We start from the raw sequence: 288,358 nt of genomic DNA on the forward strand, positions 1-288,358 counted from the left end.
ATAGGAACATAGGAACATAGGAAAATGCCATATACTGAGTGAGACCATTGGTCTATCTAGCTCAGTATTGTCTTCACAGACTGGCAGCGGCTTCTCCAAGGTTGCAGGCAGGAATCTCTCTCAGCCCTATCTTGGAGAAGCCAGGGAGGGAACTTAAAACCTTCTGTTCTTCCCAGAACGGCTTCATCCCCTGAGGGGAATATCTTACAGTGCTTACATGTGGTCTCCCATTCAAATGCAACCAGGGCAGACCCTGCTTAGCTATGGGGACAAGTCATGCTTGCTACCACAAGATCAGCTCTCCTCTCCTTTCCAGTCAAGTGGAAAGGCTACAGATGGATTTGGTACTTAGAGAAGAATGGTCAAATGATAGTTGGTCTCAGATAGGCCAATGGAGTAGGTCTGGCTCTCTCATCTGTCCCTCCGCTGAGAGCTGACATCATCTCTTCACCTCCCTATGGTCTCACACCTCCAAAAAGCACAACTGCACTGCTCTAGCTGATTTCCTGCTCTGTACCTATAATTATGGGAGCAAAGCACCCACTTTTATACTAAAGAAGATTAACATGAGCCATGACAAACTCTCACCCACCACCCAGCCTAGGATTTTCAAGTGGTGGGTGAGAAGTTGTTTTCTGCTAAGTGAAACCATTGAAAGTCACAGCATAGCATTCATGGAAACAGCTCCCATTTTTTCCCCTTGGATGATGGGAAGTGGTTGCAGTTGGTGCTACGGGCAATACTGCAAGCCCACAATTTCTGACTAGACAGGCCTGTTCTGGGCACCTGATACTGATGTCAGCAGGGGTGAGTGGTCAGAAACTGTTTTTTTGCACAGTGCTGGCTCTCAGTGACAACTCTTTTTACCTAGTGAACTGCCTATTGGCTGTTGTCTTGGAGGGTGGAAAGAAAGGAGGAGGCATATATGGACTGAATGAGGCCATTTTTTCTTCCCAAGAGGAGCTGCTGTCCTTTGTGTGGGTTATGATAGTGTTGGAAAAGCTCTTTTGTAATCTTGATTTTGTGTGTGGATAAGGAGCAACAGGAATAATAATCAGAATGCGAGAGAACAAAGGATACAAGAGGTAGTGGAAACTGGCAGGCAGGGGCAGCCCTTTCATAAGGCAGGGCGAGATGGTTGCCTTAGATGCAGATGCTGGGAGAGGTGCAGGGGGCAGCAATGTGGCAGGTAGAAGCCACGGGTTTATTGAAAGGAATCTGAGAAGGAGGTTAGAGAGCCCAAGCAATGCTAGCACAGAACAAGGATCTTTATATCCTAAGTCTTTGAAGTTTTACAAATGTTGAAACCAAATATACTTTGTTTACAGTACTCAGTCCAACAGCATCTATACCCAGTGTCCCCAGTTGGTACAGAGCAGGGTTTCTCAACGTGTGGGTCCCCAGATGTTATTGGACTTCAACTCCCATAATCCTCAGCCCCAATGGCCTTGGCTGGGAATTATGGGAGTTGAAGTCCAATTACATCTGGGGACCCACACGTTGAGAATCCCTGGTACAGAGGAACAGGTTGAAGATTGTAGCACCAGAATCTATTAACGTGATTGTGTGGCAGACCTCCCACTTCTGTCTGTTCCTCACAGCCATTCTGTACCAGGCTGGCCTCCTGATGATCCAGCAATGTGCCAGCTCTTTACTTCGCAATCAATTCTTTCCCCCTTTTTAGCCTGCTTTCCAGTAGGCTTATGAGATCATCCGGAATTCTGTGTGTATGTCCATGTGTCCGTCCATCAGTGTGTCCCCCGCTATCAACTTCACAATGCCTGGACCAATATGAACCAAATCGAGTACAGTTGTAGGGACACATAGGGACACCTCAATGGCATAGTTTGTGATGATATCATCCACCCCAATCCAAGTTGGTGAATGCATAAACTTTTGAGGCACAAGTGAACTAACTTGTGGACAGTCTAACCTATTTTAACCAAATTTGCTATAGCTGAATGGACACATAGGGATGCCCCAATGGTGTGGTTTATGATGATGTCACCCACCCAGAATCAAGATGGTGGATGCATAATCTTTTGAGGCACAAGTGCACTAACTTGAGGACTGTCTAACTGATTTGAACCAAATTTGGAACTGTAGTGAGTGACACACAGGGACACCTCACTGGTGCAGTTTGTAATGATGCCATCCACCCTGATCCAAGTTGGCGGACCACACAAAATTTGAGGTGCAAGGGATCTAACTTGTGGACCTTGATTTGCACCAAATTTAGTCCAGATGTAGAGACAGTGAAAGGAAAGTAGGCTGATTAGTTCTTACTAGAACAACTTGTTCTTCTCTTCTCCCTTCTTTCCCAACCATTCTCAGCTCCCTCTATCTCAACATTCCACACCCCTTGACAATGGCTGCTTAGCCTCCATTGCCTCAACATTCCCTCTGCCATCAGTCACAACAGACAATGGCTGCCACCCTGCCATCCACTGTCGCTGCCCTTCCACAACCCAATGGAGAACACAGTTAATTTCCCACTCCTTGTCTTGGTAGCATCCAGTGAATGAAGGACAGTAGTGCAGAAAGACCTGGCAGTAGAATACAATCAGCACATCTGGAACAGAATGTCCTTTAGTTTCTTACACAGTAAATAATCCAATCTGCTTCCCTGTTCTCTTGCTTGTTGTGTCTTTGTTCTGCCTCTTATTCCAGCATTGGGCTAGGCCATAACAAAGCATTCTTCAAAAGTAAGCCTGGAACAAGGAATGGATTTCTTATCCATTGTGCTAAGAATACCCCTGCTGCCACCGCCTGGCTTAGAGGCATAATCAGAGGGTGCTTGCATGTTGTTCCCACTGCCTCAGAAGCATGGCCTGAGAACGCTGAGCACCTGCTGAAGATGGGAACGGGGCATCATATTGTCCTTACCTAAGACAACAAAATCCCTTGTGCAATCTCTGCTGGTTAGTGAAGAAAGGAGAAGTTTTCTCCTTTCTTTAAGGGTGGGGGTGGGGAGAGAGAGAGAGAGAGAGAGAGAGAGAGAACGATGTTCTACATATTGTAGATAATTTAGACTCCATAAACTAACATTTTTCCTTGGTATTTTAACTCCAATATTCTGCCTCTGCAGATTGGGGCAGCACCTTGGAAGTCTGTAGTAGTTGTCATTCACAACAGCTACTACAGGTGCCTGGAGGCTTGTGACCACCACATGGAGATGTGTTATATGCTCTGATATGAGGCAGCCTCAGTTAACTAACTCTGACCTTTAGCTGGCCTTTTTAGCACGTGAGGCCCAAAGGCCAGAATGAGAAACTGGAGGATACTTTCCTGCCACACCTTGTGTGCCAAGATTTTATTGCAGGAAGATTATGCAAATACAGCGCAACAGTTGAACCCAATAACCTTACAGCTCCCTCCCAGTGAAGTGATGCTGAGAATCTGTCCCTGAGAATCTAAACATGTCCAGGTATGAAGAGATGCTTTAAAGTTGGGGTTGGTAAATAAGCTCAGGCAGGGCTTTCCCAGATGATCTTATGAACTGCATCTGCTGCAATTCTGGACTTAATTTTAGAAACTGAAAACTGGAATTAAAGCAGCAAAGAGTGATCCAGCATAGAATGATCCAGGGGAATAAAATAGGAGAATCTGTTCATCCCTATATCTGTCCCTGATGGATAGTGCCTGTAAGAAATCAGTAAAGATGAGTGACACAATGCCCTCCCCTCCCCATGACCTCATAATTTTGCAACCTTTTTTAGTTTGTATTTATGAGTTGAAAGGGAATTTTTCCCTCCCTCTCCCCTGATAGCAGAAGATGGAATGACTAGTGTGGTACCAGAAAAAGAATTGAGAGGGTGGGCACAGAAGGGGCAAAGTGCATTTCTGGGTGGGTCAGCTGTGTCCCACATATTAGATTTCTGAAACAGAAATGGGGGCAGCTGTGAGAGGGCAAACTACATGTTTGAGGGGGTATCCCCCCCAACTCCCACAGCGACCCTTGAGAATGACCAAAAGAAGCTGACAGGCAGCCATTCCAGGACTGGAAAAGAAAGCACTGTTTTGCCCCATGCCTCATCATCACCACCACCACCACCACCACTGTTGTCGTCATCATATCATCGTCTTTATTATAGTCACTGACCAGAAGACAGTCACACAGGTGAAAACTAAAATACACCAAGCCTGATCAATGTAAAGATTTACTACCATGCAGAATGTGTTAGGGATAAGAGCTCCTGGTGGCGCAGTGGTAAAACTGCTGCCCTGTAACCAGAAGGTTACAAGTTCGATCCTGACCAGGGGCTCAAGGTTGACTCAGCCTTCCATCCTTCCGAGGTCGGTAAAATGAGTACCCAGAATGTTGGGGGCAATATGCTAAATCATTGTAAACCGCTTAGAGAGCTTCCAGCTATAGAGCGGTATATAAATGTAAGTGCTATTGCTATTGCTATATACTACACGTTATGTGAACCATGCTAGTAGAGCTTGTGTTCTTTCTTTAAAAAAAAAAAATAGGAAATTGCAGGAGGGGAGATATCTAGCTAGTACAATTGTGGGGGCAATGTACTCCCCTCTCCCCATGTTGCCTTCTGTATCTGGATTAGGCCCCTTCGCAACTCTTTCCCAAAAACAAAAGCCCAAGCACATCAGATGTAATATCATGCCGAAGAGAACATATAGGGCAGGTTCACATGTCATGCGGAACTTCTGTTAACACAGAGCTCAATGTCTCTTCACCTCAGGATTGCATTTTTCTCCCTACCATCCCTGCATGAGTGTCTACTTCCTTTCTAGGTTAGAAAAAGCTGAGATTAATCGTGATTTCCAAACCCACCAATCTTGGCTTTTTCTAACCTGCTAGCTTCAAAGAACCCGAGATTTGAACTTGAAGGCTGAAGTGAGTTTCAGATCTTGGGTTTTCTGAAGCAAAGAGGCTAGAATAAGCTGAGACTGGTGGGTTCGGATATCACAACCAATTCTGGCTTATCCTAACCTAGTAAGGGTTAGAACCTATTAAGCTCATGCAGGGATGGGAGGTGAGGTGAGGCACACACTCCTGAGGCTGAGGGACACCATGCAGAGCTCTGTGTTAACAGACGTTTCATGTGATGTTTGGAACCCCCCCCCCCATAATTTGGCCCTTACATGTCTTTTGAAAAAGGCAAGAAGATAATTCAGTCCATGGCAGTTAGTGATGATAGCTAACTGGAATCACCGTGCACAGAAGCAGTATACCTGTGAGTGACAGGTGCTGGGGCAAACAAGAGGGGAAGTCCAGCACCTTTGCACTCTGTTTAGGTCTCAGAGTGCAAAGCTGTTTAGCTCTGACTCTGTTTAGCTCTCAGCTGGCTGAAAACAATGCTAGAGCTGATTGACACCCCCTTCACTCATCTAGTAGAAAAGCAGGACATCACGTGGTAGGAGAGAGTAAGGGGATACCAGAATCCCCTTATGTAGTCCATGTTACAGCAGACAAACATGGGGGAATGCTTGCTGCTGCTTTGTGATGTTAATGGAACTGCTTTGGAGTGCTGGCTAAACACTCCAATCAGACTTTTGAGCTAAAGTGGGGAATCAGCGTGACTACATGGAACAGTCTACCACAGTATCAATTTAAGCAAAGTTTCTGTCCTGGAAAATAATGAGGAGGTGGACGTGCAATACAGTCAGATTTATTTAAGGGTAAAAGGGGTACAGGAAGAGAAAAAGGTGATTAGGCAAAGCAATAAGATTTTAACTAGCAGTACTATTAAGAATCTCACATAGAGGCGTTTTAGCTTTAGGTCCAAATTGTCAATGAATCAACTTGAAACTTCCTGGAGAAAGGACTAAAATGCAGGCTGAAAGGAGGAAAGAGAAGGGAGCAAGGCGTTTTAAAAAGGTAGGAAGTTAGTATTATCAGTTCTGATCCACTGGTGCGTTCACTGCACTTGCAGTGTGGCCACTCACAGGCTGAAGAACCAGCGTGGTCTAGGTCTGTGTAAGTGGGGAAGCAGGGTCCTTTCTCCTTGGGTCTGGGGTAGGTACTGAGAGTTCTCTGGAAGTCCTGAGAACTCTAAACATGTGTTTGGATCTGGGGTACAAATAGGCAAATTCATGCCCTGAGGCAATGCACAAGACACACACCCTGGCTGGAGGGGCTAAAACTCATGTTGAACAAAGGAATTCATGTTTGCATGAATTCATCAACATGGGTGTCACCCCAGGGAACAAAAGGTGGAATGGTTTGGAAGGAAGTGTGTGTGTGTGTGTAAGTGTGAATGGGTGGACTTAAAGTTTATCTACCAACCAGGATGTCTCCATTTAGAGAGAGATGGTTCTTTGGAATTTTAATGACTTGACCTCCTGGTCCTTGCCAAATCATAAGTGTGTTGATGGTGGGGTGGGGATACCTGATATCTGAGTTCCTGAGGAGAAGATTGGCGAAGCTTCTTCTCTTTTGCAAGAAGGGAGTTTACTATTTCCCTTGAACATCTCCTTGACCTGGGGTTTACTTTGCTAGTTTGCCTTCTCTTTTGAAAGAGAGGCTATGGGGATAACTCCCTACAGTCACGTGTTATTCTGAACTTGGGTAACATCGCCCAATGTTTGCTTGTGCTAAGCTGCCAAATGGCATAGTTTGCCCCATATGGGCATATGCAGAGTTCACGATCCCATGAGATCAGGTATCCAAGATGGAGGCTGTGAGCCCACAGCTCCAAATCATGTAGAGGGGTGCTAGCTGCAGCCCTGAAATAAGCTGTTCCAGCAACAGTGAACTTTTCAGTTCTTAAAACCTGTCTTTTTATTTTGTTCATTTAGTACTTCAGGACTAAATGCTGTCCAACTCCAGCCCTAAAAGTAGGGGGAGGCAGAACACTCATAAATTTTTGGGCCCTCTTACATTTCTCATCTAGTGTACCAGAGCCAAAGTTGGGGTGTGCAGGAAAAGAAGTTGCTACTTGGTTCCACCCATAAAGCAAAACAAAATGGCATTTTATGTGTTTGCAACCTAATGCTGTTGCTGACTCACAGTGATGCTTCCCACCTTCTCCTACCAGTATATCAGCCTACATCCAGCCCAGTTAAACTGGAACTGCTTCCCCCCCTTTTATTGCATACACAAAAAGGGGTAAAGAATGCCACCTACTTCAAGGATCAGGTTGGAGCAGGAAGTTTTCAATAGGTCTATTGTCTGCTGAGACAAGAGATAAATTACATCCCTTAAGCGTGACATGATCAGAACAAATGCCTGTTCTCTTTGAGATCCACCAAAGAGACAAACGTAGTTTGAAGGCATGTCCACACATTTCCGGCTCGGAGCTCTAGTGCAATACTGGAAATTCAAGAAGCAAGGCCCGCAAAAAGAAGCACCTATAAGAACTTCCTAGCTGGATCAGGCCCAAGGCCTAGTATCTAGTCCAACATCCTGTTTTACACAGTGGCCCACCAGATGCCTTTGGGGAGCCTACAGGTAAGAAGTATGTGCACGCCCTCTCTCCTGCTGCTGCTCCCCTGCCACTGGTATTGAGAGGCATTGTGCCTTTGAGGCTGGAGGTGGCCCACAGCCACCAGACTAGTAGCCATTGATAGACCTGTCCATGAATTTGTCTAAGCCCCTTTTAAAGCCACCCAAGCTGGTGGCCATCACCACATCCCATGGCAAAGAATTCCATAGATTAATTATGTGCTGTGTGAAAAAGTACTTCCTCTTGTAGGTCCTAAATGTCTTGACCTTCAGTTTCATGGGATGACCCCTGGTTCTAGTGTTGTGTGTGAGAGAGATTATGTCTCCCCTTAGTCACCTCTTCTCCAAGGTAAAGAGCTATGATATGGGATATGATATGGGAGATACAGATATGATACAATACGATATGATACGATATGATATGATATGATATGGGAGCCACAGATTTGGGCACACTGACAGCCATCCTTTCCTTCTATACACCATTCATAAGCTACACCTTTTTAAAATTAGGAATTTCAGGCCCAGCTACCAAAAGTCATAGAATCATATCTCTGGGTGGAAAATTGTCTTGTAGTAGGAAGCATGAATTGTCCCTTTGCTAGGCGGGGTTCACCTTGGTTTGCTTTTGGATGAGTGACTATATGTGAGCACTGTTTGCTATATTCTCCTTAGGGGATGGGGCAGTAGCTCAGTGGTAGAGAATCTGCTCGCATACAGAATGTCCCAGGTTCATCCTTGGCATCTCCAGTTAGAATTTGGAAAGACTCCTGCCTGAAACCTTGGAGAGCCACTGCCAGGCAGTGCTGACAATACTGGGCTAGATGGACCAATGGTCAGACTCAGTAGATGGCAACTTCCCTTGTTCCTATGTTGCAAGAGAATCACAGAATGTCAGTTGGAAGGTGTCTATTCCATCCTCTTTCTCAGTGCAGGAATCTGCTACAGCACTCCCAACAAATGCCTTTTTGGCCTCTGAAAACCTTCAAAGGAGAGCCCAACATAGAAGTCATCAGATTCAAATTTCTGCAAGATCCCATTTTATCTCCAGTTGCTCTGAAATCCTTACACTGCAAGGTGATGTGCAAAATTGTAGGCTTATGAATGGTGTATAGCTAGGAGAGAGGGGGCCTGTGTTCATCCTTCTCTCTGGCGGCCCCCCCGAGTGAGGGAGATAATGAAAAAAATTGGGAGGGGTGGAGCTGGAGGGCCCTCAGGAGCTGGGGGCCCGTGTTCTTTGAACCCTTTTGCTCAATTATAGCTATGCCCCTGGTGTATAGAAGGAAAGGAGAACAGAAGACAGAAAAATAGAATTGTAAAGTACACCTTTTCCCTTTCATAGTTTTGATGTGTGTGTGTTGTATCTATTGATTGATTGATTAAGTGCCATCTAGTTGGTGTCGACTCTTAGTGACCACATAGATAGATTCTCTCCAGGATGGTCTGTCTTCAACTTGGCCTTTAAGGTCTCTCAGTGGTGCGTTCATTGCTGTCGTAATCAAGTCCATCCACCTTGCTGCTGGTCGTCCTCTTCTCTTTCCTTCAACTTTTCCCAGCATGATAGACTTCTCAAGGGAGCTGGGTCTTCACTTAATGTGTCCGAAGTTGTATCTATAGTGGAACATAATAATGCACATGTGTGCACACTGCCTTGATACTGCTGCCCAGAACAAAACTCATTCCACTCACTGATGAAAAAAATTAGAGGGAACACTGAGGGCTGCTAAAAATAAAATAAAATCATAGATCTTGATAATATAAGGCAACAGTAGTGTCCATGTCAGTGTCCACATTCCCAGAAGGTATGGCAAGTTTCCTTGTACCAGATCATGACCACTGCTTTGTCCTTCCATGGGGGCCCCTGATCAAGGGAAAAGCTTTATTTATTTCTAAGTGGCAATGGAGTGGGTGGGGCAATTCTGAATTTGGAATGAGGTACTTGATCACACGGCCACACTGATCTGCCATGTGCTGGGGCTTTTAATGGCCTAACTGAAAGGAGGAAATAATTCCCGTAATGATTTATCAGCACTGAGTCACATAAATATCTGTCATTGGGCATAACCTGAAATGGCATCCTGACCTTTTGACCTTAGATGGGAGCCAGACTTAGAGAGGGTACAAGCTGAGAGAGCAGTTGGTTGCCAGGAGTCATGGGCCCTATCCTCAAACCTTCAAGGCAGTTTAAAATGTGTACTTGCATGATGGGGAGTGGGATTGCATGAAAGGTCTCTCCATGTGTATGTTGGCACACATGTGATCCCTTTTCAGACATTCAAATGAACATATCAAGAATAGGCATGCACATTCCCACTCCTCCCCATGCATTCATTTGAAGGAAAATGATGTCTTTGGGAGTCTGGAAGAGCAAGAGATAGGTAGATAGATAGATAGATAGATAGATAGATAGATAGATAGATAGAATGTGGAAGGGTTACTAACTCTCTGTGCAGCTACCATGCCTTGAAAAATTCATTATGCAAAGCAAAGCCCTAAACGGCTTGGGCCCTAGGTATTTAAGAGAACGTCTTCTTCATCATGAACCCCACCACCCATTGAGGTAATCAGGAGAGGTCCATCTACAGTTGCCACCGGCTTGTCTGGTGGCTACTCAGGGATGGGCCTTCTCTGCTGCTGCCCTGAGGCTTTGGAATACACTCCCCACTGAAATAAGAGCCAATCCATCTCTGACAGCTTTTTAAAAGTCTTTAAAAACTCATCTGTTCACCCAGACTTTTAATTAAATATTGTTTTGATGGTTTTAATGCTGTTTTTAAAATATTATTAAAAAATTTTAAATTGTTGTAACTTTTTGAACTTTTGTATTTTGTTTTAACTAATGTTTTACTTTTTCTGTTTTTACTTTATTGTAAACCGCTGGGAGTTGTAGTCCAATCACATTTGAGGACCCAAGATGGGAACCCCTCTTCTAGGGTGCACAGTGAATCCATCTTGTTGAACTACACTTCCATCATTCCCAGATACAATGGCCAAAGCAGAGGTGATGGGAGTTGTAGTCCAACAACTTCTGAGGACTAATGTTTTGGAACCCCTGCTTCAGGCAATTCACTGGAGGCCACATTGGGACGCTAGCTGAGGGCCAGAGGAACCCGGCATCCCGTACAGTATCTGTACGCCTTTGGATGTAACATGGAACCACAGGTTCAATGGAACCACAATTCTGCACCCCATTCCCCACAGTCTCCTGTCTGTATTTGGATGAAATGGAGAGCTCCATCTCTGCAGTATCGCTGACTGCAGAGAAAAGGGGAAACTAACTACCGGGCGTTCCTTCTTTAATGAAGGACAGCCCTAGCAACCAATAGCAGCCAGAGAGAGGGAGGTGATTCCGCACTCAACTCTGGGTGCAGAAGAGGGAAACTGCTGTGCCAGTGTTCGGACGTAAAGCTGGCACTACAGAAGCAGAGTTCCAGGCAGCGGACCTCACTACAAACTGAAAGTATAAAAGGCAGTTCAGGGAGGGAAACAGTGAGTCCATTTCTTAACAAGACTGCGGTTGCCCACATTTGGATGTACAGTTTCTGAAACTGGAGGTGAAGGGACCTCTGGTTTCATGTTACATGTGAATATGGCCATTGACATAGCCAGAGCTTTTCAGCAGATACATTGAAGTAGCAAGAGTTCTTGGAGGGTAAGAAATGCTTTTAAAAAACACTGCTGTGCAGTATGAATATGCAAACATTTGAAGTGAGAGGTAATATGAAGTGAGTGCCAGGGTGGTGTAGTGGTTAGAGTGCTGGACTAGGACCGGGGAGACCCGAGTTAAAATCCCCATTCAGCCATGCGACTTGCTGGGTGACTCTGAGCCAGTCACTTCTCTCTCAGCCTAACCTACTTCACGACTTCACAGGGTTGTTGTGAGGAGAAACTTAAGTATGTAGTACACTGCTCTGGGCTCCTCGGAGGAAGAGCAGGATATAAAATGTAAAAACTAAAAACAAACAAACAAATATTTGAAGGAGGGTCCATTTGCCTCCTGCTGTGGCCTAGGAAACCAGAGGTATGCCTGACTGGGGGAAAAAAATAACTGAAGGTATTTTTCTAGGAGAGAATCCATGGGCGTGGGAGAGGTTAAATATCCCAACTTCTGTTTTGTAAATTCCACCTGCATTTGTATTCTCAGCAAAACCTGGTTTGGGAATATGTTTGCTCAAACAATGTGTATTTCCTCTGTCAGTGTCTGTTTTCCTGTCTTCATTTTTGTCCTCCAGCAGTTTCCGCCCCGCAGTTGCTGTTTTGACTGTCCTCATTGTCTTTTGTGCCCACTTCTGACCTCTGAGTGCCACCCCAGACGGTGACCTCGCAACTGCCTCCACTTTTGTTAAGACTCAGAAAAACAATTCTCAGATTCATATGGTGTGCACTGAGCTTTCTCAGCACTCTTCATCTCTGCATGGATATCAACAGCTGCTTTGTACCAAACTCAGAGCAACAGCTCCATCTGGTCCTCTGTGGGCAACCCATGTTGGGAATAAGGATGTGCATAACTTACAAACGACTTCAGTGTTCAGTTTAATCCTTTAGCCTGCTGCTTTTTTGGAATGCTGAGGAGAATTTGTGTGGCTGCTGCTGGAAACAGGACCAGAGAGATTTTATGGACCAAACTACATGTTATGTTAAAAACAGCCCTATTCAGACATTGAGGCTGTTCACACAACTGAAAACTGGGTAGGAGAAGTGATTGGGGCTATTCTCACGATCTGAAAAAAATCGGGCTAGGAGAGCCTAGCCCGATTTTTGCAGATCATAAGAACCACCGGGCTTGGCTGCGAGCCTGGTGGTTCTAGAGTGGGTAACCCGCTCAAGTACCCCTGCCCTAAAACCAGGTTTGTGGAGCGGGCGGTTTTAATAATCGTGAGTAACCGCGGTGCAGCTTCGCACCGTGCTTACTCACGAGGAGAACCCCAGAGGGGAGGCAAAAAGCCGGCTCCTGGCTTCGGGGGTCTTGCCAGCATTCCCTGCGCACTCACGCAGGGCATGCTGGAGCTTGTGGGGGCCAATTGGCTCCCACTCCCCCCAGCCCCCACCAGCTCCGTCTTGGAGCCGGCAATTGTGTGGGCGGCCGATCTGGCTGCCCAGAGCTCCCTGCCTGCTCACCCTGAAAAACCGAGTCTCACGGATCGTGAGACCCGGCTCATTGTGTGGAAGACAGGAGCTGAGTAGAACAGCACCATCCTACCCAGCTTTCATACCCACCATTTGACCAAAGTGGTAGGAAAAACCTTCCTACCCAGCTCCTGACTCCCACACAGTTTCTTCTCTCTCTTCCTACCTAGTTGTTTGCTTCCACACAATTGAAAATTGGGAATGTATACAGCTCCCAATCCTGAGTAGGACATTTGTCCTACCCAGTTTTCAGTTGTGTGAACAGCCTCATTATGCTGTACAAGTGTACAGATATCTGTACACAGGTACATGTCTTTGTTTGAATGACTGTACCAGTGTTCATTTTAAAAGTGAACCTGGATACAGACTCTCTGAAGTTCAGGATACAGATAGGAAGCATATTGCTGTATGTGTTTTCAACATAACTTGTGAATACAGGGTGGAGCCACCATTGTGCAGATGGGTTCAAAGAACCCAACTACCACTTCCTGTGGAGCCGCTGCATCCACCCCCCTGCATCTGACATCAGATGCAGAGTCCAGGACTGGACTAAAAGTATCTAAAGCACCATTCAAAAACTGGCCTGGAGTCCTGGACTAAGGAATGGATTAACCAAAAACACCACACCCATGCAACCCCTCCCCAGTGAAAAGCACATGAATACAACATCCCTGCTCGCATGGCATGGCCCATATCATCAGCGAAAAATTTCTCAATGTGTGATTAAAAAGCATACACACCCTGCCTGCTCCTGGAAACCAAGCCATGGTCTGAAGGATCTGCCGACTGCTCTCCACCCACCCCAGTACATTGGCATGTGTATGAAGACATTTCTGATGGTATCTCCTTCCCCCTTTATCATTGCTGGCTCTTGTGGCCCACCCAGTTCAATTAGGGGCTCCAGTGATAACTTGTTCCTGATACCTGCAGTCCTTGGAGCTCTATGCTCCCAGGGCCAGCATTACAGGTTGGATGGGAGCTGTTTTATCAGGTGTTACTTTCATGTCTTTCCCCTCCTCTTGTGGGTGTATCAGCAAACAAGGAGTGTCTCTTTTATCAGCTATGGAGAATGCTTAATCAGCTGTCAGTGGAGGAAGGGAAAACTTGGATATTTCCAGGGACAAGTGATATTCCCAGAATCCTCTGGCACTTTGCAAAGTTCTTGTTGATGTTAGAGATATCAACATCTTGCTTGTTTCTGGGGCTGGCAAAGTTAGTAAATCAAATGGATAAGGCTGTAAACGACACAATTATGTGAGGGTATGGTGCATGCCTACAAGCTTTCTTTCAGCACAAGTCATAACAGAACTCTCTCTAGTTTGGCTCAAAGAAATCTTACGAGGGACTGCTTGTCTTCACGGGAAGAGATCCATGGGTTTTGATCAAGCGAGAACAGTTTTCATACACATGGGAATCTGAACCAATTGATCTCAATGCCTTGGAAAGATGGCTCCATTGATGCTGCTGAACATAGCTGATTAAGGAGGTCTGGTGTGCAAATAAAGTTTTCTCACAAACAAACCCCTAGAGCAGTGGTTCCCAACCAGGGTTCCTTCAGATGTTGCTGAACTACAACTCCCAGCATCCCCAGCTATGATGTATTGTGGCTGGGGATGCTGGGAGTTGTAGTTCAAAAACATCTGAAGGAACCCTGGTTGGGAACCACTGCCCTAGAGGAATGGGACACGAGAATATGAGCATGAGGCTATGTGCATGCAGATCCTTTTGTTGCTCCATTTGCTCGCATGATCCCTTAGCCTGGGTCTACACATGCAGCAGAATGAGGTAGTAGAATATTGAGGTAGTAGTGTGGACTCTGCTACTGCGGATTCCAAGTTGAAGGACATCTACCTATTTTGAAAGCTTCCCCATATAAAAAGGAAAACATCAGATTGCTTTCCTGTAACTGAAGTTCTTCTAGTGGTAAACTGTCAAGTCACACTGATAGGTTTTGTGCCTGTGTGGAAACTGGTTCAGGAACCTTCCAAAGCTGTTTCCCCTGCATTTTGGTTGGAGCCCCCGCTACAAAGAACGTACTTGTCTCTGCAAATTGGGAGATATTGAAACAACCGCTCATGTGCTCCTTTATTGTCAATTTTTCCAAGATATACGGCGTAAACATATAACTGCTTATATTAGTTGCCATCCAGATTGTACACATTCTTTCTATCTGGATTATCTTTTAAATGACCAGAATGACCTGAGATCTTATAATGTGGCTAAGTTCTGTTTGCTAGCCAGTAAAATTTGCCAGGAGTTTGTTAAGAATCATTGTTAGTGGATCTGTATGCTTAACTACTGTATCATAAATTTGTAGGTTATGTAGGTTTTTTGTTGGACTTCTATTTGTAAACTATGCTGGTCTGTGATTGTAATAAAGGAATTGAATTGACTCTCTTTTTCTGTTTCATCTTGGCATATCCAAAGCCAGCTGTTCCTAACCTGGAATCCCCAAATGTTGGACTACAACTCCCACCATCCCCAGCCCTAGCAGTCTGCCACAGTAGTTGGGAATGCTGGGAGTTGCTGTCCAGCAACATTTGGGGATCCAAGGTTGGAAACACCATCCCTAAGATGCAACTGTAATTCTAAGAAACAAAGATTGCTTTTCTGGGCATTTGCATCTGGTCAAAATTCAATAACAATTGAAAAAGTAAACGGAGATGCCAAAATGGCATCAGATCAGAAACCTAAACAGAAGAGATATGCAATGTTTTCTACTGGAGCTAATGGGCCACTCCTGGGTCAGCTGCAATACCTTGTGAGCATTTATTTTGTAGATACAAATTTGCTTGGAATTTGAAAATGCTTGTTCTAGTTTGCGTCCACCTCCTCCTCCTCCTCCTCCTCCTCCTCCGGGAAGGGCTGGGCCGTGGCGGCAATGATAGAATATGCTTTGCACACATACAGTCCCAGTTTTTGTCCCTGGCATCTTGAGGTAGGGCTCAGACTCTGGAGAGAAGCTGCCAGTCAGTGTAGGCAATTCTGAGCTTGATGGACAAATGGTCTGACTCAGTAGAAGGCAGCGTTTTCTGTTCCTCCTTGCCCTGTAGGTGGTTGGCAAGATGCCTCATTACCCACATACCTGCTGGGCCCCGTACTAAACAGAAATTAATTCCCTTGCAGGCGTCTTGTGGACACCCTTCACTCCAGTGTCGCCCATAACTTGGCAGGCGTGAATGAAATTATCTTTATGACACCAGAGTGTGATAGAGTGGCCAGGCGGGTTATTATCTCTGAGACAACAATCCAACCACACAAACACATTACTGAGGAGGAAGGAGCTTATAAGGTCACACACAGTCCACCTGCCTGAGCTGAAGCAGGATTTGTTCGGGTTTCCCTTTGCTAGCGGTCTGCTATGAGATTCATTTGGGGACTGCAATTTTATTTGGTGAGGGCAAACTGTAAAAAGTGGGACTGCAGTGTATATACTCTTTCAACATTTCACAGATGAAAAATGGGGACACATTTATTTTCTAGCACTTACTGCACAATCATAAGCATGTTTACTCAGAAGAAGATGCCCGTGTGTTCAATGCTTTACTCTTTAGTCACCTTAAGTGGCGCAGCAGGGAAATGCTTGACAAATAAGCAGAAGGTTGCCGGTTCGAAACCCCACTGGTACTTTCTCTGTGCCATGCTGCTATAGGGGTCAAAACACATTTATGTCTTGATTGCCCAGTTTTCCAAGGTCTCCAAGCCATTTTAAAGTGTCAAAGATGTTCCTGTGTGCTCTTTATCCAGGGATCAGGAAGAATGACCCAAAAGATTCCCCGCCCACCTATTTTTTAAAATCCTAAACTCGTCAAGATTAGGCCCAAGTGTCCACCCTAGCTGCATTGGTACACAGACCAATCAAATCTTACAAATCAGAGTTGGGTGGCAAGAGGCAGGGCATGTGAAAAGCCAATTAGAGCAAGAGAAGGCATGAATACTTGGCTTGGTAACTGCCCTTCCGCCCGGTAATAAGAGTGACTATCATTTAAAATGAGCATTCCAAGAAAAAAAAGCAGACAAGCAGAACTGATGAATCACTTCCTGACAAAGTCTGGCTAGGGAAAAAGGAATGACAAAGCCCCTCACTCTGTGTAGCCACGAAGGGTCCAAAATATGCCCTTTGCACTTTTTGTGTAAATTGTTTTGATTTCCCTGAAGTGAGAAACTACTGGGAAAGGAGAGTGGGTGGGGAAAAGGTTAAGCACTCCTTCTCCTAGCTGCTTCTCTGCTAACATCTTTCCCCAGAAATTCTGCCTTTAAATAAAACAAAAACTCCAGCATCAAGAGGGTTACATGCATTTGTACATAATACATAGTAAGCTTCTCAGTGTAAGTCTTAATATCTCGAGTTCAGCAATAAGATTGGCTGACATCCTAAGGAAGTATGGGCACTTTATGAGAAGTGGTGGTGATGGTGCTCCTGGTGGTGGTGCTGGGTTTGACAAAAACAGCACTGCTGTTTTGCGTGGTGGGAGGAGTGAAATTCTCCTTCCCCAGATGTGCTCTGTGCAACCCCAAAATATGTCCCTGAGGGTCATGCAGCCCTCAAGAACATATTTTCAGGTTGCAAAGAGCCCTTCCAGGGGAACAGAAGGCTACTGAAATTCCCTAACCCCCTTCACTGGCACTATGAACACCTGCACTATGGAAGAGCAGCAGCACCGCTGCTTCTTATATCATACCTACACTTTCTCACTCTGGATTTTGGCCACCATTACAAGCCCACCTGCTGAAGTGCAGAATGGAACAGACAATAAGCATTTCATGAAAGCAATGCTTTGGATAGCAGAGCATATTCTAAAGGCGTTGACTAGCAGAGCGTACTTGTCCTATTCATTTGTTCCTTCGGGTTCTAGTTTCTGCATGTGTAACTAAGTTTAATTTGCAACCTCCAGTTGCAAAAGCCCTTCCCCATGGCAAGTTCTGTCTTCTCTTTATCTCTTTTTGTGACAGCTCTCCACCTTCCTCACACAGCCCTCTAGAATCAACTTTAATTAATGACAATTAAGAAAATGATAGCAGATGTCATTTGAGGATAAGGACCTTCTCTGGCAACAGACTAGCAGGCTTAGCTGCATCGGAACATTTCAACACAATGAGACAATAAGATTTGAGTATGATCACTGTTGCTGTACTAAGAAGAACCCAAGAGGTCCCCTTTTCTTCTGTAACTCCTAGATTCCTGGTCAGCAACTTGCTCTGCCAGAAGACCATACCAAGAAGGGAATGGGCAGTAGCAGGCCAAGACCTAAACTCATTTTCCCCAAATGCAGGGGAGACCCAAGATAATACAGTGCCTGAGGTGAAGTGCCAAATGCTCCCTCCCCCATGAATGTGTTGGGGGTCAATCCCCTTTGAAAACTAACCCCTGGAAGTTTGAAAGTGCTGCAGAGGGCAAGGAGAAGGAAAGGTTGCCTGCAGACTCATCTTCTCTGATGAGGAGAGGCACTCTTGCAAAGCTTTCAAAGGTCAGATTAATCCCAAAGAGTTGCTCTGATGCGGTGTTGTGGGTGTGGTGTAGCTTGTTGCCCTGTTGGTGCTTCAATAATATGCAGCCTGAAGTGATGGGAGTGCTTCACTTTGCCTCATGAAAGAGCTGCCCCTACATAAGAACACAAGAACAGTCTTGCTGGATGAGGCCAACGGCCTATCTAGTCCAGCATCTTGTTTCACACAGTGGCCCACCAGATGCCTCTGAGAAGCCCACAGGCAAGAGGTGAGGCCATGCGCTCTCTCCTCCTGTTGCTCCCCTGCAACTGGTATTTAGAGGCATCTTGCTTCTGAGGCTGGAGGTCACCTACCTGTATAGCCACCAGACTAGTAGCCATTGGTAGTCCTGTCCCCCATGAATTTGTCTAAAGCAATCCAAGCAATAAATTTGCCTTTTAAAGCGATCCAAGTTAGTGGCCATCACCACATCCCATGGCAGAGAATTCCATCGATGAAAAATGTTCTGTGTGAAAAAGTACTTCCTTTTGTGTGTCCTAAATTTCCCAGCCTTCAGTTTCATAGGATGACCCCTTGTTCTATTGTTGTGAGAGAGGGAGATAAATTTCTCTCTGTCCACTCTCCCTACTTCATGCATAATTTTATATACCTCTATCATGTTTTATACCGCCCAGAGACACGTGTGTGGGGCGGTATAAAAGTGTAATAAATAAATACAATACAATAAATGTTCCCCCACCATAGCTGCCTCTTTTCTGAACTAAAAAGCCCCAAATGCTGTAGCCTTGTCTCAGAAGGAAGGTGCTCCAGGCCTTTAATCATCTTGGTTGCCCACTTCTGCACTTTCTACAATGGTGCAGAAGTGCACCATTTCCAGTTCTACCATGTCCTTCTTAAGATACGGTGACCAGAGCTTCACGCACTACACCAAATGTGGCTGCACCATAGATTTGTATAAGGGAATCATAATATAAGCACTTTTATTTTCAACCCCCTTCCTAATGATCTCTAGCATGGAATTTGCCTTTTTCACAGCTGCCATGCACTGAGTCAACACTTTCAATGAGCTGACCACCACGACCCCAAGATCTCTCTCCTGGTCAGTCACGGACAGCTCAGACCCCATCAGTTTAAATGTGAAGTTGGGGTGTTTTTTTTGCCCCAATATGCATCACTTTACATTTGCTTACATTGAACCACATTTGCCATTTTGTCACCACCCTGTTTGGAGAATTTATTTATTTATTTATTTAAAATATTTATTTGAAGCTCCTCAGAATCTGCTTTGGATTTCACTACCCTAAATAGTTTAGTGTCATTGGCAAATTGGGCCATTTTGCTGGTTATCTCAACTTCTAGATAATTTAAAATAAAGTTGTATTGTCAAATCAGTGTCAGTTCCTGGTGACCACAGAGCCATGTGGTTTTCTTTAGTAGAAAATAGGAAGGGTTTACCTTTGCCATCTCCCACACAGTATGAGATGATGCCTTTCAGCATCTTCCTATATCATTGCTTCTTCATATAGGAGTTTCCCATAGTCTGGGAAACATAGCAGTGGGGATTCAAACTGGCTATTTCCTCGCTGCACCATTAGGTAGCTCTAGATCACTTATAAACATTAGGGGTGTGTGTTTTGTTTTTCCCCTGTTTCGACTTGGACTGAATCCAAAACACCCTAATTTTGTTCTTTGTTCAAAATCAACCAATCTGAAACTCCCCAATTTTGTTTTCGATCTGAAAGTTCACAATTAGAATCTGAAATGTTTTGGATTTAAAAAAACAGCCCTGGGGCAAAATGAGTGGGTGGGGTGGTAATGCCCAATGGATGGAAGCTACCACCCAAATTTCAGAGGAATTGGGCAAAGGGCTGGTTTTTGGTGAATTTTTGAAGTTTAAGGTTTTTCACATAGGGAATAATTGAAGTTTCAGCAAAAGTATAGCTTCAGGCCAGGGGGAAAGGGGTGTCCCAGAATGGAGCGTGGTGGGTGGTAGTGCCTAGTGGGGGCAAGGAAGATGCCAGAATAATTTTGAAGGAATTGGGCAGAGAGCTGATTTTTAAAGATTTAATGGAGTTTATGAGTCTTTAAGGTTTTTCCTCTTAGGGAATGCTGTAGTTTTCAGCAGACCCATAACTGTACTTGGGGGGCACAGGGGTGGCCCAGAGCATGTGGTGGTGTAGAGCACATAGGGTGCCCACCACCCTCATGGGTTGCTAACCCGTGAGGTACTGGGTTCTGTTGTTTCTGAGATTTTTGAGTGTAGATTCTCTGGTAGTATATGAGAGTGGATTCTTGGTTTGTCATTGAAAATCTCATATGCTACCAGAGAATCTACACTCAAAAACCTCAGAAACAATAGAATCCAGCACTCCATGGGTTTGCAACCCATGGGTGTGGTATGCACCCTATGTGCACTACCCCACCACTTGCTCCTGGCCACCCCAGTGCCCCCCAGATGGAGTTATGGGCCTGCTGAAACCTCCATTATTCCCTATGGGGAAAAACCTTAAAGATGCATAAACTTCAACAATTCCTAAGAAATCAGCCCTTTGCCCTATTCCTTTGGAATCTGGGTTGTGGCAGGCACCCCTTGGGTGCACTGCCACCCAACCCACTGTTTTGCCCCTGCAGCTCCCTTTCTGCATTGAATCTTCCCCAAAGTAACACAAATTTCAACAATTACTAAAATATCAGGCCAATTCCTTTGGAATCTGGGTTGTGGTGGGCACCCCTTGGGGCACTGCCACCCAACTCACTGTTTTGCCCCTGCAGCCCCCTTTCTGCCCCAAATCTGCCCCGAAGACACACAAACTCCAACAATTACTAAAAAAAATCAGTCCTTAGGCCAATTCCTTTGGAATCTGGGTTGTGGCAGGCACCCCCTGCCACCCAATCCCCCAGACATGGAGAACCCACTGATGAAGAAGAACATCACCAGGCAGCACACACATCAACAACAAGGCCTCAGTTGCCAGAAGCCTTGTAGGGAGGAGGAGGCTCAAACATCTACTTCCCAGAGAAAGTGGCTGCCCCGTGGTGAGAGCCTGAGTGGTTGCTGTCTGCTGTTGTCAGCTTGCCAGCCTAGGTGCGTGCTAGCTTGTGGGGCTGTGGCAGGTGGTCTGTGCTGGATTGGGGCCAGAGGGGGGTGAGTCAGCAGTTCCGGAGGGTCAGCTGCTCAGAGTAGCCATCTTTCTGGGCTTATAAAAGGACTGTTGCACTGTGGCGGCAGGCTCGCCACTGTTGGGGTTGCCACTGAAGGGGTGACACCAAAGGGGGTCACCCCTTTTGGAGAGCCACTTCAGAAGGCAATGAGGGCAAGGGCCTGGTGATATTTTTTGGCTTCTGTTGTTTTTGGATCCTGGGTGTTTCAGATATTTCTTGTTTTTTCTGGGGATGGGGAGTCTACAGGGGGTAAAGTTGGTAGGTCAGCACATTGTTACAGGGGAAGGGAAGTCAGAAATCTATTAGCTGTTTCCCCTTCTGGCTGCCCTGCCAGCTCTTTGCCCTTGGGGAACAGTGCCAACCTCCCACAGACTGTCACCTTGCTCCTCTGAAATGCCAGGTCTGTCCAGAATAAGTTGGAAACTATCCATTATTTGATTCTGGATGAAGGGGCAGACCTGGTATGTATTACAGAGACTTGGTTGGGGGAGGCTGGTGGCCCAATCTGGTCCCAGCTTCTCCCTCCAGGGTACTCTGTTGAGGAGTGGGTGTGGGGACATGAGTGGGGAGGTGGAGTCGCTGTGGTCTATAAGAATAACCTTTCCCTGACCAGGATCCCTGTGGAAGTGTCTGACCATACTGAATGTGTGTACCTAAGTTGGGGAACAGGAATAGACTGGGACTTCTCTTGGTGTACCGATCGCCCTGCTGCCCAATGGAGTCCCTAACTGAGTTGATGGATTTGGTCTCGGGTTTGGCGTTGGAGTCTCCCAAGCTTGTGGTGCTGGGGGACTTCAATGTCCACTATGGGACCGATTTGTCTGGGGTGTCTCATGAGTTCATAGTGGCCATGACAACTATGGGCCTATCCCAAAGGGTCTCGGGACTGATGCACATTGCAAGTTGCATGCTTGATCTGGTCTTTCACTCTGATCAGGGTGGTGTTCTGTGGGTGGGGACTCCTGTGATTTTCCCATTGTCATGGACAGACTACCATCTGGTTAAGGTTGGACTCACAGTCAAACCCCACCTTTGCAGGGGCAAGAGGCCTATTGGAATGGTTTGCCTGAGAAGGTTATTGGATCAAATAGGGTTCTGAGAAGCCTTGGAGGGATTTAGTGCTGGCTCTGCTGGTGATTCTGTTGATGCCCTGGTGGAGAACTGGAACAGCAAGCTCACTAGGACAGTAGACATGATCACACCTAAGTGTCCTCTCTGACCCACTTCAAAATTGGCCCCTTGGTATACAGAAGAACTACGGGGGCTGAAGAGGAGAGGTAGATGACTGGAGTGCAAGTAGAGGAAGACTCGACTCGAATCTAACAGATTACAACATAGAGCACATTTGAAAATCTATGCGTCCCCAATGTAGTATTAAGGTTTGTGTTGGGTGTTCTGAAGACTGAGGTCTGGGCCTGGTTGTCTATTTTGACCTATTGGCTTAAAGTCAGATCCCCCCCCCCGCCGAGGATGGATTTCTCTTATCTTGGCCGACGTATTCCAGTCCACTTGGGACCAGGCTATTAAGGACAAAATTGTGTCCTTGGGTTTGTCTATGGACTAACTGGTCCTGTTAAATCACGACCAGGCTGAAACAAAGACTCTCGGACTTTGAAATCCAGCAAGAACTGTCCCGAATCCCCAATTGTACTAGAAGGAGGCTGGGTTTGAGCAGTTCTAGTTGGGGCCCTGCTGCTTATTTGAATGCCTTGAGCATGACGTGCTACCAGAGGGCCTTTTTCTGAGCAAGACATATGTTACCTTCAGCGGTGCTCTCGGGGAGGTTTCTGGGGATTCCTAGGGAGGATAGATTATGCCCATGTGGTATGGGAGAAGTTGAATGCTTCCAACATGTTTTGTTGCCCTGTCCGTTATATAGAGATTTAAGAAGTTCCTCATTAACTCCTCTTCTGACACCCTTCCTAGGTTGCTCAGGAGATTTTTATGTTTCCTATCTTCTTGCAGATAGAACTTTAGATGTCACCTTTAAGGTGGCCAAATTCTGTTCTATTGCATTATTGTTATGGCAGTGAGCCTTTCTTTGATTAATTTAAAATTTTACTGATTATTTATTTGTGGATATTTATGAGCCCTTGGTGGTGCAGTGGTAAAACTGCTGCCCTGTAACCAGAAGGTTACAAGTTTGATCCTGACCAGGGGCTCAAGGTTGACTCAGCCTTCCATCCTTCCGAGGTCGGTAAAATGAGTACCCAGAATGTTGGGGGCAATATGCTAAATCATTGTAAACCGCTTAGAGAGCTCTGGCTATAGAGCGGTATATAAATGTAAGTGCTATTGCTATTGCTGTATATTTTACATATTTCCTTTTTCCAATTGTATCTTTCTATGTTATGAGATGTTTTGTTTATGTTATGTTTTGCAGACCTTGGGTTGCAAATAAATAACTTAGTACTTTGTACTTTGCTCTGGCAATATGTGCGGCAAAAAAGAGATTCTTTTCGGCCCGTATTGCATCCACAAGTCCACGTCTGGTGGAGTTGTCCAGGGTTGTGAGAGGGCTAGTGAGTGCCCCTCCTCTCTTGAATCAGAATTTGGAACCATCTATTACCCACTGTGATGTGTTTAATGATTTCTTTGTGGATAAAATCTCTCGTACTCAGGCCAACTTGGATTTAGACCCCACAATTACTGCAGTGTCTGAATTGGAGGTGTCCAGCGACTCCTCTTATGTGGTTAGGCTGGATCAGTTTCAGTTTGTGACTCATGAGGATGTGGACAAGCTGCTTGGAGTGATGCGGCCTACCACCTGTTCTCTTGACCCTTGCCCAACGTGGCAGATACTATCTGGCAGGGAGGTTGTTGTAGAAGGCCTGGTAGAGATAATAAATGTTTCTCTGAGGGAGGGCAGGAGGATGCCTCGTCTTAAGGAGGCAATTATTAGACCACTTCTGAAGAAGCCTGCCCTGAATTCCTCAGAGTTGAAAAATTATAGGCCTGTCTCCAACCTTCCATGGTTGGGCAAGGTAATTGAGAAGGTGGTAGCCTCCCAACTCCAGGCAGTCTTGGATGAAACTTATTCTGAAAACTGACCGTTTCAGACTGGCTTTTGGGTGGGCTATGGGGTGGAGCCTGCCTTGGTTGGCCTGATGGATGATCTCCAATTGGGAATGGACAGAGGAAGTGTGACTCTGTTGGTCCTTTTGGACCTCTCGGAGGCTTTTGATACTATCAACCATAGTATCCTTCTGAAGCAACTGAGGGGGTTGGGAGTGGGAGGCACTGCTTTGCGGTGGTTCCACTCTTACCTCTCAGGCAGATTCCAGATGGTGTTTCTCGAGGACTTTTGTTCTTCAAAATCTGAACTTCGGTATGGTGTCCCTCAGGGCTCTATATTTTCTCCAATGTTGTTTAACATCTACATGAAACCGCTAGGAGAGATCATCAGGAGATTTGGTGCAGGGTGTTATCAATATGCTGATGACACCCAAATCTATTTCTCCATGTCAACGTCATCAGGAGAAGGCATAACCTCCCTAAATGCCTGCCTGGAGGCAGTGATGGGATGGATGAGAGGTAACAAGCTGAGACTGAATCCAGGTATGACAGAGGTACGTATTGTGTGGGGTTGGAACTCGGGACATGATTTTGTTCTGCCTGCTCTGGATGGGGTCACACTTCCTCAGAAGGAACAGGTATGCAGTCTAGGGGTGCTTCTGGACACAAAACTCTTCCTGGTTTCCCAGGTTGAGGCAGTGGCCAGAGGTGACTTTTATCAGCTTCGGATGATACACCAGCTGCCTCCATTTCTTGAGATAAATGACCTCAGAACAGTACTACATCTGCTGGTCACCTCCAGACTTGACTACTGCAATGCATTCTATGTGGGGCTGCCTTTGTATGTAAGACGGAAACTGCAGTTAGTCCAGAATGCAGCAGCCAGGTTGGTCTCTGGGTCATATCGGAGAGACCATATCACTCCTATCTTAAAAGATCTCAACTGGCTGCCGATAAGTTTCCGGGCAGAGTACAAGGTTTTGGTTATAACCTATAAAGCCCTAAACAGCTTGGGCCCTGGGTATTTAAGAGAACGTCTTCCTTGCTATGAACCACACTGCCCATTGAGATCAACTGGAGAGGTTCGTCTGCAGTTGCCAGTGGCTCATCTGGTGGCTACTTGGGGACGGGCCTTCTCCATTCCTGCCTCAAGGATATGGAACACACTTCCTGCTAAAATAAGAGCCTCCCCATCTCTTACAACTTTTAAAAGGGCAGTCAAGACACATTTATTCACCCAGGCTTTTAATTAGATACTGTTTTAATTGTTTTTTAATTGTGTTTTAATAGTTTTAACTTTTAACTTTTAATTGTTGAAATGTTTTAAACTTTTTATTGGTTGTTTTTATTCTCTTTTAAATCACCCAGAGAACGTGCATTTTGGGCGGTATAAAAATTTGTTAAATAATAAATAATAATAAACAAATAAAATGTTTCAAATGATTGTTGCTTCAAAACTGGGCAAGTTGTATAACTCCTAGCTTTAGAGTTCCCCAGCTGTGTATGCTTGGGTGTTACTTGCTATTGCCTTAAAGTAACAAGTTCTTATTTTTTATTAGTTTATTAAATATTAGAAATATACATTAACTTTACAACAAGATGGTACAACAAGATAAAGAAACATTTGCAAAATGCCAGGAAGAAGAAAATAGAAAAAAAATCTGTACAATTGGTATAGGTTTTATTCTACTGGTATATCAATCATACCTATATATCATCATCATCAATTTTATTACAGCCATTGGCCAGCAGAAATAGAATACCTATATATTCAATCCATCATCTTCTTAACCATCTCAACCAAGATCATATTCAGATTATAATAAACCCTATTTGTCTCCACTGTATCTATAACTGGTTTCCATACCTGCTTAAAGTCATATCTATTTAGGTTTTGTCACATATTATTACATCAAGCTAAAATAAGTTCTTAAAACATATACTCCCATATTATTTTATACCAGTTACTGATATTAAGATTTCCAGCAGTTTTCCAATTACGAGCAATTAATGCTTGAACTGCTAATACCTGTATAAGAAACCTTAACAAAACACTGTTATCTAATTTTATATTATTTCCAGTAAACAAAAGCAGTAGTCCCAATTCTATATTAAGCGTTATCAAAACTCTAAATTTAGTTACTATTTCATTTTCCACTGCTTGCAAAATCTTTTAACTCTGACACAGTCCCACCACATATGTTTATAAGAACCTAATTCCATACACCCTCTCCAACAGTTAGCATTAGAGATTTTTTTAATCTTCACCAACTTCCTTGGGGTCATATGCCATTTAGATAATATTTTGATCCATTGCTCCCATATTATAACATTATTTGTCCACTTTAAAGGTTTATTTAACTCAACCCAATTTACTGAGCCTATACAATTTCCTATCTCCTGTTCCCAGGAAGGTTTTATTCCTAAAAATGAGAAAGCATCAAAATTCAACAAGATATTATATAATTTCGAGATAGCCCCACAGGGGTTAATTAATAACTCTTCATACACCTGCTCAAATTTAACCAAAGAGCAAGTTGCAGCCATTTAAATGAATTATATAATATATAAATAATTCAGAATTATATAATATATAAATAATTCTATTTGTAAATAACCAAAATTTATCATTCACCAAAGTGATCCTTTTAATCAAATCTATCTTTGGCAAATTTGAGATCCTTGAGTAGAAATCCTTAAGTTTAATAAAACAATTTTCTCCTAAATGCCACCAATATTCTTTTGAACAGGACATATTTCCAGACATATATGTCTTCATTTCTAATAAGGGTGATATCGTTGGAAGCAACTTATTTTGCCATTTTCCCATACCATCCCAATCATATTAATAATAGGGTTACTTTGTTTTTTCTTTACTCAAAGGCAATTTGAGTAAATTATCCTGTAACATTATCTCTAAACTCACCCACTTCGCCTGGGGATCACGATGCATATGTATAAGTTGTGTAATGCGATATGCATCAAAATAAATATTCAACTCTGGAAAACTCCGGCTCTCATCCTTTACCGTATATGCATATATTTGTCTAGGTACCCTGGGTCTAGTCGCTTTTAAAAAGGAACAAGTTTTTTAAAAAACAAACACACACAACCCCACCTCCCCCAATACCTTCACTGTTCTTGAGCTAATTGCTTGGCTCTCAGTGTCAGTGTTTTTTCCTCGTAAATAATAAATATTACTTGGTTGCTTTGAGCTCTTTTGTGCTGGTATTCTTGTCTGAGTTAAGTTAGAAGCCCTGATCTGCAGTAACTTAAAGGTAAGTCCATGTTGGCTTGCTCAGGTGTGCTTTATCATATACCTTGCCCTGTAGTTATAACACACACACACACACACACACACACACACACTCACACACAAACTTTATTGACCTGTTGTCTAGCATCTGGGATTTATTATAAGCAATCTTGTGCAATTGCAGTTCCTGTTTTCCATAATTTGGTAACATATTGGGGCTATTCTGACGATCGGGAAAAATCGGGCTAGGAAGCTACCGGCGGAAGCCCAGCAGTTCTCCAGTGGGTAACCTGCTTTGGTAGCCCGCCCCTTAGCCTGGGTTTGCGGAGCGAGTGCTCCGCAAACCCGGGCTATTGGATTGTGAGTAGCCGTGTTGCGGCTCCATGGCTACTCACGAGGAGACCCCCGGTGGGGGGTCGCCTTCAGGCTCCAGGGGTCTTGCCAGCATGCCCTCCAGCAGGGCATGCTGGAGCTTGCGGGGGCCAATTGGCCCCCGCTCCCCCCAGCCCCCGCCGGCTCCATCACGGAGCTGGCAACCATGTGGGCGGCCGATATGGCCACCCAGGGCCCCTACAGAGATCGTCTGGGGGGCTTAGCGGGGCTTAGCCTGCTCTCCCCACAGTTTCACCAAAAGCGGGTCTCACGGATTGTGAGACCCGCCTCATTATGTGTTTAACAGAATAGATTTTTTCAGTTTATTACAGTGTGAATTTTTGCAGCCAGATTGCAGTGTAAATTTAATTTTCATAATATTGGTAATCCTTATTTTCAAACCCCTCTTTTGTATTCCTACCATTTGTTACCTATTCCCAATCATTTTGTTTCACCGTTGAATCTGTTTCATTGTCTCATGATTGCTGAGTTTATTTAGGAGCATTCTGGAGAGTCATTGTCTTGTACACTGCGTTAATGGACTACCTTTTCTACATGTCTTTTGGTACTCTTAAGGAGTCCCAAAGGGGTTAGGATTCACAGCAATTTCTGTTTCAGTTGGCAGCTCACCTCAGAGCCTGCCTCTACTTTGCTGGGTTTTGACTATAGGGTTGGATAATTCTCTTTTGACTTGGAGTTCCTTAAGTTCTACTTCTCTGATACAAAGGTGCTTTTTGTGTTGGTGGCTCAAGAAACCGCCCTGAGACCTTGGGTTAGGGCGGTTTAAAAATGTGCTAAAACAAACAAACAAACAAACAAGAATTGCCCTGTTAAATGCATGCTGTTTTCTTTCAGCCGGTATTTTTTCATATGTGTTAACATTTCATCCACGGCATCTTTATATTGGGTTGGCCTGTCCTCTGGGTTGTGTCGTTCAGTTCATAATTTTAAGCCTCCCCCAATCTCTTTTCAAGATCTCCATAAGGGAGTATTTTTAATGGAGTGTGGTGGTGGTAGTTGTTTTTATGGCTTAAGGGTGTCCAGTTATGACGAGAATCTTTGTCTCCTAAACATTCATAATACAACCCGGCTTTTATTGTTAGGAGATCAGCATCTTACAATTGAATTCCTTGAACTCTTTCAGTAAATACCAGCTGGTATTTTTGGTGAATACCAGCTTACCACTGAACCTACCTGAACACAATTCCTTGTGCCAGGGCTAGTCAGCAAACCCAAGGTTTTGCTGCTACAACAACAGAGGTTAAAACTAGGAATGGAGGTTGTGGGGAGCTTCCACTGTTACAGAGGTTAGGAAAAGGGATAACAGCAGCCTCGATGCTCGCCCCTGCACACGGCGAGTTAGTTAATATGATTATTTAATTGAATTATTTCCAACTATTTTGAACATTTGTTCTTAGGGTCAGTTTTTCTGGATTTTTGTTCTGAAAATGCTTAATTCCAGAGATTGATCAGTCAGTAGCCTTCACTGTGGAGCCAAAGGCATAAGCCTATTTGCTTCTTTGCTATCTCTCCCTAGCAATCCTTTCATACAAGGGGCCAACCACTTTCCTGGTAACTTTTTCCACTCTTGATTTAAGTAGTTTATTATTCCCTATTGGCCAGGAATTATATTGTAGGTCAGGGTTTCTTAACCTTGGGCTCCCAGATGTTGTTGGACTACAACTCATATCATCCACAGTCATGGCCTTTGTGGCTGAGAATGATGGGAGTTGTAGTCCAACAACCTCTGGGGGCCCAAGGTTAAGGAACCCTGTTGTAGGGGAAGTCTTCTTCCCCTGTATTTGCTTGAATTTTGATGGTGCCTTACCAATTCTTTATGTCTATGTTGCGATTGTATCACTCTTCACTTACTGTTCTTTAATGGTACTTCAATGATGTATCTTATACTTGGCTGGGCACCATTGAGGATTAAGTCTTGTCCTGCCATTTCTCAAGGTGGTTCAAAGTAATCGTTTTGGCTTAGTCATTTTTGCTTCGGGTGTTATTTCTTACCGACAGTTAGCTATTTTGGGAGCTATTCCGACTTCGGATGCGGCTGCTCTAAAAATATATGGAAGCGCATCCCAAACATTCCCACAAATTTTTAAGCTAGGATTTTTTTTTGTCTTCTGACACTTCCTTTTAATCTCCCCTGTATGACTGAATGCAGTAAGGAGTATTTTCCCTTCTAATGATATGACAAGATCCTAGTTTTCTGTTCTTAAGTAATAGTCTCGCTGGAGTCTGCACCATATATTTGGGGGTACTGTATCCTTTGGCTACTAGGCTGAGGGGGTCTGCTGGCTGGACCTGTTGTTGGTTTGGTCCAACCTGCTTCCATGGCTGAGCTGGAGGGGCCAGGCCCCACCCCCTGCTGTGCTTCAAGAGAGTGTGCAAGAGATTGAACAGGGAGGTTGGTAGAACAGTCACTGCCTTGGGTGGAAGGGTGATCTCACATCTTGGCATTCAGGTTCAGGTCTCTGCACTGTACAGTGGGGATGGAGTACATTTGACTGACTGGGGGAATGAACTGTTCCTTTGGGACTTGCAGAGAGGTATTCAGGAAGTGCTAATGGGGTGCGGTAAGCAAGGCTAAACAGAGGCTTGCCCCACTTTTGTGGCAGGAGAGTGTGGGTACTGGGTAGGTAGACTGATTAACAGTGTTCAGCTGGAGGGCCATTTGGGGTGAGGGGTGCCAAGGAACAGCCCTTCAGGGTTTTTGAGGCTCAGAGGGTTGGGAATGGCTCCACATGGGGGGTGGCTCGACTCACCAACTCAGTTTGGCGGCTTGAGTTGGGGTGGAGTGTGTTGCCTGCTGGATTGGGGGGCGGGGGTCAGTGGGGTAAAGCCTCATGGTGAGAGGAAGTCAGTACCTGGCACCTGACCGAATCAGTACCCGGCTCTTTGCCCTGGTGTAGGAGGAGTACCTGCAATCTGGTTGGTTAGATACCTCACTGCAGTTCTTATGCTGCTGTACATTAATAAAATGGCCCTATTTTACTCCAAATAAGCATGTCCTATCTTCATTGGGGCTGGGGGTGCAATGATTCTTGCTGTTTGTCTCTGCATTGCTTTCTTGTTTGCTGGAAATATTTGTTGATTTGTTTGAAAAGATTAGTAGTACTAAATATTAGTACTGGCAGTACTAAAAGGAGGAGAATGGAAAAGGTGAGGAGTCATATATCATATTGTTACCGCTTTAAGACTGGACATTTGGGACTTAAATTAGAAAGTCATAAACTGGCATCATATCCTCCAGCTGCCTCTATTTTCCAGAGATAGTCTGGTTTTTTTCCTGTAGCTGCCCCTGGTAAATCACAGTCTCTATTTTACCTTTGGGGGAGAGACTTACAAGATGCCTTCTAAAACATTTTCAGGATACAATTTTCTCTCCTTTTACTGTGTTAGTAAACTGACAATAAAAATGAAACTTAAGATTTCATTTGATGAAATGAAGCTTGGATTTAGTTCACAAAGTAATATGAAGCCAATGCATGATAGGCTATTGCCTAACACAAACATCTGCAATGAAGGTTGCCAACTTTTCAGCTAGCTGACAGCTGGGACTTTATGCAGAGGCTTGATTTAACAGGTTACTGTGTTTATTTCCATGCTGTGAAATGCGAAGTGTTGCAAATCGAGCCATGGTGAAATGCACAGCAATGAGGACTGGTGAAAAAATTGGCAATCCTATGTACAGCAGGTAGAGAAAGCTGTCAGGGCACTGTATTAGTAGAACAGGTCGTATGTATGTGAATGAGACCCAATTATCCTTTGAATGAGAAGGAAGTGTTAAAAGTATACAAAATGACCATACTGCCAACATGTCGCTATTTCCCCTATTCGCCTGAATTGGAAAGTAGATATGCCTAACCTTGGAGGATATGAGAAAGGCGTTATTTTCTTTTGCCTGGAATTTCAAAAGTCGGAAGGTCTAAAAGCACATTGTCTCAGAGTCATTTTGGAATGTGTGTCACCCACCCACCCAATTTAACAAATGATGATCCTATAATACAAGTATGGAATCACAACAAAATGTTGCACCACATCCCTAGTGTCCATGTATTACCTGAGCCTATGGCTGAGCATATTGGAGGGTGGGGGAAAGACAAATCTTAGCGACGAAGACAGGAGTCCCTCCCTGTTCTAACTTGGGTCTTATGCATGTGCACATTTTGAGGCTATTCTCACGACTGCAGGAATGCGGGCTAAAGGAGCCCAGCCCACTTTCCTATGGTCATGGGAATCGCCGGGCGCCATGTGGCTCCCAGCGGTTAGCCCGCTTAAGTGCCCCCCCCTAAATGAGGTTAGCAGAACAAGTGCTTCGCTAACCCCGTTTGATTGTGTGTGATCCATGCCGCAGTGACACATGAGTAGACCCCCGACTGGGAGGCTACAATCAGCCTTCTGGCATGGGGGTCTCCCCAGAATGCCCCGGGCACTCACGTGGGGCCTCCTGGGACTTGCGGGGATTGGGAGGCTCCTGATCTCTGTAACCTCAACCAGCTCCATGACAGAGCCGGTAGCTGTGTGGGCTGCCAATCTAGTCGCCCAGGGCGAGTGCTCTGCTCGTGTGCAGGGAGAGCAGGCTAAGCTCACTTTCCCTGCAGACCACCTCAAGGCACTTCACTTTGATCGTGTGAAGCACCTCAGTATTTTTCTATTTTTGGTGGTGAGGGGAGGTTGGTGTGTGTGTGTGTGTGGTTGGTGTGTAGGTATGTGCTGGTGCTCAGCCCAACTTCCTTTTCACCCAGCCCTAAAGCTTCAAAAATTAATATTAAGAAGCAGGCCTCTTCAGTTTTGTGTAACTGCTACAGAGTGGACTAAGGCACGTTTCTTCTGTTATGTCTTCTTGTGGTTATCTGAACTTCCAGAGTGTTCCCATAAAGCTGGAGAGTTGTGAGGAAATTCTCCTCAAAACTTGCCCAGCAGTACCTGGTTTCATAACACCAGGGAGTTATCAACACAGCAGGCTTTACCATGAGCTTTCTGGGAGGCTTTACTGCAAACTCAAAGTTATCCCCAAAACCAGACAAACGAAGTGGATTTTCTTACCCTGGTTATAAATTGGGCTGCACTCTGATGCGCAGTGAAAAACCCAAATTGTGTGTTAAGTGCTCCCTGATAGTTCGCAGGGACTTTGGGGTAAATCTGCTAAATATATGAATGCACCTCCTCCATTCCAGAGGAGATGCAAGCTAAAGGGCTTTAAAAGCCCTATGTGAAAAAACTTCCAAAAGATAGGTAACTGAGTCAATCTCCTTTTCCTTCAGAAACAGAACAGGGTTACCTGACTGCTGAGGGAGCCACAGGACTGGGTCTCATGATCAGTGAGACCTGGTTTCTTCCGGTGCATGGAGAGAGCAGGCTAAGCCCGCTCTCCCCGCACACGAGCGGGCAGGGAGCCCTGGGCGGCCGGATGGGCCACCCACATGATTGCCGGCTCCGTGACAGAGGCGGTGGGGGCTGGGGAGCTCAGGGGCTGCGCGGCCCCCAGAAGCCCCAGTATGCCCTACACGAGCCCCAGTGTGCCCTGCACTGGGGAGACCCCTGGAGCCGGGAGGCAGCTTTTCACCTCTCCTCCAGGGGTCTACTCATGAGTAGCCATGGCGCGGAGCCGTGCCGTGGCTACTCACGACCAGATAGCCTGCGTTTGCGGAGCGCTTGCTCCACAAATCCGGGCTATGGGGAGGGCTACAGGAGCAGGTTACCCGCTTGAGAACCACCAGGCTCGTAGCTGAACCTGGTGGTTCTCACAATTAGCAGAGTTTCAGTATTTTCTTCTGAGGAGACTATTAGACAGGGTTCCCCCCCAGAAGCAGAAGGGGTTGATCAAGCTGAGAATGTCCCCACTCTTCTTGCTCCAAAGCATCAAGTTCTGTTAGCTTTGCTTAAGTGACTGAGCTCACAAACATTGAGGCTACTCACACGGCTGCTCGAAAGTGGGCTAAGGGAGCCCAGCCTGCTTTTGAGCTGTCATGAGAACCGCTGGTTAGCCCACTTAATTGCCCTCCCAAACGAGCAAGCGCTCCGCTAACCCTGTTTTGGAGATCGTGAGTCGTTGTGGCACAGATTTGCACTGTTGCAACTCGTGAATAGAACCCTGACCAGAAGGCTACAGCAAGCCGCCCGACCTTGGGGATCTCCTCAGAATGCCCCAATGCACGCACAAGGGTATCCTGAGACTTCTGGGGGCCAGGAGGCCCCCAATCCACACCGCCGATTCAGCTGCCCAGGGACAGCTCCCTGCTCATCTGCGGGGAGAGTGGGCTAAACCTGCTCTCCCTGCAAACCACCTTGAGGCGCTTCACTTTGCTTGTGTGAAGTGCCTCCTTCGATCTCATTGACTTACATGGGTGCAGTTTTGGGTTGTTGTTGGTTGGTTGGTTGGTTGGTTGGTTGGGTACATTTTGGCTCCCTTTGGTATTTCTGTGAAACTGGTGTATCTCTGGGTAATCTTGACTCTGCTGCTACCTCTCACTCATCCACAGGTGCTCTGGTTCTTTGTCCATAAGGATTGCAACATTTCTAGCTCTTCAGGAAATAAAGTGAGCCGTCGAGCTGGTGTCGACTCCTGGCAACCACAGAGCCCTGTGGCTTTCTTTGGTAGAATACAGGAAGGGTTGACCATTGCCATCTCCCGTGCAGTATGAGATGATGCCTTCCAGCATCTTCCTATATCACTGCTGCCCGATATAGGTGTTTCCCATACCAGTGGGGATTCGAACCGGAAACCTCTGGCATACTAGTCAAGTCATTTCCCCGCTGTGCCATTAGGTGGCTCTTTTGGAAATAGTATATAGATATTTCCTCTATGCCATCAACAGTTCAAAATGAACCCCACCATCTGCAGCACGGGGGATGGCAGCAGAGAGGTTGTGGATGCAATGGCTTACGTGTCCTCCCTGACTTTTGTTACTTGGGTGAACAGTTTCTTTTCAGGGTCAAAACTGGAGCCATGCTTCCATTGACACATGGATATTTTCCTGAGCAGTACCCAGAATAATGAGGTAGGCATCCTTTTGCTGTTGAAGGATGTCCACACCCCTGAATGCTTTCTGGGGAACAATTATGCTTTTAGGATTCCCCAGCTCTGTCCCAAATAGCACAGGCTATGTTAGAGAATCCTGGTGCGTCCTTCTGCCCTCACTCAGGACAATGAGATTGCCTATACGCTGGCCAAAAGGAGGCAGAATCAATGCTTCATGAGGCTTCCTTGTTCAGAGCAGAATAATGGAGTCATCTTCCAACATGGTGGCTTATTTTTGACGGGCATTCTTCAATGGGACAGAGTTTTGGAATAGCTGGATTAGATGCGGCCTTGCAAGACCTTAGCTCAGAGCTTTCCAGCAACTCAAGTTTCTCAACTCCTAATTAGCGCCTTCAGTAGTTTCTTTGCCAGGAAATAAAACGGGAGATGCCTAGATTAGTATTTAAGTGGAGCAGAATATGATTTCAGTCTGCTCTGCTCCTCTGCTTCAAGTTACATCATAGTGCAATGCTTTTTAATTTTTCGTTTGTTGGCTTCTGGCATAGATTCGGAAATGCCATCCAGCTGAGTTCAGATATTTTAATATCTGCCCTGGTTTCCTTGGCAAGCAGTTTGTGAGCAGTGGTGTGTTATGCGAACTGGCTGGGCCTATGCATTTCCCCCCATGCCACTGCAAACTGCAGATGAAATTGTTTTGCTGCAGTCTGGAGATAAATAGCATGATGTTAGCCAATCCAGGGAGTAAGCTGCTGCTGCTGCACTCAAATAATTCACTGTCAGGAGTTTCAGTGACAGGGTGGACTTTAATGGTGGCACTGGGGACAAGAACTGCCAAAGTCCAGAGGTCCTTGGAGGGATATATTCAAGGGTACACTGCAAAAATGCAGTGCAGTTTAAGAGCAGTTGTGGTCATTTTCTTTTGCAAACATAGAGGTGAGCCTCACGATCAGTGAGAGGGTTTGTGGGGAGAGCAGGCTTAGCCCACTTTCCCCACAGATGATGCCCAGACAGCCCTGGGCGGCCGGATTGGCTGCCCACATGACTGCCGGCTCCGTGACGGAGAAGGCGGGGGCTGCAGGGATCGGGGTCCGCGCGGCCCCCGGAAGTTCCAGGATGCTCCATGCGAGTGCACCCAGGGCCGAGACCCCCGGGGCCGGGAGGCTTGTTTCAGCCTCCCGGCGGGGGTTTCCTCATGTGTTGCTGCAGCACAGAGCCGCACCACGGCAATACACGATCAAAATGATGGGGTTAGCGGAGCGCTCGCTCTGCTAACCTCGTCTAAGGGGAGGTGGAATTAGGAGGGTTTGCTTCCGGGAGCTGCATGGCTTCCGTGGCAGCACACGATCCTCAAAAAGTGGGCTAGGCTCCCTTAGCCCACTTTTGGTGGATCGTGAGAATCTCCTTATAGTGTGTGCTGTTGAGTCAATGTCGACTCCTGGCGACCACAGAGCCCTGTGGCTGTCTTTGGTAGAACACAAGAGGAGTCTACCATTGCCTCCTTCCGCACAGTATGATGCCTTTCAGCATCTTCCTATATCGCTGCTGCTCAGTATAGGTGTTTCCCATAGTCTGGGAAACATACCAGTGGGGATTCGAACTGGCAGCCTCCGGCTTGCTAATCAAGTCATTTCTTCGCTACTACTATAGAAATGTTATCAACACAAGACAAAGCTATTCTTCTAAAACAAGGGGGTTTGAAGCAAAGAAATGCCTTAATATATACAGTGTACTTAATGTAATAATACCAATCACATAGGTTTATGTAACTGTTTATAAAACACAGGGGTGGGTTCAGATATCACACGGACCCAAGGTTAAATCTCAGTTCCATGTATCGTCTCCTAGCCTTGGGGACAAGGATTCCTGCCTCTCCTGGTTACATACAGGTCAGAGGAAAATTTGAATTGGGTTTCAAATCTCAGTTACTTTGGTTAGAATAAATCAAGATAGGTTGGCCGGGACATAATGACCAACCATGGTAAGTTTCTAGCCACAGCTGGAAGTAGCATTCTAGCCAGGAGTGAGAGGCCAGGAGTGTTGTGAGGTTGAAGGTGGCACTGAGGTGAGGCCTGCCTTCACAGACCCCCTTGTGCCACAACCGCAGCCCCCCCACACCCACTAGTGGTCATGCTAGCCCCACAGCCATGGGGCAAGTTGAGCAGTAAGGGCCCTCTGCGTGCTGTGTTACTTCTCTCCCCCGCCCTCCGCCAGCCTCTGCCACCCACTTGCCTTTGCCAAGCACTAACTCCATGCTGGATGTTTGAATGTGGTCATAACGAGTGGTGAGGTGATCTGTAAGGAGGCAAGTGGCAAGGGCCCGTTATGCTTTGCTGTGTTAGAGAGGGAGAGAAGGAGCCAGGGGAGGTACGACACAGCCAGCAGCCCCCAGAAACCGCCTGGAAACTGGTGGCCATAGTACAACTGCACTACCTGTCACCATTATAGCTACATCCTGGAGGGAGCAGGTACTTTTGAGCAGTGTTCTCTCTTGCGCGTGCACACGCAAGTTTTTTGATGTCCGCTCAGCTAATTTTAGATCCTGCTCAGGTTGAATCAGGAAGGCCCCATTCTGGATGCAAGTGTGCGCACACTGCCTTGATTCGGCGGCCCAGAACAAAACTCATTCTGCAAATAAAGATATTAGAGGGAACACTGCTCTTGAGGGTGGGAGACATTGCACAGAACAGAGATTTAACCTTGGTTTAGTGTGATGTCTGAATCCAGTGTTTGGAGCCAGTGTTTAGAACAAGTTTGCTAGCAAGAGATGTATGTGCTCCAGAGGGACAAATGAGTGGTCTGAAGCATGGGAGGGTTTGCTCTGATGCCTTGCCTCATCACCCTATGCTTACCACATGGTATCCATGAAGCTCTTCTCATGATCGGTGAGAAGAGCTTTGGGGTTAAGTGCAGGGAGAGCAGGCTTAGCCCGCTCTTCCTGCAGACGAGCAGCTGCTTGTAGCTGGGTGGCCAGATTGGCCACCCACATGACTGCTGGCTCCATCACAGAGCCGGCAGAGGTGGTGGGGATCGGGGGCTGTGTGGCCCCTGGAAATTCCAGGATGCCCTGCATGAGTGCGGGGGGCATTTTGGAGAAACCCCCACACCTGGGAGGCTGCTTGCAGCCTCTTGGCCGGGGGTCTACTTGTGTGTCGCCACATGCCGCGGCAACACACGAGCAAAAAGATGAGGTTAATGGAGCACTCGCTCAATTAATCTCGTCTTAGGGGAGGGGTAGTTAGGCGGGCTAGCCACCTTGGAACACCGGGCTCGTCTGTGAGCCCAGTGGTTCCCACGATCCCTGGAACGTGGGCTGAGCTCCCTTAGCTCACTTCCCAGTGATCATGAGAATAGTTTTCATGTGTTTTTGAAGAATGTGGTCTGAGATACTGGAAGAGGACATCCTCTGTGCTTCACATGGCCTTGTACATGGACTGCTGCCCAATAGAAGTGATGCTTATCAGATGCTGATATGCTATGCAAACCTTGAAGTAAAAATTTAGCTTGCATCAAGTTTTGCCTTGTTTATCTTCTCAGTTTTCCTGGATTCCTCAGGAACAACTTGTTCTCTATCCTTCCATGGAAATGGGGGGAAATTGTTGCAATCTTTCATAATAGTTGTTTTGTGGTAATTAGAGAGTTGCACCTACAGATTTGAAAGAAAGGCCTTCATTGTGCTAGACTCTGAACAAACAAGCCACTGTACTGACAAGGATGACAAAGAAGAGGGAGTGATACCAGGAGTCATGGGGGGTTGCGAGAGCTGGGAGGGACAAAGTATTTAGCATGGCTTCCACTGGCCTTTACCTTGCATGTTGGGAACTAAAGTGGAGACCAAACCCTTGGTGAATCATAGACAGGTCCAAATGCTGCCTTGGCATAATTGCAGAGAAGTATTGCTCATTGGTGTTGCACAAGAGAATTTATTTAATGCTGAATATTTCATCACATGCAAATGAAGGATTCCAAGCTTTATTTGTTTATTTGTTCTAAAATTGCAGGAAATAGCTTCAGGTTTCTATACAGACAGAGGAATGCTGCTGAGGGCATGTAATGAACACGTGTGCGGGGGCACAGTATCTCCGTCTCCACCCTAGTTCTTTGTGTGTTCATTCAAACATCTGAACAGAGCCCTCCACACACACAGCTGTACTTAGGGGTATCTTAAGATGTTCTAATGAAAATACATAGATTGACTGGGGATGGAGTTTACCACATGTGCACAGACCCTTGCGTGCATTCATGATCCCCAGGAAAAATACCTGAAAAGGGTGATAGTGGACTTGGTATGTGGGGGGTGGGGCACAATGTTTGGAATTTATGAAACAACAATACTCAATCCAAAATGGAATTTTTAGCCTACTTTCCTTAAGAAAAGTAAGCTTATGAGATCACCCAGGATTGTGTGTGTGTGTGTGTGTGTGTGTGTGTTCCCCCTGTCAACTTTGCAATGCCTGGACCATTATGAACCAAATTGGGTACAGTTGTAGGGACACATAGGGACACCTCAACAGTGTAGTTTGTGATGATGTCATCCATCCCAATTCAAGATGGCAGATGTGTAAGTGTTTGAGGCGCAAGTGGGCTAACTTGTGAACCACCTAACTGATTTAAACCAAATTTGCTACAGCTGTAGGGACACATAAGTACACCTCAATGGCATAGTTTGTGATGATGTCATCCACCCCAAATCAAGATGGCAGATGCATGAACGTTTGAAGTGCAAGTGGGAACCAATTTGGATGAAATTTGCTCCAGTTGCCGGGATACATAGGGACACCTCAAAGGCATAGTTTGTGATGTCATCTACCCAGGGGCGTATCTAGGGGTAGGGCAGGCAGGGCACATGCCCTGGGAGCCACTTGAAGGGGGCGCCATTTTGTAAAATTAATTTTTTTTAAAAAATGGCTGCCAAAAACAAAATGGCCACCGTGCATGCTCAAATGGCCTCTGTGAGGCCCTAGGTCTTGCCAGGCCTTGCAGAGGCCATTTGAGTATGCGCGGTGGCCATTTTGTTTTCAGTGGCCATTTTTTAAAAAAATATTTTTTTAAATGGCCACTGCACATGTTCAAATGGTCCCTGCAAGGCCCTAGAGGCCAGTGGGGGGAGGTGGAACCTTTGCAACCCCCCCAGCCTTTAGGAAGCCCCCCCAAAGGGGCTATAGGTAAAAAAATAATAATATATAATATAAGTCACTGTACACATATTCAGATTGGCACTATGTACAGAGAATCAGGGCTTGTGAATACTGAGCTGATGCTTATGAGCTAGGATTGTATTCATTTGCTCTTACTTTGCTTCTTGTGATAAGTGAGTTAAATGTGATGTCTTGCTAATATGGCTATTAATGGTGAATTTGTCTTTGAATCAGTGTGAAATCCTTAATATTAAGGCCCACTGGGAGTTTCTTGCTCTCTTTCTCTCATTTTAACTGTCTTTCTGAAAGACTAGAATATATTCCAAGCAGTGACACAGTTTACTCTGCATATCCTTTAATTATTTACAGAGTATCTGGGAAAAGTCAAATTCTCCATTGATTTGTAAAACTTATGTAATGGTGATGCTACAATACATAGTAGAGAATTAGACAGGCACTTCTGTTTAGTTTTCCAAGTACACCTCCACATCGTATTTGGGTATTTCATGAGCTCCAGCATACTGAAATTTGTAGTTTTCCAGCATTTTTTGGTCTGGCTAAGTCCTCTACTAAAATAAGTTTTTGAAAGATTAAAAGATTAACGAGCCTGACTTGTATTTGTCAGCTGATATTATGGTAAAGTTATCTCAAAGATGGGTGTCAGATGCTTGGACAGGGGGCGCAATTTCAGTGTTTGCCCTAGGCGCTATTTTCCCTAGATACGCCTCTGCATCTACCCCAATTCAAGACGGTGGATGCTTCAACGTTTGAGGTGCAAGTGGGCTTGCTCGTGAAGTGCCTAACCAATTTGGACCAAATTTCATCCAGCTGTAGGGACAGTGAAAGGAAAGTAGGCAGATTAGTTCTTACCAGGTTTTATAATTTCAGTGGGAACACTAGGCTGCACATACTCCTATGTATAGGCCCAGTCTATATGCAAAGCCTATAGCATAGCAATTTTATACCACACTAATTGTCAAGTCTTCTCTAAAAAGAATCCTAAGAATTATAAATTGATGAGGTACTAAGAATTCCTTGTTGAAGATCCTTTGCTCTCCCTCACAAAACAACATTCCCCAGTGTTTCCTGGGTTGAGGAAATTATGGTTAAGCCAATTTAAGTTGTGTTATTTAATATGCTCTATAAACAGATTACATTCAAATGATGAGCTAGTGCCATTCTGCTGAAGATATGCAGCTTCCTGCTCCTGTTTTCATGCCATGATGTGTTTTTGCTTGTAGTCTCTTGAACAGGCAACAGAGCAGAGGCAGGCAGAAATGTCTGGCCAACTCTATTCTGTAGAGAGGACTGTGAATTTCTGACTTTTGCATGGGCCTCTCCATCTGCTGTTTCCTCCACTCTCTCACTCCCAAGCTCTCAGCTCCCATCTCATGACTGCAACCTCTTCAGCCAGCTGTGGCCCAGGACCTTTGGGCATCTGAGATGGGGTGCCAAATGTTGCCCTCCTTCCACTTCACATGCCGTTTTCTTCCTCCTCATCACCACGGCTGGTCTTGCCTCCCACACCTCTTCCCCTTCCCCTCTGCAGTGAGCCACTCCACCCCGCTTCTTTCTAAGAAACAATGCAGACTACCACACATCTCTCCCCCACACTGCCTCCTTCTGATCCATCTGTCTTCTTTTTAAGATGGTACATGCACCGAGCAAGAAAGATGGAGTCAGAGTGGCTCACTGTGGAGAAGAAGAGTTGAGGTGATATGCATGGCATAAGGGCAATGGTGAGGAGAAGAAAGGTGAGTGTGAGTGTGGTGAGGAGAGTGGCAGGCAGGGCAATGGTTAGACTCCCTCTCTGCTGCCCGTAATCTGCCACCTGAGGCAACTGCCTCATTATTTCTCATTACATAGCTGCCAACATGTCCCTATTTTCCCATTCACCTGAATGGGAAAATACAGACGCGTTGGCAGCTAACGAGACATGATGAGGCAGTTGCCTCAGATGGCAGATTATGGGCAGCAGAGAGGGAGTCAGATGGGAGTTTCCCACCTGAATGGGAAAACAGGGATACGTTGGCAGGTATTTCATTATGGGCCAGTGTTGTCTTCAGCCATTAATCTGGCCATGTCTGGACATGACTACTCATATTGCTGGATAAGGAGGATTTTCAACTCACAAGTGCTTTAAATTCTGAAACTCAATGCCTTTCTGTTGGCACAGTTCAATTAGTTCAGTCTTATTCATTTCTAGGTAAAAGGCCTCAATTTTTCCTAATCTTTCCCTTCTCCAGCTGGAACAAAATTCTTTGCTCAGAGCTCTGTACTCACCCCGCCCCCCCCATCTTCACCCTTTCCCCTTCAAATGAAGAATGTATTTCTACTCACTGGTTTCTATTTGCTCTCGCATTTTGCTGCTCATGTCCAGAGGAGCAACTCCCATGGCTAGTGCCAATAGCGTAATGGATAAAGCAGTAAACTCAGATTCTGGAAACCTAGGCTCAATTCCCTGCATAGCTATGATGCTCACTGGGTGATCTTGAATCAGTTACCATCTCTCAGCCAAACCTTTATAGGGTTCTTGTGAGGCTAAAATGCCAGGAGGGGGAAGAGACCATGAGGTGGTTCTCAAAATCAGAGGGAACCACCAGATGGGGTTAAGTGGGGAGAGCGGGCTTAGCCCGCTCTCCCCGCAGATGAGCACCCACAGAACCCTGGGCGGCCAGATCGGCCACCCACACAACTGCCAGCTCCATCATGGAGCCAACGGGGGCTGCGGGGATCGGGGGCTGCGTGGCCCCCGGAAGTTCCAGCATGCCCTGTGCAAGTGCACAGGGCATGCTGGAGACACCCCCGAGCTGGGAGGCTGCTTTCTAGCCTCCCAGTCAGGAGTCTACTCGTGAGTTGCCATGGTGCAGACAATCCAAAACCCGGGTTAGCGGAGCACTCAGGGTTCTCAATCCCTGTTAAACAATTGTACCTCTTCTACCTTCAGCTCAGGTACCCCACAGATACTGTGTGTATGTACAAATTTAAATTTTCCCATTATGAGACAGGATGCTCCAGTCATTGGATTATATCCAGATTAAGTTACTCTTGAGTACTCCTATGGAGTACTCCAAGTTTACTTGTCCCATTAATTTCAACTAGCTGACCCCGCACAGAGCATCTGAGCTGTTGTGCACTGAGCCTGTGGCATCCCCCTGCAGCGCTCTCGCTCGCTCGCTCCCCCCCGCAGCTCTCTTCTCCCACAGCTCTCCCCATTGGGCGGGCCAGGGCCAGGCCATTCCGCCGCCACCTCCCACCTCCTCCTCCTCCTGGCTGGTAGGGTTTTGCCCGCTGTCTGCCCACCTCCTCGCCGCCACCATTATTTCTCCCCGCCACCCCTCCTCTTCGTGGCTGGTGGGGCTTCGCCCACCGTCCACCCACTTCTTCTGGCCGGAGAGGCTTTGCCTGCCAGCCCTCCACCTCTGCATCCTGACCTCCGCCATTATTTCTCTCTGCTTCAATGCTGGAACTCTTGCATGCTCTAGAGCATCTGCGCGTTAGTACTTGATTGCTCCCCTCACCTCAGAGATATCCCCACCCTCACCTGAGCTGCACTCCTGCTCTCCCTCCATCCCATTGCTTCCATCTCCCTCACCCTTCTTGGTCATGGCTGCAGCATTGCTGCTGCCTATTGGCCAAGCTGCAGCCCCCTATCCCCAGAGACCTCCCTACCCTCACCTGAGCCCCACACCTGCTCCTCCCTCCAGGAGCAGCAGCAGTGGTTGACCGGGCCCTTCCTCACTGCTGCCGCCACCATGGCCGCTTGTTCCCCTCAGGCTGCTGACAGGCCCAGGCCCTTCCTTTGCCTGCCTGACTGCCTCCCTCTGACAATGGCCTCGGTAGCCCCAAACAGCAGCAGTGGTTGACTGGGCCCTTCCTTGCTGCTAGTGTTGCCATGGCCACTCATTCCCCTCAGGCTGCTGACAGGCTCAGGCCCATCCCTTCTCCTTCCTTCTCTCTCTCTCTTTCCCCTCCTTTTTCTCTTTCTCTCTCCTCCACTCGCTCTTCCCCACTCTTTCTTCTCCCTCCTTTCATGTTTTTTCCTCTCTCTCTTCCTCCCTCCCTGAGTTAATAGATCTTGTTAATCTTGTTTCCTCATCTAATTCACACAATGGCAGCCTCTTCTCCTGAAGGACCTCTTTCCTCCCTCACAACCTGTCTTTTTGCAGACCCCTGCCTGCTATCCTTTTATGTATATAGATTCCTCTCCTCTACAATCAAGAACATCTTCCGACCAGTAACAGCTGCATTCCAAATGACCATAACCATCATAGGCTCCTCCTCCCTATCTGCATATGAAATCCCCACTGCCCAATCACCATGGTGCTTCACAGGCTCCTTCTCCCTATCTGCATTTGGAATCCCCACTGCCCAATCAGGTGCTTCTGCTTGCAAACTCTGTCAGCCAATCGCCTCCTTTCTACCACATCCCCCTGCATGGCCCGTCTTGAAGAATTAATAATATAGATGGTATTACTGAGTGCTAATTTTCTAAAGCTTGTCAGGCTTGAGGGGAGGAGTATGCTGAGCTTCAGCATACAGCCAGCCAATCAGGAGCAGCAGAAGGTCTTCACCCTCCGCCCTCATTCTGCAGCAGACACATCACTGAGGACATGTCAGCTTCAAGCTGGTGATCCACAAATAGGGAATAAGTAGCGCAGCTACAGCTTGGGGAAGCAGGAGGGTTCTGACTACTCCCTGGAGCCCTTAAATAACCTTAAATAAAGGAGTACTTGTACCCCCTGTTGGGTGCTGGAGAGGCAGCTCCTAATGGCATTGACTCTTAGCACCAGCAACCCTATTGACCACGGTGGGCATTAGGGGTCTCCAGACAATGAGGAGATTCTCATGATCAGCAAAAAGCGGGCTAAGGGAGGCTAGCCCGCTTTTTGCTGATCGTCCCGCAGGGCATCCTGGAAACCTCCCTGGGCCGCACGGCCCCCGATCCCAGCAGCCCCTGCTGGCTCTGTGCCTGAATAATCATCTGCGATTATCCGCAGAGAGCTAAGCCCACTCTCCCTGCAAACCGCTCTCTGCGAGTCTCACTGATTGCGAGACTTGCCTCACCATTAATTAGCAGTGTTCCCTTACCTGTGCTCTTTCACTCTAGCTGGGGCAGATAAAGAAATCTCCCCTCCAGAGCTCTCTAACATTGGGAACCTCTGACCTATGGCATAGAGGGTCCTGATAGAACAGAACAGCTGTGCTAGATGACCCCTGGAATTCTTCAAACTCTTTGCTATTTCAATAATTTCAGTGCATAAAAACAAGGACTGATACATACATTAGTGTGTGTTAATCTTATGCCCCAAGCGTTCACCAGTTGTTGACGTTAAGGTTGCCAAGTAGCATTGTTCAGTGAGTAATCTAGAACTAACTACTTTATCAGTCAGCACCTTATCAGTCATCATAGATATGCAAAAATAAAAAGAGAGACATTTCAGTTCAGGAATGCATAACTCCTAAAATATTTTGCTTTTTTTTTTAAAAAAAAAGGAGCAACGATGATCTGTTCCAGTAGCATAAACACTGCCGGTAGAATGAAATCTGTTAAAATAACCAGACATCAGTTCTTACAAAGGGCAGATCAATTCTGTGGGTTTGTCCTGATGGAGATTAGCAATGTGATCTGAAAAGAAATATTTGCAGAAAATCAAAGTTTGAATGAATCTTCAAAATGAGAATGAAACATTTCAAACTTTGATTTTTAATTTTTTAATTTCTGGAGCACTCTTAAAATATCAAAATCTTAAGTATTAACTTATACAGTTCTGAAATTTAGACTATCCCCCACTAAAAAAAAAGTGGCCGACATACCCTGCAATAGAATGCAGTGGTTCAGAACTACCCATACTACTATGGGGTTCTAACACGCATACCCACAATGGTGCACAAGAGAGCTGTTGTGGTTCAACTCACCCTCGCATGATCACAGGTTGCACACTACTTGTATTAGGAATAATGCAAATAGTGTGTGACCTATGATTGCTCAAGGAAGTATTATGGGAGTAAGGAGCTCATTGAAATTCCTTGTAATTTCCAATGGTTGCCAGTGGGTCTTCCTCTTGGAAATCATTTCTTTATCCATACATACATTACTAAAGTTATCAATGTTAACCTGTTAATGAAAAAAACAATGCACATCAGGACAATATGCTGCAAGCAGATGTAAGATTTTTTTAATTTCTCCAAATCAATTTCATCGTTAGAGAAGAACACTTAGAGAACTGTTGTATTCTATCCAGTAATCTTTTATGTTTTGTTTAGAAGTTTGTCCTAGTGGGGATCCTGTAGAGAGTGAGGGGGCTGGAGGACAAAGGCGGGAAAGGGAAAGGAAAAATGTAGTTGTTTCTGAATAAACTCTTTGTCAAATCTAAATAAGAGTACTTTGTGAGGGAAGCAGCTATAAAACAGGAACCCATTCATGCACCTTCCTCTGTATGAATGTGCATTTGCAGGTTGTTTGCTAGAAATCCAAATCCAATCTCCAAATCCTCTCACTTGCAGAAAGAGATTCCACATATTCCTTGAACAGCTTATTCTATTGACTGCTTTTGCACATAGGAATTATTCTTGATACTTTTTTAGTACCCGGGCTGGGAATGTACAACACATATGGTCTGTGCTATATAGATATAGATATAGATATAGATATAGATATAGATATAGATATAGATATAGATATAGATCCAGATCTATCTATCTATCTATCTATCTATCTATCTATCTATCTATCTATCTATCTATCTATCTAAAGATCTTGCTATATATATATATATTAAGATCTTCATCTTAACAAGCTTCAACATAGATGCATGTGCTTCATAGAGAACTTCCTGGAAAGATCCACAGACCTTTATCCTAGAAGGCTATAATTAAATAGGAAGTGTTTTACTGGAAATCAAGAACAATGCTACGACTGAGGTCATATTATATCAGAAATCTGTCTTTCAGATCTGGCTGCTTAAGATCTGACTTTCTCCTATAATAGGCATCTTGAATCCTATAGTTTTGTCTGGCTCCTAATCTTAATGGTGTCCCAGCAATGTGTGAATATGGCTTACTAGTCCTACTGCAAGATATTTGGAATGGGATCATAAGATGCCTGGGATGACTCCATGGAAAGCCAGGCATAATAGTTCCTAAGCCAGATAGGATACACTTCTGCATAGACTTCTGGAGGGTCAATGCCTTTTTTGATGGTTATTCAATAGTTATCCACCGTTGATTTTCCAAATGGCATGGTAAGATCCCGTTGGATCTCAAAACCCCAAATAAAATAATTTCTCACTCTCTGTGATGTCATTCACATCAGTTAAACTGCTATTATTTTATCCAGCTGTGAGGATCATTTGAGAATACTGCAGCCATCTTAGGGGTCAGCTTTCATATCTCTAAAAGTCATTTCATGAAACAACCCTGCTTTTTTGGACCCAGACTTCCCTCTGCATCCTCCTTGTGATGCATCCACAACCACTCTAGAAATAATGTTATCAGAAGCTTTTTGAAAAATGGGAATTATATATTGTGCTAGTCACGGACAACACCCCCTTGCAGTGTATGCAGGAAATGAAGGATTACAATGGTTTCATGTTATGTATATTGGTATGCAGATCTGCTGCGCCTGACTCCTTCAATGTATCCTAGTTAGTGTGCGGCTCTGGTATCTCTGATTCTGCCCCTACTCCTGCCGGAGCTCCATAGTAAAATAAGGGGAGGTCATGCTAGCTGATTGCAGCCCTATGCGGTATTCTTGCCATGGAAGGAAATTCTAAGGTTTGGGGGTCTTCTTCCTGGACATGGCATCCACCAGTTACAGGAAGCTTTGCATTGATTCCTTAGTGAGCCAGAGTGGTGTAGTGGTTAGAGTGCTGGACTAGGACCAGGGAGACCCGAGTTCAAATCCCCGTTCAACCATGATACTTGCTGGGTGACTCTGGGCCAGTCACTTCTCTCTCAGCCTGACTCTGGGCTCCTTGGAGGAAGAGCGGGATATAAAATGTTAAAAAAAAAAATTAAAAAAATTCAGTGGGAGCAACTGAACCCCTCATCTCAAGATGAACTATTCCTCCTTCCCTCTGGACTTTTTCACCGTCCAAACAACCCTTACCACAAATGCACTGTGCACTGCCAGAGTCCCTTAATGGAACTCCGTCAAGTATACTATGCCCCAGTCACTTTGCTAAAGTAGAATTCTTACTACCTTACTTGAGTACTTTGCCATCTCCTGATAAATCACTGCCTGTGATATTTGCTGCTTCAGCTCCCTCAGCCACCAAAAGGTCTCCTCCTCCATCAGTTCACTCTGCCCTTTCTCCTCCCTCTGCCTGGAACTGCTTCCCTGACCACATTTGAAATGCCACCTCCTTCTCTTTCTTCAAACCTCTTTGTGTGAAGCCTATGGCATAGCAACTAAGTCCAAGTACATGTAGCTGAAATAAATGCATATTATTCCCCCTGTTGGTAGAACAGTCTGAGGGCTACAAACAGTACCTCACTAGGTGATTTGGAACTGCAGGTTTGCCACCTCCATCTTGGCTATGAGCTCACGGAACCGTGACCTCCACTCATGCCCATATTTGGCAAACTCTCAAGTCAGTCACTTAGCACAAGCAGCATGGGGCAACTTTACCCCATGTATGACAAGCGACTGTAAGGTATTACCCACAGCACCTCTTTGGAGGCTGGCTGAGCAGACATGAGTTAAGGAAAAGGACTATTGCTTGAGAGAACAGTAGAACACCCTCTTCTGGCATGAAGGATTAGTTTCACTAATCATCTTCACAGGAATTCAGATTAATTTGAGCACTCCCACCCTACTATCATTGTATTAATGGTCTGGTGTGGACCACCAGGAATGGTAGTTAGTTTCAAAAGAATCCTTATCTCCCCACTGGTCTTCCTGGTGTGCCAGATAAGCTGCGAGTTCGTCAATTCGTTCCTGATACAGGTTGTCCAAACCATTTCACTTTATTGTCCATTGAGATCACACCTACTGGTGATCGAATCAAGCAATATGAATTCTTTTGCTAACCATGGATGTCAGCCCCAACAACAAAGTGTGACCCGTGGCTGGTCCGAAGGCATGATTTTGCCTTTTTCCAACCCAGATGCCAACAAATGTTGGGCTCTGGTTTTAGCTATACCATTGGCTACAGCTTTTGCTCCAGCTTAGATTCCAGCTTGGATCCCAGCCTCCAGTTTGGACCTGCCTTCAGACCCAAACTGTGCATCACACTTGGCTGCCCTAGAGAATTGGAACCAAGAGACCCAATCACCTCTTGCCTTTTCTTGGAATCAGAACCTATCCTGGTTCCCTGGCTTGCAAGTGGTGCGCTTGCCTCTCTCCTTTCCTGCCTTCCTAACTTGTCCCTGCGAGGAGACCCACCAATGCACAATACCCTGCAAGTGTGACCGACACACCACCAGATATTGGATTAGGTATTACTACTCTATCTCCCTAACTCTTCTCTTTTCTCTCCAAAGCTGTTTTTCAGGCCTTTTCTCTAGCCAGCCCTTAGATGATTCTGCAATAATTCAAACCTTAAGCTAAAACATCTCTTCGTGTGATTCCAAATTAGCACCATCAGTTAATATTTTATTGCCTTCTTGCCTGCCTAATCAATGTTTCTATTCTTGTACCCCCTAAATCCCTAAATAAATCTGATTGTCATAGTTCTGACTCTTCATCATTTCCAGACCAAAACTTTGCACAAATTGATACTGTAACAGATTGTTCACTATAGTCACGCCAATTCCTCACACAAGCCCCAAAGTAGTCTTGGGGTATTTCACCACCACTCTAGAAGAGTTCTGTTAACACCCCATGGACCCCTGCTTCCATCTCCTTCCGTTCCCTCTGTTACCTCCCCTGTGCTGAATTTAAGATTGTCAACTTTATAGGGCAGCACTTGAATTTCTGATTCTACACTGTAAAGTGCCATGTGCATTGATGGCACCATATAAATAAATAGAAAGATTTTTTAAAAATCCCTGCAGCTCTATCAAGAACATCTCAGTGCTGTGAATTGTCAAGCTTACTGAACTATTATTGCACTGTGTAAATTTTCATAAGGAGTTGTCTCTAGGAGCTCATGTTTCAGCTTAGATCACCTGGGGTGTCACCACTCCCAAAGTCCTAGACAAAAGAGGGAGGTTGGTATGGAGCTGAGGGTGGATAAGCCTATAGGAAAGGTGGCTGAGTATGGTGGATCTAGGTGTGGTTTCTTGGTTGCCTTCACATCTGCCTGACAACCTAGGCCATTGGCCACAGCTGGATAGGTGGTAGAAGGCAAAGTAGATGTGTGCCAAGATCTGCCAAACTTGTTGGTCAACATTCTAGTCCAGCTCCCATCCCAGCTTCCAGAGACAGATATAAAAGCAAGGTGACTGCCTAATCAACGGTTATCTGTCAGTGGCTCCCAATAACTTCCGTGTCCCATTTCTGGAAAGCTACGGATTCCTGTTTGGTTATTGGGTTAACTGGTGCCAACAGGGCCTAGCATGGTGGAGTGGCAAGTGGTTGAACAACAAAGCCTGGTGGCCACCAGGGAAGCCCGCTTGTTGATGCTTCTACTGGCATTGATGGGTAAGGAAGCCTGCCATTTTGTTCTTTTTCTGACTGCTAAACCTATGGGATGCAAACCCTTAGAACTGTAGACTTGGTTGTCTAGGTTTTAAGTGAGCGAAGGTGTGATTTTTAATATCAACCAGGCGGGGAAATTCAATTCATACATCGCATCAAATTACGTATTCTGCTAAGTGTTCAGTGCCCTGGGCATTGTTTTTGTCCTTCCTCTCTGCTGCTAAAAGTCACAACCAACCATCGTTTATTCGGCGAAATCAAAGAAAGGGGATTAAGATTAAGATTTACAGAGTTTATTTATTTTGAGCATGATCCAGATAAAGTTAAGTACATTTGATGTTCCATTAATTTCAGCGTGAGAGAGTTAGGTACGAGTTTAAATCTCAGACAACAAAATTAGTGGGACTTAGATTTCTTAGCTTTGGTTGGATTATACCCTTATTATTTGCTTTTTATATTATTTATTTATTTATTTAGTTAGTTAGTTCTGTGTGTATGCATTGATTTGAAATGTTACATGCATGGCTTCTGATACTAGATGTTAGAAACTCTACAGGGATTATCTACAGCACTTGATGACAAAATTTCAGTTCTCACCACAGCCACACATTTACTAAATGGCCAAGCAAGCCACTGTTCTCTCAGCTTAGTCTCTTCCCACCTAGCCTGCAATATGCAGGGTAATTATACTAGTTTGCCTTACAGAGTTGTTTTAAGGGTTACGGAGATAATATATGTGTCATTCTTTGAGCACTTGAAATGAACAAGTGTTCTTCACTGTAAGGCCCTGCAGCCAGTGGCAGCCCCCATCAACCCTAGGTGTGGTTTCCTGACTAATTGTTTATTGGACCTATGAGAAGCTTCAGCCAAAGCTGCATACTCTACACAGTCCCCCGGCATCATGCAGAGGTGACCATTCTCACCATGCAGTGCTCTCCTTTGACCAACACCAGGAGGCTCCTTTAAGGGAAGCGGTGACCTCTTAAGCCCCTACACCATTTTTGGAAGAAGTGCACAGAGTATTGGGAAGTGTAACTATTCCCAGTGCTTTCCTCCTAGAGCTCGTGAGAGGGCTCCATCTCTTTTAAAGGGCCCTCCCAGCACTAAGAAAAGTGCAGTGCCATTTGGAGGTCAACACTAATGGCACAGTGGGAAATGACATGCCTTGCGAGTAAGAGGTTGCTGGTCCGAATCCTCACTAGTATGTTTCCCAGACTATGGGAAGCACCTATATTGGGCAGCAGCAATATAGGAAGATGCTGAAAGGCATCATCTCATACTGCACGGGAGATGGCAATGGTAAACCCCTCCTGTATTCTACCAAAGACAACCACTAATCTGTGGTCGCCAGGAGTCGACACTGACTCGAGGGCACACTTTACATTTATCTTTACAATGGGAAATGGCTCTCACACTGAAGGGCTTTTGCCAAAGTGGCTCCCACTTTAAAAATAGTGAAGATCACTGAGCTATATAGATGATGAAGATGATGACATTTAACCCTTATCTGGATTTTGGGGTGGATTTCCATCCCCAGCTTCTCAAAGGTGCATAAACAAGCAAACCACTGCATTCCCAGCTATGCTCTTATTGTCAAATGCTTACTTGGACTCTGGCACATGTTATATCCATAACTATGGCCCATCATCAGTTATGATATTTATGTTATTAATAAAAAATATATAACGCAGGATAGAAAACCACCCCAAAAAGAATAGACTTTCTATGTTTGGGTGGCTTCTATCCCATTACCATGTTAAGTCAATTGGGAGAACAACTACCCCAGAAATGAATGGAATCCCTATGGTAGGTGGTCACTATCCCCTTCCCATATAAGTCAATTGGGAGAAGAACCATCCCAGAAATGAATGGGCTTTCTATGTTGGGGTGCGTTGTATCCCATGCCCATGTTAAGCTATTTGGGATTGGGGAGAACACCCTGTTTCTCTTTGGAAACATCAGTTTTGTTTCCCCAGATGATGATAGTGTCTCAAAACTAGTCCGAGGCACTGTATAGTTCTGTGCTCTTGAGTTAGGGCAGATGAAACCAACTCCTCACACGGTGTCAGACCTAGAGTTTAGAACAAGCAAAGCATTCAGAAGTATCTGACTTTGCAGAAGCAGGGATTTTAGCTCACAGAACAAAGCGAAAAGGAGCACAACAGCAGCAACCACAACATGTCAGCTTCAGTAAGCCTGGCCTCAGTGGTTCAACTACCTGCAATACATATTTGGTCTTTTCCCATTTCTTCTGCTGGGATACATTCCAGACTAGGGGGTTTTTGGAGCTGGTTCCAGGTGGAGAGAGCAAGAAGATACAGAGGTGGGGATGTGTGGCACTGAACAGTTTGCTGAACCTTACTCACCTGCCATTGAAGGTACCAAGACAATGGGTTACATGATCAGGAGAAATAGCAAAAGGTGGTCTATAGCCAGTCTATTACTTATCCATTGCACAGTGGTGAGGTGGGGTCTGGGATCTCCAGTGAGAGGCCAAACCAAGATAACTTTAGTCCAGCAAGAGGAGGCAGTAAATGAAGCAATTCTCTGCAATGAGAGAGAGAGAGAGAGAGAGACAGACAGACAGACAGAGACTGCCTGAAGTCCTGGAGAGTCACTACCAGTCAGATTAGACAATGCTGCTCTCAGGGGCGTAACTATAATAGGGCAAGAGGAGACAGTTGTCTGGGGGCCCACTGCCTTCGGGGGGGGGCAGAGGCAAGTCACATGACTGACTCCCCCAGCCGCGCACCTGCCTGGGCTTCCTTCAGTTCTATTCATCCTGCGAAATTGATGTGAGTGTTAAGACCTGGAGCTACCAGAACAGCATGTCTTTCTCTAGCACCATTAAATGACTTGCATCGTCCACAATTTACAAAACCTTAAAAATAATAATTTAGGATGATGTTCTATTGTGGCACATAGGATATATAAATATATAAATATAAATATAAATATAAATATAAATATAAATATAAATATAAATATAAATATAAATATAAATATATATATATATATATATATATATATATATATATATATAAAATGCTTTTTGTTACCACTATTCAGCCAAATTTTAAAATCTTGTCTCTGAGCCCACTCCAACCTTGCTAACGCCCCTGGGTGCTCTAGATGGACCTCCTGTCTGGCTCAGTAGGCAGCAGCTTCCTGTGTTCTGAAGGAAGCACTTTGACCTAACAGAAGTGAAAATATATCTTGGCCTACTAGTCCTGGCTGGTGTGTTTCCTGCCAGTCATGAAGCACAGCTGCACGGAATGTGGGCAGTACATTTGGGGCTTTCCTACTTCTAAGCCATGATACAGCTGAGATGATTTGAAAACATGACAAAGTAGATTAAGGTTCAATGACAAAGCCATAGGAGAGAAGAGTTATTGCCAAGCTGTCAACCATTACAGGTATATGGACCTTGTTTGTGCAGCAGCTTCAGCACAGATACATTTCTAGGTCTGACCAGCAGTTGATGAGCAGCTATTAGACTTCTGAGACATTGTCACTTCTGACAACACAGAAGTCAAAGAAGTCAAAGCCAAAGAAGTATGCTTTCAAAATATGGTGGTGCTGTGATGCAAAAACATCCTACCCACTGACAGGAGATGTTGACCTTGGGAAGTAAGCTGGAGGATTGCAACAAAGATAAATAGGTCTGCAAGTTGTGTAGCAATATGTACAGCCATGGAACAACACTTGGGGCCACTTGCTGAAGTGCATGTAAAAGGGTGATTCAGATTAGCATCCCTCTCACGCAATTAAAGGCTGTGCCAAGAGCACATCAGCACATCCACCAGTGATTTTAGGGCAAGTGCATTCTTGCCACACATCTGATATTCTCACATGTGCAGGGCAATGTTCATCTGAACCTGCCCTCAAAGAATTATGGTGAAGGATAATTCCCCTTCCCCCCGTGTATACCTGGTAGAGGCTCTCTTGAGCAAGTGGGTTGACCTGTGTAGGCACTATGAAACACAAGGCAGACATACTCCCAGAGATTCAATCACATTCACAAAGGGAGGCACTATCATCTGTGTTTGGCTTGGATGGACAGAAGACATTGGTATTGTGTATCCAGGAGGTTTATACCCAGGACAGCTGACAAGGAGCCAAGCAAAACATGTGATGATTGTGGGTGACTGGCCTGTAGAATGCACTTGACGGGGTCCCAGATTGCCTTTAGGCCAGTCAAAGAGTGTTTTTCCAGCTGAAATCCTGTGTATGGAACTGTTGAAGTATGGATCCTCATTAGTGTGGGGTTTGAAGTGTTCATTTTTCTTTGCTAAAAGAACACATTCTCAGTTAGTTGTGCAGTCACACAGGGTACCATGCTTGGGATGTGGAGGTCACCGTTGCACTTCTCTGGAATAAAATGTTAAATTATTGTGGGTTCTCTGCCCTGAAAAAGTTAGGGGCATCCAAGGTAACCAATGGGGCTACTTGGGAGTAGGAAGTTCTGCTCGTGTGTAAAAATGATTTCAGATGAGGATTAAACAAATTCTGAGAGGGCAGGTATAATCTGATTAAAAGAAACAAATACTTAATGTCATGAGCTGGTAGGATGAAAAGGGAGAACGAAAGACAGACCTTGGGTATCTATTTTCTAGTCACTATTTTCTGGTCACTGTCCCTTTTTGGTCCCTCATTTTGACTTTCACTGATGCCTTTATTCAGGACTCATTTCTCTCCCCTGTGCTCCTGGGCTGATATACAGATGCATCTTGTCTTTAATGCAGACACATGTAAAGTTTAGGGACATGCAGACCCCCATCCCCCTCAGAAATTTCATTAACTTGTAGTTTCATTTGAGCATTTTTAGGTGTTGCGAGAATCTCTGAAATTCATTTTGAATTTCACATTCTCTACGTTTCAGTGACAATCTCGGGATATGCAGAACCCCCTGAGAAATTACACTTGCCTTGTTGAAACTAATTTGCTCCATTTTAAAAATTCTTAAATGTTCCCCCTTGGTAGGAACCCTGAAATTAAGATTCAATTTCACATTTTTGAAATGTTGCTCCATTTCAATCCCTAGGGATATGCAGAAAAATGCCTGAGAAGTTTCACTTGTCTTACAGAAACTCATTCAGCTTTTCATGAAAATGAACAGGCGCCTCTCTTAGGGAATTCATTTTGAATGTCACTGTTTTGAAATTTCTGTGTCAGTCCTAATATAAATGCATGTGTATGACTCACATAAGGAACCATGCAGTGTTCAGTAAGCCAGTACAGCTGCCGAGTTATATCTTGAACTGCTGATAGGACAATTATGCTTTTATCATATCTCTTTAACAAAATTACCTTCTTTGCTTTTAACTCAGTGGTGGATAAATCATAGCCAGACCATGAAAAGCGTTCAACAAAAACCTGACCCAATCACTATATTGTCTATGTGAACCAGAGGAAAGTCCTCTCAAATGCAGGGTAAAGTTAGGAAGTGCACCATGCATGACCATAAGGTGTGAATAACAGCACATGTTTACAGAGCTGTACTGTATGGCTGAATTCACATGTAATGTGGAACCGCTAGTTCTACTCTCGCCCCCTGCTCTCCTGTCCGAATTCAGACATTCCGGAGAGCGAATTCAGACATTCTGGAGAGGCAGGGGAGCTAGCTGTCTGGGCTTTCTTCTTGACAGAAGGACAGCCCACATAGCCAATCAGGCCAGAGTGAGGGAGGAGCTTCCTCTCTCAACTCTGGTTCCATGGGGCCGAAACTGCAGTACCACCATTCAGATGTAGTGCTGGTGCCGCAGAATCAGAGTTAAGGACAGCAAAACTCCACTTTGAACAAAGGTCCAGAGTGGAGTTTGGGGAGGAAACCACAGGTCCCTTTTTGCCCTTAACTCCAATTTCCTCAATTTGGACATGTGGCATGGGAAACTGGAGGTGAAGGGACCTCTGGTTTCCTATTACATCCACATTCAGCTTATGTGTTATGTATTCAGTACATGGGTTGAATATAATGAGGCGATTCTCACAATTGCCAAAAAGCAGGCTAAGGGAGCCTAGCCTGCTTTCTGGCGACCATGAGAACCACCGGGCTTGCTGGTCACCTGCTTAAAAAACCCACCCCTATGCCCCGGTTAGCGGAGCGAGTGCTCTGCTAACCCGGGCTCTACGATCATGTGTTGCCATGGTGCAGCTCCACGCCATGGCAACTCATGAGTAGACCCCCGACTGGGAGACTGAAAAGCAGCCTTCCCGGCTCGGGGGTCTCTCCAGCATGCCCTGGGTGCTTGTGCAGCTGCACGGCCCCCGACCCCCCCAGTCCCCTCCAGCAGTCATGTGCCAGCAGTCGTGTGGGCGGCCGGTTCGGCCGCTCGGAGCAGACTGACTGCTCATCTGTGGAGAGAGCAGGCTAAACCCGCTCTCCCCACAAACCCCATTTCGGTGGTTCCTACTGATCATGGGAACTGCCTCAATGTGTGGATCAATCTAAACCCCTGCTAAATGAGCAGAGGCACCTTTTAAAAGTGGTGACTCTCTTATATTTAGCAGGGCAAGAGCAACTGGCCCTATCCAAGCCCAGCACAGCATCCCTCCAGTGGCTGTTGCTGGTGTCAACCTTATGTTTCTTTTTAGATTGTGAGTCCTTTGGGGACAGGGATCCATCTTATTTATGTGTTTGTTTTTCTATGTAAATCGCTTTGATAATTTTGTTGAAGAGTGGTATATATAAATAAATATTTGTCATAATGTGTAACAGCAGAGGAGGGAAGGGCTCTTTAAATGATATTTTGTAGCAGCATGGGGTGTTACAAGCAGGTCCCTATTTACACCTGTGAAATGTTGGTGGATTGCTAATAAGAACTAGCTTAACCCGCACAGAGCATCTGCAAAATAGTACATGATTAGTCCCCTCACCTGCTGCCACAGCCCCCCTCACCTCAGAGATCTCTCACCAGAGCCACACTCCTGCTCCTCCTCCTCCTTCCAGTTGCTTCCATCTACCTCACTCCTCTAGGTCACTCCTCCATCTCTTTACTCCACCCCTCTCACCCCTCTTGGTTGCAGCTGCAGCGTTGCTGGCATCTATTGGCCAAACTGCAGCCCCCTATCCCCAGAAACCTCCCCACCCTCACCCAAGCCCTATTCCTCCCCACAGGAGCAGCAGCAGCAGTTGACCGGGCCCTTCCTTGCTGCCACCACCGCCATGGCCACCCGTTCCCCTCAGGCCACTGACAGGCCTGGGCCTGTCCCTTGCCTGCCTGCCTGCACCAATGGCCTCAGTAGCCACAAACAGCAGCAGTGGTTGACTGGGCCCTTCCTTGCTGCCAATAGGCACCACCATGGCTGCTCGTTCCCCTCAGGCTGTGGATAGGCTTGGGCCTGTCCCTCTCCCTTCCTACTTTCTTTCTTCACCTCCCTTCTTTTTATCTCTTTTTCTCTCTCCTCCACTCACTCTGCCCCTCTGTCTTTCTCCTCCTCCCTTCTTCTCTCTCTCTCTCCCTGAGTTAACAGATCTTGTTCATCTTGTTTCCCCATCTAATTAACACAGTGGCAGGTTCCTTCTCCTGAAAGGGCTCTTTCCTCCCTCACGACCCCTCTCTTCGCAAACCCCTGCCTGCTATCCTTTTATATATATAGATTCCTCTCCTCTAAAATCAAGAACATCTTCCGACCAGTAGTAGTTGCATTCCAACTGACCTTAACCATCACAGGCTGCTCCTCCCTATGTGCATATGGAATCTCCACTGCCCAATCACCATGGTGCCACAGGCTCCTCCTCCCTATCTGCATATGGAATCCCCACTTCTCAATCGCCATGGTGCCATAGGCTCCTGCTCCCTATATGCATATGGAATCCCCACTGCCCAATCACTATGGTGCTTCTGCTCTCACAGGCTCCTTCTCCCTATCTGCATATGGAATCTCCACTCCCCAATCACCATGGTGCTTCTGCTCGCAAATTCTCGCAAGAGCTGCCATGCACAGGATTAGTCACAGGTATGCCTTAAAGAATTTTATATATAGATATTTTATTTGATGCAGCTTTTCTAGTTTCCTGACAAACACCTGTCAAAATTCCCTCTTCAGTACAGTACAGTGAAAGTTCAGAATTCCCTCTTCTGCACAGCCCTTTCCTTGTTTGCCTCAAACCATCTGTCTATCAAGGTCTGGATTTTCCTTTACCTTGTATAAAAACCTTCTCACTTTAGTGACAGTTCTGTTCTGCCATAATTCACATTCCCTTGGCCCTTTTTATATTCATTTCTGTTATTATCCTTTGGGGGCTAGTTCTCAGTCTATTAGCTTCCTGGGGCACAGCTGCAGAACTCTGAGTCTTCCAATGGGACACTAAAGTCATACCTTAGATTTCTTATATTACATTCAAATGTAAAGATACAGCTGGGTTTCCTCTTAACTCACTGTTGTAGTTCAGGATATGTGGAAATCGAAGGCAAAACCACATGACCAGCTTTTAAAAACAAACAAACAAAGGCCCACATTCAGGCAGTGGTGGCTGGTGGCTCCTGGGACTGGGTGGGTACTAGGCAGGGCAGGTAATAGGCTGAGTAGGTGTGAGTGGTGCTGGTGTTGGAAATTAGTTTCCAACAGCTAGATCAGCAAAGGGTTAGGGTATTGTGGTAGATCTATTACCAGCTGGTAATAGATCTTCCAGCATGTAGACCGCATACAGGTAAATCCCATTGACATAATAGGAATGTACTTAGTTTATTCAGCATAAAGACTGAAACACCAGTTCGGCACTGTATCTAGAATCTACAGACCCTTATGAATGGGAATAACTTGATTCACATATACTGCACCATCAATTAGCCCATCTGTTCTTGTTGGTCTGTGGTAGGTTTTCAAACAAGATTAAAGCCTCCTTGCTCATGTGGAAATGGCATTGATGGGCTTCATTAACCATCCCATTCTAGGTAAACCATCCCATTCAGTATTGGCATGATATTCTAAATATTTTGAAGATCTTATGTTTTGGAGGGCAAAGGTGCGGCTGAAGCTATGCTTTCATTTTTAAGAGACAGAAATTTGATATATCTGCACAACTGCACAATTCTTGCAAATGCTGACAATCATCAGCTTGCAGCTTGCTCAAAATAGGAGCAGAAGGGACTGGAAACCTAACAGCTGGAATAGCAGTGACAAAAAGTGGCATGAAGCATTCAGACCATGCAAACTTTGAAAGTAATATGTTGTTATGTAAGGACAGGGCACTCACCTTTGGATTATTAGGTGTGTTTTATTTTTAGGGAGATGTTATGCTAAAATTAGGACTACATGACATACATGCCATTTCTGATAGTGGTTTTCAGAAGTTCTGGGAAACAAATACAACATTCAGTTATGCTGACCTTAGCAGCAGATACAGAATGTAGATGAGTTTTAATTAGTACACTTTAAAATCAGATGCAGATGACAAGCTATGTTCATATTAAAAGTGTCATGAAAGAATGCAAAGATAATTTGAGTTTTTACTTTATGATCAACATTAGCCAACAATTGCATTATCCATTGAAGAGCTTCATATGTTTTGGTGTTGTTTCTTAAGTGAGGTTTTATTTGATTTGTGTGGTTGTGGTTCAATCATTCTAACAAATGCACATTTATTACAAGGTGAGAGCTGAATAAGGTAATTCATGGTTTTTTTAACCTCGGGCGGGCCCCCAGATGTTGCTGAACTACAACTCCCATAATCCCCAGACATGGCCTTTGTGGCTGAGGATGATTTTATTATTTATGTATTTATTCATTTATTTATTCGATTTCTATACCGCCCTTCCAAAGGGGTAGTTGTAGTTGATGGGAGTTTTAGTCCAACATCTGGAGGCCTAAGGTTAAGAAACCCTGAGATAATTAACTGCTTCCCTGATAACCCTATGATGCAATATGGGGAGTGAGTGGGAAGTGATTTAAGAGTACCATATGATTGAATCCACTCATAAAACTGTAAATTAAGTTTTCATTCAATTCCTAAACAAAAGGATGGGAGCTTGCTCAAGAAGACTTGCAATTTTGATGTAAACTGCCCCGAGCCATTTTTGGAAGGCAATATATAAATCAAATAAATCAAATAATAAATAATAAAATTCAGACCAGTGGAAAGCCTTTTCGGAGCATATGTGAACTGACATTTTTTAATGTTAAAAAAAATGTGTTTTAAAATTGCTATCTCAATAGCAATTTGAGATATTGCTGGGGTCGGGTGGGGAATAGGTGCATTGCCCATCGAACTTGGAGTTTTGGGAGTTCGCAACATTTTAAAGCAATTACTTGGTCCAATAGACCAAGCTGGAGACTAAGCTATTTTTAGATATAGACCAAGCTATTTTTGCTCATTCTGAGCCTTTTATTCAAGAATAAGGACAGCCTTTGAGAAGATCTCCAACTGGTTAATTGTTTCAGGCATTTTGTTACCCCAGTGTGTGGATCAGTACTGTACCCTGGCTTGAGTCTCACCTGTCCTTTGTGCGCTCAGTAGTGGAGTCACAGAGTAGTACAAAAGCTCAAGGACCCCATAGCGTTCACCTACCCTGTGTCTTAAAAGGGTAAAGCAGGAATCCTCAGAGCCTCTTAAAAGAGTAATGAAAGAAGCACTTTTAGCCTGAAAATATGTAGGTTAAGACATAGGGGGGTCCATCACAATAGAGCAGTCAATCAAAATGATGAAATCTGATTGGCTGGAAGGGTGTTCTGCCCACCTTTTGAAAACAAAGGCAAGCCTTTTATTGGCTGCTGCCTCATGAATATTTAAGTTAACTCAATGAAACATGTGGCATTTCAGTATGTTGCTGTCGGTGCCCACTCCGTGAAAAAATTGCAGCCAAGTAGGCTGCAGGCAGGAAACAGGGCAGCACAAACTGGGAGGCAGAGTGAGTGAAGCAGTTGCTGGCTTGGGCAAATGTTTGGGTGGGCGTCACCTATGCTGCCCTAAATGAGGAGCCTCCACTAGGAATCAGGTGATACCATAGCTCTCTTTGGGCTGCCTTAAGCGCTTTGGGTGGATGGTAGAATATAATTAGAATGAATCACAAGAAGTTCTGGTAAGAACTAATCCAACTACTTTCCTTTCACCATAATTTTCATGCACTTTTTGTTGTTAAACACCAAATGCTATATGGGGTAAAGTAAAACAGTAATTGCGAAAGATTTATACGATCTGAAGAGAACCTCGTCTGTAAGAACTGGGTGCACCGCACATAGGTGGAGGATGGCAATGAGATAATGGTGTCATTATAAAATATACCATTGAAATGTCTCTGAGGGACACTGCAACTGTACTAAATTTGATCCAAATTGGTCCAGGCATTGCACAGCTGTTAGGGGAGAGGTCACACATATCTAACACCTTGAAATAATTTCTGGAATTCAGTTATGGGATATCAAGGTTTAATGTCCTCTATAACCTTAACCTGTATACCAAGCTTGGTGCAAATCGGTTAAGAGGTTCACAAGTTAGCCCACTTCCACCTCAAAAGTTACACACACACCATCCTGAAATGGGGTGGATGACATCCCAAAATACACCACTGAGATGTCCCTATGTAGTCCAACTGTACTAAATTTGGTCCAAATTGGTCCCAGCATTGTGAATTTGTCACACACACACACACACACACACACACACACACACACACACACACACACCAAGGTGATATCATAGGATTGCTTTACATAAGGAAAGTAGGCTAATGATATCACCTTGGGGTGTGTGTGTGTGTGTGTGTGTGTGTGTGTGTGTGTGACAAATAAGAGCCCCTGGTGGCGCAGTGGTAAAACTGCCGCCCTGTAACCAGAAGGTTACAAGTTCGATCCTGACCAGGGGCTCAAGGTTGACTCAGCCTTCCATCCTTCCGAGGTCGGTAAAATGAGTACCCAGAATGTTGGGGGGCAATATGCTAAATCATTGTAAACCGCTTAGAGAGCTTCGGCTATAGAGCGGTATATAAATGTAAGTGCTATTGCTAACAATATTTGAGTTCAATGAATATGTGGAGGGCAGAAGGGTTAATCACAGTGGGTATGATCCTTCTCTCCCCACCCCTCCGCTTCAAATATTCAATGAGCATGGATGTGTAATCTAAAAATGGCCTCTGTGTAGGCAAGGGCACACCAAGGTAAGTATGGTGCCCGGACATGAAGGGCTTAATCGCTCACCACGCTGCTGTGAGCCCCCCCACCATGTGGACCCCCCTTAATTTTTTAAAAAATCAAACCTCTGTCCTGGGGGGCCTCCTGCTTCCACCCCGCACCCACCACCCAGAGCCCACCCCTGCCTGCGCCGTGCCACTGCCCGCACCTCGCCACTCCTTGCACTGTGCAACTCCTTTCCATTTTGTAGGCAGCCTGGTGGAAATCATAAATGCTTCTCTGAGGGAGGGCAGGATGCCTCCTTGTCTTAAGGAGGCAATTATTAGACCTCTTCTAAAGAAGCCTGCATTAGATCCCTCAGAACTGAGCAATTATAGGCCTGTTTCCAATCTCCCATGGTTGGGCAAGATAATTGAGAGCAGGGGCGTAGCAAGGTTGGGGGGGGCAGAGACAAGATTTTAAAATGGGCCCCTCACTGATATACACACACAAACATACTTCACAATATATAGTGCACTCACACTCACATCCCCATTATGAATACGGTGAATATCTAGTTCACATTGAATCTAGTTTTTTTACTCTCTGCTCCTGCCGATCTCCAAGAGACTCAACATTCATAGGGGGTGCAACATGGGTGGGTGGGGAGTAATGTGATGTGCCTCTGGGGGGCACCTTGAGGCAGTGGGGCCCCAAGATGACTGCCTCCCCTTGCCTAATGGTAGTTACGCCCCTGATTGAGAGGGCGGTGGCCTCTCAGCTCCAGTCGGGCTTGGAGGAAACTGATTATCTAGACCCATTTCAAACTGGTTTTTGGGCAGGGTATGGGGTGGAGACTGCCTTGGTCGGCCTGATGGATGATCTCCAATTGGCAATTGACAGAGGAAGTGTGACTCTGTTGGTCCTTTTGGATCTCTCAGCGGCTTTCGATACTATCGACCATGGTATTCTTCTGGAACGTCTGAGAGTGTTGGGGGTGGGAGGCACTGTTTTACGGTGGTTCCGCTCCTACCTCTAGGACAGATTCCAGATGGTGTCGATTGGAGATTGTTGCTCTTTGAAACCTGAGCTTAAGTATGGCGTCCCTCAAGGCTCCATACTCTCTCCAATGCTTTTTAACATCTAAATGAAACCACTGGGAGAGATCATCAGGGGATTTGGAGCGGGGTGTTACCAGTACACTGATGACACCCAGATCTACTTCTCCATGTCAACCTCTTCAGGAGATGGCATATCCTCCCTAAATGCCTGCCTGGAAGCAGTAATGGGCTGGATGAGGGTGAATAAACTGAAGCTGAATCCAGATAAGATGGAGGTACTTATTGTGAGGGGATAGAACTCCAGAGACGATTTTGATCTGCCTGTTCTGGATGGGGTCACACTTCCCCAAAAGGAACAGGTTCGCAGTCTCGGAGTACTTCTGGATTCACACCTGTCCCTGGTTTCTCAGGTTGAGGCGGTGGCCAGGGGTGCTTTCTATCAGGGGTTCTTTCTAGCTGATATGCCAGCTGCGCCCGTTTCTTGAGATCAGTGACCTCAAAACAATGGTACATTTGTTGGTAACCCCCAGACTCGAATTCTGTAATGCGCTCTATGTGGGGCTGCCTTTGTATGTAGTCTGGAAACTCCAGCTGGTTCAGAGTGCAGCGGCCAGGTTGGTCTCTTGGTCATCTCGGAGAGACCACATTACGCCTTTGTTGATGGAGCTACACTGGCTGCCAATGGGTTTCCGGGCAAAATACAAAGTGCTAGTTATAACTTACAAAGCCTTAAACGGCTTAGGCCCTGGGTATTTAAGAGAACGTCTTCTTCGCTATGTGCCCCACCACCCATTGAGGTCACTTGAGGAGGTCCATCTCCAGTTGCTGCCAACTTGTTTGGTGGCTACACAGAGACGGCCTTCTCAGCTGCTGCCCCAAAATTATGGAATGCGCTCCCTGCTGAGATACAATCCTCCCCATCTCTGGCAATTTTTAAGAAACTTCTGAAAATACATCTCTTCAACCAAGCTTTCTCAGATTTTTAAAACTGGTTTTTAAATTGTTTTGGATATTTAATTGGTGTTTTATGATGTTTTAATTGTTAATTAAAACATCATATGACATATGAGCCCCTGGTGACGCAGTGGTAAAACTGCCGCCCTGTAACCAGAAGGTTACAAGTTCGATCCTGACCAGGGGCTCAAGGTTGACTCAGCCTTCCATCCTTCCGAGGTCGGTAAAATGAGTACCCAGAATGTTGGGGGGCAATATGCTAAATCATTATAAACCGCTTAGAGAGCTCCGGCTATAGAGAGGTATATAAATATATATATAAAAAAATATATATATAAGTGCTATTGCTATTGCTAATTATTATTTTATGTAGTTTTATAATTCCTGTTTTAATTGTTAATTGATTTTAATGGTGTTTTAATGTTAACTGCCCTGAGCCTGGAAGCTAATAATAATAATAATAATAATAATAATAATAATAATAATAATAGGCTGCCATCATGTGCACAGCCAGGCTGGGGGGTGAACTGAGCATGCCTTGGCCTCCCCCGTGGTGGCGGTGGGTGCAGCAGCTGGTGGGCCCATCCATCTGGGCCATAGGCGTTCCTGTGCAGTGGGAGTATGAGTGTTGCAAGCCTGTAATGTCACGGGCTTGTGACTCTCATATTCCCACAGCACAGGCGCACTCATGGCCCAGATGAACGTGCCCACCATCCGCTGCGCCCACTGCCACCATGGGGGAGGTTCAGGCCTTCTTGGCTCACACCCCAGCCGCACACATGGCAGTGGCAAAAATGGAAAGGAGAGACACTGCAGGGGCAGTGGTGGTCACGGACAGGGGTGGGAGCGGAGGGCAGCAGGAGACCCCCCCCGGACATTTGGAGGCTCCCCTGGACTCAGGAGGCCATGGACTGGGGCCCCAAAGTAGTGGTGTGCATGGAACCGCACCTTCACGGTTTGGCACTGGGGAAGGGGGCTCTTTAAGGGTGGGGGAGGGTGTACTTATCCCTCCTGCCACATTTCCCCCTCCAGCGCTCCAGTTTTTTAAGGCATTTGGGGAGGAACCCTGCCACCCCTTCCCCTGTTCCTCGGCAAAAGGCTTCAAAAGCCTGACTGCGCGTGCGCGCTTCGCATGCGCGTGTCACATCTGTGCATCACGTCTCTGCGTCACGTGCGTGTGGACGTCAGATGTGTCTGTGCGCACATGTGATGTACGCATGCACGTGACGCACTGACATGATGTGCGACATGCGCACGTGCAGTCAGGCTTTTGAAGCCTTTTGCTGAGGAACGGGGGAAGGGGTGGCAGGGAAGTACCCTGCCGCCCCAAATGCCTCAAAAAACGGGAGCACTGGAGGTGGAAAAGCGGTGGGAGGGGTAAGTACACCTTCCCACGCCCTTAAAGGTCCACTCCCCTGATGCTGAACCGCCGAACTGCCCCCAGGGCTGGACCGGTCCAGAGGCCTTTAGAATGGCCTCCGGACTGGTCCGTGCACATCCTTACCCCAAAGTCCAGGGGTAAGAGTGCTTCTTCGTGTACGGGTACTGTTTAGATTTATACTCCCAAATATTTACATTAGATAAGTGGAACCCCTTCCTTGAGATATTTTTCTAATCTTATTACAATTTTGGAGTCATCTTTTAGGAAGGTTAGTGGGAGCAGTCCCCATGCGCCACCATGTTTTAGCTTATATGTCATAATTCATATATGTAAATAAAGTGCTCAGGAGCACTTAAATGTATCGTTATTATGAAGCAGAAGAAGGTATCACAACAAAGTTTTGCTGCCCCATATATGGAACCCTCTCCTGAGAAAGGCTCTAAATTCTTTTGTTGACAGGTGAAGACCACTTATTTTCCCAGGTTATTTAATTGACCCACTGTTTCTAACTCTCATTTTAATATAGTTGTGATTGTCTTTTATGCTTTTGCTTGTAAATGGCCTTGAGAAGCTCCTTGAAAGGTGCCATATAAATACCTCAAACAAACAAACAAAGCTATCTTTGCTTTTCTGCAGTTTAATCCTGGATATAATGAAGGAAAGGCCTTTCAAACTTTTTGTGATGGTTCTTCTCCTTATTTATTCCATAGATCTCTCCCTCACAAACAGGGGTGCAGAATGCAGATCTTTCCCTCAGCATTTGAGGAGTCCCCCCCACAACCCGGCCAAACCTAATAACACACATCTCGAATCCCAAAAACATGTTTCTCCCCACTAAAGTGTCTTTTCTGTCTCCTGCAAAAATAATACAAATACAAAGAAGTAGGAAGAATTTGCTCCTCAGGCTTCCCTCTGTCTGCACCCCTGCTAACACAGAAGACTGAGGTGGTACCCTTATATTTTGCCTACAAATTTACCTCAGATATTGCTTGAGACAACATTCCATGGCAACTCAGAGATGTGATAACTCCTCTCCCATCACAAATTCTTTCAACTTCCTTTAAGATTCTTACAGCTGTTTCTCTTGAGCAACACCTCCCAATATTCCTCAGATTTAACTTCAGAGAATATATGAGCATAGGAAGCTGCCTTCTTCTGAGTCAGACCATTGGTCAATCTAGTTCAGTATTGTCTACATGGACTAGCAACAGCTTCTCCAAGGTTGCAGGCAGGAGTCTCTCTCAGCCCTATCTTGGAGAAGCCAGGGAGGCAACTTGGAACCTTCTGCTCTTCCCAGAGCAGCTCCATCCCCTAAGGGGAATATTTTCCAGTGTTCAGACATTTAGTCTCCCGTTCAAATGCAAACCAAGGTAGACCCTGCTTAGCAAATAGGACAATTCATGCTTGCTGCCACAAGACCAGCTCTGCCACATTTGGTGGCAATTCACAAAACAGGATGGACTCACAGGGTTGCTTTTGTGTCTTCTGGGTACAATATATATGGTCTTGAGGTTGCAATACTGCCCTAGTTCTTCCACATATCCTGGGCCCTGGAGGTTGTTCTGATTTAGCACTGATTCAGCATGGGGCACCAAGAATATAAAGTTTAAATTATTAATGTTCTAGCTTTCCTCTAAGGAGGGCAGAGTGGTATAATTGGCCACCCTTTTAATAAAATTCTGTAAAGCAAATTAGGCTGAGAGACAGCAAGTGACTCAAGGTCACCTGAAGATTTGTGGCTGGGCAGAGATTTGAACCTGGGTCTTCCAAATCTAAGTGCAGCATTCTCTTTGGTGCAATGTATGTTAATTAATGTCGGCTTGTGTAGAAAGTACAGAGGTAGAGGCATTAGTAATGCCTGTGGCCATTGTCACTTATGTGAATTTTATATTGGTAATACAAATTTAATTGAAGCAAAAACTCCTTTAAGGTGTGAAATGGGAAAGAATAATCTAGGTTGGTGGATATCTATGGTCAGTAGATATTGCTAAACATCTTGATGTTTTTAATTCTATATGTTGGAGTGAAATCTGGATCTAGTGGTAACTATAAGAAATGACATAGGAATCTGCCATCTAACTTTAGAACAATTTGCTTTATTAGCTTTTTAGTAAAATTGCATGCCAAATGCTTGCTTTTAAAATTGGAAGACTGGGGCAGGTCAGGACACGCCCCGCCCAGACAAAAGGCAGGCTTTGAATCTGATTGTGTTGTGTCAGACAATTGCCTTCTGCTTGTTTGACAGTGCAGACAAATTCACCATTATTACAAAGTCTGGTCTTCATGCTGTCTTTGCAGACTCCAGTGCAGCTTTCGATACTGTCGATAGAGAAAATTGGTGTGAGAAACTTTCTAGATTTCAAGGTCAAGCTCAATGTGACATGGAAATTCCATAACTGGAGGAGTGCCATCATTTTATTCTCCAGAATCAGCACTGGAGTTGGGAAACTCTGCCCATGTGCTTAGAAACTTAGGCGTTTTAGGTTCAAAGTGTGTGGAGAAATCTCTGTGGGCCCAACGCTACCCTTCTTGGACTAGTGCTGAACTTGGAGATATGCCCATGCCACACTATGCCCCAAGTGTGGCAGTAGGACCTGCCAGTGCTATTCCATTGCCCCCTACCTGGGTACATTGTACCCAGTTTGGGAATGCCTGAAGAGGACTATTATCTCTGCCTTTGCTGCCAGTGACTACAGCATGGGCATTGATGACTGTTGAAATAAGCTAGGATATAACACAATGATTGGGTCATGAGAAGAGCTACTGTCGGGTCTGTGGGGAGAGCGGGCTTAGCCTGCTCTCCCCACAGATGATCACAGTGCAGCCCTGGGCGGCCAGATCAGCCGCCCACACGACTGCCAGCTCTGTCACGGAGCCGGTGGGGGGTGCCGGGATTGGGGGTTGCATGGCCCCCGGAAGTCCCAGGATGTCTTGCGCCAGTGCACGGGGCATCCGGGAGAGACCCCCGAGCCGGGGAGCCTGGCTGCAGCCTCCCAGCTGGAGGTCTACTCATGTGTCGCCACATGCTGCAGCGACACATGACCAAAAAAATGAGGTTAATGGAGCATCCACTCCGTTAACCTCATTAAAGGGAGGGGAAATTAGGCAGGCTAGCTGTCTTGGGAGCACTGGGCTCGCCTGCAAGCCCGGTGGTTCCCATGAACACTGGAAAGTGGACTAAGCAACCTTAGCCCACTTTCCAGTGATTGTGGGAATAGCCTCTCTATTTTCTGTTCAAGCTAACAGCAATATATGCATGTTCTAGGTCTGAGAATACTCACAAACCACTCCTTTTAACTACCAGGATTTACAAGCATTCATAACTTGGATTAAACCCCCCCCCACAGAATTTGGGTTCAGCCACCTTAAGTGGCACAGTGGGGAAATGCTTGACTAACAAGCAGAAGGTTGCTGGTTTGAGTCCCCGCTGGTATATTTCCCAGACTATGGGAAACATCTAACATAAGAACATAAGAACAGCCCTGCTGGATCAGGCCCAAGGCCCATCTAGTCCAGCATCCTGTTTTGCACAGTGGCCCACCAGATGCTGCAGGAAGCCACAGGCAGGAGTTGAGGGCTCGCCCTCTGCTGTTACTCCCCTGCAACTGGTACTCAGAGGCAGCATATCTATATCAGGCAGCAGCGATATAGGAAGATACTGAAAGGCATCATCTCATACTGCACGGGAGGAGACAATGGTAAACCCCTTCTGTATTCTACCAAAGAATACCACAGGACTCTGTAGGCGCCAGGAGTAGAAATCAATTTGATGGCACACTTTACCTTATTGGGGACATAGGACCTCTGATTCTTCACCAAAATATTCTGGTGGCATTCTAGAATCTGTCCTGCATCGATTTGTGATGTGGAAATGTTGGCTGAATGAGCAGAAGGGAGGACACCTGTTAGTTTAACAGTGTTCAATTAATCTCCTTGAAAGAAACTAATCTATCTTTAAGGTCTACAGAAATGAGCATTGTATAAGCTCTGTTCAGAGGTGGGGTGGATCCCAGACCTTTCAGCACTCCAGACCCTCCATGCTCATGGAGACTGTCTGAAGAGGCAAATGCTCTAAGCAGTGGCGTAGCTAAGGGAAAGGGGACCCGTGTCTGCCCCTCTCCCCGGTGGCCCCTCAGAGTGGGGGAGATGATGAAGAAAGTAGGGAGGGGTGGAGCTGGGGGGCCCTCAGGAGTTGGGGCCCCTGGGTTCTTTGAACCCATCCATTCAATTATAGCTACACCCCTGGCTCTAATCAATGAGGAGATGGCTTCCATGATCAGAAAGTTGGGGAGACCAATGCTGTGAGTGCAGAGGGTGAGACTGGTGAGCCATGGCACCAGGCATGCTCTGGGGCACTGTACATGAGTACAGAATCCTTTTTCAAAAATACCTGAACAGGGCTATCGTCACATTATTTCAGTTTGATTATGCACCATCCATATGCATTTTCAATGAGCGCAAGTTGAAGCGTTTCATGTGGGAAATATGAAACCCATCAAGCAGTGTTACTGAGTAAAACATGACTGCTCAAAATTAGATGGCATTTAGTTGGTTAATCAGTGAGATGAATCAATTAAACACATTCTGATCAATGTAGAAGATGTTCCCGATCAATTAGTCTTCAAATATGTTTTAAAAATATTTTTTCCCAACAGATACCTTAAGAAGAAAGCTAACAAGTTCCTTTTAAAAAGGCATCCTCTCCTGTTTTTGATCAAATGAGAATTGCCTCTTCCCAGATAATGCCATCTGCGACATGAAAACTAAGGCCCCAAACAAGTGCTGAGGCCATTAGATTTTGGATCCTAGAAGGAGGCAGCTAATCCCAGCGACTGACATGTTGTTCAGTGAAATAATAGGAGGGCTTCTGTGCATGTAAAACTCAGTAGTCCTGGTATTGCACAAGGGTATACTTGCACAATTACCTTAAACAGGATTTGTGCAGTACTACTTCCATTTTTTTGTATGGAAATAGCACTGTGCAAGTGCATGCATGCAGGTGGGCTCTTGTGCAACACCAGTGGGGCTGCTTTAACATGTGCAGCAGCCCTCCTGGGTCAGAATTCCTGGTATTTCACTGCACACCATGCCAGACTTTTAAAAGAAAGTTTACGCTGGCTGACATCCAGAGCAACAAACCACATGTGGGAGGATATTTCACCAGTGCAAAGCTGTTGTGTTTGCTTGTTGCATGAAATCTTGCACACCTCATTTGTTTTAATGGGAGCATTGGCACAAGAGCACTATAGCACAATTCTGCAAATCGCAATTTTTAGAGCAGCTAAGCCATCCTTTTGTGCTCACACAACAGTGCTAGCTCTACATGTATTTCATTGCTCAGGATGTTGACCTCTGATTAAGATAATACGATATAATATTTATCTATATGAGCCCCTGGTGGCGCAGTGGTAAAACTGCCGCCCTGTAACCAGAAGGTTACAAGTTCGATCCTGACCAGGGGCTCAAGGTTGACTCAGCCTTTCATCCTTCCGAGGTCGGTAAAATGAGTACCCAGAATGTTGGGGGCAATATGCTAAATCATTGTAAACCGCTTAGAGAGCTCTGGCTATAGAGCGGCATATAAATGTGAGTGCTATTGCTATTGCTATATAAAGCTGCTTGAAACTCACTCACTCACGAAACTCCTGAACCAAACTACACAAGGTAGAAACATGCCATTTTCTTAGGTAGAGTAGACCCTGCCCAGACTATCAAAAATATCAAAAACTCAGGAAAAATTCCTTACCGTCCCGGAAAAAGTGGGGAAAAAGTGGGAAAGCATGGGGAATTATACCTGATAGAACTAGGAACAGACTAGAGTTGCAGAGAGATAGTGATGGCATTTCCAGGGGGCAGCAAGGGTGGGTAAAATACATGTTAAAAATGATGAAGGCCACTGTTGTTTGCATCCAGGATCCTGCGGGAAGCTTGGGAGGCTGACAGGATTGTGTCGGCCCACCTCTTCTGCTCAGCTAGCCTACGCAGATGTTCAGTGGCCATTGAAGTACTCAGCACAGCAATCGACTGCATTCTGATCACTCATATGGCCACTACAGAAGTGCAAAGGTCAGTTGAGTAGCAGGGGTGGGGTGGCCTCCCCATGGGATCCTGTTGGCCCCCTAAGCTTCCTGCAGGATCCTCGGTGCCAGTGGTGTTGATGATCACTGTTTTTTATGGACATTTCCCCCCCTCCTGCCCCCAATCGCTATCACTGGTGCAATGCTTGCAAACTGCCAGCTGTTATATATAGGGGGGAAATGTTTCCTCACCCCCTGTACTGGAGCTGATCACTATGGTATTAGTCACTGAGCATGCTCGATACAGGCTGGAAATAATCAAACGATAGTTCCTCTCGCTAGAGGGTGCGATCTCCAGTTCCGGTCCTGTCTGCCCAAGGCTTGCACACTGAGAGTGTTTGATCTGTTGGAACTTGGACTTTTCTCTCAGAACCTTTTTTCTAATTTCTTTTTTCTTGGATTTCTAGTGAGCATGGGCGGGAAGGAACCTGCCTTAGGCCTTTTCTTTCTTTGTTAAACCTCCAAACTAGTTTTTTATTTATTGATTTGGCTGATAGGCAGTTTACTTTCGTTTTTACTGTTTGCTTATTTTCGAGCTGTACTGGGCGTTTTTTCTCCGCTATGGAGCTCACCCACTCTAAGGAGCTTCTTGGATGCTCTCTCTCGGAAGGGTCTGTTGCCCCCAATCAGAAAAGAGAGCTGATTGCAGCCACTGACATCCACTTCGGCAGCCCTCTCTTTGGCCATAGCCATTCCCACCCTGGCGGAAGCGCCTGTGCCGATCCTCCTCACTTCACCTTGCAAAGCAGCAAAGAGGAGTCGACACCTTAAGGAGGGGAATGGAGGCAAGTTTAAGAAGCCCAAAAACCTCTCTGAATCCGTGTGCCTCAGCGAGCGCCTACTCATTCAGGCCATTTGCAAATGGTCCAAAACACGCAGCAAAGAGCAGAAGGTGAAGAAGGGGGAGGATGACCAATGCCCAGTGGGTGATTCATTGGCATCTGTGAGCACTTCCCCTGTAGTTGCTGCTGAGGGGGAACTGGCTGTTCCAAGCTGCCCTCCCGCACACCACCCTAACCAATCAACAAGGAGCAGAGCATTGGAGGAGCCTTTGGGCTCAGAGGAACAGGGAGACGCCACTCAGGATGGTGCTGCACAGTCCACTCAGGCCAGGGGGGCTTCAGGTAACCTCTCCCCCCCCATTGGACTGACCCCCTTCCCTTTCCCCCTGATGTGGCTTCATGGCTGAAGGACCTTTTTTTTTTTTTGCCAGGGAGTGCCTGCCTTTTATGACCCAGCCTCAACTGCAGGTTCCTCCAGCCCCCACGCAACCTTCCCGCTCTCCCCCAGAGGCACCTGGCTGCCCCAGTCAGCTTTTGTGACCTAACAGGCACTTGTCCTCATCTTCACCAGACAGCAGCCCTAGGAGGGAGGCAATTCCCCTGATGGAGCATGGGCATTTTGTCCCCAAGCCACCTGGGCATAGACACAAGAGGTGGCTTCCTGTGTCTTCATCTGCATCAGACACTGAACAGAGGCCTAGCAAATACCCTAGAGCTCCCAGGGTACCTTCCCAACCAGCTGCTCTGGCGGGCCCAGTGTTGCCATCTAGTTGGCCTCTTCTTAGCCTCCCTGCTCAACCTCCTCCAACCCCTCCCATTCCTATTGTTCAACCTGCTTCTGAATCGGACCCTGAGTCTCACATGCCACTACATAAGGACTCTGATAGAGAAGAAGGCAAGCTTTCAGAGTAAGAAACCACTCCTGTGACATCCATTTCTGCACGCCTTTTTACATCTTCTGATTTTGATGTCCTCTTATCCAAAGCTAAGTGGGCAATTAATGATGTATCTCCAGTGGATGTGGCGTCTCCGTCAGAATTAGATCAGAATGTATTCCCTTCCTCTTCAGGTCCCTTGACTTCTGTGCCCTTTCCATCTTTGTTTAAACAGGTTACGCTAGCAGAATGGCAAAACCCGGCATCCTGCAGGCCCATTGGATCCTATCCTAGGAAACACTATACCTTATCTCCTGAGGTAACCTCCTTGTTGGCTACACCTAGGGTGGATCCACATATTATCCTGATGGTACCAGGGACTCTTCTAAATATTGAGAGTCAGGAACAGCTAAAGTCTACAGAGGATAAAAAATGTGATATTCTGCTAAAAAAGGCACATGAGGCCTCTACCACAGTGATTAGGGCAGCCGCGGCTAACTCCATTTTTGCCAGGGCTTCCATTTTATGGGCTAAGCAGCTGGCACCCTTAGTGCCTCCAGGTAATTCCAAATTAAGACAGGGAATTAATAAAATGGCTAAGGCTGCGGCCTTCATGGCTGACCCCAGCCTTGATTGTGTCCAGCAGGCCGTGAGAACCTTTGCCTCTGGGGTAGTTCTGCATAGATCGCTGTGGCAAGTTGATCTAAATCTAAGATTGCGTTAACAGCCTCCCCTTACTTGGGTACTAACCTTATTGGCTCTTTCTTAGACCCGATTCTGGTGGAGACCAAGGATAAAAAGAAGGCTATGCCCACCACCAGAAAAGATTACCGCAGGGGTTTTCGCAATCCAGGTAGCTCCTTTCGCTCTCAAAGACAATTTTACAACCCACCTTCCTTTCGCATAGGAGACGTCAGACAAACTGGTTTCAGAGGCGCTGGTAGGTACCTGTGGAGATCAAGAGGCAGGGGACCTTGCAGATCACAGGGCAATAGGACCCCTAATGCTACTGTCCCCTATAATAAACAACAATGACTATCAGCCCATAGGGGGCAGGCTTCAGCAATTCGCCTTCACATGGCTGTCCACAACCCAGGACCAAAGGGTATTGGACACAGCTTCCAAAGGCTATTCCCTGTATCTCTCTCACATTCCTCGCTACTTCTTCTTTGTTATCCCCCGCTCCAGGCTTATACAAAAACATTGCCTGATGACCGAAGCAATCCAACATCTTCTTTGAACTTGGACAATCGAGCCCATTCCTTGGATGCTAAGATGTCCAGGCATTTACTCGCTACTTTTCCTAGTGCTGAAGAAGGACGGGTCCTGGACGGCGGTCCTAAATCTCAGACCTCTTCATCAAGAAGACGAAATTCAGAATGGAATCCTTACAGTCCATCAAGTAGGCAGTCCTTCCCAAAGACTTCCTCACGTCCGTGAACCTCTCAGAGGCATACCTCCATGTCCCTACCCTTCTGGAGCACAGGAAGTTCCTACACTTCTTCTACAACCACCACCATTACCAATATCGAGCTCTCCTGTTTGGCCTAGTTTTGGACCCACAGGTGTTCATGAAGATTTTGGTAGTCCTCACAGCACACCTCAGCCTCACTGGCTGGGGAGCAGTCTGCGAGGATCACCCAGCTCAAGGCCTCTGGTCAGAACAGAAAGGAAGTGGAACATCAACCATCTGGAGCTCAGGGCAGCCAGACTAGCCCTTCTACATTTCCAGTATTTGATCCAGGACAAACATGTCCTCCTCAGGATGGACAATACCACCATCAATGCCCACATCAATCGCCAGTGGGGCACTTGGTCCAAGGGCCTGATGAATGAATCCGACCTCCTCCTCACCTGGGCCAAAAGATATCTCCTGTCCTTCAGAACACTTAAGTGGAGTAGAAAACCAGCAGGCAGACTGGCTAAGCCATCAGGGAGAGCGGAGATCATATTCATCCCCCACTGGCCGAGATGGGCGTGGTTCGCGGACCTGGTCAATATGTCAGTCTCACCTCCATGGTGTCTACCACTTCGCCTGGACCTTCTGTCGCAAGGGCCTATTCTCGATCCAGACCCTGGGTGGCTCCAACTTTGTTCCTGGAGATTGAGCACCACAAGCTAGGGATATTTGCATCAGGTCCTGGACACCATATTAACATCTCGCTGCCTGGCTACTCAACGTATCTATCAGGCCACCTGGGCAGCATTCTCCAGATGGGTCCGTAGGAAAAGCATTGAACCCATTGCTGCAGGGGTCCCTGAACTCCTGGCGTTCCTCCAATCTGGTCTGGAGCTACACTTAAAACCTTCCACCTTGAAGAGGCAAGTCTCTGCCTTGGCTTTGGTCCTGGATATCTTGGATCCGGGGACACAGTCCTTGCACCCTCACATATCTCATTTTCTCATAGGAGCTTTCAATTTGGCTCCTCCACCAGTGCCTCATTTCCTCTCATAGAACCAATAAGGTGCTGAATGCCCTTACTGTGCCACCCTTCGAGCCCCTAAGTTCGATCCCTCTAAAGATTCTATTGTATAAGACCCTTTTCTTGGTGGCCATCACATTGGCCCGCAGGGTTTCGGAGCTAGGGGCCCTCTCGGTTCACAAAGAACTGTGCATCTTCCAGCCTGATGAGGCTATCCTGCGACTGGAACCTACCTGTTTGCTGAAGGTTAATACAGTTTTTCATCGCTCCCAGGATGTTGTCCTATCCTCCTTCTGCCCCAACCCTTCTCATCACAAAGAGAACCTCTGGCACAAGCTAGATGTCTGCCATACCTTGCGTTTCTACGTCCTTCACACCAAGGATACCAGGCGGTTGGATGCTCTTTTTGTGTCGTTTCAATCACACAATCTCGGCCAGAAGGCGTCAAAATCTTCATTGGCAGCCTGGATTAGGGTGTGCATTAAGCTTGCATATGATTCTCAGAACTTCCCCCCTCTGGCGGGTATTACGGTCCACTCCACCCGTAGCGCTGCGGCATCCGCAGCTTTCTCTACCCAAGCTCCATTGGCGGATATTTGCAGAGAGGCAACATGGAACCCTTTATCCGCCACTATAAGATTCCCTCTTTTGCATCTTCTCAGGCGGCCTTTGGCTGTAGGGTTCTACAACAGGTGGTCTAAAACATCCTCTCCCACCTTGACCTTCGGGGATACTGCTTGGGCATGTCCCATATGGATGAGCTCCAGTAGAGGGAGGGAAAGGAACATTGGTCTTACCCATGAAGGGTTCTTTTTCTCTGTAACTGGAGCTCATCAGGCCCTCCTGGATGGTTTTTTGGCTTGGGGTAACCTACCTGTTTGTCCTTGTAAATAGCTGGAAGGGCTAGGTCGCTTTTGGAAGGTGGCAGTTGTCCAGGGTTATAGTGCTTTCTATACTACTGCTTCTTTCTCTTTCCCTTCTTCTTCTCTGCCTTTTCCCTCTTTGGTTGCAGGAGTTGTTTTCTTGACACCTTTGTTATTTGAGTTGTTTTTTGCTAGCAAGACCTCAACTTGCTTCACCACTCTTTGCTTCAATCCTGGAACTGGGGATGGTGCCCTCTACCTAGAGGAACTACCGTTTGATTATTTCCTGCCTGTTTTGAGCATGCTCAGTGACTAATCCCATACTGATGAGCTCCAGTTACAGGGAAAAAGCACCCTTCACAGGTAAGATCAATGTTCCTTTCTCATGTGCAAATTTAAGCTGATGCAATCAATTAATTGACAAAACTCCTTACAGTTAATCATCTATATTTATTTAATTGTCTGGCAGCCTTGACAAAACATCTGGGGCCTTTAAGAAAAGCTACTCACTGATTATATTGGGAGCACTTGCCAAATTTTCAACTGCCAACCAGATTTTCCACAGAATTCATCTGCTCAAGGTTGATCTGCTGACTTGACCAATGGAATTCCTTTAGCAGATTCTTGGATACTCTTAATTTTAATACATAAAATTCAGTCTCTTTGGTTGACTTCTCAAACAATTCCACCAGCACATGAGGACATTTTTCAGCTGTTTTAAACAACCTTTGCTGCAGCCTCATTATGAATCTAGATCTGGGGTTATTTCTAAAGCTCCAGCTCTGGTATGAACGATTCCGTGGACATTGTATACAAATTTCAACCAGCTGTGTCTTGAAATCTACATTACTTCATCCTCACAAATCCCAACCAGATGGTTCCAGTTCTGAAATCACAGCAGAGAGTATTTGTCTTTCTGCTCAAGGGAAGAGCTGTGCCAAAATTTGTATTCATTTGCTTTTCCTCCAGTTTTCCATTTCTTTTCTACAATCCCCTTACAAATGATCCTTCAGACTCCGCCAACATGACTTTTTTTTAAACCTGCCACTAAGTTTCCATTGTGTTTCCATAAGGATTTTTTCCCAGTCCACCTTCCTTCCTGAATTGTTTTGATATCTCCTTGATGGTCTATTACTTTTACAAGCCTTTGTCCTCATTCATATCAACTCAGCCAAACGTTCTCTCTAGCTTGTTTTTAAAACTCCTCCAGGACAAATTTTCAGAAACATTCCTTCTTCTCTTTGCAGACGTTAAATCATTCTGCCTCCCTTCATTTTCCCCCCTTGCTGACTGCCTCTGAGTTCTCATCTTTCTCACTCACACTTTGATCTCTCCTGATTATTCCCGTGTAGTTGTGGTTATGTAGAGATTCAAATCAGTGGCCTCATCATTACCTTACCAGCGTTGTGCTCCCTTATAACCTAATTACAGCTGGCTGTCATTATGAGTGAACTATTTAGATCTTCTCCAGTCCATCCAGACATGGAGCCATTAGCAATCCTTCCCCTAAATTCTGTGACAGATTAACAAAGGTTGGGCCCATAGAACTGTGCTCTGTACATGCAATGGAATGAAGCAGCAGAAAGCTGAGGTGGTAGAAGAGCCACAGTTGCTTCTCCACATAAATAATTCTTGCAAGTAGAAAATTAGCACATCAGAGAGAAAGGTTCAAGCTTGACCCTTTCCCTGCTCTATAAGTTTTCCTCTTTCAGAGTGTCTTTTTGTAAACAGAGGTTCAATGGTTGAAGGACATTGTGGTTGGGATGATGAAAGTTGTAGTTCAACAAAATCTGGGAACCCACGTTAAAGAGTCCCTGTGGTAGCCAGTTAGCTTTAATGACTTTCAAAAAGAACTACATGAGTGATTTTCAAATGGTGTTTTCTGAGATGTTTGACAGGTTATCCATTGTTTTATTTGTTTTATATTAAAAATTGTATACTGTCTTTCAGCAAAGTTTCCAGAGTGGTCTCCAGAAACATTAAAACAATATCATTAAACCTCCCAAGCAAAGTAACGATAGAAATGATAACTTAGCAGTTCAAACAGCAATTATAAACAGTTAAGGCCATTTAAAACACCTGGGAGATTTCCAGTTTAGTCCCTAAAACAGGGTCAGGATGTATCTCTGAAGTGTGCTTCCATACTTCCTGTGTTGTGACACCACAGTCCTGATGCTGACCGTCGGGTGACGTTCATATGTCGGACACCTTGCTTTGAATTTAATCACTGTGATTTAGTGCTATGACGTCGTTTATCTGGCTTTTAAAAGGTGTCATTTTACCCCTGCTAACTTGGCAAAGAGGCACCTTTTAATGTGGTGATACTCTTTATTTAGCAGGGGGAGAGTAACTGGCCCCATCCACCCCCAGCACAGTACCTCCAGTGACTATTGCTGGTGTCTGTCTTGTTTTTCTTTTTAGATTGTGAGCCCTTTGGGGACAGGGAGCCATCTTATCTTATTTATTTATTATTTCTCTGTGTGGCCCTGAGCCATTTTTGGAAGGGCGGTATAGAAGTTGAATGAATGAATGAATGAATGAATTTTTCCAGGTTGTTAGTTTTTGCGAGACACTTCCCCCTGCAGGTTTTTCCGTTTTGACTGTGACTTGCCTGAATGAGGCATTTAGCCGCTTTTAAGCGGCTAATCTAGAAAGAACCCCGGGGAATTAAGACCACTTTTACCTGGGCACTTTCCAGTTTACACCCTAGAATAGCAGTAAAATGCTTTGGCTTGGCAGGATCTCAAACTCCTACAACAGGAAAATAGAACTATTTTTTTGCAATGGACTTGCAACATTGTAGCACTGAATTGCAAAGATAAAATCTGAAGTAAGGCATAGGAATAGTGAATGGCACCTTGCTGTCAGTGCAGGGACTGCGGTGTCACAACACAGGAAGTACGGAACACACTTTGCAGATCTGTAGTGACACTGTGGTAGGTTTTAATCTGGAAAGCGCCCTGGTGCCAAAACAAGAGACCCTAGAACAGTGGTTCCTAGCCAGGGTTCCTCCAGATGTTTCTGAACCACAACTCCCAGCACCCCCAACCACAAACCATTATAGATGGGAATGCTGGGAGTTGTAGTTCGGCAGCGTCTGGAGGAACCCTGGTTGGGAACCACTGTTCTAGAAAAAGAATTGAAAAAGCTCTCATATGGCAGAAAAAGCTAGAAAAAGCTCTCATATGGCAGAAAAAGCTAGAAAAAGCTCTCATATGGCAGTGCAAGGGGCGGGGTGAGTGCTCCAAAGATTACCTTAGTGCACAGACAGGTTGGTGTGGGAACAGGCACAGAGTTTAGGACTCCAAAGGTCATTGCCAGCTCTATGAATTGTGCACCCAAACTGCTTGTTTCTGATGTTCCCATGCAAGATAATGAGGCGGTCCCCACGATCAGTGGGAACCACTGAAATTGGTTAACGGGCAGAGCAGGCTTAGCCCGCTCTCTCCGCAGACGACCCGTCAGTCAGCTGTGGGTGGCCGAACTGACTGCCTACACAAATGCCGGCTCCGTTACGGGGCCAGCGGGGGACGGGGAGTTCGGGGGCCACGCGGCCCCTGGAAGCTCCAGCATGCCCTGCACAGGTGTGCAGGGCATGCTGAAGAGACCCCTGAGCCAGGAGGATGCTTTTTAGCCTCTCGGTCAGGGGTCTACTCATGAGTTGCCATGCTGCGGAGCCACATAGCGGCAATTCACGATCAGAAATCCCAGGTTAGTGGAGTGCTCGCTCCCCTTACCTGGGCTTAGGGGAGGGATAGTTAAGCCGGTGACCCGCTTCTGTGAGACCGGGCTTGGCTGCGAGCCCGGTGGTTCTCACGGTCTGCCAAAATCAGGCTAGCCTCCCTTAGCCCGATTTTGGCAGACTGTGAGAATAGCCTCAGTATTTCATACCTGCCAACATGTCCCTATTTCCCCATTCAGGTGAATGGGGAAATAAAGACATGTTGGCAGGTGTGCAGTTTTATGGGCACGTACAGTGTGTTCTTGTTCTTGCTTTATGCAAGGCAGCAGCTGGGCTCAGCAGGCCTGCCTGGTCTCCTCATCACAGGAAATAAGAGTTGTGCCCTAGAACAAAGCTCAGAAATTGTGGCATTGTGCAAGGACACTATGGCAGACAGATGAGGTTTCTTAAGGAAATGTATCAATGCAGAAAGTGTTCCTAAGGGTAGGAAATGTAGAAATAGTGGCTGCTACTAGAGATGTGCATAGAACCGGTGCACTTACCCCTCCCCCGGCTCCCCCCCCCGCCGGCACTCATTTTCTGTAAAGGCCTTCGGCGTGGCAGTGTACCTTCCGTGCTGCCCCTCCCCTCTTCGGCTGGAAGTGGCCGGAAATACCAGGTGCATGTGTGCCGGTGGGGGGAAAGTGAGGGGAAGGGTAAGTGCACCCTCCCCCACCATTAAAGTGGCCCCACCTGCTTCGAACTTTGACCCCCCCCATGTTTGAACTTGTTTGGAGGCCTATAAAATGGCCTCCGAACAGGTTCGTGCACATCCCTAGCTGCTACTAGCCAGGAGCATGGCAAGGTTGGTGTGAGCCCTGGGACAAAAAGTGAAGATGGGCCCCTGCCCCATCCCCCCTCATTAGGAAAGCAAAGAACATCCACCTCACAGGGGTCCCCTCTCTCACGGGCCAAGGGGCATATGTCCCCCTTTGTTCAATTATAGCTATGCCCCTAATGGAGCAGTGGGGGAATGCTTGCTTAGCAAGCATGAGGTTGCCAGTTCGAATCCCCGCTGATATGTTTCCCAGACTATGGGAAACACTTTTATCAGGCAGCAGCAATATAGGAAGATGCTGAAAGGCATCATCATCTCATACTGAGCAGGAGGAGGCAATGGTAAACCCCTCCTGTATTCTACCAAAGACAACCACAGGGCTCTGTGGTTGCCAGGAGTCAAAACCGACTCGATGGCACACTTTACCTTTACTTTACCCTGCTACCTATCTTGCAAGTCTGAAGCCTGGATCTTGTGTTCTATGACATCTATGCCTTTGATGCTAGCAACACAAGAAGGACAATGTCAGTTCCCTTGATGATGCATTATGGAAATACCCTCCTATTGGCAACATCCCTAGAAGATGGATACAACTCAGGCCATGGGAGACCATGTGGAACAGACGTCATCATCATGGGTTACATAGGAAACTGCCTTATACAGAGTCAGACCATTGGTTTATCTAGCTCAGTACTGTCTACACCAGGAATTCTCAATGTTGGATCCCCAGATGTTCTTGGATTTCAACTCCCATAAACCCCAACCAAAGGCCACTGGGGCTGGGGATTATGGGAGTTGAAGGCCAAAAACATCTGGGGACCCAACATTGAGGATCCCTGGTCTACACTGACTGGCAGCTGCTCTCCAGGGTTGCAGATGAGTTCCCCCCAGCCTTGCTGGAGAGATGCCAGGGATTGAACCTGGGACCTTTTACACATAAAGAAGATACTCTTCCACTGAACTATGGTCATCACCATCGTAACCATGGTTTGATTTATTCACTTTTCAGTGAAAACCTTGTCAAAGTGTTCTTGTCAAAGTGTTCTTGTCAAACTGTTCTTGTCAAAGTGTTGCAAAACAAGAAAAGAAAAGCCCCAAATATGGTTCCCTGTCCAGAATCCAAGAAGAAATATATAGTAGACACCAGCAACAGTCACCGGAGAGATGCTGTGCTGGGGATGAATAGGGACAGTTGCTCTGCCCCTGCTAGATATGACAACAATCACTTTAAAGGGTGCCTCTTTGTCCAGGCAGCAGGAGAAAAATTAGGCATCCCCCACCTGAATCTATTTGTGCGAGGTAACAGGACTTCCTGGCCTCTGATCTCCAAGGAACACAAGGCCCCAGGGAGAATTTGTGGTCTGCATTTGCTGTTTCTCCTCCTCTTTTAATTCACTAATAAGGGTAACGATATCATCTTAACAAGCCTGCACCAGACGAGTGCCGGCAAGGAAGGATCATTAATGCCGATGAAAGAGGCGCCATAATAGTTTCTTGAGCTGATTCTGATGATGTTATAATTGGGTTTCAGGGCGTCTCCAGGTGGGTGGGGGAAAGAAAATTATGGCTTTGCTAAATTAGTTTTGAAGAGGGAGATTGACTTTGGAGCACAGGCCCTCAGCTGGAACAGAAAGTGTGATGATGCCATTGCAGACTGATCTGATCTGCAGGGACAAGGAGAGGTAGATGTCCCAGACAGTGGGGAATTCTAGGCCATACCAGTCGACAGAAAGTCATGGATCTATGTGGGTGGGGATGAAGAGATGGGTTGGACCTGGAGCCAGCTTAGCTGCCCCACCTCAGCCACCGTAACATTTTCCAGAGCCAGCAGTCTATGTACAACTACCTTGTTTCCTTCTTCTTAATCATGGATAATTGCTGCCCCCTGCCACCCCCCCACTTAAAGGCCAAACAACATATGGGTCTGAGATGACAATTCTGAGAAATAAATGAGTGAATAATTGCTCCATATGCCACCTAGAAGCTGGGAACGTGTATATAACAGGCAGAACCTCCTGTTCTGAACTTCAGCTGAATAATGTCCTGCAGCTAGTACAAAATAGGGCTGCAAGATTATTAACTGGGACTGGACATTTTGAGCATATTACGCAAGTGCTTCACCATTTGCATTAGCTCCTAGTGCGTTTCTAGTCCCAATTCAAAGTGCTGGTTTTAACCTTTAAAGCCCTAAATGACTTGGGACCAGGTTACCTGAGAGAGTGCCTTGCCTCATATGTTCCTACCTGAACCTTAAGATCTTCTTCAGAGGCCTTCTCCTGGGTGCCTCTGCCAAATGATGTGAGGAAGGTGGCTACCAGGGAGAGGGCCTTTTTGATGGTTGCACCCCTTTATGGAATAGTCACCCCAGTGAGGTTCGCTGGGCTTTGTCACTTTGTTCTTTTAGATGCCAGACAAAGTCCTTTTTGTTCACCCAGGCCTTATAAACTCTGGTTTTCAGATTTGATCTGATTTTTAACTAATTTTAAAATGAGTTGTTGTTGTTGTTGTTGTTTTGTTTTATTTTGCATTTATATCCTGCTCTTCCTCCAAAGAGCCCAGAGTGGTGTACTACATACTTGCGTTTTCTCCTCACAACAACCGCTGGGTTGTATTGTATTTTGTATTTTCTTTTCTTCTTTTTTGTCTGTTATGATTTAATGTATGTGTTTTTATTGTATTTTTAAATTCTCTGTTGTGAGCCACCCAGAGAACAATTTGTTATGGAGAGGCTAATAAATAAAGTTTGTTTATTATCATCATTATTGTTATCATCATCATCATCATTATAATTATTGTTGTTATTTTCACATCGATCCGTACAGTATCTTTTTGTAGTTCTTTGTCCAAATCCCAGATTTTGGGAGATAAACGTTTTTGACGTAAGTGCATCTTTTGAAGTTTATATATGTTCAGGGAGTCTAGACAACTGATAATGGTTTCTTGGTGGTCCATAGGCACTTCCTACCTTTTTCAGGGCCATTTCTTGGTACAAGAGCATTTATTCATTTGGAGTGAATAAAATGTCTGTCACCCATGTAGCTGAACTTTGAGCCAGGTCTCTTTGTCCCAGTGAAACTAATGGGTTTTCAGGAACCCCTCTTATCTTTGTCTTGTTGTGTTGCAGGTGTGCAGGAGATCCAAGCAACCAGAGGTAAGTATGCATTTCCTGCAATGCCAGAATACCTCTCTCCTCTTGGTGACAACCAGAACAGAATGTGCATTTCCTTCAAGTCTTGCATGCTTCTCTTCCCTTGGTGATAATCCCCTTTCGGGTTGGACTGCACATCGATTGTCACAACTGATGCACAGTTGATGGGTCTATGGCCTCTCTTTCAACATGCATAGTTGGCATTATTTGAAATGTCTTAGTCTGATATTTATTTTTACATTGATATCCTGCTCTATCTCCAAGCTTTGATGAGGCCATAGATCATTGGTAGAGCATCCCCTGAGGGGATGGGGCTGCTCTGCTCTCATGCACCTGCCTGCTTGCATGCCGAAGGTTCCAAGTTCCCTCCCTGACATCTCCAAGATAGGGCTGCTCCTGTCTGAAACCTTGAAGAAAAGCCTCTGCCAGCCTGTGTAGACAATACTGAGCTAGATGGACCAATGGTCTGATTAGGTATAAGGTAGCTTCCTATGTTCCTAATGTGCATGGTTATTTCTGTCCTCACAACAACCTTGTGAGGTAAGTTAGGCCAAGAGATAAGTGACTGGCCCAATGTCACCCGGTGAGCTTAATGGCTGAATGGGGATTTGAAACCATGTCTTCCCATCCTAGCACAACACTCTAGCCACCACACTACATGGGCTCTCACCCATCTTAGTACAGCGTGTGCAGTGCTGCTCCCAGCAGCTTGTGCACAGCATTCGCATGCAGATTCTTTTGCTATTCCTCTGTGGGCAGTGGTGCAGCAGCAGTGCAGAAAGCATTGGAGCTCTTTTCCGTTGTCAGCTCTGTAACATAATTCCTGGGGCATTCTGGGAAGAAAATAGCTGGCCATTGAGAAGAACTCCTGCACTTCCTGAATTTCTAGGACTGACACTACTGGCCACAGAAGCACAAAAAAGGTTGTTGTTTTTTTAAAACAAACAAACAAACAAAAGAATTCATGTCAGTACCATTGCCAACCAGAGATAAGCCACTTCCCCGAAACTTGTACAACTTCCCTTCTCACCCCTTTTTCTTCACTGCCCCTCAAATTCCACTCTGCTTCCCAATAATTCAAGCCCAAAGTTCTTATAAAATACTTTTGGTCTCGGCTCTATATTCTTGACAATTTCAATATGATCTTGAGTGTACAACAACTGAGCCCCAAATCCGTCTGGATGAATCACTGCTCTTTCACACAGCTTGCGGACAGCCCCACATCAGTCTCAACCGGATCGTGAAAGGACAGGACGCCATGCCAGGCGAGTTCCCCTGGCAGATCAGCTTGCAGCTAAACAAAAGGCATGTCTGTGGAGGGTCCCTCATCTCGGAAGATTGGGTGATAACTGCAGCACACTGCTTCTATCAGTGAGTAGAGGGGATGGCAAACTAGAGCTGTTGATGCCTCTTGATCCCACTGTCCTGGCTCCTCACCCCACAATGCCAACTCTACCCTGTATCTCATGACAAATCTGTTTGTCATGCTTCCAGGTTCAGGGATCTCTCTCAGTACCAGGTCCTCCTAGGAGTCACACAGCTCTCCAATCCTGGCCCACAGGCATGTTGCTTGGGGGTGAAGCAGGTCATCATCAACCCTGCCTACGCGGGCCAGACCACCAGCGGGGACATTGCCCTTGTACAACTGTCCAGAAAGGTCAACTATTCAGACTTGATCCTGCCCATTTGCCTGCCTGATGCCTCTGTAAATTTTCCCCCAGGCAAGCTCTGCTGGGTCACCGGCTGGGGTAACCTGCGCAATTCAGGTAGGTCTGGGAGAGAAAACAGCGGCTGTAAGGGGGCAAGAATTTAGAAATGGCTGACAGATACAATCGGGCAGGGTAGAGATTTATGAAAATGATGCATCGTACAGAGAAACTGGACAAAGAGGATAATTTTGCATAATGGTGCATAATTGGTGTGGCATTTCGATGTTCCATCCCTGCACATACAGGCCATGTTGGCAAGGAAGAGCTGCACTCACTCATTCTTCTCATATGATATGCTGCATTCTTCTCCTGCACCACTTTCAAAGTTTGCAAGTGTGGTCTTTGGAAGGGAGCTGGCCCCCAATCAAGGATGTTGGGCAGGCAGCATTTGGCATCCAGCTTCAGATGCCTCAATGCCTTGGGCCATCCTTAGATTTCCACATTTCAGTTCTTTCTTTTGTGCCTACTGAGGCTGGCTAGAATGATTAATTGCTGAGTTTCAGAAAGATGAAGTTTTGAATTGTTCAGTCTTGACCATTGCTTGAAGATTGGGTGCTCAGGGTATCTTGAAGTAATTTTGAAGATCCAGTACCTGATTCTTGGAGAGGAGAGCTGGTCTGGTGGTAGCAAGCATGACTTGTCTCCATAGCTAAGCAGGGTCTGCCCTGGTTGCATATGAATGGGAGACTTGATGTGTGAGCACTGCAAGATATTCCCCTCAGGGGGTGAAGCCACTCTGGGAAGAGCAGAAGGTTTCAAGTTCCCTCCCTGGCTTCTCCAAGATAGGGCTGAGAGAGATTCCTGCCTGCAACCTTGGAGAAGCCGCTGCCAGTCTGTGAAGACAATACTGAGCTAGATAGACCAATGGTCTGACTCAGTATATGGCAGTTTCCTATGTTCCTATGAGAGTTCATAGTTGCATTCTCCTCACCTACTTCTGTCAGATCTTGGAATGTACAGTCTTGCTACCGAGGCATTTGGACAAGTTTCACCATGAGCATGCAGGTTAATCTATCAAACTCACTCAAATCAACCTCAGACCACTTATACCCTTGGAGAAAGCCAGAGATTGGATTGCCTGGGTGTTAATTGCATTTATTCTATTCTTAGCCAGAAGCTCAATTTTCCATATTTTATGAAGTGTTTATCCATAACAATAAGATGCTTTGAAACCAGAATGGCCTATATCAGGCCTGCTCAACTTAGGCCCCCCAGCTGTTTTTGGACTACAACTCCCATAATTCTCAGCCACAGCAGCCAATAGCCAGGAATTATGGGAATTGTAGGCCAACATCTGCAGGAGGGCCGAAGTTGAGCAGGCCTGGCCTATATGGTTTTTCTGATTGTTCCCTAGGGGAAATTACTATCAAGTGTAGGTATCATATTAGTGATTACCAAGTGTTCCTGTTGCAAAGGATTTTACTTTTAATTATGTAGAGAACTGCATATTTCTCACAGACAAACAAAGTTATGTAACATGGCACTTTGTTGTTTTTCTGCAATAGATGGTTATCCCTCTTGAAGTTGTTCTTGCTGGTCTTGTTTAAATTTATCTTGATATAATAATAATTACAGTAATTATTTCCATAAATAACAACAGAAGTGTAACCATTAATAAATGGTGATATAAAGGCACTACAGTCCAACAGCAGTATTTTTTTTAATTTTTATGTTGACTATACCAGAGCTAATTCCTTATATTAAAACCTGGTTACATGGATGAACCCTCAAGTATCTGGGCCAGTGTTCTCTATAATTTTTTCCATCTGTGTGCAGAATGAGTTTTGTTTGGGGAGGTAGTATCATGGCAGTGTATGTGTGTGCACGTATATTCAGAGTGGGACCTTACTGAGTGGACATAAAAAAAAAACTTATGTGCCCGCGCATGTGCGCACGCCTTAGAGGGAACATTGGTTTGGGCTTGGATCAATTTCTGCTGAGTGAAGGACGGAACTATACATATGGCTGGGTGTGATAAAATATGTAATGCTGCACCAATGAAAGCAATGCATGGGGAATTATGCACATCTGTTAATTTTGTATAAATCTGCAATTTTGCATAGTTTATTCTGGTTCTGCTAGACTGGGGACAAGTAACTACATGGGGCACTGAAGCTCCTCCCTCTGGTCATTGGATATCTTCTCAAGCCTCACCTGCTCCCACAATATGTCAGCTAGCATTGATAACATGCATTCACACATATATTCACGTACAATCTGAGATACTTAGGAACTTAGATTCTAGGACCAATGCTGACCAATGCAGCTTTTTGTGCTCTTTCTATGCTTTCACAAAATTTTAGCCCACACACTATGCCTCTTCATGCTAAAATGAAACCCAATATGCACAGTATGTTCAATGAACATAGTCTGTATATATAAAAGCCAATTCTTATGTTTTTATGTTGGTATTTTAAATCAGATTTGTTTTCATATTGTTAGCTTAATACTTTTAACTGTCATTTTTATTATATATATATTTTTAACTTCTGTAAACTGCCTTGGGATGGTTTTAAATGAAAGGTGGTATATAAATTTAGCAATAATAAATAAATAAAATATGGGGACTCATAAAAATCAAGATGGGGACTGGCCCCCATGAAAATGTAGAGTACAGATAGAACACAGGAAGTCCTTTATCTGGAGTCAGACCATTGGACATCTAGCTCACTTTTGTCTGCACTGACTGGCAGATGCTTCTCCAGGGTTTCAGGTCAGAGTCTATCCCAGGCCTACCTGGGTGCTTTCCAAATTAAACCCTGCAACAGAGTCACTGCGGATCTGCTAAGTGTGCTTCCATGCTTCCTGTGTTGTGACACAGCAATCCCTGCGCTGACAGCAAGGTGCCGTTCACAGTTCTGATGCCTTATTCTGGATTTTATCTTTGCGTTAGAGTGCTACACTGTTGCAAGTCCACTGCAGAAAAATAGCTGTATTTTCCCATTGCAGGAGTTTGAAATTTGGGGGATCATTTTCAATATGATCTCGCCAAGCCGACACATTTTACCTCTGTTGTAGTGTGTAATCCCTGCTAACTGGGCAAAGAGGCACCTTTTTAACGTGGTGATTCTCTTTATTTAGCAGGGGGAGAGTAACTGGCCCTATCCACCCCCAGCACAGTACCTCCAGTGACTGTTGCTGGTGTCTATCTTATGTTTTGTTTTAGAATGTGAGCCCTTTGGGGACAGGGAGCCATCTTATTTATTTGTTATTTCTCTTTGTAAACCGCCCTGAGCTATTTTTGGAAGGGCGGTATAGAAATCATCATCATCATCATCATCATCATCATCTGGAAAGCTTACTGGAGATGCCAAGGATTGAAGATGGGACCTTCCTGCATCCAAAGTAGATTATCTACCGCTGAGCTATGGCTCCATCCCCAGTGCTTTACTGCTGTACACATGTCAAATATAATGCAAAGATTAACAATCTTGTATATAGTTAATCTCTACATGTGTACAGTTATTCACACATTACATTGCACATACTTATGCAGTATATTCTATCTATCTGTATTCCCTACATTTTCACAGGGGCCAGTTCCCATATTGACTTTTAAGATGAACATACTGTAGGTACAAATCTTCACACAAAGACATGTGTACAATGTGAATATCCCTGAATGAATGAGTGAATTTGTGAATGAGGGAGTTAAAGAAGAAGGGGTGGAGTGAATACTGAGACAGGGCGGAGAGAAGAACATTTGGATGAGGAAATGAATGACCCCACTAAAATGTTCCTGGTATAAGAGAGTCACAGATATTCTGAAGTGAAGATATTTGAAAAGGTAGAGAAAGGATTGAGGACATTATGGAGGACTATCAAATCAAGTGCTTGGGAAAGACAGAAGGAAGGAAGAATGGAAAAGTTATAAATGGAGGACTATAAAGGGAAGGGAATGGGAAAGGAAGGGAAATTCTGAATGGAGTGGCTTGATGAATGGTAGTGTTTGTGTGGGAGGAGGCCACATATGGTGGGTGGGTTCTGGGAATCTCTGATTTAGTGCTGTGCCACGTTGTCATTGCAGTCGACCTTCCCTCTCCACAAATCCTTCAGAAGTTACAGGTGCCCATCATAGATTCTGAGACATGTGCGGCCCTCTACCGTACCAACATGGGTGATGGCATGACCCCACGCAATATCAAGGCTGATATGATCTGTGCTGGATTTGCAGAGGGTAGGAAAGACGCCTGCAAGGTGAGTGCTCCTGTGTGTGTCCTGGCTTCTAATCATTAGCATATAGGGCAATGTTTCTCAAATATTTTGAGCTTGGGGTTCATATCCAGATAATTTTACCCTTCCTAGCGACCTTCCAAACTCATCACCAGTCATCTCTTGGGGAGAACACACAGGGATCCTCACACACACATAGGGGTGCAGCATGGTAATTTTGGACTCTGGACCTAATGAGCTTGCAGGGGCCTCCCTGCAAAATAAGCATCCTCTTGGTATATATACATTTCACCACAAACCCACAGGTCATTTGGGTGGTGGGGTGGGGAGGGGAAAGACTTCATAATTAATAATACTTTTAACTGTTCTTTTTATTATATGTTTTTTAACTTGTAAACCGCCATGGGATTGTTTTTAATGAAAGGCAGTATATAAATTTAACAATAAATAAATAAATAAAATAATCCCCAAAGGATCCATACATCTTCTTGATCATTCACCACAAACCCACAGATCCAGGTCAGAGTGCATTTGCCAGGGGAAAAAAAAAAAAGACTACACTATTCCCAGTGGATTCACACAGCTTCTTGACCATTCATAAACTAACTGGGAGAGACAACATGTGTCCCTTGCTCCAAAGTTCAAACAGAAAACCAACTTGGACATATAGTGCTTTCATAAGGAAAAGAAAATTAAAGCCACAAGTTCTCATGAAAATTAAAGCTTCACAGTTCTCATGCAGACCTTTTGGATCACAAACCAACATGAGCATAGTGCATTTGGAAATCATGTTTGTTTATTCAGATGTAACAGTTCCACTTTCACTAGATGTGGAGTACTCTGTGGATAGAGATAACTCTTTCTGGCAGCTTTATTGCAGTAGGGGGAAAATAATTTAAAATCACTAGATTGACCAATTTCCTTGAAATAAGGAATAGAGTCCTGCCATCTTGGGCTACATGTGTGCCCAATTTCAGAACTCTAAGCCCAGCCATTCTGGAAATGTAAAGGGCTGAGCAAAAGTGGGGGGCATGTTCCACTTTTCTATCAAGTTAAAGTGCAGAATCCTTCCCATGAGAGTGGAATGATGGTCTGGGTGTGTGTGTGTCAGTTCCAGAAGTTTTTGTACTTTTCTGCCATGAAGCAAGCCACTTACAGAACTCTTTGCCCTTGGGAAAAATTACGGGGCCCTCTAGGAGAGTGGGAGCACAGACCTGGGCCCCCAGGTATGTGCCTAATGACACTGCTGCACACACAGCTCCTCATAGCTGCATTCAAGCACAGGAATCTGCAGTCTGGGATGCTAAACCAACAATGGCAATAGAGGCCACCTAGATAAGAACATTTCCCATGGCAAAAATCTACAAGTGGAGGAAGGCAGCTGGGTAAGGAAAGAAGAAAAATCTGATATGCTGGACAGCCACTGGCAGTCAGACAGTTCTGAGTTAGATGGATCAATGATGCAGTATAAAGTTTTGAGAACAGGTTTGTAGCTCAGTGGTACAGTATCTGCTTTGCATACGGAAGGTCCCAGGTTCCATCCCTGGCATCTCAGTTACTCTGGTCCAGAAAGAGGGGACAGTACTCAAGTGTACTTCAGGAATTCAAAAGGGACTGTGGCCCTCTAAATGGTATGCCATGCCGATTCTTCATATACGAAACACAAGCTGAGTGGTTGTCCAAGGCAATTCTGTGAGCTGGAAGCAGAGCTGAGATTTAATACCTGATAGATGACATCCTGATTAACAAAGCGCTTGCAGAAGGATGTCACGCTAGAGCAAAGCTTGTGTGCTAGCTACTTGTCAGCCTGCTTTCCAGAGGAGTGTTGTGCTACTGCAGAAATGCTTGCGCTTGCACAACTGTGGCATGTCTCATTTGTTCCAAAGGGAACTTTTGTGCAATTGTTCAGTTTCACAAATCTCTGTTTTAGCACAGCCATGTAAACATCGTGTGCTCCTGCACTTAGCTTGTTAACTCAAGTACTTCATGAGTTCTTCATTTATTTTGTCAATCACCTAGAGAAAAAATGTGTATTAGACAGTATAAAAATGCAACAGCAACAATAATGATGATATGATGTCAGCCAGTGTATGGAGCCATAGCTCAGTGACAGAGCATGTGCTTTGTATACAGAAAGGCCCAGGTTCAATCCTTGTCTGAAATGCGGAAGAGAACTGCTGCCAGCGCACACACACAACACACACACACACACACGAGTTGGAGACCACCACCCCAATATTAATCATTGAGCTCAGTTTTTTATATCCCTTCCTCTCTAGGAATGCCTATTCAAATTTGGTATGGCTTGTTTACATGCTTGGTGGTTGAACCTGGTTCCAGTTCCCCTTTGCAGGTCGGATCTCATTTGGTCATTTCCAATGCCCACGAGCTTAACCCGTGGTTTTCCTCATGTCCTCCTTCTATTCCTACCCAGATATGTCTTGTCTATATTTTTGCATACCCTTTCTTTAACATTTTTCAGATCCTTGCTCTTTTTGCACCGGCAGCTTTTTGTTTTTCTGTGAATGTATGGAAATCCCCCTATATGTAACATTGTACTGTACGGCCCATGTTTTTCTGATCGCAGTTATTGAGACACTCAGACAAGTGACACATGCATTCTTGCAACATTTTGTGATTAACTGATACACCTTGCTGACAGAGGCAAATCTCTTCACAATTGCTGACAAAAGCGGAGTCAGAAGGCCTGAATTTAAAATGTGTTTTTAAGCGATCATTAGTTCTATGAATATCATCTAAACATTGATTTCTCCTGTTACTCTATTTCAGTGTTGGCCACTGAAAGGCCTGGGGGCCAGTGGCAGCCCCCACCAACCCTAAGTGTGTCCCCAAACTGTTGAATGGGTCTGTGTGAAGCTTTAGTTAAAGCTGAATACTCGGCAGAGTTCCCCTGGCACTGTGTGGAAACAAACCTTCTCACTGTGCAGTACTGTGCTTTGTGCAGTACTGGAACAACTTCCTTAAGGGGAATGGAGCCCTCGCACCATCTTGGAAGGTGTGGGTGGAGTTCTGGGAAGTACAGCCCTTTCCAGTGCTTTCTAGCACTGTGGAAAGTGCAGTACTGTGCAGGGTTTGAGATGGTAGGAGGTGGTTCTCACATTGATGATTTTTGGCCGACGTGGCCCCCACTTGAAAAATAGTGAAGGTCACTGTGATATAGTCAGACAACCAATCAACTGATTCAGTATAAGGTAGCTCATATGTTCAAAATGGAGGGCCAGCTTTCTCTCTGCTATCTGGAAGAAAAAGTATTGCTTTGCTTGGGACACTAACCCTGATACATGTTTCCTCATTCCTCATTTTTGTTCTCTTGATTCTCAGGGTGATTCTGGAGGTCCCATGGTTTGTCAGGTTGGCCATTCATGGGTCTTGGCTGGCATTGTTAGCTGGGGAGAAGGATGTGCCATTGAGAACCGACCTGGTGTATACAGCCGGCTCACGTACTACCAAAAGTGGATCCACAGCTACATCCGAGACATCGAATTTGTCAAAGACCCGAACAGGCGTGATTTACGTAATGGGTGGCAGGACACCAAAACCCAGATGCCCTTGCCTGGCCATGCCGCCTCCTTTGTTGTCAGCACTGTGGTCTTCTTAGTGTGTCTGCTGATTCTCATATAACCAAGAGACAGTGGGGAAATTTCCTCTTTTCCTAACAATCCAGTTATGGAACAGAAAGGCATTGTGGGCCTTGTATTGACGTCCCTTACTCTGAGTTTGTCCCAGAGAAACTTCAGTTTTAGCTGAACCAAACAGCCTTGGTTTTATTATCTCCTTCTAAGAAAATGGATCTTTCTTCCTATTTATTGTTGGAAATTCTGATAATAGTTTCTATCTGTTACAAGACAGACATTTCAAGACTTGTATGCAATACAAGCAAACTAATTAAAACTGATAATCACTGAATCACTCTACATCCTCAAAGGATGTTCTTAAATTGATGAGAAATTAATATATGTTTTTTTGTAGTATGAAATGAAGGTTTTGGTTTTGCTGGTTATTTTTAGTTAATAATTCAAAGTTTAGGGGACATATGCTTAACCTGCCAACTTTCCAAATGCAAGGTATGTTCCGATAGTTGAAAGTTGTCATGATGATCACACATACACGCATGCCAAAATGTTGCCAGTATTTACAGTATTCTAATACTGAAGATTTTATTTTTGGACGTTTCTCAGATTTGAGTCTTTATTACAGGTGGTCATATTTGACAGGTTTTAAGTTAGATATTGGAAAATATGGGCTTCATCAGGTTGGGTTTGAGAAGTTTTTTTGTTTTGTTTTTTTGTTTGCTTTTTTCAGACTGGGGATGTACACTTTTGTTCTTAAAGAATAAATTTGGGAATGGGTAAGTGATTCCTATTTAGAAGAAATCACGTTTATTTGGAAAATAATTTTGCAATCCCCTTTTTTCACTTCTTTTATGTAACTGATTTCTCTAGTATTATTGAGAGATTTGTTTGTATGGTTGCACTGTTTGTCTAGATCAGTGGTACATATAGATTTCAGGGATATGCATCTTGGTTTATAATTGCAGTGGGGAATATTGATCTGTTTTTAGCAAGAAACACATTTTTTTTTTAAAAATTGGATCTAGTCAGGTTCTTGAACAAATAGTTATGAATGTCTCATTTTTAACAGGATGTTACAGTGTGGTGTATACTCCATACAGTAGTAAAAAGCACATCAGTTGTTTGGATGTGCTGAAGGAAATAGGGGCTCAGTCTAGCAAGAGCAGCCCTTGTGTTATCCCCATGCATTTCAGAGGAGCTTCTGCTGCAGTTTTCCACTTGGGCTATTTGGAAGTATATCTCAGGCCCACAACTGTATGTAAAGTGTTTGTGAATGGATGCATCCTATTTCTGGTGCACATGCAAGTAAATGCACATACAGAAATGCTAAAAGCACTGTGCATTGCACTGCCCGCCATTCACACATCACACCTCCAGAGGTATATTTCCAACTGTTGATAACCCATTGGAGAACCAGCGTGTTGTTCTATACCAAAAGAACAAATTCATGGCTGTTAAATGAGACTGCTGTAATGTACATACATGAATATAGCAGACATCCGGTGGAGTGGAGCCTTCAGCAGCATAGAATGGAGATGGGGCTTTAGACAGTAATCCTTGGCATTATATCTTCTTCGGGAAATGTTGGATATAATTCAGAATACCTCGTTGGTGGGCCCCATTCACCTTCGTAGGTCACAAGTCCTTGCTCTGAGCATGGATGCAACTAGAAGACTTCCAAAGTCCCCTTTAATTCTAAATCTGTGCTCTTAGTAGTTTGCTCTTAAATGAGGCTTGCTACACTTTATGAAGCACCACAAATCAAATAATTAAATGATCAAATAAATAATCAATCAATCAATCAATCATCTGTCTTGGATTTTCTTTAACACAATGGCTGTCCCTCACAATTGGGAGAAGGGTAGGAGAAGTCTCCTTCCCCAGTTTGGGAGCTATGTGCGCTCCTATGTGCACTCCTAGATAAAAGCAAGGTTGGAGGTGGGGAGCTTGCTTGTCTGTTAAGCCCCAGCTGAGTAGAACAAGCATGCCCTACCCAGATTCTGTCCCTAGTTTCAGAATGAGGTAGGAGGAAAAACTCTCCTACCCACCTGGAGTTTGAAAAAGGAGCAAGCTCCTCACTTCCTATCTTGTTTTTATCTAACACACAATTACAAAACGGGAGTGTGCCCAGCTCCCATAGGAACGTAGGAGCATAGGAAGCTGCCTTATACCAAGTCAGCCCAATGGTCCATCTAGCTCAGTATTGTCTTCACAGACTGGCAGCGGCTTCTCCAAGGTTGCAGGCAGGAGTCTTTCTCAGCCCTATCTTGGAGATGCTGCCAGGGAGGGAACTTGGAACCTTCTGCATGCAAGCAGGCAGGTGCTCTTCCCAGGGAAGCACTAAGGGGAATGTCTTACAGTGCTCACACATGTAGGGGCTATTCCCACGAGCAGCAAAAATCGAGCTAGGAGAGCCTAGCCCGATTTTTGCTGCTTGTGTAAACCACCAGGTGAGCCCGGTGGCTTACAAGCGGGTCACCCACTTCTGTAGCCCACCCCTTAAACTGGGTTTGTGGAGAGAGTGCTCCGCAAACCCAGTTCTTAAAATCGTGAGTAGCCACGGTGCGGCTCTGCACCGTGGCTCCTCATGAGTAGAAACAGCCTCCTGGCTCGGGGGTCTCTCCAGTATGCTCTGCGCACTTGCGCAAGGCATACTGGAGCTTCCGGGGGCCACATGCCCCCCGATCCTCCCAGCCCCCGCCGGCTCTGTCACGGAGCCGGGTGTCATATCAGCTGCCCAGGGCTGATGCCGGATCAGATGCCCAGGGCTCCTGCCCTGCTTGTCTGTGGGGAAAAGCAGGTCTCACTGATCGTGAGACCTGGCTCGTAGTCTCCCATTCAAATGCAAACCAAAGGGGGCAATTCATGCTCGTTACCACAAGACCATAGGAAGCAGCCTTACACTGAGTCAGACCCTTGGACCATCTAGCTCAGTATTGTCTACTCTGACTGGCAGAGGCTCTCCAAGCTTACAGGCAGGAGTCTTTCCCAGGCCTATCTGGAGATGCTGCCAGGGAGTAGACCTGGGACCTCAGATGCTCTCCCACTGTGCTCTGCCTCCATCCCCTAAGGGGAAAATCTTACAGAGCTCACATGTAGTCTCCCATCCAAATGTGAACCAAGGCAGACCCTGCTTAGCAAAGACAACAAATCATGTTTGCTGCCACAAGACCAGTGGCTTCCCCTACACTAATAATAATCGCGAGAACAGCCCTAGTATCTGACTGCACCACAGTTAGCTTAGTAAGTTCATTAGGTGGGATCCATCACTGTTCACATACCTCTGTGCACTCAGAAGTCCTCCACGTGTCAGCATCCTGGTTCACTTTAATGGCGCATGCTAGATGAGCTCTGTGTGTGGACTGGAGCCACTCACGTATGTACAGGAAGCCTCTTGATTGGGAAGCATGACTCTCTGTAGGTACTAAGGCCGATCTGCCTCCATAGCTCTTTTGCATCTAATGTACAGTACCTCCTTCAAGTTTATAGCTGTCGTGCTCAGTTTCAGCTCATCTAGCTTTCTGCATGGAAGTTTCCTAAACAAGTTTATTGCCAATTAAGGTAAGGTAAAATGCTGCATGAGAGCCAAGCATGTTTGATCAAAGCAAAGAATGTTGGTCGTCAATGATAAGCAAAACAAGGCTTGCAGGGGTGTAGCTAGGGGAGTGGGGGCCCGAGGAAGATAATGAGGAAACTAGGGAGGGATTGAGCTGGGGGCCCCGGGTTCTCTGAACCCATCTGCTCAATTATAGCTACGCCTCTGAAGGCTTGCAAAACTGCTCTACGCTACTCTGTTGGTACAGTGCTAATGGAGAACCAGGTGGTATATAAAACATAGAAAAGGTGCATGCTCCTTGCCAAAGGATTACTCCGATTAGAACCACAGCTCCTCTTCAAGGTAAGTCAGGCTGGCAAGACAAGACCTAGAAGAGATTTAGAAGCTAATGGAGGCAAACCAGTAAGGGCAGCATAGCATCCAAGGAGCACCCACAGATTCCTCTTGAACCTTATTCAGACATACCTGCATCCAGATGTTTATACACTCATACATATTTCTGTGTGAATGACTGTAACTGCATCCATGTAGCAGGTGAACCTGGCTACAGTTCCCTCAAATGCATGGTATAATGTGTAGTGTACTGCTGGACCTGGGTTCAACATAACATATGAATGACTGTACCTGTGTACAGGACTGGGCCTACATACACTATTCACAGATTGTACTAGTGTGGAACATAATGTGTGAATAAGGCTCTGGTGTTAAGCACACAAGCGAATGATGGGCTAAGTACTGTAGGGCAGTTTGCATGATCATCATTAGATCATCGCTTGTGGGCTTAACACCAGATCCTGATGATCGTGTTAACTTCCCTAATGAAGTCAATCAGCCGGAGCCTTATTCACACACTGAGGCCATTCTCACGAGCAAGCAGAAACCGACTGGGCTCCCTTAGACAGGTTTTGCTCGCTTGTGAGAGCCAGGCTCACAGGTGAGCCCAGTGGCTCCACGGTGACAGGTCCGCCTAAATACCCTCCCCCTTAAATGAAGTTAATGGAGTGAGCACTCCGTTAACCCATTTTTACGATCGTGTGTTAGCTGCAGCTGCTTGCGGCTGTGGTGGGCACACTCGGGGAGGGGTGGAGGGGGATCCCAGGAATGCACTGCGTACCCACATGCATTACTGGGGCTCTGGGGGCGGGGTGCCACGCGGCGTCACTTTCCTTTGCCCAATCCCTGGAGCTGCCAGGTGAACTGGGGCTGGGCACAGGAGAGCCAGAGCGAAGCCGCTGCTCATCTAGGTGGGCAATCTGCCCGCCTGAGGAGGGGTGCATGATTGTCTGTGGGGAGAGTGGGTGGGTCAAGCCTGCTCTCCCCACTGAACCCCTTTCTGCTCTGCACACTGATCTTGTATAGAGCCTTCTTATGTTCAACACTCATACAATCTGTCAATAGTGTACACAGTTACAACCAAGATCTGAGGGCTACCCAGCAGCTATACCCAGCTGCTGAATGAAATAGGAGGGAAAGGTCCTTCAATCCAGCTGCTGCTTACACACGGGCATGGCCAGCACTTCCGATCTTGGTTATAACTGCCAGACAATCAGAAAATGGGAGTGCACAGCTCCAGAATCTGGGTGGGAGATTTCTTCTGCCTGAATTATTATTGTGTGAACTTCCCTAATGAGGTTCTGAGATAGAAAAAAAGCGAGACATTCGGAGGGAAGGAAAATAGGGGAAGTGATTGTAGGGATGTGCGAACCGGCTCGAGGTCAAGCTGGTTCACCATTGAACCAGGCCTGTTCGCTGGCTCGCCCTCGAGCCAAACCGGGCCCGGTTCAGCTCAACCTTGAGCCAAACTCCCCAGGCTGGCTCAGAGGTTTGGAAATTCCCACCCTCACCTCTTCGAGCTGGGCCCAAACCGGCCTTGAGCCAAACTGCCTTGAGTTGAACTGGGGCCTGGATCGCTGTGCATGGAACCGAACCGGGCCTGGTTCAGTTTGAGTTTGGTTCAATTCGAACTGAACCAGGCTTCCCGGTTCCTTGCAAACCCCTAAGCAATTGCAACTGAGCTGTTGCTGAGAGTGCTTTCTGCTCACCCTCCACACAGGTACAAAAGGCTGGAGGCTGCTAACAACCCGAGCCGAAGAGCGAGAGCACATGAGCTCTTGTCTTTGTGGCTCTCAGCCATTGAAATGAATGAAAGTGAGAACCTCTGTCAGAAACAGCCAGGAATTAATAAGATAATGGTTGCGTGTGTTGATGGTTAATTGGTTTAAAGGACAACTTGCAACTTTGGGGATATGAACTGTCTTTGCCTCTTCTATGAAGCCTGAAGTCAGTTGCTACCAGTAGCTCTGGTTCTGCCGGGGCATCACACGCTCTGATCGGTGACTCATGGAGAAGACAGAGGCCTTTATTTTGTAACCGTGGCATGTGCCGCTGATTTATATTCAGGGGAAAAAAAATAGTTTGGAAAACACTGGATTAAGCAAATCAGTTGTGTAATATCCCTTGGAGGGGTGGGGAAAACATGGAACAATTAAATATATTTGGCTATTAACATTTTATCAGTTTGGGGAAGCTTTTAAAAACACAATTCCTTGCTGTTACATCGATGAAGAAGAGACTATTTACCGAGGAGACAATAGGTGTCTGCTAGAGCTGCCAGTTCATGTTAGTGTTGTGATTTTATGTTTATCGCAAGCTGCCTCGGACACATGGAGAGGCAGGATAGAGATATTTTAAAGAAACAAATGCCTTACAAGGATGAAATCTGGAGAAAACCAGAGATGGATCTTACTAACTGGGCTATCTTCCAGTCTCCAACTCCGATTTGAAATTGATGCCTTATGAAAGCTAGTAGTAAATAATAGGTTGGGTGATAAACAACGAAGAGATGACAGCGATTCTCCTAACAAGAAGTGGGCGTCTGATTTTCCTGGATCATGCAGAGGTTCAATGATCTCTCCCTCCTTGTTTGTTTCTCTCTCTCCCAACTCTCTTGTTCGCTTTGCGAATCAGATGGAAATAAAAAAGGATTGCCGGGTTAGGAATATAGGAAGCTGCCATACACTGAGTCAGACCATAGGTCTGTCTAGCTCAGTATTGTCTACACAGACTGGCAGCGGCTTCTCCAAGGTTTCAGGCAGGAATCTCTCTCAGCCCCATCTTGGAGATGCTGCCAGGGAGGGAACTTGGAACCTCAGAGATGCTCTTTCCAGAGTGGCTCCATCTCCTAAGGGGAATATCTTACAGTGCTCACATGTTGTCTCCTATCCAAAGGCAACCAGGGTAGACCCCGCTTAGCTAAGGGGACAAGTCATGCTTGCTACCACAAGACCAGCTCTCCTCCCTTGAAGGTTCTTGTGGCCTTTAGGTAGCTTCCTAATGTGACCTCCAGTGGATTGGCTGGAGCAGTGTTTCCCAACCTTGGGGCCCTAACTGTTGTTCGACTACAGCTCTTATCATCCCTTTGGCCACTGTGACTTCGATGTTGGGAGTTGCAGTCAACTCCATCTGGGGACCCAAGGTTGGGAACCCCTGGGCTGGAAGATGTGGGGGGGAAATCAAGCTCATCTGGGTTGATGGGGAAGGAAAAAAGCTGTTAGGGAAAATGAAAAAGCAGGATGCGTTCTTGGTGAGAGCCAGACATAAGTGAACTTGGGAAAACTGGCCTGTTGCTGAACCTTCCGTGGAAAAGCTAAAGTTGCAAAATTAAAACCAGAAAAGAAAGTTTAATTGAGTGTAGCCCATGCCAGGAAGTCCTGTTGCTCTGATTCTTGTATTTATGGCCTATCAGTGTACGAGAACTGTGGTATAGTGAGATGGTTCGGAATGTAAGCTATGAGCTGGAAGTTGTCCTAACTTCTCCATTCAAACCTGTGATTGGTCATGATTTAATGGGTGAGCACTTAGGGGAAAGTGAGATAATCTATCTATCTATCTATCTATCTATCTATCTATCTATCTATCTATCTCTTGCTCTTCCTCCAAGGAGCCCAGAGCAGTGTACATGGTTATGTTTGTCCTCACAACAACCCTGTGAGGTAGATTAGACTGAGAGATATAAATACCCAGAAAGAAAATGAGAGGAACAGTATAACCTCTTTGTTATGCAAAGCTGGGGACAGAATGCAGAAGTCCCCGCTCCCAGCTTCCATGGGGATTTAGTCACTAACTTCAGTCTAGCCCTGTTCACGTGTTAGGTTCAAAACGCGTACAATCTGTGTACAGTGTACGTAGGTACAGATCTGTCTGTGGCGGCTGGTATGGATGGGGCTGGGCGGGGGGGACACAGAGAATGACTGGCAGCTGCGATTCATTCTCAATCTTCTTGCCTCTTCTTCCGCTGCAGCGTTAACCCCAAGTGCATGGGCTGAAATCCCAACCTGGTGAATGATCAGCCTGAGTATCTGGGATTAACACCGCAGCAGGATGAGGCAAGAGAGGGCAAGGCAGCTGGCCGCTGAACTGTTAGGCAGTTGAACTGTTATGTTGAACACAGGTCCAGATCTGTACCATGCCTTTGAGGGGCCTGTACCCAGACGCACTTTTGAAAATCAGTACACATACAGTCACACAAAAACAGGTACATGTGCACAGACCTCTCAAGGCAGATGAAACAGTATGAAGCGATCCTCACGGTCACTCCAGGAGGCTACCCCCTTCTGTGGGGAGGAAGCCCGAAAGCGCTTACCTCCCCGCAGAGGATTGCTGCCTCCTCTCTGGGCAGCCAGATCAGCCGCTCACTCGGTTACTGGCTCCATGATGGAGCCGGTTGGGGTGGCAGGGATCAGGGGCTGCCTGGCCCTCAGAAGTCCCAGAATGTCCCGCGTGAGTGCTCGGGGCATCCTGGTGACCCCCCCCCCAATGCTGGGAGGCTTGTTGTAGCCTCCTAGTCGGGTGGTCTCCTTGTAAACTGCTGCGCCACGGAGCTGTGCCATGGCAACTCACAATCAGGGGAATGGGTGCTAGCTCTGCTAACCTCATTTTAGGGGAGGGGGAATTAGGCAGGCTTGCAGCTGGGAGCCGTGCAGCTGGCAGCTCCCAGTGCTGCACACAACTATGGAAAACTGGGCTGGCCTCCCTTAGCCCGGTTTCCCGTAGTCGTGGGAATAGCCTCAAAGTCTGAACAGGGCTAGTTTTTCAGTGGAAACCAGGAATCTTGGCTTCCAGGGTTCAAGCTCTAACTACTAGCTCACACCCCTCTTCCAGAAAACACAGGGGTCCTGGCCAACGACTTTTTCTTCATCGGCCCCAAACCTCACATGGCAGACCAGGAATCGTGGCTCTCTGGTTTCCTGCTCTAATCACTAGATCACATTCCCTTTCCAGAAAACCTAGGAGTCCTGGCTCTCACACCCTCTTTTACCCAATGATCTCAAGTCCCTTTCCAGAGCTCCAGACATCTTGGTGTGTTACCCTGCTGCTCTTACTGTTAGTACATGCATAAAGATCCAGGAAACTGGATTCCCATAATTCCCTGCTCAAAAATCCAAGAGCAGTCCAGGTTCCCAAGAATTTCTCCCACATCTGACATGTGCAATTAACAGTCCCCTCCTGCACACATACTAGAAACCTCTCGCACGTGCATGCAAAGGGTGAACAACAAGAACATGTTCATGCCAAGGGACCTGGAAAGCATCTAAGCCTCTTGGCTAGTTCGGTGTTTCCCTCCCCTCTCCCCGGCTTTCATTTCCTGTCTCACTGTTGTTTTATACATCCCACCCAACTACCCCCCCTTCTTCTTCTTTCTCTGCTATAAATCCAGGATTTACAAATTGTCTGCTGATCCCTGGCCTTGGGGGTGTTGGTGGGCAGGCAGTGGGGGTGGGAGGCAGAGGCTGACAACCTGTGCAGCTGCATGCTAGACTCAGAAAGGGAGAAGAAGGAGGGTGGGTGGGTGGGAAAAACAGCTCCTAAGGAGAAAAAAAATCTGTCCTGTCCTATAAACTGGGGACTCAGACTTGCCACTGAGGAACTGTAGGACAACATGAAGGTAATGTAGTAATCTCAGGGGAAGAGATGGCTGGGAGGGGAGTGGGGTTGTGCTGGGGGAGGAGAGCTACATTTGATTCCTTCTGTAGGGCTTGGTAGCCCAGGGGCTTCAAACAGGTCCCGAGATGTTGTTGGACAACAATTTCCATCATTTCCAGCTGGGGATGATGAAAGTTGTCGTCCAAGAACATCTCGGGCCCCACATTTGAGAACCCCTGTTGTAGTCTGTCTTCCCTCTCCTCTGTAACACCCATTGCTTCCAACACTGATCTGCTTCATTGCAGGCACTTATTTACTATACGGTACTGTACTATACTATACTATACTATACTCTTCATTTAGTATATACTTTACTAATTTAGTCTCAACATCATAGACATTCAGTGGCTGACCTTGGGACTAAATTACTCTCAAGTAATTCTATCGAAATTAAGTAACCCTTTAGAGTAACTCCTGAATAGTACTATGGAATAACCTAGTCTGGATGTCAGCCTGTGGATCCATCAGCCACAGGAATGCTTGGTCTAGCCACATCTGCATTAAAAACTTGTGCTTGATTTTTAAATGGAGACGTGGTAGAGTTGGTGACTAATCACATCTTCTGAACTGGAAGAAAAATTCTCCAAATCTATCATTGTTCATGTGTACACATGTGTGCATGCGCATGTGTGTGTAAGGGAAGCTGGATGATGATTGCTATTTATTTCATTATTATGATTATGATTGTGCATGTGCATGGAGTGTTTTGCAAATTAACAGAAGGTGTGTGTGTGTGAGGAGGTGGGGTGTACAGGAGCCTGCCTGAGATGATGAAGGGAGAGATGAGGATAAGAAATGAGAGGCGAGAGGCATGAGAGATGGGATCTTTGCAAGCAGGGTTGCTCAGGATTGACTCAGAATCTCCAGGAATCAGCCTCAATCTCCAAGTGGCCCCTGAAAGCAAGCTTGGAGGTTTTAATGGTTGGATATTATGTCGAATTTTTTTGGGGGGGGATATTGTGGGGTGGGAGAAATCTCTTCGGGAATAACTTCAGCCAGAGTTGGCAACCCTAAATGTAAAGGATGAATGTGAACGAATCCAATCGGGGTGAGTAGCTATAATTGAACAAGGGGTGACAAATGTCCCTGGGCCCTGAGTGGGGGTGGGGCATTCTGGCTGGATGACAACTTGTTCTTGCTACTCTGACTTCTGCCTCTCTGAAGAAGAAGGCAGAGGATGGTGGCCCATCTTTACCCTTTGTCCCAGGACCCACTGTAATCTCGCACCACCCCTGCATGCAGTGCTATAAGTCCTTTCCCGATATCCACTGAATGTATGGAGGGAGGGGCCATTGGTGCTGGGTCTGCCATCTCTGCTCCTGATCCCCAGTGTTCATCTGATTATCTCTACAGAACCAGCACGCGTGTGGCTTCTGTAGGCTCTGGAATCCTGGGTGCAGAGGAAGCCTATACACGAAGTTCTGCGTATGTTGGCTCTGTATAGACAATAAACCAATGAATATGCAGAGACCTGGGGCTCAGATCAAAGGCACAGTCCCAGTCCTTCCCACTCCATGTAGTCACTGAATGTCTGAAAAGTGCCATTATGAGTAATCTGAGAGGTGCAGGGGCTTAATTTGTGTGGTATGTAAAGATATTAACATAAATGCAAAACATTTGGCAGATGAAGGACTTTGTACTTGCTTGCAGAATTGCTTGCAATCATCTTCTGATCTGGAACATATTCTCCCCAATACTAGATGTTTGGGATGGTGGTAAAGAGACGTTGGGTTTTTTAAAACCCCAAAATGGGTTTTCCCACTGTGGTGGAAAAAAGGCACTCTGCACATGCTTTGAGTCGCTCTTGACTTTGTTCACAAATTCTGCTTCAGAAATTTAAGAAAATGCTCTCTCTCTCTCCCCCCACCTTCCCCCCTCTCTTGTTGGTTGAGGTGCTGATCCTACAAAAAGAGAGATAACATCAGTGTGCCTGTAGCCTTCAATTGATCCACCCATTAGGAAAAGAAAATGCATGCACACAAGGTTTCAAGTTTCACTGAATCCTTTTTCAGGCACATTAAAAGACACACATACACACATTTTAAAAATATTTACATCTCACCCTTTCCCTAGTAATGTGGATTCAAAGTGTCCCACCAAAAACAAACCAAAAATAAATTTAAAAAAACCTTCAAAACAAGCTATAAAGAAAGATTTAGCATTTTTCATGATTGGAAGCATTTGTGCATAAAGAGGCTCTTAACATGTCCATTTTAGGTTGAAATCTGAGGGGAGAGGGAGCTGTTTCAGACAAAAGACTGGCATTTTTGCCAATTAAATTTCTTCATGGTGAGAGGCGGGTGGTTCTTGCTGGATGTTAGGCTACAGGCCAAAGCGTAGGTCTGAAGTCCAAGAAAAACAAAGGAACAGATGTGTTCATTTCTACCTAAAGCAGTGGTGTCAGAAGCTTAACATGGGTTCCCCAGAGAGAGAGAGAGAGAGAGAGAGAGAGAGAGACAGAGAGAGAGACAGAGACAGAGAGACAGAGAGAGAGATCAGAAGTGGTAGACAAGCTTCCCTGAAAGACAGAGAACTGTGAGGGAATGCCGGTTGTGCTTTGAAACACTGCAGGTAGGAATAAGATGGCATTGGTCCATCTCTAACAGCTGCTTGGTCCTCCGTGGAAGGGGGAGGAGCGACGCAGTGAAGGACAAGGCCTGCTTATGAGGCAACAGGGGCGTAGCAAGGTTGGAGTGGGCCCAGAGACAAGATTTTAAAATCTTGCCCCCCCCCACACACACACTGAAGCTCAGCTCATGAAGTAAAGAAATCTTAAGTGAGGCTGAATAGTGGTAACAAAAAGCATAGTAATAGCCTATGTGCCACAATAGAACATCATCCTAAATTATTTTTTTTAAGGTTTTGTAAATTGTGGACAATGCAAGCCATTTAATGGTACTAGAGAAAGACATGCTGTTCTGGTAGCTCCAGGTCTTAACACTCACATCAATTTTGGAGGATGTATACAACTGTGAAGGAAGCCCGGGAGGGTGCGCGGCTGGGGGAGTCAGTCATGTGACTTGCCTCCGGGGGCCCCCCAAGGCAGTGGGCCCCCAGACAACTGTCTCCCCCTGCCCTATTATAGTTACGCCCCTGTGAGGCAAGTGTCTGACAAGCAAACCTCAACATTCCCATCTGGCCTCTCCTCCACACACCTTGAGCCAAGTCTCTCGATCAGTGAGACCTGGTTTCTAAGGGTGAGAGGGGAGAGCGGGTTTCACCCGCTCTCCCTGCACACGAGCAGACAGTTTGCTCTGGGTGGCTGAACCGGTCGCCCACACGACTGCCGGCTCCCCAGAAGATCCAGCATGCCCTGTGCGAGGACGCAGGGCATACTGGAGAGACTCCCAGAGCCAGGAGGCGGCTTTTCACCTCTCCTCCGTGGGTCTACACGTGAGTAGCCGCGCCGTGGAGCTGCGCTGTGGCTACTCATGAATTTTAAAAAACCTGGGTTTGCGGAGCACTTGCTCTGCAATCCTGGTTTTTGGGGAGGGGTATGCTTAACCAGTAAAGAGGGCAAAAAGGCCTGCATGGATACAACAAAGTGCAGACTGTGGACAGCCAGTAGAAAGCCTTGCAACCTTTCTTTCCACAGTGGAATTCCACACAGAGTCATGTGGGTTGCCAGACACCCTGCCTAGATGTAGGCCTACCTAGCTCCAACAAAGTGGCTGCATTGTGTGTGTCCTCATACCTTGCCCTGGAACTGTTTCACTAGCTTGGTGGATGATGCAAATGTTGCTGGAAGCCTGACTGCCACTGAGGTCCAAAGCTGGTGCCCTAGAAGGGATCTCTGCCCTTGATACTTTTCTTGTGCCTCTTATGCACCACATTTCACAGGCTTTCTTTTTGGGTATCTCAGGCCTCTCTGATCCTGCTGGGCTCTCTGGTCCTTCTTCTCCTTGTCCAACTGCCCATCTCACAAGGACAGGCCATCAACGCCCAAGGTAAGCGCCATTCGTCGCTTCTAAGAATGACTCTGGCTCACGTGCACCATCCTTAGCAGCTAGAAAACATGCGCTCTTCAGCAAGTGGTAATTCCCTACCTCAGCCAGAAGGGCTGTCCCTTATTCTACATGATTACTGGAGGTCTTGTAAAATGCATGAGTAAGTCTGGGTTCTAAACCCGACCCCCCTGGGAAGTGGTCAGGCCCCAGTTCCCCACCTTTTCCTTGTAAAAATAGAACAGATGCCCCTGAGACCTCCCCACCGTCTTCCTCTGTGCAGACTTTCCCACCTTCTTCCCCTGTGCAGATGCACCCAAATGCTATCCAGATGCTCCCTTTGTGCTTGCCCGGGCACGTGCACAGAGGGGAGCAACCTTTAAACCCATTCAAAATTCCTGGGTCCTGGTCCGTCATTCTGCTGTATGCAGATCTTCCAGCACAGAGATTCATGGGAGAGGGGAGCTCCTGTTGTCTGGCCACCCCCAGATAGTGGGTGACTATTCTGGGGAGATGGCAAGGGTATACATGGACACATGGGCTGGCAGGCTGGCATGGTTTCGCAGCAGTTTGTTTGCAGTCCCCAAGACAAAGAAAGCAGTCTCCAGGATACCATTCCCCACGGCTGCCATCCAGAAAACATGCTTGCCCTGTTTGGAACACCCATGGCTTGGCACTCCCAGGCCATGGAGGTGTTAGTGGGAGAAGGGGATGTTTTGCCATCTGTATTCGTATCAAACTTGTCTGGGAAATTCTCTCCCCTCCCCTATGATGGTCCTTCTCATGACTTGCCTGAGGGTGTCCCTGTGGCCTTTCACTCTCATGCCTGGTCAGTTAACCCTAGCTTGGGTGACTGTATCCTTGAAAAAGGACCTCAGCTTACCCAAGACTGACTCTGGTGCCTGGCTTTGAGCATGGGTAAGCCTGGTGGGTGGGGGGCACGAACCCGCAAAAGGAGAAGGACCTGGGCCCTGCTTCCTCAACCTTTCTGTGAAAGGAATAGGCTGCTTGGGAACCCCTTTGGGGGGCTGCCCATCAAATAGGGATGAGCAAACCAGCTCAACGTTGAGCCAGTTCAATGTTGAGCTGGTTTAGTTTGACGGCCCGGAGTCAAACTTAACCACCCCCTTTTCGGTCTGACCCCAGACCCCCTGACTGTTTGGGGGTTCGCTGACATTTCTTTCTTTCTTTTCTTTTTTGAATATTGTTTTTATGGCACTTACCTCCTCCGGGGGAATTGTTGGAGGTGGTGGTGGGTCCACGGAGATTCCCCTTCCCACCGCTGGCATTCCTTGCAGCCCAAACCGGCTGTTCGGCCAGCTCTTTGGCCCATTCGGACCTTCCCCCTCCAGTGCAGTGACCATTTTGCAGGCTGCCGCGCCTACACAATTGGCCTCTGCATGGCCTGGGTCATGCAGAGGCCTATTGCAGATGCGGCGGCCTCCAAAATGGCCACCGCGCTGGAGGGGGAAATCCCAAACGGGCTGAAGAGCCGGCCGAATGGCTGGTTTGGGCTGCAAGGGAGGCGGGTGGGGGGAGGGGGAACCTCCGCAGACCCCCTGCCTCCTCCAACAACTCCCCCGAAGGGAGGTAAGTGACATTATTATTATTATTTTTTAAAGGTTCGTGAACTCCCTTGGACTGGACCGAACGGGGGGGGGGTGAGGGGGTGCCGAATCGAACTGGCCCAGTCTGGTTCGAGTCTGGTCTGGATTCGAACTGAACCAGGCCAGCCAGTTCCGTGCACATCCCTACTTTCAAACCCTGCCCATAGCAGCCCCACCCAAAGCATCTGCATGGATGGTGCGGGCACTGGGCTCTGGCACGGACTCTTAACCCCATTCAAAATTCCCGGGTCTGGCCCAGTGTGCCACCATATGCAGATCTGCCAGCAAGGGTATCAGCAGGGAAGAGGACCCCCAGTTTCCAGCTGCCCCAGGATGGCAGCATTGCCCCTGGGGGCACAGGCAGGGGTGCACATATCCACATTGGCAGGCAGGATGCCAGAGTGCAGGGTTTGACAAAGGATTGGTGGCAGTCGCTGAAACCAGGACAGCATTCATTCAAGTGGCCGTCCCTGCAGGTTTCCTGCATAGAGCATTCTTCTTTGTTCCCCTTAGTCTTCCTTCATGAGAGAACAGTCCATGGGACAGTGGGCTCGGTCTTCAGTATGGTGATGGTCATTTTCTGTACATGGAGAATACCACCTTGTAACTTTTAAATCAGTGCCCACAGATGGTTCTTCTCATGAGCAAGACTAAAGAGCAAATATACCCACCTGGGGAAGGAGTGAGGCCCCCCCTCTTCTCCAACCTTTCTGTGAACAGAATAGAACTTGACTGCTCCAGAATCCTGGCCTGTGGCAGCCCATCCAACCCATACAGCAGCCCTCCCTGCAAACATGTGCCCCCCACCCGGAAAGGGAATGCCCTGTTCATGCTGGCTATCACTGCAATGAGTGGACCTTTTGTTAAGGCATACCTGCTTGTGTGGACGGTGTATTTATTTTTATTTATTTAGGGGTTTTTTACATTTTATATCCCGCTCTTCCTCCAAGGTGTACTACATACTTTCTCCTCACAACAACCCTGTGAAGTAGGTTAGGCTGAGAGAGAAGTGACTGGCCCAGAGTCACCCAGCTAGTTTCATGGCTGAATGGGGATTTGAACTCGGGTCTCCCGGTCCTAGTCCGGCACTGTAGCCACTACACCACGCTGGCACAAGGGGTGGGCACATACCTTTAAACCTGTTCAACATTCCTGGGCTGGGTCTAGCATGCACTGTATGCAGATCTCCTGGCACGGGGATTCCCAGGAGAGGAGAGACCTGCTTTCCAGCTGCCCCAGAACATTGCCCTTGCCCTTCGGGGCTGTGGGCAGGGTTGCATATCCCTACATGGGTGACAGTGGCCTGGCAGCAGATGACGAAACCAGGACAGCACTTGCACATGTACCCATCCCTATGGCTTTCCTGCATAGAGCATCTTCCCTTGCTTCGCTTAGTCTGCCACTCTTGTGAGAGAGTGTTCCATGGGATAATGGGGTACTTTGCAGCTTACACTCTAAGTACCACCTCGTGCAACTAGAATGCCATCCAGTACATTTGCAATTAGTCCTCACAGACTATTCTTCTCATGAGCAAGACTAGGGAGCAAATATACTCATCTGGGGAAAGGGCTGGGCCCCCTCTTCCCCAACCTATAGGTGAAAAAAATAGAACTTTGCTGCTCTGCATTTTATGTCCGACCCTGGGTCCCCACCCCCACCCCCACCCCCACCCCCACCTCACTACAAGGTGTCCCCTTCACAGCCCTGTGATGTGGTGCCCTGCTTATGTTGCCCACTTGGAGTGTTTGTGCTTCTGAACATATATGACTGTTGCTCCCTTCTCAGGGAGCAGAACACTTGGTGCCTGTCCTGTCATCCTCTGTCATCACCCTACTGCTTGCCAGATGGGGGGGGGAGCAAGGGACAGAGTGGGAATTGGGGCTCTGAATGTGCATCTTGACAGGCTGACAAGTCTGGGATGGAGCGTGCCGGCATTCCTATAGCCTGGCCACTCCTTAGCTGCATGCCTCACAGGAGGTCAGCTCTGAGAGGCTGTCAGCAATAAGTCCTGAAAGCATGGAGCAGCCAGGTCCTTGGGTGGGTCTGCATTGCTGCCTCTAGGACTGCGGTTTGAAAATCGGCGTGAAAAGGCGGTTATAGCTGTGCCAGCAGTCGGACGTAACGCTTTGGCGGCAAAACCTCAGTTGTCAGTGGCGAACCTTAGAGATAACCAAAAGTTCAAATTGGAGTTTGGTGAGGCAAACCAGAGGGAGCTTTTGGCCCGTAACCGTGTTTTCGCACATTCGGGTGTTACAGAGTTAATACCTTGGCCACGATTAACCGCAGTTAGCCGTTACGTCTGAATGCATCCGATATGTCTATCTTGTGATTGAGACCAGTGTGCTTGATTTTTTTCAAATGTAAATAGCAAGCATGTGGGTTTCTAATCTGGATTGGGATCACACCATGAGGCGAAGGAGGCTGTAACCTCAACACGTACCAACCCACCATCCCTGGCAGCTGATATTTGATCTGGAAGAAAAGTTTTCATTGGTACCATTTTTTACCATAGCAAATAGCAGCTGTAGCAGGGTGTGGGGGAATTCAGATCCAGACTGTGGCAGAGATAGTGTTAAGGCCCCCTTTTTGCATACCACAGCTCCAGTCTGTGGAGGGGGTGCCATCAGGCTGCTGTTTACATTAGGGCCTGAAACATTCAGGCCCTAATCACACAATAGGTGCATCGTCTAGTTTGGTCTTAAGAGTACAGGACTTGATGCTTTCTATGTGATGCTAAAGCAGGCCTGCTCAATTTAGCTGCCCTCCCCTGCTGTTTTTGGACTACAACTCCCTTAATCCCCAGCCACAGTGGCCAATAGCCAGGGATTGTGGGAGTTGTAGGTCACCATCTGCAGGAGGGCCAAAGTTGAGCAGCCTGTGGTAAAGTCTGACTGATGGTCAGTTGCTCCACTCAGTTATGGGTTGTGGCTTCTTCTTTGTCCATATGGCTGTTGGAGGCCTAACTTGTTTCAGGCAATTACATTGTTGTGGTTGACACTGTCTAAATTGAAGAGAAGCTGCTTCATTCAAGCACACTTCTGTTCTATGATGGTATCGCTAACACTCTGAAAAGTCATCTATTACCGGTACTATGGCTGTGCAAAGTGAAGAGATGATCTTGTGTCTGCCAAGATGTCCCTATTTTCCTGTTCACCTGAGTGGAAAAATAGGGACATGTTGGCAGGTATGTGATCTTCACTTTTTTCTGTTTATGGGGAGGGGACCGCAGCTCAGCAGAAGAACATCTGAGGCCCCAGGTTCAGTCCCTGGCATCTCCAGGTAGGGCTGAGCAAGACTTTTTCCTGAAACTTTGGACAGGCACCACCAGTCAGTGTAGACAACATTGAGCTAGATGGAATAATGGTCTGACACAATGGTATAAGGCAGTGTCCCATGTTCTTGTGGAAAGGGTGTCCTGAAGCTAGTAGCCACCAATAATCAAAGGCCCTCAAAATTCATCTTCTGGCCTTTTGTGTTGCTAACATCCAGAGATGTTCCTTTATGGAGCAAAAGCTAGGTTAGGAGTTGGCAACCTTTCAGAAGTAGTGTACCAAGTGGTGTGCTAAACAGCAGTGCGCTGTTCTGCATCCTCATCATTGGCAGGCATCAACCACACCAACCCACATGCTTCCGCCCACCAGCCATATCATGGCAGATTAACACACTATATAAAGAATCCTGTCCCCCCCCCCCCCCCCCGGAGCATGGTGGAGAGTGATCTGCTCTGGCCAGCTGATGTGGCCACAATAAGGGAAGTCAATTCAATGCAATTAAATTTCTTAATTTCGGTGTATGACTAGCTTAGTACCAATTTTAAACATTAAGTTAATGAGGGATGTCTATCGTATAGGCCTCACCCTGCCCAGCTGATTTGTGGTAAGTTGATGGGGGTGGGCGGGCTGTGCCCTAGACTTCCCTCACTGTGACTGTATTGGCTGGCCAGAGCAGATCACTCCCCACCATGCTCAGTGCACCCAAGGAGGATTCTGGACACCGTGTGAGTGCCACTCAAAATCATTTCACATACCACTTTTGGCACATGTGCCATAACTTTCAGACCCCTGAGCCAGAATGCTAGCTGGCTCTTGAAACTTGAGATATTAACACTGATGGTTTTAAACTTCTGCTTTTTTTTATCCACTGGGGTAGCCCAGCAGCAGCAACCCTGCCGAGAAGATTCCTTGCCGCTAGACTGTGAAGATGTTTATGACCAAGGCTCTGAGACGGATGGCGTGTACCTCATTTACCCTGCGGGCCCCAACATCCCTGTGCCTGTGTACTGTGACATGGCCACCGATGATGGAAAATGGACGGTAATCTGTGCAAAGGGGTGTGTGCGCGTAACCATCTCAAGGTGGCAATAGGCTTGGGTTAGCTAGGCAGGGGGCTAACCACACGCTTGGGTTAGCTAGGCAGGGGGACTCACATTGTTGTGCTTCTAAAAGGCAATACACTAGGAAATGTTTTTGGTATGATTGATGCAAACATCTTCTCATGTTTTCCCTCTTTCTTGCTATTGTCCTATTCCTTGTCGTTCAGATCAGAGCTTCTGTTTTCGCTCCTAATTTTGTGTGTGTGTAGGTAAGACTTTGCTATGTGCAATGATGCAAATTTAGCATGCATTAATAATTGTTTGGAAGCCTGCACATGCAGTGCTTGGAAAGGAAATCCATGCAGACAGGTCTGTGTTCCTTTTGCAAACAGAAATCTTTGTGAAAAGAACGAAGAGAAATAGAAAACATGTCCAGAGCACATCAGTGGTACAGCTCACTTTTCATTGGCTTTGGTTGGTGTGCCAGGAGAAGGCTGCAGCTCCTTTGGGACAGAAGCACCTTTGCCACTGCTATTCATGTTCAGATAATAACCAGGTTTCATTATTGCAATGTACTGTATATGGGGTTGCCTTGGGAGACTCTTTGGAAACATCAGATTGATTCAGAATGCAGCACCCGTATTTTAAACTGGGGCTCACCTTTTTCAGCATTATTAAATATCTTCAGACTGGCTTCCAATCTGTTTTCTGATGCATAACAAAGGGCTGATCTTGACCCCCAAATCGTCAGTGACTTGGAACCAGGTTACAGGTAGGGCCACTTTCTAGCAGACAGACTAGCCTGCTTCTTAAGAGCAGCTCCAGAGGCCCTTCTCTGGATCTTCCCATCTTTAGAGATCAGGTGAGTAGGTGACTACAGAAAGGGCCTTTACTGTGTGGTGGCACCCCAGTTGTAGTATATTCTTCTAGTCATACCTTATGGCACCAGTTCTCCAGCGGTGTTTGAACGCTTCCAGTGAAGCTGAGCTCACCACTGCACAGGGCAGATTGTTCCACCATCAGACAGCTTTTACAGTCAGGACATTCTTCCTAATGCTTCACTTGAATCTGCCTCCTCATCATTTCAATCCCTTAGTTTTAGTCCTGCTGTCAAGAGCAACAGGGAACAATTCCACCCTTTCTTCTATGTGATTTGTGAATATCTTCTATGTGAATATCTTGAGATATTTGAAGACTGCTATAGTGTCTTCATAAGCCACCTAATGGCTCTGCAGGAAAATGCTTGACTAACAAGCATAAGGTTGCTGGTTCGAATCTCCGCTGGTACTATATCGGGCAACAGCGATATAGGAAGATGCTGAAAGGTATCATCTCATACTGCGCAGGAGGAGGCAATGGTAAACCCCTCCTGTTTTCTACCAAAAGAAAACCACAGGGCTCTGTGGGCGCCAGGAGTCAAAATTGACTTGACGGCACACTTGACCTTTATAGTGTCTTCATATATTTCATAATTTAATAGGTCCCTTGGAGATTTTGCAACAGAATGGCAGTGTACAAATGCCTTAAAATAAAATTTTAAAAGGTATGCAAAGTGGAAGAAGATGGGTACACACGCATATCCAAAAGCGCATCATAAGAACATAAGAAATGCACTGCTGGATCAGATCAAAGGCCCCTCTAATCCAGCATTCTGCTTCAAGCAGTGACCAACCAAGAACATCAGGGAAGCCCACAAGTGGGGGAAAGAGGGCAGCCTTCCCCACCCATTGGTGTTCAGTAGCACATGGTGTTGAGGGGAAACCATCTCTCCATCCTGTGTCCCTATATGCCATTTTGGGATTCACAGGGTGTCTTCACACTTAACAAGTAGGAAAGAGTGGCTGGTCCCTGCCAAGTGTGTGCTCCCACTGCTGTCACTGCTTCCATGGTGTCTGAGCCCGCCAAAGTTAGGTGAAGAACGTTTCTAACCAACCTCAGCTTGACATTCGGAAGCAGACGTTTGAAGTCAGCTAGACAAAGTTGGGCTGAGGTGAGTTACTGACATTCTCATAGGAACATAGGCAGCTGCCATATACCGAGTCAGACCATTGGTCTATCTAGCTCAGTATTGTCTACACAGATTGGCAGCGGCTTGTCCAAGGTTGCAGGCAGGAGTCTCTCCCAACCCTATCTAGGAGATGCCAGAGAGGGAACTTGGAACCTTCTGCATGGAAGCATGCAGATGCTCTTCCCAGAGCAGCCCCATCCCTTGAGGGGGATTTCTTACAGGGCTCACAGGTAGTCTCCCATTCAAATGCAACCAGGGCAGACCCTGCTTAGCGAAGGGGACAATGCATGTTTGCTACCACAAGACCAGCTCTCCTCCTCCAACCCGACCCTGGTGGGTTCAGACATCACGGAACTGGCAGCCTGAGCAGGAGCGTGCGCTCAGCGGAAACCAGCAGCTCTCCTGTACTTACCTGCTGCCATGACATGTGAAGCCTTCCACAGTGTTCATGGTGAAGTGCAGCTTGGGGGTGCCTGTTTTATTAATGGAAGATTAATTTTACTGTGCCTACTCTCACCACCACCCCTTCTGCCCTGTTCTCCAGGTTTTCCAGAAACGCTTCAATGGTTCAGTCAGTTTCTTTCGGGGCTGGAATGACTACAGGTTTGGCTTTGGCAGAGCAGATGGCGAATACTGGCTGGGTAAATAAAAACGGGCACTACAGGGAAAAATCCTTCCCTCCCTTCTCCTCAGCAGACTAAGCATCCGGTGCCGAGGGGCCTTGTCTTTTCTCTTCCCATGCTCTGTCCTGGCTTGTCTCCTTCCCCAGTCCCATTCCTCCACAGCTTTTGACCCAAACATCTTTCTTTGCCAGCGTCTCCTGGAACGCCATCTGTTTGGGTTTCTCTTCCAAGCAGCAAAAGCATGTTCCTGGGCCCAGACAATTCCAGTGTGAAGTGTGTGTGTTTGTTGTGATTCTGGGCCAAGAGACACAGCCAAGGTCCCCTCGTTTCTCTGGCTGTCCAGCATTTATATGTCGGCAGACAATGGGTCAGACGGTCCATAGCTCTCAAGGGGAAGAAGGGATCCGTTTGGTAGAAATGATACTGAAGGCTTCCCATCTGCCCCCTCAACCCAGGACTGCAGAATATCCACCTGCTAACCCTCAAGCAGAAGTATGAGCTACGCGTGGAGCTGGATGACTTTGAGAACAACACAGCCTTTGCCAAATATGCCGACTTCTCACTTTCTCCAAATGCCATCAGTGCAGAGGAGGATGGCTACACACTTCATGTATCTGGCTTCACTGATGGAGGGGCAGGTGAGTTTCCTGGAGATTCCTGATGAGAATCAAATTTTCTCCTTCCCACATTTTCTTCCCAGCATGTTAGGTGGTGTGCTGACCCCGAAAATGTGCTCTAACCCCAAAGATCTCATTATACTTCCAGAAGGTCCAGACGTTGCCTCCAAAACCTATTTCTGCCTTCCAATTTCCCAAGAACACAGAATGTTCTTAGTCACATATGTACAACTCACTGGCTTCCAGTCTCTCATCCATGGCTTGGTTTTCAATTTATGTCCATTTGTGAGGTATTCCATTTGAGAAACTGCTCCACAACAGAGTGGTGATAATACGCATAGCTACTTTAAGGCTTTACTATGTGTGTGAGTGTAGGGGGACTGGCTTGTTTTTCTGCCGAGGTGTGCAGGATATGGGCCAAGTGACTAGAATTAGACTGGATCTCTGGAATATCATAAATGTAGTGACAGTGTTTGGCCCAGAACAATATGTAGGCAAACGCTGTAACTTGTATGGGTGTGTCCACACCAGGTTGGATCTCACTGCTTCAATCTGCGTCTCATCTCTTGTGGCATCACAGGCTCCTGGATTCTACTTCTACAAATATTTATATACTGCTTTTCAACAAAAGTGCCCAAAGTGGTTTACATAGAGAAATAAAAATCAATTTATTCTGTGTGGGAAAGTCAGGATGACATTAGAGAGGTACTAATGTTCTGTAACATCCTCCCAGCTTGCACATGAAACACTAGTCATGAGTTGCTCCATTTATGGGACAGTGTCCTAGCTTGCTGTATCAGGCAATTGGCTGGAGCACCTAGCTGCCACTGCATATGGCCTTATGCCAGCTGAGCTCAGGATCCTTTCTTAAATGCTTTTTTGCCCTGTGATTTTTCTTTATGCTCCAACCAGGTGATTCACTGTCCTACCACAACGGCCAGAAGTTCTCTACATTTGACCGCGACCAGGACCTTTATGTGCAGAACTGTGCAGCACTCTCTTCGGGTGCCTGGTGGTTCAAGAGTTGTCACTTCTCCAACCTCAACGGCTTCTACCTTGGAGGGGCCCATCTCTCCTATGCCAACGGCATTAACTGGGCTCAGTGGAAGGGCTTCTATTACTCCCTCAAGAGAAGTGAAATGAAGATACGCCGTGTCTGAGACCCAAGGTAGCCAGTGGCCACCTCCCACCATATAAGATGGATGTCCAGCTTTAAAAAAACCACAACTTTTTTGTGGAATGGAATTGTGATTGATTCAGGAGAGGACTGGGGTTATGATGGAGCTAATATTTACATTAATAGATTTAAGCCAGTTTCAGACCTGTTTAATTGTCATGAGTACAAAACAAGGAACTAGAGAAACTTTTAACAAACATGTCTAACACTCTCAGAAAACCATGAGTTCTAGACAAAACTGAAGACAGTTTTGGACATACTGAAGACAGTGAAACCAATATGAAATTCATGTGATAAAAATGTGCCCACATTTGCCTGCAGTAAAGGTTGTCTTCATTTTATTTGGGGCCAGAGCTAGCTAGGAATGTTGGCTGGACTAGCAAGATTGTTATGGTTTCACATTGAGAGTTAATGATAAAATTTGTGGGAAATGATTTACAGCATGGGAAGAAAATTCCAACCAGATGTTTGCCAAGAAATTAAGAATAACCACTATTCCCTTTGTACCCCCTTGGTTTTTACATTGAAATAAAGTCCCATTCTCTGAAACTGAGATGGTAATCAACATGATCAACACAATTATAATGGGTGGGGGAGGCTATTTTGGGCCATCTGTTATTTCCTTACTGAAAACCACCCCGTGCCCCGCCCCCTTATCCAATACTGAATCTTTTGAACATGGACTTATGTTTTGACATCTGGCTGGACAGAAGGGTTTAAAGAGCATAGTTAGGTAAGAAAATGGAAAGGAAGACTGAACGCTGCTCCTCCCAACTTCCAGCCTGCTTTTGTGACCTGCCAGCAGCCCTTCTCCTGCTTTACTCTGGTTTGTTCACATCTGGATTTCAGACTCTGCAATTAAATCTACAAGTCACCTGAGGCTACAGCACTGTAATGGCCAAATTCCAGGGAAACCCAGTGTTCTTTCTGTGTTTCCATAAAACTATTTTTTGTTGAGGGAGCAGGGGTGGAAGGCTGGTGAGAGGAGAGACCTACCACAGTGAGGTTTCGATCCCCACCCTGCAATCACAGCAAAAGAAAAACATCCAAGCCTGAAAGTGGAATAAATAATTGTATTTCCAACCCAAAATAGGTTGGTTGGGCAGGAACTAGCCATAAGCAGCCATAAAAGCCAAGGCACTTGGATGCCATGCAGCAAATTTAGTCATATTTCTGACAGTAACTCAGCTGAGACATCCTAGAAGGTGTTATGTTCCACTTTGTGTTCTGGGCATGTCAAAGTAGATTGCTGAGAATGTGAAGAGAGACTTCCCTGAGGATGTGAGGATAGGCTTTGTTCCCATGAGGCAGTTCAAATTTCCAAGCACTCCTTGCTATAGCGCAACAGGAAAGGGAAATGCATCCCCCAGTTACCCCAGAATACACACCTGAGAGATTCATCAACAGCGCACTGCACATTAACCCAATGAATGTTTTTATCATTTGATTAACATCAGCATCTGACAATGCACTGCAGGGAGGGAGAAAGTGCAAATGAATCCCATTTAAAAACTGAGTGCTGTTCATCTGCTGACTCCAAACTACAGCCCTTTCCTGCAAAACACGGAGGAATGAGGAACTGCATAGCACCTCTTTGTGGTGGCAGCAGAGTCCTGTCATGCATTACTCTGCTAGACCATGTAATCCTAGTTCATCCTAGAATGAGCTTGTTGATGCTACAGATAGGGGTTTTTTATTTTTTAAAGCAGTCAAAGGATCCTGGTCTCCTGTCCTTTCCGCTCTGCCTGTTTCTTTGCGGTAGGTGTTGTGGAACACAGTGCCTTGTATCCCAAGAAAGTCCTGCTGATCCATCTAAGGCCTACTGTTCCAAGTCATCTGCCACTGAGGAAGAGGGATGCAGAAAGAGACAGAGAGGAAAGGAGTATTCCTTCTTCTACCACTAGAGGGAACATATCACCCTAGCATCAAAAGGCCACATTGCTAGGCCTTCACTCATCACCAGAGCGTCCACAATTCCATGGTGATGAATACAGGAATATGTATCATATTGCTATACCATAACCAACCACTGGGGAGGGGGAGATCAGTTCTTCGTGCTTAATGGGAGGGAGGACAGCATGCTTGTCCTATCCCCTCACCTCTGAGATCAAGAGAACTGGAGTGGAGGTTAAGGTATTATCCTGCAATATGCAACTTGGCTGCAGAGGAAAGCAAAGAGGCAGAGGCCAGAGGACCGCCTATTTGCCAACTCTAATGTGTGTTCTGTTGACTAATGAGACACCTTTCTTCGGACAGGTCCTCTGCCTCTTCTTCAACCTCTCCATTGCCTTCAGCCACATTCTGGGCCTCCTGGGCTTTACGATTCCCAATGCTGCTCCCTACACCAGCTCCCACCCCTCCCCCAACCAGTGCAAAGGTACCTGCCCCAGCCACGGTCCCAATGGCAAATGTGGCAGCGGTACCAGTGCTCAGCACAATGGCTTCTGCGGCCAAAATGGCACCCGCCACACCAGCTCCTATGACCCCACCTGCCAAACCCACAGCACCCACCCCAACGGCCATCCCAGCCTTGAGGGCGTGGGATTTGTAACGGCGGCTATAGCGTTCCATAAAATCGTTAGCATCGCCTTGCAAGCGGGACTGTAGCCACAGTTTGGAATCTGTCCGGCTTGGCTCATCACCCTGCAGTAACATCTCACACTGCTCAGATAGTTCATGCTGCTTCTCCAGAAGACGCTGTCTCATTTTGCTGGGTGTAACTTTTAGGCCTGCAATTAGGGGGAGTGAGAGCTGATCCTAAGGAGAAAGGCAAAGGATGGAGGAAATAAGGAAAGAATGGAGATGGAGCTCAGTACCCAAAACAAACCCACTGAATACTCTCACTAAAACCCAAATAAGATACTCTCTGAAATGTCCCACAACTATAAAATGCAACTATTGTCATATATATAGTGTCTCAAGTATATTTCACCTCAACGCTCTTCTTCTAATGGCGCAGCAGGGAAATGCTTGACTCACAAGCAGAAGGTGGCCGGTTCGAATCCCCACTGATATGTTTCCCAGACTATGGGCAACACCTATATCAGGCAGCAGCGATATAGGAAGATGCTGAAAGACATCTTCCCATATTGCACAGGATATGGCAATGGTAAACCCCTCCTGAATTCTACCAAAGAAAACCACAGGACTCTGTGGGAGCCAGGAGTAGAAATCGACTTGATGGCACACTTTACTTACTCTTCTTCAAATCCATCCTCCAGACAACAGCAACTCAGATCCCAAAATCATTCTGAGATTGGTGCTTTCCCTGAATCTGTGAGAACTTTCTACAGATAAGAACTGTTTTCCCTTTAAATGAAAATTGAGCTTCTTGGAGGATTTCCTCACAGGGCTGTCACCATGAATCTCCCCTGGAAGAGAGTGTGTGCATTCACACACCAGCCAGACTTACCCTTAAGCCCATTCGAGATCTTTGGAACCACACCTAAACTGGGCTTTGTCTTCCAAATTCTAGCTTATCCCAATGTATTTCCCGGTTTTTAAAATCCTTGTTTTAAGTGAGTATTTCTGAATACCCTGCAGCAAATGCCAGGGAACAGCACTGACTAGAGTCTTTACAAAATCATTAACATGATAGGAAAGCACTCTTTAGGACTGCAAATACAGAGGAAAGCACTCTTTAGGACTGCAAATACAGAGGAAAGCACTCTTTAGGACTGCAAATACAACTGCCTTGCCTAGATGTGAAGAGTGGAAAAACCAGTTTTCAGGAAGCAAACTCTTTGGAAGTTTTAGTTACAAAACCTCTGGGTACACTCACGTGGACTTTTTAAAATAATAGTAGTCTGCTTGCTTAAGGTTTTTCACTCGTTTAAAAAGAGGTGTTACCAACGAACTGATGTAAAGCACACCATCCGTGTGTTGGAAAAAAGGGAAGAAATCTGTTAGTGTATAGAAATGCTCCCAGTCTAGGTCATGAGGTTTTGAAGGCAACATTGTGTTTCTCCCTGTGGAGCTCACAAACACACACACACACACACACACTCTCTCTCTCTCTCTCTCTCTCTCTCTCTCTCTCCCTCTCCATTGGCTAGAAGGAAAACACAGAGGCATGCAATGTGAACTGGCACAAAAAGAAAACCCAAGAGCAGAGGGGAGGGGCTGCTCCCCTCATGCCGTGAGTGTGATTCAAAGTGGCTTTGCTAAACATTTACCCTGATTGCTGGAAGCTATGTGTGGGAAAACTCCTGGACTTTCCACCCTGCCGCACCTCATCCAATATCCTGGAGACTTCCCCAGGAACCACCACAAATTCCCAGAGCACTTCTGTTCCACATATTACCCCATAAAACTCTAATCTAATTTTAATCCTATCCCCTTGCTTCTGAATCCCTCCCTCAAATTCTGTTGCCCCTTTGCCCCACATCTAAGCCATAGTTCAATAAAACACACTGAAAATCTGAGACCCTAAAGCCACCTAATGGTGCAGTGGGGAAATGACCTGACTAGCAATCCAGAGGTTGCCAGTTCAAATCCCTGCTGGTATGTGGGGTTTCCCATAAACTACTCCTGTATTCTACCAAAGACAACCACAGGGCTTTGGGGTCACCAGGAGTCGACACCGACTCAATGGCACACTTTACCTTTAAAGCCACATAGATCCCCAAACTTCACCTTCCAACCAAAAACTATCCAAACTGTTGTCAGCATAGCCACTACCATCCTGTTACCTCTGTGTGCTCATACCATCTGTGGATTTTAAATTGTTGTTTTAATGGTGGTTTTATTTTGCCCTTATTGTATTTACTTTTGTGAACCGCCTAGAGCAGGGTTTCTTAACCCTGGGCCCCCAGATGTTGTTGGACTACAACTCCCATCATCCCCAGACATGGCCTTTGTGGCTGAGGATGATGGGAGTTGTAGTCCAACAACATCTGGGGGCCCAGGGTTAAGACACCCTGACTTCAAAGTCAGGCGGTATAGAAATAATAAATTAATTAAATAAATAGGAATGCCGGTTCAAACCCTGTTAAACATCAGGCAATGACAATGGCATCTTTATGTCAAAATGTTTCCTTTTAACAGACTCCTGTTGGCTCAATCCCCCTTTTGTACGCAATAAAGAAGGTCTATAACGGAGAAATAAATAAATAAATACATACATACATACATACCTGTTCCCGGATGAACTCTGCAAATGCCCTCTGCAGGGCTTCTTGGGTATCCAGATTGTTTAAGGTGATGGCCATCTGTAGAGAGGAGAAGGGAAAGAAAGAGTGGCAGATGTGGCTATGAGAAGCTCCTTATCTTCCCTTGTGTATCCTCAGATCCCAGTGCCACAAGAGGCAAAGGAGACGTGGAATTTCCCTATGAACCCACATTTTGAAGGTTACTTATTTATCTATGATTTAATTATATGTATATTCCCCCTTCCTTCCATGGTGGAACTCTTGGTCTGCAGTAGGGCTTCCAGGCGCTCTTCCATTAAGGCACTGGCTGGATTGTGACAAGCTTTAGCTTCAGCACAGTTGCTGCCTCATACCGACTGGACCCTGGGCTGCTTTACAAGGTTGTGGCCTCATGTCTTTTCAGAGCCTTTGAGAAGCAGCTGTGGCTGAGCTTTGCATGCATAAGGAGCCAGGTGCAATCCCGGGCATTTCCACACAGGGCTGGAAAAGACCCTTGTCTGAAATGTGCTGCCAGTCAATACTGTGTGAGATGGACCAAAGGTCTGGCTCAGCAGAGTCAGATGGACCAAAAGTCTGACTCAGACAGATTCATGTGTTCTGCTGTGTTCACTATGCACTGGCTGGTGGTCTTTTGTTAAACTGTAGCTTCTGTTTGCAGGAAGCGAACAGGTCAGCTGAACCTCAAACAGGGAGGCACCCTGGTGAAACAAAAGCAGCAGCCAACACAAGCAAGGTGGTAGTAGGTGCCATCCACTCGCTGATGGGTAAAGGACAGGAGGAGGGGAGGGAAGATGGTACCTGTGTGGCTGAGGAGAAGCCAAACTGATGTTGCTTCATGAGCACTGAGAAACTCTAAAAGAAGAAAAAGGACCAACAGCTGAGGATCGGATAATAAACCAGTCCCCACATGTGACACATATATATGCACAGAATCCACCTCATGTCATGACCCCAAATCAGATCATCCCCACCAGGCAGCTGATTTTTGAGAAGTAAAAACACATCAGGAGTCCCAGTCATGGGAATCCCATGTGATGTCAAGTTTTGGCCAACGTTCCCCATGCTGAAGCTCACAATCCCATGCCCATTTAGGGATGCTACTCTTTTTTTTGACAGAGACTGTGTGCCTATAAGGGCTATCTGTTAGGTGCACACTCATGAGCCGTAATTGTCCTTGCTTCGTCCACATCAAACACTTGTTTCTGGATCTCTCACCTTTATCTTGTCTGCAAGCTGTGCTCCTGTGAGGGCCGTCCCTTTCTGGTCTCTCTTTACATGTATTCCAGCTGATCTGGCTAGACCATTCACATAATCTTTCAAACATGTCCTAAAATCCTCATCCATCTCTGAAGGAAGCAAAAAGCAAGCAAGCATAAGAATGGCTGATGTTATGCGTATAAGGAAGGAAATAATGTATACTAGCTGGGCCAGGCGCAGAGCATCTGTGCCTCTAGTTTGCCGCCACCCCACTGACCCCTGTCGTTTCCCTGCTACCCGCCCATCACTGCCTTCTTCCTTCCTCCCCTTGTCGCCTACTTCCTTCTTCCCCCACCCACCCACCTGTACCAGATGCCTTCTTTCTTCTTCCCCCCCCCGCCTGCCACCGCTATCATGTTCCACCCGCCCATTGCCGCCTTCCCCCCACCTGCCCGTCCGCCGCCGTTTTTTCCATGCCCGACTGCTGGCCAGCTACGGCCACCACTACCCTTTTCTCCCCCCACCATCCCCGTTGCTATCTGGCAGTTGCTAGCCAACTCTCACAAGAGCTGCCACTCGTGGGATTAGCAACGGGTACACCTTAGAAAAATATATATCTAAAGAAGATAAAATATGAACATCGACACAGCCTCAAATTCTGAGAAACGTTAAAAGAAATGAAATAAACACTAAGGCAGAAAATATTCACCAAATTAACTTGTAAATGAATAATGGGAGCTGCCAAGTTTTCTTGGCAGATTTCCCATGCCTTTAATCACCAAGTTACAGCCAAAAATTCAACAGGTTTAATTTCCCAATGATCGCGTCTCTGGAATAGGAAAAGGCTTCACTTGCTAAATATTTGCCTGGCAAGCAGTTATTAAAGACCAAGGAGCTTGGCCAGGAAAAACATGACAAAGCTTAGTAATAATCTTTTTTAAAAAAAATAAATTAATAAATTTATTATTTGCTAAGTTAGAACATTATTTGTTCATGCAACATTAATAGCCTCAAAAGCGATGTACAAAAAGTAGCATTCAAATAATCACAGGATTAAAAGGTAGATTTGAAGTGTGGAGTTTAGATTAGGAAAACAGCATCGGGGGAAGGATCAAGCACCCTTTTCCCTTCGCTGCTGTTACAGCCAAAAACACAGTCCTCTTGCAGCTACGTTTAAGTTTAAAAACACGCATGTCAGATGTGGTAGCATTTGCTTCTGAGCAACATGGTATAACCTTGTGTTTGCTGCTGCTTAAAGCAGAGGTCCTCAAACTTGGGTCCTTAGATGTTGTTGGATTACAATGCCCATCACCCACAGCCACAATGTCCAAATACCATGGTGGCTGGGGATGATGGGAGTTGTAGTCCAACAACATCTGGGGACCCAAATTTGAGAACCTCTGACTTGAAACATTATAGGGTTCATCCCCAGGGTTGCTGAGCACAAGGGAGTGGGAAACTGGGGAAGCTGAGGGGGCAGCACCATTCCACATTTAGGCAGTTGCTTCTCACTGGGCATTTAGAACATTCATCCCCAACCAAAGGCCACTGCAGCTGGGGATTCTGGGAGTTGAAGTCCAATAACATCTGGGGACCCAACGTTGAGAATCCCTGATATAGAAGATGGATAGTACTTTAAGAGCATGTATTACATGAGCTGGGAATCTTTCACTGAAATCTTTAGCCAGCCATGTGCTCAGTGGATAACTTTAAGTAAGCTGCCATCGCTAAAATATAATAAGAGTAATGGTAGGCTGCCTAACAGGTTTGTTGTGTGAAATGTTTTGGATTCTTAGAAGTATTATTATTACAGGTGAAACTCGGAAAATTAGAATATCGTGCAAAAGTCCATTAATTTCAGTAATGCAAATTAAAAGGTGAAACTGATATATGAGACAGACGCATTACATGCAAAGCGAGATAAGTCAAGCCTTAATTTGTTATAATTGTGATGATCATGGTGTACAGCTCATGAAAACCCCACATCCACAATCTCAGAAAATTAGAATATTACATGGAACCAAGAAGACAAGGATTGAAGAATAGAACAATATTGGACCTCTGAAAAGTATACAGTGTACTGTGCTTGATTGGCCAGCAAACTCGCCTGACCTGACCCCACAGAGAATCTATGGGGCATTGCCAATAGAAGGATGAGAGACATGAGACCAAACAATGCAGAATTGGTGAAGGCCGCTAATGAAGCATCCTGGACTTCCATAATACCTCATCAGTGCCACAGGCTGATAGCATCCATGCCGTGCCGCATTGAGGCAGTAATTGCTGCAAAAGAGGCCCAAACCAAGTACTGAATACATATGCATGCTTATACTTTTCAGAGGTCCGATATTGTTCTATTCTTCAATCCTTGTCTTCTTGGTTCCATGTAATATTGCACAATATTCTAATTTTCCGAGTTTCACCTGTATATGTATTATTAATACAGCCCCAATGGAAAATGAACACATGTATTCACTATCAGCAATTGCCTTATTCTCTGAGGCCAGCAGTAGGAGGAACTGTACAACTGTTTGTGCAAGAACAACTTATGAAGGACCAGCAAAAGCAAGGCAAGTGGACATGCCTCATGGAATTTAGAACAAGGAAACCTCACTGATGATCTACAGGGGAATTTATGGAACCAAAGCTCCCCCCAGTGGAAAGATGTGGCAACAGCTCCTATTCCCCACAGAACTAAAGCAGAGGAGAGATACAAAGATACAAAAGTATGTATGTAGTTTTACATTTATATCCTGCTCTTCCTCCAAGGAGCCCAGAGCAGTATACTACATACTTAAGTTTCTCCTCACAACAACCCTGTGAAGAAGGTTAGGCTGAGAGAGAAGTGACTGGCCCAGAGTCACCCAGCTAGTATCATGGCTGAATGGGGATTTGAACTCGGGTCTCCCCGGTCCTAGTCCAGCGCTCTAACCACTACACCATGCTGGCTCTCTGAGTATGTGAGGGGAGTGTGAACTAGGGAAGAGTCTTACCTGCTAGGGTACCCTCAGTTCCTACTACCACCTGTTTGCCAGGGAAGGGCATCAGGTAACAGCGGGTACTGCTTTTGAGGGCCCCCAGGGCTCGTGGGTGCTTGCTGGGATGACATTCCAATTTCTGAGGTCAAGAAAGAGAGAAAGAAAAATAATTAAGATTGTATCATCCTAAAACCACCACCCAGAGCCAGTCTATCACCCTCTGTTGTGGATGCGGGATGGACTCCTCAAGATTCCTGTTCTCCAATGCCCTTTCCAACCAGACAATCAGCCCTGGATTAGAACCAATGCTCCCATCACCATCCTTACCTGTATGATATCATGGAGGTATGTCTGGCCTCCCTGGATTCCATAAACAGGTGGGAAGAACCAATCGCGCACCAAGACATCCAGATGCTGCAACGGAGAGACAAACTGCTTGGGCCCTGAATTCCTGAGTGATGTCCTCTCTCCACTAGCTCTTATGCCCAGGCATTTCCTATGACTACGATACTTGCTCAAACAGTATTATGAAGAAGTTTTTTTCAAAAATCTCTTAAGAATGTCCTCTTGACTTTTCCATTCATGCCTTCAATTTGAGCACTATGTTTGGTCACCAAGAATATGTACACAGAAGCATTCTTGGTGGCTGTTCCAAAAGGATGGAACTCAAACTGGATTGGTTTTCAGTTCCCATGCAAACTTTTAAGATTATTAATAACACATCACCTGCTTATAGTTAAAATCACGAAATATAGAATTCTTGAGAGTCACAGCACTCATAGTTTAAAGTTGTGTTTCTTTATAGCAAAGAGAAAGGGTCACTCTTAATCAAAATAACTACATCAGCATTCCAAATTCTTCAGAACAATTTCCAACTTTCTTTTAATGTATTTGTGCTTCCTGACTTTTCTTTGCAAAGTTATATCGAGTTGGATTTTGCTAAGATCCAAAACTTTAACAAGCATTCTCTGAAGCTTGGTGAATCTCTGCTTTAAGGCTCAGGCATTTAGGATATGTTTGAGAAACAAAAAGGTTGTTCACACGACTGTTTTCTCCAGGGCTGGGGGGAAGGCCACCTACCTTCTCCCACACGATCCTCACCACTCCCGGACTCCACCATGCCATGTGCCCACAAAACTGGTGTGCAAGCAAGGGGACAGGAAAAAATTAGGCTGTATCCTCCGATGTCCCACAATGCGGCACGCAAGGAGCGAAGCACATTGGAGGATTCCCCAGTTGGGCCACTCCTTTCACCCAGCTCTATGGAAGCATGGGTGGGGAAAGTAGGCGGGGGGGGGGGGGAAGGGGCAGAGAAAAAGTAGGCTTTGTCCTCCTGGGTCCCACAATGAAGCATGTGAGGAGCACAGTGCATTGGGGGATTCTCCAGTCGGGACACTTCTTTCACCCAGCTCTATGGAAGCATGGGCTTCTGGCAGCCAAGCTTCCACCCAGCTGGGCTGTGAGGTAGAAGGGTGCTGATCCTGGAGGTTCTCACAACCAGCCCTGCCTGGGCTACATACAGCTCACCTACCCAGGTAGGGCTGGTCATGAGAACGACTTCAAAACGTTGGGGCTTCTGCGTTTATTCATTGCATGTCTCTGCCCTGTTCACATATCAAGTGGGTGTGGGAGGATCTACCTGAAAAAGAGCATGCAGTGAAGGGAGCACAATCCACCCCCTTCACCACCATATCTCACCATTTACTTGGAGCAATTCTTCTTCATCCTGGCTCCAAGCTGGGCTGAGAGAAAACTGTTCAAAGCAGTGCAATATGATGAGGCTGGGGGGAGGGTTTCCTTCTCTCCTATCCTAACACTCCTTTGCAGTTAAACAGTAGGCCTCCTGATCCTGTTCTATATGTGAACAGGGCAGGCAAGTGGAGGGTTTGCTTGACCTCAGAAATTTGCTTGACCTCAGAAATTGGAATGTCATCCCAGCAAGCACCCACGAGCCCTGGGGGCCCTCAAAAGCAGTACCCGCTGTTACCTGATGCCCTTCCCTGGCAAACAGGTGGTAGTAGGAACTGAGGGTACCCTAGCAGGTAAGACTCTTCCCTAGTTCACACTCCCCTCACATACTCAGAGAGCCAGCATGGTGTAGTGGTTAGAGCGCTGGACTAGGACCGGGGAGACCCGAGTTCAAATCCCCATTCAGCCATGATACTAGCTGGGTGACTCTGGGCCAGTCACTTCTCTCTCAGCCTAACCTTCTTCACAGGGTTGTTGTGAGGAGAAACTTAAGTATGTAGTATACCGCTCTGGGCTCCTTGGAGGAAGAGCAGGATATAAATGTAAAACTACATACATACTTTTGTATCCTTGTATCTCTCATCTGCTTTAGTTCTGTGGGGAATAGGAGCTGGGAATAGGAGCTGCCCGAAGGTCAATTTTGGCCCTGATTTTCTCATATTTGGGGCTGGTAACTCTCCTCTCAAGACTGAAAATGTAAAAAGATAAATAATAAAGTAGCAAATGCAGGGTGGAGAGTCACTTCACCGGCATTAGTGTGTGTGAGAGAAAGAGATGAACAGAGAGAGAGAGAGAGAGATGAGGGTACCAGGCAGAGGAAGACAGGGCTGGAGGAGCCGGTAACGGAGATGGGAGGTCAGGAACAAAGGGGCTCTTTGACAGAATGGCGAGGCGGAAGACATGAATGGGATGCGGAGGGCGGGAGGAGGAAAGGAGAATGCGGCCTGACAGGGAAGAGAAGGAAGTGGGATGGCTGGTACTTGTTACCTGAATGGGCTTTAAACTGCAGGCGCGTCCCACTGTCTCAGCTACATACACAAACATCTGTGGGGCAGAGGAAGTTAGTGAGCCTGAGAAACTAGGAGACTTCATTCGTGCTGCTCCTGAGCCCAGCCCACCCAGATCCATTCAGAGCCAGGAACAGAGGACAGGCTCCAAAACAACAGTAGATACATTGATGGGGATATCTTGTGATACTTATTATTACATTACATTTGTATACTAACTTTTTTCCAGAAAGCACAGAGTGTGGCATGTCAGGGGCCCATCGTCTGTGGCTAGTTAGGCATATTCGCTTCTCAGCTGTTATTCTGAACCCAGAATATTGGAATATCTTGGAATGCATAAGCAGCTGGTTCCCACAAGTTGTTGCTATGACCCTTCCTCTTCAGCGAACCTTTCTTTCTCTCTTCTGACTTTCCCCTCAGCATGCATACTTTCCGTTGGCCATCTTACATCTCCTACATCTCCTCCCCCAAGTCTCCTGCCTCACTCTCTGTCAACTCTGAAAGTGATGTGTACAGTCTGATCTTATCTATGTTTACTTGGAAGGAAGTCCCATTGATTTCTAAGGGGCATATTCCCATGTACCTGCTAGGGATGTGCACGGAACCGGTTTGGAGGCCCTTTATGGGAAGCATCCTTTTATTTCCGGCTGAGGAGGACACTGGGGTGGCAGGGAGGTATGCTGCTGCCTCAACGGAGACTTTTTAAATGGAGTGCCGGCGGGGGAAATGTGGTGGGAGGGGTAAGAGCACCCTCCCCTGCCTTTAGAGGCAAAGCTCCCACCTTCGAACCACCCCCGCCAGTTCCGTGCACATCCCTAGTAACTGCTCAAGATCACACCCTTACTTTGGCCCATGTGGAGGCTCTGCTAGCCTGTGAGTGGGGAGACACACTGGTCCTCAGTCTCTCAAGTTCTATTTGGAACCCCAGTGCATAGTCCCAGAGCATAAACAGTGGCTCCTAGAGGCCACTCCTCTTCAGTTATCTCAAAGGCCATGTTGTGCCTTTGGCATGGCCCTTCCAGGAATCCATCAATACCCTCTCAGTTCATGGACACAATGAACCCCCTCCCTAAGCATCTTCACCTAGCCCTTTGAGACTGAAGGCTTCTTCAAACTGTGCTGCAACACCCTGACTCACCTAGGCACTTTCCAGACAAGCTGCTGGAACAGCAGCAAAATGCCTCCATTCAGGCAAGTCGCACGCATTTGGGACATAAACAGGGGGAGCAGTCTCACAGCAACTAACGACCCGAAAAAACAGCAACTTTTTCATGCCGGATATACGACGTCCTTGCTCTATCTCGCAGCGGTTAAATTCACAACAAGGCATTGGAGATGTGTACAGAACCCTGCTGTCTTTGTAGGCACTGCAGTGTCACAAGGCAGGAAGTGTGGAAGAACACTTCCGAAATTTGTCCTGACCCTGTTGTAGGGTCTAGTATGGAAAGCGCCCTTAAGGCCAACCGAAGCAAGCAGGCAAATGCATATTCTAGAGGCGTACTTTTAACCAGATGTTCCTCTTTCCCCTCGAATATAGCCATGCAAGGCAGGCAACCTCCAGTCGAGACTGAGGGATGTTCACTTTCCCACTGTGAACTGTTTTCCCACCCCCTGAAATGGAAGTTTCCTCAGAATGCCTTTTCAGAAGCCATGCAGTGTCCTTGGGAGGTCATCTCATTTTATCTCTATAATAACCTGTGAGGCTGAGAGAGAAAAATTGAACCCCAATGAGCTTCAGGTCTGAGTCATAGATTGCAGTCTATCTACCGGCTCTCAGCATGGGCACCTGATGCCTGAGTTGTGAGGTTTAAGGGAGTCAGGGAGCGGGCCAGAGATTCCTCCTCACTTCAACTTCCTCTGGGATATTAAGGTCAGCCGCAAACTTAAGACACATTTTGGGCACCATGTAATAGACACATTTTCCTTTGGGATGTGGCTTAATGGATGAGATTTCCTCAAGCTCAAAATATTATCGGGAATGACTTTTGGGGGTGGGTAGGGTGGAGGCAGGTCAGAAAGCCTGGTGACTCTAGAAGCGAATGGATGTATAGCTTTCCCCAGCAGTGTGTGGCTTGGAGCACTTGCTTGAGTCATCTTGGGGGCAATGCAACAACTATCCATCTGTGGCACACTGTAATCAGAACTGTGTGGATTGCTCTGTGGGGATTATTGGGAAGAATCCTGCTTTGAGAGGGTGGTTTAAGATTAAACAGTATTTCATCCAACCCAGTTCTATAATTCTATGAATCTAGTTTTCCCTGCTGCCAAAACTTGCTATAACCAAGGACTTCTAGAGCCTGCCCCCTCATCTCTCTTTCTAACCCACAAGGAGAAGTCTAATTTCCATATCACTCAAAAAATATCACAGTCCTAAGGATAAGGATAACCATATCACAATCCTAAGGATAACCTTAGATTTTCCTCCTACTCTTTACAACTGCCACTCACTTCCAGGTATTCCAAGTCTGTGTCCTTCATCATGGTGGCCAAATTCAGTATCTAGGAGATAATAGGAGATGACATCAGCAGTGTCAGGAGTAATGTGTAGCTTACTGATGCAGCGGAGAGGAGAGGAGACAAAAATATGTATGTGCTGGGTGGTCTGGCAGGAACTCACCTGATAAGAGCTGAGCAGCATGGAGAAAGCTGACAGCTTGACACTAACTTCTTTACTTCTTTCCAAATCCAGTGAACCCTCTGTGTCCATCAAGAACATAGCTACCTAGAGGGAAGGGGACATTAATAGGCTCTTAGTTATAGAGGAATTTCATAAGAGAAAAGAGAGAGGTTTGGCTGTTCCTTTCTACTGTGTGTGGTGGTGGTGGTGGGATCAAACTAAGTGGAAGGTTTAAGGGAAACAAAAGGAAGTGGTTACACAAAACATGACCTATGGCACTCGTTGCCACAGGATGTGCCAAGGTCTATCCAGTGTGTGAAAATACACCTTTCATTTTCAGGGCAGAGATGTCCCAAGCCATTTAGGTGACTGAGGCAGACCATCTCCATTGCACCTGTCTCACTGTGATAAGAAAATAAAAGGAGTAATAAATTAAAGTAATTAACCAATTGCTTTTTGGATCAGTCCCATTTTATGGAGCGGAAATCTCCTTTCTGGTAGAGGTTCAGGTAGAAGTTTTACTTGAGATTCATGGAAGAGGGTTATAAAACAATTTGTTAACAATTATTGAAGAACTGAATGGAAACAGATGTCCTCCTATTAACCAACAATCCTGATGCTATGTTAACAACAACAGTAAATCCTGAGACTATAAGCAACAGAAATGTCTCTCTTTTCTCTTACTTCCTACTCTGACTAACCTCTCTTCTCTAACTGACATCTTTCACTCTCACTGACTCTGATTCTGTTACTTCAGCTAACATAACTGACTCTCCCAACTGCCAAATGCCTGCCCTTCCAAATCCCAACTGTCCTGGAATGCTGCTGCCATTCACCTGATTCCTCTCCCTAACCTGCTAATGTGTCCAATGCATTACACTCAGACAATACAGGCATGGAATATCATCGTCATCCTGAAGCTCCCTGCGGCACCTGGCTGGCTAATGCCATTAGCCAGACTGCTATGAGAGATGGACCACTGGTTTAGCCAACATGGCAGTTCTTGTGGCTAGCTCTGCGCTCATAAGCTATATGCTGTCAAACTCTGACTGCTTTGGATGGAGTTCTGGTCTGTTGTAGCTTGTTTTTAATGGCTCAGCAATGCAAACTGGAGGAGAAACTCAAAGGGACCTATGGAGGAAGGAGGTGTGTTGTGGGAGAAAGAAGAAGGAAGGTACTCCCACCAAGGGAAAGAGTGAAGATAGGGTGGAGGTGGGCTGAGTAGCCAGAGAAAGCCAGATCATCTCTCTATCCTTCTTTGTATGGCTTCTGAGGAGTCTTTAGAGACTAGAAAACTCAGTTGGTATCTAGTGGGGAGTCTTCCCTAGGAGACTTCTAACAACTTCTATCAGCCTCCTGCTCAGGCTCCCCCTTTCTCTCAACTTTGCTTTAAAAGGAGGCAAGACCTTCTACTGCCTGTATGCAGAAGTGAGTATAAGCAACATCTGGGAAAGTGTCAGTGAATCCCATAATGGAGCCCACTTACATCTAGAATATAAAGCTGCTTCGGGCCTCAGTGACTGAATGACATGAAAACATGCTGTTTTCATAGGTAGGTTCTAGACCATGTCCAAACTACCAACCCCCCCCCCCCCAAGCCCTGGAAAAATTCATTTATTTCCTGGAAAATCTGGAAAAACTCTCCCATTGGAAAGCATGGGGAATGATTCTTCATAGAGAGAGCAGAAGACTAGAGTAACAGAGAGCGAAGACGTTGATATGCTTGCAAATGGCAAACCCTTACTGATTGACATGAAACTTCCAGACAAAACCATGAAAGACAGAAATGTGCTATCTTCACATGTAGGTTCCACACCTCGCCCAGACTACCATAAAAATCCAAAACCCTGAAAAAAATTAATGTCTCAGAAAATACAGGAAAACTATACTATTAAAATACATGGAGAATGAGACCTCATAGAGCTAGAAAAAGACTAGCGCCACAGCGAGGAAAGCTATTCATATGTTTGCAAACTAGGGATGTGCCCGAAAGTACTTCGGCGCTGGCAGAGGTGGTTCTTTAAGGGCGGGGGAGGGTGCACTCACCCCTCCCGCTGCGTTTTCCCCACCGGCGCTCCATTAATTCCAATCTCCTTGGGGCAGCAGCATTCCTCCCTGCTGCCCTGTTGCCATCATCAGCTGGAAGTGGCCGGAAGTAAAGGGGGCACGTGCGATTGGTACTTCCGGCCGATGACGGCAACAGGGCGGCAGGAAGGAACGCTGCTGCCCCAAGGGGATTGGAATTAATGGAGCGCTGGTGGGGGAAATACAGCAGGAGGGGTGAGTGCACCCTCCCCCGCCCTTAAAGAACCACCCCCGCTGGTGCCAAAACGGCCTCTGGAGCCGAAACCTTTTGGAGGCCTTTATAATGGCCTCCGAAACGTTTTGGGCTCAAGCCTATTGCAAACTACAAGCCCTCACTGACTCACTCACTGATTGACATGAAACTCCCAAACCAAAACATGAATGTTAGTCACACTACCACAAAAATATAAAATCCCAAATAATTCATTGAACCCCTGCTAACATGGCAAAGAGGCACCTTTTGATGTGGTGATTCTCTTTATTTAGCAGGGGGAGAGTAACTGGCCCTATCCACCCCCAACACAGTACTTCCAGTGACTGTTGCTGGTGTCTATCTTATTTTTCTTTTTAGATAGTGGGCCCTTTGGGGACAACTGCCCTGAGCCATTTTTGGAAGGTCGATATATAATGAATGAATGAATGAATGAATGAATGAATAAATAAATAAATAAAGTTAATTTCCCAGAAATTGTGGAAAAACTTTCCCATTGGAAAGCATAGTGAATGATACCTCATGGACAGAGAATTACAGCAAATATTTATACCCCTGTCCCCAAAGGACTCACAATCTAAAAAGAAACACAAGACAGACACCAACAACAGTCACTGGAGGTATTATGCTGGTGGTGGATAGGGCCAGTTGCTCTCCCCTTGCTAAATAAAGAGAATCACCGATTTTAAAAGGTGCCTCTTTGCCCAGTTAGCAGGGGAAAAGACTAGAGTTACAAAGAAGAAGACTAGAGTCACAGAGAGATAAGACGTCCATATGCACACTGCAAACCCTTTTACTAGTTTCCCTATAAGCATCATCTCTGTGACCTCAGTGAAACAGCAATGACCACAAAAGCTTATGCTACAATACATTTGTTTATCTCTAAATAAGGGTGTTTTCAGATGGAGAAATACTCCGTTTGAAAACAGAAAACATTTCACTTATCCACAACCTGTCTAGATGACATAATGGCAGCCAACGGTTATCAGATGGTGCTATAAAATTTCACAATGGGGAACTACAGCATCTGAACAGGGTGTGGAAAAGCAGATGGACCTTCCACTTTCATTGAAGTTTTTCACACAGGGCTTTTAAAGCCCTTTAGCTCCCATCTCTTCTGGAATGGAGGGTGTGTGTTCACATATCGGGCAGATTTACCCCGGAGTCTCTGCAGATTTACCCCAAAGTCCCTATCGGGGAGCACTTCACACACAATTTGGGTTTTTCACTGTGCGTTTGAGTGCAGCTCGGTTTATATCCAGGGTAAAAATAATCCACCTTTTGCATCAGGTTTTTGGGATAACTTTGAGTTCACAGTAAAGCCTCCCAGAAAACCCGCAGTAAAGACTCCATGGTATTCTCTGTCTGGAAACATCCTGAATTTGTAAAATGCCAGAAAACTCATTTTTGATTTCTTCCTTTTGGGCCAACCTAGCTACTTTCTGGAACTTGTCAACAACAACTCAGGAACCATGGCTTTAATACATCCACCACTGTTCTTCTCCTAGTTCCTCATTGAGCAGAATCTACCACTTCACCCTCATTCCTCTTGCCCATTTCCCCATTCACCCCCATGGATTGTGTCTCTAAAGTTAACTCTTACCTTTCCTTGTTCACTGGGAATCCAAAACGGCTGACTCCATATCCACACCCCCTTGGTGGTGCTGTTAGCCCCAGGTCGCCACTCAAATCCTGTCAGCGGCTCATCTTCCTGACCCATCCACAATGCATCTTCAGTTTCCTGTCAACAAGGATGAAATGCAGGGAGTGGGATTCGGTTTAAGAGCTAGAAGAGCTGATGGCATAAGATGGTGAAGAGATTTGGGCTAGGAATTGAATTTAATAGGAAAGTGAGATTCTGAGGGTGATTTGGGGGTTTCAGTCAAAATACTTAAAAGGATGTGTGTATTATAGTTAGTGGGTAAAGTTGCCTCCTAAGGTAAGCTGTTTCAAGGACTGTTTCATTTCCCCTATTTCCCCCTCTCCAGAGCTGCAGTGCACATACAAAAACACTGTCCATTTCATTCACAATCAAAAACAGGGAAGGAAAATGGATAAGGACCTTTTGTTCGCAAGGGCAAAGGCAGGGCACATTAGAACTTGTATAGGTGTGATGGTTTGTGAGGAGATTGTGCAAAGATGAAAAAGAAGTACTCGGAGTATGTTTTAAGGGCCACGTGGATCAGCCTGAAAGAGCTTAGATGCGGAGTGCTAATCAGGACAGAAAACCATCTATGTATGATACTGGGCTGGACTGGGCCCTAGTTCTCCATAATCTAGTTCATATAAATGGAAAGGGTGTGACATGCCTATCTCCCCTGTTCGTCCCACCTCTGACACTGGCCGTTCGTGTCTCAATTAAACAGAGAGGCAGGCTTTAAAATTTTAAATACATAAAAAGGTATAAACGTTTTAATACCATTATAAACTATTTATTTATTTATTAGATTCATATACATCTCACCTGGCCAAGGTCTTCAAAACAGTTTACAAAAAGAACAAGCATTGAATATGCAAATATTATCTGATCCAGCTAATTTTCAGGTACCAATCCAATGAGAACTGGCTACTGCAAAGTGCAGACACCCCTAACCCACTTGCACATTCTCAGGCTCACCGGGTTTTGAAGTCGTCGAAGGAGATAGTTCAGCAAGAAGGATTTGCCACGCCGTTGCTCCCCAAGGATGGAGATCAAGCAGACAGGAGCGTCCTTCACCTGCCCCTGCTCCAGGCAACGGCTCAGGGCCTCCTCATCCAGACAAAGATCACCATTCTCATCTAAACCCACCAGCTGCACCGGCTGTCCCGACTGCAGTTGATCTGTTGCTGCCTCCTGCAAAAGATGGGACCCAGCTGGGTCAGACCAAGCTTACTGTTGCCTAGTCAGAATCCACGGCCCCGTACAAGCAGGTGAGTACATTTTTATGTGGGTGAGTTACTTCTAAGGGCTTAATAACAAGGGAATGGGTCTGTGTAGTTTGGGCATGATGGGGCTATAGCTGAGTGTAAGAGCACTGGCTTTGCATGCAGAAGGTCTCTGGTCCAATTCCTGGCTTCTCCAGGGAGTTATTAGCACATGGCTTCATGCTTCGGAGTAAATGTTGAGCGAAGCCACTTTGAACTACACTCGAGGCATTGCGGGAAGCAGCCCCTCCCCTCTGCTCTTCGATTTTGTTTTGAAACAAGTTCACATGGCGTGCTCCATGTTCTCCTTCCAGCCAATGGGGGCGGGAAAAAGTGAGAGCTTCCTTGGAGCGATATCTGATTTCTAAAGAGAACATCCCTTTTATCATGCTAATGATTCTATGTCAATGTGTCTCCCTATTTGCTCTGGCACTTTCAGAAAAGTAGCTTAAAACCAGCATTTTAAAAATCTGGAAATATGTCAAGATAAGCTAGAATTCGCATCACAAAGCCTGATTTGTGTGTGGAGTAGGTTCAAGGGAGTTGGGGGTAAGTTTGGCTGGTGTGTGAATGCACACACTCTCGTCTGAAGTAGATTTGGGGTAGAAGCCCTGTGTGTAAAGCTTCCAGGCAGGGTTGAGAAAGACTCCTGCCTGAAACCTTGGAGAGCCACTGTCAGACAGTGTAGACAATACTGAGGTAGATGGACTAATGGTCTGTATAAGGCAGTTTCCTGTGTTTTTAACAAGGCTGTTTTAGGGTATTCTCTATTTTTGATGTAATAACTGCTTTCAGGATTATCTAATCTTTTTTGAAGCATATACACCAGTGTTGCAATGCAAATTTTACTTACTATAACCACCACCACAAAATGGTGTAATGGCCACTAGCTTAGAAAATGTTTTAAAAGGACATGGCATATTTCAAGATGGAAACGTCTATCATCCCATTCTATCGAGTCTTCATGCAGAGGTGGCATGCCTTTGAAACCAGATCCTTGTGACAAATGATAGGGGAGAGCCCCACCATCATGTCTTGCTAGTGAGAATCCAGAGGCGATAAAATAATGATGGGTCTTTGGTCTGATCAGGCAATTCAATTTTCAGATACAAAGTTGTTTCCAAGTTGTGGTGAGCAAGTTGCCTTAATGTTTTTTTTTTTTTTAAAGGAATCACATTTTCTCGGTGGTGGCTGAAGGCCTCTATGAGCCTGTAGTGATGGTAGGGCTTTGGGAGACAACTAGACCTCACTCAGAGCAACTGCTTAGCAGGCTAAGCCTTTCCTAATAAGTGAAAAATCCCAGGAAATTCAAAATAGAAGCACCAATCCTGAGGACTGGGTGGGAACTACCCACATGGCCACCTACTGAAGAAAAGAACGCTTTATTTTCTTAGTTATTTCTATGACAACTCGTCATGGCCAATTCGCTGCGGCCAACTCACCACCGGTCAATTGGACGCGGCCAACTCGCCACAGGGACAACTCATTGCAGGAGACAACGCAACCCCCCGCCCCCCGCAAGCCCATCCTGTCACTTTGGCTTTTTACCCGGAGGGGACAAGCAGGAGGGAGGTGAGAGGGAGCTAAATTTCCACCTACCACCCACCAAAGCGTGTTTTTCACATTCTGCAGTGGAAGGAAGAATCTCTCTGCATCCTGTGGGGTTGTGCCTCATAAGAAGTGAAATGTTAGGTGCAAAGCCTGCCGTTTTCCTCCTCATATTGCCCCTTTGTGGGTCTCCCCAAAGCAGCAGCAGACCTTGCTGCTGAGTTCTCTGATTAAAGCAGACTACCTCACGTGTATCCCAGGGATATTAACAAAACACTTGGGGGATAAATAGTTCAGATTGGTGACAAATATGAAAAAGGGGCTATTTTGATCCAATATGGCAATCTGGTCATAATACTGCTCCAGAGTCAGTAACAATTATACTGTGGACCTGCAGACATCTAAAAGCCTGATCAAGTATACACTTATCCAAGCTCTGGCAGTTGTACAGGGCTGGGCCCAGAAACAGAGTGAGGAAATTGATCTGCACCAGACATTTCAATTCTCATGAGGCACAATCCCACATGTAGGAATGCAGAGAGATTCTTAAACAGTCTGACACCACACCAAATACAAGCATGTTTTGACAATTGTGTGGTTATTTTGAAACCCCAAGATGTCCAACAAGAGGCTGTGCTCTATATGGGGAGGATGCGAGGAGATATGCCAGTTTTCAACATGCGGATAACGTGGCCCAGATGAGATAAGTAATATGGGGAGGATGCTAGGAGATATGTGATATTCCCCTTAGGGAATATATTAGGGGAAGATATTCCCCTTAGGGGATGGAGCTGCTCTAGGAAGAGCATCTAGGCTCCAAGTTCCCTCTCTGACATCTCCAAGAGAGGGCTGAGAGAGATTCCTGCCTGCAACCTTGGAGAAGCCGCTGCCAGTCTGTATAGACAATACTGAGCAAGATGGACCTATAGTCTGACTCAGTATATGGCAGCTTCCTATGTTCCTATATGCCAGTTTTCAACATGCAGATAATGCAGCCCAGACTACAGCCCAGTCTCTTGTTCATGCAAAAATAAATTAATAGATAAAAGCCTAACAGTCTGCACAATCCTGCAGAGTGAATGATTGGCATGGCATCTCGATATCTTCTCTTCTATGTAAGCAGTTTTATACTGGGCCATAGGGTGCAGTGAGTTGTAGTTCCTGCAGAGAATTTAAAAATAACAATACAACGTGCACACACACCTTGGCCAGGAAATCTCTTCCTAAGAGTTTTGCTAAACAATTAAAAATTCAACTAAACACCAGATCCCCCAAGTGTTCTGATAATATAACTGGGATACATGTGAGGCAGTCTGCTTTAATAAGAGACCTCAGCAGCAAGGTCTGCTGCTGCTTTGGAGACCCGCAAAGGGGCAATATGAGGAGGAAAATTGCAGCTCGCCTGCTCTAAAGCTCTGGTGCAGGCTTCGCACCTGACATTTCACTTTTCGTGAGGCACAACCCCACAGGTAGGAATGCAGAGAGAGTCTTCTTTCCACTGCAGAACGTGAAAGACATGCTTTGGTGGGTGGTAGATGGAAATTTAGCTTCCTCTCACCTCCCTCCCGCTTGTCCCCTCAGGATCAAAAGCCAAAGTGACAGGACGGGCTTGCGGGGGTGGTGGTGGTGTTGCGTTGTCCCCTGCGGCGAGTTTTCCCTGTGGCGAGTTGGCCAAGTCCAACTGACCGGCGGCGAGTTGGCTGTGGCAAGTTGTCCCATTCCCGTCCCAGGAAGGCCCTGAGGAAGCATCAGGCTGAGAGCTGCTGGGGAAATGGGAAGGCCGCAGCCAGTGAGTAACAAATTAGGACCAGTTCAGTTAGACGCATGAAGGAACTTGCATTTTTCTTTTCTATATTGCTTGGAATCTGAGTTGCCAGGTTTAATGAAAGCTCACTCTCTTTTACAATCTGCTTTATGAAAAGACAATTGATCTCATCACATAATCTTGTTTTTCTTTTAATGTAATAATACACCCTTGTTGGTGACACATGCTACTCTTCATTTTGAGTCTGTCTTAGTCACACACTTTGAAGGCTTAAGATTGCTCAGTCCTTTTTGGGAGGGTTTTGCCACATTATGCCCCGCTCCCCTTCAGGAACCTTACATGGAGAGTGGGTTTTCCTACATTAAAATAAAGTGGATGGTGGCAACCTACTGGAAATCCCTTACAGACAAGGATTCAACCCCAGTGAACTCTCCACTGCTCCTCTGGGTCTGTAGGAGTCATGACGGAGCCTGAAGCAGGGTGCCAAAGATCTCTCCTGTTCTGTGCAACCTTCTCCTCTCTTCCCCCTTTCTTAAACAGGAGAGGGCAGGAGGCCACCTTGCTGGTGCCACAATAATCTGCTGCCTGAGGTGAGTGCTTCACATCGCCTCATGGAAGGGCTGCCCCCACACTTTCTGAGTAGCTGGGGAAATGCACCTTGTTCCCAAGGTGGTACACTTTTAGACAGTAAATCATTGCATTTATTTGATGTGACTGCTGAATAGAATGAAGTTATATGAGTGTCTTGGACACCTACTGGATATCGTATGTTACATGATTACTTAGACGCAACCTTGGGCTCCCCAGATGTGGTCTCACCAGTTCACTGTGAATCTCTTGTAGAGGGATCTGTCCAATTTTTTCTACCAGGCTTCGCAGACGAGTGTCTGGTCTTATCCTGTCACGGCTGCAGGGATAGCGGCACTCAGGGCAGCGATAACCATGGGGTGAGAACCCACTCCAATGGGCGGAGAGACAGAACCTGCAGAAATTGTGCCCACAGTCAATGGAGACGGGGTCCTCAAAGGGCTCCAGGCAGATGGAGCATGTGATATCCTCTTGCAAGTGCTGGATCATGCCTCCTGGGGGCTTCTTTATGGGGACTGATGGTGAGGTTGGCCTGCAAGACATGTAGCAAAAGTAGATTGCTAAACAGCTGGAGCCCAGGATCTTGAATTCTATTTCTAGCTCCATTAGTGAAAAACCTGCTGGATAAAGCAAAGGATTCTGAGAGCCTTGGCTCTGCACTTCTCTGAATAGGAAGTATGATTCAGTGGGATGCAGGATAATTGTCTGGGAGCCAGAATCCTTGCATATTGTTACCAATTGTGAGAGAGGAGTGTGGCTCAATGGGTTTGAGCAGGAAAGGATCACTGGCATTTTCCAGAAAGTTAGCAGTTTAGCAGATTTACTTTTTATAATTGAAAAAGAATTTACCGAGTTAACAAATGCATCACATATTATGCCCATTGTTAGCAATATTGTATTTTGGCTCAAATATAAAGATAGATATCATAGAATAAAGACAATATATCAGCATAATGATAAGATGCAGATGTAATGACTTTGGATCTCATAATCATGGATCTCATAATCAGGAGGGTATTACAGGCTCTCATATGGCTTATCCTTCTCCTATCTCCTGCTCAAATTTCATCCACCCTTCCTTTTCTTCAGCAATAATGATAGTTTGTGTTATGTCTGCAATGAGGTTGTGGATAAAGTATTAGTAGATTTACTGTAAACCAGTTTGCGATACCTGAACTGACTTCTCTTCTTCCCTTCCCATCCCTTTTGTGTTATATCTATTTTCTGTGTCATTGTTAATCTTTGTACAGTGCCCAGAAATTTCCTAAGCACTGTGCATGGATGTATTAATATTTATAAATTATGTATTTATAAATACATACTTATATTATTAGTAATTTATTCATAAGATCTGGCAGTTTTCTTGCTGAGGTCATATTAAAATGTTTGATTACCAGTACAGCTGTTAACCAATGAAATAACATTAGTCTGTTAATCATCTCCCTGGTAAATGATTAATCAATTTATTGATTACATTTAAATAAACTGACCTATTGCCAAAGCTTCAACACAGGCTCCTTTTTGAGATACTGAAGGAAATGTGTGATAAATTTATTTTACAGTATAGTGAACAAAAGCTAACATGGAAGAAAACAGCATTAAAATAGCACTGGAAAAAGCAAGGGTCCTCTTGAAGCTCAGATCCAACCTATTAAAATAGTCTAGCACTGATCAGTCAACTAAAGCCTTAGTTGATTAATCTATTGAATAAACTAATTAAAACTTGCAGTTCTAATTACCAACTAAATTCATACCTATTATACTAAAAAGAATGGCATCAAGTAACCATAGGGATAAATAGAATTTCCCAGTGACCACTGATTCTATCTATTGATCTATTTATAATATTTGTATACCATCTCAAACGCATGACTGGGCAGTTTACAACAAACATAAGACAAAATTAAAACAGAGATTAAAACATTAAAAACAGTTCAAAACCACAATTCAAGTAAAAAAGCTTGGGTGAATAAATGCATCTTGAGAGTCTTTTTTAAAACTTTCAGAGATGAGGAGGCTCTTATTTCAGCAGGGAGCCCATTCCAAAGCCTCCGGGCAGCAACAGAAAAGGCCAGTCCCTTCTCGTTGAATAGCCATAAATACACTGCATTTCCAAATGTGTTTAACTAAGGGTAATTATGTGGCCTACACAGTGGACCTTTAGCAACCATTCCCAATTGGCTATTACTAAACAGAAAGGATTGCCCTTCTGAATGGTCACTAAAATCCACTGGGCTGGATGGGAGAGCCTGATCTTTTATAGAAATTCTAAATCCTCTTTTTCTGTTTAAACATTTTAATAATAATGTGAAGTCAACAAATGCTAAGTTTTAGTTAGTTGCCTGATTCTTTCAATTACTATTTCCCAATGACATATTTTTCTTCGACACCCCTTTCCCTCAGCCTACTTACAATTTGGTGTTGGTATTTCCCATCTTGCAGCCAGTGTGATGGTGACAGCCTTTGACAAGATCAACGTCTCCCCGCCTTCTAGAACATTAAAACAGCACAGTAAAGTGAAGAAAGTATTCCTTTCTCAATATCCTGTGTGGTGTATGGAACTGGGAAATGGAGACGGGGGATAGGAAGTTACTAAAACACAGAAGAACCTTCTCTTTCACTACATTTTGGAGGGAAGGGGAGGAACGTATTTGGGCAAAACTACACTGTGACTGCTGGAATTCATGGCCACTGACTATGGAAATTTAAGCTTGAAATAAGAAGAAGCGTTCAATCCATAGAAGCTATAGAAGTATGGACTGGTCTCCTTAGAGACTGGGAGCCCTTTCTCATGATCCATGAGAAGGGCTTGAAGGGGCAAGAGGAGGAAGCTTCGAAAAGCTTACCTCCCCCACAGATGATCGTCTCCTTGTTGCTGGGCAGGTGAATTGCCCACCCAGACGACTGCTGGCTTCTGCCAGCAGCAGGGAGGTTTGAGGGCTGGGGGGCCCCCAGAACTCCCATGATGCACTGTGCGAGTGCACGGTGCATTAAAGGGGAGTCCTTCGATGCCGGCCACGTGGCTGCTGGTGTGTGAGTGCCGCGCAGCTCCCGACACATGATCAGTTAGCCCGGGCAAATGACACATTTGCGCCCTTAACCTGGGCTAACAGTCAGGGCTCCCTTGAGGGTTTGCTGCTGTGTGGCTCCTGGTGGTTCCCACACACATGCAAAACTGGGCTGGGCTTCCTTAGCATGGTTTTGCCTGAGCATGAGAACAGCCGATGTAACTTGAAACTTTCAATATGAAAACATGTAGAAAAGCTATTGTCACGATCTCACTGTGCTGCTACCACGTGTCACAGCCCCATGATTTTAAAAATTTAACTGCTGCCATCAAGTAGACCTTTAAGCTTACTCTGAGTCTACTAAAAATAGCCTTCCAACTTCTGTTGTAATAAAAATAGTAAATGTTAAAACATGGGGAAGCTTTTAGGCATGGGATGGAGAAAACAGAGAAGAGCTACAGATTTTTTACACTAATAAGAATTTTTACTTTGGGAAAAAAAATCAATTTAAAACAACAGTTCCTTTGGAAAATCTAATATCAGCACAAGCAAATAAGCACACGGAAGAAATAAAATGTGATCAAAACGAATCCAAACTGGCCTAACACTGGGCCCTAACTTCAGACTCCTTATCTAGAATCTTTTGCATTTGTCTCAGATTCTGCAGCAAACTTGGCTTTTCCCTTGTTTAGCCTTAGGTCCTGCTCTGGGGTTTCAATCTCAGACTGCTGGTGAGTGATGCAGCTCTCCAGAGAGATAGATTCTCTCTTAGTGATCAGAGATTTTTCAGCTTTTTTTCTTAGGAACTCTCTTCAGTTCTTCTTTCTTCATCTGCACTGCCCTCTTCACTTGGACTCCTCAGCTTGCAGTCTTTCCAGCTCTCCAACTTGTACTCTGAACTGCACTCTTTGAACTCCTTTTTCAGCACCCAGCACTAAAACTCTGCTGAAGGCAGTCTTCTTATATACTCTAACTTCATTCCCATTTCCCCCAAACAAACCAATCAGCACAACTTAAGTTCCCTCCATTTTTCAAAACATACTCAGTAAAATCCCCTCCACATTCCTCCAAACTTTTACCAGTCAACCTGTTCTCCCTCAAAAATGAAACTCTAGAGCAGGAGCTGCAAGCCTTTGACCCCTGCACAGTTTTCTTAACACAGTGAATAGCAAGGCAATTTGCAACATAAAATCCTATACATAAAAAGTGAAGCTTTAGGCCCAGTTCCATCACAGCTCTCTTGGACATAAGTCAGGAAGGTGTTTTGGGAGGTGTAGAGGCACAGTGTGTGTACAGTACTTGGGATTTTCTTGAAATTGTAACCCAGCAACCCAGTTTTTCTAAAGTGTTCACATACATTTTGTATTAGTAAGGCTCAGAGTGCAGGTTCCTATATGCATGTACCTCACTTGATGTTTTACAGCTGCATGTGCAAACTCACTCCATGAAAAGCATTAAGTCCTGGATGAAGATGCACATCCCCATCCAATTTGGAAATATACCCATTCAATTTAATAGGAGGGGGGCAGGAGGAGCATTTTGAAACAGATATGGATGCATGTTCATTCAAATCAATGTGGGGACAAGAGGACCACTGTGTTTAGATATGGATGTGCATTCAGTCAATTCAAAGGGGACAAGACCACTGGGATATAGATATAGATGCACATCCATTCAAATATGAATGCATTCTGAGATGCGCATACATGTATAGATTCTGCCCATACATTCAGTAAAATTATGAAGGGAAGGTGAAAATAGGCCTACATTCTAGATTGGTGGTGCTGACCTATGAGAGGGTGGTGATTCAGCTGTCATCCCTGACCTTAAGCCTGTTTGTTTAGCTTAACAAAACTCCAGCTGAATACTATTGATCTGTTCAAGCACAAAGATTAAAAGTTACTTGCCTCCTTCCCAGCAGCTGTCATGGCTATTGCATCAGGTAAGCCTTCCTTTATTGAAGGGTAGTAGTAACAACATTGTTTAAAATGTTACTCTCAAAATCTCTTTATCTTCCATTCTCAGATAAACTATTTTGTACTGACTTTTTCTTTCTTTCTTTCCATTCCTCCCTCCCCCACACCATTTCAGAACATCAGAAATATGGGGAAAACCAGACTGCACCCACCACACTCAAGACTTATGATCTTTTGCCCTCAAGAGTTTCAGTCTGACATTGTTCCTGATCTGAATACTTAGATTTTTTCTTTCTGTTTCACTTTTGATCTTGTATACCCAGAGATGCATGTTTTGGGCAGTATAAAAATATGTTAAACAAAACAACAACCCCAAAACGAAACCAAAACGAAATACTCCAAAGTGATGGGGAGGGGAGGAGACGGAACAGTACTTAATTCCTAGAATGAGAGGTTCGAGAGCTATCTGAAAGTCATGCTTTTTGCTCTGGAGTTTGTACTCCCTAATGTGGAGATTCTGGTTGTAATTACTCTTCAGTGAGGCAAAGTCAACAGGCACACGCTCAAAGGCAGTTTATTATATGAGGGCTTGGAGGTGTGGGGAGTGCATAAGATATGGAGCAGAACCACTGGTGATGTAAATGTGAGATTGTGTACCTCTCGGGATCAGATGCTGGGCACAAGCATCAGGGGAGACCATAGAGCCAGTGTGGTCAAGTAGAGGGAATGTTGGTCTTACGCAGGAGAGAGACCCCAGGTTCAAATCCCCATTCAGCCTAATGGTCTCTCACCTTAACATACCTAGCAAAGTTGCTGTGAGAATAAAATTGTGGGGGTGGGAGCTGAGGTATGTATGCAGACCTGAGCTTATTGAAGGGAATAAGGGATAAAAATGTAAAATAATGATAAAAAACAGGGGACGGGTTGTAGCTCAGTAGTAGAGTATATGCTTTCCATTCAGAAGGCCTCAGGTTCAAGCCTTGACTTCTCCAGGTAGGGCTGGAGGGGGAAAAGGCCCTGTCTGAAATCTTGGAGAGCTACTGCCAGTCAGTGTAGACAACAGTGAGCTAGATGGACCAACATGCTGACTCTGTAGAGGGCAGCTTCATATGTTCAAGGCTGTTGCCTTGAACCCTTGCTTGTAAACTTCAGAGACATATGACTGCTTAGCTACATTTTAAGTCCAAAGGATCCAGGATTTCTTACCATTCATGGAGCTGTTTGTGGAACTTCTACTTTTGTTTGGTGTCCAGTGATACTTTTGCAACAGGATAACCAATACAAGACACCTGGGCCTAACAAGCCTGCATTTTATGGGAATCTCCATTGAAAAAGAAGGGAGGAGAGGCAAAGATTAAAAGACTAGACCCATGGCTACATTAAGGGTCGGGCCTGGAGCAGGAATCATGTGAGTACAACCTGTTCTGCAAAGAGCTGAACCCTGGAGAAAAAGACCAGGGACTTCCTCTCTACAAATGCTAACACTGAGGCCTAACAAAAACAAATCCCAAGGAAAAATGCAATTGAGTTTGTGACATGAAACCAATGGCACTGTGGGAACAATGAAGGCCCTTTTAAATTTATTTAGCTGTCACTGCCATCTATGAGGGAGGAAGGCAACCCTAGCAAGGCCTCTTCTATTTAAGATTTTAAAATGCCTTAAGCTAGCTGTCTCTGGGAAGGATCTGTGTGGTAGGAGCAGCCCTAACCTGCTGTCCCCAGTTCTGCTTCTGTAGTTCTGAGCATATTGTCACCTGCTATGCCCCCAGTTAAGTTTTAGGAGGGTGGGTGCTTCTGGGAAAGTGCTGCTCTTTGCCCTACTGTGAGATCCAGAAATCCATGACTTGAACTCTTTTTTATACATGTTTAGAAACCACCTCTTGCTCTGTAAATGGCTTTGAGCATTTTTTTTGTTGAAAAGCATTTTATAAATATGCTAAATCATTCAATAAACCTATTATTATTATTTTTGTTTACACAGTCAGACAGGTGTTATTGACTGGTTTGTTTTATCCAGACACTGAGTCCTTCCCAAGGACCTGGGATGGCTGAATTTTATTATCAACGAGTATGTGTAAGCCCGTTGTAATAACGGGCTCTAGTGGGGGGGGGGGTTGCCTGCTGCCGCCTCACCCGCCTCGGGCGCACTCCTTGGCCTGCCAACTTTGGCTGAGGCGGCGGCTCTGCCGCCGCCTCGGGCGCACTCTCCGCCCGCTGCTTCTGCTCCTCCGGGCCCTTTTGCCATAGCGGCGGCCGCCGCCATCGGGGCCAGTTGCCCCGCCGCGGCCACCCCCACCTTGGCCCGCACTCCTCGGCCGCACTCTCCGCCCACCGCTTCTGCTCCTCCCGGCCCTTTTGCCGTGGCGGCCGCCGCCGCCATCGGGGCCAGTTGCCCCGCTGTGGCCACCCCCACCTTGGCCCGCACTCCTCGGCCGCACTCTCCGCCCGCCGCTTCTGCTCCTCCCGGTCTCGCCGTGGCGGCGGCCGCCGCCATCGGGGCCAGTTGCTCCGCCGCGGCCACCGCCACCTTGGCCCGCATTCCTGTTCTCCAGCGGCCTGGTCCAACATGGTCGCCCGTCTCTGGGAGGCCGTATCTTTTTGGGCTGATCTGCGCATGCGCTCTGCGCATGCCCAGAACGGCCCAAAAAGACACGGGCACACGGGATCACGGTCTAGGCTTTTATTATATAGGATGTTGTTGTTGTTGTTATAGATATCGTCGCAGAATATAGCTGTTCCCAGTAAAGTTGCTTTTTGTAATTGGCTGATGGTGATTTCTGTGGCCCCTATGGTGTTGCGGTGCTCTTCAAGGTCTTTTGGAACTGCACCCAGGGCGCCAATTACCACTGGGATTATTTTGGTCTTTTTCTGCCACAGCCTTTCAATTTCAATTTGTAGATCTTTGTATTTGGTGATTTTTTTCTATTTCTTTTTCTTCTATTGTGCTATCCCCTGGTATTGCTATGTCGATTATTTTAACTTGTTTTTCTTTCTTCTTGACTACAGTTATATCTAGTGTATTGTGTGGCAGATGTTTGTCTGTTGTTGTTATTGTTATTATTATTATTAATTTTATCATCACAGGAAGCTGCCTTAGAGTCAGACCATTGGTCTATCGAACTCAGTATTGTCTACACTGACTGGCAGCGGCTCTCCAAGGCCTTTGGAGACTTTCCCAGCCCTACCTGGAGATACCAGGGAGTGAACCGGGGATTTTCTGCATGCAAAGCAGGTGCTCTGCCACTGAGCTATGGCCCTATCCTTTAAGGGGAATATCTTACAGTAATATCCCATCCAAATGCAAAGCAAGGTGAACTCTGCTTAGCAAAGGGGACAATTTATACTTGCTACCACAAGACTAGCTCTAATTTAATTAATTAATTAATTAATTAATAAAAATATGTGTATACTGCTTTCCAACCAAAGTCCTCAAACAAGTGTACATAGCAAAAGGTATGAAGAAACGCCTCCCTGTTCCAATAGGGCTCACAACCTACAAGTGGAAGGAAACTTGTGAAGAGGGAAACAGAGTCATGTCTTCCCTCTGCACTTTTACCTGAACCTGTCAAAAGAGCCTATGCACAAACACGTTATACACACAGAGGCTCCATATGCAAAACGAAGGGGCCCTGGTGGTGATGTGGAGCCTATAGATGTGCAAATTGTATGCAAGTTTCATCCTGCTTGCCCCTGTAAGCATTTACTGCCCCACAGACAACTACGTGAACACTTCTTGTGGTTATGTAGTGAAGCAACTCTCAGTACAAAAAAATAATAAATGGTATCTAGTAAGGAATCACTGAACTTAAACACTCAAAACAAAATGCTCAGAGAGGTTTTTTCATTGAACCAGAACTGAAGCTAAAATCTCTTGGTTGCCTTGAACCAAAGAGGTAACCAGTTAAATAAGAGATTCTTAAATACTCAAGGGATTATTTTGAGGAGCAGCAAAGGGATCCTGTCTGCTCCAGATGCATTTGGAGAAACTATGGGCCACCTGACACAAGAAAAGGAGGAGGAATAAGTGGCAGGGCCCTAGGACTGGTAAACCAGGCAGGTTTGCCTTCCCACAGGTGGTTGCCTAGCAACAAGGCTTCAGTGTGGATGATGATGCTTGAACTGAAGCAGGAACCTTCTTGCCTTCCCCTGGCAATGCAGTTCCCTCCGTGTTGTCACTCTACCATTGCATCTGGTTATATATACATATTATTTTGAAAAACCTTTAAAACCTTCAAAAATAAATGGAAGCATTTATTTCCTGAAGTGTATTCATAGCATCCTAGGGTTGGAGGGGCCTTTGTTGGCTATCTCATCCACCTTGTAGGCCATCCCATCCACCATTGCAGGAAATCTGCTGCTAGAGCATCTCCAACAGGCAACTATCCAGCCTCTGCTTGAAAATGCGGGAGAGCCCCCCATTCCCCTAGGCAATTGGTGCCATTGCCGAACTGCTCTGTTAAGCAGTTTCTCCTAATGTTCAGCCAAAACCTACCCTCCTGTAACTTAAGTCCCTTCGATCTAGTCCTACAGTGGTGCAGCAGAGGACTAGTATTTTCCCTCCTCTGTGTGGCAGACCTTTAGGTATATGGAAAATGCTATAATACCTCCTCTCTATCTTCTCTTCTCTAGGCCAAGCTCCTTCAACTTTTCCTCATTAGCCCTATCTTTATTGCTATCCTTTGAACCCTTTCCAGTTGGTCTACACTCCTTCAAAAATGTGGTTTCCAGAACTGAGCACAGTATGCCAGATGATGAGCCGGGTCTCACAATCAGTGAGACCCAGTTTGGGGAGCTCCTGGTTTGGGGAGCTAAGTGGGAAGAGAGAGCTAAGCCCGCTCTCCCCACACACGAGCCGGGCGGGAGCCCTGGGAGGCCGGATCAGCCGCCCACACGATTGCCGGCTCTGTGATGGAGCTGGCGGGGCCTGGGGAGTTCGGGGGCCGCGCGGCCCTGGAAGCTCCAGTATGCCCTGCGCGAGCGCGCAGGGCATACTGAAGAGACCCCTGGGGCCGGGAGGCGACTTTTTACCTCCCCTCCGGGGGTCTACTCACAATCAGAAAAACCGGGTTTGCAGAGCACTCGCTCCGCAAACCCAGTTTAAGGGGAGGGGTACTTAGGCAGGTTAACCGCCGGGAGGCAACCAGGCTTGGCTGCGGGCCCAGTGGCTCCCACAATCATCCGAAATCGGTCTAGGCTCCCCTAGCCCGATTACGGATGATTGTGGGAATAGCCTCAGGGACTGACTAATGCAGAGTAAAGTGGAACTATTGCTTCTCATGACTTGGAAACTACAATTCTCTTCATGCAGTTTAAAATAACCATAGGTTTTTCATTTTAGGGGCGGCAGTGCAAGCCATGTAGTTCTACATTCTTCATGAAATGCATCTAAATCCATTCTAAACCAGTTCAAAGTGTCTAAACGGATACCAAAGCACTTTTCAAAGTTACAGTAGTATCGGAACTGGAACTGAACTGGAAAGTTACAAAATACAGAGGAACCTGAACTGGAAGCAAACCCACTCTTTTAATGGTTCAGCTCTTGGTATCTAAGCAAGAGCTGAAGCCTATAGTTTGGAGGGGGTAACAAACTGAATACCAGTTGCCTTGTGTGTCTGAGGAAGGGTACTAAATGCTACCTACCTTGTATGAGCCTTTCCCCCCCTCCTTTTTTTAAAAGCAGGGGCAGAAGGGCATCTTGCCACCTTGGTAATGCGCCAATAAGCTGCTGCATGAGGCAACTGCCTCAGCTCGCCTTAGGGAAGGACCACCCCTTAGTTGTTAGAAAGGCAAACAAGAGGGGAAGGCTGATGCCTTCACACTGTATTGCAAACTTCCCAGAAACTGGCCACTGGCTGGCCACTGTTAGAAACTAGATGGACTTTAGTCTGATGCGGCAGGATTCTTCTAAGGAGATTTTAACTTTGCCTTTGTCCTGCTATGATTCTTTCTCTTAACACCCTTTAATAAATCAGTCATCAGCACAATGGGGATTAGTCTATGTCATCAAGGAAAGGGCTATCAATAACTCTTAGGCATGACAGCAAAATGGAGCTTCCATGTTCAGAGGCAGTATACCTCTGAATACTGATCACAGAGACAAACAACAGAGGAGGACTGTTGTTTATATGTTCTGCTTCTTTGTGAGCATCCAACTGCCTGGCCACTGTGGAAAACAAGATGCTAGGTGAGAGGGAGTTTAAGCTGTTTTCACATACTTAGTAATCTCTCCATGGCACAAGGCATCAGCATGTGTGAGAGACTTAATCTCATGTCAGAGACTAAGACAGTCACAGTTTACCATGGCCTTTTAAACCAACAGTGCTAAAACTAGCTGTGGACAAGGAGGGGCAAAACCCCACCAAATTCCAGTGACCCAAACAATGACTCTGGGATTACACACACCCCCCCTTCAAAATTATCAGAGGAGATATGTGTTTTTGATCTCTGGAGAAAACCAAGAAAATGCCTGAAGTTTTCAGCTTGACTGACCCAAATTGAGGAAGTGCCTGCAACACCCCTGAACTATCAGCAAGTCACAAGAGCCTTTGCATTAAAAAAAGATGAGGAGAAACCATGCCCGAGCCAGGGAAACAGAGATGGCAGAGATAGGAGTCCTTTCGGTTACATTGCAAGACTGGGAGCAGGCTAAGATGGGCGCCCAAGGAAATGGAAAGACTGCATTTCTCATGGTAATGCTTCCCTTGCTCAATGTGCCAGCTAAATATTTCTGAACAGAGAAACTGAGTATGTTTCACACAGGGTGGAGACAAGTTTCCCAGTTCAGATATCTGTGTGTACTCAGCATGAAGAGATCTCTTGTCTATGTGCTGACACAGTGCTGTTAGTTTCAGTGGGGAGATATGAAAAGTATATGTATGGGGAACTGTCTCCTATGGTGAAATGTATGAGAAGCCATTACAAATATGGGCGCTCCAAGTATGCAGAGGAGCCCTGCACTTAATAAGCAGTGCTAGAATGAGGTGCACGGGTGCCACTTTGCAGTGGAAATCCAAACCCATACAATCAATCAATCAATAATAATAATTATAATTAGAGTGCTTCTTAGTGTTTAGCTCACTTCACATGTATTATCTCAGCAATCTTTACAATAAATCCTGTAAAGGAGTCCAAGATTTTTGTAACTGGCCCTATCCACCCCCAGCACAGTGCCTCCAGTGACTGTTGCTGGTGTCTATCTTACATTTATTTTTAGATTGTGCTCTTTGGGGACAGGGAGCCATCTCATCTTATTTATTTATTATTTCTCTGTGTAACCCCCCCTGAGCCATTTTTGGAAGGGTGGTATAGGAATCGAATTATTATTATTATTATTATTATTAGTAGTAGTAGTAATAATTCCCTGTAATATTGATAGAGAGCCACCTAATGGTGCAGCAGGGAAGTAAACTGCCTAGAGAGCAGGCGGCTGTTGGTTCAAATTCCCGCTGGTGTGTTTCCCAGACTATGGGAAACTCCAATATTGGGCAGCAAAGATATAGGAAGGTGCTGAAAGGCATCATCTCATACTGTGCAGGAGATGGCAATGGTAACCCCCTCCTGTATTCTACCAAGAAAACCACATGGCTCGTTGCCAGGAGAAAACACCAACTCAAAGGCACAACCTTTCCTTTACTATTGATAGAAGAGGAACTGTGGCTGAGAGAGAGAGAGAGAGAGAGAGAGAGAGAGGTTTGCTCAAGGGCATCTAAGGAGTTTGTGGCTGAGTGAATAACTCTGGTGACTAAGCCTTAGTCTTAATGGCAACAATAAAGGGTGTGTTGCTCACTCACTCACTTCTGAGCTGTTGGGCATTGCTGCCTTAATCTCCTCTCTTTTTTTTTTTAGTACACCTGGAGAATATTTACCAATGAGAGATGCAAAGGATTGGATTTAGGAATGATGAAGAGGGGAACTGCTGAACAGAGGCAAGGCTATTCTGTTATATGAAAGAATGGGAGCAACTAAGGGAAAAAATAGGAATTTTCCCATTGGGATCTGACTGAATAAGTCTGTTTGGAGTTCAAGAACATTGTTTCAGCACTTCACAGTCCCAGTCTTAATTTGAGCCAAGGACAGTTTAGAGGTCAGCCACAAGAACCTACTTTCAGAACCAGCATGCCAAGTAATAATAATAAAATAATAAAAGTTAAATAATAAAAAATAATTAATTAATAATAATAAAATAAAAATAATAAAATTTTTGGGTGGTATCCAAAGAAAGTTAACCATGGCAATTCAAGGGACAAGTTAATTATAAATAACTTGTCTCATTGACTTCAATGGTGTTTAGCTGACTTCCTTGGGACATAATTATAATTTTTTATTTTTTTTACGTTTCTGAGGATTGAATTATTTTAAAAATGTGTTTCTGAGCATTCACAGAGTGAGCCTCCCACAACACAGAGCCACAGTCCACCTGCCTAATTCCACACCCTCGAGATTAGGGGGCACAGCTTCCAAAACAAATGGCTGACTGTGCTATGTGGGACCACAGCAAAGCTGGACATATGGGAGGGAGGACCTGCCTTCCCCTAAAACCATATTCTGCATTTCAATTTTTTGCATTTCTCATCCCTCTTATTCGAAGTGGGTGGGTTTTGTTTGTTTGTCATTTCTCATCTCTGACATTCTGTCAGTCCTTCATGAACTATAATACAATTGATTTGAAAGTGGCTCGCCTCTTCTTCTTCTTCTTCTTCTTCTTCTTCTTCTTCTTCTTCTTCTTCTTCTTCTTCTTCTTCTTGTAATCCTGTGTTAGCAACTTTCAGATTCCAGACAAAAAGGCATTGCTTTTGAACTCCTACCCCAGACCGTTCCCAAACACTCATTCAATGCCCTTAACCTTCGCACCCCTGGATCTCCCATACAGAAGTGCCTTGCATATAAGCATTCCCTTGTAACCTTAAGTAAATACTCCCCCTCCACACACCATCAATTTGCAATTGTCAAAATTAGTCAAGGTGCACCCCAAATCCAACCTGATCTCTATCTCGACTCTCCCAAGCAGAAGGGGAATGTCGAGGCTACAACCCTATGCACACTTGCCTGGGAGTAAACCACATTAATCAGTGGGGACTACTTGTGAGTCAACATGCATGGGATTGTGCTGCTAGTCAAATAAACCCCAAGACTCCCGAGGAAAGGAAAAAGAGCAGAAGTCTTCCTTGCTGTCAGCTGGGCATGACAGTGCACAGCACCAAGACCAGCTTCCCTCCTAGATGGTGAGGCGGGGGGCGAGAGTAGCCTCATCCAGCAGAGGAGATCCCCCGCCCCCACTTCCTACCTGTTCCAGATAAGGTGCTGCAGGTATCCTAGTGCCTGGGGGCGAAGAAATAAGAAGCGAAAGTAAAAACATCATGTTGCTGGAAGAAGTGTGGCGGCCACTTCCTCGTTCTGGTGATGCCTGTCGCACAGCCGTCTGGATTGGCCAGCCGTGGGTGGAGGAGGAGGGGGCGGGTAGCGGTGGGAGGGAGAGCGGGCGAGGGAAAGAAAGAATAATCAGAGACTGAAGGGAACTGGCAAGACGCACCCTTTCCAGTGTGTTTGTTGTCTGCAAAAATAGTGAAGAAGAGGGCTGTTGGATCTTAAAGACTAATAATGCATTGCACATAAGAATGGTAAATAGCCGTGCTGCTCCATGAGGAAAAAAGACAACCCAAAACCCACAGCCTGACAATACCGTTATTAGGATCAAGCAAAAGGATACAGAATTGTGAGCAGTAAGCTTTTGGATTCTGCAGAACTCTCTATCAGGCTTCTTTATTGTAGCGTACTGGAGCATCTAGGAACATAGGAAACTGCCATATACTGAGTCAGACCATTGGTCTCTCTAGCTCAGTATTGTCTTCACAGACTGGCAGCGGCTTCTCCAAGGTTGCAGGCAGGAATCTCTCTCAGCCCTATCTTGGAGTCGTACATCGTACTGTACTGTATACTTTGGTAGTTTGTTGGTTCAATAAAAAAATCTTGTCCTATTAAAAAAAAATAAATCTTGTCTTATCTTGGAGAAGCCAGGTAGGGAACTTGGAACCTTCTGCTCTTCCCAGAGCAGCTTCATCCCCTGAGGGGAATATCTTGCAGTGCTCCCACATCAAGCCTCCCATTCATATGCAACCAAGGCAGATGCTGCTTAGCTATGGGGACAAGTCATGCTTGCTACCACAAGACCAGCTCTCCTCTCCTGAAGCTGAAGCAGACTGCTGTTCACAAAAGCTTATTCTACAATAAATGTGTTAGTATTGCTAAGCATTAGGTGCTGCAACAAGACTCTTTAGACAAGGTTCAGAAAAAGAGTTGAGTTACGCCACAAGGCCTGAGAGACAGAACTCCTGCATTCTGCTGTGTTATAGTCAACTCAGCAGAGCTAAATATGGGGAGGATAGCGATGAATTAATTCACGAGTGAATTCCATACCCACCCACACACAATACAATCAAGTCCTTTGAATGTGTCCTTTTGGGGGATTTTAATATTTCTATCTATTTTTTAAAACCGATAGAATGTTAAATTGAATAATTACATTATAAATATTTATTTATTTATTTATTAGAAACATGTAATATACTGCTCACTCCAAAGACTCTGGGCAGTGTACAGTGACATGTAAATAAGGTAACAATTAAAAATTACAATCAAAAATTACATTAAAAATACAAACTAAAATAGATAATGGAAAGGAAATAAAGTAAACTACAGGGCAAATGCCTGGTGGAAAAGAAAGGTCTTCAGTAAGGATTTAAAGACTGGTAGAGAGGGGATTAGACAAATCTGAAGGGGAAGAAAATTCCAAAGAATTGGGCAGCAACTGAAAAAGCCCTTTTGCAGGTCCTAGAACTCCGAACCTCTCCGAATATTGAATTTGGGGCTTACAGTTAGATGGATGGTGAAAGGGATGGTATGTGGTTGGCGGGGTATCGCTCCCTCTAAAATTCCTACCTATCCCAATAAATGAATATTGGAGTTATGCTTCAGATTTCTCCCCAATTTCTTGATCCAGAGGTTCTCAGACTTCGATCCCCAGAGGTTGGACCACCACTCTCATCATCCCCAGCAATGGCCTCTGCTATTGAGGCTGGGGATGATGGGAATTGTATTCTAACGGCAACTGTTCCTGAAAATGAATGGAGGGGGAAGGGACAGAGTGCATGGACTAAGAACTAAAATTCCCAGATTCTGTCCTCATTCCTAGGAGGCATGGGAGCCACTTGGGCGGGATTTAGGTGCAGGTGACCCAGGCTGTTGCCTGGGCTGCTGGGCATTTCAGTTATTTTTAAACTTTAAAAGCTTCTATAAGGTTAGAACAAGCAGTTTTGTTTTTGTTTGCTCAAATGGGGCATGAATGAGTACAGATTTACTGATCCATGTATGCAAAGTTATCGTCCTGTAGGGCAGGGGTAAATCATGCATGCAGATTGTGCATCAAAGTTGCAAAAGAGGTTAAATGTGCAATAAAAACAAGACATTCCAAAGCAGAACAAATGGAGGAGAATGCTAAAGAGGCTCTTTACCTAAGGCAACTTAAGCTAGGGCCTACCTTGGGTGGTTAGCAGAAGCCCAAATTCCCAGAGTCCGTTCCTAGTTCTTCAGATTAGTGGAGGGTGAAGATACGAGGATAAAGTAACTTGCTAATTATTATTAGTCACATTTCTGTCCAACCCTTCCTCCAAGATGTCTGAAGCTGAGAGTGAGATAAGTGTGAAGCATGTAGGGTTCCTCCCCTCTCATTTTAGCATCACCACAATCCTGGGAGGTAGATCAGAATGAAAGGTGGTGTGATTAGCCCGGGGCAGAGCTCCAAGATCAATTAATAGTTATGATTTTCCTGTTAGGGGTTTATATCCTAGGGTAGATGGGCTGTGCTTGGGCACAGAGTTAGTCAATACTATACCAGTGTTCCCTCTAAATTTTTCCCTCTGTGTGTGGAATGAGTTTTGTTCTGGCCAGCAATATTAAAGTAGTGTGTGTGCATGTGCATTTAGAGTGGGGCCTTCCTGATTCAACCTAAGTGGGATCTAAAATTAACTGAGCAGACATCAAAAAATGTGTGAGCGTGCACGCGCGTGCACACACACACACTCCGTAGAAGGAACACTGTACTATACTCTTTTGTGAAAGAGTGGACAGGGTGGGTGAAGCAGGAGAAACTTCTGTGTGGGACTGTGTGATTTAAGAACATAAGAACAGCCCTGCTGGATCAAGGCCCATCTAGTCCAGCATCCTGTTTCACACAGTGGCGCACCAGATGCCACTGGAAACCTACAGCAGGAGTTGAGGGCATGCCCTCTCTCCTGCTGTTACTCCCTTGCAACTGGTGCTCAGAGGGATCTTGGCTTTGAGGCTGGAAGTGGCCCTCCGACTAGTAGCCATTGATAGACCTCTTCTCCATGAAGTAATCCAAGCCCCTCTTAAAGCCATCCAGGTTGTTGGCTGTCACCACATCTTGTGGCAGAGAATTACACAAGTTGATTATGCCTTGCGTGAAAAAAATACTTCCATTTGCTGGTCCTAAATTTCCCGGCAATCAATTTCATGGATTGACTCCTGGTTCTAGTGTTATGTGAGATGGAGAAGAATTTCTCTCTATCCACTTTCTCCACACCATGCATGATTTTATAGACCTCTATTATATCTCCCCACAGTCATCTTTTTTCTAAACTAAATAGCCCCAGGTGTTGTAGCCTTGCCTCATAAGGAAGGTGCTGAAGGCCCCTGATCATCTTGGCAGCCCTCTTATGCACCTTTTCCAGTTTTACAATGTCCTTTTTTAGATGTGGTGACCAGAATTGTACACAGTACTCGAGGTGTGGCTGCACCATAGTTTTGTATAAGGGCATTATAATATTAGCAGTTTTATTTTCTATCCCCTTCCTAATGATCCCTAGCATGGAAGTGGCCTTTTTCACAGCTGCCGCACATTGAGTCAACACTTTCAACGAGCTATCCACCACAACCCCAAGATCCCTCTCTTGATCAGCCACCGACAGCTCAGATCCCATCAACGTATACTTGAAGTTGGGGTTTTTCACCCCAGTGTGCATCGCTTTACACTTGCCAACACTGATCCGCTTTTGCCATTTGGTCACCCACTCCCCCAGTTTGGAGAGATCCTTTTGGAGCTTCTCACAATCTGTTTTGGATTTCACTACCCGAAAGAGTTTGGTGTCATCTGAAAATTTGGCCACCTCGCAGCTTACCCCTACTTCTAGATCATTTATGAATAAATTAAAAAGCACTTGTCCCCGTACAGATCCCTGGGGGACCCACATCTTACTTCCCTCCATTATGAAAACTCTCCATTTATCCCTACCCTCTGTTTCCTGTCATTCAACCAGTTAGCAATCCACATATGTGCTTGTTCCCTTATCCCGTAACTGCTAAGTTTTCTCAGGAGTCTTTGATGAGGATCTTTGTTGAAAGCTTTTTGGAAGTCCAGGTATACTATGTTAACCGGATCACGTTGATCCACACACTTGTTGACACTCTCAAAGAACTCCAAAAGGTTTGTGAGGCAAGATTTACATTTGCAGAAGCCATGCTGGTTCTCTCCCAGCAGGGCCTGTTCTTCTATGTGCTTTACAGTTTTATCCTTGAGGATGCTTTCCATCAGTTTGCCTGGAACTGATGTTACACTAACCAGCCGGTAATTTCCCGGATTGCCCCTGGATCCCTTTTTGAAAATCGGTGTTACATTTGCCACTTTCCAGTCCTCTGGTACAGAGCCTGATTGCAGGGATAAGTTATATATTGTGTTTGTTTGTTTGTTTCCCACTGGTGTCAATGGTGCCTTTTGACTCACACCACCTCTGAAGTCAGTGCAACTTTAGATCATCATAAAGAGCATGACTGTGGTCCAGAGGGGGTGCAGAATTTGGCAGAAGTCTCACCAATTATATGCTCCCCTCTCTGCCCATTTTTGGCCTTTGCACCAGCTATGTTGTGCTACTGGTGAGTGAAAGCGTAACCTTTCTCCAGTGTAATTCTGGTGGAGAGCTTCTGGGGCATCTCAGGATATACAGGTTCAGAGGACTGATACCAAATCCTATGCCACTCCAGTTTTTTTTTAAAGCATTGGATTGCAATCAGAGATGCCCAGAGACTAAATATTTATTTAAAGCCTAATAAGAACATAAGAACAGCCCTGCTGGCAGGGCTGGTGCTACCATTAGGCCAACTAGGCAGCTGCCTAGGGTGCAGACCTCATTGGGGTGTAGAGTGTGTTTGCCTAGGGGGCAAAATAGTCTGGCACTGGCCCTGCCTGCTGGATCAGGCCCAGCATCCTGTTTCACACAGTGGCCCACCTGATGCCTCTGGGAAGCCCACAGGCAAAAGCTGTGAGCATGCCCTCTTTCCTGCTGTTACTCTCCTGCAACTGGTATTTAGAGGCACCTTGCCTCTGAGGCTGGAAGTGGCCAACAGCCTTCAGACTAATAGCCATTGATAGACCTGTCCTCCATTCATTTATCTAAACCCCCCTTAAAGCCATCTAGGCTGTTGGCCTTTTTTCCTTCTCTTCTCAGTTGGAGTATACTGTCTGTCAGTGTTGATGTGGCCCTCTCCATGTGTGAGGCCCAGGATAATTGCTCCCATGGCTTCCTGAAAACGGGGGCCTGACTGGAGGGAGCATATTTGGGAAAGGATCAGTGATCCGAGGAGAGGTTAAGCACCCCTTTCTCCCCTGCAAGTATCTCACCCACCCATAGTCTTATTAGCAGTTGGAGGCAAACACAGGTTGGGAACCAGTGGCATAACAAGTGAAGAGCAAGAACTGAACATGTGCCCATCATATAATTTCCTCATGAGGATCAATGGGAAACTCAAAAGATTAAAGATTAACTCTGACAATTATCAGCACTCTCTCCAAACTAGAACTCCCAATATAGGGCTGGTAGAAAACATGTATGTTTGTAGTGTAAATAGGTGCCCACCAGCTACATCTCTCCCCAGTGCTCAAGGATGACACTTTGCCCCCTCCTCTGAAGGTGACAGTTATGACTTTGCCTGTGGTCTCTGTATTATGAAGTGTTCCTTGTCTCCTTGGTGATGGCTAAAGCTCAGTTGTGTGGAGGATGCAGGAGAAGCAGCAGCATCTCAAAGGGGTAGCTTGAGTCTCCTCCTCCTATCCCAAGAACAATCATGGAAAAGCAGTTGTGCTCCTTTTAAATATACAAACGAGTGGTAAGGCTGCCAGGTCAGAAGTATCTTTCTGTTCTAGAACAGGAATTTGTAACGGCTGAAGGCAGTTTGAAACCAAGAGATCCACAGATGAGGCAAGTATTTCAGCAGCTCTGAAGGCCAAATTCTTCCACTTCTGTTCTATTCTGTCTAGTATCTTTTATGTTTTGTTGATTACAAGTTTGTCCCAGTGGGGATCCTGTAGAGAGTATGGGGGTGTGTGGAGTCAGAACAGGGGTGTAGCTAGGGGAGAGGAGGCCTGTGTTTAGCCCTCTCTCTGGCTGACCTTTGAACTGAGGGAGATAATGAAGAAAATAGTGAGGGGTGGAGCTGGGGGGCCCTCAGGAGCTGCCCCCCCCGAGCTCTTTGAACCCATATGCTCAATTATAGTTACATCCCTGAGTCAGAAAGGAAAAGGGAGGGAAAGGAGAAGGAGAAAATGGAGTTGTTTCTGAATAAACTCTTAGTTAAATCTTTTTAACAACCTCCTTTCTTTGTTTGGCTCTGTAAACTTTTGCCAAGGCTTAATTCTTGAGACAATAGGGAGGAGGATATTACATTGCCTGGAGAAGTATCTTCACCTGGAAATAGACCAACTTGAACAGGAAACTACAGATATATGATCAACAATAAGACAAGCTACGTTTTGGGAATCATCTGGAAATGTAAAAAAAAAATAGATTCTGCCAAGTTTAAAAAACTAAACTCATAACAAAGATTATGACACAAAGGAAGGAATGATGCAAAGTAAGGAACATAACTTGTTGCACTGTTTCAGAAAAAAGGAAGCAAAAAAACTTCAGATATTATCATCACCAATACAAAGGTAAGCGCTTTGTTGCTCTTTGCTGAAGTAACCCTAAACTCTGCCTTCTTTTCAGAGAGCTTGGGAACTGTGGCTACTAGATTATTTTGCTTAGTTTACTAGCTGTTTCATCCCTTCTCAGAGCTGAGGATAGTACTTAGGGGTTGTGCTTCCATTCTTACACCTGCTCAAATACACTCAAGCCACACAGACAGGGCACATCTGCATCATGGTTAATTCAGAATAATCACATCCATACCCACAGTTTCAAATATGCAACTGTTAATGCAGTTTGATTGATAGATATTTAAAGAGGCTTTGCTTTGGAATAGACATAACAGTATAAAGGGAGATTGAAAATCACACAAGGTCCTAAAACAAGCCTGGCTGGAGCTGAACAAGTCAGGGGTTGTCAGCCTTGGGTTCACATAATCTCCAACAGGGGCGTAACTATAATAGGGCAAGGGGAGACAGTTGTCTGGGGGCCCACTACCTTGAGGGCCCCCTCAGAGGCAAGTCACATGACTGACTCCCCCAGCCACGCACCTGCCCGGGCTTCCTTCAGTTGTAGTCATCCTCCGAAATTGATGTGAGTGTTTAGACCTGGAGCTACCAGAACAGCATGTCTTTCTCTAGTACCATTAAATGACTTGCATTGTCCACAATTTACAAAACCCTTTAAAAATAATTTAGGATGATCTATTGTGGCACATAGGTTATGTATATATAAATTTTACTATGCTTTTTGTTACCACTATTCAGCCTCATTTAAGATTTCTTTACTTCATGAGCTGAGTTTCAGTGTGGGAGGGGTCCATTTTAAAATCTTGCCTATGGTCCCACTCCAACCTTGCTATGCCCCTGATCTCCAACAACTCCCATAATCCCCAGCCAAAGGCCATTGCAGCTGAAGATGCTAGGAGTTGCAGGCAACAACATCAGGGAATCCCTGATATAAGGAACATTGATCCCCAGCCATAATGGCCAAAGGGCATTATGGTTAGGGATGATGGAAGTTGTGATCTGACAATACTTGGAGATCGCTGGACTAGAAGTCCATTAATCCAAACTGTGTTTCCAGCAGGGGCCAGCCAGATATTCCTGGGATGTTCGCAAACAAGACATGAAGGAAATCTCTCCTGTTTTGTCACCTGGTATTCAGAAGTACACTGCCTCTAAACATGGATGATCTGTTTAGCTATTGTGGCAAACAGCTATCGTAGACCTATCCCCCATATACTGCATCTGCCATCCCCCCCCCCACTCCTTTTTTAAAGTCATAAAGTAATACTTGTTGGAACTGCAGGTGTAAAAGGTAGAGGGTAGAGACCAGCTTTCTTAAGGGGTACAGTCTTCCAGCCCAAGCCATTTATGGTTTAACCTCCATGGCGACAGACAAACTAAGACAAATACAACAAAGAATTTGCAATCATCCTGGGGGTACAATTTTTACTTTGGGAATCAGCACAGGAGCAAAGGGTTATGTGTTACATCAAATCCGCTGCACTATAGCTACTTTTTGAGAAACAAATACATCCTGAACTTCAAACATATATTTAGTTTGGCCGTAGATCCCTTTTACCTGGAGATTGAACTTAAGATGGGACATTCTCCATGCAATGCACAGACTGCCATGGAAGTATGCCCCCTCACATAATGGCTCTTCCTCTCAAAACAGTGCAAAACTTTTCATGTTGTTGTTGATGATGATTTCATCTGTAAATGACCAGAAAAGAAATGTGTGGAGGCTGGGGTGACTGTGAACTTGGCAGCAAGGCCCAGAGCCAATGAGGTATTTCAAATCCACAAATTTTAAGTAAGGCAGGGGCAGTATTAAAATTATGTATTTATTTATCTTTCATGTTTCTATATTGTGGTCAATGAACAATCTCAAATGCACTAGATAAAGCAAAAATGAAAACCATCACAACAAAGCAGTACATACCAAAACAATATATAGAGATAACAATGTGTAGAAATAACAAAAAAAACCTTAGTAGTCAAAAGGTCAGGCAGCCCTTCCAACATGTATACCTTAGAAATTTACTCCTATGTCTTAGAAAGTTGCTTAGGATAATCTATCATTTCACTTGTAATAAATGCGATAAATGTGAGAACTATGTTAACAGTGCCATCCAGTGACTAATGTCATAATTGCACCTTCTGCTGCAAGCAATTTTTAATTCTTTAAAAAAGGTTAATTGTTAAAAAAGGGAAACAGATGTGTAGACCGATGATGTCTAGGAGGAATGCAGACAGTATAGCTGGTTGTATTGCTAGGGTTGGAAGTCAAGAACTGTTTTGTAAGGGACGTTGTAAAGGATGTTTTGTTGATATTTCCTCAATGGGAGCTAACAGTTGAGAGATACCTGGAGATAGCTATTGGATCTTGGAGAAGGAGAAGCTAAGGAGAGCATGAAAAGCAACAGGTTGAAGAACACACATACACACATGAAAACACCATTTTAAACCAAAATGTGGTTGCCATGTTGGACTACGACCAGGGGGATCCAAGTGTTCAAAGTTTGGACCGGGGGAATCCAAATCCCTGTTCAGCTGTGAAAATCACTAGGTGACTCTGGGCCAGTCACTTATCTCCTCCCTGCTCCCCCACAACCTACCTTACAAGCTTGCTGTGAGGATAAGCATAACCACGTATACCGCTCTGGGCTCCTTGGAGAAACCATGTGTTATAAATTGAATGGATGAATGAATGAGTGAATGAACAAATAAATAAATGCTAACCATTCAGTGGCAATTCAATGGCAATTGTAATTCTTTTTCAGCTGCTTGGCACCTGACTGATGTATGTTTGTTGTTGCTATTAGCTTTTTGTTCCTATCTTAAAAACAAGCACTAACCAGCCCTTTCTTGTCTCACCTGCTGTGTTTGTGTTTCATGCCATCAATAACCCCCTCCAAAGTGCATTGCTCTCCCCTCTCCTGAGTAGGGAGACATATCCTGAGGCAGCAGTACCTGGTTTGGATTCCTTCGGGGAAAGGTCCTGTACTGCGTGCATGACAGCTGAGCTAAACTCATTGTCCACATGTGGAGCACAGTTCCCTCAGATGACCTTGTCAAGCAGGCGAAAACCCTTGGGAGCAGGTGGTCCCTCAGATATCCAGTGCCCAAACCATTAAAGGCTTTAAAGGTCAAAATCAGTACCTTAAATTGGACCCAGAAGCAAATTGGTAGCCAATGAAGCTCTTTCAAAATAGGTGTAATATGATCCCAGCAGGCAGCTTTGGATAAAATCTTTGCTGCCGCATTTTGCACTAGCTGCAGTTTCTGAATATTCTTCAAAGGCAGCCCCACGTGGAGCGTGTTGACATGACTAAGGAGTGGGCACTTGTTTGCCCACCTGAGCTTCCACAAACAGAGCCGGACCCAGCAACACCCCCAAGCTGCACTCCTGCACTTTCAAAGGGAGTGCAACCACATCCAGAACTAGGGGTGTGCACAAAACAGGTTTGCCCGGTTTGGTTCGAGTTCAAACTCGGCTCAAACCAAACTGGGCATATGGATGAGGGGCCCGGATCAGCTTGAATTCCAGCAAGTTTAGGCCCTTTTCAGGGCTGCCAGGGATGTTTTTCTTTTAAAAAGTCTTCCACGGGCCATTCCAGCCCTCTCCAAGCTCACAGTGGCCATTTTGGAGGATGTCAGGCATGCACATGGGCCATTTGCATGGCTGAATCATGATGCCGACACGCAAAGGACCCATGCGCACATACAGCAGCCTCCAAAATGGCCACTGTGAGCTTGGAGAGGGCAGGAACAGCCCGTGGGAGGCCGGAGGGGGAACCACTGTAGAACCCCCCACAGCTGCAGCAGCACCCCTGAGGCCTCAGAGGTCGTAAGTCCACCATTTTTTTTTAAAAAAGAAACTGCAACTGGCCTGGGGGTGGTGGGTTCCGGTTGACCTCGAGCCAAACTGTGCCCACTTTGGCTCGAGGGCAAGCCCTCAGACCAGGCCAGCTTGATGGCGAACTGGCTCAAGGTCGAGCCAGTTCACACATCCCTTTCCAGAACCAGTTGGGTTCCCTTATCCTGATTGGCTCTCCTACTGACCAACAACACCTCCATCTTGCCTTTATTAAATCTGAATTTATTAAATTTGAATTTATTATTACAACCCATCACTGCCTCTAGCCCCCGATTCAAGACATCCACTGCCTCCCTAGGATCAAGGGACAAGGAGAGATAGAGCTGAGTGTCATCTGCATTTTGCTGACAACTCAGTCCAAGTCCCCTGTTGGCCTCTCCCAGCAGTTTCATGTAGATGTTAAACAGCATGTGGGACAAAACTGAACCCTGCGGGACCCCACAGACCAGTGGCCAAGGAGCCAAGTAGTGGTCCCCCAGCACCACCTTCTGGACCCTCCCCCCAAGAAAGGACCGAAGCCACTCTAAAGCAGTGCCTCCAATCCCCGTAGTCGAGAGGCAGTCCAGAAAGATACTATGGTTGATGGTACCGAACAGCACTGAGAGGTCCAGCAGAACCAACAGGGACACATTACCCCTGTCAAGCTCCCGGCGTAGGTTATCCACCAGAGCAGGGGTGTCAAACTGCCAGCCCACAGGCCGTATATGGCCTGTGCACCGAATATGGCCTCCATTTTCTGGCCCATGAGCAGGGGTTAAGAAGCTGAATGTCAGTTGAATAGAGGGTAAGGGGGGCAGGGAAGAGGGGTTCTACTTTTTTTGGGCATGATGTTCTTTTGGAATTATTGGTCTTATCACTGAGTGTTAAAAATCTGTTGAGAATAACAGTTGCAGTATAATGATTATATGCAGAATTTCTTCTAAAATTAATATATTGATTGATTGATTAAGTGCCATCAAGTCGGTGTTGTCTCTTAGCGACCACATATATAGATTCTCTCAATGTCTTCAACTTGGCCTTTAAGGTCTCTCAGTGGTTCTATCTATCTATCTATCTATCTATCTATCTATCTATCTATCTATCTATCTATCTATGAACTTCCAGTTAAAACGCCAAGGGGGAGGACAGCGTTTTTACGAGCTTGTTCTTTTAATCTTTTAGCTATTTTAGCTATTTGTTTATTCTGCTTTTATCAACTTGGCTAGCTGCCCTTGAGGAAAGCTTGAAGCGCAGCACTAAATCCTCTTCATTGACAGAGTTTCTTCTTTAAACCTTACTGCGCGTTTCAGTGTTTTGCCAGCTGTATGGAGTGAAGGAGTACTTTCACAAACAATGGAAAGGAAGCGAACTAGAGGAATGCTGATTGCAACGAACTGCAACCCGCTAAACAACTAGCAATAAAGCAATTTACCACCTCAACACAAATAAAGTTGGATTCCTTTCTAACAACTCAGTGAACAGTAGGTGTGACCACTGATGATACGTCTACTAAATTTAGCAATTTCCAAGAGACTGATGCCAATATTAAACATGGCTTGGAAGCAGGAACAGGTTTTTTTTTAAGGGACTGTCCTCCGCGCTCCTTAGAAACTCTGTTTCCTTGCATTCTACACCATCGGTTTAATTAGAGGAAAAAGTGGAATTTGTGACTAAAAACTCTTTAATTGCTGATTTAGCAACTGACAACAATCAAAGGACTTCAATCCTTATGACAGAAATTCTTATTTGTCTCTTTCAGAGATTTTCAACAATTGACAAACTGGACGAAATTTGTACTTTGATAAGACACATAAATGTCTTATTGCAAAACAAAGACTCCTGCCAATTTTGAGGCTTGTACTCAAACATCTGCTGCCTACTCAGAGGCAGACTATTGTTTTAATTCTTCAGTTATGAGGAATTCTTTTACTGTAACTGAATCGGTTAACATCTTTCAACCTTGCCAAAGTGAACTTGTAATTATCTTGGATCATAACAATATACATCGTTGGGATAATATGTACAATATTAAGAGATCCTTAGCGCACTTGTTAAGCTTCCGTATGGGATATATTGATATAAAATCATTTAGGAAATCACCCACATGCAACCAACATGTACTGAGACTGCTTTTATCTTTTGATCATGAATTAATTCCAGCTTCTTTGGTAAGGATGAGACAGTTTATAAGCAGGTGGAGAATCTTCCCGAAGAGAGTATTCTCCAAGCCTTGTCGATAGCTCCAGCAGATAAATACCTTATTTCGGCGAAAAAACATATGAAATCTTGGAGAGCTAAGTCCTTTAAAAAACTATCTAATAAGCAAACGCAAACTCACTTTCCTCTCTCTGAGAACGCTACAGAAACAGGGACTGACCTTGAGCCACAGCCAGGGTTCTTGGACGAATCCCAACTGATAACGCTGTCTCAGACAGAGTATTCTTCTGAGTTTGCAAGGGCATTAACATCTTCTTTGCTGGAATTACAAAGTGTCTTCCCGAGGGACAACAGTACACTTTCAATTGACAGATATTGAATGGAGGATGTCAAGAATCTTCCTGTAAGGGATGACACTACTCAATTTTCTGATCACCTAGAAATTCTGGGTGACAGACAATTGCAATCTCCTTTGGAACCTGACATATCAAACCCACAGAATGTCCTAAATATATTCCTAGCCTTCCACTAACATCTGACCCCCATCTGGATGGCTTCATTTCACTGCTAACACCTAGTTATTTAGCACAGAATGAGGACTCCTCAGTGGTGGCTAACAGTAACTTTCTTATGCATTCCTACTGCTCTTCTGTGAATTTCTCTTTGGATTTACCTCCATGGGAGTCTGAGCAATCATTTCGGTATAATTCCATTTTATTTCAATCAACCTCCAAATTGGATTTGTTGTGCTGGCATGATAACCATAAATTAAGGGCAGCATTGCAAGGAAATAAAGAGCTGACGGGGGGTGGAGGACTGACATTCTGCCCAGTACCCATGCCAGTCAGTCTCAATTTCTTGGAACATTCATGGGTGGAAGTCAAAATTATTGGATTGTGACTTCCTAAATTTCATCTCCACATTTGATATTATATTCTTACAGGAGACCTGGTGGTTTGGTGAAATTAAACTCCCTAACTACATCCCTTACATGACGCCTGGTCTTGTAAGTCAGAAAGCTAGCAGACCACTCAGAAGTCTTGGAGTTCTCATCACCTCGCGTTTAAAAGGACAGGCTAGGAAAGTACTCCCCTCTGCTGATTGGGCCTTAGCTGTATTGATTTCTTTTTGTAAAACAAAGCTTCTCTGCATCAATTTATATATTCCAATTCAACATTGCAGTTCTCAAATTAAGACTCTTTGGGAAGAAGTTGAATTATATATTTCCAAATTAATTACCCTAAAATGCCACCAATTGTATCCGGAGATTGTAATGCGAGACTAGGATATAATGATGTCTCACTTTATGGAAAGTTCTCCCTGTGGCCCCCAACAGCTGACATGGAGTTTGGTCCCTCTAACTGTATATTTCTAGATACAACTACTAATTTTGCAGGACTATGCTTTGCCCGTATGGCTAACAATTAAGATTTATTAATCTTGAACGGACTGGAACCGGAAGATTGCCCGGGTCAATTCACATGCCATTTGGGAACTAAAATATCAACAATTGATTATATGCTAGTCTCGAGAGACATAAGCCACACAGGAGAGATGGGCACTTTTGATAAATGTGGTTAGAAACAATCATTCATTGAATTTTTGGTTGACCTCATTGCCAACTAATTATGCTCATTCTCACCAAGTTTGTCCAGTTCTTGCTGAACTATGGGAGGCACATTTTCAGTGCTCTATAATGAGCAAAGGGTATATCCCCAGATAAATCTTCACATAGGTTTGTTACCACATTGGCCCCCAGTTTCGATATACGTAATCGAACAACTGATTGTGCAGTTGAAAAGTGGGAAAGCATCTGGAAATGATCATATTCCACTGGATCTCCTGAAGGCCCATATAGACTGGTGGGTTCCGGTGCTTTCCGCTTTGTTTATGTATATAGACCAAACTGCCCAATTCCTGAGCGACTGGGGAACAGCTATTATAGTACCGATCTATAAGAGAGATGAACCTACAAATTATAGGCCTATTAGTCTTTTAAATATTATAAGTAAGCTGTATGCCAAGCATTTATGTTTAAAACTCTGTGATTGGATGGAGCAGAAGAGTATAGTTGAAGATGGACAATCTGGCTTAAGACCCAATAGATCTGTCATAGATCATTGTCTAGTCTTACAATATCTGGTAGACAAACATGTTAAGTTAGGCAAGAGATCTCTGTTTGCTGCATTTGTGGATTTTAAAGGGCATTCGATACTATCTCCAGAGGCCTTTTATGGGCTAAATTGGCCACTTTGACTATTGATCACAGGCTTTTATTATTACTTATCAAATTGGATGAAAATACTTCCTTAAGCGTGCATTTAGATTCTACTGGCAAACTTACTAATTCGGTTCCAGCTAAGAAAGGTGTACAACAAGGATGTGTCCTGGCCCCTCCTTTTTAATCTCCATGTCAATGATCTAATTAAGCGTCTACAGAACTCTGACATTAATGCTCCAAAATTGGCTGATAAGAAGATCCCAATCCTGATGTATGCAGATGATGCGGTTATTCTATCTCAAACCAGGGTTGGGCTTAAGAGAGCCTTAGATGTCCTTGCTTAGTATTGCAAAGAGGAACATCTTGAGACTCTAAGTCAAAAATCCTATGCTTTAAGAATAGAGTTAAGAAATTGGTTTGGTCTCTGAATGGCAATCGCTTAGAGCAAGTAAAATAAATAAAGTATTTGGGGGTAATTTCCCAACAAAATGGTGGGAAATCCATGCACATAAAAATCGTAGCTGAATTGGCAAAATGTAGCACGGCGGCAATTTGTAGATTTCATAGAGCCTAAGGTGCTGATTTCATTCCCGCAGCTTTAAATCTGTACTCTGCAAAAACAATTCCCCAACTGCTGTATGGTATTCAATTGGGCCCATACTCTAATTTTGATATGCTAGAAAGAAATCAGTCTGACTTTTAAAGAACTTTATTTGGCACATCCAAATGTACCCCAAATGTGGTTTTATGAACGTTGGCAGGTCTCCTAAAGATCGAGATGAGAGCATGACTCCTAATTAATTATTAACCTGTGACCGGCTGGATTACTCCCTATGTTTCTCTCAGCTAACCCCCAGCCAGCCTGGTGTTCAACACTGAGCTACAAACTCCTTTCCATAGGTTTAGACCCTGAATTGTTATTAGAACTGGGCTTGGCAAAAGCAAAAAAAGTAGTAAGACAACAACTAGAAGACATGGAAACTCAAAATAATTGGGCCTCCTTACCTGAAAACTACAAAGGAATAAAGTTTAAGATGGGCTTTCCCCCTGCCACATATTTGTTTACTATCACATTTATTAAATTTTGCTGGGTGTTTAAAAAGAGCAAGGTCCAACGCTCTTCCTTCTGCGCTATTAGCTGGGAGATACCAGGGTCTCTCCCTTTGGAGGAACGCCGATGCAATTGTGGCTCTGGGGAAATAGAAACTATAGCCCACATTTTATTACACTGTAAATTACATAAGAAGATCAGGGAGTGCTTTATTCTTCCTCTAGTGTGTGGGTCGACAGATAAGTCTGATGACCATCTTGTTAAATTTTTATTGTCAGAGATTCTTGTTTCCAACTCTGTTGCAAAGTTTTGTTATATCATTTCTAGATTGTACAAAGGGGAGTCACTTTGTTTAATTTTACTGTTTTACTCTTGTATTTTATTCTGCACTTTGTTCTTGTTGTACTTTGTCCTTGTATTTTTGGTCTATGACCATAAATAAATAAATTATCTATCTATCTATCTATCTATCTATCTATCTATCTATCTATCTATCTATCTATCTATCTATCTATCTATCAACTTTCCCTGAAGTATACCCATATTCTGGTGTAAAAAGTAGTGCATTCAACTAATTTAAGTGGCAGGGCAAGAGAGGGAGGAAGAAAGGAAGAGAGTGAGAGAAATAGTGGGGAGGAAGAGGAAGAGAGAAAGTGGCACAAGGAGGGTGTGAGGCAGGCACCAGGCAACAAAAGGTGGCATGAGCCCTGCCCTGGAGGTGCAATGGAATCAAATCCGGCCAACCACCCAATTGAGTTTGAAACTCTTGCACTAGAGTGACCAAGGTCGTTTCAGTCCCATATCCAGGGCAGAAGCCAGATCGAAAGGTGTCTAGATAATCCGTATCATCTAAGACCTTCTGCAGCTGGGACACCACCACACTCTATCACCTTGTTATAAACAGGTCTATAGTTGTCCAGGGTGAAGGGATCAAGGAAGGGCTTTTTAAATAATGGCCTTTACATTGCCTCCTTGAAGCATGGTGGTAACTTGCCCCCCCAATGAAGCATTGAATATAGCCGCCAACCACTATCTGCCTGTACCCTCCCTGGCAGGTTTTATTAGCCATGAAGGTCAAGGGTCAAGAGTGCACGATGTTGCCCGCATACTGCCTAGGATCTTGTCCACATTCTCAGGCTGCACTAACTGAAAATAATTGAACACAATAGGACCAGATGGTACCTGAGGCATGTCTGCTGGAACTGCCAAAACACTGGAGTCCAAAATCAGCATGGATGCGAGCAACTTTATCTTCAAAGTGACATGCAAACTGGTCATAATGGACTGTAGGTGGTTCCTCCCCCATTACCTGGGGGGATGTGTGGAGCAATGCCTTTGCTACATGGAATAGCTCCGCTGGTCTGCACTGAGCAGATGCAACAAGTAGATTAAAAATGTTTCTTTGCCACCCCCACAGAGTAGTCCCTAAAGTGGGCTCTAGCCCATTTTCAATTGGATTCATCACAATTCCTTTTCCAGCATCATTCTAGCTGAGTAGATCCACTCTCTCTTCCTTAGCATTGAGGGAAGAAGTCTCGTGTCCTACCTACCTGTCAAGTTGCAGAGGTGGAGTTAAAAGAAATCACAATAGCAAAGGATAACTAGCTGGGAATGCTGGGGCGAGTCATTACATGGAGGGCAAAGTTCACATAACAAAGAAGACAGATTTAGTTCCAGGCACCTGATGATATTCTATATAGTACTTTTACTAGTCAGCTGGTGCCCTTGTTGATAGACAGTCACTGAAGGTGGGAGGCCACCAAGCAGAAGATGCTGTTAGATGGTCCTGGGATACAGAAGCTCACCTTCCTCTCTCTTCTAATTGGTAAGACAGGATTCTATTTCAACATACCTGGTTTCAAAATGCAGGAGACAGGGGGAAATGGAACTCAGAGGTCCTTGTTTGTCCTTTCCCCATTCCCTGCTTTTACTCACTGGGCTCCCAAATTCAAGGCTGAATCTTGAAAATCTGAAAGCTTTAGTATTTGGAAAAGATTCTGTGTGGCTACACACACACACACACACACACACACACACACACACACACACAGAGAACATTTTATGGATTGCTGGAAGACATCCATTTGGAAAGAAGTGGAATCATTTGAGGAGGCTGTATCCATATTCTGGACAGATTTGATGAAGGTAGCTTGGTTATTTCACTTGTTTGCTGCCATATTAGGAACTTCTTTTTCACTCATAGGAAATGGGAGCCCTTCCTCATCTCCTAATGCAAGGCTGGCTCAGCACAGTCTATTGTGCTACTGGCTACTGGATTAGGGCTAGTGTGAATACGATATGGGAGCTTTTTCTTATCTGCGAAACCTTGGAAACTGGCAAAAAATATATTTGTCCCTCCTCTGGCTTATTGAAAATAATCTGCTTTAGCACTCTGAGGGGCATAAGACAATTGGATAGTCACTGGAGGTGTGTCTTCAGCAGCTGACTTGTCCGAGATCTGATTCAGTACTTTGCCATGTCCTGACTTCTTTTTAAATATCTAATTTTTATTGGTTTTTAACAATAATAACCGTAACATCCATAACAAACACAACAAAACATAATTGGATTTCCCGCGCACCTCTTTCGTGAAATAACAACTATAAACTTTATCTTTTTATAATATCAATAGAAGACAACCAACCACAAATTTAAAACTTAAAGGACAAAGAAAAACATTAATCTACCCAACCTGCATTTCAAACTTCAAAACCAGCTGTAAGATCCATATTAATGAAATAATTCTTTAAATACAACAAGAAATATTTCCACTTTGTCCATATTGTAAATTCTGCCATCTCCACACAACCCAAAGTCTCTATCAACCAATCTCCCTGAAGGCAGATCATTAATCTTCTAATTCAATGCATATGTTACTCTAGCCGACATGCAAACATAGATTAAGTTATTATAAACATTTCTCTTTATGTTATTCCCAGAAAGGACTCCAACCTTCCAGAAAACACCACTCCAAATATTTAGTTTAATTCATTATATAACATGTCCCAATAGGCCCTAGCCTTCCCATCAATCCACCACATAAGAAAAGAAAAGAGAAGAAAAAAGAGTAGTAGAAGTAAGAAGACAAAAAATACCCTCATAATCCCCACCCCACCCACATCTACCCAAAAACATTTTTATACATCAATGCCAAGTTTTTTTTGGTATCAAATATCATCTATAAATCATTTTGTAATAATTTGACTAGCAACTAATAGGTTTAAACTCATTCTTCCATAACTTTTCCCAATCTGCCATTTTTATATTATGTCCAGCATCTTAAACCGAATTTGGCATAGCTGCCTTAACCAATTCCTCTCTTGTCTCCTCCAAAAGCAACAATAGAGGTTCGGTCAGCTATTAGTTTGCTGAAGAACTGTACTGGAGAATCTTTAATTGGTTTGTTTCTTTTAACAAAGTCTAAAATCCAACAGAAAACTGTCTCAATCTGAGCCTCCATCTCATCAACTGTAATTCCCAAAAGTAATGTAAAATCTTCTCCAGGCAATTTCCTAATCTTCTGGCTGGGGTTTTCTAGAATGTCTCTGGGCCTTAAAAGTCTTTCTTTTTGTCTTATTTCCACCAAAACCAATTGTTCTGGTATTTTTTCTCTGTTGTCTTTCATTACTTCCACATCTTTCTCCCCAGCTTCAATCCTTAATTTGAATTCTTTATTGTCCTGTGCTAGTTTCTTAATAGTCTCATCAGTATTTGAAACCTTGTCATTTATTTCATTAATATTTCGTCTCATCTGGATGACATCTGAGATAACTTGTTGAAAAATGATGGCATTTGATGCAAGAATAAGTGCATTTGACTGCAGAATCTGTTTCATCTCAAGCATTTCAAGCATTTGATCCATGGCTACAGATCCTTTAATTTCCCCCACACCTATATCTGGAAGTAGAAGTTTCTTAGCTTATATATATGTCCAACTTTGATGAAATTTCTCGTTGTCTTTCATAGTGACATGCAGGGGTTAAAGAAGGAAATTACTTGCACAGCCGAGTTTGTCCTTGATCTCAAAACAGAAAGTAAAAACCTGTGCTTATTTTCCAAATATAAACAATTCTGCAGCGTCTGTCTAATCACTTGTAGATAAGGTTTTCTCACGGTGATGTGGAGCATCTGTTGTATCCATTATTTCCATTGGTTAAAAGCAATAATAGGCAGAGTAAGTGACAAATAAGAAACAGCAGGGCGTCTCTTTTTTAAAAAAACTTAAAAACTCTTCTTAGAAACTCTTGTTAAACTCTTCTTTTAGATTTAAAAACAACAATCCCCACTGGTAAAATTAGTATTTAGCAAGCAAAGAAGAAAAAATTCATTTCTTTAATTATAATCCAAAGAAGAACTTACAGGCTTATCTGTGGCATCTTTCTCCGAAGCGCAGGAAGAGTTTCAATCTTTTGTCATCATGATTCACTGAAAAAGGTGAGCCTCTTGAACTACAATCATTAATTATATCCAAGCCGTAGAAATTGTCTGCCAGGCAGCTTGAATCGTAAAGATTTCCTGAGTGGGAGGTTAGCAAAGATGGAGCCCCTTTCTCTGCTGACCAGCTTAAGATAGAAAGATTGAGCTCTTCAGCTCAATCCCTGTAATAGCGACCCGCATATGAGAAGACGTGGGTTATCTTGAGCCTTATGCTTTGATCTAGGATGGCGTAGGAGGGTTTTGAAGCCTCAAAACCCCCTTTTTCCCTCCCACTCAGTCTTCCCTTAACAGAGAAGCAGCCGCTGCTCTGGCAGTGCCAACCGGAAGTCCACCATGTCCTGACTTCTGAGTGGTGCTCTTCTGCTATTTAATCCAGCAGATAGTAACTTTAGAAGCATGCTACCAACCTGCTGTTCCTTCTGTAGTATAAAAGATACAGCACTGGACTTTGACCAACGAGATCTAGGATCAAATTCTGCTTAGTCCTGAAAATCACTGGTTAATCTCAGGATAATATGAACTCAGGATAATACTGTCTCCAGTGCTCTTTAACATCTACATGAAACCACTGGGAGAGATCATCAGGAGGTTTGGTGCAGGGTGTTAACAATATGCTGATGATACCCAAATCTATTTCTCCATATCGACCTCATCAAGAAATGGCATAACTTCCCTAAATGCCTGCTTGGAGGTGGTAATGGGTAGGGTTGTGCACGGAATGTTTTTCACGGTTTGGTCTAAATTTGGACCCAGTTTGGACCAAAACGTGGGTCTGTGAACTGGTTTGGTCGAACCGACGAGTTGGGCCAGTCGGTTTGACCTAACCAGCTCGAACTGGTAAGAGACGTGAGGGCGGTGAGAGGCATCTTTCAAAGTAAGTAAGATCCTTACTGGTACCGATGCTGCCTGGAGCAGCAGTACAGCATTCTCCCAAGTAGCCCGCGTGGTGGCAGCTCGGCTCTCGCACTCACATGTACAGAGGCCAGGTGAGTGCCCGAGCCTGAGCAAAGCAGATCTGTGTGGGCTGCTGCGGGGAGTGCCACTGCTTCAGGCAGTTTCCATGTGTGGTACTGCATGGTGTGGCACAGAGCTGCTCAGCTCCGGCACTCATCTGACCACTACATGAGCCGCTAGGGGGAGTGCTGCACTGCTGCACCAGGCAGCTTTGGTACTAATAAGGACCTTCTCATTTACTTTGAAAGATGTTTCTCGTCAAACCCCCCACCCCCGAACACTGCCCTCATCAATCTCACCGCTGAACTGGTTTGCTTTCGACTGGGTTTGGTTTGGAAACACTTGAACTGACCCAGTTTGCTTCGAATGGTTTGTGCATACCCCTAGTAATGGGCTGGATGTGGGATAACAAACTGAAGTTGAATCCAAATAAGATGGAAGTTCTGAATGTAGTGGGTTGGGACCTGAGATATGGTTTAGATCTGCCTGTTCTGGATGGGTTTACACTCCTCCTGAAAGATCAGGTACGTAACTTGGGAGTGCTCCTGGATCCAAAACTTTCTTTGGTTTATCAGGCTGAGGCAGTGGCCTGGAGTGCTTTTTATCAGCTTTGACTGATATGTCAGTGTGACGGAATGAGGCCCGAACCTCCTCTTCTGAATTGCAATTGCTTTGCTGACTCTATGTTAAAAAGCTGAGCAGGGGCCAAAAGTTCACAGCTCCTATTATACCTTTTGGTTTTGGAGGGAGAAGAATTATACTGGTTTGATTTTGGAGAGAAGAGGGGGCTTGATATGATTGGGTATGTTTTAAAATAATGGAGGGAACTTGAGTTGTGTTGATTGAGCTGCAAGTTGGAGAACTAAAGAGAGTTGAAGAGAAGGAGTTGCTCTCACAGTCTAAGAGAGAATCAGAACTGGTGCTGGAAAAAGAGCTGAGAAATCACTGAGAGAGCTGTGACTCTTTGGAGGACCAAATCACTCCTGAAGCAGCTGAGGAAACAGTCTGGGACTGAACCCCCAGAACTGGGAAGGAAGAGCAGGACCTGAGACTGAGCAAGGGACAAGCCAGGCTTGTTGCAGAAGCAGACTAGAACTATTGCTTTGAACTGAACTATTTTAAAGTAAACTTGCTTTGAAGTCAAAAATTTGTAACTGCTGTCTGTTTACCCAACCCGTGCTTAGGAGCCTTTCCACCCTACCTAACTTTGAATAAGAAAGAGGTTTGGAAGGCTGTTTTAGTAGACCCAGGCAGGAAACAAAAAGTCTACTTGGTGGCAGCAGTTAAGCTTAGGATCACGGGGCTGCTTGAGATCAAGTTGTGACACATGGTAACAACACGGTGGGAACCGTGACACCATTTCCGAAGGTGAATGACGTTAAAGCAGTGGTATATATGCTAGTAACCTCCAGGCTGGACTATTGTGATGCACTCTTCATGGGGCTGCCTTTGTACATAGTCCAGAAACTACAGTTGATACAGAATGCAGCAGCTAGACTGGTCTCTAGGACAACCAAAAGGGACCACATAACACTAATTTTAAAAGAATTGCACTGGCTGCCAATATTTATTTATTTATCACATTTGTACACCGCCCCAAACTTTCATCTCTGGGCGGTTAACAATAGCATAAAACAAGTTAAAATATATACAAAAACTTAAAACAATTTAACAATTTAAAATCATCCACAAATTAAAACATTAAAAGTTTAAAGAACTGAAAAAGCTTGGGTGAAGAGGTGGGTTTTCAAATGCTTTCTAAAAATTGTCAGAGATGGGGAGGATCTTATCTCAGTAGGGAGCGCATTCCACAGTGTCGAGTCAGCAACCGAGAAAGCCCGTCCCCGTGTGGTCACCAGCTGAGCTGGCGGCAACTGGAGACGGATCTCTCTGGACGACCTCAATGGGCAGTGGGGCTCATAATGAAGAAGACTTTCTCTTAGATACCCAGGGCCTAAGCCATTTAGGGCTGTATAAGTTATGACTAGCACTTTGTATTTTGCCCGGAAACCTATTGGCAGCCAGTGTAACTCTATCAACAAAGGAGTGATGTGGTCTCTCCGAAATGACCCAGAGACGAACCTGGCTGCCACATTCTGTACCAACTGAAGCTTCCAGACTATGTACAAAGGCAGCCCCACATAGAGTGCATTGCAGTAATCCAGCCTAGAGGTTACCAACATATGTACCACTGTTTTGAGGTCGTTCATCTCAAGAAACAGATGCAGCTGGTGTATCAACCGAAGCTGATAGAAAGTCACTCTGACCACTGCCTCAATCTGAGATACCAGAGAGACGTGTAGATCCAGAAGTACTCCCAGACTGTGAACATGTTCCTTTTGGGGAAATGTGACCCCCATCTAGACAGGGAGATCAAAATCATCTCTAGAGTTCTGACCTCGCACAATAAGTACCTCCGTCATATCTGGATTCAGTTTCAGTTTATTCTACCTCATCCAGCCCATTACTCCTTCCAGGTAAGCATTTAGGGAAGTAATGACATCTCCTGAAGAAGTTGACATGGAGAAGTAGATCTGGGTGTCATCAGCATACTGATAACACCCTGCTCCAAATCCCCTGATAATCTCTCCCAGCGGTTTCATGTAGATGTTAAAGAGGATTGGAGAAAGTATGGAGCCTTGGGGGACACCATACTTAAGCTTAGATTTCGAGGAGCAACAGTCTCCAATAGACACCATCTGGAATCTGTCCAAGAGGTAGGAGTGGAACCCCTATATAACAGTGCCTCCCACCCCCAACCCCCTCAGACGTTCCAGAAGGATACTATGTTCAATAGTATTGAAAGCCACCGAGAGGACCAAAAGGACCAATAGAGTCTCATTTCCTCTGTCAATTCCCAATTGGAGATCATCCATCAGGCTGACCAAGGTAGTCTCCACCCCATAGCCTGCCTGAAAGCCAGTTTGAAATGGGTCTAGATAATCGGTTTCCTCCAAGACTGCCTGGAACTGAGAAGCCACCACCCTCTCAATTACCTTGCCCAGCCATGGGAGGTTGGAAACAGGCCTATAGTTGCTCAACTCGGAGGGATCTAATGCAGACTTCTTTAGAAGAGGTCTAATAATTGCCTCCTTGAGACAACGAGGCATCCTGCTCTCCCTCAGAGAAGCATTTATTATTTCCACCAGCCTGTCTACAACAGCTTCCCTGCTAGATAGAACAAGCCATGTTGGACAAGGGTCAAGAGAACAAATGGTAGGCTTCATTGCTCCAAGCAGCTTGTCCACATCCTCAAGAGTCACAAACTGAAACCGATCCAGTCAAACCACATAAGAGTAGTTGCTGGACACCTCCAGTTCAGACATCAAATTAATTGTGGAGTCTCCATCTAAGTTGGCCCGAATCCGAGAGATTTTATCTGCAAAAAATTATTTAAAGACATCACAGCAGGCAACTGATGGCTCCAAATTCTGATACAAAGAAGGGGGGGGCACATACTAGCCCCCTCAGAACCCTGAACAACTCTGCTGGATGTGAACTTGCAGATGCAATATGGGCAGAAAGGAAATGCTTCTTTACCGCATGTATTGCCTGAGCATAGATTTTTAAATGTGCTCTATGTCATAATCTGTCAGATTCGAGTCGAGTCTTTCTCCACTTGTGCTCCAGTTGCCTACCTTGCCACTTCTGCCCCCATAGATCATCTGTCTACCAAGGGGCTTGGCTGCCCATGAAAACTGCCGGGGTCCACAGGGCTCCTTGTGGTGCCTCGGTGGCAGAGCTGGCTATGAAGCCTGGCTGTTAAATGAGGTTAAGGGAGTGAGCGCTCCCTTAACCCTGTTTAACTGACACTGAAGGGCACCTGTTCATCACCGGAGGGCTACCCACAATGCACCACATGCTTGCGCGGTGTGCTGTGGGATTACTGGGGACTGGGACCCCAAGCAACAACTCTGTGCTGCCTGGGACAGCAGCAGATCGTCTGGGCGCGCAGTAGCCTTCCTCCCCACATGCCCTCCAGCCCAGGTCCCTGATTATGAGGAAAGGGCCCATTGTGTGGTTTGGTGTATGGCAGCTTCCTATATTCATGTGGGCACTCTCGAGTTTGCCCTGGAGGTGATAGTCCCTCTTTGCCCAGGGCTGTGGAGGAACAGTTAGCAAAAGTTCTCTGATATTTCTCCTTGGGAAGAATCTTGCAGTTCCTCTTCACATTTCATTTTGGTTCCATCCTATTTGTTTTAAACAATTTATTACTGAGACTGCTTCCCATGACTGCATTGGTAAACAATTGCGACTTTTTATATCTGTTCTCTGGGTGAGCACGAGCAGATATGTTGGAAATTAGTGAAGGGTCTGCTGGCTAGCTGGTTCTAGTTACATCTACTCACAGACAGCAGTTCCATTAAAAATGTAAGGGTTTAGGTGTCATCTTGACACTAGGAGAGAGCTCCACAGGGGAGGGAATTGGCTAATCTCAATTATTTCTCTGTGTAAAATTATTTCTCTGTGTAAACTGCCCTGAGCCATTTTTGGAAGGGTGGTATAGAAATCGAATAAATAAATAAATATCATCATCTTCATCATCAGTTTCAGGACTGATAACTGGACTGTGACTGACTAGCCCTGGCTGAAGGGCCTGAGGAGAGAAGGTGGTCTTTGGGGGGAACAGGGCCCCAGGAGTGAGTGTCAGAGGGAGCTCAGTGGGGAATCTGAGGGGGGAAAGGTGGCTCAGGGAGGAGAGTGTGAGGGCAGACACACCAGAGGTGATCTCCAGGGAAGGCAAAGGGGGAGCAGGTCTTGTGGCTCCAATCTAGAATCCTCCAGGAGGCTGTGTGCCAGATCCAGCCAGCCAGCTAGCCTTGCCTTCAGCAACTGAAAACTGCTACAGAATCTTCAGTGCTCAACTGTCAGCCACCAACTGAAAACCAACAGCTGGCTGGAAGGAAGAGAAAACAAGGCCACTCATAGGTGTGCCTAGGTAATTCTGGAGCCTGGACCTAAAGGCCTTTGGAGGCCCCCCTCTCCTGCAAATTAAGCATATTTATGCTCCACTGGGTGACCAAACCACCAGGGACAGACTAAAGAGGATTTGGGGGCCTCTAGGGTCTGTGGAGGCCCTGGACTTTGGCCCCAAAGTCCAGGGGTAAGAGCTCCTCTGTGGCCATTTTATTCTGGGGCTTGAGTTAGTAGCTCCAGGGAAGAAAGGGAATCTGGTGGGTGGGTTCAATAAGGAATAGAACTTGATACCTATGAGCCTAGACCATGGGCCTCTGGTCAGACCTGTGATCATGTCTGAACCATAGGGACTCCATTTTGGAGTCCTGTTAGCCTGACTGAGTATACTGTGGGAATCAGGTCAGCACCTAATCAAGCTAGCTTTGCTGTGTTAACAACAGGATGCTCTGTTCTTTGTCATGTCGGCCCACTAGGCTGGCTGACACTATCTCTTTAGATGTTTATTGCTTTCACTCCCTAGTACTAGGCTGGGGGAGATGAGCTGATAAACTATTGCCATTGTAGATACATTTTAGGGACCTTGCAATGGTCCTGCTGTTTGCTTCAAGGTTCTGTATGATGATGGATCACTTCCTGTGATGGGATTGGTGGTTTGCTTCATGTACCAATCTATCGAGTATGCTTTGATGTTTTTTTCTTAACTATGTATAAAAGCTGTGGGCAGACTTCTCCTGGGGGTCCATCTTGTCTTTGGGAACTATTCCCTAGACAGCCACTTTGTTATTCTGCAGAATCCAATAAAGTTTCTTTGAACTATAAAGTTTTCTCCTTCTTGGTAAAGTGAGAATTGGAAGTCGTCTACCAAGTAGATAATAAGCCATTGGTTAACAAACTCAGACCTGGCATTTATCCAATCCCTTCAACCACTTCAATATATTATTTATCATAGTTATCATTTTATTTATGGATTGTTTATTTATTTTTCTTTGTAAACCACTTTGTGAACTTTGGTTGAAGAGCGGTATATAAATATTCATAGTAGTAGTAAAAACCTGTATAAAACAGTAATACACAAAACACAAAGCAGCAGCTGTAAAAACATGTTATGCACATTTATATACCACTATTTGAACAAACAAACAAAACACAATGTTACACATGGCCCAGAGTATTGAACAGAATAATAATGAAAATATGCAGAGACTGATTTCTTTATCTGCTTTCAGGAGAGCCCTGAAAGCACATTTCTTTATCCAGGTATTAGGTTGTTTTAAATTTTGATTCTGTTTTTAAGTTGTTAATTAATTTTTAAATTTCATTATGTGTTGTTATTTGGTAGGTGATATAGAAATGTAATTGTAAATAAGTTTTTTTCATCTTTAAACCCTCCTCTAACCACTTAGCACAATTCTGCTGCCTCCAATCTCTAGCTATTCTTAATATTAAATCATCCTTGAGTCTCACCCTTCCTGCAGTAGGGGTGATAAGGCATGGATGTGGTTCCAATCACTGGTGAAATATAGGACTTCCGTTATACATATTTTTAAAAATAACTTTTACTCGGTCAATTCACCATTTTCCAGTCGGGGTTAAAGAATGGAGGAAATATATTATTTCCCCCTATTGCTAAATGATATATTGATGTGGTTATGATAAATATGATAAATAATATATTGAAGTGCTTAAATAGATATATATTATTTTAATATTTATATTCAATATCTGTGCTTTTTGAATTTTAATTGTGCATTGTTTTAATTATATTGTAAACTGCTTTGGGATTATTTTAATGAAAAGCGGTATAGAAATAGAAAAATAAATAAATTTTAGTGAGAAGTGTGATCCAAAGCACAGGAGCAGCTATTGAAAAGGCCTAACAGCATGCATAGACAACCTTCTTCAGAAGATCTTAGTAAGTGGTACCTTGTTGACAAGATGCTATATCTTCTGAACCCCGCAGCTTTCTCTCCTTGTCTTTACAGGTATTGGAAAGACACAACTGGCACCAGGTGAGTAACATTTACTGCTCTGACACACACTTCCTGTTTGTTTAGCCCCACTGCAGGGAACTTGCTTCACAAACCTTGACCAAACTTTGATTCCCAACTTTGACTCTAGTTCTCAAAATCCACACTGTCTATAGCAAGGATCCCTTTCCCATCTTGCTGATCTACCCATCTTCCTCTCCTCACAGACTGTGGCCAACTGGTTCCATCTGCTCGAATTGCAGGCGGTGCAGAGGCGGAGGCATATGCATGGCCCTGGCAAGCTAGCCTGCGGATTATAAAGTTGCATCAATGTGGGGGGGACCCTCATCTCCTCCCACTGGGTACTTACAGCTGCACATTGCTTTAGCAGGTGAGAGGACCGTAGCTTCTAGGCTTCACTTGCTTCATAGGGAACCCAGGAGGCCTTCTGAAACTAATCTATACGGCGAACACAGGCATCCTGACTGTTAGCTTCTCCTATTAACATCACCAAGAACCCAAGTATTTGGAATGGCTTCCAGCACTCCTCTGTCATCCACATCAACTCTAGGTCCTACATTTCTCCCAGAGGATTTAAGACTCCAGGTTCTCAGCCCATCCCCACTAAGTTTCATCCCTTTTCTGGAAAATTTAAATTCTTTCCTACTAATGTAAGGAAACAACACTTTTCCTAGGAGCTTTGGATACTAGGCCTACCATTGTTTCAAACTATAAGGCCCAATATGACTCCTCCAATCGGGTTTTCATGCTTCCCTGATCTTTATCCACTAGGAACATAAAAAAACTGCCTTATATAAAGCCAGGCTATTGGTCTATCTAGCTCAGTGTTGTCCGCACTGATTGGCAGTGGCTCTCCAATGATTCAGGTAGAAGTCTTTCCCAGTCCTACCTGAAGATGCCAGGGATTTTTGTACCTTGGAACTTCTGCATGCTAAGCGTATGCTGCTCTTCCACTTAGCTGTGGCCTTGACCCCTGGAGTTGGCACTACTAGAATTTGACCTACCTGCTACATAGTTGAGATTTGAACCTAGAGCTTTGAATCCATCCTTCAACCTGTACCTTATTATCTAAAAACTCTGTCTACAGTATCGTGGATCCTTCTGTGTACTTTGTCTTGCTGGGGACTCACAATCTTTTGCACCCCAGCCCAGAAGCGGTGGAAATCCCTGTCAAGAAAATAATCATCCAGTCCAACTACTCGGGATATAGAAATGGCAGTGATATTGCCCTTGTGGAATTGGAGACCCCTGTTAACTTCACCCACCACATCCATCCAGCCTGCATTCCAGGGCCGAACATCTTCTTCTCCCCCAGGTTGGGGTTGCTGGATCGCAGGATGGGGTGACATCCAGCCAGGAGGTGAGAGTGAATGACAGGATATATGTGTTTGCAGGGACCAAGCTTGTTCACAGGCTCCCTTTGAGTGTCCCTATTTCTGGTTAGGGGTTTATTTTTTACTGTCAAGTAAATCCTACGGAGTCTCAGTGAGGATAGGTACAGCATGCAAAGGTACCAATGCACAACAGCCTATTGCAGAATAAATGAATATTTACACTGAATCAACTTCAACATGGAGAGTAAATTAATATTTACACCTACTCAACCTCAACAGCTATTCCTTTAGCAGTAGATTCACTCACTAATTTGTAGATGTAAATTAGATGCAGCACGGCAGCAAGAGATGTTTAAAAAGTTGGCAATCTTGTCTAAGAAAGGCAGGGATTTGCTTCGGGGGAATTTTTAGGGGTTTTCTATTGGGCGGTGGGAGCAAGCCATCTGTGTGTGGGAACATGGTACCAGAGGTGGGCCTTTGATGAGGCAAAGTGAAACAACCACCTAGATTGGCAGATTTCTTGGGTGCCAGCAGAGTGACAAATTGTCCCCTGCTCCCTCACCTGCTCCCCTCTGCCATGGAAGCAGTACTTTGCCAAGCAGTGCCACACCAATCAGCAAAAAGCTTCTCCAAGGTTGCCCTCTTCTGCCTCCTTCCACTCTTGCTCTATGAAAAGGCAGAGGCTGGCAAAGGAAGCCGAAGGAATTGAACTGGGCAAGTAGAGTGCTGGCCTGGAGAGTTTCTGTGGAGACACTCTAGACCAGTACTACTCAAAACACTTCCTCCTTCCACTCCCCTCCCTGGCTTTCTTGGACAGGTGCTGAGAAGGCAAAAGGAGGAGAGGGAGAGCAAATGTAACTCCAGATGGTGTGCTGCTGGGTTGGCTGAGAAGGGAAGCGGGGATGCAACTGGCTGGGTTGGGCTGGACTATGCAGTGTGTATGCACAGATACAGTATAGGCTGGGGTGGAAGAAGAATGGGAGGATTCGGTCTACACTTTATGCACCATTGGAGTGGGTGATATATTGATCCCCCACCTCAGGTACTACAGGAGTTTCAGTTGCATGGTAATAAATGGACCAAGAGTGTCCCTATTGTTTATTGTTGAAATGTTTATTTTTTAAAATTATATCCTGCCTAATGATAAATCTTTGCTGCTCCAAACAGCAGCATCAAATCACTAAAAATCTCCGCTGATTTAAATGGGGGAAATAGCCTTCTCTCTACTAAAGGTCCTCAGTTTTAATGGCTCAAAGGCAGTGCCTGAAGGGGCCATACATACTTTCTGGCGAGGGGAATCCCATAACCTGCCTGGGTGTACCAACCAAACTGCTATCTTTAAAAGATTTAAAGTCTAAGGGAGATTTTAAAACTCTATTATCCTTTCATCTTCTGGCTCCCAGTGACTATTAAGGAAATATTGATGATTTTAAAAATTATTATTGTGCCGCCTAACAGTGGCCAAACATTTGATTTTTGAAAAAATTGACAAGCCACTTTCTTGATTGTGGCCTGGGTCAAACTAAGCTCTGGTAAAGCATCTGCTTTGCATCATCATCATCTCCTCTCTTTTGTTCTCCCAGTCCTGCTCCCTGACCCAGAACCCCTACAGGAAGTACTGCTTCCAGTTGTGGATTCTGCCACCTGTGAGGCCCTTTACTGCCAATTTGAAAACAAAACCTTTACTGCCAATTTGAAAACAAAACCCTTCAGAGGACCAGGATAATCAAGGATGACATGATGTGTGCAGGATATTTGGAAGGGAAGATGGATGCATGCCAGGTAAGCAAGCACACAAACACCCCACTTGGCATGGTGTGGTTTCAGCCTGCTGATTGTCATTGACAGGATTCTCATTGACAGACTCAGTCCTGGAACACATGACATCAAAATAAGTAGACATGCTTACATATGTGTAGGATGCTTTCTCTACCCCATTGAGTAACCACGGGCTGCTGCCCCGCACCACACTCCTCATGCTCATGCAGGATTATGGTTCACATCCATCACTTACAGATGGATGGGCTGTAGCTCAGTGGTAGAGCATCTGCTTTGCATGGAGACGGTCCCAGGATCAGTGCCTTGCATCTCAAGGTAGGGCTGTCTTAAACCCTGGTGAAATGCTACCAGCCAGTATGGACACTACCTAACTAGATGGACTGACTCAGTAGGCTCATTCATACAACTTGAAAGAGGGTTGGAGGAGAAGCCAGCCAAGGTAGGAGAGCCATGTGCACTCCCAACTGGTGGTTGTGTGAACTCAAAAAGCAATGTAGGACTAGGAGAAAGTGATCATGTAGGAGACAGGAGCTGGGTGGGCAGGATGGGCATACCCTACTCATATTCTGTCCCTAGCATTTTACTGAGGGGGCTAAAAGCCATCCTACCCAGCTCCTGTCTCTCACATGATCACTCTCTGTTCCTCCTAACTTGCATTTTCAGTTCACATGACTGCCATTGGGAACAAACACAGCTTTCCTAACCCTGGCTGGTGACTGCTCCAATCCTGTCTCGGGTGTTATGAATGAGTCTGGTATATGACAGCTTCCTATGTTTCAATGTTACACTTGATGACATTTTGTTCACTGTCATATTTATTCTGAGAAAATCAGACCATTTCTATTAAAACAGAATTCAGACCAGATTCGAGCCATGCGCACCAGGATGCATTTCACTTTAAAAAAACACACACAGAATCTGTTATTATAATATTTTCTGGTACCACTTTTTAATAACAAAAGTTCTCAAAACAGTTTACATAGCAAATTGTAGAAGAAAAGGGTTCTCTATACAAAAAGGGTTCCTAATCAACCCCCCCAAAAAGGGCGGGGGGAGACCCTTTAATCCATGGTATACCAGGCATCAGTTCTGAAGAGAGTCTTCTTTATCTGCAAAAACAAAACTCCAGTGAATTTAGAATTCTGGTGGGTATGGGGGCACATTCTGCCCCCTCCTGCCCCACTCGTTGAGGCCCATGAATGCTTTCTTTTGGGGGTATGGGGACTGCAACAGCACACAATTGTTATTTATTTATCATATTTACTTATTGCGTAATATGTGTATCTCTAGCCAGTGTACACAATTTAAAACAACAAATAGAAAACAGAGTAAAAACAAAACCATTTCACATTAAAAAGTTAAAAATGATTTCATGGGATAAAAATTAAATAATTCAAAATTAATTTCAGTTAAAAGTAGGGATGTGAACGAATTGATTTTTTGGTTTCGATTTGTACCCGAATTGAATCACCCCTAATTTGTTTTGGGTCCAAATCTGCCCCCTGAATCACCCCAGATTCAATTTGTAACCAGATTTTCCGAATCCAAATAAATTTGGATTAAAAAAGGGTGGTGGTGTCCGATGGTAGTGTTCAAAGAAATTGGGCAAACGGGTGATTTTTAAAGAATTTTTGAAGTTGGTGCATCTTTAAGCTTTTTCTCATAGGGAATAATGGGGATTTCAGCAGCCTTATAGCTCCATGGGGGGGGGGGCACCAGGCTGGTTCTTTAAAAATCTTTAAAAATTTTAAAAATCTTTTTAAAAAAATCTTTAAAAATCTTTAAAAATTTTAAAAATCTTTTTAAAAAATCTTTAAAAATCTTTAAAAATTTGATTCTTTAAAAATCACCCCGTTGCCCAATTTCATTGAAATCTGGGTGGTAGTTTCCTTGCACCCATTGGGCACTACCACCCACCACAACCTGCTCTGGGCCAGCCTGGTGCCCCCCCCGGAGCTATAAGGCTGCTGAAATCCCCATTATTCCCTATGAGAAAAAGCTTAAAGATGCACCAACTTCAATTTTTTTAAAAAAATCACCCGTTTGCCCAATTTCTTTGGAATTTGGGTGGTAGCTTCCACCCATTGGGCACTACGACCCAACCCACTTTGGCCACAAAATGTAGGTCTGAATCTCTGAATTTTGGGGGTCTGAATCAGGGTGTACTCGAATCTGGGCAATTGAGGACAGGGGTGATGTATTTTGTCTACAAATCACCCAAATCGGCCAGATTCGGATACAAATCATTTTGTTCCCAAATTGTTTTGCACATCCCTAGTTAAAAGCCTGATAGAACAGGTGTGACTTGAGGGTCTTCCTAAAAGCAAACAGATGGAGATGCTCTTATTTTGACAGGGAGCATATTTCAAAGCCCTGGGGCAACCACAGAGAATGCCTGGTCCCAAGTCATCACCAAATGAGCTGGTGGCAATCGTCACCAGACCTCTCCAGATGATCTTAATAGTCAACTGGGTTCATGACAGAGAAGGTGCTCCCAAGTACCATGGACCCAAACTGTTGAAGGCTATAGATAACAAACAGCACTTTGTATTTTTCTCAGAAACATAGCAGCCAGTGCAATTCCTTTCAAATCGGTGTTTTATGGTCCCTGCGGGTTGTCCCAGAGACCAGTTACCAGCATTCTGTACCAAATGTAGTTTCCGGACTACATACAAAGGCAGTCCCTCATAGAGTGCTTTACAGTAGTCCAGACTGGAGGTTGCCAGCATTTGCACCACTGTTTTAAGGTCATTTACCTCCAGAAATGGACATAGCCAATGTATCAGCAAAAGCTGATTAAAAAATGCTTCTGGCCACTGTCTCAACTTGAGAAACCAGAGAGAGTTTGGGATCCAGGAGCACCCCAAGCTACGTACCTGTTCTTTCAGGGGGGATGTAACTCCATCCAGAACAGGCAGATCTAAACTATCATTCGGGTCACACACTCCACTCCCCGCCCCCCAAGTCAGTACCTCCATCTTGTTTGGATTCAACTATTATACTATGTAAGTGTTGCACATAACGTGGACCTGAGGAGAACAAGGAAGTAGGAAGAGGAGGAAAAAATAAGCAAAAGCAAACTTTGTGTGTGCCCATGTGCCTTCTAATAAGCCCCTGATGAATGGCATGAAGCTATTTGCCTTTTCAGAGCAATGTCTCACTGTTGCAAAAAGACTTTCTTCCTGGCAAAATGATCATAATGACGATGGGTTTGGTCTGTATGGGTAAAGAGAGCGGTTTTATTGTCATATGCTCCCCACTTGTCAAAGCAGGAAGAAGTTCCAGAAGCTGTGCTCTCTGTGTTTGGTTTCCTTTGGAGATCTGAAGTATCTATGTTTTCCTTATGAATATACAAATAGGACATGTGGCTGCAAATATCTGCTACAAGGCAGCGGATCTGACCCCCCACATTAAATCCACAGAGAGTGGCCTGCACCTTCAAGGTGTTTCACCTTCAAGGTGTTTCACCTTCAATCAACACACAGAACTCCCTCCCTCCCTCCCTCCCTCTTCCAAATTGCAACACTGCATTTCCTTCACACAGACACTGCATGAGCGCTTTCCCCTTAACTGGGGATATGAGGAGTTCACTTTCTGCAAGCTCTGGTGGATATCTCATTAAAAAACACAGAGAGCTCCCCAACTGCCTCCTAACCATTAGCCCCCATCAGGGAATTATCAACCAACGTCCCTGAGCCAATAACCAGCAATCTGCCTAACAAAGGAATGTTCCTTAAAAATTATACCAGTGTTCTTGACTATGTAAGGATAGCAATACATTTCATTGTCACTGAGTCATAGTTTTAATTATTTGGCTATGCATTGTTAACAACTGGAAATGCCCAGTGCATAAAACGTAGATGGGTAAAAAACAAACTCCTCCTGCTGTTTACGTTCCGAATGTGACTTGCCCGAATGGAAGCATTTTGCTGCTGCTGAGCAGCTACTCTGGAAAGTGCCCCTGTCATCCTGTAGCCTCCTGGGTTTGTTTTCTGGAGCTTGTTAACAAATGCATCCTCAAAACAAATGCCCAGAAGAAAATAAACCATTCAGTGTGCAAAACTTCAACCTAAAATAGTACCTTACAAACTGACTAAGAACAACTTCTAAAAGCATTTGTGGAATACCCCTAACTGGGCAAAGAGACACCTTCGAAGTGGTGCTTCTCTTGTATTAAGCAGGGAGAGAGCAACTGGCCCTATCCACTCACAGGGCAGCATCTCTGAAGTGACTGTTAAAGGTGTCTACCTTGCATTTATTTTATTTATCAGCATGGTGTAGTGGTTAGAGTGCTGGACTAGGACCAGGGAGACCTGAGTTCAAATCCCCATTCAGCCATGAGACTTGCTGGCTGACTCTGGGCCAGTCACTTCTCTCTCTTAGCCTAACCTACTTCACAGGGACATTGTGAGGAGAAACTTAAGTATGTAGTACACTGCTCTGGGCTCCTTGGAGGAAGAGTGGGATATAAATGTAAATAATAATAATAACAACAACAGCAACAACATTGACAATAAAATTCTGGCATCCCAGGTCCTTGGGAAGGACTCGATGTCTGGATAAAACAAACCAGTCAATAACACCTGAATGTGTAAAATAATAATAATAATAATAATAATAATAAAAAATATTAATATTTATAGACTGCTTTATATGGTCCCCTAGGTGGTGTAGGGTTTAAAAAAATACAACAAACATAAAAACAGAATAAAGACAGTTAAAACAGATTTAGAGAATAAAAACAGCAATTAAAGCACTTTAAAATATTTTAAACTTAACCCCTGAGAAAATAGGTGCATCTTATGGGTCTTTTTAAAAGCAGCCAGGGATGGAGAAGCTCTTATTTTGACAGGGAGCACACCCCAGTGCCTTGGGCAGCCTTGGAGAAGGCCTGGTCCTGAGTCCTCACCAAATAAGCTAGTGGCAGCTATAAACAGACCTTCCCAGAAGATCTTAATAGGCGACAGAGTCCATGACAAAGAGAAGGCACTCTCTTAAAACTGTCTCTTTTAGATGGTGAGCCCTTTGGGGACAGGGAAGGAACCATCTTAACTTCATTATTCTTTTTCTAAGTAAACTGTTTTAAGAACTTTGTTTGGTTGAAAAGCAGTATAATAAATAATAGTACTTAATAGTAGTAGTAATCAGAACATTTTTAGCTGCTGCCTAAAGATGGCAAAGTGCGGACTGATGTATATCATAGAAACATAGGAAGCTGCCTTATACTTCGATTGTGAGCCCTTTGGGGACAGGGCTCCATCTTATTTATTTATTATTTCTCTATGTAAACTGCTTTGGGAACTTTTGTTGAAAAGTGGCATATAAATATTTGTTGTTGTTTGTTGTTGAGTCAGACCATTGGTTCATCTAGCTCAGTATTGTCTACACAGACTGGCAGAGGCTTCTCCAAGGTTGCAAGCAGAAATATCTCTCAGCCCTATCTTGGAGATGCCAGGGAGGGAAATTGGAACTTTGTGCTCTTCCTAGAGCAGCTCCATCCCCTCAGGGGAATATCCTACAGTCTCCCATTCATATACAACCGGGTTAGACCCTGTTTAGCAAAGCAGACAATCCATGCTTGCTACCACAAGACCAGCTCTCCTCCTATGGGCAGGGAGTTCCAGAGTTCTGGCACCAGCATTAAGAGAGCCCTGTCTCTGGAATTGATGGTTAGAAGGGAAGGCCCCCTGTTAATGTTCTCTTATATTACATTACACACTTGAGGAAGAATAGGGCTAATGGCCCACCCAAGGTAAGAGGGTCGTGGCTTATATTACACCTTAGATATCCTTGCCTGTGCATAGCTGCTTTCATCCAGTATCCCTTTCCACACAAAGTGGAATAGCACTTGGGTGGATGGGGATAGTCCCCTCCAGATATTCTTGGAGTATAACCATTTACTCCTTTTCCTCCACAGGGGGACTCTGGAGGACCACTGATTTTCCCTTGGGATGGGCTTGGCTCATGGCTGGTGTGGTGAGCTGGGGCGAAGTTTGTGCCACTCCTAACAGCCCTGGCGTCTATACCTGGGTCAGCGCCCACAGCAGTTGGATCTTGAGACACGCTCCAGCAGTTGCTGCTAATGTCATCAATAAAGGGAATGGTGACCTCAGCAGGGATCATCCCTGGCTCCTGCTGCTATCACTGCTATGCTGCCTTCATTAACCATCTGGAGTGTGCTAGGTTCTGAAATGAATGAATGAATGAATGAATGAGGGCATGTCTAGATGACTGTTTCTGGCTGTTCTGGGAGTGATCTCTGACCAAGCTGACATGGGAAAGCTTTCTCAGTGATAATTCCCAGGTTATGGAATTTCTTTCTACTGAAAGAATATCTAGCTATGTTTTGGAGGCAATCTAAGATTAATTCGTTTGTTTATTTGACCTTGCTTTTAGTGACCAAGGATAAATTTCATGCATTTTCTATACTTGAACAAAATTGCAGTTGATATAGAGCTCTGGCACCTCATTGACAGTCATGCTGTGCTACATGGGAAGGCGGGAGGTCTGCAATAGGTATGCTGGCAGCTTCAAACATTTTAATGTAACAATAAATACATATTATTAATAATTTGGTACCACTGGAGGATCTATTCAGACTTTTATCATTTTACTCAAATGCATCTTCTTTTCCGCTCAATAACTCATTGAGCGGCAAAATTCAATAACTAGGTACAGCAATAGGCAGGGAGAAGAACCCAGACAGCAAGAAAGTAGTGATTGGCAGGAGGTTCTTAGACTGGCTGTGATAAGCAAGCATTGCTCTGTTAGTCTTGTTAACTAATAGCTGCACTGGGGAAACAGTGAGGTGAAAGGATTGAACAGCCCTCTCACTTTGTTATGGAACTAACAAATATATGCCCCATACATGACTCTAATCTGTCAGAGCTCAAGATCCCCCCAATAAACCCAGGAATTCTGCTTTACTCTATTCCAAACTCTGATTATTTTGAAGGAGATTGAAAACCAGGTGTTCAGCATTGTGATGCCTTTATAGAAATCAATGATGTGGCTCCATTTGGAATGATACATATAGGTTTGGTTGCCTCATCTCAAATAGGATACTGTAGATCTGGAAAAGGTACAGAAAGTAGCAGCCAAAATGATCAAGCTGGATCACCTTCCCTGCCAGGCAAGGCTAAATCATGCAGGGTTTTATTGTTTAGAAAAAGAGAGGTCTAAGGGTGGGGGGCATAATAGAGGCTTGTACAGCATGGAAATGCTTGACTAACAAGCAGAAGGTTGCCAGTTCAAATCCCCGCTGGTACTATATCGGGCAGCAGCAATATAGTACTGCTTGGGAGGAGGCGATGGTAAACCACTCCTGTATTCTGCCAGAGAAAACCACAGAGCTCTGTGGGTGCCAGGAGTCGATATCAACGATGGCACACTTCACCTTTACTTTACAACTTCTACTAGTAAAGCAGGCTTGCAGTTTGCAAGCATTCTTCCTGCACCACAAAATGACCTTGCATTCGCCCTTTACTCATTGCTAGTTGATGTCCAGAAGACTTTATGTGGTTAGAAAAATTTATTTATATCTCCAGCAGTCCAGCTTCCTAGTGTTGTTTTCATTTCTTAAGCAATTTTTGTGCAAATCCGACATGGGATGACATGCTGTGAACTGAAAAAGTATAGCAGTCTGGACTTTGTCCCAAAAATACCTGAGAAAACTGCCAAAGTTGGTTGGAAGGTATCACATTTCTCATGTGTTTCCAGTGGGAGAGTTTTTCTGCATTTTCTGACAAATTAATCATTTTTTTCTGGGATTTTCAGTTTTTCTGGTAGTCTGGGTGAGGTCCGGAACCTGTATAATGGCCTGTTGCTACCTTTCATGATTTGGTCTGGGAGTTTCATGTGAGTGAGTGAGGCCCAAGCAGTGTGCACTCTCTCTATATATCTTTATCTATGAATATGAGAGACAGACAGAGAGAGAGAGAGAGAGCAGAAAGAGGATATTGAGAATTTTTTCTTCCTCCTTCCAGGGATGTAGCAAGGTTGCTGGCAGTGCTGGGACAGGCTGCTTAGGCCACAGCCACTAAGCGCACTACCCCGCACTGACCACTCCCCTTCCCCCTGTGTCAGCATGCTGACACAGGGCTAACTCATGTTGGGCACAACCTTGTGGCCCCCAGCCCTCTCCAACCAGTGAGTGCTTTGTGTGCTGGCTGGGTGCATTCTTTTTCTCCCTCACAATCCCATTATGCCTCCTATGTGCCTGATTCCTTCCCTCAGTTTGTCAGCTCTCCAGAATGGTTCTGGAGTCTCCAGGAATTGGCATCAGTCTCCAGGTGACTATTGAAAGCAATTCTGGAGATTTCACTGGCTTGATATTGTGAAACATATCCCTCTCTCTCCCATAATAATACTCACACACCGAAACCGATTGGTGGTAGATTCAGGATAGAGAAGAGGAAGTCCTGCTTCACACAACACATCATTAATTTATATGGAATTCACTGCCACAAGTTGTGGCAAGACCCTCTGGCTTAGATGGCTTTAAGAATCTTTTAAGCACATTCATGGAATGAATGACACATTCATCAGCAGCTTTTAGTCATGACAGCTAAAAGGATCCGGGTTCAGAGGGCAGTATTCCTGTGAACAGAGTTGCTATAGGATAAACAGTGGAGGAGGTCCTGAGAATATATTTGTTGGATCAGGCCCAAGGTCTATCTAGTCCAACATACTTCCCCCCCAGTGGGCTTCCAATAAGCATCTGATTAGAAACAATCAGAAGATGAAAGGACACCCCTTCTGCAGTTGCCACCTTGCAAGTTGCAACTAATATTCAGAGGCATTCTACATCTCAGCCTGGAGGCAGCATATACTACTACTACTACTACTACTACTACTACTACTACTACTACTACCCCTGCTAATTGAGCAAAGAGACACCTTTTAAAGTGGTGATTCTCTTAGATTTAGCAGGGGAAGAGCAACTGGCCCTATCCAACCCCAGCACAGCATCCCTCCCATGGCGCTGTTGTTTGCCTTATGTTTCTTTTTAGATTGCGAGCCCTTTGGGGACTGGGGGCCATCTTATTTTATGTATTTATTTTTCTATGTAAACCACTTTGAGAATTTTGATGAAGAGCGGTATATAAATATTCGTCGTCGTCGTCGTCGTAGTAGTAGTAGGGTTCTCCTCGTATTCTTATGACATGCCAGCCTGTCACGTTTGAGAGGTTTAGTTCATATAAATAATCCTCAGTCAATAGCAACAGGTAAGTGCCCAGGGGATGTAGGGATGAGTCATTAAAGGGAGGACAAAGTACACATAGCAAAGAAGGCAGGTCACAGTTCCAGGCATGTGATGATATTCTTCTATAGTTCGTTTACCTATAAATTGGTGCCCTTGTTGAGAGACAGTCACTGAAGGCAGGAGGTACCAACGCAGAAGATGATGCTGTGTGGTCCTGGGATACAAATGCTCGCCTTCCTCTCTCTTCTAATTGGTAAGAGAGAATCCTTCTCTGTTTTCACTCACTAGGCTCCCAAAATCTTTACAATCTGAAAACTTTCTATTTGGAAAGGGAGATGCTGTGTGGCTGCGCGCGCGCGCGCGCGCGCGCACACACACACACACACACACACACACACACACACACACACACACACACCATTTTCTGGTTTGCTGGAGAAAACCATTTGGACAGGACTGGAGTCATTTGAGAGGGGTGACATGCACACGGTTTTCAGATTGTATGAAGGAGGTTTGCTCATTTCCCTTGCTTGCTGCAATATTAGGGACTCTGTTTCAGTGTTCCCTCTAAGGTGTGCAGGCACACGCGCTCACAAGTTTTTTGATATCCACTCAGTTAATTTTAGATCTCGTTCAGGTTGAATCAGGAAGGCCCCATTCTGAATGCAGGTGCACACACACTGCCTTGATACTGGCACCCAGAACAAAACTCACTCTGCACACAGATAAAAAAAATTAGAAAGAACACTGCTCTTTTTCACTTATATAAAATTGGAGCTCTTCCCCACTCTCTAATGCAAGGCTGTCTCCTGTAGTCTGTTAGATGGGTACAGTATGTGCTTCTGGCACTGGATTAAGACTAGTGTGAATATATGATTTGTGGATTTCCCCCACTCCCACCCACCCCCAATCTGGAAAAGCCTTGAGAATGGGCAGGAAACCTCCTGGTTTCTCCTCTGGCCTTGAAAACAATCTGTTTTAGCAATCTGAGGGGCATAGGACAATTGGATAATCACTGAAGGTGTGTCTGCGGCAGCTGTCTTGTGTGAGATCTGATCCAGTAAATCCAGCAAGCAAGTGTTTTTGGTCCTTTCTCCCTGTCCTGATTCCTGATTGGTGCTTCTCCGCTATTTAATTCCACAGTGAGTAACATTAGAAGCAGGCTACCAACCTGCTGCTCCTTCTGTAGTATAGCACTAGACCTTGACCAGGGGAGCCCTGGATTTTGATCAGGGAGATATAGGATCAAATTCCATTCAGCCTTGGAAATTCCTGGGTGACCTCTGCTCCTTGCAGGTGTTTGATTTGTATAGATGGGGGATCAGGTTCTGCCCCTAACCTATGAACATTCACTTGCAGGTCTGCAAATAACCGCCATGTACCTCGGTATGTGTGAAGACTCACTTCAGATTTTCAAACGAGACTAGCAAACCAGAGTCCCATCAGGTGTCGTTGGACTCCAGCTCCCATCATCTCTGGCCTTTGGCCATTGGGGCTGAATATGATGGGAGCTGTAGTCCAGCAACAGTTTTAGAGCCTCAGGCTCTCACATGAATATGTGGGAGTCAGGCGTATGTGATCCTGCTCCACAGATTCATGAGAATGTCTGAAAGGGGCTGCTATCTTTCAACCTAACCTATCTTGCAGGGTTGTAGTGACATAATACAGGTAGGGAAACATCTGTGTGTTTCATCCTCCTGAGAATGACTTGAAAAGATAATCAAAATACTTTTCTCCATGCTGAAGTAAGGAGGAGGACCAGATGCAAAGAAGGGCATGACTCTTGTATCGTTAATAAGTGCATAGGAGAGGGAATTTCAGCTGCTGTCGCTTTTCTTTCCACTCACTGGAACACCAGAAGCTGCACCTGCCACTATTCCATCTCCTCTTAAAGGCATACGAGCAAGTGTGGCTCAGGGGCTTGAATCCCTTCTTGAGAGGGTCCATAGCTTAGTGGTGTAGGAAATACTTTGAAGCTATTCTCACGAGCAGCAGGAATCAGGCTAAGGGAGCCCTGCTGCTTGTGTGCAGCAATAGCAGCTGTGTGGCTCCCTGCCACAAGCCCGCTTATGGAGCCCACCACTTAATTCTGACCCACCATCACCCTAATCCAAAGTCCTTCACCTAGAGATACAATCCAGAAAACCAAGGAGAGAGAGACAGTAATAACTTAATGACAAAGAGGAAAAATGAACTTTTCTCCACCCCACTTCTGGGCCTGCAGAGAGCCACGGTGGTGGGAAGCATAGGCAGAAATAAAGGGAAGAGGTCCAGCGGGGTACTCAACTGCCGCCCCCTTCAGTCCAAGCCCCGTAGCTCAGCAAGCCAGCTTATGGAGACCACCACTTAACCTGCCACTTAAAAGCGGGTTAAACGATCGTGCATCGCGACTCACAGGTAGCCTCTCAGCCTCATTTGGAGGCTTTACAGACAGGGCTTCTACCCCCAAATCTCCTTCGGGAGAGTGTGTGTGTGTGTTCACACACCAGCCAAACGTACCCTGAACTGACGAGATCCTTGGACCCACTGCACACACAAGTCGGGCTTTGTCTTGCAAATTCTAGCTTATCTCAAAGTATTACCAGGTTTTTAAAATGCTGGTTTTAAGCTACCTTTTCTGAAAACACCAGAGCAAATAGGGAGAGGCACTGACATAGAATCATTAGCATGATAAGAGGGATACTCTCTTTACAAATGCAGATGTAGCTCTTTATTAATCTCCCCCACCCCGCATTGGTTTGAAGGAAAACACTATGTGAACTTTCATCAGAAGCAAACCCAAGAGCAGAGGGGAGGGGCTGCTTCCCTCAATGCCGTGAGTGTTATTCCAAGTGGCTTCGCTCAACATTTACTCCGCAGCATGAAGCCATATGCATATAACTCCTGACCTATGAGTTATCAGGGCTCCCCGATCGTCTGTGGGCAGAATGGGTCATGCCCTCTTTCCCCGCAAATCCCCTTTCGGTTCTACACACGGATCGTATGTAGAGCCTTTGTGAATGCTTAGGATCCCAAGTACAGTCCTAGGGATCTCCTGTTAAAGGATCTGAGGTAGCAAGGGCTGTGAAAGATCTTGCTGCAAGAGCTGTGAAAGATCATGCTGCAAGCGGTCAATGTTGAACCAATGGTTGGATTCAGTGCATGGCAGCTTCATATAGTCACTTGGTCACTCTGGAGCTGAAGGTGTCCCGAAGATGATAGTTGCTCTTTGTCTAGAGGTGCGGAGGAACAGTAAGAGAAAGTTCTCTGATATTTTTCCTTGGGAGGATCTGTAGAAGTACCCTGAGGCTGATCAGATCCAAATTCCTCCCGTAAAATTCCCAAATTCCTCCCGTAAATGGATTTCCGCTGCCACCACTGAGTTAGGACACAGGCAACTGGAAGCCTCAAGAATCCACAGCTTGGACTTTCAAAGCAGACAAAGAGAAGTCCAGCTTGTGGATTCAGAAATCCCACCTTTTCCCAAAAAGGGGTCAGTGAGCCTCAAAAATATATCCCCAGAGTCTTTTCAGTATCAAAATGGCCTAGCAATAGCATGGGTAGGCAGGACAGAGCACTTCTGAGCATAAGCCAAAGTGATGGTAGAAAAAAATCTAATTTATTATGGAAACATTAAAGGAACAGTTTGCAAGCAATAAAAAATACTAGCTTACCCCACGCAGAGCATCTGCACCACAAGTACTTTATTGCTCTTCCTGCCTATCCCTTCTTTCTTTCTCTCTTCTCCTCCCTTTCTCTCTCTCTCTTTCTCTCTCCTCCACTCGCTCATCCTTTTTTGTCGCTCTCTTTCTCTTTCTGTCTCTCTTCCCCTCCCTTGTTTATTCCTTTCTTTATTCTCTCTTTCCCCCTCTTTCTTCCTTCCCTTCTTTATTTCACTCTTTCCCTTCCTTCTTTTTATTTTTCGTTCTATCCTTCCTTCTTTCATATTTTCTCTTTCCTTCTCTCCCTTGCTCCCTTCCTCTTTTGACTCTCTTTCTCCCCCTGCCCTTGTGGGTTGTCTCGCAAGTTCCTGCTCACAGAGGCTGGCTGCTCTCCTTTGCCAGCAAGGAAGGGAAGGGTGCTTCTTAGGAGCACTGCCACTACAAAAGTCCCACTCTGAGTGCACAAGGGCTTGTGTCAGTGTGTGTAGTGTAAGAGATTGGGACATCAGAATTCCCTCCTCCCAAAGGGGAAAAGAACATTCAGAAGTCTAGGTGCTTTGCCTTTCACTTGGCTTGTTCTGCTCCTCCAAGACCCATGGAAACACACAGACAAGTGATTAAAAATTAACAGTGTTTATTCCTTCAGCAGACAGCAGTAAGAGACAATTTCAGGGTTCAGGCACCGTGTTCTAGGCATCAATCAGAAATTTGGCTGTCGAGTATCGAAAGCTATCTGTCTTCACACTTACTTTCTTTCTTGTCTCCTCAGTATTTGCCCCTCCTGTCTTATATCCTGTTTTGACATTATCCCCTCAATTTTGTCCCCTTGTTCATCTTAATATAATGATTGGTCATAAGAATTCAGACCACTGATAACCTATCACCTAATTCGTCACCCCTATGTGGCTTATAAATCAATTGGTCAGTCATATTGTGTGTAGAATTTGTGCAATTGATGCTAAATTTTTATCTAGGTGTTTTTAATGAAACTACCTATATCACAACTGCATCATACAGAACTTTCTGTGGTTTATGCTCATCCTGTCATAATGCCACATCCTTTCAAATTGCCTTTGAAGTAGAACTCAAGCTAAACTGGGAAAATTGCCAAGATGTGCTTGGTTGTGCCCTCTGGTGTGCCCCCGGAAGTACACCCTTTGGTATTTGGAAACTCTTTGAAACTGTCTAAATAAACCAAATCATAGTAGAGACAGCAGAGAAGGTATGATTTTGCCATCATGGGCCCCAAAGCCTAGTTTTTCCTAAACCATTGTCAAGCAGACTGGTCAACCTGGCCATAGAAAAATGCCCTTCCTGTGGTCTAACAGTAGCATGTTAGACTGGGACCTGGAGAGGGTCACGTTACCCTCACATGCGTAACTGCAAGCATATGTGGTGTACAGCAGAGCTCCATGCCTGTGTGAGGAGGAAGGGGAGACTCAAAATGGAGTGTCAGAGCCACTGGAAGGTCTGTCAGTGGGGATGACTAAAAGTCGGGTTCTCCACAGGACCTGCGAAAACCTGATGCGGGGGGTGGGTGGAGTCCTATTGGGCCTACTGCTTTGGAGCAACAATTGGCCTATTACCCAAAACTCCAAGGAGGACAGTCGGTCTCATAGATCAGTAGGAAAGCATTTCAACTTTGCAGAAAAGGGATGTGACGACATGGATAGTGGTATAGATCCAGGACTGATGAGTCCTGGATCCTCTGGGAGGGATGTGGGACCTCATATTCTTCAAATTTCAGTTTCCTCATTAGTTTAACCCTGAAATTCCATTTTGAATTTCACTTTGGAGACATTTCAGTTCCAACCCTACCAGTTGACAGGATATTTTGTCTTTTAACCTCTGTGATGCTACCAGTGGAAAAAATGAGGTGAGGTGGAGGACAGAAGGTGAAGAGGCCGGGTGGGCAAGCTATTTCCCTCGTGTTAGACTTCTGAAACAGAAATGGGCGGGGGGGAGGCGGCGGCATGTGGGAGAACAAGCTACTTGTCTGGGGGGAGAACAAGCCCCTCACCCCCTCTCTGGAGCCACCCTTGCTGACCTCCCACCTGTCTCTGTCTTTGCAGGTATTGTAGAGACCCAGCAAGCACCAGGTGAGCAACCATGTCCGCTACTATATTTCCAGCTGATTTACTCCCAGGAACCCTGAGCCTCAGAGTTTGATTCCTAACTTTGACTCTGATTCCCAAATCTGGCACTTTGACTACTGCAGAGATTTCCATTCCATCCTGCTGACTTTCTCATCTTCCTTTCCTCACAGCCTGTGGCCACCGGGTCCCATCTACCCGAATTGTAGGTGGTGAGGAGGCTGAGGCCGGCGCATGGCCCTGGCAGGTCAGCCTGCAACTTCTAGGCACGCATATATGTGGGGGGAGCCTCATCTCTTCCAACTGGGTACTCACAGCTGCACATTGCTTTAGCAGGTGAGAGGACAGTAGCCACTAGGCTTCACTTCCTTCAGACAGAACTTTCGAGGTCTTCTGAAACTAATGTATGAGATTGTACTTCCTTGGTAGGGAACCTGGGCATCCTGGCTGCTAGTTCCTCCTGTTCCATTATGCAGAGCTCAGGTGTTCGGAATAGCTGTCAGCAGTTTTCTGCTATCTGTGTCAAGTGATGAGGTCCCACATTCCTCCCTGAGGATCCTGAACTACATATTCTCAGTCCACACACACTAAGTCCCACCCCTTTTCTGGAAAATCCAAATGCTTTCTTGTTAGGTTTTCCTACTAATATATAAAATTCACTGCCCTCCTAGGAGTTTTAGGCATACTGTTGCTCCAAATTATAGAGTCCAATATGACTCCCCCAGTCAGGTTTTCAGGTTCCTCTTTTCCTTACCCACTAGAACTTGTTCAGCCCCCTGCATAGTTGTGTTTCGAACCCAGAGCTGCTCTGAATTCATCCTTGTGTTTCTTTCCTATGCCTCATCCAATATCTCCATCTACAGTATCTTAGTGCCCTCCCTGTATGACATCCTGTTGGGGGCACACAATCTCTCACATCCCAGCCCAGGAGCAAAATTTGTCGGAGTGAAGAAAATCATCATCCACTCCAAATACTTGGGAGTCATAGATGGCAATGATATTGCACTTGTGGAACTGGAGACCCCTGTCAGCTTTACCCAGCTCATCCAGCCGGCCTGCATCCCAGGGTACAACATCTTCTTCCCTGACAAGTTGGGCTGTTGGGTCACAGGATGGGGAGACATTGAAACAGGAGGTGAGTTAGAGGATCTCTGTGTTTGCGCAAACGGAACTTGTTTCTGGCACCCTCCAAGTGTCCCTGTTTTCTGGAAGCTGCTTTTTACTGAGTCAGACCATTGCTCCATGTAGCTCAGTATTGTCTACACCAGGGTTTCTTAACCTTGGGCCCCCAGATATTGTTGGACGACAACTCCCATAACCCCCAAGCAAAAGCCATTGCAGCTGAGGATTCTGGGAGTTGTAGTCCAACAACATCTGGGGGCCCAAGGTTAGGAAACCCTGGTCTACACGGACTGAAAGTTTTTCACACCCAGCTTTTAGTTTGCATCTCCTCCGGAATGCAAGTGTGCATTCAAATATCGGCCAAATTTACCCTGAAATCCCTGCAAGCTATCAGGGAGCACTTCACACACAATTTAGGTTTTCATTGCATGTTAGAGTGTAGTACAATTTATATCCAGGGTAAAAAAAAATCCACTTTTTGCATCATTTGCGGGGGGGGGGGGGGGCTTCAAACTCGCAGTAAAGCCTCGCAGTAAACCCACACTAAAGCCTGCTGTCTGGGACAGCTCCTGGGAGTGGCTCTCTGAGCTTTCAGACAGGAGTGTTTCTTAGCCAGGCTGGAGGTGCTGTCAGGGATCGAACCTGAAACTTTCTGCATGCAAAGTAGATTTTCTATCCACTGAGATATCCCTGGTGTCTGGCTCTGGTAAATAAATCACTGTCTCTATATTGTGTTTGGGGGAGATTGGGGAATGCGTTAAAAAAATTTGTCGTAATGGATGGTGGGGGGCAGGCGGGAATAAAATTATCTCCTGTGTGAGAACTTCATTCATTCATTCATTCATTCATTCATTCATTCATTCATTCAATTTCTATCCCGCCCTTCCAAAAATGGCTCAGGGCGGTTTACACAGAGAAATAATAAATAAATTTAGATGGATCCCTGTCCCCGAAGGGCTCACAATCTAAAAAGAAACACAAGATAGACACCAGCAACAGTCACTGGAGGTACTGTGCTGGGGGTGGATAGGGTCAGTTACTCTCCCCCTGCTAAATAAAGAGAATCTCCATATTAAAAGGTGCCTCTTTGCCCAGTTAGCAGGTGTCCCGCCCTTGCTGAAGGTACAAAAGAGTGTCCCAATTTTTCTCTGTGAAATGTGTGTGTGTACTACACACACACACACACACACACACACACACACACACAGCAGGGAAATGCTTGACTAACAAGCAGAAGGTTGCCGGTTCTAATCCCTGCTGGCAGGCGCGGCTAGTCAGCTCTCCTCCGGGGGTGGCGGGTGGCTTCTTTAAGGTAAACGGAGCCGGTGCTCCGTGCCACCCAGCAGCCCCCATGGAAGGGAATCGCCTCTGCCACTCACCTGGCTCCTGTGGAGGTGAGCCCCGGCCAGCAGGCAGGTGAGCGGTGCACCGCAGGGGCTGCTGGGCGGCACGGAGCGCCGGCTCCATTTACCTTAAAGAAGCTGCCCGCCGCCCCCCGGAGGAGAGCTGACGAGCCGCGCCTGCCTGCTGGTACTATATTTGGCAAGGCATCAACTCATACTGTGAGGGAGGAGGCAATGGTGAACCACGCTTGTATTCTACCAAAGAAAACCACAGGGCTCTGTGGGCACCAGGAGTCGAAATTGACTTGACAGCACACTTTACACACACTTTACACACACACACACACACACACACATGGATGATGATTTTCAAAACTCAGAAGTAGCTACATCAATTCACTAAAAGCCTTGGCTTTTTTTTTTTTTTTAAAGCTTGTTCCCTACAACGAGATAGGTCAGGTAAATATTCCAAACACTAAGGTGAATATTCCAAAGTTGTAGGCTGGCCAGAAATGGTAAAAATAAAATAAAATAAATATTTGTGGAAAATGTCAAAAACAGGTTTTCTGAATGAAGGAAAAAGAAAAGAAAAGATTGTGCCATCAAGTCAGTGTTGACTCCTGGCAATCACAGAGCGATTTGGTTTTCTTGGAGTGGTTTATCATTGCCTTCTCCTGCGCAGTATAAGATGATGCCTTTCAGCACTTTCCTGTATTGCTGATTCCTGATACAGGAGTTTCCCATATTCTGGGAAACACACCAGCGGGGATTCAAACCAACAACCTCCTGCTCTCTAGGCAGGTTGCTTCCCCGCTGCACCATTAGGTGGCTACTTTCTGAATGAAGCATGGGTCAAATTTAGCTCTGAATATACATCATCATCATTTTCTCTCTGCCAGTTGTGCTCCCTTATCCAGAACCCTTACAGGAAGTTCTGGTTCCACTTGTGGATTCTGCCATGTGTGAGGACCTCTTCAGCCGCATGTTAAATACAACCCAGCAGAACACCAGGATAATCCAGGATGACATGATGTGTGCAGGCTACTTGGAAGGGATGAAGGATTCCTGCCAGGTAAGCAAGCACATTTGGCATGCTGTGATTTCAGCCTGGACTTTGTCATTGACAGGGGATTTTCACGACAGGGCACAGTCCTGAAACACATGAAATACATGCAGGGTGCCAACACAGGTGCTTTCTCTACCCCATCAAGTAACCACTGGGTGCTGCCCTCCCCCATGCTCATCATGCTCATACAGAATTATAGGATCACAGAGGTGGTTCACACACCTGTATGTTCATCACTTGACGATTGCAGTATCAGTTAAACAGTTCTGTTTATAAATGAGCTTTCACAGACCAAAACTCTGCCTTTCACATCACCTCAGACCCAGAGTTTTTCAGTCAGACTAATTCACACACTGCTATGATTAATCAAATAAGGGAAAAATGTGACGAAGAATGCCCATACTTCCGTGATGCAGCCCAATGTGCTAAATGTGCCAGGAAATAAAACTCAACAAAACTATTGTATTATACCATTTGATATGAGCTTGTACCAAACAGCCATAATTTCTCTGTTACCTCTTTATTACACTCATTTAGCACCTGACCTTGCTTTGTCTACTCACTATCATAATGATTTCAGAAAAAACAAACTCTTCAATCACTTCATTGCAGGCAAACATGTCTTTATTTCTGGCGCAGTAGGGGGACACAACTGAAACTGGAAAGCAGCACAAAGGAAAATCCAAAGCCTAACTCTAGCCCATAATAGAAAGCTCTAATACTGAATTTCAGATATCATAGGGTTGTGCATTTTGGGTTTTTCCCCTCTTTTGTTTTTGGCCCAAATCCAAAACATCCTCATTTTGTTCTTTGTTCGAAATCAGCCAATGCAAAACACCCCAATTTTGTTCTTTGTTCAAAATTGCAAAATCCGACTCCAAAACATTTTGGATTTTTAAAAAAATGGCCCTAGGGCAAAACTAGTGGGTGGGGGTGGTACTGCCCAATGGGTGGAAGCTACCACCCAAATTTCAGAGGAATTGGGCAAAGGGCTGATTTTTGGTGAATTTTTGAAGTTTAAGATTTTTCCCATAGGGAATAATGGAGGTTTCAGCAAAAGTATAGCTTCACATCGGGGGGGGGGGAGGGGTGGCCCAGAGCAGAGTAGGGTGGGTGGTAGTGCCCAGTGTGGGCAAGGAAGCTGCCAGAATAATTTCAAAGGAATTGGTCAGAGGGCTGATTTTTAAAAGATTTAATACAGTTTACATGTCTTTAAAGTTCTTCCCCATAGGGAATGATGGAGGTTTCAGCAGCCCCATAACTGCACTTGGGGGGCACAGGGGTGTCTCAGAGCAAATGGTGGTGTAGAGCACATGGGGTGCCAACCACTCCCATGGTTTGCTAAACCCATGGGATAATGAGTTCTGTTGTTTCTGAGGTGTTTGGAGTGTAGATTCTCTGGTAGCATATGAGAGTGGCTTCATGGTTTGTCGTTGAAAATTTCATATGCTGCCAGAGAATCTACACTCAGAACACCTCAGAAACAACAGAACCCAGCACCCCATGGGTTAGCAACCCATGGGGGTGCTTGGCACCCTATGTTCACTACACCACCACTCGCTCCCGGCCACCTCAGTGCCCCATAGGTGGAGTTATGGGTCTGCTGAAACCTCCATTATTCCCTAGGGGGGGAAACCAAAGAAGCGTAAATTTCAACAATTCCTAAGAAATCAGCCCTTTGCCCTATTCCTTTGGAATCTGGGTTGTGGCAGGCACCCCTTGGGGCATTGCCACCCAACTCACTGTTTTGCCTCTCAGGCCCCCTTTCTGCCTCAAATCTGCCCCAAAGTCATGTAAACTTCAGAAATACTTTAAAAATCAGCCCTTTTCCCAATTCCTTTGGAATCTGGGTGGCAGCAGGCACCCATTGGTGCATTACCACCTAACCCACTCTTCTGTCCCAAAGCCCCCTTTCTGCCCCAAATCCATCCCAAATAACATCAACATCACACATCAACAACAACAGCAGAGCTTTGCAAAGAACCAGGCAGATTTCCAAAGGTCATGCACATGCACATCCCCCCCAGAAATGCAATTGTTCTACACACAGAAGTGTGAAACAACAATGAAATGCACACTGCCCCACACAGTGTGCACACTGCCCCACTGGCCAATGAGGGTAAATGCACACTGCCCCACTGGCCAATGAGGATAAATTTTACTCTTAAATTTCCTTAAAAGGAATAAGGAGGCAATTACCAGCTGATCAGCCCATGCTTTCGCTGGCCAGTCTGCAGGCTGGAAGGGCCGGAAATTCAAACAGATGTCAAAACTCCAAATGGAGACTGAAGGAGAAAGACTTTTTGTGATTGCAAAATGGAGTTCCAAAACAGCTGAAACAACACAATATTTTGTATCCGAAACAGGGACATTTTGTTTTGGCTACAAAATTTTCTGTTTTGAGCATTGGGTGTTTTGTTTCAGCTACAAAACAGCCAAAATGGTCTGTTTGGGGCACAAAACATTTTGTATCCAAAACGAAACGCACACCCGTAAAATATGTTAGGGTGTTTTTTCAGGAATGCTTAAGAAATCATAGGGTAATTGTAATCATGAAAAATCCACCCCGAGTCAGGGGAAATCCTGAATGACCAGACTTTTGGTTTCCTCCTACTGAACGTTTGGAGGGAGTACCAACACCACCTGCAATTTAAAAAAACCCATCATTGTTCCTCTCCTTAAAACAAGCTGTCATTCTTTAAACAGAGGCTGTCATTGTCATACCAAAAATGAAAAAGCAAGTTTAAAAAAAAATAATGCTGGGGGTTGAAGCAAGGTTCTAGATGGGGCGAGGAACCCTTGCAGGGTTGACTGCAACTGGTTGCAGGGCTGACTGCAACATCAAAGTTGTTATATATAGTCAGTGTTGAACATAATGTGGACCGGAGGAGAACAAGGAAGTAGGCAGAAGGGGGGAAATAAGCAAAGGCTGTGTGTGCCCATATGTCGGATGGCATGATATCACTTGCCTTTCACAGCAGCAAAATGCTCATTATGATCATGGGTGGGGTCTGTGTGTATAAGGAGAGGGCTTTTATTTTTATGCACTCCCCATTTTCTCAAGCAGGAAGAAATACCAGGGGCAGTACAATTTGGGTTTGGTTTTCTTTGGATGAAAGAAATTTGTGGTCTCTTTGTTTTCCGTTTGAATATACAAGTGGAACCAAAGGCACTTGTAAAAAGCAGAAGATATTCTCGCCCCACATTAGCAGGAGTGCAGCTAGGTAATCTTGATCATTCACCTCAAACTCTGGCCCATTCACTCTGGCCCATTCACCCCAATAAACCAAGAAGCTATTTACCTTCAACCAACACAGAGAACTAACTCTCTCTCTCTCTCTCTCTCTTCCCCTCCCCCAACTCTCTGTTACTTTCAGATTGCAGCACTGCTTTCCCTTCAGACAGAAACCTTACATTACATCTTTCTCCTTAGCTAGGGATAGGGTGAGTTCACTTTCTGCAAGCTCTGGGAGGTACCTCATTCCAAAATACAGAGAGATGTTGTATTTTTGAATGAGATACACATCATTCCCAGGGGTTCCCAACCTGTGGTCTTCCGGATGTTGCTGAACTACAACTCCCATCATCCCCAGCTACAATTTATTGTGGCTGGGTATGCTGGGAATTGTAGTTCAGCAACATCTGGAGGACCACAGGTTTGTAACCACTGCTCTAAACCAGGGATTCTCAATGTTGGGTCCCCAGATGTTAATGGACTTCAGCTCCCATAATCCCCAACCAAAGGCCACTGGGGCTGGGAATTATGGGAGCTGAAGTCCAATAACATCTGGGGACCCAACGTTGAGAATCCCTGCTCTAAACCATTAGCTTCCATTGAGAAGACATCAATGGGATGTTTCCTCACTATCTCCTATCCATTTGCTCCCAGTGAGGAAATGTCAACCAAACTCCTGGGGCTATACTCATTAGCAATCCGCCTACCAAAGAAATGTTCAGCAAAAGTTGTGACAATATTATTGGATATGTAAGAATAGCAAGACAGTGCAGACATCTCCTAATAACTTGTCAACATAAGCAAGTAGCTAGTTATTTGCAAACTAGTTTATTTATAGGTTTAAAGTTGAGTTTTTATCTATATTTTAAATTGTTTGAATTGTGTTAATGTTTTAATTGTTGTGTTTTAGGTTGTAAACTACCCAGAGATTTGCATATGGGGCGATATATAAATGTGCCAAATAATAACTATTTCAAGTTTTTAGTCCATCCAGGGAATTGTTCCACCCCCTGAAGAGATCATTCAGGCCCAACCACTCACACAGGTTTCTGCTGCAAAACTGAAAGCTGTTTTCTCTGCTTCACACAATTGGACCTGCTATCCTGAAACCTTCTAGGTTTGCCTTTTGGAGCAGCTAACAAAGATGGAGGGCTGATTATATCCTTGAGAGAGAGTTCCCAGGTTGTAGCATGACCACTGAGAGTGCTCTGGAACTGATTGTTAGGAGGAAATGCCCCCTGCCCAGTGTTCCCTGTAACAGGGATTCCCAGATATTGTTGACTACAATTCCTAGAATCCTTGGACAGCCGTTGCAGCTGGGGATGCTGGGAGCTGTAGTCAACAACATCTTGGAATCCCTGTTATAGATAGAACATGGCATGCCCCTGCCATGTTCTCTTGTCCATTATTATACACACAAGGAACAGCAGGGTTAGTGGCCCACCCATGATAAGAGGGACGTGGCTTTCATTACACCATAGGAATCACCGGCCATACACAATTGCCCTCACTAACATCATTTTTCACATGAGATGGAAAAGCACAGGTGGTGGTGGGGACTCTGCACGACATATTCTTGGAGTGTAACCATTTACTCTTTTTCCTCCACAGGGGGACTCTGGAGGACCACTGATTTGCCCTTGGGATGGGGCTTGGCTCCTGGCCGGTGTGGTGAGCTGGGGTGCTGGTTGTGCCGCCCCTAACAGCCCTGGTGTCTACACCCGAGTCAGTGCCCACAGCAGTTGGATCTTGAAACATGTCCCAGAAGTGGCTTTTAACATCATCTTGTCCAAGGATGGGAATGGGAGTGGTGACCTTAATGGGGGGAGTGGTGACCTCCACGGGGGGAGTGGTGACCTCAACAAGGGACATCCCTGGCTCCTGCTGCTAATACTGCTATGCTGTCTTTATTATGCATCAGCATATTAAGCATCAGCTACAGACATGTTGAAGGTTGTGGTTCTTTGTTTTTTAAACCTAAGAAATAAATTATATTAATGTTTCGGTGCCTGTTGAGGGCCCTTATCTTGCCAAGTTGCTCTCAATACTCTTTACAGTTCAGTTCTCTTGCTTGGCCACATAGCTTCTTTCTTTTTGCTTCAGTGTTGCCTCTTAGCCAACTGTTTCCTGTCAGTCCGCAGCTAACCTTTGTCTAACAGTCTCAACTGCCATTCCCAACAGTCAAGATCTAACTGCTTTCTCTCCCTCATCCCCCACCAACAGCACTCTATGCAGTGTAGAGCCCACACACTGAACCTTCTTATCAGCCATAATGGACACATGGGTCCTTTATTTAACTCAGGGCTGCACAACTTCTGCTCTCATTGTTCAACTACAGCTCCCATCATCCCCAGCCACTCTTCTCCAAGACTCTTCACAGTAATGAGTCCGCTAGTTCTTGTTTCTACATTGTCACATGGGTGATGTGGCAGAGGGGGAACGATGTAACATAAAGAAAGGCAAATCATCTATTTTGCAGAGATGAGGTGAAAACTTTTGTTAAGCAGGCTAGTGATCCCTTAGCCACTAGGATGAGGGTACCCTGGTAGGAGGGAGTCCTTGAAGGTCATTTCGCAAGGGTTCTCTGAAACCTGGAATGGCCCTGGATCCTGTCATTCACAAACCTGACACAATTGTTACATAGTCTGATGCCGAGGTGTCCAGCAGCTCCTCTTATGTGATGAATCTGGATCAGTTTCAGTTCGTGACTAATGAGGATGTGGACAAGTTGCTTGGAATGGTGCGGCCTACCACCTGTCCTCTTGATCCTTGTCCAACATGGCTTATACTATCTGGCAGGGAGGCTGTTGTAGAGGGCCTGGTAGAGATTATAAATGCTTCTCTGAGGGAGGGCAGGATGCCTCCTTGTTTTAAGGAGGCAATCATTAGACCGCATCTGAAGAAGCCTGCCTTGGATCCCTCAGAATTAAATAATAATTACAGGCCTGTCTCCAACCTTCCATGGTTGGGCAAGGTGGTGGCCTCCCAGCTACAGGCGAACTTGGAGGAAACTGATTATCTAGACCCATATTACTCCTGTGTTGAAGGAATTGAACTGGCTGCCGATATGTTTCTGGGCAAAATATAAGGTGCTGGTCATTACCTATAAAGCCCTAAACAGCATAGGCCCTGGGTATCTAAGAGAACATCTTCTTTGCCATGAGCCCCACCACCTTCTAAGATCATTTGGAGAGGTTCGTCTGCAGCTGCCGCCAACTCATTTGGCAGTTACTTGGGAATGGGCCTTCTCCATTGCAGCCCCTGCACTTTGGAATGTGCTCCCTGTTGAAATAAGAAATTCCCCATCTCTGGCAACTTTTAAAAATGCACTGAAGACACATTTATTCACCCAGGCTTTTAATTAGATTTATAGTTTTAAATAATTTTAATACTGGATTTTAAATGTTTTTAATCTTTTAAATGATTTTAATTAATTGATTTAATGTTTTAAATGATTTTAATTGTAAACTGCCCAGAGACACAAGTTTCGGGTGGTACAGAAATATTTCAAATAAATAAATAAATAAATGATCTTGAACATATGTCACCACCACAATAATAGCTTTGCATCTATGCTAGATTCTCCATCCTGACTCTGGTATTGTGTGTATGTGTTATGTTAAGACCACGTGTCATTGTTGGTTGCTACTTCTCTCCTCCCCTAGCAGATGGGTGTGGTTTTTATTCCTAGAATAGTTGGAACCAGTTCTGTATGTTTGGTCAAGCTGTGTAGTGCCTTCTTGTGGTGTTATGAAGTTTGATTTTTCACCCTTCTTGAATGCCCTGCTTTCTGCCTTTGTGGCAGACCCATCAACAGACAAGCTCAACCAGTGAACGCTAGGGATGTGCACGTAATGGATTTTGTGTTTTGTTTCAAGTTTGAAACAAATTGCAAATGGTTGAAACCTTTTTCAAAACATCTGGTTGTTTCAACAGAATAAAACTTGAAATCTTTCGAGTGTTTCGGCCATAGGAAACAATGGGGAAACTCGAAGCACCCCATTGTTTTCCATGGGTAGCTCCCAGGGACACCAAAGTGGGTTGTATGGTAGGGCATGATGGGTGCTACCTACCATCTAACTCACAAGAGAAATGGGCAAGCACGCAATTTTAAACAAATTTCTAACCTTTCCCCCACCAAATTTCTAACCTTTCCCCATGGCTGGAACAAGCTGCACTCACAGAGTGCACACAAGTTTCACATTGCAATTTGCAATGCATTTTGCAACCATTCCTTGAAAAACACTGCAGAAGCGCACAGTAAAAGAGTATCTGTCTTTCTCAACATGAAACACGGTTCAAATATGGCCAGAAAAAAGAATCACTGACAGTGCCTGTGCTGCAGTGACATCATTGGCACAAGTTCTCTCTCACACAATTAGACTCCTTAGACTCCCATTTCATACGGGTTTTTGGGCTGGCTATGGGGTGGAGACCGTCTTGGTTGGCCTGATGGATGACCTCCTATTAGGAATTAACAGAGGGAGTGTGACTTTGTTGGTCCTTTTGGATCTCTTGATGGCTTTTGACACCATTGACCATGGTATTCTTCTGGAGCATCTGAGTGGGTTGGGAGTGGGAGGCATTGCTTTGCAGTGGTTCCACTCCTATGTCTCTGGCAGATTCCAGATGGTGTCATTTGCTCTTCCAAACATGAGCTCCAAGATGGAGTTCCACAAGGCTCCATAGTGTCTCCAATGCTTTTTTAACATCTCCATAAAATCTCTGGGAGAGATCATCAGGGGATTTGGAGCTGGGTGTTATCAGTATGCTGATGACATCAAAATCTATTTCTCCATGTCAGCATCATCAGAAAAATACATAACCTCCCTTAATGCCTGTCTGGAGGCAGTAATTGGCTGAATGAGGGCTAACAAACAGAGACTAAATCCAAATAAGATGGAGGTGCTTATTGTGCAGGCTCAAAATTCAGGAGACAACTTCAGTCTGTCTATCCTGAATGGGGTTACGCTTCCACAGAAGGAAAGGTACATAGTCTGGGAGTGCTGTTGGATGCAAACCTCTCTCTGGTGTCTCAAGTTGAGGCAGTGACCAGAAGTGCTTTCTATCAGCTTTGATGGATATGCCAGCTCTGTAAGTCTATTGAGATAAAAGAGCTCAAAACAGTGTAGCATATGCTTGTAACCTCCAGACTTGATTACTGTAATGTGCTCTATGTGGGGCTGCCTCTGTGTGTAGTCTGGAAACTGCAATTGGTGCAAAATGGAGCAGCCAGGTTGGTCTCTGGGTCATCTTGAAGAGACCACATCATACCTATACTAAAAGAACTGCACTGGCTACCAATATGTTTCTGGACAAAATACAAAGTGCTGGTTATAACCTATACAGCACTAAACAGGTTAGGTCCAGGATACTTAAGAGAACACCTTCTTTGTTATGAGACCTGCCATCTATTGAGATCTCCTGGGGTGGTCCTTCTGCAGGTGCCACCAGCTCGTCTGGTGGCTACTCAGGAACGGCCCTTCTCCATTGCTGCCCCAAGGCCCCGCAGCTTGCTTATATAGAGCAACCTGGCTGGGTAATATCTGCCATCTGACCTCCATGGCCTGACACTCTCATGAGAGAAGGGGAAATTTTGTCATCACACATTATTGGTGATTCAGCCTGACATCCCTGTCCTCACAGATGGTTGTTATGAGTTGTAAAGGGGGAATCCATAACTGTACATGCTCATGAGTGAGAGGTCTACTCAGGAAAAGCATTTGTTGTCATCACACATGTCGAATCATTCATTTCACTGGGGCAATGCTGTTCCTACTGCCTGGCCCTTCTCATGAGTAAGCCTAGGGACCGCATACATTCCCCCAAGGAGAAGGGGATGCCCACCCTTCCCCAACATAATTATATAAAAAATAGATCTTAGCCATTAATGAATTTCTGGTTGGGGCTGCCTTTTAAACCCCAGCCTGGGTATTGCCACCCTGCTGTATGATTCTGTCTCAGCACTCTAATGGGGCTGCCCTGCCTATGCTGCCATTTCAAAGGGGTGTGCTTGTGAACATCCATCATTGCCACTTCACATTTGGAGAGCAAGGCACTTGGTGCCCATCTTGCCATCCCATTCCCTTTCTCTCCCAATTGCCAGGAAGAGTGCATGCCCCTGTGTGACTGTGCTGTTTGACAGGCTGAGAAGCTTGGGATGGGACGTGGCAGCATCCATGTTGCCAGGTAACTGCTTTGTTGGATTGGAGCTGGGGAGGCAAGCTGAGTACTCGGATAGCTGGCTAGAAATAGGAATGGAGCAGGTGTGATCTCGGGCAGGTCTGTGCTGCCGCTTCTATGATTGTGATTCCAAAAGCAACACAAAACCGCGGATACGGTGGCACATGCATTCAGACATAACAGAGTGGCCAAACCTCAGGTTGCAGTGGCGAAACTTACTACAAACTGAAGGTTCAAATGGGAGTTTGGCGGGGCAAACCACAGGTCACTTTTGCCGTGAAATATTTGGACATACAGAGTTCCAACTTCTTCCCCGTTTACCTCCAGTTTCATGTTACATCTGAATTGTGTGGACTCTGATGTTATCTCAGTGATATGCTATGTGAACCAAAGTGACTCCATTTTGATTCCTGGACTCCATTTCAGCTTAGTTAGAAATATTCATGTTAGTTAGAGGCTTGAACTTTCTAAGACCTGTAGGGGCCCCCGCTTTGCATTCTTGAATGTATACATTTTTCACACTCCCCATGTTCTAAAAACAAAGAACAAGGCCTTGAAGATAAGGGATGAGCCAAGAGGCCATCTCGGATGTAATTCAAATGTAACAAGTCAGTGTTAGAATTATACAAAGGATAAACAAAAGACAAGAACAGGGTCAAAAATGCCAGTTGGGCCTGGATCTTCTCTATTGGCCCTTCTATGTGTTATCTCTCTAGTATCAAATGGCAGAGAGATTTGGGGGAGAAATGCTAATGTTGGGGTATAAATGCTTGTAACAAACAAAGGACTTGGCTCTCGATTTGGGTGCCACCCCCAATAGCCTTTATTTCTGCAGAAACAAACCTTTAAGCTTTTCCTCTTGTTTTGTGTTGATTGGCGTTTTTACACCACCCAGACAAGAACCTGTTTTTGGTATATCAGATTGGTGCATTGGCCGGGAAGGGGGGAGCACCAGCCTCCCCAGTCTGGGAGCTGAGAGGCCAACAAAGGATCCACTGGAATCCAGACCGCCATGCATCGGTCAGTTTTACCGAGGAATAGACTCCTGTGGATTCCTGCCGTCCGCCGCTCGCTACTAACTGGTGACGCCTCAAGGAAAAGCTCTTCTTGAGGAACCACTTCACGGGGTTGTGACCGGTCGAGAGGAAGGGCCCAGGAGCGTGGTAAGTCCCAATAAGCCAAGGGGGGTTGTTGTTGAAATCCCAGTGGGTGAAAACCGTTAGTTGGCACCAGGGTTAAATCCCAGTTAGGCAAAAGCCGTTAGCTGGTACCAAGGAGACATGGGCGAAAACCGCTGTGTGGTACCAAGAGTCTGAGGCAGATAGGCCAGACCAGGACCACCCGTAGATGCGATGGGCGTCGCTCAGAGTAGAGAGGGTTTAGAGTCCCCTAAGGTAAAAAGTAAAGAGTGCACTCCATTGCAATGTGTTCTGAAGAACTGGAAAAAGCTTGGTGGGGATATCCTGAGTAAGAAGCATCTTATCCAGTATTGTTCTGAAGTTTGGCCTTATTATGAGCTCGGGTGATCTGAAAGGTGGCCACCAGAGAGTTGGTTGAAATATTAAATTATTTTGCAATTGCTAATATTTTGTACACACCATGGTAAATTTGTAGAACACCAATATGCGCAGCGATTTTTGGAATTATGGAGAGAGAGAGAGAGATCACTTCGTATGAAGAACAGGACGTGTAAAGTTTTACCGTTTAAGTGTGTAGTGTGTGTTTTGTCTTGGTGTTGTTGTGTCGTTTGTTCTGTCCTGACAAAAAGAAAAAAAAGAGGAAGCCAGATCTGGAAATATATATAACTTCTATGAAGTGTTAAGCACAAAGAAAGAGTTAAAATGGTCTCAGGCAGGTGGAAGAAAAAGGAAGTTGAGAAAAAGCCTGTAGAATTTAATTGCTCATAGGCTGCTATCCTGTGCCAGGACTTAAGCGTGCTTGTGGGCAAACACAAGCACCTTTTGCCTTGCATACCACATGCAGTTTACAATAGGCAGCTGTTTATTCTATTGACTCCTAAATATGGGTTTTGGACATGTTTAAGGTATATATGATTTTGGAAAATGGAAAGAAAAGGGACCACCATGTTTCTTCTTATTGTAGCTAAATGTAAAAAGTGTAATTCCTGTATTTTAACCATGGTATGTGAGTCTTGGAGAGAGTTGGAGCCTCTTCCTCTCCCCCTGCTTCAATAAAATCTCTTGGGACCCCAGCCAAACTTCTAGTTAGATGCCAGCCAGTCAGAGGAATAGCTAGCTGGGAACTCCAGTCTGCAACCTATTCTAATTCACTGAACTTTTTATCAAGAGGTTTAAAGCATATTTCACCATTAAGATGAAATGTAAGATAACTAGCTGCAGAAAATAGTTTAATACTATGCCGTGTATGTTTATGGCCGCTTTCTGTAAACACTCAGGATTTTGCTTGTAACTTTTTTGAACATTTTCTTATGGGAAGGTTGGGTGATTTTGGTGGATGGAGTTGTTTGGAAGCACTTTCATGAGGAAGTAAAAGGGAGTTTTTATGCTCTGAAGATGGACAACACCTTGGTCATATACTGAACAATTCTTCTTTAAACGATTGTGCTTCTCTTAAAGTTGAAATAGGGCGAATTAACCCTTTAGCAGTCTGCAAGTAGAACCAGGAATACTGGATTAGTAATGTTCATGCATAAAGATAATGCACATCTCAATGTTTAAATGAATAAATCCATCTTTACTTATTTTTTAAGTGTAAAAAATGTGTAAACCGTTTGGGGAATTTTGGAAATAAAAAAAAAGGGGGGGCGTTAAACTGAATGGATAAAATGAGTTGTAAATACTAGGGTTGTTTTTTTTTTATGTCTTTGCAATATTTTTGTAACCATGTACACTGAGAGCCACTATAAAATGGTCTAAGGCTTAAAAACTAAAAATTGCCTCACAGCCAGCCCTGTTTTGCCTCTGCAGAGAACTTTTGAATTCCAGATGCCACTCCTGTAGTCAGTTATACCAAGAGGCAGGGAGTTCCCAAGTACTGATTTGCCTTCACCTGGAAGACTTCCCAGCTTAAAAGGATCTAGCTTTCTCTGTGTTACTGTGAAACCCATACCCTCTTTTCACAGCTCCTGATTAGAGACTTGATAATAAATTGTGTTTATCACAGGCTTCACCCCTCTGTAAGATTATGGACAATTTTTCTGATAACATCTTTTACTAAAGAGGCCTGTTTGTTTCATGAGACACTAGGCCTCATGAAAGAGATTTCAATTCTGTTTCAACAAGGTATAGTAATTTTGCCTGGGGGCAGGGACTGCTTCTTTCTATATAGGTTTTTATGAGGATATTGTTGCCCTACCAAGCTTGCTAGTGATGAGGCTGAAGACAGAGAGCTGGGACACTATCTACACGTGGCTTAGATGGGGACGGTGAAGATCCCAAAGACCAGATATCATCAGTGAATCACCCTTTTATGGAGAATGAAGTAAGGTACACAGGATGGAGATTAATTGCCCTGGCAGAAGTCTGTAAGTATGTTGGCAGCCAGCGTGGTGGTTAGAGTGCTGGATTAGGACTGGGAAAACCCAGGTCCAGATCCTCATTCAACCATGACACTTGCTGGGTGACACTGAGCCAGCCACTTAAATGGCCTGGCCTGCTTTGAAGGGTTGTTGTGAGAAGAAACTTAAGTATGGCAATTTTAAAAAAACTTCAGAAAACACATCTCTTCGACCAGGCTTTCTCAGCTTTTTAAAACTTGTTTTTAAATTGTTCTGACTATTTAATTGTTGTTTTATGATGTTTTTAATTGTTAATCATTGTTTTATGTTTTTATAATTTTTGTTTTAACTATTAACTGATTTTAATGGTGTTTTAATGTAAACCGCCCAGAGCCTTTTGGAAGGGCGGTATAAAAGTTCTATAACTAACTAACTAACTAACTAACTAACTAACTAACTAACTAACTAACTAACTTAAATATGTAGTACATTGCTCTGGACTTCTTGGAAGAAGAGCTGGATATAGAAGAGACTGTATGAGGCTACAGGGGAACAGGAATTTATCAGCAGTTCCACCCAAAAGGTCTTTGTGAAATTCAAGTGCTGGAGTTTATGTTGTGGCCTCTCGAGTGATAAGACTATGTTTGACCTGCCAGGTTTTTAATGTCTCTTCAAAGCCACAAACCCACAAGGGGGGTGAACGTGAACATTATTGTTGTTGTTGTTTACCCAGACAGGTGTTATTGACTGGTTTGTGTTATCAGACCATCCTTCTTCTTCTTCTTTTACACAGTCAGACAGGTGTTATTGACTGGTTTGTTTTATCCAGACATCGAGTCCTTCCCAAGGACCTGGGATGCCAGAATTTTATTGTCAATGTATTATTATTATTATTATTATTATTATTATTTAATGTATTATTATTTATTTACACAGTCAGACAAGCGTTATTGACTGGTTTGTTTTATCCAGACATCGAGTCCTTCCCAAGGACCTGGGATGCCAGAATTTTATTGTCAATGTTGTTGCTGTTATAGATATCGTCGCAGAATATAGGCTGTTCCCAGTAAAGCTGCTTTTTGTAATTGGCTGATGGTGATTTCTGTGGCCCCTATGGTGTTGAGGTGCTCTTCAAGGTCTTTTGGAACTGCACCCAGGGCGCCAATGACCACTGGGATTACTTTGGTCTTTTTCTGCCACAGCCTTTCAATTTCAATTTGTAGATCTTTGTATTTTTTGATTTTTTCTATTTCTTTTTCTTCTATTCTGCTATCCCCTGGTATTGCTATGTCGATTATTTTGACTTGTTTTTCTTTCTTCTCGACTACAGTTATATCTGGTGTATTGTGTGGCAGATGTTTGTCTGTTTGTAGTCGGGAGTCCCATAATATTTTTACACCTTCATTTTCTTCAACTTTTTCAATGTTATGGTCCCACCAATGTTTGGCTACAGGTAGCTTGTATTTTTTGCAGATGTTCCGGTGTATCATCCCTGCTACCTTGTCATGCCTTTGTTTGTAGTCAGTCTGTGCGATCTTCTTACAACAGCTGATTAGGTGGTCCACTGTTTCATCTGCTTCTTTACAAAGGAGGCACTTGCTGTTTGTGGTGGATTTTTCTACTTTTGCTCTTATTGCATTTGTTCTTAGTGCCTGTTCTTGTGCAGCCAGTATTAAGCCCTCTGTTTCTTTCTTCAAGTTGCCATTCTTAAGCCATTGCCAGGTCTTGGTGATGTCTGATTTTCCACTTATATTTTGCAAATATTGACCATGCAGTGGCTTATTTTTCCATTTTTCTGCTCGGTTCTTGACTTGTTCTTTCTTGTAGGCCTGCTTTGTTTCATTGCTGTTGAATAGTTTTGCATTATTGACCATTTGAATTGCATCTTCTTCACTGTCCCTGACATATTCTTCAAGGCCTCTTTTCTCCTCAACTGTTTGATGGACTTGCAGCATTCCTCTTCCACCTGAGCTGCCAGGGAGGTACAGCCTATCGACATCACTGCGGGGGTGCAGAGCATGATTGATGATCATGATTTTCCTGGTCTTACGATCTAGCGTTTCTAGCTCTGCCTGGGTCCAGTCTATTATTCCTGCAGTGTATCTGATAACAGGTATAGCCCAGGTGTTTATGGCTTGTATGGTGTTCCCGCCATTGAGTTTGGACTTTAGGATTTTTCTAACTCTCCTGATGTATTCACTTACCATTTTTCTTTTAACTTCAGTGTGTGCCATGTTCTCAGCCTGGAGAACGCCCAAGTATTTGTAATGTTCTTTCTCTTCCAGGTTCTTGATGTTGCTTCCATTGGGCAGTTCTATTCCTTCTTTTTTTGTTATTTTTCCTCTTTTCATTATTAATGCAGCACACTTGTCTAGTCCAAACTCCATTGCTATATCTCTACTGAATATACAGACACTGTTTAGCAGTGATTCGATTTCTGACTTGGACTTTCCATACAAATTCAGATCGTCCATGTACAGCAGATGGTTGATTTGATTTGATGTTTTAGATGTTTGGTATCCGAGGCCTGTTTTGTTTAGTATTTGTGAAAGTGGGGTCATGGCGATTACAAACAACAGAGGGGATAGTGGGTCCCCTTGGAAAATGCCTCTTCTAATGCTAACCTGTCCAAGTGTCTCGCCATTGTTTGTTAATTGTGTACTCCACATGCTCATTGCTTTTTTAAAATAAATATCTGAATGCTTTTGCTGACACCAGTTGTTTCTAAATATTTTAGTATCCATGTGTGGGGCAATGAATCGAAGGCTTTCTTGTAGTCAATCCATGCAACACTTAGATTGGTTTTTCATCTCTTGCAGTTTTCTAAAATCATTTTGTCAATCAGCAGCTGGTCTTTTGTGCCTCTGGTGTTCGGGCAATTTCCTTTCTGCTCAACTGGAAGCTGTTTGTTAGTTAATAAGTGTTGCATCACTTCATCTGCTATTATTCCAGTTAATAATTTGAACATGGTTGGCAGGCAGGTTATCGGTCTATAATTACTTGGAACTGCACCTTTTGCTGGGTCTTTCATTATGGGTTTTCCCAGTTGTTAGCCATTGTTCAATATCACCTCCTTGCAAAATGTGATTGAACTGTTTTGATAGTTGTTTATGAAGGCTTGTTAGGTGTTTAAGCCAAAAGCCATGCAGTTCATCGTCGCCTGGAGCAGTCCAATTTTTAATTTTCTTTGCTCTTTCACTTATTAATTCTGGTGTTATTATTAGATCTTGCATTTGTTGGATACATTTTTTGACCTCTTTCATCCAGCCTGCTTTTTTATTATAATCTATTGGATTGTCCCATAAATTTTCCCAGAATTGTACTGTTTCTTCTTTATTTGGTGTTTCTAGGTTTCTTGCAGTTTCTCCTTCTATGCTTTGCTAGAAACGTCTCTGATTCGACTGGAATTGGAGATTCTGCCTGTGTTGTGTAATTCTGGCTTCATACCTGCTAATCTTCTTTGACACTGCTGTTATTTGCTGCTTTATTATTTCCAGGACTTCTCTAATTTTCCTTGAATCTAGGCAGTATTTTTGGATCAGATACTGTTTGGTGTTTTCATTCTTCAGCTTCTTGTCTTTCATATCTTTCAATTTACTAGCATCTGATCTAAGCCTGGAGATTTTATTTTCTAATCTAATCTTCCATTTAGGTGATGTAGTGCTTTCTTTTTTTACAGGTCCACTGATCTTATATCCGAGCTCTTGTGTTGTTATTGTTGCTGCACTGTACATTAGTTGGTTTTTTTCGTGCAAATTATTGGTTGTTATTTCTGCAAGTGCAGCATTGACATCTTTTAATGCCTGAGCGAGTTGTTTTTTGGCAACTCTTTTTAGAGCTGGAAGTTGAACCCTGGTGGTTGTTTGGTTCATGTGCTCAGTTATTTTTTGCTTTAGTTCTTGTTGCTTTTCTGTTAACTGGCATTTGGGTTTTTGAGGTGAAGGCAAAGGGGCGGTTGCCTGGTTTTGATTTTGAAACAGTTCAGTAACAGTGGTATCTTCGATTTCCAACACCTCCTCCACCTGCGCCTGAGCAACTTCTTCAATTGGTGGTAATTCTTCTTCCATATCTTGAGCCTGTGTTGCTCTTTGCAGTTCTTCCAGCTCAACTCCTGTGAATACTTTATTTCTTATTATGTATCTTCTCTGGTCTGCTAGCCTTTGTTCTGTTATTTCTGTATCTGGATGCTTCTCTTTCCAAATTTGGTACATTCTTTTAAAATAACCTCTTCTAGTTGGACTAGACTTGTAATAGCAGATCATTATTTCCTTGTTGGCATTTTTCATATATTTTTTCCAGTTAAGTGACATTTCTTCCAGTAGCCTTACAGTCTCCAGCCCTGGTTGCTCAATTGAAGATCCTGAGTCCTGTTGCCCACTTGCCACCAGATGTCCAGGGACTATAGCACCTGGTGCGGTCCTTGTTGACCCGGGCCACGACTGATCCGGTATAGATTTATTAAAGTTACGTCTCACCATATTGTTAATGGGAGAGGCACTCTTTGTCTGGCTCCTCTGGTGAGACCTGTCCAGTATGGCTGGACCTCTGGCATAGCTCTCACCTTCCTCAGAGCACATAAGCCCCACAACCACACCAAGGCAGTGCCTCACTGGGGGATTATTATTATTATTATTATTCCTTTTGACTTTTATTGCTTTTGCCTCCTGCCCAGGATTGCTCATCTGCTGAAGCCTTTCCTTCCTATAACACAGCCGCAGCAGCTGCCACAAGCCTCAAATGAGAACATTATCCCCTGTTTTGGACTTTGGGAAGCGGGGAGGCAAGGGCAAGCAGAGAAACCAAAACATTATTGGGAAAAATAATGCCAAAAGACCAATTTGGAGTGGCCTCAGGTTTTACTTATTGAGGTGGGTCTCATGACCAAGGAGACCTGCCTCCATAGGGTTTGGAGCCAACTCTCCCTTAAAAAATAATAGAATTCTTTAATTTTTTAAATTAAGGAATGGATAAAGGGAAGATACATCAAAAATGTCCAAAATACAAGAATTATTGAACATTACAAACTGTTATCAACACTGGAAAAAGGAGAAAAGCAGCAACCTCTTTCCTCAGTTATCACCACACATAATTTGGTAACTGAATAAAGAAGCAACCTTACATTTCATAAGTACAGATAAAAGTGAGAAAGAATCCATTTTATTAAAAATGGCCTGGTTAACAAAAGAATAGTAAAAGTAAGTCCTGTATATTTATATTAAAAAGGGCTTTCAAAAATAATAAAGTGTAAGTGTACATAAATTCATATAAAGAATATCAAAGAACATATAAACAATATCAAACACTGGATAGCTATAAAACCTTATCAGCACTGTTTACCTTATGTACCAAGAACATCATAAATCAAATCTTGACATTGGGAACAAATGGTGACCTTGTCAAATATTGTAGTTTATAAAAGGCTCCCAAACAGACATAAATGACTCAGAAGACAAACCCTTCTTATAAAATGAAACTTTCAAAATTGAAGCATAATTCCATAATTTCAAAAACCAATCATTTAAAGAAGGAATCTCAGACACATGCCAGTTTAAGGCAAATATAATCCTAGCTGCAGTAATCATATACAAAGACAGCTCATTGAGTTTAGAAGAAATATAGGGTTTTGTCATACTTAGAAGAAACATTTCTGAAAGAAAAGGAAGTTTAATCTCTAAGATTTGTTAGATTTTCATATGAATTTGCTTCCAGAACAATTGAGCCTTGTCACAACTCCACCACATATGATAAAATGATCCAGGAAGTTGGTTACATTTCCAACAGTTCTTTGAGAAACAGTCATCTATTTTGTTAACTGTCAAGGGAGTTATGTACCCAGAGGCGTATCTAGGGGAAATAGCGCCTAGGGCAAGCACTGAAATTGCACCTCCTGTCCAAACATCTGACACCCATCTTTCAGATAAGTTACCATAATATCAGCTGAAAAATGCAAGTCAAGCTTGTTAATCTTTTAATATTTCAAAAACTATTTAGCAGTGGACGTAGCCAGACAAAAAAATGCTGGGAAACTACAAATTTCAGTATGCTGGGACTCATGAAATACCCCAAAACTCTGTGGAGGTGTACTTGGAAAACTAAACAGAAGTGCCTGTCTAATTCTCAGCTATGCATTGTAGCATCACTATTATATAAGTTTTAAAAATAAATGGAGAATTTGTCTTTTCCCAGATACTCTGAAAATAATTAAAGTAAATTGTGTCACTGCTTGGAATATATTCTAGTATTTCAGAAAGACAGTTAAAATGAGAGAAAGAGAGCAAGAAACTCCCAGTGGGCCTTAATACTAAGGATTTCACACTGATTCAAAGACAAACTCACCATTAATAGCCATATGATTAAGACATCACATTTAACTCACTTATCACAAGAAGCAAAGTAAGAGCAAATGAATACAATCCTAGCTCATAAGCTTCAGCTCAGTATTCACAAGCCCTGATTCTCTGTACTTGGTGCCAAACTAAATATGTTTACAGTGACATATTTTATATTTTTAAAAGAAATTACCTGCAGCCCCTTCAGGGGGTCTTCCTAAAGGCCATGTGTAGGGGGTCTGCAAAGGTCCCCCATCCCCCTGCTGGCCTCTAGGGCCTCGCAGGGACCATTTGATTATGTGCGGTGGCCATTAAATTTTTTTTTAAATGGCCACTGAAAAGAAATTGGCCACTGTGCATGCTCAAATGGCCTCTGCAAGGCCTGGCATGGCCTAGGGCCTCACAGAGCCCATTTGAGCATGCATGGTGGACATTTTGTTTTCAGCAGCCATTTTTAATTTTTTTTTTTTTTAAAAATAAGAATGGCGCCCCCCTTCAAGTGGCGCCTGGGACACATGCCCTGCCTGCCCCACCATAGATACGCCCCTGTGTGTACCATCTTAAAAACATCTTATACCAGTTTTCTCTTAAATTATTGCTCAAACTAAATTTAATGTTCTTTTTCCACTGATATTCCCAATCAGAAATGTCACTTGACCTATTAAAATTCTGCATCCATTTTATCATGCATTCTTTAATCTGCTCAGTCTCTGTATCATATCTTAGTAAAAATTTGTATATTCTGCCTAACAAATGATCTGTATTTCGAGTAATGAGATCCTCATAGTCAATTCTCTGAGCTTTCCACTCTGTATCTGCAACTCCTTCAGTACTATCAAACTAATCTGGGTATGTGGAAACCCAGATGAATATTGAGGTAGTTGTTCAAAAGATTTACTTTGAACTAAGAATTGGGTTAAACTATACAAAGTATATACATTCTCTCTCTCAAATTTATACTTATACGAGGACTCCTCTTCATAAAAATAAACATTCAAGATTGAAGTCAAAGGTGATAGCCTCGGGCTTATTCTTTTTTTGATATTTGTCCAAGACATGTAAAAGATTCTGCCTAATGGCATGATATTGTATCTCCGGATCTTTTCTCGAATCAGATATCCACAAGTTATTGTGTAATCCTCTAGAAAGACCAGAACTCTCAATTCCATTAAAGCAACCATAGGGGGACATAATCCAGTCTGAAATCCAAGTCAAACAACTGGCATGATAGTAGAGTTTCAAATTAGGAATGCCTAGTCCACCTCTTTCCTTTACATCTTGCATAACCTTAAATCGTTTTCTGGGGTTTTTTTTAAATATAATTCCAGATAAATGAATTGAGCTGACTCTGCCATTTATTCAATATTTTATCTTCAATCCTTATAGGAATTATTTGAAAAAGAAAGTTCATCCTAGGCAGTATATTCATTTTTATTGCAGAGATCCTCCTGAGCCAAGAAAAAGTCAGCTTTTTCCATCTATCCAGATCAGCCACAACAGATTTCCAGATTTGCACATAGTTGTTTTTAAACAGATCTTTGTTATTCCTAGTAAGATTTATCCCCTGGTATTTTATTGGCTTCTTCTTTATTTGTAATCCTAAAACAATGGATAAATATTCCATTCCCTCCCCTGTAAGATTCCAAGTCAAAATCTGTGCTTTTCCTCTATTAATCTTGTAACCGGAGACCGAACCGTACTGATATATTTGTGTCATCAGTGTGTCAAGGGAGTCTTCCATCTGTGTTACAGTAAGGAGTACATCATCTGCATACAATTTTATTTTGTGTTCTTGGCCACCTATGTTGACGCCCCGGATCTGTTGCTCCTGTCGGATTTTAACTGCCAGGGGTTCGAGAGCAAGTATAAACAAAAGTGGAGAAAGTGGACATCCTTGTCTAGTACCTTTATTAATATAACATTTTTGAGATAGAAACCCATTTACTATTATTTTTGCCGACTGTTGGTGGTATATTCTGCGAATCCAGGATAAAAAGTTAGAGCCATAATTCATTTTTTCTAAGACTGAAAACAGGAAGGACCATTCCAAATTATCAAAGGCTTTTTCCACATCTAAAAAAAGCATAGCTGCTTTTGTACATGTTGCAGTTATTTTATCAATTGCATTCAAAACAAATCTTATGTTATCTTTCATAAGCCGTTTCGGGATAAAACCAGTCTGGTCCATATGGATTATCTCAGACAGAAAACCTCTTAGTCTCGCCACAAAGATTGAAGTAAAGATTTTATAATCCACGTTCAGAAGAGATATAGGCTGATATAGGCCGAGTTGGGTCTTTCCCATCTTTATAAATTAGGGAGATGAATGCTTCTTGCCAAGAAACAGGTAAAGCATAGTGAGACAACATTGAGTTCATTACTTCTGTTAAAGGGCCAATACATTTTTCTTGAAACCTTTTGTAGTACAACGGAGATAAACCATCAGGGCCTGGCGAGTTATTCTTAAGGTTTTTTATTGCCACTTTAGTTTCCTCCATGGATATAGGTTTATTGAGACAGCTCTTATGTTCCTCCAAAAATGGCTTGATTTGTATATCTTCTAAAAATTGTTCCATTTTTTGAGGGTCTTTCTTATCTTCTTTTTAAAGTTTAGAGTAGTATCCCACGAATTGTTCAGTCATTTCATCGTCAGTCATAACAAATTCTCCACCATTACAAATCGACATTATAGTTCTCTTTTCCTGTTCCTTTCTTAACTGATAGGCTAATAACTTATCAGGTTTGTTGCCTTTTTCAAAGTATTTTTGTTTCACAAAAGTCATATTCCTGAATGTCTATTTGGATTCTATAAGGTCCATTTGTTTTTGAAGTTCTCTGATATTTTGCCAAATATCTTGGGAATGTTTAGTCTTATGAAGAGTTTCTAAGTGGCTTAGTTCATTGAGTATCCAATCTCTTTGCTTTTGCAAGTCTTTCTTCCTTTTAGATGATTCAGAGATGAAGATTCTCCTCATAAAGGCCTTGCTTGAATCCCAGACAGAAAAAATAGAAACATCAGGAGTCTTATTTCCTTGGAAAAAATGTGACAGTTCTTCATCACATTTCAAGAGCACTTTTTCTTGTCGTAAAAGAAAATTATTCAATCTCCACCTCTTTGGTCCAATATTCGAGTGTTGAAACTTTACTATCAATGGATTATGGTTGGCATATGTAAGAGGTACAATTTCTACATCATGTATCCTCGGGAGTATTGACTTTGAGACAATACATATGTCAGTTCTGGAATATGATTGATGAGGTTGAGGGGGGAAAAGTAAAGTCTCTTTCTAGAGGATATTTATGTCTCCATGCATCTTCAATTGATAGTAATTTCATGTAATCAAATACATTCTTGGGCAGCTTTCCTGAGTTCACTTTATGTTGTCCAGATTTAGCCATCAGTGGAGAAAACAGCATTCCAATCACCAGAGATTAGGAGTTCACACTTGACAACATCCAGCAGCGACTGAAAAAGTGTTTGGTAAAATTGAGCTTTGTTATCATTCAAGGCATAAACAGAAATGATGGTAATTTTAGTTTGTTGGGTAGTATGAAATTTAAGTATAATAAATCAACCGAAGTCATCCTGTGTTTGTTTTTCTAGAGTCCAATTCAAATTTTTAGTATAAATTGCTACTCCATTTTTCTTCATGGGACCAGAGGCAACATAACACTGACCCAGCACCTTAAAAGTTAATTAGTTGGTGTTACTTGCTTTAATATGTGTTTCCTGAAGACAAATTATGTCGGCTCCTTCCTTCTTCAATTTCAAAAAAACCTTCTTCCTCTCTGACAGGCTATTTAATCCGCTAATATTAATTGAAATTAATTTTTTAGACTAAGCCATCTCCTCTGAAATCTTCAACTAATTGGTAGACTAATAGGCAGAGGCCTGGTCACTTTTCTGTTCCTCTGGTAGGTCGTCAGCCAGTTGGTTCGAAGCTGTTGTATCCGGAATGTGTAAGGGTTCGAAGAGATGTGTGGCATCCGAAGGTGTGAAAATCTATGCCTTCCCCTGATCCAAGAATACTTCTAAACAGAAAGGAATATGCCACCTGTAACTTATTTTCTTTTCTTGAAGTACAGTTGTAAGAAATTTCAGTTCACGCCATTTACGTAGAATATCAATAGGAACATCCGGAAGGATTTGTAGGTGAGTATTATGATATTCCAAACAAGATCTTCTTTGCGCCTGAAGGATTGCTTCTTTGGTATTTTTACTTAAGAATTTAACCAGAATATCTCTGGAAACTTTCCTCTCCTTAGAATATCTTGAATTCAATCTTTAAACTTCTTGAATGTCCAAGGGACTTTCAGAATCTACGTATTCCTGAAGCAAAGTTTCAACAGCGGCCCAAAGGTCCACTTTCCCAAATTCCTCAGTTAACCTACGAATTTTTATATTAGATGAGTGCTGCTGGGATTCCAGGATTTCAATTTGATTTTCTAATCTCCTGAAATCTGCTTCTTGAGATGTTTTCTCAGCAGTTATTTCCTCTTGTATTTTAACAACTTGAGTCAAGAGATGGTCACATTCTGTGAGTTTCTGAGTAACCTGGTCAAATCTTGATGTGATCTCTGTTTGGAAGATCTAATTTGGCATCTAGGCCTTGAATCCAGGATGAAACACTTTGTAGTTCCTTAAGAAATGTCTCTTGAAATTCAGAAAAAAAGGAGGAGCCTTCTGCAGTTAATGGGCTCTCAGAAATGACAGGGGCCTCATCAGAATCTTTTCTGGTCTTTGAGGTAAACAAATTCCCTAAATACAGGTAAATCCACAGCTGTTAAATCACAGGGAAATATAGAAAGAATTATATATATGTTTAGGTATTAATATGGCCAAATGAACTCCCTATTCCTGATTAAGTTTTAATGCTCTTTAAAATATAGGGAATATCTAAATACATTCTTCCAATAAGATTATCTAATGTAAATAAGTTCTATCCTGTGTTTATAAAAAAGAAAAGAAAACCAATTTATGTCCCATGTATTTACCTAAATGCCTTTAGATATGTAGATTTCTGTATTCCCAAGAATTTGAATCACCACTCTTCAATAACAGGGAATAATAGCTAATGAGATTTTCAATGAAACACCATGAATCCACTCTAATTTGCTATCATAGAATCCACACTCAGAATACCTCTGAAACAACAGAACCCTGTACCCCATGGGTTAGAAACCCATGGGGGTCGTTGGCACCCTCTGTGCACTACACTACCACTCGCTCTGGGCTACCCCAGCACCCCCCAAGTGCAGTTATGGGGCTGCTGAAAGCTCCATGTATACCCTATGAGGAAAAACCTTAAAGACGTGTAAACTTTAACAATTCCCCAAAAATCAGCACTCTGCCCAAATCCTTTGAAAAAATTCAGGTAGCTTCCTTGACCCTGCCTGGCACTACCACCAACCCCACACTGCTCTAGGCCACCCCTTTGCCCCCCGCGTGAAGCTATACATTTGCTGACACCTCAATGCTTCTCTATGGGAAAAAGCTTAAAGATGCATAAACTTCAACAATTCCCCAAAAATCATCCCTCTGCCCAATCACTCTGAAATTGGGGTGGTAGCCTCCACCCATTAGGAACTACCACCCCACCCCACTCTTTTTGCCCAGATCCCACGCTATGCCCCCGATCTGCCCCAAAGACACTAAAACTTCAAAAATTCCCCACAAATCAGCCCTTTGCCCAATTCCCCTGAAATTTGGGTGGTAGCCTCCATCCATTAGGCACTACCACCCCACCCCACTATTTTGCCCCTGGGACCCAAAATTCAAGCTGACGTCACATCAGACCTTTTTGCATTCAAATCAATGGAGGTAAAAAGGCAGGAAATTCAAAGAGACGTCATCCTGAATCACCCGAATTTTTCGGGCACGAATCAGGGGTGATTCGGCTCGGCCCCAAAAAATATCAGGGGACATCAGGGGTGATTCGGTTTGGACCCGAATCACCCGAAATTGCTCGTTTCGGACACAGATCGATCTGTGCCCAAATTTTTTTGTACATCCCTAGTAACAATTACAACTGAATAATGAATTATATTTCTTACCACACACAAAAGTTAAAATGCCATTATCCATATATTTGAATCTACTCACACAGGCAGACTGAAGGTTAAACAGGTCAGCTCAACACTACCATCACATAGCAAAATGTTTTTGTGAAAACAATTCTACATGACATTTTCAAGGGCATAATAACCCATATTACATTGTCAAGTTGTTTCATGTTGTTTCACACATTGATTGTGTTAATGTTGGGTCAATTCCTGGAAACACCTGTGCATCAATTGTGGTCAAATCAGCCCCCAGTTATTCAAAATATTAAGTCTATAACTGAAACAAAGAGTTAAAAAATACTTATGAACTACAGTTAAATCTAAATGTTTAACGGTTTAACTCCATGATCTTCTCTCTCTCACACAGTGTGGTTTAGAGAAAATAAGAACACATCACAACTCCTTTTTCTTTTCTCTACAAACAGCAGCAACGCATGAAAACAAGTTTCCTGAAAGATGGGTGTCAGATGTTTGGATGGTGGGGGGGGGGAGGTGACAATTTCAGTGCTTGCCCTAGGCACCATTTTCCCTAGTTATGCCACTGGTAAAAGGGAGTGTGGTTTGCAAGCATTCTTTCAAATATCAACCTCTTATCTCTCTCTATGACTCTAGCCTTTCCTATCTCTTTTTTTTTTTTGCTTTTAAAATTTTATTGGTTTTTACACTATCTTAACAATCTCCAATTAAACAAATGTTGACTTCCCACTCGCCAATCTGTGTGAATCACTAATTATACAATTCAACCATTGCTATAGTAATTCAAAACATATATCCTATGCCTTACAAACTCGATTTTACTCTACTCAACCTGCTATTATTACTAAATTTCAAACCCTGCTGAAAAATCAATATTAGAGAAATAGTTCTTTAAGTATAGTAAGAATGGTTTCCAATCTTCTTTAAAACATTCCAGGTTTTCATCCCTTATCAGTACTGTAAGTTTTGCCATCTCAGCATATTCCAAAGTTTTTATCAGCCAATCTTCTTTTGAGGGCATTTCATTGTTCTTCCATTTCTGCGCATATACTATTCTAGCTGCCGTGGTTGCATATATCTCTATGAAGTTTCATTGTCCATGCTTTTCGACAGGAGATTCCAAGCAATTTCTGGGAAACTAATATATTTATGTGGGATATATTGTTTTGTTTGGTGTGGTGTTTCTTGGGCGGGTAGGGTAGTCAGGGCAATGTCTGGAACCTACGTGCAAAAACTAGATAGATGTTTCTGACTTTTGTGTGTTAGTCTGGGAGTTTCATGTCAGTGAGTGAGTGAGTAAGGCCCAGGCAGCTTTAGATAGATAGATGAGCAATATAGTGAACTCCAAACCAGATAGGAGGAGGGAGAAGTGATTGTCTGGAAGCAAGGTAGGAGGAAAAGCCCAGGTTTTCCTCCTACCTTGCTTTCACACAATCACTTCTACCCAGGTTTCCCTCTTAACTTGCTTCTACACAGCTGAAAATTGGGAGCGTGCACAGCTCACTTAGGTTTCATTCTCTCATCTGAGAGACAGACTTCAGTTTTCTTCACTCCTCATGTAGGCAGCAGCTAGGCATGAAGGCTCTCAATCCAATATATTACCTAAATAAATCTCTTTATGTTGAACCCTAACTCCATGTCTCCAGATAATCTAAATTAGCCATGCTCTTCTCACCTGTTCAACTTCTGCTGCATTTGGGGTAGATAAAGGATCTAGCCCCTCCAAACTTGAACAAGGCCCATCCCAACTGATTCTAGTTATCCAACTAAGTGGTAGGGATGTGCATGAACCTGTTCAGAGGCCGTTTTACAGGTCTCTGATCAGGTTCGGACACCGGGCGGTTTGGAGGCTTGAAGGCAGGGGGTGGGACAACTATTAGGGGAGGGGGAGGGTACACGTACCCCTCCCTCCATTTCCCCCCTGAAGGCACTCTGTTTGTAAAGGCTCTGTCGGGGCGACAGCATACCTCCCTGCCACTCTATTCTCTCTTTGGCCGGAAGTGCCGGGTGTGTGTGCGTACACCGGCTGTGCACACGTTGTGCTCACTCGCATGCCAGTTGCATGAGCACACACAATGTGTGCGCGCACGTGTTCAGTGTGAGCATGCACACCCAGCACGCCCGGCCATTTCAGGCCAAATGGGGCAGCAGGGAGGTATGCTGCCGTCCCGACGGAGCCTTTACAAACGGAGTGCCGGTGGTAGAAAAGCAGAGGGAGGGGTAAGTGCACCATCCTCCACCATTAAAGTTGTCCCACCACCACCTTTGAACTGGCTTCTGCTGGCTATTTATTTACTATTTATTTATTTAATGGATTTTTATACCACCCCAAATCAAAGTCTCAGTTCTGTGCACATCCCTGCGAACTGGAGGAGAACACTTCTCTTCCAATGTTATAAGAACAGCTCTGCTGGGTCAGGCCCAAGACCCATCTAGTCCACTACCCCGTTTTCCACAGTGGCCCCCTAGATGGATCTGGGTAGCCCACAGGCAAGCAATGAAGGTTTGCCATCTTTCCTACAGTTGCTCCCCTGCAGCTGGTATTCAGAAGCATCCTGCCTCTGAGCTTGGAGGTAGCCTATAGTCATCAAGGCTAGTAGCCACTGATAGACCTGTTCTCCATGAAACTGCCTAAGAAACTCCACTTTAAAACCAGCCAAGCTTGTGGCCACCACCACATCCTGTGGCAGAGATTTCCATTGATTAATTATGCACTGTGTGGAAAAGTATTTCCTTTTTGTCAGTCCTAAATTTCCTGGCAATCAGTTTCATGGGGTGACACCTGGTTCTAGTGTTTCTTTCCAGGAAATGTTCTTTTTCTCCACACCTGACATAATTTTATAGACCTCTATTATGTCTTCCCTTAGTTGCTTTTTTCAAAACTGAAAAGCCCCAGATGTCATCAGAAACATGTATTTTGTTACCATTCTATAGGGAATGCCCAACTCTAATTGGTGATCGACTGCTCTTTAATTTTCAAAAAGACTGTAATTACTGCCCCAATTCCTACTGGTTTCCAGTGGCCATGGGCAAAGCTTGCCATACAGCCTATGGAGGATATTATAAATGTCTATAGTAGCAATCACAGCTAGTGCTAGGAACAACTAAGGCTCCAGCAGGCGAAGGCTCTGCTTGATCTCTGTTGGTTGCTCCATGCAGGATGTACTGTATGACCTCTCTTCTATTTCCTCTAACTATATATTCTTTTTATCTTTCTCTCTTCTATGGAAATTCCATCATATTTCAAGGTCAGCTAAAATGTGCACTGAGCAGTTGAACCCCAAAGGGTTATTCAGGATATAATACACTGTATGTTGTAGAAGAAGAAAAATATGTAGAATAGTTATATATGGTAGCATGCTGACCTCTACCTGTGATTAATGGCAATACAGAACATTGGAATTTTCATTGCCAAGGTAGGAGTCAGAGCTTTCCATAAGAATGTTCACCAGGTTATCTAACTGGATGTGAATATATTGCCCCATAATCACTACTAGAATCCTAATTGGATTCGTGTCATGCCTTTGTTTTCTGACTGGGTGCATACATATAGGAAAGTTAATTATTCTGTAAATGGCATATATTTTGTGCTCAGTAATATATAGATTGCCTCAAGATGCCACAAGAGTCACGGAATAAATTGTTTAGCATGGACCCTCAGCTAGTGTGTCTGGCCAGCATGGAAGTCTTGTAGCTGACTCAGTGAACATGAAATTCTTATTAAATTTATCTCAATAAATTATATTAATCAATCTGTTTGTTACCAGGTCTCTTCACTACCACCTTCCCACACTGGTAGCAGTCTAGCCTACATCTTATACTGCAGGTTACCTTCTTATCAGTGCACAGAACATTTTAATCATGGAATTTGTTATATATTTTGAAGAATATGTTTGTGCTATATAAGGTTGACTCAGCCTTCCATCCTTCCGAGGTCGGTAAAATGAGTACCCAGAATGTTGGGGGCAATATGCTAAATCATTGTAAACCGCTTAGAGAGCTCAGGCTATAAAGCGGTATATAAATGTAAGTGCTATTGCTATTGCTATTGCTATATAAAGCCATACTCCCTGATGACCGACAGATACCAAATTTTGCATTACCAACCCTGCCACTGAAGTTAGCTGAATGCATTACTTTTTACTCTGGAATATGCTCAGGGAAAGGTTTAATTTTTCTGGTGTATTTTAAAGAAGAAATTCTGAATGTAATCATATTTTAACTGTTATTGTTCTCAAGAGATTTTTTAACACTTAATAATCAGATCAATAATTCCAAAATGACATCATGCCGAAGAAAAGCATATCTTTCTCAGTTTCAAATTTACTATGACTTAAATTTACCATTTATGGTTATTATTCAATGAAATGAATGTTTGAGGTTGAAATCCTACAGCTTTCAAACTGTTCTATTACTTCCCTTTTGCAAGCACATTAATTGAAGATTTTATGACATATATTTAATTTCTTGAACTTTCCTGTAAGTGTAATCTATATAAAATGACTTTGCCTGATCAACGATGGGCCTTACCTACTAGTGTGTTTATAAAAGGAAGATATACATTGTTCTCAGGGTGATGGTAGTGGTAGTATTGCTTTTGGTACTGCTTCCTCACATGGTATGCAAAGCTGACATTGCTAAATGCCGAGTAAATGATCCAAACCCTCCACTTCACCAGTACCATCAGTCAGGAGACCTCCTTCTTGGTGGGATAGTTTCTTGGACTGGTATCATCTCCAATTCTATGGCCTTCATGGAAGAACCACCACAGACATTGTTCGAAGAGCTTATGTAAGGCATTATTTTTAATATGTATAGATTTCCATTTTTGTTTTTGGTTAATGGAGAGTCCAGTCTTAGGACCTGTAGCTTATTGGATAAAGCTGTAGAGCAGGTTCAAACAATTAAGGGGATTTTCCATAAAATAACCTTTTTTTCCTTCTGTGCTAGAGATAAAGCTACTTAGTATGCACTGAGGCTCTAACACATTACTTTGGGGGGTTTTTTGGCAACATTTTCCTTGACATCCTATTATATTTTCTTCTTCCAATGTCTGGGTTACACCAAGTTTGTCTGTTGTTCTGCCTCATCCTAAGCTTCCCTGTCAGTCTCCGTGCATGCCCCTCTCTCTTTCAGCAGGCTTTCATACTAATATCAGTGTACATGTGTTCACACATTCTTAGTCATAGTTGGACCATTTAGTTTAATTATTCCCTTGTCACTTCTGTGGGGTCATATTTTGCATTCCAAAAAAGGGATAAATGAACTCTGTTCCTTGTCATGAAATCTACATTTGCTCAAGCATAAATTGTCTGTGCTAAGCAGGGTCTGTCCTGGTTTGCATTTGAATGGGAAATTCATGCATGTGAGAACTTTATGATATTCCCCTCAGGGGATGGGGCTGCTCTGGGAAGAAGAGCATCTGCATGCTTGTATTCAGAAGGTTCCAAGTTTCATCCCTAGCATTGTTATGTCCCCCAGGGATCGGACTCAGAAGACCTTGTTCATTACACTCTTAACAGAAATAAATTGTGTGCAAAATTCTGTTATGCCACTTGATGTCAGTGGTTCACCAAGTTGGTCTTTCCATAACCAATGTTAAAGCTTCCAACCTAAAAGCTGTTGCCATGCCCAGTTTCTGTCAGATCTAATTTAAGATGCCCAATTCTGGATACCTGCCCAATATCACAAGGGTCAATTTAAGAAATCTGATGAAGCAGAGACCTGTCCCATTCCAGTGTCATAAAATTAAGATCCCAGCAGAGCAACACCAAGGACCTGCCCAATTCACAAAGTCCTAGGTCTTCTTCACCTTGGAATTCGTGTAAGCTCTGGAGCTACACCAGAATCAAAGGAGTCGAACACACTACCCTCTAAGTGCTCTCTGGTTCCTTTGCGAGATACGGCAGTTTCTGACAGAAGACGTGAAGAAGCACAGGCACAGAATGTTTTTCCCAACATTATGGACTTCTCAAGGGAGCGGGGTTTTTGCATAATGTGTCCAAAGAATGATAGTTTGAGCCTGGTCATGTGTGCCTCGAGTGAAAATTCTGGATTGATTTGTTCTATGATCCATTTCTTTGTTTTCCCAGCTGTCCATGGTATCCTCAAAGGTCTTTTCCAGCACCAAAGTTCAAAAGCATCAATGCTTTTTCTATCTTGCTTCTTCAAAGTCCAGCTTTTGCATCCATAGAGTGTCACAGGAAAACCCGTTTTCCGAACAATCCTAATGTTTGTAGGTATAGACATGTCATGGCATCTAAATATCCTTTCCAAGGCTTTCATTGCAACCCTACCAAGTGCTAGTCTGCAGCATATTTCTTGACTGTTGGATCCTTTACTGGTGATGGTTGATCCTAAAGGGCAGAAGCTATCCACCACTTCAATGTCTTCATTATCAATTCTGAGGCTGGTTGCTGTACCTGCTGTCATCAGTTTAGTCGTCTTTACATGTAGTCGTCGTCCCATTTTTTCACTGTGCTCCTTCTACTTTCATTACTAGAGCTTGCAGACCATCTGCATTCTCAGCTATCAGATTGGTGTCATCAGCGTAGTGCAGGTTATTGGTGTTTCTTCCTCCTACTTTAAAACCATGCCCATCTTCTTCCCATCCAGCTTCTCTAAGTATATGTTCAGCATATAAGTTGAATAAAGAAGGAGAAAGTATACAGCCTTGTCTTACTCTTTTGCCAATGTGGAACCAATCTGTTTCACCATTTTCTGTCTGGACTGTGCTTTCTGTCCTGTGTATAGGTTTCTCATTAGAACAATGAGATGTTCTGGGATGCCCATTTTCCTAAGGATATTCCACAACTTGACATGGTTGATGCAATTGAAGGCTTTTCTGTAGCCAATAAAGTACATATTGACTTCTCTTTGATATTCTTTGGCATTCTCAATTATCCAGAGTGCATCAGCAATGATGTCTCTTGTTCCTCGGCCTTTTCTGAAACCAGCATGAACATCCAGCATTTCCCTTCCCACATAGGGCTCAGATCTGCATTGGATGATCCTGAGCATTATTTTGCTAGCATGTGAAATTATTCTTATATTATTATTATTAATTTGATTTCTATACCGCCCTTCCGAAAATGGCTCAGGGTGGCTTACACAGAGAAATAATATATAAATAAGATGGATCCCTGTCTAAAAAGAAACATAAGATAGACACCAGCAACAGTCACTGGAGGTACTGTGCTGGGGTGGATAGGGCCAGAAATGAAGGATATTGTGCAATGGTTCGCACAATCTGTTAAGTCTGCTTTCTTTGGTGTGGGTATGTAGACTGATCTCTTCCAATCTATTGGCTACTGTGATATTCTAAAAATTTGCTAGAAAAGTTTGGTTAGAGCCTTGACTGATTTTTCTTCTGTTGTTTGCCATATTTCTGCAGCTATTTCATCAATTCCTGTAGCCTTCCAACTTGGTAATGACCGGAGTGCTGATCTAATGTCATCTTCCCGTACTAGAGGTTCTTGCAAGTAAGGAATATCTTCTAGAGTATCTTGGATGTTGATTTCCCTGCTGTACAGATTTTCAGTATACTCCTTCCATCTCTGTTTGATCTTCTCTGAATCAGTCCTTTATTTTATTTTTATTTTTTTACATTTTTATATCCTGCTCTTCCTGCAAGGAGCCCAGAGCGGTGTGCTACATACAGGACTTATTTTTTTACATTTTTATATCCTGCTCTTCCTGCAAGGAGCCCAGAGCGGTGTGCTACATACTTAAGTTTCTCCTCACAACATCCTTGTGAAGAAGGTTAGGCTGAGAGAGAAGTGATTGGCCCAGAGTCACCCAGCAAGCATCATGGCTGAATGGGTATTTGAACTCGGGTCTCCCCGGTCCTAGTCCAGCACTCTAACCACTACACCATGATTGGAACCTCCCTCTGGGTTCAGAGATCTTTTGGAAAACTTTACTTGGTTTTCCGTGTCTAGTTCCATCCTCTAGGTCTTCACAGATGTCATTGTAGGAAGGCTCTTTGTCTCTTCTAACAGCTTTCTGAAAATCCCTATTAAGTTCCTTCCTGAGGTCTTTATCTTTCTTGACTTTTGCTTCTCTCCTCTTCTTGGCAATTTCCACTGTCTGTTCTGACATCCATTTTGCTTTCTTCTGTTTCTTGGTCTTTGGCAGTCTTTTTTCACATTCATCCTTAACAACATCTTTGATTTCATTCCATAATTCCTCTGGTTCCCTATCAATGATGTTCAGAATTAAAGGACTTTGCGCTGTCTCTTTGCCTCAGACAGTGGAGGACAGACTAGTAAGTCAGAGGGATAGAGAGTCAAGACATTGGTCATCCCTTCTCCACTGCTCTGATGCTATCCCTTTGAAATGTAGATTGCTACTCTTAGGGATTCAACTTCCTCCTTCCTCTCTCTTTTCCTTACCTGGCCTCCTACCTTGCAACATGGCAAGCCTCTCTCCCTGCACCATATGTGCAGAGAGGATGCAGAACCCATCTGCATCCAGCTAGATAGATAGATTAGAGATCCTAACTCCTCACTTTCCTATCTAGAATGGAGTTCCTTAATAAATGCCTTTTATATTGATTTGAAACGATGAATTGGCTCCAAGTTACTTTACTTTCAGCATACACGTATGCCTAACTAAATTTCCGCTGTGTTGTGCCTTTGTGCACTCTGCTATAATGAGAAAGGGATTCTCTCACCACAGAGAATTTCCAACACTTGGCAATTTCCACTGTCTGTTCTGACATCCATTTTGCTTTCTTCTGTTCCTTGGTCTTTGGCAGTCTTTTTTCACATTCACCCTTAACAACATCTTTGATTTCATTCCATAATTCCTCTGGTTCCCTATCAATGAGGTTCAGAACGTCAAAGCGGTTCATGATGTTTTCCTTGAAATTGGTGGTTACATTCTCAAGATCATATCGTGGAAGCTGGATAGCTTTGTTCTTCTGCTTTAGCTTGACTTGGAACGTGCACATGAGCAGTTCGTGATCTGTTCTACAATTGGCCACATCTTTGCTGTTATAACTGAGCTCTTCTACCTCCTTGCACCAATAATGTAATCAATTTGATTTCTGTGTACTCCATCTAGTGATGACCATGTGTATAGGCCCACTTTGGTTGTTTGAAGAATATGTTAGCAATGAAGAGCTTATTGGCTTGACAGAAACTAATAAGTCATTCTCCTGATTCATTTCTGTTTCCTAGGCCATATAGTACGACTGCGTTTTCCTCCTTCCCTTTTCCAACTTTGGCACTCCAGTCTCCAACCACCAGCATCACATCTTTCTTGCATGTTCTGTCAATTTCAGACTGAACTTGAGCATAAAACTCATCCACCTCCTCTTCTTCTGCTTCAGTCGTTGGGGCATAGACTTGAAGAACTGTCATGTTAAAGGGTTGTCCACAAAACCTTACAGAACAGACATAATAAAAAGTATATGCTTAGAAAGAGGTGTAAGCAGTCAAGCATAACTACAGACAAATCCCCTTTGACTGTCACCTCACAGAGCCCAGCAAACTCACCCAGAGTTCAGAATTCAAGGAGTTTCTTGCTTTGTGAACAGGTATAGCCACCTTGGGTTTAAGCCTTTCAGTGTCTGATACAGACTTAGGCTGGGCCAATTGGTGCATAACAGAGCTGAGAGAGACTTCTGCCTGTAACCTTGGAAAAGCCTCTGCCAATCTGTGTAGACAATACTGAGCTAGATGGACCAATGTTCTGACTTGATAGATGGCAGCTTCCTATGTAAAATATTCTTTTTATTTAAACATTCTTTTGACCTTGGATTTCTGAATAATTTCTTATTATGGTCTTCTTCCCCACCATGCTTCTTTTAATGTAGAGCCACCACCACCACTGCAATATATGTGAAGAGGAATAGGTGTGAATAACATACACATGCCTAATCTGCCATGTCTAGTTTGCTTCTGTGATCTTGTTAACAGGTGATACAATGGACTTGACCTAGGATCTGCATCATAAGCATGTGTTCTGCCTTGGTTAGGATTCTGCTCCAATTATATCCCATTCCAGATTCATAGGAACATAAAAAGCTGCCTTATTCCAAGACAGGCCATTGGTTCATCTCTCTCAGCATTGTCTACACTGGCTGACAGTGTCTTCCCCAGCCCTACCTGGAGATGTCAAGGATTGAACTTGGGACCTTCTGCATGCAAAGTAGATGCCCCACCATTGAGCTACAGCCCCACCCACATGCACATTACCCACTGAAGGACTTGTGCTATCTAATCCATGTCAATATTATCAGGTTCATCATTTAACACTGCAACATACTTTTAAAATGATTAGTTTTAAAAATGATTTCTGAAATGTTTCCAGTATTATCAACACTCCTTTTTGAAAATAGGTCTGCATCACTGTTCCTTCTGGAATGCCCATGTTTTGGGGCTTCAAATGTAGCAAATTATTTTATATGAATCTGTGGATTGTTGCAGTTTATCAGAGCTATCGCAACCACCTTCTTACAGTACATTCCTCCATGCTCATATTAAATTGGATTTATTCCTACTTGCTGCGTTTGATTTAATTTTATTGTAGAACTCTGCTTCTAGTAAAACTCATGTACAGAACTTGATCTAATCAAGCACTTCACTGAGAAACATATAGGAAATTTTGTGTTCTTCAGAAGAAGCATCATCATAATGTTGCATTGTCTAATCTTTGTGTACATTAAACTGTGCTAATGATTGCTTCAGAAAAAAGGAAATATAAATACCAGAATAAGTGATCATCATCACCACCATCATCAAGAAGCGGAACACAGTGATTATCAGTTTCATGTGTGGAATAACCTCCTGATACAGTGCAATTTTTATTCTAGTGTAGTGCCTAAGAATTACCAACACATCCTGGCTTTCGCATTTGCAGTTAAAGAGATCAATCAAAACCCTCAGCTCTTACCCAATGCCACCTTGGGCTTCCATATCTATGACAGCTATTTTGATGCAAAGCGGTCCTATCATGCCACAATGCTACTCATTTCCACACCTGAGAAATTTGTCCCCAACTACAAATGTGACATCAAGAATAGACTGATGGCTGTAATTGGAGGACTGGACTCTGACATCTCCCGTCACATGGCAACTATTTTGGATATCTATAGCATTCCACAGGTAGGGTGTGTGTGTGTGTGTGTGTGTGTGTGTGTGTGTGTGTGTGTGTGTGAATTAAAAACTGTGTGCATGGGATGTGTGAATTAAAAACTTCCTCCACACTTTGTCTTTCCAAATTTCTTTTTTTGATCTGTAGACAGAAATGGGTGTATTGCAAACAATTATCTGAAAGTTGTATTTTTTTTGTCAATGTCTTATATCAAGGCTATTCAACTTCAGCCCCCCTGCAAATGTTGACCTACCACCTCCATAATCCCTGGTTATTGGCCACTGTGGCTGGGGATTATGGGAGTTGTAGTCCAAAAAGAGCAGGGGAGCCTAAGTTGAGCAGACCTGTCATATACACACATCAAGAAAAACACTGTATAGTTCACTATTAAATGAAGGGAAAAGGTGACCCCGGTCACTTCATTTGAATAGTCATGGAAGTAAGAACTGAGAGCACATCAGCACTTGCATAGGAACAAGAAACAGACATAGTGTTTCAAATGTGCAGAAAGATTTTTGTTCTCTTTGAGAACATATTGGTCACACTGAAGAACAGATTCATAAATTCCCAGAGAGGCTGCTTCTGGATGGCTTTGTCCCTGCTATCCAGGAATGTCTGTAAGAAGGAACTATACTCTATAAAGTGAATTGTGATTTTTATTGGAATGCTACCCATGTGTATTTGCATGACAGTTGACACCAGATTAATTAAAAATTGGCCCTGTCTGTTGCATTTTGATACAATAACTCTCAGGACAATGTGGTTGCTTAAAAAACAACAACATTTCACTCCACTTCACATCTGCCTTAAGGTCATCTATGGGTCTGCTCCAGTGATGAATGATAAAGCTCCAGGCCTTTTCTTCTACCAGATGGTGCCTGATGAAGCTCTTCAGTCTGCAGGAATTCTCTCTTTGCTTCTGTACTTCAGATGGATGTGGATTGGGGTCCTCACTATGGATGATAATGAGGAACGATTTATGCAAACTGTGTTTCCATTGTTTGCCCAGAATGGCATCTGTGTCGCCTTCATAGAGAGGAACCCCACAATAACTGTTGTCACTGAATATCTGGACATGATACAAGATGGAGCGAAAATACATGATACAATCATGGTCAGCAAAGCCAATGTTTGTATTGTCTTTGGAGACTCGTATTCCATGATGTTATTGAGATGGCTTCCATATCTGTCAAAACGAGAACATGAGATAAATAAACCAAAGGGTAAAGTGTGGATAATGACAGCCCAGTTGGAGTTCACAGCATATTTCTTTCAAAGAACTTGGGATTCAGAAATGTTCCATGGAACTTTATCCTTCAGCATTCATTCCAGCCATCAACCTGGATTTCAGCAGTTTGCTGAGAGCAGAAACCCAACCATCACACAAGGAGATGGTTTTCTCAGGGACTTCTGGCAACATGCATTTGATTGTGTTTTCCTGAATCCAACTGTGGACAAAATTCATGGGGATATTTGCACCGGGGAAGAGAAGTTAGAGAGCCTTCCTGGACCCATTTTTGAAATGGAGATGACTGGCCACAGCTATAGCCTTTACAATGCTGTCTATGCTCTGGCCCATGCTTTACATGCCATGTCCTTATCTATTTTGAAAGACAGAGCAACAGTGGCTGACTACCATCTAAATGTAAGTGTATGTAAATTATCTTTCAAATTGATGCAATGATCATTCACACAATCAAGAACTGTATTCTACCCAGGTTTAGGAGCTTTGTATGCTCCCAATTTTCAGTTGTGTGGAAGCAAGGATAGAGGAAAACCTGGGTAGAAGTGATTGTGTGCAAGCAAAGTAGGAGGCAAAGATACTTGCGGTTTCCTCCTACTTTGCTTCCACACAAACACTTCTACCCAGGTTTTCCTCTAATCTTGTTTCCGCACAACCGAAAATTGGGAGCACATACAGCTCTCAAACCCAGTGAGAACACAGACTTTGAGGCAGTTCCCACAATCAGTGGGAGCCACTTGGAGTGGGTTAGTGGGGAGAGCGGGCTTAGCCCGCTCTCCCCACAGATGACCCAGCAGTCTGCTCCGGATGACTGAACCAGTTGCCCAGACGACTGCTGGCTCCATTACAAAGCCAGCGGGTGCTGGGGGGAGCGGGGGCCAGCCAGTTCAGATGAACACTTCCCAGCACATGTGTGTAGAGAGATGATTCAGATGAACATCTGTTTTGTGCAATTAAAGGACTCCCCTGACAGTGCACTGAGACGTTGGGGTGTGCATAACCACCCTGTGTGCTGGCGGATGATCGTCCAGACTGGCTTATTATCTAGTTGTGTGTGATTTTCAAAGTTCATGTCACTCAGAGCATAAATCAACAATGGTGTTGCACATTGGCAGCCTTCTCTGACCCTGATTTTCCAACAATTTTGATGTGTGAGAAAATGGTCAGATGGTCTTCCTTGGGAGGAACTCTGAAATTCTCTTCAAGTTCCAGTTTCTCCTTGAAAGAAACCTGAAATTTTGGTTCCAACCCTCAGAATAATGGAGGATGAAAAAAAAGTTGAATAATTGTTACCGTTTGTAGAAACATTGCTCTGAAGTGACTAGTCTACGTTAGGAGCTCTGGTTATAGACCTCAAATATCACATGTATTTCAGCCCTGTTATGGCACTTGTGAATTTTGAGTGGAATCCCTTTGCTCTCTCTTTATGCTTGAAAGTAAAAGTAGAAAAATAAAGTATTGTAAACATATTTTCATATACAGGAATCATTAGAGAATCTTTGCAGAAGACACGCACACACTCATAAAGCTTTCCTTAGCTCTTGTTTGTTTGTTTGTTTGTTTGTTTTTCTATCTAGCTCCATCACTTTCTGAGAGGTGTCTCATTTAACAACAGTGCAGGGAACAAGGTTTGTTCCAGAATTCTTTGACCAGAATGGACAGTTAGTAGCTGGATTTGATATTACCAACTGGGTGATTTCTTCAAACCAATCCTTTCATAGAGTGAAAGTTGGGAGGGTGGATCCCCAGGTTCCTCTAGACCAAGCATTTACCATCAGTGAAGATTCCATAATGTGGCACAGCTGGTTTGGAAAGGTAGGATCCAACTGTTGGCGGTTTTGGGAATCTTCCTTAAGATTATGGTTCAGTGAGGTAGGATCTAATTGTCAGGATTTCAGGGTCCACATTTTGAGAGTTCACCAAATCTCATCCTGATATGCAGAGTTAATTCCATTCTGTGGTGCTCAGTCTTGATAAAATACGGAGTTTTGGTTTTAACAACAGAAACAGGTTGAAATAGCCTGTCTAAAAAGTTGACACAAAAGTGAAAATTCCAATAGTGGCAGATATCCTAATGAAGTGCATGGATAATAAGCGACTATGGGGATGCAACAGCAGCTCTGGCACAACCCCACAAGCCCTTCTATTTGAGTACTGTTGTGCCAGTGAGTGAAATGACCCTGCTCTGCCCATGCTTTGAAAGCACCCTAAAAGAGAGAAAACATCACTTTGACCCTCAGAGCTGTATTTTCTCTCTTCCAGAGTGCTTCTGGAGCATGAACAGAATGGGGACATTTGCACAACAGCACACATATAGAGAGGAACCAGGAGAATTGCACCCCAGTCCCTGTCATGTCCCTGCAGTCCCTCATAACCTGTGTGCTCTGTTAGTCAGAATGCTGAACATTGACATGAAATAAAATACAAATCCCACGTAGCACTTACACCTCCAGCAACTCAGTAAATGTTCATTTTTACTCCAATATGTGGGAGTCATTTGCTTCATGGATTTATCTTGCACAGCTCTAGTAGCAATGGAAAGCCTGGAACTATTTAGGTGCTCCATTTCACTCAGGCATTAAAACATCCTCTAAGGACACTCAAATATATTTTGCTGTGTGATCTAATTTATTTATTTATTTAACATATTATTCAGTGCAGTGTATCATTGTTTCCATGAGCTGACAATGCATTCTTAGCATATTTCATAGCACAGAAGATGACAAAATTTGCTACTGGTTCCAAAAATTATTGTTAATAATAATAATAATATCAGTAGCGATATAGCAATGGAGTTTGGACTCGACAAGTGTGCTGCTTTAATAATGAACAGAGGAAAAATAACCAAAAAAAAAGAAAAAAGAAAAAAAAGAAGGAATAGAACTGCCCAATGGAAGCAACATCAAGAACCTGGAAGAGAAAGAACATTACAAATACTTGGGCATTCTCCAGGCAGATAACATTGCACACACTGAAGTTAAAAGAAAAATGGGAAGTGAATACATCAGGAGAGTTAGAAAAATCCTAAAGTCCAAACTCAATGGCGGGAACACCATACAAGCCATAAACACCTGGGCTATACCTGTTATCAGATACACTGCAGGAATAATAAACTGGACCCAGGCAGAACTAGGGACGCTAGATCGTAAGACCAGGAAAATCATGACCATCAGTCATGCTCTACACCCCCACAGTGATGTAGATAAGCTATACCTCCCTCGCAGCTCAGGTGGAAGAGGAATGCTGCAAGTCCATCAAACAGCAGAGGAGGAGAAAAGAGGCCTTGAAGAATATATCAAGGACAGTGAGGAAGATGCACTTAAAATGGTCAATAATGCGAAACTATTCAATACTAATGAAACAAAGCAGGCCTACAAGAAAGAATAAGTCAAAAGAAAAATGGAGAAATGAGCCCCTGCATGTTCAATATTTGCACAATATAAGTAGAAAATCAGACATCACCAAGACCTGGCAATGGCTTAAGAATGGCAACTTGAAGAAAGGAACAGAGGGTTTAATACTGGCTGCACAAGAACAGGCACTAAGAACAAATGCAATAAGAGCAAAAGTCAAAAAATCCACAACAAACAGCAAGTGCCTCCTTTGTAAAGAAGCAGATGAAACCGTGGACCACCTAATCAGCTGTTGTAAAAAGATCACACAGACTGACTACAAACAAAGGCATGACAAGGTAGCAGGGATGATACACTGGAACATCTGCAAAAAATACAAGCTACCTGTAGCCAAACATTGGTGGGACCATAAAATTGAAAAAGTTGAAGAAAATGAAGATGTAAAAATATTATGGGACTTCCGACTACAAACAGACAAACATCTGCCACACAATACACCAGATATAACTGTAGTCGAGAAGAAATCAAAACAAGTCAAAATAATCGACATAGCAATACCAGGGGATAGCAGAATAGAAAAAAAAGAAATAGAAAAAAATCACAAAATACAAAGATCTACAAATTGAAATGGAAAGGCTGTGGCAGAAAAAGACCAAAATAATCCCAATGGTCATTGGCACCCTGGGTGCAGTTCCAAAAGACCTTGAAGAGCACCTCAACACCATAGGGGCCACAGAAATCACCATCAGCCAATTACAAAAAGCAGCTTTACTGGGAACAGCCTATATTCTGCGACAATATCTATAACAACAGCAACAACACTGACAATAAAATTCAGCCATCCCAGGTCCTTGGGAAGGACTCGATGTCTGGATAAAACAAACCAGTCAATAACACCTGTCTGGCTGTGTAAACAAGAAATAATAATAATAATACTTAATAAAAATAATAAACTTTATTTGTTAGCCACTCCATAACAAATTGTTCTTTGGGCGGCTCACAACACAGCATTAAAAAATTGACTTAAAACACATGAAATCACAACACACCAAAAGAAAAAGAAAAACCAACCCCCAATTCAGTAGAAAGCAATTTAAAAATGTCTTAATGTCAGTTTTAAAGATCAAATTTAAAAATCAAATGTAAAATGCCTGAGTGAATAGAAAGGTCTTTACGTGGTGTCTAAAAAAACAATGTGATGATGCCAGGCAAACCTTACAGGGGAGGCTGTTCCATGAATGGGGTTCAACCACCAAAAGGCCCTCTCCCTATTAGCCACCCTCCTCACCTTGTTTGGCAGGGGCACTTGGAGCAGGGCCTCCAAAGAAGATCTTAAGACCCGAGTCAGGACATATGGGGCAAGGCACTCTCTCAGGTAACCTGGTCCCTGGCCTTTTAGGGTTTGAAATTCCTATCCAATTATAGCTCTACATTTCTAAATAGATGACAATCCTGGGCAAAGGATGCATAAGTTTGACACAACCCACATGGTTCTAGCATTTTCAACATGAGTTGAAAATGAAGAATGAGGCTATATAATGTAGCCATAGAATAAGGGCTCCCTTCCAGTAACCCCTCCAGTAACATATGAAAAGCTCTCAGAATTTTATTAATTCCTAGCTTATTATTTTAAAGATGATGTTATTCTATTATATTAATGGACTAGGCACAGCCTCTTTCGGTATGCAGTGAGAGTTGTTATCCTGGTTCCAGCAAGAAAGTGAAGGAAGGGGAGCCATTTTGTTGCTACGATTGCATCCCATGTCCAGAAGGGCACATTTCAAGCAATCAAGGTAAGCAGTATATTGTCCTGAGTCTTCCAGTTGAGTGGCTGCAATTCAGAGAAGTGTTTACACTAAATAAGGCATAGGTCAGGCCTGCTCAACTTTTCACCCTCCACCCCAGCTCTTTTTGGACTAGAACTGCAGCTCCCATAATATCTATATAAACCACTTGGGAAACTTTCATTGAAAAGCAGTATGTAAATATTTGTTGTGCTGTATTGTATAATCCCAAGCCACAGTAATCCCAAACCCCTGCTAAATGAGCAAAGAGACATATTTTAAGAGTGGTGATTTATCTTATATTTAGCAGGGGGAGAGCAACTGGCCCTATCTAACCCCAGCACGGCATCCATCCAGTGGCTGGTGTCCAGTGGCCTTATGTTTCTTTTTAGATTTTGAGCCCTTTGGGGACAGGAGACCATCTTATTTATGTATTATTTATTTTTCTACATAAAATGCTTTGAGAATTTTGTTGAAGAGCAGTATCTAAATATTCGTTGTCGTCGTCATTGTAGTAGTAGTGGTGGCTGGTTTTAGGGATTATGGGAGTTGTACAGGCCAACATCTGGAAGAGGGACAAAGTTGAGCAGGCCTGGCATAAGTCTACCTTATTTTCTCAAGATTTGATATATGATGGGAAGTATCAGGAGCAATGGGCCAAATAGGAAGCTGTTGTAGAGAGAAAAACCCTAAACATACAGTACTGTTAGGAGGATGGGACACACTCTTTTCAGATGGACATAAAAGCATTCCACTTCCTCCATGGACCACAAGATTATTAGAATATTGCTTACTTTGAAAAGAATAATCCCACTTCTGGCACCCAATATGTTTGTGAGTTGTCATTTGGACTTGTTCTTGATATACATATTCAGATAAAAATAAAAAAGTGAGGCTGTTCTCACAACCAGCTGCGGCAGGGCAGGAGTGTGAAAACCTGGGTAGCGAGGCTCATATAGAGCCTCAGGACCCGCTCCTACCCTGTTGCTCAAGTGCAGTGTTACCCTATTAGTTAATCTAACCTTTTACCTAAAGGGGCAAAGCCCATCTTACCTTGGCAGCCCTGATCGTGTGTGCGGTCTGGGCTGTTTGTGACACCGCCCGGCAGCCTGGCTTCTTCAAAACCACAGAGTGCTGCTTAAAGAGCAGCCAGGAAGCCGGGAGCTGCAGCATTTCCATGGGCAGCCTCTCAGTTTCCAGCACAATGCATTGTGGGATACTGGAAGACATCCTCCTCCAGATCCCCAGTGCTGTAAGCTCTGCCATATCAGTCATATGGGTTTGTGGCATGGTGGAGTTCTAGCAACCGTCTGCTCATGTTATGGAGGCACAAAGACTCCTGCCTCCCACCCCCGCCCCCAGCCCTCCCTAGCCATCAGAGATTTGCGTCCTGTGCACGACCTCAGTATGTTTCAACTAGTGTTCTGAAAATAGATATGTTCCAACTGGTCTTTTGAAATTAGATAAGAATTGGACTAGAGAAATGTGAAACAAAGCTGTTTATCAAGTAACTATGCTTGAAAATCTGTTCTCTGGATGATTCACACATAATGGTGGCAAGTAAGTATGGAGCAACCACCAGTTCCCAGTGAGCACACACTCACGCTAATGATAACCCACCAATGTCGGGTTGACAAAGTTGGGTACTCTCCTTTACCTGACATTCTCCACCCAGCTTCGAAAGTTGAGTATGAATGTTATGCAAATATCAGATAGAGGAGGGCACCCAACATTATCAACCTGACATTGCCTCATGATGCAGAAGGGGTGGAAACAGCAGGAGTACACACTTGCTGCAAACTGGAGGTTCTTCCCTACTTGCCATAGTTATGTGTGCACCAACCCTCAGTGTCCCCCCACACACACAGCTGGTTTAGACCATATGCCTGCCAGCTGCCTCAAAGATGTTGGGGAGGAGCATGGGTGCCCACCCCTCTCACCATCCTCTGTATTATCTTACCACTGTCTGATGAGGGGTGTGTGGTTTCTTAAAATCTCCTGGTAGTATTTCATCTGTGCTTTGAGTAGCAATTCAGAAGAACCGCTCCCTGTGTGACTGAGTGGAGGTAAAACAGCATTCAGCATGGCAGAAGATGTGCATATTGATGCTGCTCCCCATGTGTTTGGGAGAGAGGTACAGTCAGAGAAATTAATGGGGCTTCAAGCACACTTACTAAATAAAATGCTTGGTTTCACATTATTCTTCCCTGACTCTTACCTAATGTCATGCCCATGATCCTCCCCCCATAAATAGAACAAGTGCCAGTTATGTCCAAACTGACCTTGTCTCTGTGGTGCTGCACTGATTCTCTTGCTGGTAGCTCTTTCCTCCCTTAGAAGCACTGATTTATTTTCCCTGTCTGCTTTCCCTACTGTCTTATTTGGTTCCACATACATTTATACAATGAGGTCATTCACACAATCAAAACTGAGGCTCTCCACATGAGCAGTGTGGAGAGCTGAGGAGGGTTTGGCAGGGAGAGCGTCGCTTGCTCTCTCTGCACATGAGCCCTCCGCCCTCCCTGGGCAGCCAGATCAGCCGCTCACATGATTACTGGCTCTGTCATGGAGCTGGTAGGGGCGGTGGGGTTTGGGGTGTGTGTGTGCCTGGTCCCCAGAAGTCCCAGAACACCCCATGCGAGTGTGTGGGACATTCTGGGGAGACCCCGATACTGGGAGGCTTGTTGTTGCCTCCTGGTCGGGGGTCTCCTCATGAGTCTCTGCAGCACGGAGCCATGCTGTGGTGACTCCCGATCAGGAAAACGGGGTTAGCGGAGTGCTTGCTCTGCTAACCTCGTTTTAGAGGAGGGGCAATTAACCAGGCTAGCCACTGGGCTTGCCTTCAAGCCTGTTGGTTCTCACGACCGCTGGAAAGCTGGGTGGGCTCTCTTAGCCCGCTTTTCAATGGTTGTGAGAATAGCCTCATGGTGTTCTACCCGGGTTTTTGGAGCTGTGTGTGCTCCCAATTTTTAGTTGTTTGGAAGCAAAGTAATAGGAGAACCTGGGTGGAAGTGCTTGTGTGGAAGCAAGGTGGGAGGATAAGCTACCCAGGTTTTCCTCCTACCTTGCTTCCACTCAACCAAGAATTGGGAGTGCACACAGCTCCCAAACCCAAGTAGAACACAATTTTTTATTGTGTGAATGACCTCATTGTATTTCATATTTACTGAGACAAAGGTAGTGGGCAGTTCTGGTGATACTGAAAGAGAATCTGGTGACACCTTTTCAGGGATAAGATTGAGCTTCTTCTGCTTACTGAGGTTCTCAAGCTTGGGTTCCTTCCTTACATTCAATGAGTACTGCATGACTGGAAAATAACTCAGACTAAAACTGTAGCTGCAAGATCTTCTTCTAGGCCAAGCAGCCATATCCACACCACCAATGCCTGAGACGATGTGCTCATCTGCTTCTCCACCCCTCAGCAAGCAAAGTCATCCTAGCAGCAACATAGGAACATAAGAAACTGCCATATAATGAGTCAGGCCATTGGTCTATCTAGCTCAGTATTGTCTTCACAGACTGGCAGCGGCTTCTCCAAGGTTGCAGGTAGGAATCTCTCTCAGCCCTATCTTGGAGAAGCCAGGGAGGGAACTTGAAACCTTCTGCTCTTCCCAGAGCGGCTTCATCCCCTGAGGGGAATATCTTGCAGTGCTCACACATCAAGTCTCCCATTCAGATGCAACCATGGCAGACCCTGCTTAGCTATGGGGACAAGTCATGCTTGCCACCACAAGACCAGCTCTCCTCTCCATAGACCCACTATGTCATGGATGGCAGCCCTCACTCATAATCTCCTGCCATATTTCACCGGTTTAGTACTTCATGGATCCCCTAATTTTAAGGGAGAAAATGTTATTTCTTTAAGAGAAATAAGTGCATCATATTGGTGAGATGGATGGCTCATGTATGTGATTAATATATCTGTTCACTTGCAGACACAAATGACTGTGATAAATGCTCAGATGAAAACTATCCAAACAAAAAACAGGATTTCTGTATTCCCAAGCATATCAGCTTCTTGTCTTATGAAGAGCCTCAAGGGATCGCTTTAGCTTCTCTTGCTCTTTTATTTGCTTGTATCACAGCTCTAGTGCTAGGAATATTTATGAAACACCACAACACTCCAATAGTCAAAGCCAACAACCGGAGCCTCACCTATGCTCTCCTCATCTCCCTCCTGCTCTGCTTCCTTTCTGCATTGCTCTTCATTGGTCAACCAGAGAAGAGGGCGTGTCTCCTCCGACAAACTGCTTTCAGCATCATCTTCTCAGTGGCTGTTTCTTGTGTACTGGCAAAAACTATGATGGTGGTTCTGGCTTTTGTGGCCACCAAACCAGGAAGCAGGATGAGGAACTGGGTGGGGAAAAAACTAGCCAACTCCATTGTTCTTTCCTGCTCCTTTCTTCAAGCAGGGATTTGTACTGTGTGGCTGGCAACGTCACCCCCTTTCCTGCATGCTGACATGCACTCAGTGATGGAAGAGATTGCACTAGAATGTGATGAGGGCTCTGCTGTCATGTTTTACTGTGTCTTGGGCTATATGGGCTTCCTGGCGATTGTCAGCCTCACTGTGGCTTTCTTTGCCAGGAAATTGCCTGACAGTTTCAATGAAGCCAAGTTCATCACTTTTAGCATGTTGGTCTTCTGTAGTGTTTGGTTATCATTTGTTCCAACCTACTTGAGCTCCAAAGGGAAATACAAGGCCACTGTGGAGGTCTTCTCTATATTAGCCTCCAGTGCTGGTTTGTTGCTTTGCATCTTTCCCCCAAAATGTTACATTATTGTGTTAAGGCCTGAACTGAATATCAGAGATCACCTAATGAGAAGAAAGTGATAGTGTGGGAAACACACACACACACACACACACACACACACCTTTTAATAACCAAATTTTGCAGTTGCCTGCAAAATTAAATTGCCCTTACTAGAATATGGCACCATAGGAAACTGGTCTTCCTTGTAGGCAGACAGTGTAGTCCAGTTCAGACATTATTCTGTACAAATGTACAGATGTCTGTACATTCATACACATGTTTGTGTGACTAACTATACATTTGTTCAAGTGAACCTGGATACAGGCCCTTCAAATGCATGGTACAGATAGGAAATGTACTTCTGTATCTACATTCAGCATAACATGTGAATAACTGTACCTGTGTACACTGTACATTTGTTGTATGAGTGTTGCACATAATGTGTAAATGGGCCTTGTGAGATCTGACTATTCAAGACAGCCAGAGAGGAACTGGCCTATACTGGCACAAAGGACAATTCCTACACAACAGTAGGAGAGAATCCCCTGTCCTCTTTCCTCTTTCGATCTTTTGGAGTTTCTAGTTGCTTTTGTCAATGTACTACTCCCTTTGCATGCTATCCCAGTGTTGCACAAAGACCACCAGGATTCCATCACTCTGACTCATATAAATGTGGCACAATCCTCTTCAACTGGATAGAAATGAGAATCATATCTGTGTCCATAGGAACAGATTGGCTTGCCAAACTCCCTCATCTCCCCTTTTGCATGTTAAGGACACAAGATTCATAATGAGACCCCTTCCCTCTGGTAAGCCGTGAAATGTTTTGAATTGCAAATAACTTTCCCTACTGTAGATAACTCAAATATCACATTCCTGTAGTCTGACTGATAATTAAATGTGTGACAAGTTTGGTTATCATCTTGTTTTCTTTTATGCTGACTCACTGTTCTGAATATTCTGAACCTCTGGACCAACTTCAGGAGTAGGCCATCAGAGGGTGCTTGGTGAAGCCCTGGCACCCATTGTGGGAGAAGATGGCTGCTGTCAGTGTAGTCCATTGAACAGTACTCCAAGCTACTGCCACTACTGTCCAAGCTAGCCTCCTCCAAACCCTTGTGGGGGGCTTGGAACATTCTTCTTTACACTGGAGGAGCCAGACCACTGGCAGCCCATGCTCAGCCATGGCTGTGGCCCCGCTCACTCTGCCCCCACGTCTGACATCAGACGCGAGGGCCGTGGTCTGGCCAGCCATTTAACTCCTGAAGGAGCCGCGTGGCCCCATTTGGGAGCTAGATTGGGGCTGGCACTGCGTTTGCAGTGCAGCCAGGAGCAGCTCTTCCCTGCCTTAAAGGGCTTCCTACCCTCCACCACTGATAAGGGGTGTCTGCAAAGGTGCAACATAAAGGATTCCCACAAACTCAGGACCAGAACTAGAAATGTCCAAGGTGAAGGTTGCATGACCAGGCAATGAACCCGGCCACCTTGAGCATCTTATATCTATTTCTGAAAGATCTGGTAACATTATTATCCTTATAGATGGATAACCAGAGCACTTGCAGGTGAGTGGGATGTCCTGGCAGATTTGGGGTGACTGCAGGCACATTCACATTTTTAAAATCTGAAGGAAAAAACCTAAGGGAGACCAAATCCCTGCAAACTGGGGCTGTGAATTGGATAAAGTGTGCTCAGAGTGCAGTAACAGAAAAGCAGGTGGGCAGAGATAAAGGGACTGTGGAGTGAGGGGTGGGGAGGAGGACTAAGACAAAGAGAGTGGGAGATTTCTTAGCTGTCCCTCAGGACAGTCACAACTCTTTCTGCTTCTGAGGGCCAAAGTTGTTCAAAACCCTTTTGTTTTCTCACCAGCCACTTCACAGTTTTGTGCTACTGAAGGGGAAGGGGCTTGAAAAGGAGCTGGGACTGAGCACTGTGCCCTCCCCACAAACAAACAAACAAACAAAAAACAAACAAACTAGAAAACAGAAACATGTTTGAGGGGCAAAAGTGCAAAACCCTTTTCTTTTCTCACCAGCTATTTCACAGCTTTGTGTTTTAGAGTGGGAGGGAGTTTGGAGGGGGGCACCGATGCTCCCCTTCAAACATCCAGAAAACAGTAGAAAATGCCCCAGGGTAGAGCAGGGACTCCTGTCTTTGTTGCTAAATTTTGTTTATTCACCATGTTCAGCCACTGACCCGGGTAACAAACAACCAGGGTTATACTACAAAATTTTCTTGCAGATCCATACTTATTCATGTTGTTAATCTATTGGCTCGGCTGACCTGACAGGATTTACAATCCCTTCAGCTCTACTTCTGTGAGTTAAATAGAAAGTCTGGAGAGAAGAATAGCAGCTTAGTTGCACAAACGAAAGCAAAAAATGACTTGCAAAGAAGAGTAGCATAAACAAAAATAAAGCCCCTTGAACTAAACTAGGTACCCCCCTCTACGATAACTGAGTAATAATTGAAAATAACAGAAAAAGGAATGAACAGAACAAGGACAGGCTGAAACATGAAAGGTTGAACAATTCTTAAGTACGGACACTGTCTGCGATAGAAACCGCATTGGCTTGATATAGGGCTCGAGATAACTGGCAGCCAATCAAGCTTTCCTGACTCAGTATTTCTATTGCCTCTCCTGTGAGATCTTGCACCTGCATGTCTCCCACTGAGCCTTTCTCTTGAGACGTCTTCTTGACACAGGTGAAATTCCAGAAAAAATATATAAGGGGAGAGTGGTACTACTCAAAGTAACAAAGAAAAAAATATACCACCCAATGCAAGAAATATACACACATGCAAAAGACACAGATGCCAATACTCATATAAATGTAACTTCATTAATCACTCAATTACATACATCACTTAATATAAGATTCACTGTATATACATAAATCACTGAATTTGACAAGGTTTCACGATAAGTCCTTGTTTCACAAATGAGCTTCCTCAGAAATGCATGAACGTGATAAATTTTCCATCTGCTAAATATAAGTCACTCCTCCCTGGTGATGGAGTTCTTCATAATATCCTCCAAAAGTATTTCTTCAATTCCTCCAAAGGGAGTGTAAGTTGTTTCCAAACATTCTTATATTTCTCCAAGGGAGTAAGAAAGAGTCCTTATGGATACAAAGCACAAACCATACAGAAAAGACAACATTAGTACAACATGAGAGAAAACATATATACAACATAATAAAATTCATATGTAACCAACAAAGATAATTACCCAAAAGGTGCAACGGTTCACAAGCTGTTATCAAACTTGACACCCAGTCTTATCAAGCCAGCTTAAATAAACTGACCAAACTCTCCTACTTCAGTTTTATAACTCTCTCAATAATTCACAGCTGTTGAACCTCCTAATCTGCCATTGTCTGGCAATCATCACGGTTAATTAGGGCACCACAGTTACAAAAGGCAAGATAAATCTAAATTCGTGTTTAAACCATAAGGTGACAGGGAATTTAATCTGTGTATGTAAAAGGATTCTTGTCTGTTTAGCCATTACTACATCAACGTTACAATATCTGAATTTTTCTTTCTTAAAGGTGGAGATCACCACAAATTTAAAGTCATCAGGCTGATGATTGGCTAACAAAAAATGTTCTGTAAGTGGTGCCTCTAATACTCCATTCTTTATTCTCTAGTAATGTTCTAGAATATGTTTTTTAACCGGATGTGTAGTACAGCCAACATATAGCTTTAAACATGGGCACATAATGACATATATGACATAAGCAGAATTACAGTTGGAGAAATCTTCCAAAGGCTTAACGTAATTGTCAGTAGGATGTTGAAAGATTTTAGTGGGCAACGGAAAATTGCATGCAGCACAAGTACCACATTTGAAATGGCCCTTAACCCTTGACATAGCTGACCTATCCTGTGGCATATCAGAGTGTATCAAATAGTTAAAGAGACTTTTATTTTTTCTGAAGCCAATCAACGGTGGTTCCTCACAACCTGGAATAATAATAACCAATGGCCAATATTTGAGAACCACTTTTTTTTTTTAAATAAAAAATAAAATCTTTCAACATCCTACTGACAATTTTCAAAAAAAAAAAAAAATTGTCCACGAACCCCCCAAACAGTCGGGGGGGTGTTCTGTCTGGGGTTGGACAGAACAGGGGATGGTTCAGTTTGATCCCAAACTGTCGAACCTGTTTGCACATCTCTAGTTCAAAGTAATTCTCAAAAATGCTTGGAGGTAGTTGAGGTTTGAAAAAACGCTGAAGAAAGTTCAATTCCCCACTTCCATCCCATCCTGGTCCCCAAGAGGTGATTTTTTTGGGTGGGGGTGCTGGTGGACTAGGAAGGGGTAGAGGATGATGGCTTTGTTGCACTCACTGAAAGGCTGGGAAGTCCCAGCCTCCCACACCAGCATTAGAGAAAGCACACTGGAACAAAAGAGAGATTGCCATTCATTTGGCATTCATTGTGTAACGTGAAATTTCGGAATACGCAGCCAGCATTAAAGAGAGTGGACTAAGGGAGAAGGAAGGCTTCTTCCATTTCTCTCTCAGGGCATTTTCTATGAGCAGGGGGTTGAGCAAAACTGAGACAGGGTTGGGGTAGGGGGGTTGGGGTGAAACCTAGCAGTGATGCACTGTACCGGCCTTGATTAATTCTGCCTGTGGTCATTTGGATGGAGGTATTTGGTATATCTGCATACCCCTTTTGAATGATCACGGCATTCCACTATACAATGAACTCATGGTGCCTGAATAAAATACACATACACAGGGGCATATACACAATTCTGCATTTAACACTGCCAGAGGATTGCATATTCCAAACTCTGATGTTTTGAAATACCTCTCTTGCCAAAATTGGCAGCCCGATTAATGGTTTCAGACCCTTCCTTCTCCCCAGTGCAACACACTTAATAAGATACAGTGATATCTATTATGCAGGATTGACTTTCTTCCAACATACAGGTGAAACTCGGAAAATTAGAATATCGTGCAAAAGTCCATTAATTTCAGTAATGCAAATTAAAAGGTGAAACTGATATATGAGACAGACGCATTACATGCAAAGCGAGATAAGTCAAGCCTTAATATGTTATAATTGTGATGATCATGGCATACAGCTCATGAAAACCCCAAATCCACAATCCCAGAAAATTAGAATATTACATGGAACCAAGAAGACAAGGATTGTAGAATAAAACAATATCGGACCTCTGAAAAGTATACAGTGTACTGTGCTTGACTGGCCAGCAAACTCACCTGACCTGACCCCATAGAGAATCTATGGGGCATTGGCAAGAGAAGGATGAGAGACATGAGACCAAACAATGCAGAAGAGCTGAAGGCCGCTAATGAAGCATCCTGGTCTTCAATAACACCTCATCAGTGCCACAGGCTGATAGCATCCATGCCACGCCACATTAAGGCAGTAATTGCTGCAAAAGGGGCCCAAACCAAGTACTGAATACATATGCATGCTTATACTTTTCACTGAAATTAATGGACTTTTGCACGATATTCTAATTTTCTGAGTTTCACCTGTATGACAACTGCTCAGACAATATTCTCAAGAAGGACAGTCCTCTGATCAAGCACAATATTTTCTTTCCTGGCTGAGTCCAGACCATGATTTATTATTTTGGTACCCTTTATTGCTTAGTGTAATTCCAGGTCCAAGTATCCCTTGCTCTCCAGCTAAGGAGAAGAGAAAATTCTGTTCTGTCACAAGCATGCCCCCTCTCCCTCCTACAATTCTACAGAGCATGTGCAATTGAGGATAAACTATTCTTTCCTTTCCAAAAGGACTGTAATGATTTCTCCTGCTTGTCCAGCCCCCACATAGCTCTCCAGTGGCCACTGGCAATATAGAGCACACAGTCTTATGAAGGATGTTATAAATGCCCCCATAGCAATCAGAGCTTGTTCAAGAGATCTGCCTAATCTCGGATACCTTTTCCGTGGAGGATACTACATTCCACCTTTTTTCTATTTTCACTGAGAAATCTTCTACTTCCTGTTATCCTTGACTATGGAAGTTCTATATTCTGAGGTGAGCTAAAAATGTTCACTAAGTAGTTGTCCCCAAAAGGATCTGTGGGGGAAATATGCTATTTGCTGTAGCAGAACAAATAGGCCGAATATATTCTTCTTTTCAAGAAAAAACCACTACAGTAGTATCCTGACCTCTACTTTTTATTTATGGCAATAGAGTGACTAATGGCAAAGCCTTTTCATTCAAAACTGGAACCCATAAGAATGCCCCCATTTCATCTGATTGAATGGGAATAGAGCACCCCATAATCATCCCTAAATTAATAAGGATGATTTAGGTGTCCTGTCCTGCCTCTTTTCCATTTTGAGTACACTCCAGGCACAAATGACCAGGCTCAAACTATCAAACTTTGGACACATTATGCTAAGACCCAGCTCCCTTGAGAAGTCCATAATGCTGGGGAAAGTTGAAGGAAAGAGAAGAAGAGGATGAGCAGCAACAAGGTGATTGGACCCAATTATGACAGCAATGAATGCACCACTGAGAGACCTAAAAGAACAAGCTGAAGACAGATCATCCTGGAGATCATCTATCTATGCGGTTGCTAAGATTCGACACCAACTTGATGGCACTTAATCAATCAATCAATCAATCATATTAGAAATTTAATTAATCTATAATGGTGTATGTGCTGTCTTTGATAATATAAGGTTTGCCTTGAGTATTTGGGAGTGGTATTTGTACTATTCTTGGCAGACGCCATAGAATTCAAAGAATTCCTTGGCTAGCATTGACTCATATGTCTAAGGTACTGGAATGGTTCCCTAATTTAACCTGGTTCTTCCAACCAACCAGCTCCCTTTAACTCTCATGTCATGCCTGCTTTTTTACCCATTCTTTCTAGTGGCTTCTAGTTCAAGCTATCACTGATCCAGTTCCTCCAGAACCTTTTTGGCTCCTTTCAGTGGCTGACATCTTAACTAACAAAGCTGTGCTAGGACAATAAGGTCAATTAGCTTTGCTTAATCATGAGGATTTTTCAAACAGCACAATTTTGCAACAGTTACCTTTGAGACATAGGAGGCATAGCATAGCATGGGCATCCATTGTTCAAACACAAATGTCTTTGCATTACTGCGACACCAATAGGGAACATTAGCTCCAGACTTCTTGTACTTGCCTGTGCAACATCTTTGCACAAGTTCAATGTGCCTCCAAAAGAGCAGCTTTAGTCAGGACTGGGCTTCTGAGTTGGACTCTCTTGACTGAATCCCTGGCTTCCTAACTGATATTGACAAAATGTGACCACCCTCATCAAAAAGGATCCCAATCAGGAGAGCAGTCCTAAGTTCCTATTTTAAATTTTCATTCACACTCTGGGTAACTCCTGCCTCTGCAAGCTAATTATTAAACATCTTGTTGAAATGGACTAGTGCTTCTAAAACATTTTTTTTCACATTCTAAAAATATTTTAACATATTTTTAAGTTAACGTGAACACAAAGACACACAAGACGGAGGATTTGGTTCCATTCTGCCACAGTCCCCTTTTGCTACAAGATTGGAAAAGCAAGGAGCCTCAAATATCCAAACTGGGTTTGCTTCCAGTTGACACTAAAGTAAAAATATGAAATAGACTTATTCATTTCTCCTTATTAGATTATCCTTGCTGTTCAGTTGAGGCTTAAGGATAATTATGTAGCATTTAGGGGAAAAGATACAACCCAGTAATCCAGCACTAGAGGCCAAAATGGAGAAGATCTCCACAGCCACCATATATTTGCCTTTTGTGCTCAGGTAAGATGGAAGAAAGGACAGCCAGACACTGCAAAAGACCAACATGCTGAAAGTGATGAACTTGGCTTCATTGAAACTGTCAGGCAATTTCCTGGCTAGGAAAGCTACAATGAAACTGGCAATAGCCAGAAATCCCAAATATCCCAGGACACAATAGAACATGGTGACTGATCCTTCGTTGCATTCCACTATAATTTCTTCATCCAGAGAGTGCATGTCCAAAGCTGGGAAGGGGGGAGCGGTACATAACCATACAGTACTAATACTGGCTTGAACCAGGGAACAACCAAGAAGAATAGAGTTGGCCACTTTCTTCCCCACCCATCTCCTCATCCTGGATCCTGGCTTAGTGGCCATGAAGGCCAGAACCACCGTGATGGTTTTTGCCAATATACAAGAAACCGCCACTGAAAAAATGATGCCGAAAGCAGTTTGCCTTAAACAACAGGTCACTGTCTGAGGCTGGCCAATGAATAGCAGGGAACAGAGGAAGCAGAGTAATAGGGAGATAAGCAGAGAGTAGGTGAGGTCCCGGTTGTTGGCTTTGACGATGGGCGTGTTATGGTTCTTGATGAAAACTCCAAGCACCAAAGCTGTGATCAGAAACAGAGACAGAGCCAATACAGCTAATGTGAATCCCAAAGATTCTGTGAAAGAGAGGAAGTTTAGAAGCCTGGACATGCATTGATCTCGGTTCCTGTTTGGAAATTGCTCTTCTGGGCATTTGGAACAATCATCCGTATCTGAATAACAGAACAGAAGCCATTTCACAAAATCAGTCAATGCCAGAATTTTCTTCTTAAGCATATTAGGGATGTGCAAATTGATAGAGATACAAATTGATTTGTCCCTGAACCTAGCTGGTTCGTGTGTTTTGGAGACAGAACAAATCACCCCTGTGGTCCATTGGCTCGATTCAGATCCAAATTAAATTGTGGAAGATTCGGCTTCCTCCTAATTATTCCCCCAGATTCCCAGCTTTCATTTAAAAATAAAAAGCTAAGTTCTAGCCCTTGTAGAAGTGGAGTTATGGAGCAAAATGTGTGGTCACAATGACAGTCAAAATGAACAAAAGAAATGAAGGTGTGTAATGAATCCTCACAGGGATTCATTAAGAGGAAAGGTTGTTATACACCAAAGAATCCAAACACTTGAAAAATAGTGACCACACATTTTGCTCCATAACTCCACTTCTATAAGGGCTAGAGCTTAGCTAAAGCAAGCAAGCAAGCAAGCAAGCAAGCAAGCAAGCAAGCAAGCAAGCTGGGGATCCGTGTTAGGGTTAGGATAGGGTGACTTTGAATCCCCATTATTTCCTATGGAGTCAATTTACAAAATCAGTAAAAACTAAAATAATAATAATTAAAAATCAACCAAGTGCCCCTTGAAATGTGGGAGGTACGTAGCACCAATGGGAACTTACCCACCACCCAATTTTGGTGCTCTTAGGACCTTTATAAGTGGTTCAAATTGATCTGAATTAAATCAAATCCAAATAGAATCTGAGGTATTTCAGGGGGACAGATTTGGACAAAAAACAAATCAGGGATGATTCAATTTAGGCACAAATTGAATCAAAAAGATCAATTTGTGCACATCCCTAAAGCATATCATTTAATTTTATTTCCAATGATACGAATGGATCTATCTCTAATGACTTCTGATCTGCCTTTAAGCTACCTTGTTTTTTAACTTATGGTGGCTGATAAGGTTATCACGTTCAAATCCATCTTTCCTGGCTGAAGACCTTCCATCATATTTTGCAGTTCTTCCATCATTATTTTGTGGCATAAGAGGACTGGGTGATGATCAAGGGGTGCTGAAAGAATGCCAATTATTCTGTTCTGGTCAGGTTCCTACTTGGGTCTACTCAAGGTCTTTGGTTGGTCATGGTGGTTATCTGACTGGGTATGTGAATGACGCAACTGCTCTTGGGTTTATCTTGGCCACTCAGTCACCTATATGGTGATCTAAAGAAAACAATCTATAAACATAATTCTCTTAAACGTACCGGTCATTAATCCCATGCGTGGCAGCTCTCCCGAGAGTTCGCGAGCAGCTGCAAGACAGGATCGCTGCGGGGACGTGAGAGAAAATAGTGATGCTGGCTTGTGGTGATGGGGTGGCCTGGCCAGCAGGAGCAGGAGCTGGTGGCGGGCCATCCTGGCCGCTGGGAGCAGGAGGCAGTGTCGGCAGGCCGGCCCGGCTAGTGGGAGCAGGAGGCATCCACTGCCAGGAGCTGGCGGGTGGGTGGGCAGGAGGAGGTGGGGAGAAAGTGCTGGGGGTGGAGAAGGGGGGAGGAGAAGAAGTGGGTTGGCCCACCAGCCAGAAAGCACAGCGGGGGAGAAGTGGGCAGGGGGGAGAAGCAGGCCAGCGGGGGTGGGGTGGGGTGGGAGCCAGCAGCAGTGGGTGGGCCAGCTGGAGAGGCAGATGTTCTGCGCCTGGCCCAGCTAGTTATACCTTAAAAATCAAGCCTCGGACATATCTGTGAGAGCCAGGATGACAGCAGGGCTCTTAGCTGTAGTTCCAAATGTTGGAGGCTCCTGCTATCATTGGGGAACTTTCTCCAACAACTACCAGCACAAGGCATGTCTGCTCTGACCTGTCTGTCAGATCAGCACAACTTCAGAGCCCTATTACATACCCACTCGCATTAAAACACACATCCAGGAAGTTTGGTGCTAATGTCCAGCTGCTAGTTTATATCTCTTTCACAAATGTAAAGTTAAGGCTTCCTCCATCATATGCATATCCTTCTTAATGTGTTGAATGAACTATGTTTAAAAAAATAATCCTGAACAGCAGTACATCTTCTCATGCTCCGGGTGACTGATCACCTTTCTTGGTGAATGCGGGCATTAATTTGTGGGAATGAGTGATTTACTTGGAATACATCAGAAATTCCTGTGAGATAAGGCCTTAAAAAAAAAAAATCAGAAGCCTTTACAAAATTAGCCCCGTACCTGAAAATGATGGACATTTGATACATTACTAAGCCGGTTGTTTTGGGAGTTGAGATTTACCAAGAGATGTCAGAAGTGAATGTCACAATGTCTGTTCTGGACATTTAATTGCCTTGCCTTGGTAAAAAAAATGTTTCCTTTGGAAATTATCTCTGTGAAGATGCAAATTGGTCATTTGTTCATGTATGCAATTATTTGATGTTGGATGTGTGGAAAATTGAATTGGTGGTTAAGAAGACCACGGAAAGATACACTCTTCTGTATCATTCTCACTTCTGACAATTATGTTCCTTACCCTTCTGATTAGAAATCTTCCCTTCTGGACATGGATCACAGTCATAGCAACAAAAAGGCTCCCCCTCCTTCTTTTTTTTGCTGTAGCCCGGAAGGCAGTTGTGATTACACAATGCAAGAGGCAATGCCTGTATATAAAAAAGAAGAAACTGTCTATTGTTTCTCTACCTTGTAGATCAAGATTATGATCAACTGGCACCAAAGTTCTTTGAGGGTAATAGAATAAAAATTCAACAGGAGTGCTTGCCAACTAATTTATTTTCAAATTTCATTGCTACACACATGATCAAAACTGAAAGTATGAACAGAGTTTCAAACTGGCTTTCAAAGGGTTCAAAACCATGGTTTCTAAGACTTCTGGTCTTTTTTCTGTCCTGTGTAAGGGTTGGGAACAGAGAAGCCCAGATCTATCATGTTCTGGTCAACCTAGCAAGCAGCACAAGCAAGTCAATGGTTTCTGTACCAGTAAGTAACTGAACCATAGAAGCCTGGTATTTCCAAATACTTGTCACTGCAGAGATGATCTTAGCATGAAGCAATGTGAGGAGAACTGTCTAGAGCAGGAGGCGATATTCTGGTGACGTAGTTTGAACAAATGTTGGTTTAAAAAGGTCAAAACAAATAGATAAATAAATCTGCTCCAAGTTTCCTGAAAGACATCCTGTACACCTATAGCTTTGCAGAAAGGCAGGGGATGCTTTCTTCAAGATGGTTCCTGCTTTCTGCATCATGATGAAAACTATCATCCAAATATCCAAAGGCAAGATCATTTTTTTGAGCTGGTGATCTGAAATCAAATGCTTCTTTCAAACATGGATGTTTAAAGATTGGTTAATGTAAAGTTATTTTTCAATGGCTGACATCCAGGGCAATCTACTGGTGGTGCTCCAGAAATGTTTCCATCTTCCTCCCCACTACAGCTTCCTCACTACTGCTGCAGCTGCACAAACACTGAGAGGGAGTGAATTCCAATGGTCTGTTCTACCTCTGGAAGTGCCCTGTGGCATTAGAAAATATGCCCCTGAAGGCTGCACGACCCTCGGGGATGTATTTTAGAGTGTAGACAGGGCACTTCTGGGGTTAGAACAAAGCAATGAAATACACTCATAAGAACATAGGAAGCTGCCATATATGGAGTCAGACCACTGGTCCATCTAGCTCAGTGTTGTCTACAGAGACTGGCAGTAGCTTCTCCAAGGTTGCAGACAGGAATCCCTCTCAGCCCTGACTTGGAGATGCCAGCATGGAGCCTCAGATACTCTTCCCAGAATGGCTCCATCCCCTGAGGCAGGTCTGCTCAACTTAGAACTTCCAGCTGTTGTTTTGGACTACAACTCCCATAATCCCCAGCCACAGTGGCCAATAGCCATGGATTATGGGAGTTGCAGGCCAAGATCGGTAGGAGGGCCAAGGCTGAGCTGGCCTGCACTAAGGGGAATATCTTACAGTGCTCACACATGTAGTCTCCCATTCATTTGCAACTAGGGCAGACCCTGCTTAGTAAAGGGGACACTTTATGCTTGCCACTACAAGACCAGCTCTCCTCACTCCTTCCAACGCTGTGCAGTTATGGAATTTCTCTGTAGCTTGGATACATCTTTTTGGGTATACCATAGGTTGATTGTTCGAGATGTCAGCCCCTGTTTCAGTGAGATTTAAGAACATAAGAACAGCCCTGCTGGATCAGGCCCAAGGCTCATCTAGTCCAGCATCCTGTTTCACATATTGGCCCACCAGATGCCACTGGAAGCCCACAGGCAAGGAATGCCCCCTCTCCCACTGTCACTCCCCTGCAACTGGTGGAGTTGCAGGGGATATTTCAAGTGCTAGACCTTGCAGAAATGGCAAAGCTAACGGCATTATTAAGAAACAAATTTGAAGCATTTAAGAGGGACCCTCTTCTTATTTACCTAAAAACATATTATAAAATGAATTTGCATCAGGCTTTTGAGTGGTAACAAAAATGTTTTTAAAATGCCTTGGAGCTGACTTTTGTATGATTTAACTAGGGGGAAACAATTAAATTATAGGCAAGACTTTGGTATTGTAATTGATACTTGTTCTAATGACGAGATGGAAGCTCTCCCCGAGTGTGTGTGTGTGTGTGTGTGTGTTTTGTTGTGGAGAAATCGAATCAAAAGTTATGGGGGAAAAAAAAGATTTACCTTTGGAGAAGCCATGCCAGCCTATTGTTCTATGTGCTTTATAATTTTATCCTTGAGGATGTTTTCCATCAATTTGCCTGGAACGGACGTTAAGCTAACCACCTTGTAATTTCCTGGATCGCCCCTGGATCCCTTTTTGAAAATCGGTGTTACATTTGCTACTTTCCAGTCCTCTGGTACAGACCCAGATTGCAGGAATAAGTTATATATTTCAGCAAGGAGTTGGCAAGTTCACATTTGAGTTCTTTCAGGACTCTTTGATGGAATGGATGCTATCCAGTCCTGGCGATTTGCTAGTTTTCCATTTTTATAGAAAGTTTAGAACAGTGTTTCTCAACGTTATTTGAGTCATGGACTGGTACATCTTTTGTGCGCAGTTTCCAGGACCAATAGCTGAGAGCTCTCCAGAGCTCATTTCTAGGCAAGCAGCCCTCGCTGCTGGAATAATACTCATTTAGCTTCCTGGAAATGAACGTTATCCCAGCAGTGAGGGCTGCCTGCCTAGAAATGAGCTCCGGAGAGCTCCCAGCAGCGGTGGCCCCCACTGGCTCAAAATTGTTTGGTGGAGGTATTAATTCCTCATGGACCAGCACAGACTGGCACTTAACTCCTCACGGACCGGCACCGGTCCATGGACCGGTGGTTGAGAAACACTAGTTTAGAATATCATCTCTTGACATTCTATCTGACTGAGTTCTTTCGCCTCCCTGAAAAATCTGGTTTAGGAACAGGTATATGCTTAGTATCCTCTGCCATGAAGATGGATGCAAAGAACTCATTTAGCTTCCCTGCAATCTCCATATCCTCCTTAATAATCTCTTTTACTCCCTCATTGTCTAATGGTCCAACCACCTCCCTGGCAGGTTTCCTGCATCTGAGGTATTTAAAGAAGTTTTTGTTATTCCCCTTGACACTTTTAGCTAAATGTTGCTCAAACTCCCGGGCTGTGGAATGCACTCCCAGCAGAAATTCATAATCTTAATTCCTTACTGACCTTCAAGAGAGCCTTAAAACCCATCTGTTTGGCCTGGCCTTTCAGGGTTTTTAATTAGTTTTAATTGTTTTAATGTTAACCTGGTTTTCAGGGTTTTAATTGTTCTGATAGTTTAATTGTTTTTTAAGATGTGTTTTAATTGGTGTTCATATTTATATTTCTATTTTAATTGTTATTGGTTCTAATGGTTTCTGTTTTTAATTGCAAACCACCCTGAGCCATTTCGGAAGGGTGGTATAAAAACTGAATAAACAAACAAACCAGCATCTTGGTTTTTGCCCAGAAACGTATCGGCAGCCAGTGTAGATTTTTTAAGATAAGCATGATATGGTCTCTCCAAGATGACCCAGAGACCAACCAGGCTGAAGACTGCATACCTGTTTCTTCTGGGGAACAGTGACCCCATCCAGAACTGGCAAATCAAAATAATCTCTCGAGTTCCAACCTGGCACAATAAGTACCTTCATCTTATTTGATTCAGTATCAGTTTGTTATCCCTCATGCAGCCCATCACCACCGGCAGGCAGGCATTTAGGGAGGTTCTGCCTTCTCCTGATGAAGATGACTGGAGAAATAGATTTGGGTGTCATCAGCACAACGCCCTGAACCAAAACCCCTGATGATCTCTCCCAGTGGTCTCATGTAGATGCTAAAAAGCAATGGAGACAATATGGAGCCCTGAGGGAAACCATATAAAAAGTCAGATTTCGAAGAACAACAGTCTCCAAGGGACACCATCTGGAATCTGTCTGAGAGATAGTAGCACAGCCACTGCAAAGTAGTGCCTCCCAGCTCCCACCCCCAACCCCCTCAGATGCTCCAGGAGGATACTATAGTCAATAGTATTGAAAGCCAATGAGAGATCCAAAAGGACCTACTGAGTCACACTCGCTCTGTCAATTCCTAATGGAGATTACCCATCAGGCTGACCAAGGCAGTCTCTACCCCAGAGCCTGCCTGAAAGCCAGTTTGAAATGTGTCTAGATAATCAGTTTCCACCAAGATGGCCTGGAGTTGGGAAGCCATCACCCTCTTAATTACCTTGCCCCACCATGGAAGGTTGGAGACAGGTCTATAGTTGCTTAACTCTGAGGGATCCAATGCAGGCTTTTCCAGAATAGGTCTACTGATTGCCTCTTTAAGCCAAGGAGGCAACCTGCCCCCCACCATAGCATTTATAACACTTACCAGGCCTTCATCAACAATCCCCTGCCAGATAGTATAACCCATTATGGGTTAAAGAGAACAGGGGTCAAGAGAACAGGTGGTAGGCCACACCATTCCAGGCAGCTTGTGCACATCCTCAGGAGTCACAAACTGAAAGTTCACAATACAGTGAGATAAGCAGTGAAAGGGAGAGTAATCCCCCCAACACCTTATTTTTGAAATAAAAATACCTCAAGCCAATCTTGAATGCTACTGAATGATCTTCCTTAGAAAGAAGTGAGGGATTATCCAGTGTTAAGATTGAAAATATTCCAGTTTATCTTTCTGTCTTGGAACTTAAACTGAGATCCCACCTGATTAAACATGCTGTGCCATGTGATTATCTCATCATTAATCACAAGCCTTTGTCCTGGTGAACCCTGTGGATCCATCCTTCCTACTTTGACTCTTGAGAAGGATTTGTTTTGGAAAGTAACCCAGTTGACAATATTAAATCCAGCTGCTAATTCACCATTCTCATCAAAAGAGATTGTTTCCCCAGCACTGTTGTTGAATGAGATGCTCTTCAGGAAGGTCTGAAACTAGAATGAAAGAGGTGAAGACAGAGGTCTGCAAACTGTAGGATTTTGGAAAGGCTTTGCACAACATTGTTTAGTTTGCTTTTGTTATTCTAAGAGGCGAACTACATGTTACTTCATTATGTAGTTTCAACTGACTCTTTGTTTCTTGCATTGCAAATAAATATCCTTGAGTGTGACCAGCTTAGTCCTACAGTATGCAAGGGAGTGGCCGAATTAGTAACAGGAAACTGGAGGTCCCTTCAACTCTGGTTTCCATATCCGTATGTCCAAATGTGGGCAACTGGTTCTATGCCCCCCCCCCACTCCAATTTGAAGCTTTGTTTCAGTGAGCAGTTTCACCGCCAAACACTCAATTTCTGCAGTAGCAGAGTTACATCTGAATGCTGGCACCGCAGTTTCGCCCCCATGGAACCAGAGTGGAGGGAGGAAGCTCCTCCCTCACTTTGGCTACCATTGGTTCCCAGGGCTGTCTTTCATTGGAGAAAGAAGACCTGGCAGCCAGTTCCTCCTCCTCTCTGCAGTCAGCATGATTCTCCATTTCATCCAAATGGGAATGGAGCCTACAGGGCAGTGGGGTGGGGAGACTTCGGCTCTGGAGGAAAAAAGCCACCTATGCATGGGAGGGAATAGTAGTTTTGAAGGGATGGTGCAAGTTGTGTGCAGAATGTGGTAGCTTTCTGAACTCCCCAAAGTTAAGTGCTGCTATACTTGATATGATAATTGACAAGAGAGTTAATTTTCAAGGGAACAATTACCTGCGAATGTTGCAGCTTTGAAGGAGTCCGTCTACCTTTGTCCACCATTGCGCTGAGATTGGGCCTGAATGAGGACATCTTTTGTAAAGCATGTGCTATGGCATAGACTGCACTGTAAATGCTATAGCTTTGGCCAGTCATTCTTGTTTCAAATAGCACCCCAGGAAGGCTCACCAGCTTCTCATGGCCAGTGCAGGTGCCTTGGTTTGCCTCGTCCTCATTAGGATCAGAAAATAAGCAAGTGAATGCCTGTTCCCAGAAGAGTCTGAGAAAATCATCTTCTTTTTGCAGATTAGGATTTAGAGCCTGAAGGAATTCTGGGAATCCCTGCACGTCACTAGAGTGAATTGCAAAAGACAAGGCACCATGGAAAAGACTCATATCAAAATTCCTGAGCTCTGTCATTGATGAGAAATCCCACTGGGCCGTCATAATCCAAACTTTACCCATAGAATTCTGTTCAGTACCTCCTAATATGTTACCTAAATAGATCATCCATTTCAAACTGGCTGTGGTCTGTGGCTCTGCATTTACAACATATACTGTGATGTTGGAGTTCATAATGGAAATAGGCAGTGTGATAATTTCTTCCTGCTTGCTCTCGATTGAGTGTACTTTCTTTAGAAATTGAGATAGGGTGATTAGTTTTTCAGTGACTGCTGTACAGATGCCATGCTGAGAAAGCATTGGTAACAAGGTTTTCACAAACTGCTCTCCATCGTCATCATCTGATGCAATGATCCCAATCCAGGTCCAATGGAAATGCTGAAGCAGAAGCACAATTCCTCTGTACTGATGTCTTTCATTGGGCACCATCCGGTAAAAGGAAGGGAGCTGGGCTTTAACATTCGCCACTGGAGCTAGCACACAATAGGCCATCTAAACAAAAGGAAATGAATGTCATTTTTACAAGTGAAATAATTTATGCTCAAATATAATGAATCAGAAATATCAGCTGATATAAAACCAGTCTGAACATTCTGAAATAAATGACTATATTTTACATGGGAGGTATCTGACGGAATTGTATGGCAAATGAGTTTCTTTGATGAGCCTGGACTTTTTTTTAAATCCTGAAACCATATCTTGTAGAAATTGATGTCAGCTTCTATTTAGGTTTTTTTTAGTCACTATATTACTCTCTGCAAGCTCTTCCTTCATCTTAAGATTTAAGATAATTTATGTTAATTATATCCTAAGCATCAGATAGTTATATAATATTTCTTTTCTTCTACCATGGTTGTGTGTGCATGTTGTGTATGTGTGACAAATTTGTTGTTTTACAGTTTTTGGTATTGGGTACTTGTTCTGTGATTTCAGGCTTTTGTGACTTGTGTTAGCGGTGTGTGGAACTGGTTTGAATTGAACTGGGATTGATTCGAACCAGCCCAGTTCAACCAGTTCAAACTCAAACTGAACCAGCCTCAAAAAAAGGTGGTTGTTCCAAGTGCCAAACTGGGCCAGTCCTTTATGGACTGGTTCAATCTGGTTCAATGGTTCAAGGGGCTAGGCTGGTCAAGGGAAATCCAGTGAGGATTCCCTTCTACAAGCAAAGATTGGGAGTATCCTTTAACAGTCTTCTAAGGGTGGCCTGGGGAGTGGCAAGAGGGCACCTTACCGGCAGCACCCTTAACCCTGGTGCTCCCCCACAACAGTGTGGCCTGCGAAGCCTATACTGCTAGGGGGAGTACCAGGGTTTAGAGGAGCTGTCGCCGGCACTACCACCGGTAAAGTGCCCTCTTCACTGCCCTCCCTCCCCACACTTAGTAGCTTGTAGCTACTGAAGCAACAGCTTCCTGTGCCTTCCACAGAATATATTCAGTTCTTCTGCTTCCAAGCAGTGTGATAATAATAGAAGCAGCAATTACAATGCTTGACAACTGTAAATACAAGCCCAATATGTTGTTCTTATTCTGTTGTCTTGGGAGGAAGAAATCAAAACCTACTCCTGAAAACAACAGTGCTTATCCTTAGGATATTTCACAGCTTTCTCCTAGATATTTCATAAGAATAAACCTGATCAAAGACAATGAGCACATCAAAACAGGTGAATGGAATGGAAATAAATGTGTCAAGGAGAGATACCTTCACAGATTAAAACAAGTAATGAGCCACATGATCATTTTTACCTGTGGAATCTTATAGATGCCTAAGAGTGTCGCCATTTGAAGTGAAACATCAAAGTCAAGTCCCCCAATGACAGCTATCAAATTTCTTTGCTTCTCACATTTGAAGTTGGGAGTCAGCCTTTCTGAGCTGGAAAGAAGTTTTAGTGTGTTCTGATAAGTCATCCTTGCATTTTTGAAACTGTCATAAATGTAAAAGCCCAGGCTGACATTGGGTAAAATCTTGGGGTTCGCATTGATCTCCTTCACAGCAAATACCAAGGACAGGACATGCTGGTAACTTTTCAGTATTGCACTAAAGAAAGAGTAACATTAGGTATAAAATATGTATTCATCTCTACAGGAAGTATACTATCTGCCTGAAAGCATTGCACTGTGTATAACATCATAGCTGCAAATGACAGAACTGAGATGGATACATCTATAAGCCCATATAAGATGAGAGGCAAGAACTGATTGCTCAAGTCGGCCAGTCTTCCTTAACTTTTGATGATGTAGATACATTTCATATTGCAATGCATATTTTGAATATATTAATTGTTGGAGTTTGATTATTTATCTGCCCCTACTGTGGTGGAAGTGCACTGCTAATTATGATTGTCTGGAGACATGGAGTTAGAATTCAAAGTCAAATAGCTTATTTAGGAAATACATCTGATAGATAGAAAGCCTACATGCCTGGCTGCCTACATGAGGAGTGGGGGGTGGTAGAAATCAGGTGTCTGTCTCTCAGGTGAGAAAATGAAACCTGAGACTCTCAGTCTAACTGCCCAGAGACTTGTGTTTTGGGCGGTATATAAATGTGTTAAACAAACAAACAAACAAATAAAAAATTAAGCGGGGGATGGGTGGAGGAATTGGGACTGTAGTGAATAGTGGATTTAAGCCCAGCCTTTGTCTCAAGGCAAGCCCACATGGGGAAAAGAAAAATGCTGCGTCATTCCCTCCATGTTTGCTCAACAAAGCCTGTTCCTTTAAAACTTAAAACTGTTCCTTTGGTCATCACTGCCACCACACCCAAATTATTATACAGTCCCCCTGCCCCTGGATTTGTGTGAATGTCCAGGGAACTCTCCTCCTCATTTACCAATGGAAAAAAACAACAACTCCCTCCATGTGTGGCTTCCACGTGGTAAGAGAACTTGGTAGGTTGCTGAACAATTAACATTGAGGCATGTCTGCATCAGAGTAAAACCCCCTTTTCCTGTGTTAAAAATCCACTCAGAGGCAGGTGAAATATAAAGAACAAAAAGAGAAAAACTTTATTCAAAATACTACAGACTGCTTCAGTCTGAGGCTCTCTCAGCTTTGAGTTACAGGTAAAAAGAAATACTCAGTACTTTACAAGATTACTTCCAAGGAACACCCCAGCTGGTATTTCGAGTGGCAGACTTTAAAACCTGTGGTTACCCAGTTGCATAGATAATTTAAAAAACACCTCCCGCCCTAAGTTTCAAGGCCACCGCATTGCCCTCATTGGCTGGAAGTGGCCGGAAGTACCGGGCATGCGTGCGCCTATGGCGTGCAGGTGCGCACACATCAGATGGGTACGCAAGTGCACACGATGAGCAGACACGAACTCGGTACTTCCGGCCACTTGTGGCTGATGGGGGCAATGGGGTGGCAGAGAGGTATGCTGCCGCCCCGAAACTTTTACAAAAAAATGACACCAGCAGGGGAAAAGTGGTGAGGTGGGAAAGTGCACCGTCCCCCTGCCCTTAAAGAGCCAATCCCACAACTTCCAAACTGCCCAGCCACGGTTCTGTGCACATGCCTACCCAGAGGAGGGCTCTGAATAAGATCTTAAGGTTTGGGTAAGGACATATGGGGCAAGGTGCTCTCTCGGGTAACTCGGTCTCAAGCCATTTAGGGCTTTAAAGGTTAAAAGCAGCACTATTAAATTTATTTTATTTATTAATTTAGGAACATTGGATCATAGGAAGCTTCCATATACTGAGTCAGACCATTGGTCTATCTAGCTCAGCATTGTCTACACAGACTGGCAGCAGCTTCTCTAAGGTTACATGCAGGAGTCTTTCTAAGGTCTATCTTGGAGAAGCCAGGGAGGGAACTTTGAACCTAGATGCTCTTTCCAGAGTGACTCCATAAGGGGAATATCTTACAGTGCTCACACTTCTAGTCTCCCATTCATATGCAACCAGGGCAGACTCTGCTTAGCTACGGGGACAAGTCATGCTTGCTACCACAAGACCAGCTCTCCTCTGAAAATTTATTTCTCAAATTTGTAAACTTCCCCAAACTTCCATCTCCGGGTGGTTTACAACAACATGAAGCTGGTTAAAAATGATAACAACAACAAAAACAGTTTAAAAACAGTCCAGTTAAAAAGCTTGGATGATAAAAGCAAGCCTTTAGAGACCATTTAAAAGTTATAATAAAATTTTATTACAGCCGTTGGCCAGCAAAGAGATAAAAATCAGAATAACAAATACAGCTAATAAACACAAATGGTAACTGATAGTAACATACAATAAAACAGTACACAAGCATCCAAAACAGATTACCTTAAAAACAGTAAAACAGTTCCTAAGATTGGGACCTTAATTGAGACCTTAATCTCATAGCAATATAAAAAAAAATTGCTACCACTTTTGTAACCTCACAGCTTGTCTCCGCAAGGCACTATCGTGTATAAAAAAGCTCACACCTTCAGGGAAATCTAACTAACAGGGAGAAAATAAGTTCTTCTCTGACATTACAATACAAAGAATATAAGAGAACATGGATAACAGTTTCCAGGAGGCCAGAGCCACAAGGGCAGAAAACCGTAGTTGAAGGATCCTTAACAAACCTCCTTTCCAAAAGATAAGAGGGCAGCACATTTAAACGGGCCTCAGCAAACGCAACCTGAAACTTAGAAAAGTGAAGTATTGTTAAATAATTAGCACTTCTATCTCCCATGGGGGGGGGGGGGGCAAATCCCAAAATGTAGGGGAGAGCAGGCCCTGTTAGCCGAGGACATAAGTTCCTGATGTTCAATAACATTCAACTGCAGGAATAGTATTTCCTTCATCTTATTATTATCCAGGGTAAGTAGTTCAGAAGGAGAAAGCCTCAATTGCATTATTTTGTTATTTACATGAGATAGCCGGGGGTTTGGATAAGAGTCCAACCATAAATATCGGAAGAAAGAAAATTCCCGGATCTCTAAACAGAGTTTGATCCATCTAGCAAAAGTAAGTTCCCAAGCTTTACAGGCTACAGAGAAAGACCCAGATTCCAGGCAAAGAGCAGAATATGACACACACCTAGGCACTGCAAAGATTGCTCTTCGGAATATAGACTGTACTCTCTCCAAATCAGATGTTACTCCCTGTATCCATAATGAGGCTCCAAAAAGTAATTGAGCCGCAATCTTAGCCCGAAATACATGGAGTGCCACAGGAATGTACTGGCCTCCTTTAGAATAGTAGAAGCGCAAAAAGGAACTCAGAGTTTTACGGGCTATATGAATAGAAAGCAGCCTATGAGTATTCCAATTAAGATTATATTGGGGGGGAAATGCCTAAATATTTATATTTGTAAACCTGCTCAATACAGTTTTTATTTACTACCCATTTATATAATTTCCCGGATTTAGAAAAACCAGGACCTTTGATTTTTTATAATTGATAACTAGCTTGTTATCATTACAATAGCAGGCAAAAGCATGCAGCAATCTTTGCAACCCTAATCTAGTCTCATATCATACAGCCACATTGTCAGCATAGAACAAAACTGGCACTCATTTATTAGTCAGCTTCGGTGCATGTGAATCCACCTTTTCCAGACATGGGGCCAAATCATTAATAAAGAGATTGAACAATGTAGGGGCCAAGACACAACCCTGTCTGACCCCACGGGTAGAAGGAATTAGATCAGTTAAAGCAACAATTTAAAACCACAGTCCAGTTAAAAAGCTTGGGTGAAAAGAGCAAGTCTTTAGAGACCTTTTAAAAGTTGCACAAGTGCACCATTCATCAGAAGGCCAGTCATTGTCTGGGAGCCCTGATGTGCGATGTGAGCAGCCCTGTTATGAGAATCAAAATTGTGAGAAGACACAGAAGGAAAATGAAGAGGAAATAGGAAGATAAAAAGTGAAGGGAAACATATGTCAGTACAGTGGGGGCCTGTGAATGCACCTCTGGGGGGGGGGTAGTGGGAGGCACCTTTAAGAGTAAATTAATTTGGTGCTCACCTTCACCGCAGTGGCACCTGAACACTGTTCGGAGCTGCAATGTGCCGCCCAGCAGCCCCTATGGCGGGGAAGCGCCTCCACCACTTACCTGGCCGATGGTGGGAACTCGGTTCCATGGAAGCCAGGTGAGTGGCAGAGGCACCTCCCCGCCGTAGGGGCTGCTGGGCGGAACATTGCGGCTTCGAACAGTGTTCAGGTACCGCCGCGGTGGAGGTGAGTGCCAAACAAATTTACTCTAAAGGTGCCTCCCGCTGCCCCTGGCCCGAGGCACGTTCATGGGCCGCCACTGTGTCAGTATGAAAAGAGGCAAAAGAATGCAATCTAACAAACACTTCATGAATAAGTTAAAAAATCCTGCTAATAGGTAAACAGGAATCTTCAACACTGCATGTTCTCAGTGGATATGACCTGGCCAAGTGCATATTAGGGATGAGAAATTTCCTTACAGAAAGTCATCTACCAACATTGTTTTGGGATGTTTTTGGAAAGACATTTCATCAAATAAGCAGCCAAATGTAGAAGCGATTTCTCCAATGATAAGATCGCCCCTCTGATAATACTTGTATGGAAGCTGGACTGGATCAGTCATGGTACACATCACAGGCTTTGCCTTGCACTCAAAGTGAGGCAGCTGCAGCCACAGAATGAGCTGCACCATCAACAGAAATATCCCTGACATATTGGCCAACCTTAGTTCCATTTCCATCTTTCATATACTGTACCAGTAGCCTGGATCCAACACCCTCATTCAAATGCTCCACTTCAATGAGAGAACCTGCAGATAATCAGACTTACGTGGCCCTCCCTCTTCAACGTCCCTTGACTCAATTTTGTTTAGCAGGGGGCTATTTTATATCACATTTTCAGACATGGTGCTTAATTGTGCTTGAAGGCTTGGGAATTGCATGTTTTTAATGAGATGGAGGATAACTTGTAGCAATCTGAGGTAATTACAGGTTTCAAAAGCTGTTCCCCAGAGTCTTGTGCTTGATGAGATAATAGTTGCTTCGGAAGATGAGAAGAAAATATGTGTTGGGTCTCACCAAAAGTTAGCAGGACAAGAGGGAAATAATGGACCATGTCTCACTAGAGTCTGACTAGGACCAAGAAAGAGAAACTTTGGTTGAAAGCAAACAGGGAGCTAACAGGACCAGGCCAAGCCCCCAGTGCCCGACACAACATGGCAAGTCACTTCCATCCTCACAGCATGCTGAGGCCCTAATCTCTCCCTGCTCCACTTTTGCCCTTCTCCCACTCATCCTTCTCCTTGCCTTCTAAGAAGCCGGGGTCAGGGAACAGAACACAGGAAGTGTAGTATAACACAGCTTGTTCGACTTCCAGCAGCCCTTAGGAACCCACCCTACATTCCCCACTGTTCCCTCATGGTGTCTTACAGAGAGTGGATGAGTGGAAGGAAGGAGAGCAGGGCAACTCTCCTGTCCCCAGTGGCACATAGGGATGGCAGGTCACTCACTAATAAGGTTAGTGCTAAATGAGCAGAGGCACCTTTTAAAAGTGGTGATTCTCTTTACTGAGCAGGGGGAGAGCAACTGGACCTATCCAGCCTCAGCACAGCATTCCTCCAGTGGCTGTTGTTGGTGTCTGTCTTATGTGCCCTTTGAGACAGGGCACCTTATCCATCCATCCATCCATTCCCTATGTATAGCACTTTGGGAACTTTTGTTGAAAAGCGGTGTATTAATATTCTTAGTAGTAATAGTAATAAGGTGGTGGGAGGCAGCAGTGGCATAACCACCTCTGGACAAGGGGTGCAATCCCCTGGGTTGCCAGGGGATGTCATGAGGACACCTCCTTGCCTCTTCCCTAGGCTTGTCCTCCTCCCACACCCAGCTGGTGAATGAAGTGCTCGCCAGCTTGGATTGTGAAGCGTGGGGCCTCCCCTGCTCCCTGCTGTTGCTCTTTCCACCAGTTGGGTGTATTCTTTCTCTCACATAATAGTGAGAAAAAGAAAGCATCCAGGCAGCTGAAGGAGTGCCATCTAAGAAGGAGCATGAGAGGGGCCATGTGGCCCTGCTTCCTGGAGCTGACCATGCCCCCCTGAATTAGTGTGCTTTGTTGTAGCTGCAAAGGTCATGACTCATGTGTGGCACTGGGCAGATGTTGCGAGGGCATCAGTGGCATACTTTCTCGAGGCTGCTGGCATGTCCCTTACAGCCATGGAAGTCAGGCTCTTGGGGGTGGTGGTTCATCCCCTGCAGTCAGAGGTGTTCTCACTTCTGGTCCTTGGGGTTCCCAGAGGGCCTCCAAATGTCTTTGGGTGGGCTCTTGCAGACTGCTGCCACCCTGTGCTCACCCCGCCGCTGTCCCGCATCTGCCCCTCTGCTGCACCACCGCAAGGAGAAGAATGTGCTGCTGCCGGCCAAGCACTTTGGTGAGCTCTTTGAATGCAGTGGCTGCTGTTGTGGCAGCACCTTTACATACGGTTAACCTTGGTTGGAAAGAAGCAGAGCTCAGCTCAGAGGGAGGAAGAGGAAGACAAGGCTGTGAGGCACCAGGCAGGAGTGGCTCCATCCTCCATCCCGTTCGGCTGTCTCCTGCTGGAGGCTGGAGCGCACGCAAAAAGCGAGAATGGGTCAGTGAAGAGAGCAAAGAGGCCGATCCAAGCCAGAGATCCCTTCCCACTTGGTTCCAGGCAGGAGAAAAGCCAAAAGCTATTTGCTCTCTCTAAGGTGAGCTGTCCACGACTGGGCAGGAAAGAGAAAGGAAAGGAAAGGGAGCCATTTTGGTCATTGACACCAGGAAAAATAGAAATCAGAACAACCCGTGGTCCTCCTTGCTGTGCATCCTGGGGGCTTGGAAAGCCCCCTTTCTGTCCCCAACCATTGGGTCTAAGCTGAAGGCCCTGGCAGCAGCTATAATTTTGGGGTCAAGGTGTGCCACTTGGTGGGGATCTCTCTCTCTTTCTCTCTCTTCATTGGTGAGCTCTCTCTCACCCCATGAAGTTTCCATCACTTGTGAGGGGAGTCTCCCCCTGTGCCCGCGATCTGATTGGCTGGCTGCTGAAATTTAATATTTTTGGAATTTTCAATGTGGGGAGGGGGGCTTGTGGCCTTGTGGTGGCAGGGGTGGTGGGGGAGGGGAACCGAAGCCCTTCAGTTCCAGGCTCCAAAATGAGCTAGGTGCACCACTGCCTGAGGCGAATGCCTCACAATGCATTTTAGTGAGCTTACCATGTGTGCTAAAATATATTTGAGTTATACATGGCAATAGTATTATTGCCTTCCCCTCGGTGTGTCCCCCTTTCCACATTATGCCAACAGAGTGTTTCCCCCTCTCCACATTACGACAACCAGTCCCCCATGGTTTAGTGTTTGTTTTGCTTTTAAATTTTGGGTTAGCAACCCATGGGGGTGTTTGGCACCCAATGTGTTCTACACCACCACTCACTCGGGGCCACCCTGGTGCCCCCCCAAGTGCAGTTATAGGGCTGCTGAAACCTCCATCATTCCCTATGGGGAAGAACCTTCAAGACGTGTAAACTTCATTAAATCTTTAAAAATCAGCCCTCTGCCCAATTCCTTTGAAATAATTCTGGCAGCTTCCTTGCCCCCACTGGGCACTCCCACCCACTCTACTATGCTTTGGGCCACCCGCTTTCCCCCCGACGTAAAGCTATACTTTTGCTGAAACCTCCAATATTCCCTATGGGAAAAATCTAAACTTCACCAAATATCAAATATTGCCCAATTCCCCTGTAATTTGGGTGGTAGCTTCCACCCATTGGGCACTACCACCTCCACCCACTAGTTTTGCCCCGGGACAATTTTTTAAAATCCAAAATGTTTTGGATTTGTGTTTTGCAATTTTGAACAAAGACCAAAATTAGGGTGTTTCGGATTGGCTGATTTTGAACAAAGAACAAAATGGGGGTATTTCATATTCGGGCCAAAAACAAAACAGGGGGGGGAAACCTATCGCACAACCCTGTAACCCACTATAAACTTGGCTTCATAGAAACTGTCGGGCAACTTCCTGGCTAGAAAAGCCACAGTGAAGCTAATGAAGAGGCCGCTGCCAGTCTGTGTAGACAATACTGAGAAAGATAGACCAATGGTCAGATTCTGTATATGGCAGCTTCCTATGTTCCTATGTTCCTAAGGCCAGAAATCCCAGGTACCCCAAGACACAATAAAACATAGAGATAGACCCTTCATTGCATTCCACAATGATTTCTTCATCCAGAGAGTGCATGTCCAAATCTGGGAAGGGGGAGCAGTATATAACCACACACATAGAACAAATACTGGCTTGAACCAGGGAGCAACCCAATAGAATAGAAGATGTCAGCCTCCCCCCCACCCATTTCCTCATCCTGGATCCTGGCTTGGTGAGAGCCAGAACCACAGTGATGTTTTTTGCTAATACACAAGCAATGGCCACAGAGAAGATGATGCCAAAAGTAGTTTGTCTTAAATAGCAGGTGCAGAAGTATTTGGTATTTCTGTATACCTCTTTTGAATGATCATGGCATCCCAGTACACAATGAACTCATGGTGCCTGAATAAAATAGCACCCCTGCTAACTTGGCAAAGAGGCACCTTTTAATTTGGTGATCCTCTTTATTTAGCAAGGGGTAACTAGCCCTATCCACCCCCAGCACAGTACCTTCAGTGCCTGTTACTGGTGTCTAGCTTATGTTTCTTTTTAGATTGTGAGCCCTTTGGGAACAGGGATCAATCTTATTTATTTATTATTTCTCTGTGTAAACTACCCTGAGCCATTTTTGGAAGGGCAGTACAGAAATCGAATTATTATTATTATTATTATTATTATTATTATTATTATTATTATTAACAACAACAACAACAACAACAACAACAACAACAACAACAATGTTATGATATTGAACAATGGCTAACAACTGGAAAAACTCATCTCATAATGAAAGACCCAGCAAAAGGTGCAGTTCCAAGTAATTATAGACCAATAACCTGCCTGCCATCCATGTTCAAATTATTAACTGGAATAATAGCAGATGAAGTGATGCAACACTTATTAACTAACAAACAGCCTCCAGTTGAACAGAAAGGAAATTGCCCGAACACCAGAGGCACAAAAGACCAGCTGCTGATTGACAAAATGATTTTAGAAAATTGCAAGAGAAGAAAAACCAATCTAAGTGTTGCATGGATTGACTACAAGAAAGCCTTCGATTCATTGCCTCACACATGGATACTAAAATGTTTAGAAACAACTGGTGTCAGCAAAAATTTTCAGATATTTATTTTAAAAAAGCAATGAGCATGTGGAGTACACAGTTAACAATCAATGGGGAGGCACTTGGACACGTTAGCATTAGAAGAGGCATTTTCCAAGGGGACTCACTATCCCCTCTGTTGTTTGTAATCGCCATGACCCCCCTTTCACAAATACTAAACAAAACAGGCCACAGATACCAAACATCTAAAACATCAAGTCAAATCAACCATCTGCTGTACATGGACGATCTGAAGTGGTATGGAAAGTCCCAGTCAGAAATTGAATCACTGCTAAACACTGTCCGTATATTCAGTAGCAATATAGCAATGGAGTTTGGACTAGATAAGTGTGCTGCATTAATAATGAACAGAGGAAAAATAACAAAAATGGAAGGAATAGAACTGCCCAATGGAAGCAACATCAAGAAACTGGAAGAGAAAGAACATTACAAATACTTGGGCATTCTCCAGGCTGATAACAGTGAACATGCTGAAGTTAAAAGAAAAATTGGAAGTGAATACATCAGGAGAGTTAGAAAAATCCTAAAGTCCAAACTCAATGGTGGGAACACCATACAAGCCATAAACACCTGGGCTATACCTGTTATCAGATACACTGCAGGAATAATAGACTGGACCCAGGCAGAGCTAGAGACGCTAGATCGTAAGACCAGGAAAATCATGACCATCCATCATGCTCTGCACCCCCACAGTGATGTTGATAGGCTATACCTCCCTCACAGCTAAGGTGGAAGAGGAATGCTGCAAGTCCATCAAACAGTTGAGGAGCAGAAAAGAGGCCTTGAAGAATATGTCAGGGACAGTGAAGAAGATGCAATTCAAATGGTCAATAATGCAAAACTATTCAACAGCAATGAAAGAAAGCAGGCCTACAAGAAAAAACAAGTCAAGAACCGAGCAGAAAAATGGAAAAATAAGCCACTGCATGGTCAATATTTGCACAATATAAGTGGAAAATCAGACATCACCAAGACCTGGCAATGGCTTAAGAATGGCAACTTGAAGAAAGGAACAGAGGGTTTAATACTGGCTGCACAAGAACAGGCACTAAGAACAAATGCAATGAGAGCAAAAGTCGAAAAATCATCCACAAACAGCAAGTGCCGCCTTTGTAAAGAAGCAGATGAAACCGTCGACCATCTAATCAGCTGTTGTAAAAAGATTACACAGACTGACTACAAACAAAGGCATGACAAGGTAGCAGGGATGATACACTGGAACATCTGCAAAAAATACAAGCTACCTGTAGCCAAACATTGGTGGGACCATCAAATTGAAAAAGTTGAAGAAAATGAAGATGCAAAAATATTATTGGACTTCCGACTACAAACAGACAAACATCTGCCACACAATACACCAGATAGTCGAGAAGAAATAAAAACAAGTCAAAATAATCGACATAGCAATACCAGGGGAGAGCAGAATAGAAGAAAAAGAAATAGAAAAAATCACAACATACAAAGATCTACAAATTGAAATGGAAAGGCTGTGGCAGAAAAAGACCGGAATAATCCCAGTGGTAATTGGCACCCTGGGTGCAGTTCCAAAAGACCTTGAAGAGCAGCTCAACACCTAGGGGCCACAGAATCACCATCACTTGATGTCTAGATAAAACAAACCAGTCAATAACACCTGTCTGACTGTGTAAATAATAATAATAATAATAATAATAATAATAATAATAATAATAATAAAAAATAAACTTTATTCCAACATATGGCAACTGCTCAGACAATATTCTCAAGAAGGACAGTCCTCTGATCAAGCACAATATTTTCTTTCCTGGCTGAGTCCAGACCATGATTTATTATTTTAGTATTCTTTATTGTTTTGTGTAATTCCAAGTCCGAGTATCCCTTGTTCTCCAGCTAAGGAGAAGAAAAAATTCTGTTCTGTCACAAACATGCCCCCTCTCCCACCTACAATTCTACAGAGCATGTGCAACCCGCAATTGAGGATAAACTTTCCTTTCCTTTCCAAAAGGACTGTAATGATTTCTCCTGCTTGTCCAGCCCCCACATAGCTCTCCAGTGGCCACTGGCAATATAGAGCACACAGTCTTATGAAGGATGTTATAAATGTCCCAGTAGCAATCAGAGCTTGTTCAAGAGATCTGCCTAATCTCGGATACCTTTTCCGTGGAGCATACATTCCACCTTTTTTCTATTTTCTCTAAGAAATCTTCTATTTCCCGTTAGGGATGTGCGGTTCGGTCCGGATCCGGACTGGTTCGTCCCGAACCGGTCCGGATCCGGCGGTTCGATCCCGGACCGAATCAGGCCCTTCTGGGACCAAGCCGGACCGAATTCGAGCCGGTTCAGTACCGAACCGGCTCGGGTTTCCCGAACCGGTCCGGGAGTGGAATTGAGTCTCTGGAGTGTCTCTTGAAACTTTAAAGTGTGTCCTCCATTTTGTGTCTCCTTCCCGAAACTTTTGCTCCTCCTTGCATCCATTTTGTGATGCTATTTCCAGGCATTGTATTGGCTGCGCTATTGATCCTTGATTGGCCAGAATGAGTCCTTTGGTCTGGTAGGCTGCTTGGCTGTTGCACTGTTGAGAGCTGGCACCCTGTTGGCCGTGGGGGGAGTGCAAAGGTGGGGGCTCCCAAAGGAGGGAATTTCAAACCTATATAAACCCAAGCCTCTTCTCTGGAAACTTCTCTTGGCTGCAGTTGTGGGATCATCTCTGAGACCTTGCTTGCTCTTTTGCTGCTGGTGTCTGCTGTGAGTCCCTGACTGTGTGTCACATTAGTGTGTGTCTGTCTCTCTGCTCTCTCTCTGTGTTGTTGTGTGCCACCTTGTCCATCTGCCCTCTGTCTGTCTCTGTCCAAACCTCTTTAATACTTTCCCCTCAACTTTTTCCAACTTTCCCTGTTGTGTTTTCTGTTCTCTTCACCCTTTCTCTCTCAACCCTTCTCCCAAAGTTTTGGCTTGCCCTCCTCCCCCCCCCACCCACCCCATCTTCTGCATCGCTTTCCTGTTTTTGTGCCTTGCCTGACTTTTGTTCCACTTTTTGAGATTCATTCAATTATTGCTTCTGTGTAAATTTATATATTTGCTGATTTTGGTTTTTAATTAATAACTTCTGCTATTGTTATTGCTGGCTGCCTGTCTGAGTTGTGTTCCTGAGGATTTAGTTTATATTATTGCTGCAATTGGATTCCTTGTGTTCTGATTTTGATTGTTAATTTGTTCCCCTCTGGCCCTGCTCCTAGCTTCCCCCCTCCCTCCCTCCCTCCCACCCAGATAAGATTGTTTCCCTCCTGTGCTGCTGCCTGTTGAGTCTTGCATTCTTTGGATTTCTTTGTGGAATTAGGTTCTGGTTTTGGTTTTGCTCCCTGTGTGTGTCCCACCCACTCCCCCAGTCCCTCCCCCTGGTAGTTGTTACCCCCCCCCCCCCCCGCCCTGAGACTTTCTGGCTGCCCTTTGGTTTCCTTTTTTTTAACTTTGTGTATAGATTCTTTTGATTCAAATTTGATTGTTCCCCTGTGTGGCCCTCTGCTCCCAGCTTCCCCCTCCCTCCCCTCCAGAAACCCACTCCCCCCACTGCCACCTCCTCCTCCTCCACTCCTGCCCTGCCTGCCTCCTCCCACCCAGATTCATCCCCCTTTACGCATACTAATCCCCCCAAAACACACCCTGCCCTCTGGTCTCTCCCCCTCTTGCCCCCCAACTCCCCGCTACATACCCCAGACCCCCTGAAACACACTCCACCTCCCAAACACCCTCTGGTCTCTCCCCCTCTTGCCCCCCTGACTCCCCGCTACATACCCCAGACCCCCTGAAACACACTCCACCTCCCAAACACCCTCTGTTGGTCTCTCCCCCTCTTGCCCCCCTGACTCCCCGCTACATACCCCAGACCCCCTGAAACACACTCCACCTCCCAAACACCCTCTGTTGGTCTCTCCCCCTCTTGCCCCCCTGACTCCCCGCTACATACCCCAGACCCCCTGAAACACACTCCACCTCCCAAACACCCTCTGTTGGTCTCTCCCCCTCTTTCCCCCCTGACTCCCCGCTACATACCCCAGACCCCCTGAAACACACTCCACCTCCCAAACACCCTCTGGTCTCTCCCCCTCTTGCCCCCCTGACTCCCCGCTACATACCCCAGACCCCCTGAAACACACTCCACCTCCCAAACACCCTCTGTTGGTCTCTCCCCCTCTTTCCCCCCTGACTCCCCGCTACATACCCCAGACCCCCTGAAACACACTCCACCTCCCAAACACCCTCTGGTCTCTCCCCCTCTTGCCCCCCTGACTCCCCGCTACATACCCCAGACCCCCTGAAACACACTCCACCTCCCAAACACCCTCTGTTGGTCTCTCCCCCTCTTGGGACCGTCACTGCTGCTGCTGCTGTCCTCCTCCCACACCCGAATCCCCCTCCCTGCTGCTACATTACAGCTCCTCCTCTCTTCTTCCTCTCTCTCTCTTTTTCTCTCTCCTCATCCCTTCACTTCTTCTTCCTCCCACAGCTGCAGCCACACAGTATCCTACCTCCGACCTCACCTGGAGGTCCCCGCCATCGGTTTTTTTTTTCTTTTGAAAGTTGTTTTATTTCATTTGTCTCTGCTTGGGGGTGAGTTGAGCAACAACACATAAATAGTGTTGTCTCCTCACTTCTGCCCCTCCATCGTTGAACTACCCCGGTTGCCTGTGCCTCGTGCGGCCGCCCTGTTGTGTCCCAGCCCAGGGGGTTGGCTGTTGGCGGCGCATCCGTGACCAGCAGTGAGCGGCAGGAGAAGGACCGGAAGAAGAGGGGTTAGTGCGTGTGCAATTGTGCACCTTTTGTTGCCCCCTTTCTCTCCCTAGCTGGCGGTTTTAAATAGGGACACCCCTATCTTGAAATGCATTTGGGTGTGGGGAGGAGGGAGAGGAGATGTACCATTGCAACTTGTGTCTTCATGCCCAATAAAGAAATTGCTGCTGTGTGTTGCGTTGCATTGCATGCGTCTTGCAGGTGGTTTTTGAACAGGTGCCTTCTTCCAGAGTATTTCCTTGCCTCTGGGGCAGTCTGAGTGGGGTCAGGGGATCGGATGCTGCCACTACATGCTGGGCCAATGCCACGCCAGAGTGCTTCCTTGCCTCTGGGGCAGTCTGAGTGGGGTCGTGGGTTCTGATGCTGCCACTACATGCTGGGCCCATGCCACACCAGAGTGCTTCCTTGCCTCTGGGGCAGTCTGAGTGGGGTCCTGGGTTCTGATGCTGCCACCACATGCTGGGCCCATGCCATGCCAGAGTGCTTCCTTGCCTCTGGGGCAGTCTGAGTGGGGTCCTGGGCTCTGATGCTGCCACTACATGCTGGGCCAATACACACATATGATGATGATCATGATGTTCAATCCATGAGGCTGCCATCAAGTGTTTGCTGCTGCTTGCTTGCCATGGCATTGGGTGGGCAGAGTCACAGAGTGGGTGGGTTCAACCTCTGTGTAGGTGTGACTGGGTTCTGGTTTGGGTTGTGTGCAATTTAGAGTCACTAAATAGGCTGCATTGAGTTTGATGCTCCCCCCACAGGAGCATTACTTGAGAACCACCCCCCAGAACCCACACTTTGTGTTCCAGTTCACTAAATAAGGGTTTCCTCCTTTGATCTGCAGGTTCCCAAGCATTGACTGCATCCCTCCCCCACCCCCGGTAGGTGCTGTGCCCTCCCCCCATCCATCCCCCCCCAAAGTTAAAAACTTGCCACCCACACCACAACTACTCCACCCAACTGCCCGTGCTACCCTCCCACACCAGGGGTCCACCCTTTAACCCCCTATTTTTTTTAAAAAACCCTCCCAGACCCATCTCCCCAATTGGCTTGGTGGTTGACTCCCAAATTCTAAAAGGACACCCTCCCCCTCACTTCGATTGGCTTCCCCCCCCATATCAAAAAGTCTTCCTTTCCCCCCAATTGGCTTCCTTTTTTGAAAACAAACTTCCCCCCCGCCACCTCCAAATCAGCTGCCTTTTTTTTGGCCCCTAAGCCCCTCCAAATTATTTTTTTGACCCTGTCTGGCCTTCCTCCTAAAGTCTCCCTCCTTCTGACCTAGCAGCATGTCTGAGCGCCATGTGGCGGGCAGGGCTCGCTCAAGGCTGGCAGGCAGAGGTGGGAGAGGCCAGGTGCGGGGTGCGCCTGCGGCACGGGGAGGGAGAGGACGCGGGGAGCCTGAGGACACCCCAGTTCTCCCCATTGGAGAATTCTTTGCTCCGGCCCCATCTTTGGTGCGCAGGATTCAGTTCCCCACGCCTGCTGCCGCCAATCGCGGCAGAGGCAGAGGCACCGTTAGGGCTGTGGCGGGTCCCTCCTCGCCGGCGGCACCAGGTGCTGCTGAGCTACCGCCAGTTGTTGAGGTGGAGGAGACTGTGGAGTTGGAAGAGCAGGTAGAGGGCAGTGAGGACCGTGCGGCTGGCAGCGATGCAGCCAGGTTCTCCCTCCCTCTGGGGCCCCTTCCCCCTATCCTTTCACCGCTCAGTGGGGCCCCCCCTCGTGAAGCCCGACACTCTGGTGGGGAGCGGTCTGGCGAGGTGGTGGAGGAGAGGCCTGCCTCTCCGATGCCAGTTGAGCCGGGCCCTTCCTCCGCTGTGGAGGGCGGAAGGGGCGGGTTGGGTGGCAGCAGTGGGCAGGCAGCGGTGGCCGCCCCCCCCCCCAGGACTGCAGCCACCCTGCGAGAAACGGCCTAGGACGGCGCCCAGGGCGCAGGAGGCCAAGGGCAGTGGTGCATGGGTGCATTTTGAGGTCCCTCAAGATGACCCATTCCACGCCCGCTGTGTCCACTGCAGGATGCTTGTCAGCCGTGGAAGGGACCCTGCGCACCTGGGTACGACGCCTATGTGGA

At 44.6% G+C, this 288,358-nt stretch overlaps 6 protein-coding genes and 3 long non-coding RNA genes across 19 annotated transcripts; 6 read left to right on the forward strand and 3 right to left on the reverse strand.

Moving 5' to 3' along the window:
- Window positions 1-50,417: 50,417 nt before the first annotated feature.
- Window positions 50,418-94,378, forward strand: LOC128329780 (serine protease 27-like). The gene is made up of 6 exons (XM_053261458.1): window positions 50,418-50,502; window positions 84,587-84,613; window positions 85,816-85,981; window positions 86,105-86,376; window positions 90,347-90,516; window positions 93,835-94,378. Exons 1-6 carry the CDS (start codon window positions 50,418-50,420, stop codon window positions 94,132-94,134), a joined length of 1,020 nt encoding a protein of 339 aa, XP_053117433.1. The 3' UTR covers window positions 94,135-94,378.
- LOC128329792 (uncharacterized) lies at window positions 68,079-97,488 on the reverse strand. Its single transcript, XR_008309793.1, has 3 exons — window positions 97,367-97,488; window positions 69,727-69,821; window positions 68,079-68,262 (listed from the first exon to the last, which is right to left on the reverse strand). It is a non-coding gene; the product is annotated as an uncharacterized LOC128329792 (long non-coding RNA).
- Window positions 97,489-103,381: 5,893 nt separating this feature from the next.
- On the forward strand, window positions 103,382-118,476 carry MFAP4 (microfibril associated protein 4). 2 transcript variants are annotated; one of them, XM_053261471.1, is made up of 6 exons: window positions 103,382-103,585; window positions 107,486-107,570; window positions 113,324-113,487; window positions 116,039-116,135; window positions 116,573-116,755; window positions 117,647-118,476. In XM_053261471.1, the coding sequence occupies exons 1-6, from the start codon at window positions 103,580-103,582 to the stop codon at window positions 117,892-117,894; spliced, it is 783 nt and encodes a 260-aa protein (XP_053117446.1). In that variant the 5' UTR covers window positions 103,382-103,579; the 3' UTR covers window positions 117,895-118,476. The 2 variants fall into 2 exon arrangements, with proteins under 2 accessions (XP_053117446.1, XP_053117445.1); XM_053261470.1 differs by lacking the exon at window positions 103,382-103,585 and adding an exon at window positions 104,407-104,544.
- Window positions 118,477-118,970: 494 nt separating this feature from the next.
- On the reverse strand, window positions 118,971-156,066 carry RNF112 (ring finger protein 112). 7 transcript variants are annotated; one of them, XM_053261455.1, is made up of 15 exons: window positions 155,918-156,041; window positions 144,123-144,197; window positions 143,201-143,239; window positions 141,942-142,242; window positions 137,523-137,738; window positions 136,509-136,646; window positions 132,610-132,714; window positions 132,441-132,491; window positions 129,973-130,029; window positions 127,564-127,650; window positions 127,252-127,375; window positions 124,277-124,407; window positions 123,860-123,913; window positions 123,047-123,121; window positions 118,971-120,668 (listed from the first exon to the last, which is right to left on the reverse strand). In XM_053261455.1, exons 4-15 carry the CDS (start codon window positions 142,197-142,199, stop codon window positions 120,123-120,125), a joined length of 1,842 nt encoding a protein of 613 aa, XP_053117430.1. In that variant the 5' UTR covers window positions 142,200-142,242; window positions 143,201-143,239; window positions 144,123-144,197; window positions 155,918-156,041; the 3' UTR covers window positions 118,971-120,122. The 7 variants fall into 7 exon arrangements, with proteins under 7 accessions (XP_053117430.1, XP_053117426.1, XP_053117427.1 ...); XM_053261451.1 differs by lacking the exon at window positions 143,201-143,239 and having other exon boundaries at window positions 144,123-144,200; window positions 155,918-156,066; XM_053261452.1 differs by lacking the exon at window positions 143,201-143,239.
- Window positions 133,411-155,307, forward strand: LOC128329791 (uncharacterized). Of its 3 annotated transcripts, none has more exons than XR_008309791.1 (3): window positions 133,411-133,783; window positions 137,517-137,815; window positions 154,480-155,307. It is a non-coding gene; the product is annotated as an uncharacterized LOC128329791 (long non-coding RNA). The 3 variants fall into 3 exon arrangements; XR_008309790.1 differs by having other exon boundaries at window positions 133,411-133,755; XR_008309792.1 differs by lacking the exon at window positions 133,411-133,783 and adding an exon at window positions 133,818-134,161.
- Window positions 156,067-181,663: 25,597 nt separating the features above from the next.
- Window positions 181,664-194,236, forward strand: LOC128329790 (uncharacterized). Of its 2 annotated transcripts, none has more exons than XR_008309789.1 (6): window positions 181,664-182,231; window positions 184,192-184,218; window positions 184,404-184,567; window positions 185,345-185,557; window positions 187,115-187,313; window positions 193,228-194,236. It is a non-coding gene; the product is annotated as an uncharacterized LOC128329790 (long non-coding RNA). The 2 variants fall into 2 exon arrangements; XR_008309788.1 differs by having other exon boundaries at window positions 181,737-182,231; window positions 185,285-185,557.
- Window positions 194,237-201,821: 7,585 nt separating this feature from the next.
- Window positions 201,822-211,023, forward strand: LOC128330953 (serine protease 27-like). The gene is made up of 6 exons (XM_053264320.1): window positions 201,822-201,875; window positions 201,985-202,255; window positions 202,423-202,585; window positions 203,113-203,384; window positions 205,614-205,786; window positions 210,627-211,023. The coding sequence occupies exons 1-6, from the start codon at window positions 201,822-201,824 to the stop codon at window positions 210,942-210,944; spliced, it is 1,251 nt and encodes a 416-aa protein (XP_053120295.1). The 3' UTR covers window positions 210,945-211,023.
- Window positions 211,024-235,659: 24,636 nt separating this feature from the next.
- LOC128330955 (extracellular calcium-sensing receptor-like) lies at window positions 235,660-253,358 on the forward strand. Its single transcript, XM_053264321.1, has 5 exons — window positions 235,660-235,835; window positions 241,864-242,155; window positions 242,956-243,789; window positions 248,407-248,533; window positions 252,460-253,358. The coding sequence occupies exons 1-5, from the start codon at window positions 235,660-235,662 to the stop codon at window positions 253,356-253,358; spliced, it is 2,328 nt and encodes a 775-aa protein (XP_053120296.1).
- A 7,527-nt stretch (window positions 253,359-260,885) lies between these two features.
- On the reverse strand, window positions 260,886-276,966 carry LOC128330956 (vomeronasal type-2 receptor 26-like). Its single transcript, XM_053264322.1, has 5 exons — window positions 276,734-276,966; window positions 272,093-272,384; window positions 268,981-269,208; window positions 264,303-264,429; window positions 260,886-261,787 (listed from the first exon to the last, which is right to left on the reverse strand). Exons 1-5 carry the CDS (start codon window positions 276,964-276,966, stop codon window positions 260,886-260,888), a joined length of 1,782 nt encoding a protein of 593 aa, XP_053120297.1.
- Between the last annotated feature and the right edge of the window lie 11,392 nt (window positions 276,967-288,358).

Source organism: Hemicordylus capensis, chromosome 6, assembly GCF_027244095.1.
Source record: "Hemicordylus capensis ecotype Gifberg chromosome 6, rHemCap1.1.pri, whole genome shotgun sequence".
Lineage (NCBI taxonomy): Eukaryota > Metazoa > Chordata > Lepidosauria > Squamata > Cordylidae > Hemicordylus > Hemicordylus capensis.

Coding starts and splice junctions, on each gene's coding strand:
- LOC128329780 (XM_053261458.1), top strand. CDS start 50,418: ATGGTGGAGTGGCAAGTGGTTGAACAACAAAGCCTGGTGGCCACCAGG. Junction 84,614..85,815: donor GGAGATCCAAGCAACCAGAG/GTAAGTATGCAT, acceptor TCTTTCACACAG/CTTGCGGACAGCCCCACATC. Junction 86,377..90,346: donor GGGTAACCTGCGCAATTCAG/GTAGGTCTGGGA, acceptor TTGTCATTGCAG/TCGACCTTCCCTCTCCACAA.
- MFAP4 (XM_053261470.1), top strand. CDS start 104,419: ATGAGAGGCGAGAGGCATGAGAGATGGGATCTTTGCAAGCAGGGTTGC. Junction 104,545..107,485: donor CAAGCTTGGAGGTTTTAATG/GTTGGATATTAT, acceptor TGGGTATCTCAG/GCCTCTCTGATCCTGCTGGG. Junction 116,136..116,572: donor AGATGGCGAATACTGGCTGG/GTAAATAAAAAC, acceptor CCCTCAACCCAG/GACTGCAGAATATCCACCTG.
- RNF112 (XM_053261449.1), bottom strand. CDS start 149,250: ATGCGCAGATCAGCCCAAAAAGATACGGCCTCCCAGAGACGGGCGACC. Junction 137,739..141,941: donor AAGAGATTCACAGTGAACTG/GTGAGACCACAT, acceptor CATCTTTTGCAG/GAGGCAGCAACAGATCAACT. Junction 132,492..132,609: donor TGCTGCTCAGCTCTTATCAG/GTGAGTTCCTGC, acceptor ATTATCTCCTAG/ATACTGAATTTGGCCACCAT.
- LOC128330953 (XM_053264320.1), top strand. CDS start 201,822: ATGGATAGTGGTATAGATCCAGGACTGATGAGTCCTGGATCCTCTGGG. Junction 201,876..201,984: donor CTGGATCCTCTGGGAGGGAT/GTGGGACCTCAT, acceptor ACCAGTTGACAG/GATATTTTGTCTTTTAACCT. Junction 202,586..203,112: donor GCTGCACATTGCTTTAGCAG/GTGAGAGGACAG, acceptor CTCCATCTACAG/TATCTTAGTGCCCTCCCTGT.
- LOC128330955 (XM_053264321.1), top strand. CDS start 235,660: ATGGTATGCAAAGCTGACATTGCTAAATGCCGAGTAAATGATCCAAAC. Junction 235,836..241,863: donor ACATTGTTCGAAGAGCTTAT/GTAAGGCATTAT, acceptor TTTTTATTCTAG/TGTAGTGCCTAAGAATTACC. Junction 248,534..252,459: donor GCACATTTCAAGCAATCAAG/GTAAGCAGTATA, acceptor GTTCACTTGCAG/ACACAAATGACTGTGATAAA.
- LOC128330956 (XM_053264322.1), bottom strand. CDS start 276,966: ATGTCAGGGATATTTCTGTTGATGGTGCAGCTCATTCTGTGGCTGCAG. Junction 272,385..276,733: donor ATGTTGGTAGATGACTTTCT/GTAAGGAAATTT, acceptor CTCTTTCTTTAG/TGCAATACTGAAAAGTTACC. Junction 264,430..268,980: donor GGCACAGCATGTTTAATCAG/GTGGGATCTCAG, acceptor TTTTATATACAG/GCATTGCCTCTTGCATTGTG.